Source organism: Ambystoma mexicanum, chromosome 12 (genome assembly GCF_040938575.1).
Source record: "Ambystoma mexicanum isolate Mex_15411 chromosome 12, UKY_AmexF1_1, whole genome shotgun sequence".
Classification (NCBI taxonomy): Eukaryota; Metazoa; Chordata; class Amphibia; order Caudata; family Ambystomatidae; genus Ambystoma; species Ambystoma mexicanum.
The window spans coordinates 1,167,135,922-1,167,424,279 of record NC_090936.1 but is presented as its reverse complement, the minus strand read 5'-3'; the positions used below and the strand labels follow the sequence as shown (position 1 = coordinate 1,167,424,279).

At 47.6% G+C, this 288,358-nt stretch overlaps 1 protein-coding gene and 1 non-coding gene across 5 annotated transcripts; both read left to right on the top strand.

Moving 5' to 3' along the window:
- Positions 1 to 72,517: 72,517 nt before the first annotated feature.
- On the top strand, positions 72,518 to 72,668 carry LOC138514873 (5.8S ribosomal RNA). Its single transcript, XR_011281999.1, has one exon. It is a non-coding gene; the product is annotated as a 5.8S ribosomal RNA (ribosomal RNA).
- A 56,665-nt stretch (positions 72,669 to 129,333) lies between these two features.
- RXYLT1 (ribitol xylosyltransferase 1) lies at positions 129,334 to 282,825 on the top strand. 4 transcript variants are annotated; one of them, XM_069629795.1, is made up of 6 exons: positions 129,334 to 129,655; positions 186,625 to 186,795; positions 241,146 to 241,248; positions 254,499 to 254,813; positions 263,222 to 263,392; positions 281,406 to 282,825. In XM_069629795.1, exons 1-6 carry the CDS (start codon positions 129,508 to 129,510, stop codon positions 281,824 to 281,826), a joined length of 1,329 nt encoding a protein of 442 aa, XP_069485896.1. In that variant the 5' UTR covers positions 129,334 to 129,507; the 3' UTR covers positions 281,827 to 282,825. The 4 variants fall into 4 exon arrangements, with proteins under 4 accessions (XP_069485896.1, XP_069485898.1, XP_069485897.1 ...); XM_069629797.1 differs by lacking the exon at positions 254,499 to 254,813 and having other exon boundaries at positions 129,335 to 129,655; XM_069629796.1 differs by lacking the exon at positions 186,625 to 186,795 and having other exon boundaries at positions 129,336 to 129,655.
- Positions 282,826 to 288,358: the final 5,533 nt, after the last annotated feature.

Below are 288,358 nucleotides of genomic sequence, written 5' to 3'. Positions count from 1 at the left end.
TGTGAATTGGGCGTTAAGGGTTTAACGGCGCTGCAGCCTTTTATGGCGCCGTTAACCCCTTAACGCCAGGATTGTAATGAGGCCTCTTATCCAGTTATATGCGCGGGGTAATGCAGTTGTTCAAGTGCGACTTTTAATAATGCTGTCAGTATTACTGGCTTTCCAGTGCTTTCCTGTCACCATAAGGCTTCCCTGGGGGATATAGAATGCCCCCTTCGCTTCCATAGCTCTTGCTCTTTCTGTGGTGCTCTTCCCTGAATCTTTATTAATTGAGGTATTGACAGCATATTAAACCCTTCTTGTACTAACATGGTTCTAGTTAAACCTTTAACATCTTCAGTGTCGAAACTTGAAATATCTGGGGAATATGCAACTCTTTTGGCTTCTATGTCTGCAGCTTGGTTTCTGCGAGAGATAAAATCTGTTTGTTTAGTATGTGCTGCACATTTTACGACTGCTATGGCCACTGGGAGTTCTAGTGCCTTTTTCAGCCTGTCCAAGACTATGATCCAGGCGGGGCAAGGGGAGTACAAAAGGGGGGGTTCTTTTTGCTCGCCAGGGCCGGTGCATGGCCTCATTGTTTACCTTTTATGTAAAACCAATAAAGAAAGTTAAAAAAAATGAGCCTGTCCAATAAGGATACATGTTGCACTGGAGAGCTGTCTGTGCGGAGACAGCCCCTCCTTTTCCAGCGCGACAGGCCAGCTTGTACTGTTGATGTCACATAAGCAGAGTCACTGTAGACCGTCACTTCGTTTCCTTCATGTTTCTCGAGCATGAAAATAAGCGGTACTAATTCTGCCGCTTGTGGTGAAAAGTGAGACGGTAGTCTTGCACTCACTGCTTCCTCAAATTCACCATTTAATCTGTATCTTACTGCTGCAGAGCCTGAATGCCTCTCCCCACTAGTTTGGTCAATTTTCGAAGACCCCTCATTAAAAAGAATTTCCCCAGCCAAAGCATTTTCTTTCACACGGGGTATGTCATCATAGAATTCAACAAAATGTGCACAGTCATGCACATGACCACCTTCTTCTATGGGTTGAGCTGCAAACATGGCTAGGTTCACTATTTTACATCTTACAATTTTAATTGCTGGATTGGAAATCATTACTTCGTAAGCAGAAGCTCTTTGGGATGTTAACGTGCCCTTGGGATTCTATAAAAGGGCAAATTAGGCATGCTCCCTTAACGAGGCAAATAACAGCCCATGACAATAGTTGTAGACTTCTCAATTGCAAATGTAGCAGCCGCCAAAGATTGTTCACAAGAGAAATGTCCTCTCATAACTGGGTCTAAAATCCCACTATAGTATGCCAAAGCTTTGTACCCCAATGTTGTCCTTTGTGTGAGCACTGCTGTCATGACTGCCCCATTTGTGTGCAAGAATAGATAACATTCCACGCCATAGAATCACTAAAACTGGAGCTGTACAAATTGCTCCTTTCAACTCCTTAAATACTTCCTCCATTTCTTCAGTCCATTCTACCTTTTCTTTACCAACTTCTTCTTTCTTTTACGCTTGCAAAAGTGGCTCGGTATATTTGCTGTAATCAAACACCCATGCTCTGCAGTAATTGCACAAGCCCAGAAACTGCTGTATCTGTCTTTACCTCGTTCAGAGTGTGCTCTCATGCTCTGCCTTTTATCCGTCTGGGGAAGTTTAATAAAAGTCAGGTGTGAATGGTTACCACTAATTGCCTGACCTTGCCTGACCATAGTAGTGAGACATGTCAGGTACACAGTTCAGGTGTGAGTCTGAACTCGCCCAGAGTGGGCTGTCCGTGTGAAAGTGTTCCTGCCAGAAAACGGGGGGGGGAGGCAGAGTTTCCATATATCCTACTGGGTAGGATGGGGTAAAGGTGTTGCAAGGAAGAGAGGGATACTACGTCTTGCCATCAGGTGTCTCACTCCCCGAAGACCCCTCACCCAGGTGATCTTCCTGAACTGCTCCACCCCAGGGTCTGAATCGAAAGGCGATGGCCGTGCCGTGGCCACCTGGGAGAGAGACCCCCGGGGACAAGCAGGTGAGACACCTTCTGGTTTCTCACATTAAGGATACACAGTGTGCCGATGTACCAGAGGAATTTCCAGAGCAGGGTGCTCAGCACAGTACTTCTTGGTTGGTGGCTTTTGTCCTTATGTAGTTGTAATAAGGAGAGGGTCCCAAGTGCCAGGTGCGGATGTGGTGCGCGGCACAACGTACCGGGCTGTGGATCTTTGGGCAGCCCTGTGTTCAGAGCTTCAATGATGACGTAAAGGAATGTCGGCTATGCTCGAGGACAACGGGCACAAGAAGAACGGTGTCTCGGGAGGATAGCTCAGGGGCAACGTGCTCGTCTTGGAAGCAAGATGACATGGAGCAACACAGGTTTGATCCCCGGGTCCGCGCATAGAAACCTCTGGGTATTAAGCACGTTATAAATAACCTATCATATAATATCATGCTCACAAAACAAAGTCCTCTTTTCAAGTGGAAGTGTGATATCAGGGATACGCTAATTTCATGGATGAACTTTGACAAAATGGACCAGAGGTCTTGTCTCCCATGGATTTGAAGTGCAGGCACAATGCTATTAGCGTCGTTAATGAAGACTTCATGAAGAGCGCATTGGTTTGTGGATACGTGGTTAATGTGCCAGGAGCAGTGTCGATTATCGCATTTCAATTTTTGGATATCAGATGACACTGCACTGAGGTACTTGGGTATGTAGTAATAGAAGATGACCCTTCCGTGTAGTAGATGCATTATTTAATAGGCAGTTATTGTATAAATGAAACTGTGTTCATGTCATTTCTTTTTGTAGCAGATCAGTCTTGTAAAGGTGGCACATACACATGTCCAGGGTAGATGTGAATTAACTGTGTTGTGAGGTGTTTTCTAATAATAGAATGATTGAGTGTGAACCTGTCGTGGCTGCTGTTTGGAATTAAAAGATGGTGCAGACTGTAATTGGAGCAATAAAAATGATACAAAGAGATATTGCTCCAATGTTTAAGCTATTTCCTATGTGTACAAATGTTTTTTTCCCAGAAGCAACTCATTCTGTAAATGTTATGCTTGGACTATGGACTTGATTAGTGCTTATGTAAATGCCCACAATTATCATGTCCTTTATGAGCTACTTGACATGATACTGGTCCTTATGATTAAGGTTATGACCTCATCCATAATAACGTCATCAACTCAAAGCAATGGGTTAAGACAAATGTAACAGACTATAGAATGTGCACAATGAAATGTTACATCTATATATAAAAAGCAGAATGTACATATGTTTGTATGTTAGTCCGGCTATACAAATCCACACCGTTGAACACACTGCTACCAAATTTTGCATGGGTTCCTCATTTGTCTGGGGAAAGATTGTAATCTATGTTTGGATGCAAAAGACTCACTCTGTAGACACCCTCATTTACTTATGCTCACCCGATTCACTACAGTAGGTACTAGAAAGAGGCAACATTGTGAAAAGTGTCTGAAGCAAAATGCTCAATGTGTTGGTTATTCCTTTGAAATGTATTACTACTGTATACAGATTGAAAGTGTTTATTAACGCATTTTGAAAGGGAATTAAAAAAAAATAAGCTGTAATTTCTTTTTATCACGCCACTCCAAATATGGGAAATGGCAAGGTTACAGTTGACATAGGTTCATTCACAAGAAGAGAGCACAATCGATCAATCTTTCTTGGACATTTTCTAAGATGTGCTGAAGCCAATGAGTAACTGAAACATGCCGCACAAAAAACGAACATCACTTGGAAAAGCTCCATCTATTGCAAAGTGAAAATCAATATCAAGAGCTTCTGAAACATAGCAACAAACAGCAGCACGATTTGCTGGCCAGAGGACAAGAGCAACTTTTTCCAGGGCAAATGAGATCCCAGAGCAAACTGAAGCAAGACTTGCTGACATGAGGACAAGAGCAACATCCCCCAGGACACATGAGACACCAGAGCAAACTGAAGCAAGACTTGCCGACAAGAGGACAAGAGCAATATCCTCTAGGGCACATGAGACACCACTCGATCAGGACATGGGCAACACTGGGTACACCAGCTAGTAGTATATAAAATTGCCATAAGCACAAAGCTTTTCAATTTCCATGGCCCACTATATAATTAGCAAAGCCTGTATTTACCATGTACAGCTGGAGATTCATAATGCTAACTGCTTAACTGCAGCAGAAACGGTATCCAGGCATTGTTTTGAATATATAGTTTTGAATGCCAAAGTTTTGAGAAAAAAATGCATCGAAAAAATGCATTTTTATGTAGGTAAAGTTTTTATTTTACTAACATGGGTGTTAAGGGGTAAAATAAAACGGGGGTTTGGGGATTCCCCCATTACATTTTTTTTAAAAAAATGCATTTTTTCGATGCATTTTTTTCAAAAGTTTGTCATTCGAAACAATCACTAGGAACCGCAGAAACTGGGTTCAAAAGGGTAAGGCATCAGTTTCCAATCTTAGACAATTCAAGGTCCGGCTGCTAAGAAAAACAGTAGTGGACACAGAAATGGCTTCCTGAACAGAAGGCAGAAGAAGCCATCTTCCTGCTTTAGCCTTCTCAGACCATAGGCATCCAGTTGACAGTGTTATTGAATACATCTCTAACTGCCTTTTGTTAGCTACAGTACTAAAAGGAAAGTGGAAAAAAACAACGTACCAGAAATCTCCTAAACGGACGATATAAAATGCTAACCTTCTTGGTGCAACAGGCCTTCACAGACCCCATGCAGCAGGACGTGGTGATCTAAAGTTACAAAGATCCTAACTCCTAACTCTGATACAGAAGGGAACATGTGACCTAATCACTTCTAAGAAGAACAAGTTACTTACCAACTGGTAACGTTCTTTCATTTGGATGTTCCTCCAACGTATTCTTCATCTTAGATGTATTCCATTCAGCTTTAGCTGCTTCGGAAAAACATTTCGGCAGATGGCGCCGTGCGTCAATGTCGTCGAGTCAATGGTTCCTCGAAGGCCTCCGTCAAGGGTGACATCATCGGGTGTATAAGTAGCACGCGTGGCGCCCGTTGGCCCGAGTTCTGTTTTTCCCCCTTTACTATTGATTTTGCACTGTGTAGATTGTGCCGGCAGACAGGTATTCGCCTTGCAAGAGTTGAAGTGGCAATAACCCGGAAAATTCTACAGAGGGGTAGGTTGGGAGGGCGATGAGGAATACGTTGGAGTAACATCCAATCGAAAGAACGTTACCAGTTTGTAAGTAACTTGTTCTTCGAGTGGATTGTGTCCTCCAACGTATTCCTCATCTTAGATAGACTCCCAAAGCAGTATGGACAATTTCTCTGGAGGAGGGGTTAGATTTTTCGATACCCTTAGATAGCTGAATATAGTACAGATTTTACCAAAATTCAGCACCTTAGACTGGGAAGCATCCAGACTATAGAATTTCGAAAAGGTATGCAGTGAAGACCAAGTTGCTGCTTCACAAATGGACCTTATACGAACATCTCTTTGTAGGGCTGTCGAAGAGGCAATGCCTCTGGTGGAATGAGCCCTTAGACCTTCTGGTGGGTCTTTTTGTGCTGATCTGTAGCATTCTGAAATGCAAAGCACAATCCAGCATGATATTGTTTGCTTTGTCACTGATTGACCCAATTTCCATCCTGTGGAGCCAATAAACAGTTGGATCCAACCTGTGTAATCTTTCCTCCTCCTTACTAGGATGAGGTGGAGGATAGAATGCGGGTAAAACAATTTTCTGACTTAAATGAAAATCAGACACCACTTTAGGTAAAAATGAGGGTTTAACCCTCAACACAACTCTGTCCTTACGGAACACAGTATAGGATGGCCCAGAAGACAGTGCCTGCAATTCGCTCACTCTTCTTGGAGATGTTAAAGGAACTAGGAAAACAGTTTTCAATGCCAGTAATCTTAATGGACAAGTGTGCAAAGGCTCAAAAGGAGCACACATTAAGAATTTTAGGACCAGATTGAGATACCAAATTGGCACTTGAAATGGGTAAGGAGGAAACACATTAGTGAGTCCTTTTAAGAATTGCACTATCAAAGGAATTTTGAAATAGGAGCATTCTTCCGACGAGCGCTTGAAGATGGAAAGCCCCGCAACATAACCTTTAATGGTTCCAACATTTAGACATCTATGTGCTAGGGACAGGAGGAAGGACAGTACTTTCGGAAAAGAACATAGAAAAGGATCGACATTCTTTTCTCTGCACCAGTTGCAAAACCTTTTCCAAAGGCAACTGTATAGAGACTTTGTCGCTGGCCTTCTTGCCGAAAGCAGCAACTCCATGACGTCATCTGGAAGGTCCCAATCCTTCCATCTCAGCCTTTCAGATACCAAGCGTGAAGGTTGAGTGTTTTCACCTCTGGATGGAGAACCTGACCCACCATTTCTGAGAGAAGGTCCTCTCTCTGAGGAAGACGTACTGGGGACAGATGGACATGTCTAGAAGGTCCGGGTACCACGTTCTCCTGGCCCAATCCAGGGCAATTAGGATCATGCGGGTACCGAACCGTCTCAGTCTCAGTGGCGGCTGGTGAGTTTGAAAGCTGGTGGGGCGTAAATTTCCCAGGGCGAATTTACTAGCGAGCGCGCAGCGCGCGAGCCCACCCCCCCCAAGGAGCATTCGGTTTTACATATTAATGGTGGTACACAGTGGTCGAAGTATACAAAAAAAGTAGTGGAGCTATGTTCCCTGCCGGTCTGCCCCACTCCCCACAAACCCTTTCGCTGCGCCCCTCCCACTCACAGTCCAAACCCCCAAACACACCTATTATTTAAGGGAATGTTCAGTGCAGTGCACAGAAGTGCAAGCTTCAACTTCTTCCTACACTTTTATTTTAAAACTAAACCGTTCCGGAATGGTTTCTTTTTAAAATAAAAGTATAGGAACGGTGAAACTGAAAAATAAAAAGTATAGGAGCACCGCTCCCGACCGCTCCCGCCCACTTCGACCTCTGGTGGTACACTATTCTTACGTGTGCAAGTGTGAGGGTGTATTTTACAGCAGCTTGTATTGAGAATAGCTGGTAATATGGTGTATGCATAAAGAAATTCATTATATGGTCAGTAATGAAGGAAACATGTTTGTCATGCTGTTACTGGCATTCACATGCGTTCATCCTTTAAGGTGGGATTTTAGGCATTTTCTGAAAGGGGGAAACTAAGCTAAAATATTACTTTAGTTTTTAACCACTTAATTAATGCGACATTTGTCCTACCTCTAATGGCTGTCTGCCTCGCTGAGTTGCCATTGCTTCCCCCCTTTTCTTTTCTGAACGCTCGTCATCCTGCTGCCTCTGCAGTCCTCTAGACCCCCTGCTGACCCCTCACCCTGGTCCCCAGCCGTCTAGAATCCCTCCTTTTCCTCACTCCCCACTTAGCACAACACACTCAGAGGCAGAGCCATTTACTGTGGCTGCAATTGCCAACCCTTGATCCGTTATCGTTACACTAGACCACACGTCCTGCCAAATCCACCTAAGCATATAAACCATAACATCATCCCCTCCATCTTACTTCATCATAACTCAGCCAACCCCTGGTATTCCGAACACTTCCCATAACGTCTCCCATCTTGGCGCTGAGCGAATCCACAAGCAATCATCTGCACCTTCCTCGCCGTCGTTCCGCCCCAGCGCACGCCGTAGATTTTATTTGTGTTTATTTTTTTATTTATTTTTTCATGTTTTTATTTATTTCTGAGAGGGTGTATGTCCAAACCCCCCCGCCAACCTCCCATGCTACACCACTTGCTCAGAGACTAGCAGAGCCCCAATATCCTACAACTGCCCCCATTTTGTTTCAGCAAAGTGACTAAAAGACAGACCAAGAAGTTCAGAAGTTTAAGGTGGAGGCAATGGCAGAAATACAAAGTGACATGCAGGGCAGGGGCAAATGGGTTAACCTCTGCTTCATTGGTATTACAGAGGATGCACAAACATACATTCTCCTTCAGTTTCTCCTACTAACTCTTTGAGGGCATTAAGTCAATCCTCTTCTCATTCTTCACTGCCACCATCAACCTCTCCTGCTGGGTTGCATGGTGCCTCTCCACCATCCTTTGCTGGATGGTTTCACTGTCTAATGCTCAGTTCCTTAAAAGGCAAAGCAATCTCTTTCCAGCTCCTAAGACCTCTGTCCTTTCCTCCTCCCCGATTTATTTACCGCTGATCGCCTTACATATTCCCACAAAGCATGCAAACCTCGGGTGCCCTCCTATAGAGCTTTAAACCTCCAGCACTTAATCACCTGCACCACACAGCCATTGCTGTCCGGCTCGCTCGATTTCCTGCTAGTCTTTTCGTGGTAGCCTATGATCAGTCTCGGGAAGATAGATCAGGGACAACGTGCACGCCTCGGAAGCAAGATGACACGGAGCACCGCAGGTTCGATCCCCCAGTCCACGCTTAGAAACCTCTGGGTGTTAAGCGCGTTATAAATAACATATATCGTATCAGGCACCCTCCTCAATCTAGCTCGCTTCGGCTCCTTCTTCCTCCTAACCTTCCTCCACTAGAACTCCCTTGCTCCGGACTTTAAAAACATCAGCATCATTAAATCAGCCTTCGAGCAGCACCTTCTACGTCTGTACAGCATAGCCCCCAAATCTACCTCACTCAACCCAAACCACCAATGCTACCCCTTGGGGCCTTGAGTCACACATAGCCCCAAAGTTGTGTGTGTCCCGGCCCGGGACACACACAACTTTGGGGCCATGTGTGACACAAGGCCCCAAGTTGCCTACACAGCTCCTACAGTCAGCACTGAAAGACGTGTAGGCCCTGGCCTGCACGTCTTTCAGTGCTGACTGTAGGAGCATTGTTACACACACGCGGCCGCCCAAAAACAGTGGGTAGGGTAAGGGTTGGTACTAAGTTAACTTACCTCAGCAGGCAAGGCAGGGCCCAGGCTGTGTCTCTGGTCGGACAACTCTTCCGTCTGAGCAGGGGTCGGGTCCAGTCCGGTCGTCTTGTGGCACTCGCTCGTCGGGCAGAGAAAGAGAAGTGTGAAGGTGGCGCAGGCGCACGTACACACCCTGCGCCACCTGATAGATACAGTAATGTCATTGGCTGTTTTCCAGCCAATGCAAGGTTTGTGATTGGCTGGAAAACAGCCAATGACATTACTGTAGCTAGGGGGTGGGGGGATTCTTCACTGCGCTGTTTGCGCACATTTTATGCTGGCGGGGCCACCCCTCAAGCGCCCCACCAGCCTACTAATGAAAAGGCCTTACGTAGAGTGCGTGGAGCTACGAGCTCCACGCACTCTACTATTGTAAAAATGAGTGTAAAACGGGACTCGCCCCGCTGTGGCAGCTGGCCCGACGCCCATAGGAGTCATGGGCATTGGGCCGGCTGCCATAGTATTGTTGCCACAGCGCCCCCGCGCTGTTGGGAAATGCAGAAGATTCAGAAGAGATTCTTCTGAATCTTGCTGCTTTTTTCCTGCTTTTTTCTTCTTTTCTTCTTTTTGGGGGGGAGGCACCCTGCCCCCCTATAATAGCAGCCGCCACTGCTCAGTCTCCTGATGACCTGAGGAATGACGGGAATCGGAGGGAATGCATACAATAGTGGGAAATTCCACTCCACCACGAACGTGTCCCCCAGGGCTCCTCTCGGGTGAAATTCCCTTGAGCAATACCTTTCGCACTTCCGGTTGATTCCGGACGCAAATAGGCCTACTTGAGGGGTTCCCCAAAGGGCAAAGATCTCTTGAATGACTTCCTGAGCCAGTTCCCATTCGTGGACACCGTGCTCTGCCTGCTCAGAGCATCTGCCGTCATATTCTCCTCCCCGGGTAGATGAACTGCCGTTAAAGAGATTCCTTCATGAATTGCCCAATACCAGAGCTGCATTGCCTCTCTGCACAGAGGTAGAGACCCTGCACCTCCTCTTTTGTTTAGGTAATGCATGGCCACTGTGTTGTCCGTCATTATCAGGAAATGTTTTCCCCTGACAGATGGCAGGAAAGCTTTCAGCGCTAGTCTGATTGCTCTCAGCTCTAAAAGGTTGATGTGTAGATTGGACTCCGATGGAGACCAACGACCGCTGATTGTCAGATCGTTGGCATGAGCTCCCCATCCCATGAGTGAGGCGTCCGTCACTACTGTGATCTGCGGCCATGGTTGCCACAAATGTTCTCCCTTCAGGATATTCTCTGAACAAGTCCACCATAGAAGATCTTGTCGAACCTTGTTCGGAATCTGAAGAAGATCCGTCATTTGACCTGAGAACTGGGACCATTGAGTCTTTAGAGCCCATTGAAGGGATCTCATCCTCAGACGTGCCTCCGGCACCAGGAAGATGCAGGATGCCATGAAACCGAGTAACCTTAAGAAGTCGTAGGCCTGGAGATTTTGGGTATTTTTGAATTTGGAAACCATCTGAAGAATGTCTTGAGCCCTCGACTTGGGAGGCGAGCTCTTTCCCAAGGATGTGTCTAGTACAGCTCCTATGTACTGGAGCTGTTGAGAAGGTGTCATTTGTGACTTCTTGAAATTGAGGGAGAAGCCCAGTCTGTGGAGGAAGTGGCAGGTGACTTTCAGGTGATCCAGTGCCTGTTCGGCAGAACGTGCTCTGATCAACCAATCGTCTAGGTAGGGGTAGACGTGAATCCACTATCTCCTGAGGTGCGCTGCCACCACTACCATCAGCTTGGTGAAGACCCTCGGGGCGGAGGTCAATCCGAATGACAGGACTCGAAACTGATAGTGTGAGTCGCCAACTACGAACCTCAGGTATTTTCTGTGCTTGAGATGAATCGGCACATGAAAATAAGCATCCTGGAGGTCCAATGACACCAACCAATCCTGAAGTTGAAAGGCCTGAAGGATCTGAGAAAGGATGACCATCTTGAACTTGTTCAAGTTTCTTAAGTCCAAGATGGGTCTCAGCTCTCCGTCATTTTTGGGGATAATAAAAACGGGGAGTACCATCCCTTGTTCCTCTCCGCTGCAGGTACTGGCTCTATAGCACCTTTCTCCAGCAGGGTTAGAACTTCCTGCTGTAGGAGCGGGTCTGAAAACTTCAAAGGGTGTCTCCCTGGTGGATTGCTTTGATGTTGCGTTAGAAAAGGAAGGCAGTAAGCTTGGGCTATTATTTCTAGAGCCCAAACATCTGAAGTAATGGCTTGCCATTCTTGCAGATGCTGTGACAGCCTGCATCCTACAGGTGTCTTGTGATGCAAGTCCTCAAAGTGGCTTTGTGGCGGTTGCTGCAGCCGCTGATGGCAAAGAGGCTGTAGCTGTAGCTGGCTTTTCACGTTTTGTTCGTCCACTGTGAGTGGCCTTTCTCTGGCCCCTTTGACTGGCCATTCCTCTCGCCTTTCCATATGAGGAGTAGTAACGATAGGATCGTCCCCTCCAAGATTGACCTGGCGCACGAAAAGGCTGAGGTTGCCTAATAGCAGCCACCAAAGACTTGGCAGCTGCTTTTGAGGTCTGCAACCTCTCAAGGCTCTCATTAGCCTTGCTGCCAAAAAGGTGAGACCCGTCAAAGGGCCTGTTCAGAAGGCGGTTCTGTACGTCTGGTGCGAAACCCGACTTCGGTAACCACGCAAATCTGCGCATTACCGTGCTAGTGCCCATGGACCTGCTCACACTATCTACAGTGTCCAGTCCAGATTGAAGGGATTCCTGCATGGCCTCCTTCCCATCTCTAACAATGGCTAGGAAGCCTTCCCTTTAGTCCGCTTCTGGTATGTGCTCCGCCGCCATTGCAATGCACTCCCACAGAGTGTATGAAAACTATGCAAAGGCACCTATGGGGTTGGCTGATTTTAACGTCATACTCCCAGCTGAAAATACCTTCCGTGCCCAGCCATCCACACGCTTATCGTCCCTGTCCGGAGGGATAGAAGGGTACGCCAGTTTGTTAGAAGCTGTGGCTGCCTGTATGACCAAACTCTCGGGAGTGGGATGTTTAGACAGATAGCCGGGGTCGCTACTGGCAGGGCGGTATTTTGAAGTGAGGGATTTATTCACTTGCGGAATAGAATCCGGAGTCTACGTGAAAGGGTAGCATTGGGTCTTCAGTAGGACCATGGTCCAATATGTCTTTCAAATCATCTTGGATGAATTGGGTTGGTGGTCTGGTCCATCCTAAGTAATCTACCACCTTTGTCATTAGCTGACGGTATGATGGACTGGCATGCTCTCCTGCTTTTGGCCTACCAAAGTCATTTCAGGAGATGTATCAATGCATTGTGTAGTGATTCAACCAGATCCCTCATCCTGCTTTCTTCTGAAATCAGACATTCTGGGACATTTGGGGTGCCATATTCCAGCCCAAAGGGTACACTCTCCTCATCAGATTTCTCAAGCTTCTCAAAGATTGAGGTCAGGGACTTGAAGAATTCCTTCCTAGGAAGAGGTTTGAAAACCTTTTCTGGGAGATGTGGAGGAGGAGTATTAATGGGTTCTGAAGGCATTACAGGTCGTGTAGCCTTCTCTTTCCCTTTTTCTGGCTGACTTGGCTGAACTGGAGCCTTGGTGCCGAGGGCTTCGGGGTCGACGTTGACAAAGGCGTTGATGGCGTCGATGGCGTTGACGTAATACCTGTCGTCGAAGGCGCCGGCTTTGAGGGCGTCGAGGTGCTCTTCGAAGACTTGCCCTTCGAGGTGCGTTCAGTCTCGGACGGCGTCAGTGACCTCGAGCGGTCGACTCGACTCGAGCGGCTTTTCTCACTCGGTGTCTTAGAAGGTTCGCTATCCTTCCTCTTTCGATCACCCAGGCTCGAGGGTCGTGCGAGTGTCGGAGCGATGACGCTCCCTGCCGGCTTCTGAAGAAGGCATGGACCGAGGCTTCGCTTTCTCGAACATCTCCATCATTTTGACCCTTAATGCTTCCCATTCTTCGGATGATGAATGTTTAGTGGGGCATTTCATCCTTTTTGGGGATACGTCTGAGGACGAGGTGGAGGGGTCCTGTGGCGTCGTTTCTTTGATTTTTTTGTCGAAGACGACGAGCGATGGGAATCGCTTCGGGACCTGGACCGATGCCTTTCGCGCCGAGGAGACTTCTCCTCACGGGACTTCGACTCGACGCTAGAGGCTTTATGGTCGGATTTACGACTGACCTGTAGTTTTCCCCTCCTCTCTTGCAAGGCCTTCCCCGTCATCGCCTGACACTTTGTACAGGCCTCCATGTCGTGGCCTTCCCCGAGGCACCACAAACACTCTCGGTGCGGGTCTGTGATAGACATTTTTGAACCGCACAATTTGCACTTCTTGAAATCCGATCTCGATGACGAGGACATATTCGTTATATTGTTAGTAATTCTACTATTCTCACAGAACTCAAGGCGCGCTGAATTTCCAAAGCAATGTATACTGCGGAAAAACAGAACTGAGGCCAACGGGTGCCGCGCGTGCTACTTATACACCCAAAGCGTCACCCTCGACGGAGGCCTTCGAGGGACCATCGACTCGACGACATCGACGAACAGTGCCCTCTGCCGAATTTTTTTTCCAAAGCAGCTAAAGCTGGATGGAATACATCTAAGATGAGGAATACGTTGGAGGACACAATCCACTCGAACAGACATTTAGATGTTCCAACTTATTGGCCGTCACTTCAGAAAATCTAATATATGGCCCAAGTCCTTTAGAGTGATGCTGTTTTTTTCTTTCCAACGTGAGTAACAATGGGTCTTGGCTTGTGTATAGACTAGGCATAGAGTACAGGAGAAATGTTTTTCATGGATTTAAACTAAAATTACTTTTTCATTGTTTCGTACTCAGGATGTGCATTGCTCATGTGATAGTTTGATTTTTAGGAGTGATGGTTTGTTATGTTATATTTTCCATTACAGTCACTTGCCTAATGAGCGTACATGCATTCAGGAAATAGTGGGTTACATTAAAATGCATTAAATATTACTCAGTATCATTGTCATTTGTGCAACGATTCAGAGCTGTCATTTCTAAATGGGCTCTAAATCATAATCTCTGACTGTATGTGTGATCTTGCTAAAGGCACAGTACACTAGGACCCCACATTCATAGCGCTGGCATCAGGCTCGGAGTGGGAATGACTGATGACCAGTCATCACAGCCTCGTCCGGAGGTGGAGTTGAATGACTCCTGATCGTTCCTTATCAAAGAAATTAAGACATACTTCTTGCTCATTGGGTTGGGGAGCTGTATTGTGGGTGTTGTTCGTAACCCAAGTTGTGGATGCGATATGTTTATGCAACTATTGCAATCTGGGACCATGACCTATCAAACCACAGGTCCAGTTTGGGGCGGTGGTGTTTGCCGATATAGGTGAGTGCTTGCTGCAATGACAATATTGGTGTTAAGCTGTTGGTATAGTGGGCTACACACCACCTACCTCCCACCTTCGGGGTGTTGGACACCATTGGTTGTGATGAGAGGTATTGGGCAACTATGTGGAGTTGTTTGGTGTCAGACACCTATTGGTAGTCTGTGAGTCATTGGGCACCAGCGATTGGTCAATGAGGAATTGGACACCGGTTGATTTAACGGGGTATTGTACACCAGGAGAGGTATGGGAAATCTGTGTGTGTTTTCGGGGTTGGGCACCATTTGAGAATCTGCCACAGTTGACGGAGTACACAAAGTGACTGGGTCACATCGAGATCTTGTGCTCACACAGTGGATGTGTGTAGTGTGGAATGCCTTGGGGATACGTTGGTGTTAAGTCACATTTTAAGGTCAGAGTCATGCAGATGTTTTAATGTATATGGCCCTCATTATAAGTATGCGGTTTGGAAATAAGGTTGCCGGTAGCAACGTACCTGCACACTTTCCGGACTGCCATACTACAACAACAATGCTGGTATGGGCCACGGATCCCCCGGCAGGCCTGACCTGCCGGGTTTTCAGGCCCCTACCGGCATGGTTGTCATTGAAGCCCCGGCACCATTAGCAACGCTGGTAGTGCTTTAGTGACCCCATTTCCATTGAGTTCTATTGGACTCCATGGAAATGGGGATTTACCGTTACTGCCACTGCTTGTGATATCCCAGTGGCACTGGGATATCAGGTGGTGGTAAGGGTGTTACGGGAGGCGGGCAACCCCGTAATGAGCCCCATTGTTTCAGTTGCACAAAAGGGCTTGCTGTCTTAATGGTGTTTACTGGAAAGTACATTTTTCTGTCAGTTGGTCTAAGAGTGTTGAGAGATTAGCAATAGCATCCTTTTTCATAGTTGTAGGCTGTCATATCTCTTCATATCATTTGAATCTGAGGGGTGCCATGGTTTGGTGTTGTTTTGTTCTGCTGTCATGTGGCCGTGTGTTTATATGGCGGGCGAGGATGGCCTGAGGGTGTTAGTGTCTGGGTGCTGCAAGCGCCAAGGTGGAAGCATCACCTAGCAGCATAGTGGTTTGGGAATACCCCAGGTGTGGGTGGTGATCAGCACATGCACTGTGGATGTAGGTCTTGGGACTATGGTCCATGTAGAGGTGGTGGTATTGAAACTGTAGGTTGTAGAGAGATGTTTGTGTTTCCTGGTGCTACCTCCCATGTGTAAGTCTCTTTTATGGTGATTCAGATTTCTTATAAGGGGGAGATGTGTTGTGATGTCCTTTCCTCCTGCCTTGTCTGCCTTGTCTGCCTTGTATGTAAGTGATGTTATGAGTGTTCTGAGAGTAGAATGTGGTGTGAGTGTTCCCTGTTGAATATTGCGTGGATGACAGTTGGTGAAAGGCTGGCTAGAGATAGTGTGTGCCGGGTAGATGTTCCCCATTGTACCAGTTTCCTGTAGCCTGGGGCTTATCTACACTAGGCTGTAACTAATAAAGAAGATCCCTTATCTACTCGAGATTCTGGGTCATCTGTGAGAAGGCCACTTTACAACAATCTGGCTGACAAAACGTAAGAGTCACTAGTTCTGACAAACAGAATCTGGCTGACAACCAAAGGCCTATGAACAATAGACAGCAGTTCACTGTCCTTCTGAGTTCCAATAAGGCTCTGTGGATTAGAAGTAGAGGAGGAAACGCCGACATATACATGTTGTTCTAAGAAATCTTCAGAGCATCTCCCAGTGAATTTGGGCCTAGGCCCAATCTTGGGGCATACAATAGAAGTTTCTTGATTTCGTCTGCTGCAAATAGACTGATTTGAGGACCTTTGCAGTCCACAAGAATCCTATTTAGAACATCATTGTCCAATTCCAACTTGTGGTTTGCCTTTGCCCGGCGACTGAGTGAGTCCGTAGTCAAATTCTCCAAACCCGTCATATGAACTGCAAGCAGCTAAATTGTGGCACCCATTCTCAAACCTGTTCTTCCAGCAGTACTAGGGGTAAGACTTCCATCCGCCCTGTTTGTTCACATAAAACATTGTCACTGCATTGTTAGTTCGGATACAAACTGTTTTGTTCATGATGTTGGATTAAGAGCTTTTAGAGCAAAAACAATTGCCATCAACTCCCCCTCGCTGAAGGAGACAGAAATCAAAGAAGGTGGTCTAGAGTTGCTCCTCATCCCAGAGAGGTGGAGTCTGTCATAATGGATGGGTTCCACGTCGTTAGCAGAATATCCTCAGATGAAAGTAGTCTGTAAGGTGAGTCAATCTTGTGATTGATGTGTGCTTCTAAATGTGGTTTATCCCTGGTTATTGGCCTTCTGCAGAATGAGTCCTGGAAGTTCAGATGTTTGTAGGGCCTTGAGGTTCAGTGCCTGGTTATGACATGCGTGCACCGAAGGAGAAGGTTAATCCTCATAAGTATTAGTGTCACTGTGGTGGTTCCACTGGATCTACTGGCTTTACGGGCTAAGGTTGTGGTTCAGGCTCCTTTGGCTCTGGTGGATGGTCCTCTGGAGCTACAGGAGGCAGTGGAGGTAGTATCTCCCAATGTTTTGAGGCCTGCTGTGGTTTACAGAATTAGTTCCTTGAAAAGGTCAGTGAAATGGTTTTTCATGGGCTCCGAGTGCATTTGTGCCTGAAACCTTGCGAGAAAGGCCTAGTAGGAAGATTGCCTAGCTAACGGTTGCAGTTAAGGAACGGGAACCGGTATGATATGATATAAGTCATTTATAATGCCTCTGTACACAAGTGTTTCTAGGCGTACACAAGGCAAGGAAGGGAAGACAAAAAGAGGACAAAACAATGATCTTACTAGGCCTTGTGTCATTCAGATCACGCAAGTGTGGCGGGGAGAGGGAGAAGTGCCATAGGAGAGAGAGAGGGGAGAGTGCAAAGGAATTCTTAAGTGCTGCCAGGGAGGTGGCTCATAAGTGCAGATAGTCAGGGGACTGTAGGGTTGCAGATACAGTCCCTAAGTGGTTGGGAGGCTTGGAGGCAGTGCAAAGGCAACTGGTCGTGCAGGAGCCAGTTCACATAGGTTCAGTGGGTGGCCAGGTAATCAGAATGCGCAGCAGACAGGGACATCAGCAAGGGAGGGGAGGGAAAAGCAGAAGCAAAAAGGAAGATCTTGAATTGCTTCCTGGACCCTAGGTGGTCCTGCTCAAGTTTGAGAGAGGCAGGGGGGCTGTTGCACAGGGAGGCCCCAGCCGAGGACAAAGATCTACCCCTGACTCTCTGCCCGGAGAAGCACCTGACCCTCAGAGAATTGGAGGTAGATGAGTGGAGGGCCCGAGAAGGAAGAATGCTTAGGAAGAGAAAGTTGGATGTAGTGTGGTCCCCGGCCCCAGAAAGCCGTGTGGATGATGCAGAAGGTCTTGAACTTGATCCTTGCAGCCACAGGGAGCCAGTGAAGAGATTTCAGGGCTGAAGAGATACGATCCCTGGGCTTGAGGCCACGGACAAGTCTTGCAGTCCTGTTCTGGATTAGTTGTAGAGGGCGAAGAGTAGAGGCAGGCACATTTAGAAAGAGGCTCTTGCAGTAGTCCAGCCTATAGAGGACCAGGGCTCTGGAGACAGTGAGCTTCTGGGGCAAGGTGAGAAAAGGAAGAATGCAGAAGATAATGTGACTTCTTAGAGATGTCAGAGATGTGAGGAGACAAGGAGAGGGTCGAGTCGAAGATGACACCAAGGTTCTTAGCTTCACAGGAAGGTGCAGGTAGAGGGCCCTGGGTGGGCGGCCAGAGTGAGAGAGGGAAGGCGGGAGCAGGTGTCCCAATGAGGAGGATCTCAGTCTTACTGGCATGAAGGCAGAGATTGTTGGATGTACACCATTCCTGAATTGTGGACAGACACTCAAGTATGAGAGAAGGAGCAGAGGAGGCTGAGGGGAGCCTGAAGGAGAGCTATGTGTCATCCGCATACCACTGAAAGTTAGAACAAAGGGTATAAATGTGGTGGGCAAGAGGGTATGGGTTTTGTCTCCAAGAATCAACGGATAACATTGCCATGAAGGATCTCCTAACCACGGGTCCACATATTGTAGAGGAGACGATGTGGGTGGAAGAGTTATTGTAGATTAGAACGACTTCCTGGTATGTTCTAACCACTTCATCCTAGGTGCAAAGGGAGCTGTGCCTAAAGACACACTTGGAACCAATCTATTTCTGGTATCAACAAGAACAGGTGCTGAAGACATAGAGGAAATGCCCTACAACCGATGAATCCTAAAGGGCCGCCATTTTGCGTTGTGTTGTTGTGTAGTGCGTCACAGCTTTACCAGAGGGATCAAGTGACTTAGCTGCTAATTTCAACCCCTTTGTTTAAACCCTCTGAGGTTTCAAAGCTTGCATTGAATCCTTTTCTTGGGAGAAACATTAGCCTGTTAAACTAGATCCTCAGAAATGCTGGTCTTTTGGGTCCTTTGGAGAACCGCTGATCTTTTAGCCTTTGCAGGAACCTCGGCTTGGCCGGTTATTTTTTAGCCCCTTTCAGGGAATCCTCAGAGGTCACTCTGGTTAGTTAAGCCACGGGTCAGGGATTCACGGCCTTGCCAGCAGATTTTGTAGCCTCTGGGAGGGGAACCTCTGGGCTGACCCTGGCTGCTTCAGCACCAGAATAGGGAACCTCTGAGGAACTGCCGGTCTCTAGCTGAGTCCCCTTGAGTGGTACCTCAAGTATCTTGTGTACCTCAGGTCTACGTGAAACATCCCAGCACAAGAAGACCCCAGAGAGGAGTCACTGGATCAGGGGGCCATGAAAAGGGGAGTACTCACCACTCTATGGCGCTTCTCTTCAATTAACTCTTTCAGGTGAATGGAGAATTGCAGGCTTCAAAATTGCTGGGAGCAAGAAGCAATTTAACTCCTGATTTGAGCCCCGTAGAGTCTTCCAGGAGCTACATTTGGCTCCCGAGACTAACTGGTGCCAAACAAACATACCTATGTGACATTTACTTTCTGTATTTGGGAATGGGTATAAAGAAGCAATAGAACATCTAGAAGACATGTAAAGCATTATGAATTATATATAATGGACAACGTTAAAGTTTGCATCTTGCATAAAAGCTCGATTTGTGGCCCGCTATCTACTAGCTCCTGATGTTTTAGGAGTAGATGCTGCTTCCTATGTAATGCCAGATATCCTGCTCATGAAATCTTAATTTTGACCCCTGAAATGCAGTGATAAACTTCTTCCCACCACCACTGTTCCCTCTAATTACTTTTCTCTATGTGCAGAACTGTTTGGCTGCCGTGCATACATTTATTTCCATGGGTGCAACTGACTAATGAGGTAAGCCACTTTGTGAGCATGCAAAGTTAGTCAGCTACTGTCTCTGAATCGAGTTCGGAAAGGAATTTCCGCTTCCCATCCACTGCAATTCTTTACAAATCTGTTTAAAAGTTGCATCTTGCAACACGTTTTTCCAAACGCATAGGCTAAAAAATATTTTATATATTATAAAGACCACTCATCAACTAGTCCAAGACTTCAAGATCTGCCCCAGTACCTAGCAAAAGTACTCCAGTGCAGAGGAAACTGTGTGTTTTTAAGCCACTGGAAAAACACTCATCTGTATTGAAAAACCCATATTGCATAAATGATGTGGATGTCTAACTATTCGGACAGAATACAATATTTACAGATGGAATAATGGCAACGAAAAGGAATGTGTCAGAACACATTCTAATATGCTTTTGTGTGTTATGCATGTTATTTTAACATGCATATGCATGTTAGCCCTGTCCAAGGGCCAGGCTAACATGCATAGTTTGTCTAAGGATGTGTAATAATGATAATTGCATCAGAATAACTGCACCTCGGAATATGACTGTCAAAATTCCTGGGCTTCTGCTTACTATCCACTTTACATTGTCCTGTGAGTTGTGACAACACTTACTCAAAACAATCCATATATCTAAGAGACATATACATCATCCATTTTTACTCCCTAAAAACAGGAAAATGTGCCCAAGAAAAATGGGAAACAATGAACACATGGGAGCATACCCCCTGCTTCTACTCACAAAGCTGCACTGATATGCTTTCAAGTTAGTTACCAACAGACCAGTGGCATAGGAAACAGCTCCAATAAGATTGATGCTCTTTAAGAGGAAAGAACACATTTTAATAAGCAAAAAGTATCCTTAATGGCAAAGCTAATTAGTTTTTTACTCTCTGAAGAATTATTTGAATCCAAGTAGGGAGCAACATCCTAACAGCGCCTTGCTTGCAACCCTGACATAGGAAGTGAAATGACAGGGCTCATAATACAGCCCATAGGTGTGCCCTCCATTCCTCACCACAGCCAAGACAAAATGCAACAAGTGCATTACTGAGGTTTCTAATGGAGCCCGTGAAGAAAATCCCATATATATATGCCTTTTAAGTTAGTAGCAGCAATGGTCATCAGTAAAACAGATTGAGTGCCTTCTTCTGTAACCAGGGACCCCGCTTCTGTTATTCGTTATCAATTAAATAAGTTGCGGGGGGATGCATGAGTCAATAAATGGAAGAACAAATGATTATATAGTAAAGCTTCAGCAGCGGAGCATAGATAGAAACACAAGGTGCCGTTGCCTACCCTTCAGCAAACAAAAAACGTATTTCCTTCTCTGTCCTGCTGAAAGGTGTAACTTGTTTTTTTAAGTTTGCCAATTTGTTCATCACCAAGGAGTGTTCTCCCCTGCCTTTCCACCTGTACTCCCGCATCCCCGGCTTCTGTGCTACCTCCAATACTACTTGAGAGAGCACTGTACAAAGTGAGGGATTGTCGCAGAAAAAACTCACTGGGATATTTGCATACCAACAATACTTTGCAAGCAAAACATATTTAATGTCTCATTACATTATGTGCATTCTAAGACAATGGGCATGATTACGACTTTGGCGGTAGCCATGCCCTTAATAAGGGCATGGCTGCCTCCAAAACCGTGTCCGGGTTCCCTGAATGGGGAATTACCGGGCCATTCCGAGTTTGGAGGGCCCGGTAATTCCTCCTTCAGGGACCCGGGCCCGGACCTTCCCCATTCCCATTTGAGCCCCTATAGGGCTCAATGGGAATGGGAGCGGGAGCTAACAACGGTCTGATAACGACCGGCCCATTGTTAGCTGCCTGGTCCCCTCGCAGGACCCGGTAAGGACGCCTGGTTTTACCAGGCATCCTTAACAGGTCCCGCGAGGTGACCTTGTAATATTGTGGAATGGTGTTAACTGGGCCGCCACCATTAGCGGTGCCCGTTAACCCATTCCGCAATTCTCGTAATGAGGCCCAGTGTCATCATTTGGCATGCACATAATTATTTTGCAGTGCATCCAAGATTTCTTGTGACATACCCCACATCCGCACCCCTATAATATGAAATAAGTTATCAGTGAAGCTGTTTCTGAACACTTGGAAAGGATGCAGATTTTGTGAACATCATTAAACTATCTCACTATCCATCGCCCTAATATTATAGAGGAATAATGCTAGGCATAGTTGACATCCATTTTCCCTTACAGGCCAAGAAAATGATATTGCAATGTTGCTCTCCACCTATAGGGTATTGTTAGCAGTGTTAAAGTAGGAGATGCTGAGCATAACATTTGTCTACTCAAAATCCTTAGATGGCAAATTATTATTTGAGTTTCATAATGTTTTAACTTGCAAGGGGACCGCTGCAAAACACTTGCGTGACATATGTACAAAGAAGAGGAAGCATCGGATGAGGCTACACATCCAAGTAGAATTTCTGGCTGATAGTTCATTTACATAGTGTGGGTGACCCTTTTGGTAAGGCACCATGAGCAACAGCAATTCTGGTACTTGAACGTTATTCATATTACAACAAATATAAAACAAGTGGATTTCAGTACAGGTCTGGTAACCTTTCATAGAGCGAAAAGAGGAAGAGTCCAGGTTGATATCTAAATGTGTTCTGGCGCACAAGGCACAAGGAAGAGTCATAAGGTAAAAGCATGGTAGAGCCAAGTATCGGAGACATAGGTGGGGAGGGAACATTATTTGGGTAATGTGTCCAGGCAAATCTTGCTTCGGTTCTGCTGTTTATGGAGACACTTTTTCATATTAGTATTTAACCTCTTGTGGATGTATTCTGTTGGGGTTTGTAGGTTTTTAGGGTCACACTTGCATAGTAGAGTAATGCAAACGAGCTATGCCAGAATATTAAGATTAGTTATTTTAAGAGAAAGCAAATGCCAGGTAATTGTTGTAGCTTGTACCTTATTAAATCGTTTTAGTTAGGTGAGAATTGTCTGTGTGCGCTGCTAAAAATCTTCTGAGCGGCACCCAGAAGCATGCTGGGCAAGCGCACATGCGCACAGCTTAGAGGGAACATTGCCCACCACTGTAGTCTCCTTTCAAGTGCCCATACGAATAGCAAGTCACAATAAATACACAGGTTTCAGACCCTAAGCACTCGAGGCAAACGTTAACAGCATTCGCTGCCACGTAGTGATTCCTGCAGGATACAAACGATGTGAACCCTTTATGCTATGGCATAGGCGTAAGGAACAAGCCAACCGAGGGAACCAGCCAGGAAGAAAAGACCATTTGGGAGGATTGGAAAAAGGTGAGAAAACATCCTGCACGTGCTACCTGCATGTCCGATCCTGACTGTGCAGAATTAAGGACTGAAGAGTAAGGCTAGGGGCAGGGCTCAGGAAGGCGGGGCTGGGGCCACACATGCGCCGGGCCTCGCTTCAAAATAAAAAATGGACTAACATTATTTTGGTGCTACAAAATAAGGCTCTGGTCCCGTCCCGAAGGATGGAATGCCCCATAAGTATGGAGGAATAGGGATGGAACGTAGGAATAAGAAAGGGGCCAAGCTAACCAGGTTGGTGGGGCAGAGGTCATGTGACCTAGATCCACTTGCACCAGCTGGCCAACAGCAAGAGGATTAATTGAACAGATACTTCTCTGGAAAAGAGGACCCTAAGACCTCTAGGGGAAGTGCGGTAATTGAGCAGGTCTTACCGCGGTAGGAGTACGTCATGACTACAGAGTCCCAGAATACTGCTCTTCTTTGGCATGACCTGCCAAGGTCAAGTCAAGAAGTGTTCTGCGGCACTAAAAACCTCATTAAGAATGTGAGTGCTTTAAAGTATGCTTTCCTGGGTGTGGGCATCCCAGAACTGTGATATCTGCACTAGACATTGGAATCTGGACATTATGGGCCTCATTACGACCCTGGCACTAATGGGTTAACAGCGCCGTAAAAGGCTGCGGCGCCGTTAACCCATTAGCGCCTTACTACGAGGTCCCTTTGCGGGACCCGACCTGAACGGCTGGTCTAGACCAGCCGTTAAAGTAGGGACCCGCAAAGGGACCTTGGTGCTAAGTACGGTACCGCAATTTGCGGTACCGTACTTAGCGCCTTCCCCAGTACCATTGAGCCCTATGGGGCAAAAATGGAAATGGGGAAGGGCCAATGTTCAATGGGGAATTACCGCCCCGCCAACCTTGGAATGGGGCGGTAATTCCCCATTGAACATTGGCAGACTCGTTACGATACCGGCACCAACCATGGTGCTAGTAGCGCCATGGTTTAGCGCCAGTATCGTAATGAGGACCTATGTCCACTTAGCACAGGCCCTTCTCTTAAATTAACTAAACCATCCATTCTGGCACTTTTCCTTGAGAAATCTCCCTCCTTTTGTTGCTAATTAGTTCCCAGGGTCCTCTTGGAGTTTGCCTTACCCTACCTGAACCCTAATGTTCAGATGCAGGAAACACAAGGTTGGGGGACCGCCAAGCCATGGATAGAAGACTATCCAAGAATAGGAACTAGGAAGAGGGGGAGAAGTAGCCCTATGAGACTGGAGGTTGTAAACACAGTTACCTGCACATGGTGTGTTGCCAGTAAGGCCATTGTGTGGTTAAAAGGGGCTCTTTTGTTGGACCAGATCCTCTGCTCTGAGAAGGAGGCCTGTTCTGTTTGTATAATGCTGCGTTCCTTAACAAACCTAGGGCCTCATTACGACTTTGGAGGCAGCCATGCCCTTAGTAAGGGCATCGCTGCCTCCAGAATCGTGTCAGGGTCCGGGTTCCCTGAATGGGGAAATACCGGGCCATTCCGAGTATGGAGGGCCCGGTGTTTCCTCCTTCAGGGAACCCGGGCCCGGTCCTTCCCCATTCCCATTCGAGCCCTCATAGGGCTTGATGGGAATGGGGAGGGAGCTAACAACGGGCCCATTACGAACGGGCCCGTTGTTAGCTCCCTGGTCCCCTCGCATGACCCTCTATGGACGTCTGGAAAAAACAGACGTCCAGAGCGGGTCCCGCGAGGGGACCTTGTAATAGTGCGGAGTGGGTTTAACGGCGCCGGCACCATTACCGGCGCGGTTAAACACATTCCGCACAAGTTATAATGAGGCCCTTAGACTTTTGCTGATTGAATTCCCAAAATAGCCATTAGGTAAAAGATTACGAATTGAGCACGCGGGACAGGGATGAGGAAAATCTACAAATGTAGACTGACTGTACTAGCCTTCTAAACAAGTCACTTGACAACATTGGCCTTTTAAGAACGATGGGGCTCTTGACGCGACACATTTGAATGATACACCGTTTCGGGACTCAGCCAGTGCCCCTAGGCCAACCCTGCCCAGTCCAAATAAGGGCGTCCATTTTTAAGAACCTACTGTCTAGTCATGGATTGTTGATGATGACGCCCTTTACGTGGGACTGGTCCAGTTAATTGAGCACACTAAAGCATGGTTATCAGCGATATAGAGTTTGAACTAATGGGAAGCACCCCCTACTTAGCCAGAATAGAACACTAACATTACCTCTGCTGCGCCGCACCCCGATCCTGCACAGGAAGGGCTGAAGCTGCTAGGTGATCCTGCTCGCTGGTTAGAGTCAGGGCAAGCCACCCCCAGGCCTGAGGGTGAGAGAATCTTCTTGAGCACATTTTCGGGAGGTTAAGGCTATGCCCTGGGAGCAAACGGATCCAGTACTGGTATTCCAAATTTGGTGCTAAACCTCTGAGCAGAGAGACATGACCTAAACTGGATCTCTGCCTTAGTGCCAGTAAGACTGAGATACTCCTCATTGGGACACCCGCTCCCTCTCTCTCTCTGGCCGCCAGCTCTGGGCCCTCTTCCTGCTCCTTCCTGTGAGGCTACGGACCTGGGTGTCATCCTCGACTCCACCCTCTCCTTCTCTCCTCTCATCTCTGATGTGTCTAAGAAGTCAAACTATCAGCTGCACACTGTCCAGCCTTCCGATGTGGACTGCAAAAAGAGATACGAGGTGTACCTCGTCCCAGAGAATATGCCAGCTGTAACTGTCCTTAATTGTATTTATTTATTGAAAATGAAAAGAGGTTTTTTTGCCATACAGCACTTTACAACTGCTGGAGCGTGCCATTGTTGGGCGCCTTACAAACATTTACAAACGAATGGCACCATAGTAGCTAGTTGATGATGGTGGGGCTAGAGAAGAACGCTTTAAATGCACTTTCAGTAATTACAGTATTTTTAGATATTTGCAGACATGAAACCCAGTGATGACGGTTGTTGGGAGTGATGGGGTAGCAGGGTTGATAGCACTTTAAGACTCTGGATCGCCCTCTTGGGAGATGAGCTAGTTGTTGGGGCAAGGAGGCGGTTAGGTTGAGTAGAACTTTTGAGCATAGAACCCAAAAATGTTCATTCACCTGTAAATACATATCCATTCTTCAGTGATCTTATATATTTCTTTTTATCATCATTATATCTCAGAACATGCATGTAACTCCTTGTTAGTTGATACAGCCAAATGATTCTTAATTGGGTAGATGAACTGTCTTCTCCTCCATTTGGTATTTTCTTTCCAGTCATTTACCGACATGGGGACTTTGCATTCGATTAGTTAAGTCTGAGTGGTCCTGCATTAGGACCCGTCCTGTATCCCACAACTATTCCATATTTAGCCACAAGATCTCTCGCTTTACTCAATGCTATACTTACGTATTGCTCTTTGCTTATTGAATCCAAAAAATGCGGTATACACCGTCCCATATCTTGGCTAAGTCTGGACGGGGGGGGGGGGGGTGCAGGACTTAGTGAAAGGAACAGGTTTAAAAGGGACAGGTATACCCCACTTGTGTTTTCATTTACAAATAGGCAGCAATAGCAAGGAAGTGTGTAGTAGAGATACGGGAGTGCCGTGCTAGAGAAATGTTGCTGAAGAATGCTCGTAGAAGGAAATTGGGAGAAAGGCAGGAGAGTGGCTATCGTAATGGAGACTAATATGAGGTGATTGTTTAGAGACTAGCAGGAGGAGAGTCTTAAGAGACCCGATTCTCTCATTCTTTTTCTAGTATGCAAGAAGAGAGCAATCTTCAATAGTACTGGGTGCACTGAATAAACAGGACTTAGCCAGCGATAGCATTGAGTAAAGTGAGAGATCTTGTGGCTAAATATGGAATAGATGTGGGATACAGGACGGTCCTAATGCAGGACCGCTCATTCTTACAATTACTGTCTCCTAGGGACCCGGACTTAATGGTAAATGACTGGCAGGAGAATACCAAATGGAGGAGAAGACAGATAATCTACCCAATTAAGAATCATTTGGCTGTATCAACTAACAAGGAGTGTAAGAGTAAGTACATACTCTCTTACATGCATGTTCTGAGATATAATGATTTAAAAAGATAAAAAGAAATATATAAGATTACTGAAGAATGGATATGTATTTACAGGTGAATGAACATTGTTGGGTTCTAATCACTACGTGAGAGGGAAGGGCAGTGGATACGCAACATTGAGGCAATAACCAGTGCCCTCTGTAACAGAAGTCAGTACACATTTCTGTATTTAATTTGGTGGTATGAGTAATATTTTTTTTGCCATCAGGATTGAGCTGTACCGACCTAAATGAGGAGATCATAGAAAACGCAGTCTTCGTCACTTCACCTTTTAGGTTAGACCAGAAAGATTTGGGCCAACATATGAGTGGAACTGGGATTCGTCCATCACATCTGTATTGCCCTCATAAATGTTATATGGAGGAGAGCCAGATGATGTGATTACCGTTAAGAGTCACTTTGAAAGGCATTAAAAGTGCTGTATGAACAAGGGGGGGGGGGGGTGACAGAAAGATTGAGATGGCAATGGGTTTTATTTGTTTTAATAGGTGGGTTGGCTCACCCCTATGGTGTGAAACAGGACACATTGAGATTCCCGTTTTTGTCCTAATGAAGGTTGCATGATTTAATGGACACAATCCACAGAGTCCAACCGTGACAACCGAAACACGTGTCAACCAAAAATCTGTGGGCACAATCACATACAGAGAGAGTGACCTTATAATGGACAAAGGGAACCAAATATTGTTGAAATTAAGAATTGTAGATAGTGACTGAGGTTAGACGGTCATTTATGTGTGAATTTAGGAAAGTGTGTGAAGGTGGAATGAGAGTAAATGAATGGTAGGGATAGGTATGTTACCCATAAATGTTGTGCTAATATTGTTTGGAAAATGATTTATGTAAACTGAGTTGTTTTTAAAGATTTATATATAATAAAATGAACATTGACTTGAAAAATGTATCGATATATGAGAAACAATAAATAAGTGCTAGCTGTCATCCTCCATCCACTGGTCCATATTGTTGTTCTTTCCTATGGAGTCCGACTGCTTTATGCTAGTGCATAAAGCCAGCGGGCTCCATAGGGATCCCCAGCATTTGCGTCGGCATGAGGCTGGTGCCTTTGTATATACATTATTATAATTGTTCATCTATAACACGCTTAATACCAAATACTGATTGGTTTCTAAGCGCAGGATTGGGATTCAAACCTGTGTTAAGCTGCATTGTCTTGCTTCCATGACAAACGCGTTGCCCCTGAGCTATCCTTCCTCCAGAGAGGAAGGGAGACGATGGAAACACAAGTTGCGTTCCGGCCCTCCTCGCTGCCATATAAATCAAAGAAAATGTGGCGGGAAGTTAATGGAAAGCATTTAAGCCTTACGCATGGCTTTTGCACCTTCCATTAACGTAACGCCACATAGAAAATGAGCCCCAAAGTCTCAGGGCTTTAGCATCCAGCACAATTCTTGCTTGTGTTCAGGGTCTCGGGATTTCTTCTTGCACTGGTATTTTCATCCTTCAGGCTATGAAGGTAGGTTTATAGTGATCATTTCGAAAACAAATATTTCGAAAGTCAAAATATCGAAAAGAAAATATAGAAAAAAAAGTCACATTTTTTTTATTACGTTTTTTATTCGAAATGGGGGGGTTCCCCCCCCCAACACCCCTTTTTAAAAATAAAAATTGTTTTACCCATTTTCTTTATTCCCAGACCCCAAAATAAATATATAATTAAAAAAAAATTGATATTTTTTTTCTTCGATATTATTGTTTCGACATTATTGTCTTTCGAATTTTTTTTTCTCGAAATTATGACTGACCACCATGAAGGTATTCCTACCAGAAAATATTAATTATTTCCCCTTGCCTGAGGAGGCTATCCTCCTGCTCCCTTACCAGGGCATTGCCATGAGCTTATCAAGTATTTATCTCCCCTGTCAGGGTCATTGGCAGGTTTTGTTATTTTCACTCACCTGCCCCGGCAGACTCTCTTGGGCTTGAGTTTCGGGTGCCTCCGTTCTGGTCAGTTGTGAACTTGTGAGCAGAAAACTGCTCTGAAGATCTTGAGTTGGAATGGGACAGGACTTAATCCAATTTATTAAGAGGCTGCGCTTTACTAGCATTGCGCACACCTGCGTCTTGACCATGGAGGGAAACATCGTTATTCCCATTTTGTGCAACAAATCCACCACAGGAGCCAGGATCTTCATTAAAACTCTCAGAATAGACTTCACACTAAAGAGTAGAATCAGAAAATGAAAAATATAGGAATTACACCATTACTACGCCCCCATCACACTGCGACCGCCGAAAATGTTGACTTTTTTTATTTCGTCACTCTTTACACCACACTTATATATGTGGGGGGGTAATGGTATATAATGCAAGTATGGAGGGCTGCGGGGGGTCTCCCCCGCATATATATGTAGTGTAAAGGGGGTTGAAATAAAATCAAAAGTCAGCAATTTCAGGGTCGCAGTGATGGAGTCGCAGTAATTATTTAGATCCAAAAATATAGTTCTCTATACCACAACACAGACCCTACCGGTGAACGTTTCTGATTGGGATGTGGAGGTAGGCAACCATGAGATCCAGAGTTTCCAGGTAATATGTCTGGAAATGTAGGCATATGATATGTTGCATTGTCTCCAGTTTGATGCAGATATTCTTGGTAAATTGTAAGATGATCTTTAAATCGAGGGCAGCTCTTTATCCTCCCAAAATCTTCAGTACATAGGGAAAACGATGTAGCACCACTCCATTCCCAGCAGACCCACTGGCACCAGGTTTTTAACATTCTGGTTGTACAATTCTGAGATATCACTGGGTGAAGGAGCTATCCTGTCTGGCTTTGGCATAAGGGTATAAGCATTGTCGGTGTGCGATGTGGGAGGAAGAAAACTCCATTCTGCACACCATCACCAGGCAACGTCAACAACATCGCCCCTCCACTAAGTCATGGACTCTGCAATTCAGCAACCTCACCCACATCAGCCTTAAGCCCATCAGCACCATTCAACACCACAACACGGAAGTTGATACTTGCCAACGTCTACTCATCTATCACCCAAGGAGCAGACATCGCCGACCTCATCAGTACACACGACATTGACGCCCTCATCATCACTGAGACTGGCAAATAACCACCTCCACCCACATCCTAGACGTCCTTATCCCCGACGGCTACAGCATCCAACATAGAGACCGGCCGAAAAAAATAGGCGGGGGCCTAGGAAGTCATCCATAAGACCGTGTGGCCCTGCACCAGACTTGACGTTGACAACATTGGCTCCTTCAAAGTCCTCTCCTGCCACTTCCCGCTCTCCTGACAGTAACCTTCCATCTCATCTACAGACCACCCAAGCGCAACACTGTCTTCATCAGAGACTTCACCGACCTGGTCAACACATATCCCTCACGCATGCCAACAACATCTTCCTAGGTGACTTCAACCTTCCAGGCAACAAGGCCACCAAACCGAGGAAGGATGCTCTCCTCTGCCTTCTCGACACCCTCAGCCACACACAGCACATGAAAGACACAATGCACAACAAGGGTAACATCCCTGACCTAATCATCATTGCAGTGTCTTCCCTCCACTACAGCTCTCCTCTCCTGCTTGACTGGTCTGACCACCGAGCCATGCCTTTCAAAATCCTGTACACCACCCCAGTCAAGCAGTCCCAGCAGACAAAACTTCAGATCCTTCAAGAACTTCCCAGTGGAAGCCCTCACGGAAGACCTCACCAAATTCCACCTCATATGGACCAAGCACCCCCAACCGAACTGCGACTCTCTACTGGAAGCACTCAACACCACCTTCTCAGTCTCCATCGATGGACACAGGTCTCTTAAACAACACACCTGCAAGCTGAAACCTTCAGCACCCTGGTACACGCAAGAACTCAACCTGAGCAAACGAGTCATCAGAAAACAAGAGAAAACCTGGCACTGCTCCAGGACCGAATGTGACCTGGCACTCCTCACGGAACTCAGAGAAACCCACCGACAACTAATCAACACAACCAAAGCCTTGTACTATCAGAACACTACAGCAGAAGCCCACAACAAAAGCAGAGCCCTCTTCAAAACGGTCAAGCAATGCGTCAACCTACTACCCAACCCTGACAAACAACACTCCATCGAAAAATCCACTGCCATCAACACCTTCTTGATCGACAAAATCAGCAAGATATGTTAGGAAATAGACACCAGCTCTACATCCACAGACCCATCTCATGTCCCTACTTGTGAAATCTCCACACCCAGGACAACATTCAAGACACTCTCTACAGAGGACCAGGTAGGAACCCTGGCTGCCCTCATAACCACATCATATACAGACCGTATCCTCCCAGCATCCATTCTCAAGACCCTCCCTGCAGAAGCTCTCCTTAACAATCTGGAGATCATCAACAGCTCTGTAAACCAAGGCACCTTCCCATCAACCCTAAAGACAGGACAAATCCACCCTCTACTAAATAAACCCACTCTGGATCACTACAAGCCTGGTAACCATGGCCCCATCACCCATCTTCCCTTCCTAGATAAGATCATTGAGCAAACAGTAGCCGTGCAACTGCAGCAACACATTGACACCAACAATCTACTTCAAATTTACCAATACGGGTTCAGACCCAGATGCAGCATGGCAATGAGGACCATACCGGTGGTCGACAAAGCCCTCAACATCTTTGATGACGACCACCCCTGCCACTTTCGACACAATAGACCACGAGGCCCCCACATATACCCTACATCAGCGTAAGGGGATCAGCAACCTTGTCCTATACTGGTTAAAGTGCTACCTTGACAACCCCAAGCAGTTTGTTCAGATGGACTCCTCCAGATCTCCAATTCCCCTGTCACCTGTGAAGTCCTGCAGGGTTCCATCCTCTCCCCAGTGTTCTTCAAGAATACATGGAGAGACTGGGATCCCTCCTAGCCGCACACAACATCCACATCCACCAATAAGTCAATGACACACAGCTATACCTCTAGATCGGCTCCATCAGGGACGTCCACAGGCTCAAGACCTGCCTCTCGCTGATCCAGTCTTGGATGTCCAGTACATACTTTAAGCTCAACCGCTCCAACACCGAATTCCTACACCTCATCAACAACACTAAACACCCAGATATACAGACCTGGCTATCAATCATGAACTCTGAGGGCATCACACCCGAGTTCACCTCTGGAGTCAAGTCCCTCAGGTTCCACATCGACAATCATCTCTCTTTCAAGACACACATAGCTATGAAAACTCAAACAGCTTGGTATCAGCTCTCCCGCCTGAGGGACGCCAAGCCCTTCCTCCCTCCAGACAGCTTTAGATCCACCGTTCAAGCTTTGGTCCTGTCCCACCTGGATAGGGTCAATGCCCTCCTCCCTTATGCCCCTGACAAGTGTCCTACATGTGGCTGCATACCTCATGAACAGTGTATGCAGATATGACCAAATCACCCCAGCCCTCATTGACCTTCACTGGCTCCGACTGCACGCAGGTCTCTCACCTTCAAGTCTTGCTGCATCATCTATAAGACAGTCGTCCTCAAGTCACCCAGCTACCTCGCTGTGACGTTCTGATGTAACTTATATAGACACTTATACCGAGTTGTGATGATATTGAGAACCAGGAAGTCCCTACTGTATGGCCTTTCCTCTAATGCCTGAAAATCTTTGTTCTTGGTCGCCTAGGAGATGAGAGAGCGGGAGGACGGGAGCGAGACGGACGGTTTATCCTGGGCGTACTGAAGAGCGGAGTGGATAGACCTGAAGAGGGGAGTCGGAAGCGGGCCTGTACGGGTGTGTGTGAGAAGACCCAAGAGTGTGAAGCTGGTCGTAGCGAGCTATCATAATTTTATTCAGGAGCGCTGTTCCCTGACAACCAAGGCCGTATGAAAACCTGAAAAGGGAAAGCGACAAGGTGAACATTCAGTCGAGCCGATGCAAAGTCAGTTGCGGCCGTCAGCTGTGTAATCAAGGCTGACTGAAAATACGTAGTCGGAGGTGAGTGAGCGAATGAGAGAGAGAGAGAAAGGAAAACTCTACCGCTTTACTCAGAGGCAGATTGAGTATAGAAAATGCGACCGTTGTCGCTCGAAAGACCATAAGGAAGTTAGCGCCGTTGCGCTTTTTGGCTAGAGACATTAGTATGATCAACCAAGTTGAAAGGATGTTATAAGTTTAAATACGCGCCGTTGCGCAATCAACGTTTGGGAACTGTTAAGAAAAGAAAAGGTTTAAGACTATACCAGTGTGGGAAAAATTAACACCCAGGCACTACAGGGTTTATTAGAAGAGTATACATTTAATATATAAAGTGATTCGTTATGAAAGGGGGAAAGAACATTCCCCTCTGAGAAAGGCTGAGTAACAAAAGGAAGCTGAATCGCATTACAGTCAAAGGCGACATCAGAGCTCATGAACAAGAAGAGACGAGTGTGAAGTTGAGGAAGAGAGAAAAGAAAAAAGAAAGATAAATAGTTAGAAACCAAGGCAGAGAAAGGAGAGAAGAACAACTCAAAAGTGGAGATCATAAAGAGAAAGAAGAAAAGGGAAACCTTGAGAAAGAGACTTATATGTTTGTGACTGAAGTTTAAAACTTTATAAGGAAGAAAACTATAGACTCTTACCTGATCTGCTGACCAAAACCCTCCGTCCACATGAAGCTGGAAGTCATCAAGAGAAGTTGTATCCTTTTCAGTACCTAAAAAAAAAAAAAGAAAGAAAGTAAACATTACATTAATAAAAGAATTGGATTCTCGTTGTAATCCAAACAACCTACGTATTGGCTCTGAGTATCATTCATGTATTAAAGGCCATTCTCACACTCGCATAGAAACTCAGCATCTCTGGCAGACAGCGCATCACCAGAAACCAGGACACATTCACTTGAAATCTGCCGCTCCAAAAAGGAAAGTGTTGTAGTGTGCCTGTCTGAGGTGAGGTAGCTTGAGATGTCATGTGGAATGTTTAGTAGTGAGATTACTTTTTTTGTTTTTATATGAGTTAACCTGCTTATCCAAATAAGAATGAATGTCTCGTGTAAGTGCTTGATTGAAGGTTTCAATGACATTGTCTGCAGACAGTTGAGGGGTGAATTTAGACTTAGATTTTAGTTCTTTAAGATTCAAATGAAGTGGATTGATTCTTAAATCTTGAACCACATCACATGGTTGTGAACAGACCTCACGATCTAGGGTGACTAAGGTCTCAATTACATTTAGAACTAAAATCTAAGTCTAAATTTACCCCTCAACTGTCTGCAGACAATGTCATTGAAACCTTCAATCAAGCACTTACACGAGACATTCATTCTTGTTATAAGATCGTTTAGTTTTTACCAGTCATTGATGTTGGCATTGGGAGTGCGTGGCCACCACTCCCAATGTGTTTGGAAGACTTGTACATCCTGGTCTGGTGTAATGAGTATGGTATTAAGACCATGGGTGTTTGTGATCTCAGTGATGTTGTATGTTTCCACTTTGTGAATCCCTGTTGGAGTGAGGTTGTGATTGTCTTTTTGGAAAGCATGTATTTTCTGCCAAAGATACATAAAACCTTTGAGACCTTACCTGAGGTCCGGCCCATCATGAGTGGTATTAATTGGGCTACTGAAGGCCTCTCAAAATATTTGGACGAGGCGCTCAAGCCTTTTGTTGTACAAATGCCATCCTATATTCGTGATAGTACTCACATTTTACAATCTTTGCAAGATATCATTTGGGAACCAGATTACTTGTTGGCAACAATTGATGTAGTTGCACTTTACACCAATATTAATCATGATTTAGCGTTGCAGACAATTGATTATGTGTTTAGGAACACCTCAGCATCTTATTCTGATCATGTTTTCATGTTGAAGCAATTTTTACAATTTGTACTTGCAAACAATATGTTTATTTTCAATGACCAGTTCTACCTGCAGGTGAGGGGCGTTGCCATGGGGGCTAAGTTTGCACCCTCTTTGGCTAATCTTTTTATGGCCTTCTATGAAGAAACGCATATCCTCAATCAAGTGCAATTTGTGTCAAACATTGTGATGTGGCGTCGTTACATTGATGATATTTTTCTAATTTGGAAGGGGTCTGAAGACTCTTTCACTGCTTTTTTATGCTATGCTAACACCAATGGGTTTGGAATTCACCTTGCAGGCCTTTGCAACCCAAGTAAAATTGATTTTCTGGATTTACATATTTTTCATGAAGCAAATAATGTACACACCAGTACTTTCAGAAAACCTACTGAAGTTAATTCAAATTTGGCTGCCCAGAGCAACCATCAACGCGCCACCATTGATAATATTCCAATGGGTGAATTTCATAGGGCTAGACTTAATTGTACCTTATCTAGTGATTACAAAAGAGAATGCAATATCTTAAATCAACGCTTCCTCAATCGAGGGTATAAGAGTTCTGTTATCTATAAGGCGTACTCTAAATTTACTTAAATTCATCAACGTGACCTCCTGACTAATGTGACCAGGTCAAAAGAACATCCCCCATATATTTCACTAATCACTCCATTCACGAATGATTCCTCATTGCTATACAAAATGGTTGCCAAGCATTGGCACATTCTAAGACTTGACAAAGATTTACAACCATTTTTGACTCCGAAACCCAAATTCACTTTCACAAGATCACCTACGATCAAAAACATTGTGAGTCCTTCAGTTTTTGATAACCAACCAAGCTCCTCCACGTGGTTACAACAACCGGGTGGTTTTCACAAATGTGGCAATTGTAACCAATGCCCTTGGGCTGTTAGCAAATGCAAAACTTTTTGCGACAAATTTGGAACACAAATTGAAATACGTGATTTTATTAACTGCAAGACTACCTATGTGCTCTATGCCATCATTTGTACCTGTGAGAAGTTGTATGTGGGTAGCACCATTCGCCAACTTCGTATCCGAATAAGGGAACATTTGTCCAGCCTCAAAATGCCTGAACCAAAATCACCTTTGGCCGCTCACTGGCAATTGGAACACCAGCTGGATAATATTGCTGATTTGCGCTTTAATGGTCTGATGAAGGCGCATAAGGGGAAAAGGGGTGGCAACCTACAGTTGAAACTACGCCAAATGGAGGCGAAACTTATTTGTTTATTACGTTGTACCACACGGGGTCTAAACACAGACCACGAGATGTCTGTTTTTCTATAATAATTTTCTTAAAAGAGTCACAATGGATTTTATGTTTTTCAATCAGTATTTGGAGTTGCACTACGCCGGAGCCATTCCATCATGCTCGTGGGCACTAGCACCCACTAATTTTAACCTATTTTATTCTCATTTTGACTTATATACTTCATATGTCTTACCTTTGCAATATTTAGTTCCTTTGGTCCTCTTTTTTATACTGCAATTGTGATTTGACCCTGTCTTTCATATTTTGGCAATGATTCTAATTGCTATTTCGAGTCCGGACTATATATTTTTTGTTTAAGTATGAATATACTCTCGAAATACTGTCTGTCTATTTTTGTGCTTATTAACCAATTTCTGATTTATTATTATTCAGGTACCAGCCTCTCATTATTGGTCTTCTTTGCATTCTTCCAACATGACGTTTCTATCGGCTTAGTTTTAACTTCACTCTCAATTCAGTTGTTTGTTTACAACTTACGTCATCAACGCGACGTCAGACGCGTGCAACGCCACCGACGTCACCGCTGTGACGTCGGTTGCTTCTCCTCTACTTCTTCCTTACCCTTTTATTATTATTCAGGTACCAGCCTCTCATTATTGGTCTTCTTTGCATTCTTCCAACATGACGGTTTTGTCGGCTTAGTTTTAACCTCACTCTTAATTCAGTTGTTTGTTTACAACTGACGTCATCAACGCGACGCCAGATGCGTGCAACGCCACCGACGTCACTGCTGTGACGTCGGTTGCTTCTCCTTCATTTCTTTCTTACCTTTTGCTTGGACGGCTGCTTCGGGGATTTCCTCTGTGATTGTGAACGCTCGATCTAGCGAGTAAGTTTGGTTCCTTGTTGCTCAGTATTAGGTAAATTGATTCTATCTAATCTGGCTGTAGTACTCAGCTAATTTGTTGATTTTCTTTAGGCTATATATTGGTTACGGCCATTATGGCACGGACTCAATTTCTGAATGTGACATCAGCATGCTACTTACAACGTCCTGTTGTTTGTGGTATGTGGACTCGAATACTTTGATTTATATTTTATACCTCCATACAATTGTTAGAACCGCTCCTTATGCCGTGCCACCTATTTGACATTGATGATTATTTTGCACAGGGATTACCCATCATCGACTTTTTCGATATATTTGATTTGCTTGTGGTAAGTTTAGTTTATTACTTGTATTCTATTTTGTCCATCGGACACTGGCTTCTGGCCAATCTGTGGCCTTTTCCTTTGGTGCCTAATAGACTTTTACTTCACTGTTTTTTCGGGTGATTTGTGCACACTATGCATAACTGGAGGCTCCGGTGTGGCTGCACACAGTTCAAGAGGACTTCTGTTTTTGTTTTGTTCCCCCATACCCGGAGTGATGTATTCACTAATTGCTAAAGCATGTTACTTACCGTATATCTTCTGTTTTGTTTTAATATTTGCAACTGCCTGTGCTTCTGCTTGTTCCACTCTCCAACCAGGGTTTACGGTATGCCAACGACTTTTTATTATACAATGTGTTGTGTTATTCGGTCTTATTTAAATCATTATCTACTGTAATGTGATGCAGTTGTTTTTGTTCATATTTAATGTGATTGTGACATTTTGGATCTTGCTTTTGTTATGTAATATCAATATTGCATTTAACTATTCAGCCTTGAAAACGACCTGCGTGTCGAAACACGTGTCGGCTGTTCCTGCTACAATTAGGCTGTTCCTGCTACAATTAAAGCATCAACTGTACTACTAGTGTCCCTTATTTACATAGTGTTTAGCGCATCTCCACCTCACCCCCTTTTTTGTGTACGATTTTCAGTACCAGCCAGGGTGGACTGGTTGGTGCAGGTGGTAATGCAGCTTACACTTCCAATTCCTTAATTTTAACTGAATTATTAACATAATCAGTGAACACCAGCGCACAGACCTCTACGCGTTAATCCACATTTTCTGTTTTACAGTTTCAGGGTTGGCCAGGTCCTGGGGTGACAGCCCAGTTGCTTGTTTGTGGCAGGAACAGGCAGATGGATTACAGTATTTTTGTTATTGGTACATGGAATGTAGTTTGTCAGGGTGTGATGTTTTGATGGTTGGGTTTGGCCGTGGAAGTGTCTGTCTGCCAGTTGAGTGTTACGTGTGCGTATATCTTGGAAGGTGGTAGTTGTGTTGTTCTGGTACGTGACTTGTTCTGTGCACAGGGCCGTCACGAGGGAGGTGCAGGGGGGGCAAACTGCCCCGGGCCTCGCACTTGCAGGGGGCCTCGCAGCCCCCTCTCCTTAGTGGAAGGCAGCACAGTCTCCGGTGTCCATTATTTACACGGGGGACTGTGCTGTCTGCTCTCTGCCCCTGCAATGATTCTGCTTTTTTGTTGCGAAGCCGTTTGGCTCCGCAACAAACAGCAAAATAAGGGGAGACAGCAGGGCTCAGAAGTGAGCTCAGCTGCCTCCCGTTATTCAGCTGACAACGTGGACATGCTGAATGACAAGAGAGGGCTCCTCTTCTGTCCGTCAGCGTGACCACGCTGACTGATGGGAGAGGAGTTCTCTCTTGTCAGTCAGTTTGTTCACGTTGCTCAGCATTACCACGCTGACTGATAGGAGAGGACTCCTCTCCTGTCAGTCAGTGTGTTCACGTTGCTCAGCGTGACCACGCTGACTGATGGGAGAGGACTCCTCTCCTGTCAGTCAGTGTGTTCATGTTGTCAGTGTGATCACGCTAACTGATGGGAAATGAGTTCTCTCTCGTCGGTCAGTGTGTTCACGTTGCTCAGCATAACCACGCTGACTGTCAGTGTGTTCCCGTTGCTCAGCATGACCACGCTGACTGATGGGAGAGGAGCTCTCTTGTCAATCAGTGTGTCCACGTTGCTCAGCATGACCACGCTGACTGATGGGAGAGGAGTTCTCTCTTGTCAGTCAGTGTGTTCACGTTGCTCAGCATGATCACGCTGACTGACAGGAGAGGGGTCATCTCCTGTCAGTCAGTGTGTTCATGTTGTCAGCGTGATCACGCTGACAGGAGAGGAGTTCTCTCTTGTCAATCATTGTGTTCATGTTGTCAGTGTGATCACGCTAACTGATGAGAGAGGAGTTCTCTCTTGTCAGTGTGTTCATGTTGCTCAGCATGACCACGCTGACTGATGTGAGAGGAGTTCTCTCTTGTCAGGCAGTGTGTTCACGTTGCTCAGCATGACCATGCTGACTGACAGGAGAGGGCTCCTCCCCTGTCAGTCAGTGTGTTCATGTTGTCAGCGTGATCACGCTGACTGATGCGAGAGGAGTTCTCTCTTGTCAGTCAGTGTGTTCATGTTGCTCAGCGTGACCACACTGACTGATGAGAGAGGAGTTCTCTCTTGTCAGGCAGTGTGTTCACGTTGCTCAGCATGACCACGCTGACTGACAGGAGAGGAGTTCTCTCTTGTCAGTCAGTGTGTTCATGTTGTCAGCGTGATCATGCTGACTGATGGGAGAGAAGTTCTCTTGTCAATCAGTGTGTTCACGTTGCTCAGCGTGACCACGCTGACTGATGGGAGAGGAGTTCTCTCTTGTCAGTTCGTGTGTTCACGTTGCTCAGCATGACCACACTGATTGATAGGAGAGGAGTCCTCTCCTGTCAGCCAGTGTGTTCATGTTGTCAGCGTGATCACACTGACTGATGGGAGAGGAGTTCTCTCTTGTCAGGCAGCATGTCTACGTGTCGGCTGCGTGGTTGCTTTTTAAGGGTGCATGGAGGTAAGGTAAGTTTTTTTATTTTAAACTAAAAGTGTATATGTGTATTTAAATTAAATTAGTATGTATATGTGTATGGATGAATGCATGCATGCATGTTGGTGTTTGTGTCAATGCTGTGTCTGGTTTTATGTATGCATGCATGCATGTATGGAGTTGTGTAACTGGTGGATGAATGCATGGGTGAAAGTGTTTTTGTGAGTGAGTGTTCAGCACCACGCCTAAATGTAGCCGCCCTGGGGGCCACTTCATTAAGTGGTGGGTTCATGGCATCAGAGGTGCACCTAGGCTAAAATGTCAGGGGGGAGAGGGGACTAAAACTTCAAATGTTGGGAGAGGCGCTAACGTCAGAGGCTGTGAGGAAGGGGCAAATTTCCTTGTGTGGGGGCACCTAACATCTTTCCACATTTCGAATGAGACTATTCTGGTGAAGCTTCAATGTTACAAGCAGCTACCTCTTGCCTTCATTTCTGAAACGTCACACTTAAGGACTGCTATGAGAATGAGATGTCTCATGTCACCACTTCCCTTCTAATCACTCCCCTAGCATGCAAGTGCTAACCCCACATAACGATTTCAATTACCTGAAAATGTATGGATATGAATGCAGGTGCTAACAGTGAAATGACTTCTCATGGCCATGCTAATCCATATGGCAATTCTCATCCAGTTCCTGCCCTCCCCACTCAAAACACCTCCTTACTAGAACTCTTTGAGCTAGCTTTAAACATGCCTTGCCATCAAACTTTGCCCTCAATGTGCCTGCGAGTGTTTCCTCAAAGGAGTCTTCTGAGAGTTCATGACTTCATTGGAGTTGTAAACACGCAAAAATGTCTTAATCAGGTCTGCCTGTGGCCACTCAATTTAAAAACACCCTGCGTGTGTTTCGCTGAAGTTTTAAAAAAAATACGTTTTGGGCTGTTGTATACGTTTTAGGCATTTACCAGGCACTGCTATTAGATGCTCAGGTACTGAAACCAGTTTGCACTGGCACTATCAATGGCCAGTTAATACCACTACACAGGACTATGCATCAAGGTTAAAGCAAACATACTACTTGGCTAAATTGGCCCACACTGAATGTAGGCCAATATAGCCAGTAATAACACTTATGGTACACAGTCAGCCTGGATATACTTTCTGTGGCATGGCATTTTTACTGGGTGGGAGTCCGTACATGGTAATAATGGCATATATTGATGCAGCCTGCATCGACATAATTAGAACAACCAGCATGAATATATTTTTATACTAGCATATCTCGTGTGGAAAGGCGGCATGAAATGTATTGGAAAATGTACCTATGCACAATGTGTGATTTGCAACTATTGGGAATTTCCATGTGCTTCCATAAAAAAACAATTGCAAATTGTATGGATTTCTACCCAATTTTTCAAAGAAAGTGCTCTAAAATGCATACTTTCAACCCAATGTTTCAAACATTTTCTTGGGAGTGGGAACCCCCCTCAAGCAACCCGTGTTTGGCTTGGGCTCCCTCATTGTGCTCTGTTGATCCTGCCTAATTGGCACAAATATTTAAGCCTCTTAAGTTTAGAAATGTACCAGCCTCCACTGTACATCATTTGTCACTGTGTATGACGTGTGTTTTAATGTGCACACAGGGGCAGAGTGCTCCTTAATGATATGATATGGCATTTAAAACGTGCCTGTCTACAAGTGTTTCTAGGCACGATAAGGCAAGGAGCGAGAAACAAAAGAGTAGGACAAAACACAGATCTTACTAGGCCTTGTGTCATTCAGATCGCGCAAGAGCAGGGAAGGGGTGAGGGGAGAAGTGCCGAGGGTGTGGCAGGATGCAGAAGTGCAGTAATAAAGGAGAAACAAGAGTGCAGCCAACAGGTGGCAAGTGTGGGTACTCATAAGTGCAGCCAACTGGTGGAGAATAAGAGCAAGAGCGGGGACTGTAGGGTTACAGATACAGACCACAAGTGCAGGGGAGCCAAGAGGCAGTGCGTGATTGCAACAGGTCAGGCAGGGACCTGGGCCCGAATTCAGAGCTTGACCAGGTGACCAGTGCATGGATCAGACAAGTGATCAGCAAGGGAGAGGAAGAGAGAAGGCAGAAGCAAAGAGACAGGTCTTGGGGTGCTTCCAGAACCAGAGATGGTTCTCCTCAAGTTTCAGCGAGGCCGGGAGGCTGTTTCCAGGGGGAGGCCCCAGCCGAAGAAAGAGATCTGCCTTCAACTCTTTGCTTGGAAAAGTGACTGACTCTCAGAGAATTGGAGGTGGTGCAGTGGAGAGCTCATGCCATCTTATATATATTTATTCATATGATAAAAAAGTTAGTCTTGCATGAACCTTTCTTCAGTAGAGAAATCTAACTTTGCTGTAGATGATTTGGAATTGTAGTAATAAACCATATTTGGGATCCTGCACACAAACTCAAGGGTAGATTTCTCAAGTCTCCTGTTTGCGGATGTGCCACCGCTGGCCGAGTGCAAAAAATTGTAAGGGGGCCTCACCAAATGTTTTGCCCCGGGCCTCACCACAGCTTCTGACAGCCCTGTCTGTGCATGTATGGTTTAGTAAAGGAGGGAGGTGTGTTGTAGTGTGCCTGTCTGAGGTGAGGTAGCTTGAGATGTCATGTGGAATGTTTATGTGTGGATGATGGAATATCCTGAGTGAGTGTTCTGTGTAGATGCGGTTACAGCTGGCTGGCCCTGGGTGATGGGAGCAGGTGTTGTCACAGCTTATGTCCTTTATGTCTTCATGTGGATATGTAACTAAGAACTTGGAAATAAACTTACCTGAAGAAATCTTAAAGAGCCTGGAACATGCTTTTTAACAGAAAGGACCAGAAAACAAGACTTCTCTGCCTACGCCGCAAGACTACGGAACCCTCCCCATCAGCATCAGACTCGCCCCCACGCTCCTACAATTCAGAAAAGAACTCAAGACCCACCTCTTTAAGGAGTCTCTCCTCTTCAACACCTAGGCCATCACGTCGCCCCCTTTGTCACCTGATCCACTAGACAACACACGCCACTCTCCTTCCCGCCACCAGGTACATCTGTACCCCTCCTCTGAGCCCCTCTGTATCCCACCCCCACTGTATATCTGTTTTGTTATATACCTCTGTAAAGCACTTTGTTGCTTGTCGAAGCTAGGTCTGTGCTCAATAAATACCATAACAATAACAATAATATTTTGTTCTTTATTTCATTCTGCTTTATTTCAACATATAAGTCATAAACGCCATACAATACATATAAAACAAGAAATAAAATTGATTCTTACAAAATACAATGTGATGGAGAAAAAAGGATAACATTGAAAAATTACAACGTTTATGAATTCTATGCAAGCTGTTTCAAGAATAAAATATAAACACTAAATATTGTCTACAACATTCAGGAAGGTAAAAAAAAACCTGTAACTTCCTGGAATCAGGAGAACAAGTTAAAAGGGAGAATAGGCACCAAGTTGGAGGAGAGCAAAGCTCACAGCTTCCATAGTTATCTGCAACTAGTCTTCCATTGATCTGATCATTAGGCCACAATACGTCATTCAGTCGATTGTATTCAGTTACAGTAACTCAATACAATTTAGGATAGTGATCAACAATCACGAATACACTAACCATGTCAGATTTGGAAAAGAGGCCACATATACCATTAACATCTAGATCATGTACAATTCACAGCAGCATTTTCCTGTTTCTAAAACTCCAAGCCCATCTCAAACAAGTTGCAAACACAACGGGAATATCAACAGAATTTAAGTAGATTACAATTGCATCTGCCACCGTCCTGTAATCACGATAACTTCAAGCATCCATTGACGCCATTCAAGCCTCTGTGACAGCCTCTCATCTGTCAAATATCAAACTCCTTGGCATAGTTAGAAGTGCTGAGCCTTTGTTTGTGGCAAAACAAAATGGGTGATGGCTGGAAGGTTTAGTATTAATCATAACCTCTGGCATTGCTCTGGGCAACCCTCTAGACCATCGATCTTTGCCTGCCAAGCCATTACAAAAGGGGAATGACCATATGCAAATCAGCCCAAACTGCTTGGTCACATCCCTTCTGCACGAGACCATAAGCATCCCAAACATGTTTCTGCCTTGTTGGACCTCATCAGTGACGAGTAGCTTGGGTCTCTAGGGCCAGCAGGCACGGGTCCCACGTCTGGGCATACCAGTCCCACTTTGGGTGACTATGGCAAAACAAAAGGTGTGATGGCTGGAAGGTTTAGAATAAATCTTAACCTCTGGCATTGCTCTGGGCAACTTTCCAAACCATCGTTCTTCACCTGCCACATCATTATAAAAGGGGAAAGACCATATGAAAATCATGCCGGGTACCAACCTAAAAGGGGCAGTCCAGCCCGAACTGCTTGGTGTGAGAAACCAAAGGGGGTCTCACCTACTAGTTCCCAGGGATCTCTCTCTCTCAGGTGGCCAGGGCACAGCCATCGACTTTGGATCCAGACCCTGGGAGTGGACGAGTGCAGGAGGATCACCTGGGTGAGGGGTTTTCAGGGAGTGGGGGTGAGGCAACCAATGGTGAGATGCGGTATTCCCCCCTTCCCCGTTCCCATATCTCATCCTATCTTATAGGATTCTCCGACGTCCCAACTCCCCCACTGGGACGAGGAAGAGGGCGACTGAGACTAAAGAGGCTAACCCTTACATATCTCATTGGACATGTCCCGCTAATTGGGTCAGGCAAAGTCAGGCACTTGACTTTAATCCCATACATCTGATGCCCATTAGCTCTCCCCACACGGATAAAAGGCTCTACATATAGACACACTCTGAGCAAAGTGGAACACGAGAAGGAGCAGATCTTCCGGGGCGAAGGCGAACCTACTGGAGCAAAACGACCGATCAAGAGATGAGAGCAAAGGGTAGAGAAACCCAGGAGATCGTTGCCTCCGCAGAGCCGTAAAAGATACGCAGAGAAGGCCAAATACTAGACAAGAAGACTGCATTGTGTTTCAAGGATGTCAGCGACCCACAGGTTGAATGACAGAGTTGGAGAGGCGAGGACAAGCTTGTGGTGTTAACCTTGACTCGTGAATTAAAGCTGAAAAAGACAAGAGAAGAATGCACACAACCGGTGAGTTAACGAACGACATGAAATGCTGGTGTGTGAAGTTGCAAAAGTATATCTCACAATTGAAGATTGCGTGCGTGCTGATGAGATGCGAAAGAAAGCTAACCATTGATGAACTTTTAAGGGGCTGATAACTATGAAGCCAGTGATACAGAGTAGTGGAGTGGTCCGGTGGAAGGAAGTAGCCCAGTCAAAAGTCTCTGCAAAATGTGAAATGTTTTGTTATAAAGCGGCAAAGTGAACAAACTCTGAAATGCATAATGGTCAAGATTAACCCTGACTAAAGGGGAAGTAAAAGGTGAATGCTTGAAGAGAAAGATTTCTTTGAACTTTTTTGCTCATTCTTAAGTCTTTGACAGTAAGAAGTTCCGAGCCTGATTGAGGGAGACTGGAAGTGTGATAAGTTAGGGGAAGGGAACCCATAAGGAATGTGAATTAAGCTTGGGGAAGGAACCCCCTGCAAGTGCTGTGAGTGAAATGTCCGAGCCCAGTTGAGGGAGACCTATGTGAACTGTTAAAGCTTTGAGAGGTCCGAGCCCGACGGAGGGAGACCTACGTGAACCTTTTTGTTGAAATGTGAACTTTTTGGTTGAACTGTAAAAGAACTTTTGGAGCGCTGGAATAAGTGACTTTAATGTGGAAGGTGAGGCAGGCCTCAATCCACATGTGAACTGCCTTTGTTTTCGAGAACTTGAGCCAGAGTGTGCCATCCTGTCTATGGGGGCCGCCTTACTCCGTGCTGTGCAAAGGGGGGAGGAAATCTGACTCAGCCATTTTGATAACTTTTGTTATAACACTTAGTCACAGAGCCTCAGACCCCTCTACTTCCACAAAAGAATCCATAGGGTTTGATATTTGTAGCAGCAGAGAAGCCACTATCCCTCCTGGGAAAAGAGGGATGATTCCCACTGACTTAGTTCTAATACCCCCTGCAGGTTGTTATACAGGATTTACTCCAAAATCTGGCCTAGCCTGGAAATTTGGTCTAGATGTCCTAGCAGGCGTTAAAGATAGAGACTTTTGGGGAGACATGATAATTCTCTTCCAGAACCATGGCGAGACCACATTTGAAATAGGTCCCAGGGACAAAATTGAACTGGGAATTCTTGAGAAAGATCTATTTCCCTGTTTTGAGGGAGGTTCCAGGCTCTTTAAGATTTCTTCAGGTAAGTTTATTTCCAAAGTTCTTAGTTACATATCCACATGAAGACATGAACCAGAGGAAATTGAGAGTGGCAACTTAGGCTTTGGAGAGGCCGATGAGATGTGTACCACTGGAGCAAAAAGGGAAGAGGAATCTACTATCCTTCCCGAACTAGCCTACGCCCAGCGAAATGATCCAGTACTCACAGAGGCTTTCTTACAAATGATTCCTGAAGGAGAAGGACAAGAAAAGGGAAGCCCCTTTTACTTACTGAAGAACAAGTTACTTACCCATGGGAACGTTCTTTCGACTGGATGTTCCTCCCACGTATTCCTTATCGTTGATATCTCCTAATATCCAGCTCGCTGCTTGGGAATTTTTTTTCTCCAAGTAGAGGGCACTATGCGTCGATGCCTGGTCGAGTCGATGTCCCTCGGAGGTCTCCATCCTGACATCGAGGTCATCACTGGTATAAGTAGCGCGTGCAGCGCCCGTTGCTCAGTTCCGTTTTGTGGAGCGAAGCACTGTCTTGAGTTAGACGGTTACTCCCCTTGAGAGAGCGCAGACTCTAACCACAAGGGAGGTTTTACTGCGGGGTTGGCTGGGAGGGGTGATAAGGGATACATGGGAGGAACATTGAGTCAAAAGAATGTTACCATGGGTAAGTAACTTGTTCTTCGAATGGATTGTGTGCTTCCATGTATTCCTTATCTTTGATACACTCCCAAAGCAGTTACCTTATTTGGAGGAGGGAGTAAAATTGAAGTGATCAAGAATGCACAAAGTGCAGTACTGCCTTTCCAAAAACAGACTCATGACTAGTGGTGGAATCCAGGCTGTGGTATTTCGTAAAGGTGTGTGTAAACGACCATGTGGCAGCTGCACAAATATCCTTTGTTGGAAGCCCCCTCTGCAAAGCAGACGAAGTTGCAATACCCCTGGTGGAGTGAGCCCTTAGATGTTCTGGGGGGTCTTTACCGGCCAGTCTGTACCACTCTGAAATTGTTAAAAGAATCCATCTAGAGATGGTTTGTGTAGTGATGCCTAGACCCAGTTTATGACCTGTAAAGCCCACAAACAACTGATCATTCTGTCTCAGTCTTGGCAAACTGGTAATGTAGAAACTGAGTGCACGCTTAGGGACGAGTCTGCAAGACTTTCTTCCTCTTTTCCTGGGTGTGGCAAAGGATAAAGGGATGGTAAGGCTATTTTCTCAGTGATGTGAAATTCAGAAACAACCTTAGTGAGAACTGTAGGCTTTACTTTCAATACCACTGTGTCTTTATGAAAAACAGTATGAGGAGGCTTGCAGGATGAAGCCTGTAGCCTTCGGGCAGATGTTATTGGCACTAAGAAAACTGTTTTCAACGTGAGAAGTCGGAATGGGCAAGAATGAAGATGCTCAAAAGGAGCACCCATTAGATAGTGTAAAACTAAATTGAGATCCCACAGTGGGACTTGGAAAGGAGTCGGAGGATAAGCATTAGTTAATCCATTTAAGAATTGGATTACCAGAGGAATCTTAAAATAGGAGACTTCCTGAGCAGCGCGCTTGAAGATAGGTAGCATTGGTGTATTGCATGAGAAAGGGTCAACATTCTTCTACACCAGCTTCAGAACTTATTCCAATGGCAGCGGTATAAAGATTTGGTTGCTGGTCTTCTGGCCAAAAGCAACACCTCCATTACGTCATCCAGGAGGTCCCAATCTTGTATCTCAGTCTTTCCGAAACCGTGTGTGAAGGCTGAGAGTCCTGATATTCGGATGGAGAACCCGACCTTCCTCTCTCTCTCTCTCTCTCTCTCTCTAGAGAGAGAGAGAGAGAGAGAGAGAGAGAGAGAGAGAGAGAGACAGAGACAGAGAGAGAGAGAGAGAAGGTCCTCTCTTTGTGGAAGAGGAATCGGAGGGCAGATGGACATGTCCAGAAGGTCTGGCTACCACATCCTCCTGGCCCAATCCAGGGCAATTAGAATCATGGATTTCCTGAACCTTCTCAACCTCCTTATTACGTGAGGAATGACGGGGACTGGAGGAAACGCGTAGACAAGTGGAAACTCTCAGTCCACCACAAACGCGTCTCCTAGAGCTGTAGGATATGTAGTTTGGACTCCGATGGAGACCAACGACCGCTGATGGTCAAATCGTTGGTATGGGCTCCCCATCCCGTGAGTGAGGAGTCTGTAACCACTGTTATCTCCGGCTATGGTTGCCAAAAGGGTTCTTTTTTCAAGATGTTCTCCTGACAGGCCCACCACTGAAGATCCAGTGAGACTCTGCTTGGGATTTGTAGGAGATCTGCCATCCTTCCTGAGAATTGTGACCACTGAGTCCTGAGAGCCCACTGGAGAGATCTCATTCTCAGGTGAGCCTCGGGCACCAGAAAAAAGCAGGATGCCATGACACCGAGCAACCTTAGAAAGTCGAAGGCCGGAAAATGTTGGGCATTCTGGAATTTTTTTCACCATCTGCAGAATGTCTTGAGCCCTCACCTCTGGTGGCAAAGGTTTCCCCAGGGATGCATCCAGGACTGATCCAATGAATTGTAGTCTTTGTGATGGTATCATGTGGGACTTCTTGAAGTTGAGGGAGAAGCCCAGCCTGTGGAGGAAGTGGCAAGTATAGCTGAGATGATGTAGTGCTTGTTTTGGGGAACTGGCCCTGATCAGCCAATTGTCCAGGTAGGGGTAGACTTGAATCCCCCCTCTCCTGAGACTCGCTGCCACAACCACCATTAGCTTGGTGAAAACCCTTGGGCAGAGGTTAGCCCAAATGGCAAAACCCAAAACTGATAGGCAGAGTTGCCAATGGCGAACCGCAGGTACTGTCTGTGCTTGTGATGGATCGGCACATGAAAGTAAGCATCCTGGAGGTCAATGATACCAACCAATCCTGAAGCTGGAGGGCCTGAAGGATCTGAGAAAGGGTTACCATCTTGAGTGTCATTCCTGAGGAACTTATTCCAATGGCAGCGGTATAAAGATTTGGTTGCTGGTCTTCTGGCCAAAAGCAACACCTCCATTACGTCATCCAGGAGGTCCCAATCTTGTATCTCAGTCTTTCCAAAACCGTGTGTGAAGGCTGAGAATCCTGATATTCGGATGGAGAACCCGACCTTCCTCTCTCTCTCTCTCTCTCTCTCTCTCTCTCTCTCTCTCTCTCTCTCTCTCTCTCTCTCTCTCTCTCTCTCTCTCTCTCTCTCTCTCTCTCGAGAGAGAGAGAGAGAGAGAGAGAGAGAGAGAGAGAGAGAGAGAGAGAGAGAGAGAGAGAGAGAGAGAGAGAGAGAGAGAGAGAGAGAGAGAGAGAGAGAGAGAGAGAGAGAGAGAGAGAAGGTCCTCTCTTTATGGAAGAGGAATCGGAGGGCAGATGGACATGTCCAGAAGGTCTGGCTACCACGTCCTACTGGGCCAATCCAGAGCAATTAACCTCCTTATTACTTGAGGAATGACGGGGACTGGTGGAAACACGTAGACAAGTGGAAACTCTCAGTCCACCACAAACGCGTCTCCTAGAGCTGTAGGATATGTAGTTTGGACTCCGATGGAGACCAACGACTGCTGATGGTCAAATCGTTGGTATGGCCTCCCCATCCCGTGAGTGAGGAGTCCGTCACCACTGTTATCTCCGGCTATGGTTGCCAAAAGGGTTCTTTTTTCAAGATGTTCTCCTGACAGGCCCACCACTGAAGATCCAGTGAGACTCTGCTTGGGATTTGTAGGAGATCTGACATCCTTCCTGAGAATTGTGACCACTGAGTCCTGAGAGCCCACTGGAGAGATCTCATTCTCAGGCGAGCCTCTGGCACCAGAAAAAAGCAGGATGCCATGACACCGAGCAACCTTAGAAAGTCGAAGGCCGGAAAATGTTGGGCATTCTGGAATTTTGTTACCATCTGCAGAATGACTTGAGCCCTCACCTCTGGTGGCGAGGGGTTCCCCAGGGATGCATCCAGGACTGATCCAATGAATTGGAGTCTTTGTGATGGTATCATGTGGGACTTCTTGAAGTTGAGGGAGAAGGCCAGCCTGTGGAGGAAGTGGCAAGTATAGCTGAGATGATCTAGTGCTTGTTCTGGGGAACTGGCCCTGATCAGCCAATTGTCCAGGTAGGGGTAGACTTGAATCCCACCTCTCCTGAGACTCGCTGCCACAACCACCATTAGCTTGGTGAAAACCCTTGGGCGGAGGTTAGCCCAAATGGCAAAACCCAAAAATGATAGGCAGAGTTGCCAATGGCGAACCTCAGGTACTGCATGTGCTTGTGATGGATCGGCACATGAAAGTAAGCATCCTGGAGGTCAATGATACCAACCAATCCTGAAGCTGGAGGGCCTGAAGGATCTGAGAAAGGGTTACCATCTTGAACGTGTCCTTCCTGAGGAACTTGTTCAAGTCTCTTAAGTCCAAGATGGGTCTCACTCCTCCGTCCTTCTTTGGAATTAGAAAATAAGGGGAGTACCAACCCTTGCTCTTCTCCGCTACAGGTACCGCTTATATAGCACCTTTCTCCAGCACGATTAAAATCTCCTGCATAAGGAGCGGATCCAGAATCTTCAAAGAGTTGTCTCCCTGTGGATGACTGAGGTTTTACCAGAAAAAGAAGGCAGTAACCTTGGGCAACTGTTTCCAATGCCCACGCATCTGAAGTAATAGCCTGCCATTCTATCAGATGCTGTGATAACCTGCCTCCTACTGCCGTCTTGTGATGTAAGACCTCACAGAGGTTTTGGAGCAGCTGTTGCAGAGGCTGAGGGTAAAGCAGCCCCTGCTGTTGCTGTCTTAGTACCTCTACCCCGCCGACCATGTGAGAATCGTCTCTGACCTCTTTAAGCTGGCTGTCCTCTGCCTTTTCCGGATGCAGAATAATAGCAAATGGACCTGCCCCTCCAGGGCGCACCTGTGGGGCGGTTTAGAGTTTGCCTTATTGCAGCTGTAAGGGATTTTGCTGCTGCCTTGGAAGTTTGCAGCTTCTCCAAACTTTCATCAGCTTTATTCCCAAATAGATGAGTGCCGTCAAAGGACATGTTGAGAAGTCTGGACTGAACATCTGAGGAAAATCCTGACTTCCGCAACCAAGTATATCTGCAGATTACCGTACTAGCCGACATGGCTCTGCTGATGCTGTCAACAGAGTTGAGACCGGTCTGGAGGGATTAGCACATAGCGTCCTTCCCTTCCTTGACAATGTTCAAGAAACCATCTTGTTCCTTCCCATCGGGGATGTGTCAGCCGCCATCGAAATACAGTCCTAAATGTTGTGGGTAAACCTCGCCAGCGTGCATGTCGCATTGACAGACTTAAACGCCATACTACCGGCTGGGAAAATCTTCTTGACCATGGCATCATATTTTTTGTCTTCCCTGTCTTGTGGTATTGTGGGATTGGCATTTTGTTTGCCAGAAGAGGTAGCTGCCTGTACTACCAGGCTTTTTGGTGTCGGATGTTTCCAAAGGTACAGAGGGTCAGAAGATGAAGCTCTGTACTTGGCTGTTAGCCTCTTATTGACTGCCGGGATGGCCTCGGGTGTTTCCCAGTTGGAAGCTACCCTCCTCTGCAGAGCCCTATGAAATGGGACAATAGGGTCTTCCTGTGATCCTTTATCCAGAATGTCAGTTAAGTCATCCTATTCTGCCCACCACTGCACTAAATCGTGTGCCCAAACCCGCATTTGATGTGAGTGAATTTAATCCTACACTTGCATTTGATTGTGTGCCTATACCTGCCTTGATTGTGTGCCCATACCTGCATTTTATGTGTGTGCATTTAATCCTACCCTTGTATTTGATTGTGTGCTCATACCTGCCTTGATTGTGTGTCTATACCCGCATGTTATGTGTGTGCATTTAATCCTACACTTGCATTTGATTGTGTGCCCATACCTGCAATTTATGTGTGTGCATTTAATCCTACACTTGCATTTGATTGTGTGCCCATACCTGCCTTGATTGTGTGCCCATACCTGCATTTTCTGTGTGTGCATTTTATCCTACACTTGCATTTGATTGTGTGCCCAAACCTGCACTGATTGTTTGCCCTTAACTGTATTTCACGCCCCACTTGACTGTGTACCAACATTATATGCCATCACCAGGATACAGTACTGCTATGCATACTCCAGCCGCTATACATAGCATCGAGGCCAGTGGCTTATTCCTGCTAGCACACACCAAGCTCCCTGCTTCAGTCTCCTCAATATATGCCACTGTAGACTCAGTAGCTCCACGTGCCCAACAGTTCACTCACTTCATCACTCTCTCTGGACACCTCCTGCTCTTGCTCTCCTTCTCTTCTGTCTTGATTCTCTCTCAATCCACCATGGCAGCCACTGACTTAGACCGCCCTCCCATCACCCCACGTCAGTACTCTTCCCAAGTAGGCAGACCCGCCCTTTGGAGCACGTTCACCACACATAGCTCCCAGGAGCACTTAGCATCTAAACTCACAGGCTTAGGTCCCGCACGGCAACATTCGCTCTGCCGTGCCTTCCGAACCCCACAACCAGAAGGAACCTGAAGCTGGCCGCTCTTACCCACCTTGCCTATACTACCAAGTATTCCCTCAATATCAAAGGAACTCACTTCCTACTTAAATCCACACCACAGACACCCCCCACAGCTTCTTGCACGCACCCTCGAAACGCCTCAAACAACTATATCTCAACTCTACAAACCCTCCCCCCTGAGCACCCCTCTCACTCCACCCACCAATGTGCCACCTTCGACAAGAAGTGCCAAAAAGAACTGTCCCCCACATGCTCTTAAATGTGCCCTTATAAACGCACGCTCTCTCCCAGCCCACGCGCTAGGAATCAACGATCTTATTACTATGCAAAACTTAGACCTACTCGCCATCACAGAGGCATGGCTCCATGAGTCATCAGCCCCATTGCCTTAGCCCTCCCGGACAGATACTCCATCCTCTGCCAAGACAGACTAACATCTAAAGGAGGAGGTGTAGCCCTCATCACCAAGGACGCATTGTCTATCAGACTCCGCAACCACCCATGGGAAGGTAATACGGACCTACTCTCAGCCAAACTATCACTATCTCCTAATAGCACCATTAATATCCACCTATTGTACAGACCCCCTGGCTCAGCAGCAGAATTCCAAGGATGACTCCTCCATGCACTTGGCAACAACCTTAAAAGCTCCTCCAAATCCATCATACTCATGAACGTTAATTTAGGTCTGAATGACCCGAAGGACAAAGCCGCCTAAACTTTGGCCAAAGAACTAAAAGATCTAGGGTTCATACAACAAATTACAAGCCCCACCCACTACAAAGGCCACACCCTCGATTGGGTGGCAGACCACAACTGCTTCACCTCTCTCACCTCCAACTCTGCCTACCCACGGACAGACCATAATTGCATCCAATTCACCATTCCCACTTCGCCCATCACTAAAGCTCTCACCTATGCCCCGCCTGCAAAGGTCGGATGCTCAAGAAAACGTACTAAGGACAACCTTCTTCCCCTCCTGGAAGTTGCTGAACTCAAGCCCCATTCTCGAATGACCCTAACACTCTTGCAGACATCTACACCAACACCCTCACCCGAGCTATCAACACCATAGCCCCATTGGAATCCAAAAAAGAAAAAAGTCCATGCACACCAAATCCTGGTTCACGGATTAACTGCTTGCCTTATGTACACGCAAACGTAACGCCCTATCTAACTGGCAAGCTATACACAGTGCTTCCACCAAGGAATAATTTAAAAAACGTTCAGCCCAGTATAAAGAGAGGATCGTTATTCACGATTGTGGGGGTCCTTTAATGAAATGTACGACTAGGTTTCCAATGTCTTGTGTACGATAGCGAATGTAGATTGGTCAGGGGGTTGGATTGAATGAGTTATACATAGTTGTTTGTTGTGCTTTTTAGTGTGGTCTTGTCTTGTTTGTTGTGAGTCCAAAAATTGTTAACTAGTTGGTTTGTAAATTATTTTTTTTTATGATCTGCTTGATTTATTGTTTTCATGAAATATTATGAATGTTTTCGAACCTTTATTGAGGTACTGTATTTTACGGTCTATACAATGTATTGGTATTACATTTGGATTTTGTTTCTGTTTTTTGTCTGTTTATTCAAAACTGAAATAAAGTGAGTAAAAAAAAAATGTTAAAAAAAAACATACTAAGGAAAACATTCTTCCCCTCCTGGAAGTTGCTGAACTCGAGCCCCATTCTCGAATGACCCTAACACTCTTGCAGACATCTACACCAACACCCTCACCCATCGGCGTAATTTTAGGGGGGACAGGGGTGTTTGTCCCCCCCCAACTTTCATGGCACACCATTTTGTCTCCATTCATTTGGCTGGGGCACCTTTTCTTCAGATGTCATGTCCCCCCCAACATTTTCAGCAAAGTTACTCCACTGCCCTCACCCGAGCTATCAACACCATAGCCCCATTGGAATCCAAAAAAGAAAAAAGTCCATGCACACCAAATCCTGGTTCATGGATGAACTGCTTGCCTTATGTACATGCAAACGTAACGCCCTATCTAACTGGCAAGCTATACACAGTGCTTCCACTGAGGAAGAATTAAAAAAAACTTTCAGCCCAGTATAAATATGCCATTTACAAAGCCAAGTCCAAATCCCTCAACCATAGGATCTCCAAGGCCAACTCACAATCTAAGGAAATGTTCTCAAACTTTAAAGACCTCCTCACCCCAGCCGCCAGCCTAGACAAAATCATTAAGGATGAAGCTTGGTGTGCTAGCATACAGGCTGCTATGCTTAATAAAATCAAACTACTTCAAGAGAAAATACAAGCTCAAAAGCCTTACCCAAGACTGACCACCCCCCATGCCCAGCTCTCCTTCCCAATCCCACCCACCCTCTCTTCTCATTTTGTGACGTCACAGAACCTGAAGTTCTTGCACTCCTCCAACACCTCAGACCATCGACTTGCAAAGGAGACATCTGTCCCCCCAACATCATAAAAGAATGTGCTGACTCCCTGGCGCCTCTAATTACGGCATTTATTAATGCCTCTTTCAAATCATGCACTGTCCCATCCAGTCTTAAAGAAGCATGGGTCCGCCCTCTTAAAAAAAAAACATCCCTAGATCCTGCTTCCCCCAAAAACTACCGCCCCATAACCACTGTCCCATTTCTCCTCAAAATCCTTACCAAAGCAGCCCACAACCAGATCCAACACTACCTAGAAACCAACACTATCCTCGGCAAAAGGCAATCAGGGTTCCGTAAAGGCTACGGCACAGAAACCGCCCTCTTGGACCTTAAAAACCAAATAACCACCATCATGGACAAAGGCAAACTGGCCCTCCTCCTACTCTTGGACCTCTAGGCCGCCTTCGACCTGGTGGATCACAAAACCCTCACCTCCCACCTCGCCCATGCTGCCCATTTCACCAACAAAGCCTCCTCTTGGATCACATCCTTCCTGGAAGGCAGAGCCATGAAGGTCTTTTCTGACCGGGCAAACGCAGCCCCCTCCACCATCCAGTGAGGAGTTCCCCAAGGTTCTTGCGCAGCCGCCACCCTATAGAACATTTTCACAAAACCACTCTTTGACAGGTTGGACTCCCTCGGCATAGCTTATACCAACTATGCCGATGATACACAGGTCCTCCTCCCACTCACAAGCACCTACGACCAGGATGCCACAGCTCTCCTCCACATCTACTCTACCATCCAGGCATGGATGGCAGAAAATGGGCTGTGTCTCAACAGCGATTAAACCGAGATTATCATCATGGGCCCTAAAGAGACATTAGCTAAACTTAGCCAACACTACCGCAACTTCTCCATTGACAATTCCATCATCCCAGTATCACCAGCAGTCAAGACACTAGGGGTTTTCCTTGACACGACACAATCTATGACCCGCCAGGTCAGTGCCATCGTCTCTGCATCCGCCCACACCACCAAGCTCATAAATGCAGTCAAACCTTTCCTATCCACCATTAGACTATTGCAACGCTCTCCTAGCAGGAACATCGGTCAAAAACCTAAACAGAGTCCAGACAGTCCAAAATAACATGTTCAGAGCAGCCCTCACGATACCCAAAAGAGACCATATCACACAGGCTAGACGTGATGCCCACTGGCTTCGCGTAAAAGATAGAATCACCTTCAAGACTCTCACTCTAACACACAAATGTCTAAGCCTCTCTGCCCCTCCCTACCTATCTGAAACTATATTCAGAGACACCTCCTCTCGCCCTAAAAGAACCTGCCACGCCAATAAACTGCACATCCCTCCTATCAAAAGAGCCAAAGCAGGTGGAATCGGCTTCCCACACCTAGCACCCAAACTGTGGAACACCTTGCCTAACTCACTCAGAGCCGAGATCTCCCTCACGGCCTTCCAGAAAATCCTCAAAACAACACCCTTTAACTAACATAGAGGCCCACCCTGACCATCCCATCACCTCTCCCCTCTCCTTGTTTGCAACCAAGTATGTACAGTGCCTCTCCTCTGTATTGCATGTCTCTATGATGTCTGTAACAGCGCCACGATGCCCTGGGCTGCTGCACGCTTTATCAATGTTAATAATAAATAAATAAAAACAGGTGTGGGCCTGCACCGTCCCATGTATTCCATAACTCTAGTCATGAGTAGTCTATAGTTACCTTCAGCATGATCCCCTGGATCTGCCTTACCAAATTCAACTTCAGGGGAAGTGTCAATGCCACTTGCCTCATGTAGGGAGTCCTGTAAGTTCTTTATCCGAGACTCTTCTGATACAAGGTCTTCTGGAAAAGAATGTGTACAATACTCTAGACCAAATGGTCTTTCCTCGTCAGATGAGTGTTCAGCATCCTCATAAATAGAGGAAAGAGTCTTAAAATACTCTGAACGAGGCTGAGGAGTGTAATTCTTCTCAAAAGATGAAGAAGCGCTATGGATGTCATAATGGGAGCTGACAATGTCGAAATCGTCGATGTTGACGGCGACGGCTTCAAAGGTTGCCCCGAAGTCGTCAATGGCTTCGACAGAAACGTTGAGGTTTTTGACAATAACATCGAGGTAATTGTCATATAAGGCGTCAAGGAGGTCGACAATCGAGGAGTTGTTAGTTTTTCCTTTGATTTTTGGGCCAAGGGCATCGATTGATGCACTCTTCGGGCTTGCCGTATGGCTTTCTTTCAGCGTTGATGACTACAATTTCTTATGTATGACTGAGGCTTTCTCTCGACTCGAGGGAATAGATTTCTCTCAAGGAGTTTCCACAGCTGGGGTCGAGGACTTCCCGCTTCTGTGCTTCCCAGGTTTGTCTGGGGTACCGCCTCTAGGTGTTTTTGAGGGGGGCAAGGCTGCGTTCTCAAACAATTTCATCATACTCATTCTGAATTCCTCCCATTGGGCTGGGGTACTATGTTTTGAGGGACAAACAACCCTTTTGGGTGAACTGGATGAGGAAGAGGACAGCGATCTATGGCGCCTCTTTTTGCCATGCCTCAAAGACGAGCAATGATGTGACCCACTTTGTGACCGGGAACAGGAGCGTTTATGTTTTTTATGACAGGGAGACGAAGGTCTCGACTCGTCAGAAGATTTACATTTGGACGGGGTAATAGATTTTAGAGGCCTACCTCTCTCCAACTTCCCTCTGCGCTCCCTCAAGGCTTTGGTCATCATCGACATGTTTATGTTTACATTCGTCACACTCCGAACATGGGTTTTCTGCGCAGAACCTGTGTGGGTCTGTCATGGACATTTTAGCACCACAGTCACAGCATTTTTTTAAACCGGACCGAGGAGTCAACCGAGCCGATGAGGAAGCCATCTCGTCGAACAACTGAAGAATTTTCTCAAGAAATTCGAAGAATCACAGAACAAGCGTTATGTTACCAAAGCTGTGAAGCATGGAAAAACGGAACTGAGCAACAGGCGCTGTGTGCGCTACTTATACCATTATGATGTTGACATCAGGATGGAGACCTCTGAGGGTCATCGACTCGACCAGGCATCGACGCACAGCGCCCTCTACTGGGAAAACGTTTTTCCGAAGCAGCAAGCTAGATATTTGGAAATATCAAAGATAAGGAATACGTGGGAGGACACAATGCATTTGAAACAGGTATTACTCTATAGAAGGGAAGCCTCCAGGGAAGGCTTAAGTAAGACTCAATTAGTAATACCCAAAACCCATCACAAGATTGTGCTAGAGATTGCACACTCGCATTTGCCAGGGGGACACATGACACAATCTTAAACCCAAGCTCACATCAGTGGGAAATTCTATTGGCCGGGTATCCATGCTGACATAAAGCACTTTATTCAGTCATGCGAGATATGCCAACAACTAGCTAACATATTCCACTACCTGCCCCTCTAAACCCATTACCAATAATAGAAGTCCTTGTCTCTAGACTCGGGATGGATATCATTGGACCGTTGGAAACTTCCAAACTGGGCAATAAACATGTTTTCGTAATTGTTGATTACACTACCTGTTACCCAGAAGCCTTCCCCATGCGGAACAACACAACCCAGCAAATGTTAAAACACCTGTTGTCATTTTTTTCTAGGGTTTGTTTCCCCAAGGAAATTCTAATGGATCAGGGATCCAATTTCATGAGTAAGCTCACTGTGAAGTTAAGGAACTACTGCACATTACCACCTTAAGAACCTCAGTTTACCATCCCCAAACAGACGGATTGGTAGAGAAGTTAATAAGACCCTGAAAATGATTCTGAGAAAGTTAGTAGACGAGGATGGGAAGGACTTGGATCGTATGATCCCGTGGGCCCTATTTGCACTGCAAAATACCCCTCAGGCATCCACTGGTTTCTCCCCTTTTGAGTTACTCTACGGTAGGGAACCAAGTGATGTCTTAGACGTGCTCTGGGAGACTTGCGAAGAAAGAGAAGAGGCACCAATCCCCCTCTCACAGACAGCTAACCGATTATGAGAGCACATGAAACTCGTCCAGATTCCAGTCCACACCCATATAGAGAAAGCTCAAGCCCAACAAAAGTTTACCTATGCTAGAAGGTAAATCTAAGGTCATTTTCAGTAGGATAGAAAGTTTTAATCCTTTTACTCACCTCTGAAAATAAACTTGTTTCAAAGTGGCACGCCTATGAAGTACTAGAGCTAATAGGAACCTGTTCCTATAAAATAGCCCAACTTGATTGAAGGCAAAAGACCCACCTCTACCACGTAAATCTCCTGAAAGAGTAGAAAGAAAATCCTTGCGCTACTACCTCCTCTTTATTGTCTTATTTGGTAGCCGAGGAGATAGAAAACTCTGAACGTATTCCCCAAGAACTAATTAAGCAAAAGGATTTGAATGACCTTATTACTGCATACATCGATGTATTTTGTGAGAAACCAGGGAGAGTACATGGTACTTACCACTATATTAGAATTTGAAAGGGAAAGTGGTCCATTTGAAGTCATACAGACTCCCAGAAGCATGAAAGCAGGTAGTGATTGATGAGGTTAAAAGAATGTTAAAAGCAAATATCCTCAAGCACTCTTCCAGTCTGTGTTCCTCCCCTATTGTGTTGGTGACTAAACCCGATCACAGTTGGAGGTTTTACATAGACATTAGGCAGGTCAACACCATCTGCGCCTTCGATGCCTATCCTATGTCATGTATCAGTGATTTAATAGATAAACTTGGAAATGCCACATTCTTGTCAACCCTAAATTTAACCAAAGGGTATTGGCAGGTCCCTGCACATGGACCTGATAAGGAAAAAACTGCATATTCTATTTCAAGGTCCTCTCTTTTAGATTGCATGGTGCCTCAGAAATGTTCCAACGGCTCATGGACAGGATATTACAGCCTTATTCCGATTTATGTGAGACCTATATGGCCGACATAGGCATTCATAGTAAAACTTGGGAAGACCATTTTTTCCATCTTTCTACTATTATGAGAACCCTCTGAGAGGCCGGCTTAACTGCCAACTCAACAAAATGTAAGCTGGCGCAGTCAGCGGTGAAATACCTAGGCTTCTTTGTAGGGAATGGCAGCGCCCAGCCCCAGCAAGAAAAAGTGAAAGCCGTCCTAGATGCTCCCACAGCCAAGACCAAGAGGGATCTCAGGGCATTCATATATTATCGTAGGTTTATCCAACATTTTTCAGATAGAACAGCCAGACTAACAGACACAGAAATGCAGAACCCCATAAGATTTGTTGGACTGATGAGGACGATGTTTGTTACAATAACCTGAAAATAAACATATGCCAAACACCAATATTAACAGTAGTAGACTTCTGAAAGGAATTCATATTACAGACCGATGCCTCCCTCACAGGGTTAGGAGCACTACTATCGCAAATACACAATGGATTAGAACACTCCATACTATCCACTAGTTGTAAACTCTTCCCCCAAGAGAAGAACTACTTTGTGTTGGAACTGGAAGCCCTTGCCATCAAATGGCCAATTGTCCATCTTAGATACTACCGTCTAGGGAGAAAATTCACACTCATCACTGACCACTCACCTTTGGTATGGATAAGTCAACAAAAAGGCTCTAAACCTCGAGTCATGTGATGGTTCTTAGACCTGCAACCCTACCGTTTCACTGTGGAACACCGAAAAGAACAGGGGAATGTTGATTTCCCTTCCCGGTTTCCCTATGAAACAGATGCAGCTACATCGCATAGGGGAATGGTATGTGAGAAACCAATGGTTGTCTCACATAGTACTTCCCGGGGATCTCTCTCTCTAAGGTGGCGAGGGCACTGCAATCACCTTTGGATTCAGACCCTGGGGGTGGACGAGTGCGGGAGGATCACCTCAGTGAGAGGGCTTCAGGGAGAGGGGATGAGGCAACCAATGGTGAGACGCAGTATTTCCACCTTTCTCATTCCCATATCTCATCCTATCTTATCGGATTATCTGACGTCCCAACTCCCCCCCCTTTCTGCACAAACACTGGGCCGAGGAAGAGGGCAACTGCGAGTAAAGAGACTAATCCTTACATATCTCATTGGAAATGTCCCGCTAATGGGGTCAGGCAAAGTCAGGCACTTGACTTTAATCACCTACATCTGATACCCATTAGTTCTTCCCAAACGGATAAAAGACAGAAGATAGAGACATACTATGAGCAAGGTGGAACACGAGTAGGATAGGATTTTTCCGGGGTGAAGGCAAACCTAATGGAGCAGAACTACCGATCGAGGGACGAGAACGAAGGGTATAGAAACCCAGGAGATCTTGCAGAAGGTCATTGCTGATGAGACGTGAAAGAAAGCTAACCAGTGAAGAACTTTTAAGTGGCTGATAACTGTGAAGCCAGTAATACAGAGTAGCGAGTGGTCCGGTGAAAGGAAGAAGCCCACTCGAAAGTCTCTGCAAAATGTGAAATGTTTTGTTATAAAGCGGCAAAGTGAACAAACTCTGAAATGCGTAGTGGTCAAGATTAAACCCGGCAAACTGGGAAGTAAAAGGTGAATGCTTGAAGAGAAAGATTTCTTTGAACTTTTGTGCTTACGGTACTGAACTACCAAGAACAAGAGACACTGGGGCAAATAACATGAGTGTGAGCTGAAGAGAAAGTCGAAGTGGTCCTGCGGAGGTCTAAAATAAAAGCCTTGCACATTCAAAGGTTTTCAACATCAGCAAGAAGCTCTGAGCTTGACTGAGGGAGACCGGAAGTGTGATATGTTAGGGGAAGGGCACCCCTAACGAATGTGAATTAAGCTTGGGGAAGGGAACCCCTGCAAGTGCTGTGATTGAAAGGTCCCAGCCTGGTTGAGGGAAACCTATGTGAACTGTTAAAGCTTTGAGAGGTTTGAGCCTGACAGACGGAGACCTACGTGAACATTTTGTTGAACTGTGAACTTTTTGGTTGAACTGTAAAATAACTTTTTTGGAGCGCTGGAATAAGTGACTTTAATGTGGAAGGCCGGGCAGGCCTCGATCCACGTTTTTAACTGCCTTTGTTTTTGAGAACCTGAGCCAGAGTGTGTCATCCTGTCTACAGGGACCACCTTACTCTGTGCTGTGCAACGTGGGGAGGAGAGCTGACTCAGCAATTTTGATCCCTTTTGTTATAACACTGATTTTCCTTTGCATACATATTCCCCTTTTCACACTTTTTGTATAAGAGATAGGGCAGGTATTAGGTTTTGTTAGTATAGGTAATTTTCATTTGACAAAAACTGACTAAGATTGTGTTTTTCTTTATTATTTGATGGTAGAGACGACTCCCATCACAGCTACAGGGCAAAGTAGGAGTTTTTCCAAACCCCAGAAATTGAATAAAGGTTTTGAAATTATATCTCTTGTGTCAATGTCATACTTGTGGTGCCATGCCTCCCTTACATTGGTCTCATCCCTTCTGCACTAGACCACTAGCATCACCATACATGTTTTGGCGTTGTTGGGCCTCATCAGTGAGGAGTAGCTTGGGTCTCTAGGCTCAGCAAGCACGGGACCCACGTCTGGGTATATCCGTCCCACTCAGGGTGACTATGCCAAAAAGGTTTGTGAAGAAGAACCTCCCTCTGTTCGGCTGAGGTGGTGCTGCTCTCTTTGCATCTTACTTAAATAGATGCCTTCTGGAGAAGTGAGCATTGGATAATCATTAAAAGGACGGTCCTTCTCTACATTTGTCACGCGCCTGCCCACCAGCCTCTTGTGGACTCCATTGCACTACCACCGCCATTGAATGTGCCATCACGGTCTGGCCCATGTTACTTTAGCGCTCTAGTGTTCTGCCTGTCATGGCCACCTTCCCAACCTACTTAGTGGCTTTGCTTCAGCCGGCTCTTTGCATTGCAACCCCCTGACTTCTCTTCGGCTTCTTGGGTTAATGCTAGTGTTCCCCACTTCACTCTGTGCTTGCTTCGTGCTTCTGTCCTCTGTTCATTCTCTGTGTTTCCGGCATCCCTCAACATTCTATTCTTTCCTGTTTGGAACTCCTCCGTACCTCTGTTTCTTCCTTTTGGCGGCATTCGCACTCTGCCTTCTTTTCGGCGTTCGCCGTTCCTCCGTTCGTTCTCCACCTTTCCTACTTTTCGGCTTTTGCCATTTTTTCCCCACATTTGCCTTGCTTTCTCTTCGCGCTTCCTCTTTCCTGCGATTGCCGCTCTGCTCCGGAGCCGGCCTAAGTTTGCTCATCTTGACTCATCTCTCTCGGTCTTCTGAGTTCCAATCAATCCCTCCGCTGCAGTAACCCTGTTCTGCCCCTTCTGCTGTTGCCATCTTCACTCTCCAGGCATCTTTACAGCTGACTTGTTATTCTATAGTCATCTTTCTGTGGGGTTACTCCGCAGTTCCAGTTCCATCGACCTTCAGAGTTCTTCTTTCTGTTGCTAACCTTGTGGACTTTTTACCTCACAATCTACCTTCCATACCAAGACCCTGGTATTGGATTATGTACTACTAATAATCAAGGACCATATTACTATAGAGGTTTTTTCCGCCATCTGGCTTTTTCCTCTGCCCTGGCTTCCCCGGGAAGGGGTCCTTTGCCGGTCTTGTGCATCTAGACATCATAGTAGCTTTGACTCGGGGGGAGACCGCATCTCTTCAAAAAAAGAAGGAATACCCACAAGAAGAAAGGCAAGAATCCCCCAAGCAGTTCAGAAGACACAGTGAGGAGGAAGGGGTTTTGTCTCAACTGAGTGACGGCCAAGGGGATTCTGACAACATCTCCCTGCAACGCCAGTCTTCCTTCTGGGGGATCCTGTCTGTGCATGCTCCTTGGAGACCATGTATCCCCAATCTTCCAATGTGTCTCTCTTAAATGACTATGTATGTCATTTAGCCATGACTGAAGCTGCAATGACCAGAGCAGATGACCTCACATCATGTTGAACATCAAGTCCGAAATGTGCTTAATCTGTAAATACTGTGTTATTCAGCAAGCTAAAGCATTCAGAGCCATCACTGATAGCTTTTTATTGATACTGGAAATCAGACTGGAAGAAGTGGAATAGGTGGTATAAATGTTCTTTATAAACACTGCCTGCACCCCCTGTCAAGCAGAGCCCTAGCAGTGAAATCATCTGTAGATCTAGATGGCCTCCCAGCCAATCTGGACAAAGGGGAGGCCATCCTGATGATATCGAGTCTAGAATCGTCTTCTCCCACCAGAGATGAAGCTTCAAAATGAATTGAAGCATTATTATTCAGAGTCCTTACAATCTTTCAATACCTTCTTAATGGAGTAAATAAGCGGAAGACCTATCCGAACAGTCTGCTGGTATTTCTGTATGGGTGTTGTGGCCCCAATAATTACACAGAGCCCTCGGTTTGGTGTTATGGCTTTATTCTGTCAACCAAATGCACATGCCACAGTTACTTCACTGTGGGATAGCAGGAGAGCGTTCATAGGTTAGATGAATGAAACCTCAGGTGGAGTGTCAGGACCACAGTGTTTTCCGTGCTCTGCCTGCGCTCATAATGCCGTCCTCCTGCACCTGCATCACTTGGCTCTGTCAAGTCTCGAGAGAGGTCGGGTGTCCAACTTCTCGCGAGGTTCAGTCTCTACATACCTCGTTTTGTTGAGTAGCATGGTGCTGCTCCAAAACAAAATATGCAAATCGTGCTGGTCTCTTCCCTGCTCTTTGAGGGCGGATCCCTCCAGTCTCCATGCTGAGCTGTATGTTCTCTGCCTCTTCAGTGACCTCTGTTTGCAACTTGCCTCCTGTCTGACAGATCTCTTCTTGCTCTATGGGGTTCTCTGACACCTCCCTTCCACGGACCTGCTGCGCCTTGCTGATCGACTTGTCTCCCTCTGTCTCCTTCCTCTTGTGCACTGATTCGTGACTCACTGGGTCATGCAATTCTTTGTATCTCCTTTCAAATAGTGCGGCACATTCCAAGTTCCATCTTCTCCCATCCTGAGTGCACACATGGTTGGTCCCTCTTTGAGAAACTCTGAGAGGTCTGCTGAACTTTGACCCTGTCACAGGGTCCTTATGAGACAACTTTATTTTAACCAGGTCCCCTTCCTGTACGTCATTGTTCTGGGGAGCCCTCCTTTTGTCGTTCCAGAGTTTCATGTGGGTGTTATCTTCGCTCATCCTCCAGACTTATTCATCCATGTATTTGGGGTCATCTTCCCTTACGCTTGACAGCCAGGGCGGAACCAAGGTAGATGCTGCTTGTGCCCGCTCAATAAGCGAGATGGGGAAATATGTGTAGTCCCATTGGAGGTCAGGTGATGGGCCGCGACTGCCTCCTTGACAGTGCTGTACAGGTCCATGCCAGACGCCGTGGCCAGTTTCATTGCCCCTTTGATGACTCTATTAGTCCATTCTACCAGCCCGTTAGCCTGGGGATGGTACAGCGCAGCCTTCATCTGATGTATATTATTGTCCTTCAAGAACTTTTCCATCTCTCTGGAAACGAGTTGGACTCCATTGTCTGTGACAAGTTCCTAGGGCAATCCTTCCCTTTGAAAGATTTCTTTCAGAATACCAATGACTGTGGACATCGTGATGTCAGGCACACACTCTACTTCTACCCACTTCGATAGAATGTTGAGTACCACAATGTTGTGCCTGTGTTTCAGTTGCATTAGCTCCAAGGGACCTATAATGTCCAGTCCTAGTTTTTGCCACATACCTTCCGGTATCTCTGTGGGGTGCAATGTAGCTTGTCTCACCTTCAGCCTTTTATCACTGTTAAGGCACTCATGACATCTTTCTGTCATTATTCTTATATCCTGGTCCATACCTGGCCACCAGTAGAACTCTCTCACTCGTCTCATCGTCATGTTGCTCCCCAAATGCCCTGCATTGCTCCTGCGCATGATGGTGTTCCTCAACGCAACGGGTGGGATGGCTTGATCTTCTCTAACCTTCCAATAAGGGTGCAGACCTTAAGGGGTCGCTCTTCCGCCCGGCCAACCATTTCTGGCCCATTCAGTGAGATTCCTCGTTGTTGCATCACTCAACGACTCTTCTTTCCAATGTGTTTCACTCATTTTCGGGAATTCCTTGCTTCTGAGATCTCCCAAGGATGCTACTACACACTTGTCCTTGAGGAAACTGGTTGCTGCATCCCTTCGTTCCAGCAGCCTGGACAAGGAGTCTGCTTGGACTTTTTTCCCCCCTGCGATGTGCACAATTTCGTAGGTATTTTGCTGTGACTTATCTGCAGTGCGGGCAAGGCGAGGTGTGGATTTACTTGTCCTTCCTGGACTGAGCATTTGTACTAATGGTTTATGGTCTGTTACCAATTGAAATATTCGTGCCCCACACATATTTTCGGAAATAGTCTGCCACCCATGCACACACCAGCATTTCCTTCACCACTGTAGAGTAGTTCTTATTTGCCTGGGAAAGCGCTTTGGATGCAAAGGCAACTATGTGCTCAACATCGCCCCTCTTCTGGGTCAACGTTGCACTAGACCGTACGAGCTGGCGTCAGTGGTTATTATGATTTTCCACTGGGGATTAAACGGCTGCAGGCAGGGAGCGTGTCTTATACTCTCTTTGACTTTATCAAATGCTTTAAGCTTCTCTTCTCCCCATTGCTACTCAGCACCCTTTTTCAGTAGCTCCCTCATGGGTGTGGTGGCCTCTACTGTGAAATAAAGAGGGAGACACAGTTTCCTTTGTTAGAGCCTCCTTAACAATCTCCCTTACTTTGTGTTCCGAAATTCCAGGAGCTCCATGGGAATACCTCTGTTATAATGTATGTATCGTGGGACAAGAATCCAAGAAACATGACAACTTTCGTGGCTTGATAACAGTCAGACTTGCGCTTACATGGAATGAAAGCTATGACTGGAAACAGATTAAATGCATCTCTGCACTGCAGCTGGTGCTAAACAGACTGTGCTGTATAAGCAATATTTCACATAAAATACAAAGAAAAAGTTATATTCAATTTAAGGCCTCAACAGCAGACTGCGCCTACACAATAGAAAATACATAAATACCAAAAACGGGAAATGACGCTGTAATTAGCTTCTTATTAGAAAACATTAGCTGGATGTAGGTGGTACTTACACTACACAGATTGAACACGAGAGTTCTCTGTTTTGGAAGCACCAATGAATCTCGAGTGGATGTATAGGGACCATAGAGGACCCTCCTGCCACACTTCATTGCAAGCTGTGGATCACACTCCATAATCGGGGATGAATACGAGCATGCAGACTCCACTTCTGGGAGTACATGGCCGCAGCTAGCTGCGCCGCTACGTTTGATATCACGTGTTACAACACTGAAGCACAAGTCACACCACAAGAAAGGTTGAGAACCCTAAACACAATTCCTGGTCCTGATGAAACCCGTTTTTAATGATAGCCATCTGAACTGCTATAGGCCTAAACACAGTCGTGTTGACTTATTATGAATATTAGTGTCCTCCACACACACCCGGCACCGAATATCTGATGTTCAGTTCAACACCAATGTGTATTATGTTGATGATAGTCACCAGATAGTAAAAAGAAATCTATTAACTGTTCTGTAGGTTTTCTGTATATGTTTCTCTGTTGGGAATGTGCTGGGTTCACCTACCTGTGGCGACGATTTTGCTTGCATGTAATGCATAAATGCCAACATTCTGAGGCACCTTGGAGGGAGATTTCACGAGAGAATTAATTAATTTTCCCATAGGCATGCATTGGAGCTAGAATTATTTTAGGTGGGAGAATGTGAAAAAGAGCAATATTTTGCAATAATTTTCAGTTCAAAATCGGGAGTCTCCCGCCTAAATCGGGAGCGTTGGCATGTCTGGTAATGCACAGTATGAAATGTGTGTTATGAATACCTTTCAATTGTTTGTGTGTCCTTTTGTACCAGGTCGCCCTGATCCTTTGCCTTTGTACCGGTGGTATTGCCGATGCATCTTTTTTCAATAACTTATTTTGAAATGAGTGAGGCTGGCTTTATTAATGAACTAATCTTGTATGCATTCATGCCAACCCTCCCGATTTAGATGGGAGACTCCCGATTTTTCAGTGAAAAATATCACTTATTTTCTCCAGCATAAAATAAAAAATAATTCTAGCCTCAATGCATTCCTATGGGAAAATGTATGTCTCTCGATTTCTCTGACGAAATCTCCCTCCTAGGTGTGTTGGCTTGTATGTTTTTATATCTAAGCACTATATTGCGTCCAAGACAAACGGGTTGCCCCTGAGCTATCCTCACAGACATTTCACCCTTTTGGTATACATGAAGACAACTAAGCCTCTTATACCGTACACAGAAACATTCTCTATGACTCTCCAGACTCTTTGAACTACAACTCCCGATATCCTTGACTACTGGCTTTGCTAGCAAGGGCTAGTGGGTGTTGTATGGGTAGCCAGAGGCTGCAGAGCAGTGGGGCAGGGTAGCGACTAGTTCCCATCCGAGAAAAGGACCATAGCAACGGCCCGCCCCCTCGTTGTCACGGACCTCTGATGTCATCCGTGTGCTTTCCGGAGCAGAGAAGCGGTTCCGGAGCACGTTCAGTAAGTGGGCTGGGGATGAGCGGGAATTTTGAATACTCTGGCTGCCGCTGGTGCAAGTGCAACCGGACCCTGCCAGCCTTTGGCTTGCAGCGTTTGGGGTTGGCATTTCAACACCGGGAACATTTCTAGGAGACCCTGGAGCGTCCTGAGCGGCAAGGCTCTGGCTGCCAGGCTGCAGGAACAGCAGCAACCCGTGTGCTTTTGGCTGGCTGTAAATTGGAATTTTCTTCCGGATACCGTGAACGTTCCTGCAAGACACCTGATTTAGACGGGGGAGCAGGAAATTACATTTACTTTAAAAATCATGCTCAGCTATCCAACATGAAAGGTATGGAGGGCTAAGAAAAGGAACAGGAAGACAGTGTATGCTTGTGTTTAACTGATCAACAGGGGTTAATAGAGTGATTTAATGTTTTATGGGGGTGTGATTATTAGGATGCGTGGTTTTAGAGGGGGTTGGCTGGGGCTATCTGCGTGTGATTCGGGATGGCACACAGGCATCTGTTGCAAGGGGGAAGGTGCATCTTGCTATTTGGAAGAAGGATCAGGCATTATGTTATTGGACTAGAGGGAGGGATTGGGCATCTTGCTGGGGTCTGAATGGTTGGATAGGGGCATGCTGGTGTAGGTCTGGTGGGATGAGGCACTTTTGCGTGGCTCTGGAGAAAGGGGGCACATTGGTGTGGATCTGGAGGGATGGATAGGACATAGTGGTGTGGGTCTGGGTGAGGGATAGGGACACTGGTGTGGGTTGGGGTACATTGGTGTGGGTCTGGGGAGGGATGGAGGAAATGGGTGTGTTTCTGGAGGGAGAGATGGGGCACAGTGGGTCTGAAGGGTGGCATGGGTCATCTAGGTGTGGGTTGGGAAGTGGAACGGGGCATCCTGGTGTGGCTCTGGAGGGAGGTGGTGGGGCACTTTGGTGTGGCTCTGGAGGGAAGTGGTAGGGCACATTGGTGTGGATCTGGGTGGAGGGATGGTGCACATGGGTGTGTTTCTGGAGGGAGAGATGGGGCACAGTGTGTCTGGAGGGTGGCATGGGTCATCTATGTGTAGGTTGGGAAGTGGGACAGGGCATTTTGGTGTGGCTCTGGAGGGAGGTGGTGGGGGCACATTGATGTGGCTCTGGAGGGAGGTGGTGGGGGCACATTGGTGTGGCTCTGGAGGGAGGTGGTGGGGCACATGGGTTTGTTTCTGGAGGGAGAGATGGGGCACAGTGGGTCTGGTGGGTAGCATGGGTCATCTAGGTGTGGGTTAGGAAGTTGGACGGGGCATCTTGGTGTGGCTCTGGAGGGAGGTGGTGGGGGCACATTGGTGTGGATCTGGGTGGAGGGATGGTGCACATGGGTGTGTTTCTGAAGGGAGAGATGGGGCACAGTGTATCTGGAGGGTGGCATGGGTCATCTAGGTATGGGTTGCGAAGTTGGATGGGGCATCTTGGTGTGGCTCTGGGGGGAGGTGGTGTGGGGCACATTGGTGTGGATCTGGGTGGAGGGATGGTATACATGGGTGTGTTTCTGGAGGGAGAGATGGGGCAGAGTGGGTCTGGACGGTGGCATGGGTCATCTAGGTGTGGGTTGGGAAGTGGGACGGGCATCTTGGTGTGGCTCTGGAGGGAGGTGGTGGGGCCCATTGGTGTGGCTCTGGAGGGAGGTGGTGGGGGCACATTGGTGTGTTTCTGGATGGAGGTGGTGGGGCACATTGGTATGGCTCTGGAGGGAGGTGGATGGGGCACATGGGCGTTTTTCTGGAAAGAGAGATGGGGCACAGTGGGTCTGGAGGGTGGCATGGGTCATCTAGGTGTGGGTTGGGAAGTTGGATGGGGCATCTTGGTGTGGCTCTGGAGGGAGGTGGTGGGGGCACATTGGTGTGGATCTGGGTGGAGGTATGGTGCACATGGGTGTGTTTCTGGAGGGAGAGATGGGGCACAGTGTGTCTGGAGGGTGGCATGGGTCATCTAGGTGTGGGTTGGGAAGTGGGACAGGGCATTTTGGTGTAGCTCTGGAGGGAGGTGGTGGGGCACATTGGTGTGGATCTTGGCGGAGGGATGGTGCACATGGGTGTGTTTCTGGAGGGAGAGATGGGGCACAGTGGGTCTGGTGGGTAGCATGGGTCATCTAGGTGTGGGTTAGGAAGTTGGATGGGGTATCCTGGTGTGGCTCTGGAGGGAGGTGGTGGGGCACATTGGTGTGGCTCTGAAGGGAGGTGGATGGTGCACATGGGTGTGTTTCTGGAGGGAGAGATGGGGCACAGTGGTTCTGGAGGGTGGCATGGGTCATCTAGGTGTGGGTTGGGAAGTTGGACTGGGCATCTTGGTGTGGCTCTGTAGGGAGGTGTTGGGGGCACATTGGTGTGGGTTTGATGGGAGGGATGGGGACATTGGTCTGGGGAGGGATGACCGCATATTGGTGTGGGTCTGGAAGGAGGGGACGGGGCACATTGGTGTGGGTCTGGGCGGATGGGGGCATACTCGGATGGGTGGTTTTAGAGGGGGTTGGCTGGGGCTATCTGCATGTGATTCAGGATCAGCACATGGGCATCTGATGCAAGGGGCATCTTGCTATGTGGAGGGAGGATGGTGCATTATGGTATTGGTCTAGAGGGAGGGATGGGGCATCTTGGTGTGGTTCTGAGAGGAAGGGATGGTGCACATGGGTGTGGGTCTGGAGGGAGGGATGGGGACATTGCTTTGGGTATGAAGGGAGGCATAGGACACATTGGTGTGCATCTGGAGGGAGGGATGGGGCACATTGGTGTGGGTCTGGAGGGAAGGATTGTGGCTTATTGGTCGGAGGACGGATAGGGGCATCTTTCTGTGTGGAGGGAGCATGGGCCATCATGGTATGGGTCTTGAGGAAGGGATTGTGCATCGTGGAGTCTGGATCGGAGGGGGCATTGTTGATCTGGAATGGGCATATGATGGGGGCATGTCAGGGAATGGTGGAGCATGTGGGTCAGGGCTGGAGCGCTCTGGTGGGAAGGAAGGGGGCATCTGGGTGTCAATGGAGGGATGGGGTATGTTTGTCTGGAGAGAAGGATGTTGGTTTATTGGAGTGGTGGGACAATGTGTGTGTCGAAGGGATGGGGTAATCGGGTGTGGGTATAGAGAGAGGGCGAATGGGGCCATCTGAGTGTGGAGGTAGAGATGAAACATATGGGTGTGGCTCTGAGGGGTGGAGCTTCTTGGTGTAGGTATGGAGGGACAGATGTTGGTGTTTTTGTGTGGGTTCGGATGGAGGGATGGTGGCATGTAGGTCAGGAGGGAGATGGCATTTGAATCTGGAACGTGTTTGGAAAGAGAAATGGGGCATTTGAGTGTGAATGGTTTCTGCTTGTGGGTGGGGGCATAAAGGATCATTAACAGCGGAGCAGCGGGAGGGAGAGCCGTGGGCCCGACCTCGGTTGCATCCCAGATGTGCACACCCACAGCCCGGGGCACCTCTCGCAGAGCGGTCCGGTGCGCGTGGTCAACCAGCCCCCTCTCCTCACTGAGCCTGCATCTGCGCTGGCCGGGGGCGCACGCTCCTCTCTCTGACCTGCCAGCGGCTGGGCATTGTTGGGCACACCCCGGTCACCAGGGAAGCCCTGACTGGGGGCAGTCGGGAGCCGAGGGAAACCTGACTGCTCTCGAGGGGTGCCTCCCCAGGCAGACAGGCACCCGGGCAAGGCAGGCATGAGCCATGGTGCAGCTGGCCCACTTGACGGTGGGCGCCAAGGTTCCAGCCGCCCACATCTGTGTGTGAGCAATGGCCAGGCCCGCTGGCACAGTGGGTGACCTTCCCTCTTGCCCAGGTACCTGGAGCTGGGTCCTATGCGGCCGGGCTGGGGTTTAAAGACTCTAGTGGTCCCACCCGACCCCCTGTCTGTGCTGTCTCTGGCCTGCCTCGTTGTCCATCTCCCAGCCCCCCCTCCCAAAAGGGAAGCGGAAGGGGTCGGGGAAGGATGAGTGGATCGGGCCGTGTGGGCAGGTGGCGGAGCGGCCTACCTCCATCCCCCTGGGAAGCACTGTGCTGCTGCAGCTGGCGGTCAGGCTGAGCACCTGGATTATTATTATTATTTTTTTTTTAAACCACAATGGTTTCGGCCGAGCTAGACAGGGAGCTGGGCTGTCCTGCCACAGCCAGCGCTGCCTCCCCCAACCTCTCCTGCACCGGCAGGGTCAGGCCGACATCTAGGACAAAAAAAGTTGCCTGTGGCTCTTGGCGGTGGATCACTCGACTCGTGCATCGATGAAGAACGCAGCTAGCTGCGAGAATTAGTGTGAATTTCAGGACACATTCATCAACACTTCGAACGCACCATGTGGCCCTGGGTTTTTCCCGGGACTACGCCTGTCTGAGGGTCGCTTGTACATCAGTCGCCCCGAGGTTCACTCCCAGGGGCGTGGCTAGGGCTGTTGCAGGGACCCCATTCCCTTCATCCCCCTAAGGTCAGACCCCGATCAGCACCGTCGCTGGATCCTTGGATCTGGCGCGCAAGCTCATTGCCGACGCATCCTGGTTTCCCCAGTTTCCCCACCTCATGCTGGTTTCGGGAGGGCCGGGTGGCCGACGCACCCCGGATGTGGTGGCGGCGGCAGCAGGCTTTAAAAAAGCCTGGCACACCTTCACCCTACCCCGGGGCACCTGGCCGTGCTGTGTGTGACTGTCTTTGGTGTCCCACGGCTGCCGGCTCAGGATGACCATGGAGCACGGACCTCGTGACCATGTGGGTTTCGGTCACAGATTGGGACAGAATACACTCGCCTGCGCCAAGGGCTGGGGCAACCCCCCATATGGGCCCGAGGCCAGCTGCCCTGAGCTTTGTGCTCCCCGACCACGGCCTCAGATCAGACATGGTGACCTGCTGAATTTAAGCATATTACTAAGCAGAGGAAAAGGAACTAACCAAGATTCCCTCAGTAACGGCCAGTGAAAAGGGAAGAGCCCAGCGCCGAATCCCCATTCAGCAGCAGGCGTGGGAAATGTGGCGTACAGAAGACCGACTCCCCGGCATCGCTCAGGGGGCTCAAGTCCTTCTGATCGAGTCTCCCCACGCGGATGGTGTTAGGCCGATAGCGGTCTCTTGCACACCGGGATCAGGTCTTCTTGGAGTCAGGTTGCTTGGGAATGCAGCCCAAAGCGTGTGGTAAACTCTGTCTAAGGCTAAATACGGGCGCGAGACTGGTGACCAACAAGTACCGTAAGGGAAAGTTGAAGAGAGTTCAAGAGGGTGTGAAACGGTTGAGCGGTAAACTGGTGGGGTCTGTGCAGTCCACCCACAGGATTCAACACGGCAGGCAGGTTGGTCACCTGGAACGGTGGAGGCCCTTGCGGATCTGCGGCCCGGGCACATCCAGCCCCAGCAGGGTGCATTTGGGAAGGCCCCAGGGGGCAGGTGGCTCTCTGCTCTAGCAGAGAGTGTTACAGCCCCCTGACAGCAGTTTTGCTGTGTCCACGGGGCTGAGGGAGATAGACCACCACCGGGCCCTTATCCGGCAACTGTCCTGGCCCCTCTTGGGGGTTGCTAGAGTGGCCACGGGAGACGGGGCTCCCGATGTGACTGTGGTGGACTGCCCTCAATACACCCCAACCACGTCGTGCTGCCGGGCGGGGAGGCCCACAAAGGGCGCCAGGGGTCGGTTAACCACCCGACCTGTCTGGAAACACTGACTAAGAATATAACGCCTGCCCAAGTCAGAGGGATGAATGAAACCCTGTGATGTAATGATGTTGAGGGCCGGTGCCGGCGATTGCAGTGGCATCCTGTCACGGTGGGCTCTCCACCGACCCGTCTCCCCCGCTCTGTCAGAGATGATGCATGAGCGTGTGTGATAGGACCCGTAAAATGGTGAACTCGGCCTGGTGGAGGTCCGTAGCGGTCCTGATGTGTAAATCGGTCATCCGACCTGGGTATAGGGGCAAAAGACTAATCGAATGATATAGTAGCTGGTTCTCTCCGAAGTTTCACTCAAGATAGCCCAGTTTTATCTAGCAAAGCGAATGATTAGAGGTCTTGGGGCCAAAATTATCTCAACCTGCTCTCAAACTTTAAATGGGTATGAAGCCCTGCTTGCTGGCGTGGAGCTGGGTATTGTATGAAAGTGCTCAGTGGGCAACTTTTGGTAAGCAGAACAGGCGCTGCGGGATGAACCGCACCCGGGGTTAAGGCGCATGATGCAGATGCTCATCAGTCCCCAGAAACGGTGTTGGTAGTCGGAATCCGCTAAGGAGTGTGTAACAACTCACCTGTCGAATCAACTAACCCTGAAAATGGATGGCCCTGGAGCATCAGGCCCATACCAGGCCGGCGTTGAGAGCCGCGGGGGCTAAGTCAGGCGAGTAGGAGGGCTGCTGCAGTACGCACAGAAGCCCGGGGCGAGGGCCCGGGTGGAGCCGCCGCAGGTGCAGATCTTGGTTGTAGTAGCAAATATTAAAACGAGAACTTTGAAGAATAAAGTGGAGAAGGGTTCCATGTGAACAGAAGTTGAACATGGGTCAGTCAGTCCTAAGAGATGGGCGAGCGCCGTTCGGAAGGGATGGGCTATGGCCTCCATTGCCCTCAGCCGATCGACAGGAAGTCGGGTTCAGATCCCCAAATCCAGAGTGGCAGGGACGGGCGCCCTTGCGGCGTCCAGTGCGGTAATGCAAATGATCCCAGAGAAGCCAGCAGGAGCCGCACAGAGATTCTTTTTTTTAAAATAATTTTTATTTTATACAACACACAATTCTTGGGACTTCCATCATCAGATTCAGCGTCAGAGTGTTACAATCAGCATTGTCCAGTCCCATTCCCTCCCTCCCCCCTAACTTGAGCCAATATGTCCATGTCATCATCCTGTGATTTTTCAGGCGGGTTTATCGTCATCTCTTTATCCGTTTTATCATCGCTCTGATCAGACTGGGGGGGCCACTCATGGTAGCCACCAGCTGCCTCCATTCAATTAGGGGTCCTACCTCCTCCTCCCCTCCCCTACAAACCGTGTCCCACCAAACAGCCGTTTCTGCCTCTGCCCATTTTAAGAGGTCAGCCCACCACAACTCTATCCTCGGCCTCTGGGCTGCCTTCCAGCACATTGCTATCCTTCGTTTGGCCAGAACATATGCTAGATCTTTCATTTTGCTTATGTGCTTTTAAGTTACGTGGCCTAGGGAATCCCCCCAGCATGCATGCCCAGGCCGACTCCACCTCCAGTGTAATACCGGTTCCTGCTAAGCGTGCCTTCACTTCTTGCCAAAACCGCCCCACCTCAGGGCAGGCCCAAAACATGTGGAGTAGCCCAGCCTCCTCCACCCCACACCTAGGGCATTTCTGAGTCGTATGGCCACCAAACCTAGCGATCTTACTGGGGGTGAGCTATGCTCTATGTGTGACATATAGTTGGATCTGCTGGAGCCTTGCGTTCCGGGACACTTTTTTATATCTTTGGGCTCTTTTACAGCGCCCATCCGATATGGGCTCTCCCACCTCATCCTCCCAAAGTTGTCTGTTGGGTCAAGTCCTTCCCCACCTTGGACCCCAACAGCTTGTATATGCGGGAAATCTCATGCCTACCCTCTGAAATATCATATATAGCCTCCATGGTGGCATCCGGTTGTCCGGTGAGCACCTCTGTTGGCCACTTCGCTCGTACTCTCTTGACAATTCTGGTGTAAGTTATGTACTGCCCTTTATGCACCCCAGTATCTTCGATCAGGTTCGGGAACTCTAATGCCTCCCCTTCCAGCCATATGTCTCCCAGGGTGGCCAGGCCCACTGGTTCCCAGTACTTGCGGACCCCTTGTATCAGTTGGGGATCCTCTCCACATAGTGCTGCAAGCGGCACCTGCATAGAGTACGGAACCGGGTGTCCCGCAATCTGACACGTTCTGTGCCATATCTCCCATCCCAGTACCAGCAGCCCCGCCATGTCCCGGGCCCTTGACTTGGACAGCCACACCACTTCTTTGTGAAAGAAGGGGAGCAGTTCCCTGCACAGCAGCCTGGTTTCTGTCGTCTCCTCGCCAGACAGCCATCTTGCTACATACTGCAGCTGCCCTGCCAGATAGTATAGCTCAAAATTTGGCAGGTTGATCCCTCCCCTATCACACGAGTTCTGTAGTTTCCAGAGGGCCACCCTGTTCCTGGAGTTGCCCCAGATGAAGCTCCTACACTGAGCTATGGAGGCTGTCGAAAAAGCGCCTCGGGATCCCATGCGGGATGTTAACAAAGAAATGCAACATTCTAGGCAAAACTACCATTTTTAGCAGAGCAGCCCTCCCCACTATAGCCAGGGGTAACCTGGACCAGAATCCCATGCTGTTCTTAATTCCTTCTACTGCTTTAACCGTGTTGCGTGCATGTTCTTCTGCCATATGGTATATGTCAATTCCGAGATATCGGAACGACTTTGTGTGCCAGGGTAATCGGCAACACTGGCAGACTCCTGGGCAAGACAAGCTTGTATCTCCCCAGAGGGAAAACGCTAGACTTTTTGGGGTTAACCGCAATGCCAGAGAGAACGGCAAATTGCTCCATCATGTCTAGAATATATTGCATGTTCTCTTCTGGGTAGCGTAAATATAACAGTATGTCGTCCGCATATAAAGAAACAAGGTGCATGCCATCCGCAGTGCGAATACCTATCTCCTCGTATTGCTGTCTCAGGCAGGTGGCCAATGGCTCCAGTGCCCATATGTATAACATGGGCGACCACGGGCAGCCCTGTCTAGTGCCTCTGCTTAGTTACCATTTGTCCGAAATGAAAGCACCCGTTTTGACCCTGGCGATCGGGGAGCTGTATAACATTGTCACCCACCTGAGGTACCCCGGTCCCATTCCATAGCTCTTAAAGGTCGCGATCAACTAGGGCCTTTTCACTGGCTCGAAGGCCTTGACCACGTCTAGTGAAACTATTGCCAGTTCACCTGGGTCATTTTTTGTCTGGTCAAGGATGTGATGCAGTCTTCTGAGATTATCAGTTATGTTCCTGCGCGGGACATAGCCCGTTTGGTCGGCGTGTATCAGTTTACGAATGACAGCCTTAAGCCTATTTGCCAGTACAGCAGTGAGGATTTTACTAACCTGATTGAGCATCGATAAGGGCCTGTACGTCCCACAATCAGTGATAGGCTTGCCCGGCTGCAGAAGCGGGATACTCACCGCCTCTCACAGGGTCTCTGGTAGCCTGCCTTGCTCATAAGACTGGTTAAGCATGGCCAGCAGCAGGGGAAGCAACTCTTGTTCATAGGTTTTATAAAATTCACTTGGAAGCCCATCGGACCCAGGGGCCTTACAGGTGGGCAAGTAGCGAACCACTAGTTCGAGTTCTTCCATCGTAATAGGGGCATCTATGTCTGCGCGTTCTGCCTCATCTAAGGTGGGTAGGCCCATGTCCTCCAATCTTACCCGAATTTCGTGGTCTCTATGGCCACCTGGGTCCTCATAAAGATGTTTATAGAATCTCAGGAACTCCTCATTCACCCCCTCCTGGGTATTCTGAGTCCACCCTCCCTTGCCTTTAATTTCCCTGATCACCGTTCGCGGCGTCTCACTCTTGTATAGCCAGGCCAGCAACCTGCCCGGCTTATCTCCCCCTGCGTGCTGTCTCTCCACATATTTCTTATAGCTTAGTTTACATAACCTGTCCCAGCAGTCCCCACTGGCCTGTTGTAATTGCCTTATCCTGTCTCTGTCCTCATCAGCGGTGCCTTCCGTACGCATCCTGCCCTCCAACTCCTCCTCAATTCCCTTCCACTCTGCTCTATGCCCCCCTGGATCCCCCTGGACTTCAAAATGGCAACCCCCCGCAAAACCACCTTAAACACCTCCCAAACAGTTCCCATAGAGCTTACACTACCAGTATTTATCTCGAAGTACTCAGTGATCGCCTCTCTTAAATCCTCCCTGAATCCCGGGTCCTGCAGAGCCTCGGCTCTGAGTTCCCAAGTGGGAATCCGTGCCCTGGGAGGTTGATGCCGCCACTCCAGGACCAGGGGGGAGTGGTCCAAAAGCACCCTAGCTTTGTATTCCGCACCTTCCATCTCTCCTGCCAACTCTGTGGAGGCGAACACATAGTCTAATCTTGTGTGAAGGGTGTGTGGTGCCGTATAGTGCGAGTATTGTCTATCCACTGGATGCAACTGCCTCCAGACATCCACTAGGTCGAAGTCCCTCGGGAGGGCCTGTAGCACCTTTGCTGCTGGGGTTGGTTTGTCTATCTTACTATCCGATCTGTCAACATTAGGGTTAAGTACACAGTTAAAATCACCTCCCCAAATAATCCCACCACCCAGCAGAGGGCCGACTCTACCGTACAGGGTCCTAAAGTAAGCCGCTGTGTCCTGGTTAGGGGCATATAAATTTACAATACACACTTCTCGGTTTTCCAATATACCCTTCACAACAGTCAATCTGCCATCTGGGTCACCCGTGACCTGAAGCAGCTGAAATGGCACCTGCGGCGCCACCCAGATGATAACTCCTCTAGCGTAGGCCGAGTATGTGGATCCCACCAGGCACCCCCTCCACTTCTTCTTAACCACCTCCAATTTCTCCCTAGTGAGGTGGGTCTCTTGCAATAATGCTATGTCGGTCCTCATCCTTTTCAGATACATCATCACCTTGTTACGTTTCAGATAGCTGTTGAGGCCCCTGACATTCCAGGTAACCACTGTAAGGCACCCTGGCGCCATCACCATGATATCCCGCCTCTTAAGGGTCACATTTTGGCTCAATACCCTTTCCCTCCCATCAAACTTCCCTCCAACCCCCTTCCCAACTCCCCATTCCCCAACTTCAAACCACTGCACACCCCTTTCACCCTCCCACCTCCCCCCCTTCGTCTACCCCAACCCCAACAAGTGCCCAGCTCCATCCCTGGATCTCAGGCCCCCCTGCGTTTGGTTCTGCCCTAAAAGGCCCCAGCCCAGAACCCAGCAGGGTGTCACCAAACTACCAGTGACCTAACTAAACTATTCGCTATGGGGGTGCAAGGTCATGCTCCGTATAGCTCCTATATCTATATCAAGGTTTCCAGTGCCACCGTCTCATATTTATAATTGTAGCTCTGAACACACTCCTCTGCCGGTATATGCAATGCTATATTCAAGTCCCATTTTCATGAGCTGCAGCACCTAGGGCGCTTTACCGACGCATGTTACTTATCTCCACCTTCTGCTCCCTGGATGTCCGGTTTCTGGGGACAGCTCTGCGCATCTAACCATCCCATGGCGTCCTCTGGGGTGTCAAAAAACAAGGTTCTGCTCTTGTAGAAAACCTTCAGTTTAGCTGGATAAAGCAGCATGTACCTATGGCCTGCATCCCGCAATCTTCTTTTCACGGACCCAAAATTCATGCGGCTGCGCTGTACTTGCAAGGTATAATCCGGGTATGCCGTTATGTTCACAGCACCTCTTTGTATCGTGCCGCCCTTCCGAAAGTGTTCAAGGATTTTTTCCCAGTAGTTTAGGATCTTCTCTATCACCGGCCTGGGGTGGGGGGGGGTTCCCCGGCAGTGGCTTCCTCATCAGGGCCCTGTGTGCCCTCTCTACAGCGAACCCCTAGGGCAGGGCTCCCCCGGTTATCTCCTGTAATAGCATAGAATCAATGTATTCGTAGGGTTAGTTCCCTCAGCTCCTTCCGACAATGGGAATATTGTTCCTTCGGGCGCGTCCCTCCGCCTCTTCCGACCTGCTCTCCAGATTGCCCACACATTGTACCAAGGCATGAAGTTCAGATTTATGGGCAGCACAGGCTGCTGTGTTCGGGGCCACCTCTTTTTCCAGGTCCTCCGTGCGCTCAGCCAACAATTGTACGTCTTGCCGGAGAAGATTTACGTCCTCCTGCACCGCTCCAACTTTGAGCTCACGTGCAGCTTTCAATTCACTGATTGCCAGGCCCAGTTTGGTCTCCAAGGCCACTTTCAGGTCAGCAATCGCCGCAAGTACCTCCTGGTTGCCCATAATGTCTGGGCCCCCAGCTTTCTTCCTGGCCCCTTCTGCACCTGGTGGTGTTTTGGCAAAATCGTCCAGTGTGGGCTGCTTGCCTTTCTGTCTGATGGGTTTGTTGGACATCTTGTTGCGTCAGGGTAAAGTGAGTCGGCCCCAAAACGTGCTGTCCTCTTTTAGAACGTGCTAAATTGCCCAAAATGTCTAGGCCTGGCCTGATCGTATCAGGGGTGTCCTCCAGCGACCTCCCCTATTTCTAGAATGGACTGTGTCCTCCCACGTACCCATGTGGGTTCATTCAGCCTTCACAGGACTAAGGACCCTGCCCCAGTCGATCTAGCTCCCCGGGCTGTCTACCTGGCGCTGGTGTGGCTCTGCGGGCTCCGGTGGCCACTCTTGCTGGTCCCCACTTTCATGGGGCAACCCCGTACACCTTCATCTGCAGTTACCTCTTGCGGCCACCTCGGGCACATTGTCTGCGTCTCCTTGTTCCCACTTCAGGTGGCTGCAAGTCTCTGTTTCTGTCTAAGCCTGTCTGTGCCCCTCGGGTGGCTGGATCAGCATTCGTAAATCAATCATAGGCATGTCTTGTTCTTCGTTGTGCTATTGTGTTTACTAGCCTCCACAGGATGGTTTAGTGGAATTTGTTGCAGGTTGGGTTGCCGATGTGTGCCTGCGCCTCTTCGTCTCACGGTGCGGCGCTGGGTTTATTGTGTCATGGGCATTTCAGCTTATCATCAGCTGTCTGTGAGCAGCAACGGTGCTCTTTTCTCTCCTCCCATCACCTCGTTAAAGGAGACAGACGCTCCCAGCGTCGCCTCCCTCTGATCGATCCGCTTGGTGCACAGCGTATCGGGCAGCTCCCTGCGTCTATATACACGCGCGCATTGGCGCCATTTTGAATGCGCTATCCAAGCTCCGCATCGCAGCCCATTCAAAGAATTGCTTGGCAACGTGAAAGTTAGTTCAATATAAGTCAGTAGTGCTCTGGTCGCCACCGGTTCATTCTAGTTACTGGTTCCACATTCCACCATGCAATAGTTCCATGTTTGCAGGGTCAGCGCTCTGCATGACCCTGCCCTGTGCTGCAATTGCAAGATCAACTCCCTTGTCCCCGGTGGATGCATGAACTTATACACATTGCAAAGGGTAATATGATTAAGCTGGCATCTGTTTTGCTAGGAGCTGCTATCACATCTAATCAGGGTCCCCCTGTGTGCCTCCGTCAGGTCTCAGGCAACCCTTAGGCTGTGCTCGGCTTTATTATCAGTGAAACTTGATTGCATCCGTTTCAGGGTTTTCCTGTGTGGCACTCCGTATATTAAGCTGGCCCTGTACATCCGTGTTATTGCGTTACCCACGGTCCGGATGGCCGCAACACGGAGCCTGCAGCCGTGGACACCATGCGCGACCCGAAAGGCTGCCCCGTCATAGGCCTGTCTAATGGCCAAGTCTCCACTGCGGCTGCAAGCGAAACCGCCTATAATGCTTGGACGGCTCACACGCCGTCACTTCGCTACAGCTGCTTGTGGGCACGCCGGTGCCTCGTATGTGTTGCGCATACACTTGCGAGTATTGCAGTGTATATTGTACTGTCACTTATTCATGGGTGAGCAGCCTTGTAGTCTATCACGCATACACGTGGACTGCTTGGGGTTCCAGTCCCGTTTCGTCACGCACCGGGCATGCGCTTTTCAATCACGGCACTGTTCATTTGCCGTTTTACTCCGACGTCGGGCTTCTCCCCCGGGTCCCGCGCTGTGGTCACAGGGGGTCTTCACAGCTCCGCTCTACTTGCGGCCCCTTCTGGCAGACCCGATCTGAGCGCAGCTCTCTCTCCTACAACGGGCTGCTCGCGAGTCAGCTGTCCTCCACACCTCTTTGTTGTTGGCGGATCGCCATTTTAGATTCCTCACAAGCGCAGCGCCACAAAATTCTTCCGGCTGATTTCGCTCGCATCACAGCGCTGATCCTCACCATCTCCAGCTCCAGTTGGGCAGTGTTAGTTCATGAACTCGGGCAAACGATGTATTCAGACCAGGATGGTGTCACATTTTCTCGGATCGTTTCAGGATCATCAGGAGCCTCCTTGGAAACACGTCCTCCTACATGGCTCTGTAGCCACGCCCCCAGCCTCACAGAGAGTTCTTTTCTTTTCTTTGTGAGGGGCAGGGCACCCTGGAATGGGTTTGCCCCGAGAAAGGGGCCCGAGCTTTGCAAAGCGTCGCTGTTCCGGCGGCGTCCGGTGAGCTCCCGCTGGGCCTTAAAAATCTGGGTGAGATTTTGTAAATCTTGCGCCAGGCCGTACCCATATCCGCAGCATGTCTCCAAGGCGGACAACCTCTGGCATGTCAGAACAATGTAGGTACGGGAAGTCAGCCTCTGGATGCGAGCCGGTCCCTTCCTGGGGATCACCCCAGCTGCAGTGTTTGCCAATCTTGTTCTTCCTCTGGGGGTTCAGGGCCGGCATTCTGCCTCGGCCGACACCTAGCAGCTGACTTGGAACTGGTGCGGACCAGGGGAATCTGACTGTTTAATTAAAACAAAGCATTGCGAAGGCCTGTGGAGGGTGTTGACGCAATGTGATTTCTGCCAACTGCTCTGAATGTCAAAGTGAAGAAATTCAATGAAGCGTGGGGTAAACGGATGGGGTAACTATGACCTTTAAGGTAGCCACATGCCTCGTCATCTAATTAGTGATGTGCATGAATGGATGAATGAGATTCCCACTGTCCCTATCTACTATCTAGCAAAACCACAGCCAAGGGAACAAGCTTGACAGAATCGTCGGGGAAAGAAGACCCGGTTGAGTTTGACTCTAGTCTGGCACTGTGAAGAGACATGAGGTAGGGTAAGTGGGAGGCCCTCAGGCCGCTGGTGAAATACCACTACTCTTATTGTTTTTCCACATACCCGGTGAGGCGGGGGGCGAGCCCCATGGGGCTCTCGCTTCTGGCTCCAAGCAACTGGCACCTACCGGGCACGACCCGCTCCGGGGACAGTGGCAGGTGGGGAGTTTGACTGGGGTGGTACACCCTGTCAAAGGATAACGCAGGTGTCCTAAGGCGAACTCAAGGAGGACAGAAAACTCCCGCGGAGCAGACGGGCAAAAGCTAGCTTGATCTCGATTTTTCAGTATGAATATAGACCGTGAAAGCAGGGCTTCACGATCCTGCTGACTTTTTGGGTTTCAAGCAGGAGGTATCAGAAAAGTTACCACAAGGATAACTGGCTTGTGGCGGCCAAGCCTTCATAGCGACGTTGCTTTTTGATCCTTCAATGTCGACTCTTCCTATCATTGTGAAACAGATTTCACCAAGCATCGGATTGTTCACCCACTAATAGGGAACGTGAGGTGGATTTAGACCGTTGTGAGACAGGTTAGTTTTACCCTACTGATGCTGTGTTGTTGCAATAGTAATCCTGTTCAGTACGAGAGGAACCGCAGGTTCAGACATTTGGTGTGCATGCTTGGCTGAGGAGCCAATGGGGTGAAGCTACCATCTGTGGGTTTATGACTGAACGCCTCTACATCCAAAATCCCCCCTCCACCCCAGACCGTGATACTGCAGCACTGTCGAGCATCAGTTAGCTTAGGACAGCCGGCCTTGGGGCCGGTGTGTAGAGCCGGTTGCCTCAGGACTTGAGTGTGGACAGAATAGGGGCCACCTCTCTCACCCATAGTGCACCGCATGTTTGTGGGAATCTGGTGCTAAATCATTCATCGACAACCTGATTCTGGTTCAGGGTTTCGTAAGTAGCAGAGCAGCTACGTCGCTGCAATCTATTGGAAGTCATCCTCTGAGCCAAGCTTTTGTTGCAAGGCGGCAGCACCGCCAAGGTTCTCCATCCTTCCTCCTGGGGCCTGCGGGGTGCACAGGAAAATACCACCCACCCTAGGGGCGCACCTGTGGGGGTGTGCGGGCTGGGCGGGGAGCACTCTTCTCACCTTTCCTGGTCAGCCTGGCAGACCAGATGGCCTTGGGCCTGGGCCTTCGAGGTGGTGCCTTAAGCCCCCGACAGGGCAGGGGAAGAGAGGGTGCAGCCACCCCAGGGCGCGGGGTTGTAGCTAAAGCCTGTGCCCCTGGAAAGTGGGGTTGGGCAGGCCCGGCTGGCCACTGGACCACCTGGCCTGGTAGTAGGCCCAGATGGCCGAAGTTGTGGCTGGTGGACCAGATGCCCGAGTTGCGGCTGACTCCTGCATTTGTCTCCGGTCGGGTTCCGTAAGCTTAATAGTCGGCGTGGAAGTGTCTCCCCGGCCCGAGAGCGCTGAGTTGGTGCCTTAAGCCCAGGGCGGGGAAGAGAGGCAGCAGCTTAAGCACCCACCCCAGAGCACGCGGGGTGGTACCTTAAGCCTGTGCCCCTGGGCGGTGGGGGCAGGTACGGCCGCTGGGCCATCTGGCCCGGGGAGTAGGCCCAGATGGCCTGAGTTGTGGTTGCCACGGCTGACTCCTGAAATTTGTCTACGGTTGGCATGGAAGTGCCACCTTGCGGCCTTCAGGGCGGCCGTGGCGCAATTACCGGCTTTAGTTCAATGGCGTTCGTGGGTTGCTTCCGGTCCTCTGGCAAGTATCAACCAGTTGTGGTCAGGTCCAAGACGAGGTGCGTGTGTCAAGGAGCGCCCTGAGCGGGTCCCTTTCCTCCGCGTGGGGGTAAATGCTCTCGCAGTGGCCGGCCCTGAGTTCCACAGTGTTTGTGGGTTAGTCCTGGAGGGAAAGGCTCTAATGTTGTGGGAGCAGCTCAGGCCAGAGCTCCAGGGTGAAAGCCCCCGGACCCAGTGGTAGTCGCATCGCTCCCCACAGGGAAAAGCTCTAAAGGGGCCCTGCTAAAGCTCCAGGGTGGCTGGCGGCAGGGGTGTCCTGGCCTTGGGTGCCTGTCTCACGTCTGGGTTGACTGTCCCCAAGCCTGGTGATGATCGTGGGGAGCCCTGTCCCTCTCTGGAGGGTAAAGCTCTAATGTGGCGGGCGAAGCTCTAAGGCGGCCCGGACCAGAGCTCCACGGTGGCTGGGGCTGCTGCCCCCACTGGCCTTGGGTGCCAGCCTTGTGCGTGTGGGTGGAGTCCCCAAGCCTTGCGGTAGTTGCGGGGAGCCCTGGAAGGGGAAGCTCTAAATGGGCCCTGCTAAAGCTCCAGGATGGCTGGGGGGGTGCTGGTCCCTCCAAGCAACCAGCCTTGGGTACCTGTCTCACATGTGGGGCGACTGTCCCTCCCCAGAGGGATAAGCTCCAGGGTGGATCAAAAACCTCTTATGTGGAGGGGGGGGGGACTCTAAGGTGGCCTTGCCAGAGCTCGAGGATGACGATTGGTGCTGGCCCATGCCTTTGGGCACCTGCCGGTGCCCTGTCCTTTGTCAGGTAAGGGGGCCAAAGGCCCTTCCCATCCAGGCCCATTGGAATGCTTTGACCTACCAGATGGCCGCTCTCCGAGCCCGGCCATCTGGTTATTGGCCAGAGGAATGTCTGCAAGGACCAGGCGGCTTGGCTGCTCTGGAAGTTCTGATGGGCGTCAGTTTAAAATGTTTCTCCAGTTGGGTCTCTAAGGAGCCCGAGGCTTTTGCCGAGAGGTCCCGCTCTGTCACTCTGGGTACACAGATGACGAAACGTAGTCTCCTTCCTCCGGATTACTATAGACAGGGTGGGAGGGACCTGTCTGCGCTCCTCTTGGTTCTCGTTGCCCAACCCGGGCTCTATGGTGAAAACCCGGGCCAGCCGGGGGGCATGCCCCACGCAATGCCCCAGCAGAGACTGGCCTGCTGGGGGTGCTCTTCCGAGCACTCCATGGGATCGATTTGGTGCACTTGGTCTGTCTAGGGTTGGACTGCTTGGCCATCCTCGGTTGTTTCAAGCAATTTGCTTCCACCCGCCTTGGGACCGTGTCAAGGGTTTGCTTCCCTCGGGGAGGTCCCACTCGTTTGGGCAGCTCTAAAGCGAAGGCTAAGCAGCCCGGCAGCTCCCCAGTGGTCAGATCAGACGGGTTCCCCTCGCAAGCCACGACGCGGCCCCTCCTCCACCAAGCACGTTTCTCCAGCAGTTCGGAACACACGTTGGCTGCTGACACCCTCTGTCGCCATACCAGTGGCAGCGTGCTGGCAAACCCCACTACCGGTTCAAGTTGTGCCTGGCCTCTCCCTCCCACCCACCCTGTGGCAAGGCTGAGCAGGCCCGGCCGCCGGCGCCTGCGTGACCAACCTGTCCACCCGACACGCACACGTCTAGGGATGCTCTTTGGCGCTCGGGTCCTGCAGACAGCCCAAGAGGGTGCGCAGGTTGGCTCTGAGGCAGTCGTGCGGCGCCCCCCGTTGCCACCCTCCATCAGGTGCGGCTACCTCATTGATCCTGCCAGTAGCATATGCGTGTCTGAAAGATTAAACCATGCACGTGTAAGTACAAACGACTGGTACAGTGAAACTGCAAATGGCTCATTAAATCAGTTATGGTTCCATTGATCGTGCCATCTGTTACTTGGATAACTGGTAATTCGAGAGCTAATACATGCCGACGAGCGCGGACCTCCCGGGATGCATGCATTTATCAGACCAAGACCAATCCGGGCTCGCCCGGCCGCTTTGGTGACTCTAAATAACCTCAGGCCGATCGCACATCCATGTGACCGTGACGATGCATTCAGGTCAACTCTCGATGGTACTTTGGTGACCACGGGCAATGGGGAATCGGGGTTTGATTCTGGAGAGGGAGCCTGAGAAACGGCTACCACATCAAGGAATGCAGCAGGCGCCGAAATTACCCAATCCCGACTCTGGGAGTTGGTGACGAAAAATGCGCCCTGGGGGCTGTGGGGCTAATACGCTCAAAGGTGAAAGTGGTTATGGTCGCAGTGTCACACTGGCCTGGAGCCCAGGAGCTTCTTGAATTTCTTCCCGGGGGGCCCCCGTGCTCCCACCACTCCTGAGCCTCGAAGTATGCTCTTGAACCCATGGAGGTTCCTTCTCGGTTAATCTTGCATGGCAGGGTTACTTTTCATAAGGGTGGGTGGTGGAGCGAAGCAGCGCTCTCCTGCAGAGTCAAATGCTGAGGGTTGGGGGCACGTGCCGTCCCCACCCCTCGCCCCGGGTTCCTTCCCTGGCCGTTAGCGGGGGGGATGCTGCAGGAGACTTAGTGCTGTCACCCTTCTATTACTGCAGTTTGCCTCTGATGTTGCTGAATGGTATGGGCATGGGCCTTTGCTGGGGTCCGGGTATGCTGCGGGTCTCCTGCCATAGGGGGGGTCTCCTTCCAAGTGTAGGTTATGGTGCGCTGGGGCAGATGCTTTCATAAACCTCCATGTCCGTTGTTTGTGAGAGGAGCGTCTTGCGTGCGCCTGCTTCATGGCTGCCAACTCCCTTAATTATGCCTACTTACCCTGCGGCAGCTGGGGCGCATCACAGCTCATGGGGGCCCTGCGCCTCGTGGTTCGTGAAGGCCCTGCGCTGCGTGGAGCCGGGCTTGCTGTATGGGGCAGAGGCAGGCGCAGGATTTCAGGGGAATACTACCCGCTCCCTCTCATTTGTAGCTGGGTGTCCGGGCTGCGCCGGCTCTGCTGTATTGCCAGTGGATCCGCGGTGGTCCGCTCACACGCCCCAGTCTCGCCTATGTTGCCTTGGCTGAATGGGCACCCTGCGTCTTCTGCACCACCCGCGTGGGTTCTCTGATCTCCTCCGGCTCGACTGCCAGTCCCCACACAGGCATCGCTGCTGGCAGTCTCAGGTCCACTAACTCTGCCCCCAAACGCTGCAGTTGAAGTTTTCTTGGGGACCGCTCGCTTCACGGGTCGTCCCCTTTGCTTTTGCTGCCCTGGGGTCTTGTAACGCCGCTTATTGCTCCTTTTTCGGATGGCCGGGGAGGAGCGCGCTCCTCACGGTGGGGTGGTCGCGGGGTCCCTTTTGGAATCTTCTTATGAAGCTTTTTGAACCTTCGTCTGCCCTTTCTTGAGTAATCTTTCTTCCACACTTCTCAATCCATTTTTCGTCCAGGATGTGGCAGAGGGGGTGCTGGTCTCCAACGCTGATGATGCGGCTTGGCTGCACAACTCTGGCAGCGTCGGTGCTTATTACTAGACTTACTAGACTTATCTGCCGCCTTTGATACCGTTGACCATGCCGCCTTGCTCGTCTGGGCCGGCCTTTCTGGTGCCGTACTTTCCTGGTTTTCTTTGCTTTCCTCTAACCGAACAGTCAATTTCCATCCCCCCCCTTTTCACTCTGTACCGTCTGCCTTGAGATGTGGATTCCCTCAGATTTCCTCCATCTTCCAGGTTTTGTTTAACATGTACATGTAACCTCTTACCAAGCTTATCTGCTCTCACGGCTTCCACTGTTATTCTTAACAGATCACATAGATCCTGGTCCGTTTAGATCTCTCTCTTGTCGAGACAGCAACCAGATTTAGGTGTAATGTGTAATAGCTGCTTCAAGGGGAAAAAATGAGGTGTTGGTGGTGGGCCCTCCTTCCTCTACTGCCTTTTGGACCCCCTCTTTTTGGCCATCTTTAGGGGTAAATATGTCATCTGAGATTCCGCAGACAGAAATGCTAAGTCTAGTATGTCAAAGGGGCCATCTTCAACTGAAAACCCCATAGTAAGGTTCTTTGTTTACTCCTTTCTCAATTACGTGCCCCTGTGGTGTCCTTACTTGTTATGTCCTCCATGGAACACTGCAACGCCCCATTTCTGGCACAAACTGGCTACTTCTTATGGCACCTTCAGGTCCTGCAGAACTCTGCAGCCAGAGTAGCCACTTACACACCTAGTTGTGCTCACATTACTCCATGTGTGCACCATCTTCATTGGCTACCCATGGCCAAGCCCTTTCAGGTCAAGGGCTAATGTCTAGTACATCATGCCTTTTATGGAACTGGGGCAGAATGTCTACAGGCCAAATTCTGTTTGTACATTCGTGCTCGGCCACTCCGCTTGGAATGCCTGATATTAAATACTGACAAAACTGCCTTGCACATATAAATCCATTATACATCCATATAAAAGTGCTGTGTGCAAATGCGTCATAAAGTCAAAGCAGAACCGTATTACTTCAAGGCAAATCGTAACTATTGCAAATGCCTGACTAAAGTGCCAAGAGTATAACGGATTCAAAAAGTGCCAGGTGCGCTTGAGAAACGTGTCAAGTGTTTCTGAGTTCCTTCCACTCTAATCGCATTTTTAATTTTAGGCAGTGTGAGTTGCTTTTCATGTTATTTTAACTCACTGGGCCGCATTACGAGTTTGGAGGTAGCCATGGGGCTATTAGCGCCATGGCTGCCTCCAAACTCTGGTCCGGGTTCCTTGAATGAGGAATTACCAGGCCATTCCAACCTTGGAGGATCCGGTAATTCCTCATTCAAAAAACCCATCCCCATTTCAGCCCCCACAGGGCTCAATGGGAATGGTCCCCTTGCGGGACGCGCAAAGGACGTCTGGTCTGACCAGACGTTCCGAGGGGGGTCCCGCAAGGGAACCTCGTAATAGGGTGGATTGGGTTTACCGGCGCTGTTAAACCCATTCCGCCCACCTTGTAATGAGGCCCACTGTCCTATAAATCCATATTTCGAGTGACATTTTTTACTTGCAAATATACTGAGACCTTTAGATGTCTATAGTTTACCTGTACTTATTCACACTACAGCACCATTATGAAAAGCAAATAATTTATAGATCGATAATTGCGTCACAAACCTCCGGCACTGTGTATTATCGTTCCCCTGCTGAAGGTGTGAAGTCGTGATATCTGTTGAGCCCTTACAGGAAATATTGTGACAAAAGATTGTGAACATTTGCAATAATAAAGTTTACTTTTTCTTTTATCCAATTCTTGCAGTGACTCATGTGCAGTTATGAGAACTGTTTTTCCATAAATGTTTCACTATTCGGCTTCTTTTTCCTTCCAATCCCCCAGGTAAAGCAGGTTCACTCCATATGGCTCCACCAATTTGATCTTTGGTTTACACATGTATATGTATTATTTGTTGCTTTACAGTGTGAGCACTTGTCATAATAAAAACACTTCAATTACCCAATTGTCTATTTCTTTAAGCTAATGTGTTATTTGTTTTTAACCCCTTAACTGCCAATGCCTCCCACCCCCCCACGCGCCAAGCCCTTTTTTGGTGGTTTCGGTATGTCGCCATTCAATCCCTTGTAATGCTTTATTTACATGTGTATCTCGCTCAAATTTGGCCCCCTTTCTTCCCACATGTAGGTGATCATAACGCCACCTAGGAATCCTAGTTTGCTGTACGGGGGTGAGAGAAAATAACCGAAAACGGAGCACATTTCGTGTTTTTTCAGACAATGGTTATAAAATTATGTACAAAGAAGCCTTATGGGTGTTTCCTTGTAAGAGCTAGGAACAAATGATTTGCTGTGCTGAATTTGCCATTTTCCAGGCTTTCAAGAACAGGTTGAGTGAAAACCAAAAAAATAAGGTTACCATCAATTTTGTGAGAGCTATGCTGGTTTACCCCTTCCACCCCCCCCCCCCACCCAATAGTCCATGCGGGGACGGAATGGAAGAGGAGGGTAGGAAAGCTGAAAGGGAAGACCAAAGCATACATTTCTGAAAAGTAGACAAAATTCCAAGTTTAGGAAAGGGTGATTTGCGCAGGTGAGGCAACATCTATGTAGGGAAAATGCCCATAGTTTGGGTAAGATTTGAAAAATTACAGTTAAAAAAGGTATGTGCTGGACATGGTTAGACCTGTAAGGTAATGGCTTCTATGAATATTTAGAAAAGCAGTGCCCCGCTACATTCCTCTGACTTTTCCAGTTAGGAAATCGCATGTACCATAAGCCAAAAACGGAGCCATAGTACACAGGAATTTTATGCTGACGGCCTAAACAGACATACTTAGCATGTGTAAATAAAGAAAATAAATGTGAGGAATGGCAAGCATACCATTTTTGAAAGAGCACAGGCAGCCCTTTTGAAGGGTAGGTGACTTGAGCAGGTTACAAAAGCATACAGTGTTTAAATCAGCAACTACATGTTGTTCACATTTGGGAAATGAAAGGGTTGTGTAACAAAGTGCAATAGCAAATGTATGAAAATGTTAAACCAAGAGAAAACAACAAATGTCCTACCATCCTATATACCCACACATGTCCTGACGAAAACTGTACCTCATGTGTCGGTGCAACTACCTGGGTGCAAATGGAAAGGGCTAAACCACTGGTAACCCAAGCGTTTCAGGAGAGCAGACTCCTGTAGGAACCCACAGAGGTCTGACTTGTGCCAATTGCCCAAGAATTTATTACCCAAAAGCCCGGCAAAGTCTGAAATTTAGGGAAAATAAACACAATTTTCAGACATTTCCTGGAAACTATTGAAACATACCGCCAACACATGGCCTACCTTCCCAAAGGTGTCTGGATGAAAACAGTACCTCGTGTGGGTGTACCTACCTGTGTGAAAAAGTGTTAACCATCCCCAAGTCCAACGGCACTCCCAAGGAGCACCAGCAGGGTCTCCATCCGTTCCCTGAGGGGAAATTCTGTAATGCTGCCTACCCAGAGCTCCAGGATGGTCTGCGGTGATGTCCCCGGCCTTGGATGACTCTACCATGTGGGTCCACCATCCCCAAGTGCAGCAGGACTCCCAGGGAGCCCCGGCAGGTTCCCCGACCTTTCCCAGAGGGAGAAGCTGTAACACAGGCCAGCCAGAACTCCAGGATAGTTTGTTCCTGGCCTTGGGCAGCTGTCTCCCATATGGAGTGACCATCTCCAAGTGCAGCGGCTGTCCCAGGGAGCACTGAGAGGGTCACCTACCCTGAGGGAGTGGCACCCTTCTGGTGCTTCCTGGAACCGCTGCTGGGCTGCGGGATGGTCAACCCACATGGGAAGACAGCCGCCCAAGGCCGGGCACTTTACCTGCAACCATCTTGGAGCTCTGGCTGGCCTATGTTACAGCTTTCCCCCACCAGGGAGCCCCGGCAGTATGCCAAAACCTCCACGAAGGGAAAAGCTGTAATGTAGCCCAGCCAAAACTCAAGGACGGCTGGAGGTGATGTCCCCGGCCTTCGGCATCTGTCTCCCATGTGAGTCCACCATCCTCAAGTGCAGTGGCAGCGACCTACCCCAAAATCTGATATTTAAAAAAATGGGTACAAAACATTTGGAAAAAATGTAACTACTTCAGGTTCAATTTCAACACATAGATCCATAACTATGCCAACGGCTAAGATATTTCACACTTTGGTCCAATTAAATGGTTATAATCTTGAATGTGATAAATATGTAAGAACCATGAACTGATAACTCGAGTAATAAAATAAATGAAAATAAGGCCTACTTTAACAATATAAATACTTTCATGGAATATAAACGACTTAAAATATGAAACTGTCAATGAAAAGAATAACATATTAAGTACAACAATGAACTGAGTGACAGCATAAAAAAGGAGAGAACTGTAACCATGTTTCTAGGTGGACATATGGGAATGGAGCTACGAGACCCAGGAGGGGTCTGTACTTTAATAAAGATAATAGCCAGTATATAAGGTGTTCCCAAGGCGTCTACCCTATCCACTTTATCCTTTGCCAGGTACCAGTCTGTAATTCAAGCTGTAATTCAAGACCTGGTAGAGTTTTGAAGAATGAACAACTCTGCATTAGAAGGTCAAAAGTTTTGTGGGTATCGTCTTTGATACCACTAAAAGCACATTTGAATACACAGTCTGCAGGATGGACTGTTGAAAAGACCTACTTGAGCTTGGGTATGCAATGAAGTTGGCATATGAGGAGGTTCAAGGTTGGCAGAGTTATTGCGCAGCTGCCTGCAGGAGGCACCATGGTGGGTTCAGGCAGCTACCATGACAGCGCTGCTTGACTTCAAGTTGGCAGCTGACAATTTATAACTGATAGGAATCACTAGACAGACCCTCCAGCTTATTGCGATTTTGCGATCCCGCAAAATGCCGCGAAAACGGCCGTTTTGCGCAAAATGCCGCAAAAATGGCCGTTTTGTGCAAAAACAGCATCTTTTAAAAAAAAAAAAAATTTTTTTTTTTTTTTTTAGTAATCTGCAAAAATTACTGTTTTGAAAAAAAGAATCCTCAGGGTGCCAGGTGCTCAACTTTTTTTTTTTGTTTTTATTTACACAAGAAATGAAATCACTTGCGCCCCAAAAATTGCAGCCCAATCCACAAGGGACACATGAATGGGCACATTTTATATGCGCGCCCATTCAGATGGCCTTTTTCACCTCCTTGATCAAATAAAGTGGCGTTTCTGTCAATTTAAAAGCACATCCCTCATTTCCAAGCAAGATGCACTTTTAAATGTGCAGAAATTGTAGGCAACCCTACGCGCACGGGATGTGGGGCTGCCACTGCATGACAGGGTCTTTCCTGACCCTGTCATGCATTTCTTTTAAGGTATGAACCGCTGCTGAGTCGCTTGCATTTCTGTTCCTCAAACAGGATAAAAATGCATTTTTTGGGTCACATTTTACAGCGGCAGGCACCTAGAGTGCCTGTCCCTGTGAAAGGCGCTGGGAGCTTGCAGAACACTGTCGGGAGAGCGATTCTATTCAAAGTACTCCCCATTTTGATGACAAAAATCTATCGAATGTTACAATTTGACCAATTACGTGCAGTACTATTCGATCGATTTTTATAAATACTGAACATGTGTTGCGGGGGTGTCACCCGCTCCCCTTGTTTAGTATTTTTGGTCTAGGGTGGTTGCAGAAGTGTTTTCCCCTTTTTCCTCAAAATTGGAGGCGGGGACAGAAAAAAAAGGAAAATAACGAAAAAAGGACCCTGCAGAGTCGGATCCGACCCGCGTTAGAGGGACGGATCCAACCCGCGTTAGAGGGACGGATCTGGCACCGCAGGGTTGCAGGGGAAGCTGCAGCGACCAAGCGGTTAAGTAGGGGAGGGGGTCGGGTGGTGGTGAAAGGTACATTTTGGGTTGTTTGGCTGAAGTGCAAATCAATTTGCAGCAAAATTGACTACGGTCAATTCCGCCGCAAATAATTACACTTCGGTCAAACAACCCAGAACACCATTCAAGGCAGCTGCCAGCGCACAATTTGCGCTACAGCTTAAGCCTGTGGAAATGCGCCGGTCACCTTTGAGAATAAGGTGACCTGCTCATTTCAAAAATGGGTTGTCTAAAAATAGCATATCCTCCATTCTTTTTTTAAATGCCCCCTCATTAGAGGAACTGGGACAAAATCTACATTTAAAAAAAAATAATAAAAATGGTTACACTATGAGAGAGAGGGAGAGTGATGGGTGAGATGTGAAGTGATGGGCAAGAAAGCAGAGGAAGAGCAGTGGGTCAGAGGAGGAAGTGCTGCACAAGAGAGCAGAGGAAGCAGTGATGCGGTGGGCCAGAAATCTGAGAGCGAGCAGAGGTACAGAAAGTAGAGGAAGCGGTTGGCCAGAAAGAGGCAGTGAGCTGCAGATTGGGAAAAAGGATGAGGGAAGAATGTGATAGAATGGGAGAAAAGATGCAAGATGCAGAAGCAGCACAAAAGAATGAAGGACTGTATATTGAGGGAGGAATTGTAGAGTGTAAGGTGTGAGTTGGGAGTATGATTTGGAGTGTGGCAGGGGCTGGGCAGTGCAGATTGTGACTTGACAGTGTGACATAGCACGTGAGTATTTGTATGACAGAGTGAGAGGTTAAGGAATGTAAGTTATGATAGAGAGTTGGTGAGATGTTTGTGGGTGTTTGGGGGATTGGAGAACATAGAAGGGGAATATTTTCAGCATTACAATTGATAATGATCAATTTAGTTAATACTATTAAATAGGCATGAACATTAAACCAGAAATGTAGCCAAATCAAACACTGTTCTGCCAAGCCAGAGACATCTGGGACTCTTCCTATTAAATTAATACAAAAGACACATAATAATGATACCCTGGCTCTCTTCTAGCCTTGCACTCTACCTATTTCCTGCAATGTGGCAATCTTACACCCTCCAGTTAATACAAAATGTCCCGCAAAAATGCCGCAATAAATAAAGGTTTGTGCCGCAAAATTTGCCATTTCATGCCGCAAAATTTGCCATTTCATGCCGCAAAATCCTGGAAGGTCTGACTAGATCTGAAGATGGCGAGTTACTCAGAAGAGCCAATCACTTTGTCACCTACACACAAGGAGTTGGGCACATTAATTAACACCTTTCCTTTTCCAGTATAAAAAGGGGCAGGACTATACAGGGAGGCTTTGGTAGAAGGCCTAGTATGGGAGTTTGGAAACAAGCGTTGCAGTAAAGAGCGGAGTAAAAGAGGAAGAAGGAAGGCAAAGGGAGTTGAAGGAGAGTAAGACTTGAGGTGGATGGGAGAGGAAGGTGAAGATGCAACAAAAGAAGGGAAAGTGGAGAGCAGCGTGAAAAGGGGAAAACTAGCAATGGGGAAAAAGCAGAGATGGAAGGTGAGACACAAGAGAAAGGAAGAAATTACTTGGAGAACAGTTTAAAAGGTACAGACAAAATCGGTGTAGGAAGATGAGGGCCACCGATGGAGGAACATTTTTGGAAAGGTACTGAGGAAGAAAAGGAAGGTGGAGGAAGGAGGAAGTGCAGAAGGTGGACCCTGAAAATAAGGTAAATGCTGTGGACGAAAGCCTGTGTCCATTAAGTATTATGCTAGCTGGTGCCTGGTTGTACATCTTAACCTAATACCTAGCCCATCAAAAGTAGAGAGGGGTATTGGAAAGATGAGGTGGAGTGCAGTACCCTGGGTAAACCAACTTGACCGTGGTTTAACTCTCAACACCAAGCTGAGTGGACCTGTCTTCGGTTTCTGGCCCTGCCGATGCATCACATCATCAGTTTCTGGCCCCTGGGAGGACCTATCTTTGTCTTCAAGCCCAGGAGTGCCAGCGCATCTTCAAGCCCGGGACAAACAAATGGCCTTTCTGGCCAGGAGAGCAAATAAATCTTCATGCCCAATCGGGCCAATGCGTCGTCAATCCGAGGAGGATCAACCCATGCTCATATAGAGCACTAGAGGGGGACTAACTGAAGCATTCCCACTTGGCAATACAACTCTAGTTGAGTAATATTAGAATACGGAAAGTGGCCATGGGATTAAAGTCCTCTAGAAGAAAGGGGGACTCCTTACAGTGTTAGGAATGTCAGCAGAGGGAATCTTATGGGTGTGGAATGTGAACAGAGAACACTAGAAGAGAATGCAAGGCAAGTTGTATGGTGGTTGGTGTAAGGGTGAGGACAGAGAGAGTTGTTACAGCATAAAAATGAACTTAAAAGAAATTAAGTCACACATACTGGCTGTGTTCTGGTTCACTTCCTTAACTGGTGATGAGTTGCGGCAATGACAAAGAGCCTGCACTTGCCATTGAGTGTGGTTGCCCTGGCTGAACAGGTACAGGGTTAGTTGCACAGTCAAAATGGTGACTCAGTGGGACTCTCCAGGCATGTATTGGGGATTATCTGGGCTGTGCGTGAGCCTATGAGGACACAGGAAGCACCCTAGCAGCATAGCCGTGCATGCAGACGACAGAACACGTGATCCAAGGACGCATCGTCCGGTGTTGCAAGTTGTTACCTGGCAATTTTAGACATGATAAGGAGTTGACATGTCTGTTGCTTAGCTATGTAACAAGCTGAAGGCCTTCACTGCGGACACTGCGCTCCGTGCTGTGCCTGTCCCACGTGCACTGTAGTGACCGAAAGAAACACTTGCACACATAAAGAAGGGAGCATGCCGTAGCACAATTGGCTGTTACTCTGAGAGGTGTTTTTTCATTGCACCTTAAAAGGGAGATTACAGACATTTGTCCCTGTGAACAAGTTGGCACATACCAAGAGCACAAAAATAGGGAGGCAACAGAAATGAATTCAAAGATTATGGGAAATATACCAGGCACTGGGTTATTCCTAGGTTATTAAATCGAAAGAAAGATTCCAGAAGTATATGTTAGCAGTATATGGTCCTAATTATTTGAGTAAAAAGAAAGAGGCACTGTTTCTTTCTCGAGGTCGGGCTGGACAACAATTTCTTAAAACTAGCTGAATGCATCAAGATGGGCAACCAGCTTGATGTATGCATAGCCAAGATGGACAAGCATTACGAGGTGAAGGGGAATAACATTTTGGTTTGTTATCAATTTTCCATCAGACAACAGAAATGTTGTGAGACCATTGAGGAGTTTGTTACAGCACTGTGAGGGTTGGCTATGAAGTGTTGTTTTGAACATTATCAGAAAGAGGACATTCGGGACAAGTTGATGATCAACAGGAGATCAATTGGTCCCCTCGTCTAATGGGAACTAGCCCACTCACACTGAAGTAGCTATTTCCCATTAGAGAAACGGCCCTCTGACCTGGAGAGGCAGAAAAGTCGGAGGGCCGTTTCTCTAATGGGAAATAGCTGCTTCAGTGTGAGTGGGCTAGTTCCCATTAGACGAGAGCACCTTTCTACCTCTGCAGGTCGGAGGGCCGCTTCTCTAATGAGAAATAGATGCTTCAGTGTGAATGGGCTAGTTCCCATTAGACGAGAGGACCTTTCTGCCTTTCCAGGTCAGAGGGCCATTTCTCTAATGGGAAATAGCTGCTTCAGTGTGAGTGGGCTAGTTCCCATTAGACGAGAGGACCTTACTGCCTCTGCCGGTCGGAGGGCCGCTTCTCTAATGGGAAATAGTTGCTTCAGTGTGAATGGGCTAGTTCCCATTAGACGAGAAGACCTTTTTGCCTTTCCAGGTCGGAGGGCCGTTTCTTTAATGGGAAATAGCTGCTTCAGTGTGAATGGGCTTGTTCCCATTAGACAAGAGGACTTTTCTGCCTCTGCAGTTCGGAGGGCCGCTTCTCTAATGGGAAATAGTTGCTTCAGTGTGAATGGGCTAGTTCCCATTAGACGAGAGGACCTTTTTGCCTCTGCAGGTCGGAGGGCAGTTTCTCTAATGGGAAATAGCTGCTTCAGTGTGAATGGGCTAGTTCCCATTAGACAAGAGGACCTTTCTGCCTCTGCAGGTCGGAGGGCCGCTTCTCTAATGGGAAATAGCTGCTTCAGTGTGAATGGACTAGTTCCCATTAGACGAGAGGACCTTTCTGCCTTTCCAGGTCATAGGGCCGTTTCTTTAATGGGAAATAGCTGCTTCAGTGTGAATGGGCTTGTTCCCATTAGACAAGAGGACTTTTCTGCCTCTGCAGTTCGGAGGGCCGCTTCTCTAATGGGAAATAGTTGCTTCAGTGTGAATGGGCTAGTTCCCATTAGACGAGAGGACCTTTTTGCCTCTGCAGGTCGGAGGGCAGTTTCTCTAATGGGAAATAGCTGCTTCAGTGTGAATGGGCTAGTTCCCATTAGACAAGAGGACCTTTCTGCCTCTGCAGGTCGGAGGGCCGCTTCTCTAATGGGAAATAGCTGCTTCAGTGTGAATGGACTAGTTCCCATTAGACGAGAGGACCTTTCTGCCTTTCCAGGTCATAGGGCCGTTTCTCTAATGGAAATAGCTGATTCAGTGTGAGTGGGCTAGTTCCCATTAGAAGAGAGGACCTTTCTGCCTCTGCAGGTCGGAGGGCCGCTTCTCTAATGGGAAATAGCTGCTTCAGTGTGAGTGGGCTAGTTCCCATTAGACGAGAGGACCTTTCTGCCTCTGCAGGTCGGAGGGCCGCTTCTCTAATGGGAAATAGCTGCTTCAGTGTGAATGGGCTAGTTCCCATTAGACGTGAGGACCTTTTTGCCTTTCCAGGTCGGAGGGCCGTTTCTCTAATGGGAAATAGCTGCTTCAGTGTGAATGGGCTAGTTCCCATTAGATGAGAGGACCTTTCTGCCTCTGCAGGTCGGAGGGCCGCTTCTCTAATGGGAAATAGCTGCTTCAGTGTGAATGGGCTAGTGCCCATTAGACGAGAGGACCTTTCTGCCTCTGCAGGTCGGAGGGCCGCTTCTCTAATGGGAAATAGCTGCTTCAGTGTGAATGGGCTAGTTCCCATTAAACGAGAGGACCTTTTTGCCTTTCCAGGTCGGAGGGTCGTTTCTCTAATGGGAAATAGCTGCTTCAGTGTGAATGGGCTAGTTCCCATTAGACAACAGGACTTTTCTGCCTCTGCAGGTCGGAGGGCCGCTTCTCTAATGGGAAATAGCTGCTTCATTGTGAATGGGCTAGTTCCCATTAGACAAGAGGACCTGTCTGCCTTTCCAGGTCAGAAGGCCACTTCTCTAATGGGAAATAGCTGCTTCAGTGGCAATGGGCTAGTTCCCATTAGATGAGAGGACCTTTCTGCCTCTGCAGGTCGGAAGGCCGCTTCTCTAATGGGAAATAGCTGCTTCAGTGTGAATGGGCTAGTTCCCATTAGACGAGAGGACCTTTCTGCCTCTGCAGGTCGGAGGGCCGCTTCTCTAATGGGAAATAGCTGCTTCAGTGTGAATGGGCTAGTTCCCATTAAACGAGAGGACCTTTTTGCCTTTCCAGGTCGGAGGGTCGTTTCTCTAATGGGAAATAGCTGCTTCAGTGTGAATGGGCTAGTTCCCATTAGACGACAGGACTTTTCTGCCTCTGCAGGTCGGAGGGCCGCTTCTCTAATGGGAAATAGCTGCTTCATTGTGAATGGGCTAGTTCCCATTAGACAAGAGGACCTGTCTGCCTTTCCAGGTCAGAAGGCCACTTCTCTAATGGGAAATAGCTGCTTCAGTGGCAATGGGCTAGTTCCCATTAGACGAGAGGACCTTTCTGCCTCTGCAGGACGGAGGGCCGCTTCTCTAATGGGAAATAGCTGGTTCAGAGTGAGTGGGCTAGTTCCCATTAGACGAGAGGACCTTTTTGCCTTTCCAGGTCGGAGGGCCGTTTCTCTAATGGGAAATAGCTGCTGCAGTGTGAGTGGGCTAGTTCCCATTAGACGAGAGGACCTTTCTGCCTCTGCAGGTCAGAGGGCAGTTTCACTAATGGGAAATAGCTGCTTCAGTGTGAGTGGGCTAGTTCCCATTAGACGAGAGGACCTTTCTGCTTCTGCAGGTCGGAGGGCCGCTTCTCTAATGGGAAATAGCTGCTTCAGTGTGAATAGGATAGTTCCCATTAGACGAGAGGACCTTTTTGCCTTTCCAGGTCGGAGGTCCGTTTCTCTAATGGGAAATAGCAGCTTCAGTGTGAATGGGCTAGTTCCCATTAGGCGAGAGGACCTTTCTGCCTTTCCAGGTCAGAGGGCCGTTTCTCTAATGGGAAATAGCTGCTTCAGTGTGAATGGGCTAGTTCCCATTAGACGAGAGGACCTTTCTGCCTCTGCAGGTCGGAGGGCCGCTTCTCTAATGGGAAATAGCAGCTTCAGTGTGAATGGGCTAGTTCCCATTAGGCGAGAGGACCTTTCTGCCTTTCCAGGTCAGAGGGCCGTTTCTCTAATGGGAAATAGCTGCTTCAGTGTGAATGGGCTAGTTCCCATTAGACGAGAGGACCTTTCTGCCTCTGCAGGTCGGAGGGCCGCTTCTCTAATGGGAAATAGCTGCTTCAGTGTGAATGGGCTAGTTCCCATTAGACAAGAGGACTTTTCTGCCTCTGCAGGTCGGAGGGCCGCTTCTCTAATGGGAAATAGTTGCTTCAGTGTGAATGGGCTAATTCCCATTAGACGAGAGGATCTTTTTGCGTTTCAAGGTCGGAGGGCCGTTTCTCTAATGGGAAATAGCTGCTTCAGTGTGAGTGGGCTAGTTCCCATTAGACGAGAGGACCTTTCTGCTTCTGCAGGTCGGAGGGCGGCTTCTCTAATGGGAAATAGCTGCTTCAGTGTGAATGGGCTAGTTCCCATCAGGCGAGAGGACCTTTCTGCCTTTCCAGGTCAGAGGGCCGTTTCTCTAATGGGAAATAGCTGCTTCAGTGTGAATGGGCTAGTTCCCATTAGACGAGAGGACCTTTCTGCCTCTGCAGGTCGGAGGGCCGCTTCTCTAATGGGAAATAGCTGCTTCAGTATGAGTGGGCTAGTTTCCATTAGACGAGAGGACCTTTTTGCCTTTCCAAGTCGGAGGGCCGTTTCTCTAATGGGGAAATAGCTGCTTCAGTGTGAGTGGGCTAGTTCCCATTAGACGAGAGGACCTTTCTGCCTCTGCAGGTCGGAGGGCAGTTTCTCTAATGGGAAATAGCTGCTTCAGTGTGAGTGGGCTAGTTCCCATTAGACGAGAGGACCTTTCTGCCTCTGCAGGTCGGAGGGCCGCTTCTCTAATGGGAAATAGCTGCTTCAGTGTGAATGGGCTAGTTCCCATTAGACGAGAGGACCTTTTTGCCTTTCCAGGTCGGAGGGCCGTTTCTCTAATGGGAAATAGCTGCTTCAGTGTGAATGGGCTAGTTCCCATTAGATGAGAGGACCTTTCTGCCTCTGCAGGTCTGAGGGCCGCTTCTCTAATGGGAAATAGCTGCTTCAGTGTGAATGGGCTAGTTCCCATTAGACAAGAGGACCTTTCTGCCTTTCCAGGTCAGAGGGCCGTTTCTCTAATGGGAAATAGCTGCTTCAGTGTGAGTGGGCTAGTTCCCATTAGAAGAGAAGACCTTTCTGCCTCTGCAGGTCGGAGGGCCGCTTCTCTAATGGGAAATAGCTGCTTCAGTGTGAATGGGCTAGTTCCCATTAGACGAGAGGACCTTTCTGCCTTTCCAGGTCAGAGGGCCGTTTCTCTAATGGGAAATAGCTGCTTCAGTGTGAGTGGGCTAGTTCCCATTAGAAGAGAAGACCTTTCTGCCTCTGCAGGTCGGAGGGCCGCTTCTCTAATGGGAAATAGCTGCTTCAGTCTGAGTGGGCTAGTTCCCATTAGACGAGAGGACCTTTTTGCCTTTCCAGGTCGGAGGGCCGTTACTCTAATGGGAAATAGCTGCTTCAGTGTGAATGGGCTAGTTCCCATTGGATGAGAGGACCTTTCTGCCTCTGCAGGTCAGAGGGCCGCTTCTCTAGTGGGAAATAGCTGCTTCAGTGTGAATGGGCTAGTTCCCATTAGACGAGAGGACCTTTCTGCCTTTCCAGGTCATAGGGCCGTTTCTCTAATGGAAATAGCTGATTCAGTGTGAGTGGGCTAGTTCCCATTAGAAGAGAAGACCTTTCTGCCTCTGCAGGTCGGAGGGCCGCTTCTCTAATGGGAAATAGCTGCTTCAGTGTGAATGGGCTAGTTCACATTAGACAAGAGGACCTTTCTGCCTCTGCAGGTCGGAGGGCCGCTTCTCTAATGGGAAATAGCTGCTTCAGTGTGAATGGGCTAGTTCCCATTAGACGAGAGGACCTTTTTGCCTTTCCAGGTCGGAGGGCCGTTTCTCTAATGGGAAATAGCTGCTTCAGTGTGAATGGGCTAGTTCCCATTAGACGAGAGGACTTTTCTGCCTCTGCCGTTCGGAGGGCCGCTTCTCTAATGGGAAATAGCTGCTTCAGTGTGAATGGGCTAGTTCCCATTAGACGAGAGGACCTTTTTGCCTTTCCAGGTCAGAGGGCCGTTTCTCTAATGGGAAATAGCTGCTTCAGTGTGAGTGGGCTAGTTCCCATTAGAAGAGAAGACCTTTCTGCCTCTACAGGTCGGAGGGCCGCTTCTCTAATGGGAAATAGCTGCTTCAGTGTGAGTGGGCTAGTTCCCATTAGACGAGAGGACCATTTTGCCTTTCCAGGTCGGAGGGCCGTTTCTCTAATGGGAAATAGCTGCTTCATTGTGAATGGGCTAGTTCCCATTAGACAAGAGGACCTGTCTGCCTTTCCAGGTCAGAAGGCCACTTCTCTAATGGGAAATAGCTGCTTCAGTGGCAATGGGCTAGTTCCCATTAGACGAGAGGACCTTTCTGCCTCTGCAGGACGGAGGGCCGCTTCTCTAATGGGAAATAGCTGGTTCAGTGTGAGTGGGCTAGTTCCCATTAGACGAGAGGACCTTTTTGCCTTTCCAGGTCGGAGGGCCGTTTCGCTAATGGGAAATAGCTGCTGCAGTGTGAGTGGGCTAGTTCCCATTAGACGAGAGGACCTTTCTGCCTCTGCAGGTCGGAGGGCAGTTTCACTAATGGGAAATAGCTGCTTCAGTGTGAGTGGGCTAGTTCCCATTAGACGAGAGGACCTTTCTGCTTCTGCAGGTCGGAGGGCCGCTTCTCTAATGGGAAATAGCTGCTTCAGTGTGAATATGATAGTTCCCATTAGACGAGAGGACCTTTTTGCCTTTCCAGGTCGGAGGGCCGTTTCTCTAATGGGAAATAGCTGCTTCAGTGTGAATGGGCTAGTTCCCATTAGACGAGAGGACCTTTCTGCCTCTGCAGGTCGGAGGGCCGCTTCTCTAATGGGAAATACCTGCTTCAGTGTGAATGGGCTAGTTCCCATTAGACAAGAGGACTTTTCTGCCTCTGCAGGTCGGAGGGCCGCTTCTCTAATGGGAAATAGTTGCTTCAGTGTGAATGGGCTAATTCCCATTAGACAAGAGGATCTTTTTGCCTTTCCAGGTCGGAGGGCCGTTTCTCTAATGGGAAATAGCTGCTTCAGTGTGAGTGGGCTAGTTCCCATTAGACGAGAGGACCTTTTTGCCTTTCCAGGTCAGAGGGCCGTTTGTCTAATGGAAAATAGCTGCTTCAGTCTGTGTGGGCTAGTTCCCATTAGACGAGAGGACCTTTCTGCCTTTCCAGGTCGGAGGGCCGTTTCTCTAATGGGAAATAGCTGCTTCAGTGTGAGTGGGCTAGTTCCCATTAGAAGAGAAGACCTTTCTGCCTCTACAGGTCGGAGGGCCGCTTCTCTAATGGGAAATAGCTGCTTCAGTGTGAGTGGGCTAGTTCCCATTAGACGAGAGGACCATTTTGCCTTTCCAGGTCGGAGGGCCGTTTCTCTAATGGGAAATAGCTGCTTCATTGTGAATGGGCTAGTTCCCATTAGACAAGAGGACCTGTCTGCCTTTCCAGGTCAGAAGGCCACTTCTCTAATGGGAAATAGCTGCTTCAGTGGCAATGGGCTAGTTCCCATTAGACAAGAGGACCTTTCTGCCTCTGCAGGACGGAGGGCCGCTTCTCTAATGGGAAATAGCTGGTTCAGTGTGAGTGGGCTAGTTCCCATTAGACGAGAGGACCTTTTTGCCTTTCCAGGTCGGAGGGCCGTTTCTCTAATGGGAAATAGCTGCTGCAGTGTGAGTGGGCTAGTTCCCATTAGACGAGAGGACCTTTCTGCCTCTGCAGGTCGGAGGGCAGTTTCACTAATGGGAAATAGCTGCTTCAGTGTGAGTGGGCTAGTTCCCATTAGACGAGAGGACCTTTCTGCTTCTGCAGGTCGGAGGGCCGCTTCTCTAATGGGAAATAGCTGCTTCAGTGTGAATAGGATAGTTCCCATTAGACGAGAGGACCTTTTTGCCTTTCCAGGTCGGAGGGCCGTTTCTCTAATGGGAAATAGCTGCTTCAGTGTGAATGGGCTAGTTCCCATTAGACGAGAGGACCTTTCTGCCTCTGCAGGTCGGAGGGCCGCTTCTCTAATGGGAAATAGCTGCTTCAGTGTGAATGGGCTAGTTCCCATTAGACAAGAGGACTTTTCTGCCTCTGCAGGTCGGAGGGCCGCTTCTCTAATGGGAAATAGTTGCTTCAGTGTGAATGGGCTAATTCCCATTAGACGAGAGGATCTTTTTGCCTTTCCAGGTCGGAGGGCCGTTTCTCTAATGGGAAATAGCTGCTTCAGTGTGAGTGGGCTAGTTCCCATTAGACGAGAGGACCTTTCTGCTTCTGCAGGTCGGTGGGCGGCTTCTCTAATGGGAAATAGCTGCTTCAGTGTGAATGGGCTAGTTCCCATTAGGCGAGAGGACCTTTCTGCCTTTCCAGGTCAGAGGGCCGTTTCTCTAATGGGAAATAGCTGCTTCAGTGTGAATGGGCTAGTTCCCATTAGACGAGAGGACCTTTCTGCCTCTGCAGGTCGGAGGGCAGTTTCTCTAATGGGAAATAGCTGCTTCAGTGTGAGTGGGCTAGTTCCCATTAGACGAGAGGACCTTTCTGCCTCTGCAGGTCGGAGGGCCGCTTCTCTAATGGGAAATAGCTGCTTCAGTGTGAATGGGCTAGTTCCCATTAGACGAGAGGACTTTTTTACCTTTCCAGGTCGGAGGGCCGTTTCTCTAATGGGAAATAGCTGCTTCAGTGTGAATGGGCTAGTTCCCATTAGATGAGAGGACCTTTCTGCCTCTGCAGGTCTGAGGGCCGCTTCTCTAATGGGAAATAGCTGCTTCAGTGTGAATGGGCTAGTTCCCATTAGACAAGAGGACCTTTCTGCCTTTCCAGGTCAGAGGGCCGTTTCTCTAATGGGAAATAGCTGCTTCAGTGTGAGTGGGCTAGTTCCCATTAGAAGAGAAGACCTTTCTGCCTCTGCAGGTCGGAGGGCCGCTTCTCTAATGGGAAATAGCTGCTTCAGTGTGAATGGGCTAGTTCCCATTAGACGAGAGGACCTTTCTGCCTTTCCAGGTCAGAGGGCCGTTTCTCTAATGGGAAATAGCTGCTTCAGTGTGAGTGGGCTAGTTCCCATTAGAAGAGAAGACCTTTCTGCCTCTGCAGGTCGGAGGGCCGCTTCTCTAATGGGAAATAGCTGCTTCAGTCTGAGTGGGCTAGTTCCCATTAGACGAGAGGACCTTTCTGCCTCTGCAGGTCGGAGGGCCGCTTCTCTAATGGGAAATAGCTGCTTCAGTGTGAATGGGCTAGTTCCCATTAGACGAGAGGACTTTTTTACCTTTCCAGGTCGGAGGGCCGTTTCTCTAATGGGAAATAGCTGCTTCAGTGTGAATGGGCTAGTTCCCATTAGATGAGAGGACCTTTCTGCCTCTGCAGGTCTGAGGGCCGCTTCTCTAATGGGAAATAGCTGCTTCAGTGTGAATGGGCTAGTTCCCATTAGACAAGAGGACCTTTCTGCCTTTCCAGGTCAGAGGGCCGTTTCTCTAATGGGAAATAGCTGCTTCAGTGTGAGTGGGCTAGTTCCCATTAGAAGAGAAGACCTTTCTGCCTCTGCAGGTCGGAGGGCCGCTTCTCTAATGGGAAATAGCTGCTTCAGTGTGAATGGGCTAGTTCCCATTAGACGAGAGGACCTTTCTGCCTTTCCAGGTCAGAGGGCCGTTTCTCTAATGGGAAATAGCTGCTTCAGTGTGAGTGGGCTAGTTCCCATTAGAAGAGAAGACCTTTCTGCCTCTGCAGGTCGGAGGGCCGCTTCTCTAATGGGAAATAGCTGCTTCAGTCTGAGTGGGCTAGTTCCCATTAGACGAGAGGACCTTTTTGCCTTTCCAGGTCGGAGGGCCGTTACTCTCATGGGAAATAGCTGCTTCAGTGTGAGTGGGCTAGTTCCCATTAGACGAGAGGACCTTTCTGCCTCTGCAGGTCGGAGGGCCGCTTCTCTAATGGGAAATAGCTGCTTCAGTGTGAATGGGCTAGTTCCCATTAGACGAGAGGACCTTTTTGCCTTTCCAGGTCGGAGGGCCGTTACTCTAATGGGAAATAGCTGCTTCAGTGTGAGTGGGCTAGTTCCCATTAGACGAGAGGACCTTTCTGCCTCTGCAGGTCGGAGGGCCGCTTCTCTAATGGGAAATAGCTGCTTCAGTGTGAATGGGCTAGTTCCCATTAGACGAGAGGACCTTTTTGCCTTTCCAGGTCGGAGGGCCGTTTCTCTAATGGGAAATAGCTGCTTCAGTATGAATGGGCTAGTTCCCATTAGACAAGAGGACTTTTCTGCCTCTGCAGGTCGGAGGGCCACTTCTCTAATGGGCAATAGTTGCTTCAGTGTGAATGGGCTAGTTCCCATTAGACGAGAGGACCTTTTTGCCTTTCCAGGTCGGAGGGCCGTTTCTCTAATGGGAAATAGCTGCTTCAGTGTGAGTGGGCTAGTTCCCATTAGACGAGAGGACCTTTCTGCCTCTGCAGGTCGGAGGGCCGCTTCTCTAATGGGAAATAGCTGCTTCAGTGTGAATGGGCTAGTTCCCATTAGACGAGAGGACCTTTCTGCCTTTCCAGGTCAGAGGGCCGTTTCTCTAATGGGAAATAGCTGATTCAGTGTGAGTGGGCTAGTTCCCATTAGAAGAGAAGACCTTTCTGCCTCTGCAGGTCGGAGGGCCGCTTCTCTAATGGGAAATAGCTGCTTCAGTCTGAGTGGGCTAGTTCCCATTAGACGAGAGGACCTTTTTGCCTTTCCAGGTCGGAGGGCCGTTACTCTAATGGGAAATAGCTGCATCAGTGTGAGTGGGCTAGTTCCCATTAGACGAGAGGACCTTTCTGCCTCTGCAGGTCGGAGGGCCGCTTCTCTAATGGGAAATAGCTGCTTCAGTATGAGTGGGCTAGTTTCCATTAGACGAGAGGACCTTTTTGCCTTTCCAGGTGGGAGGGCCGTTTCTCTAATGGGAACTAGCTGCTTCAGTCTGAGTGGGCTAGTTCCCATTAGACGAGAGGACCTTTCTGCCTCTGCAGGTCGGAGGGCCGCTTCTCTAATGGGAAATAGCTGCTTCAGTGTGAATGGGCTAGTTCCCATTAGCCGAGAGGACCTTTCTGCCTTTCCAGGTCGGAGGGCCGTTTCTCTAATGGGAAATAGCTGCTTCAGTCTGAGTGGGCTAGTTCCCATTAGACGAGAGGACCTTTTTGCCTTTCCAGGTCGGAGGGCCGTTTTTCTAATGGGAAATAGCTGCTTCAGTGTGAGTGGCCTAGTTCCCATTAGACGAGAGGACCTTTCTGCCTCTGCAGGTCGGAGGGCCGCTTCTCTAATGGGAAATAGCTGCTTCAGTGTGAATGGGCTAGTTCCCATTAGACGAGAGGACCTTTTTGCCTTTCCAGGTCGGAGGGCCGTTTCTCTAATGGGAAATAGCTGCTTCAGTGTGAATGGGCTAGTTCCCATTAGACGAGAGGACTTTTCTGCCTCTGCAGGTCGGAGGGCCGCTTCTCTAATGGGAAATAGCTGCTTCAGTGTGAATGGGCTAGTTCCCATTAGACGAGAGGACCTTTTTGCCTTTCCAGGTCGGAGGGCTGTTTCTCTAATGGAAAATAGCTGCTTCAGTCTGTGTGGGCTAGTTCCCATTAGACGAGAGGACCTTTCTGCCTTTCCAGGTCAAAGGGCCGTTTCTCTAATGGGAAATAGCTGCTTCAGTGTGAGTGGGCTAGTTCCCATTAGAAGAGAAGACCTTTCTGCCTCTGCAGGTCAGAGGGCCGCTTCTCTAATGGGAAATAGCTGCTTCAGTGTGAGTGGGCTAGTTCCCATTAGACGAGAGGACCATTTTGCCTTTCCAGGTCGGAGGGCCGTTTCTCTAATGGGAAATAGCTGCTTCAGTGTGAATGGGCTAGTTCCCATTAGACGAGAGGACCTGTCTGCCTTTCCAGGTCAGAGGGCCGCTTCTCTAATGGGAAATAGCTGCTTCAGTGGCAATGGGCTAGTTCCCATTAGACAAGAGGACCTTTCTGCCTCTGCAGGACGGAGGGCCGCTTCTCTAATGGGAAATAGCTTCTTCAGTGTGAGTGGGCTAGTTCCCATTAGAAGAGAGGACCTTTTTGCCTTTCCAGGTCGGAGGGCCGTTTCTCTAATGGGAAATAGCTGCTTCAGTGTGAGTGGGCTAGTTCCCATTAGACGAGAGGACCTTTCTGCCTTTCCAGGTCAAAGGGCCGCTTCTCTAATGGGAAATAGCTGCTTCAGTGTGAATGGGCTAGTTCCCATTAGACGAGAGGACCTTTCTGCCTTTCCAGGTCAAAGGGCCGTTTCTCTAATGGGAAATAGCTGCTTCAGTGTGAATGGGCTAGTTCCCATTAGACGAGAGGACTTTTCTGCCTCTGCAGGTAGGAGGGCCGCTTCTCTAATGGGAAATAGCTGCTTCAGTGTGAATGGGCTAGTTCCCATTAGACGGGAGGACCTTTTTGCCCTTCCAGGTCGGAGGGCCGTTTCTCTAATGGGAAATAGCTGCTTCAGTGTGAGTGGGCTAGTTCCCATTAGACAAGAGGACCTTTCTGCCTCTGCAGGTCGGAGGGCCGCTTCTCTAATGGGAAATAGCTGCTTCAGTGTGAATGGGCTAGTTCCCATTAGCCGAGAGGACCTTTCTGCCTTTCCAGGTCGGAGGGCCGTTTCTCTAATGGGAAATAGCTGCTTCAGTGTGAATGGGCTAGTTCCCATTAGACGAGAGGACCTTTCTGCTTCTGCAGGTCGGAGGGCCGCTTCTCTAATGGGAAATAGCTGCTTCAGTGTGAATGGGCTAGTTCCCATTAGACGAGAGGACCTTTCTGCCTTTCCAGGTCAGAGGGCCGTTTCTCTAATGGGAAATAGCTGCTTCAGTGTGAATGGGCTAGTTCCCATTAGATGAGAGGTCCTTTCTGCCTCTGCAGGTCGGAGGGCCGCTTCTCTAATGGGAAATAGCTGCTTCAGTATGAGTGGGCTAGTTTCCATTAGACGAGAGGACCTTTTTGCCTCTGCAGGACGGAGGGCCGCTTCTCTAATGGGAAATAGCTTCTTCAGTGTGAGTGGGCTAGTTCCCATTAGAAGAGAGGACCTTTTTGCCTTTCCAGGTCGGAGGGCCGCTTCTCTAATGGGAAATAGCTGCTTCAGTGTGAATGGGCTAGTTCCCATTAGCCGAGAGGACCTTTCTGCCTTTCCAGGTCGGAGGGCCGTTTCTCTAATGGGAAATAGCTGCTTCAGTGTGAATGGGCTAGTTCCCATTAGACGAGAGGACCTTTCTGCTTCTGCAGGTCGGAGGGCCGCTTCTCTAATGGGAAATAGCTGCTTCAGTGTGAATGGGCTAGTTCCCATTAGACGAGAGGACCTTTCTGCCTTTCCAGGTCAGAGGGCCGTTTCTCTAATGGGAAATAGCTGCTTCAGTGTGAATGGGCTAGTTCCCATTAGATGAGAGGTCCTTTCTGCCTCTGCAGGTCGGAGGGCCGCTTCTCTAATGGGAAATAGCTGCTTCAGTATGAGTGGGCTAGTTTCCATTAGACGAGAGGACCTTTTTGCCTTTCCAGGTCGGAGGGCCGTTTCTCTAATTGGAAATAGCTGCTTCAGTGTGAGTGGGCTAGTTCCCATTAGACAAGAGGACCTTTCTGCCTCTGCAGGTCGGAGGGCAGTTTCTCTAATGGGAAATAGCTGCTTCAGTGTGAGTCGGCTAGTTCCCATTAGACGAGAGGACCTTTCTGCCTCTGCAGGTCGGAGGGCCGCTTCTCTAATGGGAAATAGCTGCTTCAGTGTGAATGGGCTAGTTCCCATTAGACGAGAGGACCTTTTTGCCTTTCCAGGTCGGAGGGCCGTTTCTCTAATGGGAAAAAGATGCTTCAGTGTGAATGGGCTAGTTCCCATTAGATGAGAGGACCTTTCTGCCTCTGCAGGTCGAAGGGCCGCTTCTCTAATGGGAAATAGCTGCTTCAATGTGAATGGGCTAGTTCCCATTAGACAAGAGGACCTTTCTGCCTTTCCAGGTCAGAGGGCCGTTTCTCTAATGGGAAATAGCTGCTTCAGTGTGAGTGGGCTAGTTCCCATTAGAAGAGAAGACCTTTCTGCCTCTGCAGGTCGGAGGGCCGCTTCTCTAATGGGAAATAGCTGCTTCAGTGTGAATGGGCTAGTTCCCATTAGACGAGAGGACCTTTGTGCCTTTCCAGTTCAGAGGGCCCTTTCTCTAATGGGAAATAGCTGCTTCAGTGTGAGTGGGCTAGTTCCCATTAGACGAGAGGACCTTTTTGCCTTTCCAGGTCGGAGGGCCTTTACTCTAATGGGAAATAGCTGCTTCAGTGTGAATGGGCTAGTTCCCATTAGACGAGAGGACCTTTTTGCCTTTCCAGGTCGGAGGGCCGTTTCTCTAATGGGAAATAGCTGCTTCAGTGTGAATGGGCTAGTTCCCATTAGACGAGAGGACTTTTCTGCCTCTGCAGGTCAGAGGGCCGCTTCTCTAATGGGAAATAGCTGCTTCAGTGTGAATGGGCTAGTTCCCATTAGCAGAGAAGACCGTTCTGCCTCTGCAGGTCGGAGGGCCGTTTCTCTAATGGGAAATAGCTGCTTCAGTCTGAGTGGGCTAGTTCCCATTAGACGAGAGGACCTTTATGCCTTTCCAGGTCGGAGGGCCGTTACTCTAATGGGAAATAGCTGCTTCAGTGTGAGTGGCCTAGTTCCCATTAGACGAGAGGACCTTTCTGCCTCTGCAGGTCGGAGGGCCGCTTCTCTAATGGGAAATAGCTGCTTTAGTGTGAATGGGCTAGTTCCCATTAGACGAGAGGACCTTTCTGCCTTTCCAGGTCAGAGGGCCGTTTCTCTAATGGGAAATAGCTGCTTCAGTCTGAGTGGGCTAGTTCCCATTAGTAATGGGAAATAGCTGCTTCAGTGTGAATGGGCTAGTTCCCATTAGACAAGAGGACTTTTCTCCCTCTGCAGGTCGGAGGGCCGCTTCTCTAATGGGAAATAGTTGCTTCAGTGTGAATGGGCTAATTCCCATTAGACGAGAGGATCTTTTTGCCTTTCCAGGTCGGAGGGCCGTTTCTCTAATGGGAAATAGCTGCTTCAGTGTGAGTGGGCTAGTTCCCATTAGACGAGAGGACCTTGCTGCCTCTGCAGGTCGGAGGGCAGATTCTGTAATGGGAAATAGCTGCTTCAGTGTGAATGGGCTAGTTCCCATTAGATGAGAGGTCCTTTCTGCCTCTGCAGGTCGGAGGGCCGCTTCTCTAATGGCAAATAGCTGCTTCAGTATGAGTGGGCTAGTTTCCATTAGACGAGAGGACCTTTTTGCCTTTCCAGGTCGGAGGGCCGTTTCTCTAATGGGAAATAGCTGCTTCAGAGTGAATGGGCTAGTTCCCATTAGACGAGAGGACCTTTCTGCCTTTCCAGGTCAGAGGGCCGTTTCTCTAATGGGAAATAGCTGCTTCAGTGTGAGTGGGCTAGTTCCCATTAGAAGAGAAGACCTTTCTGCCTCTGCAGGTCGGAGGGCCGCTTCTCTAATGGGAAATAGCTGCTTCAGTATGAGTGGGCTAGTTTCCGTTAGACGAGAGGACCTTTTTGCCTTTCCAGGTCGGAGGGCTGTTTCTCTAATGGGAAATAGCTGCTTCAGTGTGAGTGGGCTAGTTCCCATTAGACGAGAGGACCTTGCTGCCTCTGCAGGTCGGAGGGCAGTTTCTCTAATGGGAAATAGCTGCTTCAGTGTGAGTGGGCTAGTTCCCATTAGACGAGAGGACCTTTCTGCCTTTCCAGGTCAGAGGGCCGTTTCTCTAATGGGAAATAGCTGATTCAGTGTGAGTGGGCTAGTTCCCATTAGAAGAGAAGACCTTTCTGCCTCTGCAGGTCGGAGGGCCGCTTCTCTAATGGGAAATAGCTGCTTCAGTCTGAGTGGGCTAGTTCCCATTAGACGAGAGGACCTTTTTGCCTTTCCAGGTTGGAGGGCCGCTTCTCTAATGGGAAATAGTTGCTTCAGTGTGAATGGGCTAGTTCCCATTAGACTAGAGGACCTTTTTGCCTTTCCAGGTCGGAGGGCCGTTTCTCTAATGGGAAATAGCTGCTTCAGTGTGAATGGGCTAGTTCCCATTAGACGAGAGGACTTTTCTGCCTCTGCAGGTCGGAGGGCCGCTTCTCTAATGGGAAATAGCTGCTTCAGTGTGAATGGGCTAGTTCCCATTAGACGAGAGGACCTTTTTGCCTTTCCAGGTCGGAGGGCCGTTTCTCTAATGGGAAATAGCTGCTTCAGTGTGAATGGGCTAGTTCCCATTAGACGAGAGGACTTTTCTGCCTCTGCAGGTCGGAGGGCCGCTTCTCTAATGGGAAATAGCTGCTTCAGTGTGAATGGGCTAGTTCCCATTAGTCGAGAGGACCTTTTTGCCTTTCCAGGTCAAAGGGCCGTTTCTCTAATGGAAAATAGCTGCTTCAGTCTGTGTGGGCTAGTTCCCATTAGACGAGAGGACCTTTCTGCCTCTGCAGGTCAGAGGGCCGCTTTTCTAATGGGAAATAGCTGCTTCCGTGTGAATGGGGTAGTTCCCATTAGAAGAGAAGACCTTTCTGCCTCTGCAGGTCGGAGGGCCGCTTCTCTAATGGGAAATAGCTGCTTCAGTGTGAATGGGCTAGTTCCCATTAGAAGAGAAGACCTTTCTGCCTCTGCAGGTCGGAAGGCCGTTATTCTAATGGGAAATAGCTGCTTCAGTGTGAGTGGGCTAGTTCCCATTAGACGAGAGGACCTTTCTGCCTCTGCAGGTCGGAGGGCCGCTTCTCTAATGGGAAATAGCTGCTTCAGTGTGAATGGGCTAGTTCCCATTAGCCGAGAGGACCTTTCTGCCTTTCCAGGTCGGAGGGCCGTTTCTCTAATGGGAAATAGCTGCTTCAGTCTGAGTGGGCTAGTTCCCATTAGACGAGAGGACCTTTTTGCCTTTCCAGGTCGGAGGGCCATTTCTCTAATGGGAAATAGCTGCTTCAGTGTGAGTGGCCTAGTTCCCATTAGACGAGAGGACCTTTCTGCCTCTGCAGGTCGGAGGGCCGCTTCTCTAATGGGAAATAGCTGCTTCAGTGTGAATGGGCTAGTTCCCATCTGCGAGAGGACCTTTTTGCCTTTCCAGGTCGGAGGACCGTTTCTCTAATGGGAAATAGCTGCTTCAGTGTGAATGGGCTAGTTCCCATTAGACGAGAGGACTTTTCTGCCTCTGCAGGTCGGAGGGCCGCTTCTCTAATGGGAAATAGCTGCTTCAGTGTGAATGGGCTAGTTCCCATTAGTCGAGAGGACCTTTTTGCCTTTCCAGGTCAAAGGGCCGTTTCTCTAATGGAAAATAGCTGCTTCAGTCTGTGTGGGCTAGTTCCCATTAGAAGAGAAGACCTTTCTGCCTCTGCAGGTCGGAGGGCTGCTTCTCTAATGGGAAATAGCTGCTTCAGTGTGAGTGGGCTAGTTCCCATTAGACGAGAGGACCATTTTGCCTTTCCAGGTCGGAGGGCCATTTCTCTAATGGGAAATAGCTGCTTCAGTGTGAATGGGCTAGTTCCCATTAGACAAGAGGACCTGTCTGCCTTTCCAGGTCAGAGGGCCGCTTCTCTAATGGGAAATAGCTGCTTCAGTGGCAATGGGCTAGTTCCCATTAGACGAGAGGACCTTTCTGCCTCTGCAGGACGGAGGGCCGCTTCTCTAATGGGAAATAGCTGCTTCAGTGTGAGTGGGCTAGTTCCCATTAGACGAGAGGACCTTTTTGCATTTCCAGGTCGGAGGGCCGTTTCTCTAATGGGAAATAGCTGCTTCAGTGTGAGTGGGCTAGTTCCCATTAGATGAGAGGACCTTTCTGCCTCTGCAGGTCGGAGGGCAGTTTCTCTAATGGGAAATAGATGCTTCAGTGTGAGTGGGCTAGTTCCCATTAGACGAGAGGACCTTTTTGCCTTTCCAGGTCAAAGGGCCGCTTCTCTAATGGGAAATAGCTGCTTCAGTGTGAATGCGCTAGTTCCCATTAGACGAGAGGACCTTTCTGCCTTTCCAGGTCAAAGGGCCGTTTCTCTAATGGGAAATAGCTGCTTCAGTGTGAATGGGCTAGTTCCCATTAGACGAGAGGACCTTTTTGCCTTTCCAGGTCGGAGGGCCGTTACTCTAATGGGAAATAGCTGCTTCAGTGTGAGTGGGCTAGTTCCCATTAGACGAGAGGACCTTTCTGCCTCTGCAGGTCGGAGGGCCGCTTCTCTAATGGGAAATAGTTGCTTCAGTGTGAATGGGCTAGTTCCCATTAGACGAGAGGACCTTTTTGCCTTTCCAGGTCGGAGGGCCGTTTCTCTAATGGGAAATAGCTGCTTCAGTGTGAATGGGCTAGTTCCCATTAGACGAGAGGACTTTTCTGCCTCTGCAGGTCGGAGGGCCGCTTCTCTAATGGGAAATAGCTGCTTCAGTGTGAATGGGCTAGTTCCCATTAGACGGGAGGACCTTTTTGCCTTTCCAGGTCGGAGGGCCGTTTCTCTAATGGGAAATAGCTGCTTCAGTGTGAATGGCCTAGTTCCCATTAGACGAGAGGACCTTTCTGCCTCTGCAGGTCGGAGGGCCGCTTCTCTAATGGGAAATAGCTGCTTCAGTATGAGTGGGCTAGTTTCCATTAGACGAGAGGACCTTTTTGCCTTTCCAGGTCGGAGGGCCGTTTCTCTAATGGGAAATAGCTGCTTCAGTGTGAATGGGCTAGTTCCCATTAGACGAGAGGACCTTTTCTGCCTCTGCAGGTCAGAGGGCCGCTTCTCTAATGGGAAATAGCTGCTTCCGTGTGAATGGGCTAGTTCCCATTAGAAGAGAAGACCTTTCTGCCTCTGCAGGTCGGAGCGCCGTTTCTCTAATGGCAAATAGCTGCTTCAGTCTGAGTGGGCTAGTTCCCATTAGACGAGAGGACCTTTATGCCTTTCCAGGTCGGAGGGCCGTTACTCTAATGGGAAATAGCTGCTTCAGTGTGAGTGGCCTAGTTCCCATTAGACGAGAGGACCTTTCTGCCTCTGCAGGTCGGAGGGCCGCTTCTCTAATGGGAAATAGCTGCTTCAGTGTGAATGGGCTAGTTCCCATTAGACGAGAGGACCTTTCTGCCTTTCCAGGTCAGAGGGCCGTTTCTCTAATGGGAAATAGCTGCTTCAGTCTGAGTGTGCTAGTTCCCATTAGACGAGAGGACCTTTTTGCCTTTCCAGGTCGGAGGGCCGTTACTTTAATGGGTAATAGCTGCTTCAGTGTGAGTGGGCTAGTTCCCATTAGACGAGAGGACCTTTCTGCCTCTGCAGGTCGGAGGGCCGCTTCTCTAATGGGAAATAGCTGCTTCAGTGTGAATGTGCTAGTTCCCATTAGCCGAGAGGACCTTTCTGCCTTTCCAGGTCGGAGGGCCGTTTCTCTAATGGGAAATAGCTGCTTCAGTGTGAATGGGCTAGTTCCCATTAGACGAGAGGACTTTTCTGCCTCTGCAGGTCGGAGGGCCGCTTCTCTAATGGGAAATAGCTGCTTCAGTGTGAATGGGCTAGTTCCCATTAGTCGAGAGGACCTTTTTGCCTTTCCAGGTCAAAGGGCCGTTTCTCTAATGGAAAATAGCTGCTTCAGTCTGTGTGGGCTAGTTCCCATTAGAAGAGAAGACCTTTCTGCCTCTGCAGGTCGGAGGGCTGCTTCTCTAATGGGAAATAGCTGCTTCAGTGTGAGTGGGCTAGTTCCCATTAGACGAGAGGACCTTTCTGCCTCTGCAGGTCGGAGGGCCGCTTCTCTAATGGGAAATAGCTGCTTCAATGTGAATGTGCTAGTTCCCATTAGCCGAGAGGACCTTTCTGCCTTTCCAGGTCGGAGGACCGTTTCTCTAATGGGAAATAGCTGCTTCAGTGTGAATGGGCTAGTTCCCATTAGACGAGAGGACTTTTCTGCCTCTGCAGGTCGGAGGGCCGCTTCTCTAATGGGAAATAGCTGCTTCAGTGTGAATGGGCTAGTTCCCATTAGTCGAGAGGACCTTTTTGCCTTTCCAGGTCAAAGGGCCGTTTCTCTAATGGAAAATAGCTGCTTCAGTCTGTGTGGGCTAGTTCCCATTAGAAGAGAAGACCTTTCTGCCTCTGCAGGTCGGAGGGCTGCTTCTCTAATGGGAAATAGCTGCTTCAGTGTGAGTGGGCTAGTTCCCATTAGACGAGAGGACCATTTTGCCTTTCCAGGTCGGAGGGCCATTTCTCTAACGGGAAATAGCTGCTTCAGTGTGAATGGGCTAGTTCCCATTAGACAAGAGGACCTGTCTGCCTTTCCAGGTCAGAGGGCCGCTTCTCTAATGGGAAATAGCTGCTTCAGTGGCAATGGGCTAGTTCCCATTAGACGAGAGGACCTTTCTGCCTCTGCAGGACGGAGGGCCGCTTCTCTAATGGGAAATAGCTGCTTCAGTGTGAGTGGGCTAGTTCCCATTAGACGAGAGGACCTTTTTGCATTTCCAGGTCGGAGGGCCGTTTCTCTAATGGGAAATAGCTGCTTCAGTGTGAGTGGGCTAGTTCCCATTAGATGAGAGGACCTTTCTGCCTCTGCAGGTCGGAGGGCAGTTTCTCTAATGGGAAATAGATGCTTCAGTGTGAGTGGGCTAGTTCCCATTAGACGAGAGGACCTTTTTGCCTATCCAGGTCAAAGGGCCGCTTCTCTAATGGGAAATAGCTGCTTCAGTGTGAATGGGCTAGTTCCCATTAGACGAGAGGACCTTTCTGCCTTTCCAGGTCAAAGGGCCGTTTCTCTAATGGGAAATAGCTGCTTCAGTGTGAATGGGCTAGTTCCCATTAGACGAGAGGACCTTTTTGCCTTTCCAGGTCGGAGGGCCGTTACTCTAATGGGAAATAGCTGCTTCAGTGTGAGTGGGCTAGTTCCCATTAGACGAGAGGACCTTTCTGCCTCTGCAGGTCGGAGGGCCGCTTCTCTAATGGGAAATAGTTGCTTCAGTGTGAATGGGCTAGTTCCCATTAGACGAGAGGACCTTTTTGCCTTTCCAGGTCGGAGGGCCGTTTCTCTAATGGGAAATAGCTGCTTCAGTGTGAATGGGCTAGTTCCCATTAGACGAGAGGACTTTTCTGCCTCTGCAGGTCGGAGGGCCGCTTCTCTAATGGGAAATAGCTGCTTCAGTGTGAATGGGCTAGTTCCCATTAGACGGGAGGACCTTTTTGCCTTTCCAGGTCGGAGGGCCGTTTCTCTAATGGGAAATAGCTGCTTCAGTGTGAGTGGCCTAGTTCCCATTAGACGAGAGGACCTTTCTGCCTCTGCAGGTCGGAGGGCCGCTTCTCTAATGGGAAATAGCTGCTTCAGTATGAGTGGGCTAGTTTCCATTAGACGAGAGGACCTTTTTGCCTTTCCAGGTCGGAGGGCCGTTTCTCTAATGGGAAATAGCTGCTTCAGTGTGAATGGGCTAGTTCCCATTAGACGAGAGGACTTTTCTGCCTCTGCAGGTCAGAGGGCCGCTTCTCTAATGGGAAATAGCTGCTTCCGTGTGAATGGGCTAGTTCCCATTAGAAGAGAAGACCTTTCTGCCTCTGCAGGTCGGAGGGCCGTTTCTCTAATGGCAAATAGCTGCTTCAGTCTGAGTGGGCTAGTTCCCATTAGACGAGAGGACCTTTATGCCTTTCCAGGTCGGAGGGCCGTTACTCTAATGGGAAATAGCTGCTTCAGTGTGAGTGGCCTAGTTCCCATTAGACGAGAGGACCTTTCTGCCTCTGCAGGTCGGAGGGCCGCTTCTCTAATGGGAAATAGCTGCTTCAGTGTGAATGGGCTAGTTCCCATTAGACGAGAGGACCTTTCTGCCTTTCCAGGTCAGAGGGCCGTTTCTCTAATAGGAAATAGCTGCTTCAGTCTGAGTGTGCTAGTTCCCATTAGACGAGAGGACCTTTTTGCCTTTCCAGGTCGGAGGGCCGTTACTCTAATGGGTAATAGCTGCTTCAGTGTGAGTGGGCTAGTTCCCATTAGACGAGAGGACCTTTCTGCCTCTGCAGGTCGGAGGGCCGCTTCTCTAATGGGAAATAGCTGCTTCAGTGTGAATGTGCTAGTTCCCATTAGCCGAGAGGACCTTTTTGCCTTTCCAGGTCGGAGGGCCGTTACTCTAATGGGTAATAGCTGCTTCAGTGTGAGTGGGCTAGTTCCCATTAGACGAGAGGACCTTTCTGCCTCTGCAGGTCGGAGGGCCGCTTCTCTAATGGGAAATAGCTGCTTCAGTGTGAATGTGCTAGTTCCCATTAGCCGAGAGGACCTTTCTGCCTTTCCAGGTCGGAGGGCCGCTTCTCTAATGGGAAATAGCTGCTTCAGTATGAGTGGGCTAGTTTCCATTAGACGAGAGGACCTTTTTGCCTTTCCAGGTCGGAGGGCCGTTTCTCTAATGGGAAATAGCTGCTTCAGTGTGAGTGGGCTAGTTCCCATTAGACGAGAAGACCTTTCTGCCTCTGCAGGTCCGAGGGCAGTTTCTCTAATGGGAAATAGCTGCTTCCGTGTGAATGGGCTAGTTCCCATTAGACGAGAGGACCTTTTTGCCTTTCCAGGTCGGAGGGCCGTTTCTCTAACGGGAAATAGCTGCTTCAGTGTGAATGGGCTAGTTCCCATTAGACAAGAGGACCTTTCTGCCTTTCCATGTCAGAGGGCCGTTTCTCTAATGGGAAATAGCTGATTCAGTGTGAGTGGGCTAGTTCCCATTAGAAGAGAAGACCTTTCTGCCTCTGCAAGTCGGAGGGCCGCTTCTCTAATGGGAAATAGCTGCTTCAGTGTGAATGGGCTAGTTCCCATTAGTCGAGAGGACCTTTGTGCCTTTCCAGGTCGGAGGACCGTTACTCTAACGGGAAATAGCTGCTTCAGTGTGAGTGAGCTAGTTCCCATTAGACGAGAGGACCTTTCTGCCTCTGCAGGTCGGAGGGCCGCTTCTCTAATGGGAAATAGTTGCTTCAGTGTGAATGGGCTAGTTCCCATTAGACAAGAGGACCTTTTTGCCTTTCCAGGTCGGAGGGCCGTTTCTGTAATGGGAAATAGCTGCTTCAGTGTGAATGGCCTAGTTCCCATTAGACGAGAGGACCTTTTTGCCTTTCCAGGTCGGAGGGCCGTTTCTCTAATGGGAAATAGCTGCTTCAGTGTGAATGGCCTAGTTCCCATTAGACGAGAGGACCTTTCTGCCTCTGCAGGTCGGAGGGCCGCTTCTCTAATGGGAAATAGCTGCTTCAGTATGAGTGGGCTAGTTTCCATTAGACGAGAGGACCTTTTTGCCTTTCCAGGTCGGAGGGCCGTTTCTCTAATGGGAAATAGCTGCTTCAGTGTGAATGGGCTATTTCCCATTAGACGAGAGGCCTTTTCTGCCTCTGCAGGTCGGAGGGCCGCTTCTCTAATGGGAAATAGCTGCTTCAGTGTGAATGGGCTAGTTCCAATTAGAAGAGAAGACCTTTCTGCCTCTGCGGGTCGGAGGGCCGTTTCTCTAATGGGAAATAGCTGCTTCAGTCTGAGTGGGCTAGTTCCCATTAGACGAGAGGACCTTTTTGCCTTTCCAGGTCGGAGGGCCGTTACTCTAATGGGAAAGAGCTGCTTCAGTGTGAGTGGGCTAGTTCCCATAAGACGAGAGGACCTTTCTGCCTCTGCAGGTCGGAGGGCCGCTTCTCTAATGGGAAATAGCTGCTTCAGTGTGAATGGGCTAGTTCCCATTAGCCGAGAGGACCTTTCTGCCTTTCCAGGTCGGAGGGCCGTTTCTCTAATGGGTAATAGCTGCTTCAGTCTGAGTGGGCTAGTTCCCATTAGACGAGAGGACCTTTTTGCCTTTCCAGGTCGGAGGGCCGTTTCTCTAATGGGAAATAGCTGCTTCAGTGTGAATGGCCTAGTTCCCATTAGACGAGAGGACCTTTCTGCCTCTGCAGGTCGGAGGGCCGCTTCTCTAATGGGAAATAGCTGCTTCAGTGTGAATGGGCTAGTTCCCATTAGACGAGAGGACCTTTTTGCCTTTCCAGGTCGGAGGGCCGTTTCTCTAATGGGAAATAGCTGCTTCAGTGTGAATGGGCTAGTTCCCATTAGACGAGAGGACCTTTTTGCCTTTCCAGGTCGGAGGGCCGTTTCTCTAATGGAAAATAGCTGCTTCAGTCTGTGTGGGCTAGTTTCCATTAGAAGAGAAGACCTTTCTGCCTCTGCAGGTCGGAGGGCCGCTTCTCTAATGGGAAATAGCTGCTTCAGTGGCAATGGGCTAGTTCCCATTAGACGAGAGGACCTTTCTGCCTCTGCAGGACGGAGGGCCGCTTCTCTGATGGGAAATAGCTGCTTCAGTGTGAGTGGGCTAGTTCCCATTAGACGAGAGGACCTTTTTGCCTTTCCAGGTCGGAGGGCCGTTTCTCTAATGGGAAATAGCTGCTTCAGTGTGAGTGGGCTAGTTCCCATTAGATGAGAGGACCTTTCTGCCTCTGCAGGTTGGAGGGCAGTTTCTCTAATGGGAAATAGCTGCTTCAGTGTGAGTGGGCTAGTTCCCATTAGACGAGAGGACCTTTCTGCTTCTGCAGGTCGGAGGGCCGCTTCTCTAATGGGAAATAGCTGCTTCAGTGTGAATGGGCTAGTTCCCATTAGACGAGAGGACCTTTTTGCCTTTCCAGGTCGGAGGGCCGTTTCTCTAATGGGAAATAGCAGCTTCAGTGTGAATGGGCTAGTTCCCATTAGACGAGAGAACCTTTCTGCCTCTGCAGGTCGGAGGGCCGCTTCTCTAATGGGGAAATAGCTGCTTCAGTGTGAATGGGCTAGTTCTCATTAGACAAGAGGACTTTTCTGCCTCTGCAGGTCGGAGGGCCGCTTCTCTAATGGGAAATAGTTGCTTCAGTGTGAATGGGCTAGTTCCCATTAGACGAGAGGACATTTGCCTTTCCAGGTCAGAGGGCCGTTTCTCTAATGGGAAATAGCTGCTTCAGTGTGAGTGGGCTAGTTCCCATTAGACGAGAGGACCTTTCTGCCTTTCCAGGTCAGAGGGCCGTTTCTCTAATGGGAAATAGCTGCTTCAGTGTGAATGGGCTAGTTCCCATTAGACGAGAGGACCTTTCTGCCTCTGCAGGTCGGAGGGCCGCTTCTCTAATGGGAAATAGCTGCTTCAGTATGAGTGGGCTAGTTTCCATTAGACGAGAGGACCTTTTTGCCTTTCCAGGTCGGAGGGCCGTTTCTCTAATGGGAAATAGCTGCTTCAGTGTGAGTGGGCTAGTTCCCATAAAACGAGAGAACCTTTCTGCCTCTGCAGGTCAGAGGGAAGTTTCTCTAATGGGAAATAGCTGCTTCAGTGTGAGTGGGCTAGTTCCCATTAGACCAGAGGACCTTTCTGCCTCTGCAGGTCAGAGGGCCGCTTCTCTAATGGGAAATAGCTGCTTCAGTGTGAATGGGCTAGTTCCCATTAGACGAGAGGACCTTTTTGCCTTTCCAGGTCGGAGGGCCGTTTCTCTAATGGGAAATAGCTGCTTCAGTGTAAATGGGCTAGTTCCCATTAGATGAGAGGACCTTTCTGCCTCTGCAGGTCGGAGGGCCGCTTCTCTAATGGGAAATAGCTGCTTCAGTGTGAATGGGCTAGTTCCCATTAGACGAGAGGACCTTTCTGCCTTTCCAGGTCAGAGGGCCGTTTCTCTAATGGGAAATAGCTGCTTCAGTGTGAGTGGGCTAGTTCCCATTAGAAGAGAAGACCTTTCTGCCTCTGCAGGTCGGAGGGCCGCTTCTCTAATGGGAAATAGCTGCTTCAGTGTGAGTGGGCTAGTTCCCATTAGACGAGAGGACCATTTTGCCTTTCCAGGTCAGAGGGCTGTTTCTCTAATGGGAAATAGCTGCTTCAGTGTGAATGGGCTAGTTCCCATTAGACAAGAGGACTTTTCTGCCTCTGCAGGTCGGAGGGCCGTTTCTCTAATGGGAAATAGCTGCTTCAGTGTGAGTGGGCTAGTTCCCATTAGACGAGAGGACCATTTTGCCTTTGCAGGTCGGAGGGCCGTTTCTCTAATGGGAAATAGCTGCTTCAGTGTGAATGGGCTAGTTCCCATTAGACAAGAGGACTTTTCTGCCTCTGCAGGTCGGAGGGCCGTTTCTCTAATGGGAAATAGCTGCTTCAGTGTGAGTGGGCTAGTTCCCATTAGACGAGAGGACCTTTCTGCCTTTCCAGGTCGGAGGGCCGTTTCTCTAATAGGAAATAGCTGCTTCAGTGTGAGTGGGCTAGTTCCCATTAGAAGAGAAGACCTTTCTGCCTCTGCAGGTCGGAGGGCCGCTTCTCTAATGGGAAATAGCTGCTTCAGTGTGAGTGGGCTAGTTCCCATTAGCCGAGAGGACCTTTCTGCCTTTCCTTTCTGCCTTTCCAGGTCAGAGGGCCCTTTCTCTAATGGGAAATAGCTGCGTCAGTGTGAGTGGGCTAGTTCCCATTAGACAAGAGGACCTTTCTGCCTTTCCAGGTCAGAGGGCACTTTCTCTAATGGGAAATAGCTGCTTCAGTGTGAGTGGGCTAGTTCCCACTATTATGCAGGACTTGGCCACTAGGGGCAAAAAGGGCCATTTTTCTAATGGGAACTAGCCTCCTCAGTGTGAGTAGGCTAGTTCCCATTATTATGCAGGACTTGGCCACTACGGGAGCAAAAAAGGCCATTTCTCTATGGGGAACTAGCCTTCTTTGTGTGAGTGGGCTAGTTCCCATTATTATGCAGGACTTGGCCACTAGGGCCAAAAAGGGCCACTTCTCTAATGGGAAATAGCAGGACTTGGCCACTAGGGGCAAAAAGGGCCATTTCTCTAATGGGAACTAGCCTTCTCTTTGTGAGTGGGCTAGTTCCCATTATTATGCAGGACTTGGCCACTAGGGGAGCAAAAAGGGCCATTTGTCTAATGGGAACTAGCTTTCTCTGTGTGAGTGGGCTAGTTCCCATTATTATGCAGGACTTGGCCACTAGGGGCAAAAGGGGCCATTTCTCTAATGGGAACTAGCCTTCTCAGTGTGAGTAGGCTAGTTCGCAAAAAGGGCCATTTGTCTAATGGGAACTAGCTTTCTCTGTGTGAGTGGGCTAGTTCCCATTATTATGCAGGACTTGGCCACTAGGGGCAAAAAGGGCCATTTCTCTAATGGGAACTAGCCTTCTCAGTGTGAGTAGGCTAGTTCGCATTATTATGCAGGACTTGGCCACTAGGGGAGCAAAAAGGGCCATTTCTCTAATGGGAACTAGCCTTCTCAGTTTGAGTAGGCTAGTTCCCATTATTATGCAGGACTTGGCCACTAGGGGCAAAAGGGCCATTACCTCCACGTCCACTCTTCCTCGTCCCAGTACTTACTTCATGAGGCCCCTGCCTCCGACACAGGACCTTCTTCTATTTCTTTAAATTCCTTTAACTCCTCCCCCACATCCACGTCACTCAGTTTAATTTTTCCTGCCTCCGGCAGGTTGGACTTTTTCTTCCCGGTGCGGGGCACTGGGGAGCACCGATTGCTGGCCCCCTGGGGGGGGGGCTGTGTGGCGGGGCCCTCGGCTCCCTCAGGTGCGGCGCTGCTCCTGGGCCACCTGCGGGGCTTGGGGTCACAGTTGAGCGGGATTGCCTCGCTCGGTTCTTTGCTGGGCTCCGGACCGCAGCGTGAGCATTGTGTCCCGGGTCCTGCATGGCCCGGGGGAAGGTAAGGAGAGGGGAGGACTGGGCTTGATGTTTTTCCCCTCTCCTCCTGTTTTGGCCATCTTGATTCGACAGGCCTTTTCCTCGTGCTCTGTGTACACATCTTTATTGGAAATGATGGCAAGCACTTGGCAGTATGGGCTAGCCTTCCCTTTTGTTGTGTGGCCTCTCTGCTTCTTGTCGTGGGGCGACAGTGGCAGAGAGTCTTTGAAAGTGCGGGGGCTCTGTTCTGTCGCAGGCATGTCACATACCACCCGCTCCTCAGACACACACAGCACAGGATGCACCGGATGTTAGCTGCATTCTCTGGGGGAAGGTAAGGAGAGGGGAGGACTGTGCTTGATATTTTTCCCCTCTCCTGCTGGTATGGCCATCTTGACTCCTTCAACATGCCGTTTCCTCGTGCTTTGTGTACACATCTTTGTTGGAAATGATGGCAAGCACTTGGCAGTATGGGCTAGCCTTCCCTTTTGTTGTGTGACCTCTCTGCTTCTTGTCGTGGGGTGACAGTGGCAGAGAGTCTTTGAAAGTGCGGGGGCTCTGTTCTGTCGCAGGCATGTCACATACGACCCGCTCCTCAGACACACACAGTACAGGATGCACCGGATGTTAGCTGCATTCTCTGGGGGAAGGTAAGGAGAGGGGAGGACTGTGCTTGATATTTTTCCCCTCTCCTGCTGGTATGGCCATCTTGACTCCTTCAACATGCCGTTTCCTCGTGCTTTGTGTACACACCTTTGTTGAAAATGATGGCAAGCACTTGGCAGTATGGGCTAGCCTTCCCTTTTGTTGTGTGGCTTCTCTGCTTCTTGTCGTGGGGTGACAGTGGCAGAGAGTCTTTGAAAGTGCGGGGGCTCTGTTCTGTCGCAGGCATGTCACATACCACCCGCTCCTCAGACACACACAGCACAGGATGCACCGGATGTTAGCTGCATTCTCTGGGGGAAGGTAAGGAGAGGGGAGGACTGTGCTTGATATTTTTCCCCTCTCCTGCTGGTATGGCCATCTTGACTCCTTCAACATGCCGTTTCCTCGTGCTCTGTATACACATCTTTATTGGAAATAATGGCAAGCACTTGGCAGTATGGCCTAGCCTTCCCTTTTTGTTGTGAGGCCTCTCTGCTTCTTGTCGTGGGGTGACAGTGGCAGAGAGTTTTTGAAAGTGCTGGGGCTCTGTTCTGTCACAGGCATGTCACATACTACCCGCTCCTCAGACACACGCAGCCCAGGATGCACCGGATGTTGGCTGCATTCTTTGCGTGCAGCCTGTGAAACGGCGCAGATTTGGACACGTCTGCAACCGGCCTGGCATAGTCTACACTTTGGGTTCGAGTCTCTGCGGTGCTGACTCAGCATTTCATCCTTCCTAGACGGATGCATTGGAACGATTTAGAGCTTGGGGCTACCAGCTACTGGATACAGGGCTCAAGCCACCTCTCAGTAATGTGGCGAGTTAGTGGTGTGTTTGGGTCTGTGCTAGCTATGGACGCAGACTCCTTGTCCTGTCCTCTTCCTCTGAACTGCACGAGGGAAGGTCAAAGGAGATGATTTTCTTTTCCCTTGTCCGGCATGGAATTATATAAAATGCATCATGGAAGTAATGGCCATTCAGACGGTTCCCAGTGTCTCTTCTTTTAGGGCCTAGGTCCTCCGGTGCTGACGTGTTGCTTTCACGCCTCCTCTCAGACTTGTGGGAAGTGATATGGCACATGGTGGCACATGTCTGTGCTTAGAGGGGTTCTCAGAGCCCCTGGTGCCGGTGGAGGGGGATGTCACTTCAGTGGGTTTTTCCAGTGTAGGAATACCACAGGTGGGGGGTTGCCTTTGATGTCTGCTATCCGGGATGGATTGCTTTGCCCTGCTTTGTGACAGTACTCTGCCCTTTTGACACCAGCCTGGTGGCTCCTCTGTCGGCTGGGGGGGCCCTGGTCTGCTGGACTTCTGGGCTGTCCTGTATCTTCCTTTTGATAAGTCGGATCTTTTTGTGGGCTGACAAGCATGCTGTTATATTGTGGCGCAGGCATGCTTCAACGTCCTGTGATTTTCCTCTGGTGCAAGTGCAGTGACTGGCGGTTTTCCCTGGCTCCTCGTCTCTATCTTCTCTGAGGTGTATGGGACCGGTGGGGTTCGGCTTCCTGGGTAATGGGCTCCTTCCGGAGGGGGGTATCGGTTGCAGTTCTTGTCTCCTCCTGTCCAGGTTTGCATGGTTAGGACTTTGGTACCCAGCTCACGGTCCAAGTAGTTACCGTCTTGCCCGTTCCTCTCCCTGTTCAGGGTCAAGATTTCTACTTGTGGGTGTTCCTGGTCCCTATGCCTTCTAGGATGTGTCAACTGCTTATGGGTCTGCAGACCCTGCACTGCTTGTCCGGACGTCTGGGGAGAGTGTACTCTGGATGTTGTGCAGGGGGGGCGCTTGCTGGCTGGTCTGCGCTGGGTTCTCAGAAGGCAGTGTGTCTCGGCTCGCCTGTTGCTGAAGTTACGGGGCACGTGGCGTCTTGCGTTTTTCGGTTCCTTGAGCCTGTCTTCAGTTATGTCCCCTGGTGTCTTATACTCTCTCCCACTGGTTTCCGACGTCTCGGCTTTCGTAGTTGTGTTTTCGATGTCCCCAGCGCTGCGAGTCTCCCCGCTGTGGTAGCGGGGGGTTTCAGGTCTACAGGCTGAGGTGTGCATGGTCCATCCTCCTGTGGCCTCTCTTACTACCAACGCCAGCAGAAAGGGTCTACATTGGGGGTCCTCTCAGCTCAAGGGTTGTGTGATCTGGGGAGAGCCGGCGATCATCCAATTGGCAAGAGTTGTGCCATTGTCCAAGCTCTGGTGTACTACAAGGAGTTGCTGGACGGTCGGCGGTTTTGATCTGATCGGACAATACGACGGCCTTGGCATATGTCAAATGCAAAAGGGGTTCCAGCTGTTCCTTGCATGCTCTGGCAGCGCTGATAGGCACCTGGGAGAAATCTCATCTGGTGTCTCTGGTGGCCTCACGTATCAGAAGGGTGGACAATGTTCGAGCGGATCTTCTCAGATGCTGGTTTTCACTCCTCAGCGGAACTGGTCCTGTTGGCCCAGGTATTTGCAGTGACTTGTGTCAGATTAGGGTCCCCGGTTCTAGACCTGTTTGCATCCCCGGCCTCAGCAGAAGTTCGCCTCTTCTGCTCTCGGTTTCAGGCCGGGGGGATTGGGGAATGGACGCCCTCTCTGTACAGTGGCCTTGGGGTTTTCCTTTATGCCTTTCCACCTATTCCCCTTCTGCCCCGCATGGTTTGGCGCATCAGAGTGTCCAGGGTGACTGTGTTGTCGTTAGCTCAGTTCTGGTCCCGCCGGAGTTGGCTCCCCTCTCTGTTGGAGCTTCGGTCCTAGGAACCTTAGCTGATTCTGAGGTGGCCGTGTCCCCTTCAAGGGGATCTGCGGTTGGAATTCCACTGGATGCAATGGGCAGTGTGGCTATTGCTCAGTCTAGGTTGATATCTCGGGGGTTCTCAGATCCTGTAGTTGAGTACATAATGGATGCTCTTAGACCCTCCACTCTGAAGGTGTTCTGATAAAGGGCTTCCCCCTTGGGATCTCCCTCTTGTATTACGGTTCATTCAAGGGCCTCCTTTTGAGCCCTTTTCCGAGATTGATATCAAACATCTTACACTGAAATCTGCTTTTCTTATTGCCTTCGCTTCTGCCCGTAGGCTTGGGGAGATTGGGGCTTTCTTATGTCACCCTCCTTTCCTGAGGGTGCTGCCAGACTCGGTGCTGCTGAGGTGTGGCCCGAAGTTCCTCCCTTAAATTGTATCTCGGTTTTCATACCTCTCAGGATCTGGTTCTCCCTGACTTCTTTCATGATCCGAGAATGCATGAGGAGGTGGCTTGGCTTAACATTATGTCCGGCGGGACGTGTTGGAGTATTTGGCTAGGTTTGCTTTTTCCCACCAATCTGATAGTCTTCTGATTGCTTGTGGTCCGGCTGGGGCTGGGCAAAACGCATCTGTGGTTTTCCATTTTCCGATGGTTCCGGGTTGTGATCCCAGTGCCTATATGGCTTTTGGCCTGCCTGTGCCTGCGCACGATCAGGGGCGGTCCGCCAGGGGTTTGGCGGCTTCCTGGGCCGATGCAAGGAGGGTTTTTCTCTGCAAGAGATTTGTATGGCTGCCGCCTTGGCTGGTCTAGGGATTTCCATCAACCGCTATGGGTTGAGTTTCTCCCACTCGAGGGGGGGTTAGTTCCTTCGTGGTTGGAGTTTTATCTGTGGGGATGTGAATTAAGAGTTATTGTGGGTGTGTTTGCTGCACTGTTTTTAGCTGTTTCTCATTGGGACCTTTTCCCCGTTGCTGCTTTGGTATACCTCATGAAGTAAGTACTGGGACGAGGAAGAGTGGACGTGGAGGTAATGCTCTGATTACTTACCGGTAATCTTCATTACTCCTAGTCCTACTCTTCCTCGTCACAGTACTGACGACCCTCCTCACCCTCCCTGCGGGGAAGGTCCCATGCTCTGGCTTGGTAATATGAAACTGAGTGACGTGGATGTGGGGGAGGAGTTATAGGAATTTAAAGAAATAGAAGAAGGTCCTGTGTCGGAGGCAGGGGCCTCATGAAGTAAAAACTGTGACGAGGAAGAATAGGACTAGGAGTAATGAAGATTACTGGTAAGTAATCAGAGCATTTCTCTAATGGGAACTAGCCTTCTCTGTGTGAGTGGGCTAGTTCCCATTATTATGCATACTTAGCCACTAGGGGGCAAAAAAGGGCCATTTCTCTAATGGGAACTAGCCTTCTCTGTGTGAGTGGGCTAGTTCCCATTATTATGCAGGACTTGGCCACTAGGGGAGCAAAAAGGTCCATTTGTCTAATGGGAACTAGCTTTCTCTGTGTGAGTGGGCTAGTTCCCATTATTATGCAGGACTTAGCCACTAGGGGCAAAAGGGCCATTTCTCTAATGGGAACTAGCCTTCTCTGTGTGAGTGGGCTAGTTCCCATTATTATGCAGGACTTAGCCACTAGGGGGCAAAAAAAGGCAATTTCTCTAATGGGAACTAGCTCACTCACACTGAAGCAGCTATTTCCCATCTGAGAAATGGCCCTAACAACCGATGGTCCGTTTCTCGGATGGGAAATAGTATCAACCATGGGGCAGGCTGTGCGCGAGCTTCGAATGGAAAGCAGCATGGCGGAAGTAAACAGAGGGCTGGTCCTATCGGAAGAGGCGCTCGCCGGAAGTACACGAAGAGCTGGACCAATCAGAGGCGCAGCCACAAGCTGCTGGGAGTTTTTCCGGGTTCAGTGATGGGCTGCTATTGCAGATGGCTTCCCCGCTACTCTGGGGATTCTGGCGCCTGCCTCTTTCCCGGTAGAAGGAAAGGAGAGTTACACTGTGGTTTTAGATTCCGCTGCCCCGTTTCCCCTGCGGAATAAACGGAGCCCCATGGGGCAGTGAAGGATGCGACTGACCCGCAAGCGCCTCTGCTCTTTCCTGGTCTTCGTGTATTGCCTCTTCTCCGTCTATGCCGCATACAGCGTTTTCTTCAAGTCCCAGCTGGTGGCTCGGGTGCACAGGGTGGTGAGCAAGAAAGAAAGTCTGGCCAATGGTGAGAAGCACCCCCCCTTTTTTTAACCAGTTATTGAACTGGATAATGCATATGACAAAAGACTAACACCAGTTCTCATGTGGCAAGAACGGCTGTTTTTGCAAAGGAGGTAGGCGTGTGCAAAATATAGCCTGTTGAAAAGTGTCCCATCACACTAAATAATTACGCAAGATGACGGCACAGGATAATTATGCCGCCCTGCGGGCCTGAATATGCATGGGTATGCTCACGGGAGTATCCAGCATTGCGACATGGGGCGGTGGGCGAACTACGAATACATCCTGCTACTTTCCCCCCAAATGCAGTGCAGGCAATTACATGCAGTATCATTCCCACCCACCCAATCAACGTTTTTTGGTAACATTAGTGGCAGATGGGATTTTTACACATAATAAAACTGCAGGGCCATTACAGATGAAGTAAACTCCTCTAGTAGAGCTCTGTGGGGCAGAATGCACGCAAACCTCCTAATTTGCATATGGATTTCACCAACAGATGTGACTTCACAGAAAAGGACATGGCAAGGAGCATCCTCAGTCTTTTATACTTGTGGGCACCATGGAAGTGACTTTAAAATACCTAAATTGTACTATTATTATGCATGGAGCAACTCTATAGTAACTAGGATTTTTTTTTTGTATAAAAGCATGATAAATTAACAAGTTATGAAGTGAATCCCTTATGGAGCTGCAGATAAGACACAGTGCGATTAAATGATTTGCTCAGGATCACACACTTTGCTTAAATGGTGAAACCGGGATGTGGACAATTTAAGCAACTGAACACATCTTCCCAGGTCTAGTTGATATAGATATTTATTATATAATGCATTGGAAGCAAACGGCATTACAAAACAAACTAGCCTTTTATAATAAACTAACTTTACACTATATCATCATAGAAATATGAAAGGGCTTAGCTTTAGTTTTATTCTCCCCATCCTGCATGCAAAGTGCAATAGCATCATGCAGATTAATGTGAGTCAAACAAATCCCCTTTAGGTTTTAAAGCCAGTAGTCATTATTTAATTTCATTAAAGCATGCAACGTTATGCACCTGTCTCGCTTCTGATCACCCCATTCACATTTCTTAAGGGACAAAAGTCCCTGCTAATAGCGCCGCTCCCTCCCATTAATGTCTAACGGCTCCCATTGCAATGCTCTGCTGATGCAATGCAACGTGTCAGGTCTCTGGGAGAGCCGCCCTGCTGCCCGGGGCTCGAACTTTCATACGAAAGTAGGAGCCCTGGAAAGGTTGACACGATAGTGTGGCTACAGCGTTTGGTATGATATAATAGGGCATTTCTAACGCGCCTATACACAAGTGTTTCTAGGTGCAAAACATTCCTTCGTTTAGGCATGGAAGTCCTTGCCCCAAGCCTACATGCATCTCAAACATACTGCTCCTTTGCAGTTATTAAAGAGTAAGTTATCTGAGGAATTTTATTGGACCAATGGATAGTGCATGTACTTTTTAGCATATCACGATCGATCTGAACATTTTTCCAATGCATCTTACCTTTTGTTTTTCATACATTTACACATGCGAAACCCACTGGTCGGATACTGCCATCTTGTGCTAATTTTAGCCATTTATCCATCACCCTATGTTCAAGTGCCGTCCGCCCCACAAGTCGGCAGCGAAATGTCAAACAGATATGATCCACCCCTTCTTATATTTGTGAACAGCGAAGCCAAACTTACCATGTCATCGCGCTACCTAATGCGAAACGGGAAGAGCAACACACACCCATACACCAGACATTTTTACTTTCTTTTCAAAAAAAGAGGAAAACACTTGCTCTTTTCATGAAATAACAATAGTCGGGAATGTGCCAATTCATTATTGTGAAGATACCGGTGGGGGGTGTCTGTACTTCTTCTCTCTATATGGTAGAGGAGAGGCACAGAAGACCCCAGCCAAGATTCTCTATTACGGTAGCAATGGACGAGCAATCAAGGCCTAGCTTCTCAGGAGGTGATGCAGGCTGGTTCTTAAGTACAGTGTAGTCCCCGAACCCCCACAAAGGAATGTCCACACACTGTATTACTGAAAACACAGTCTTTATATAATTAATATTCAAAGGTATGTACACGATCACAATAACGCACTTTGTACTCGGAAATCAAAAATGATAAATATCTACAATTCTAAAGTGGTACCACCAATGTTATCAAATCTCATTAAAGTGCATCAACTGTACGGTTAAAATGTCACAGATCAATAAAGAGGAAACCAGCAATAGAGATAGGAAGGAACGTAAGATGGTTGAAAAATTAGGCAGAATGCTGGCCTCTACCGATAGACACAGTTCTGTGTGGAGATCCCCCACCTGGGCAACCTGTAAAAGAAAGATTATATCGCACAAGCCCAGTCCATATATTGTTCAATAGCCTTATTTCCTCCTATTAAGGTTTTACCCCCCAATGTACCTGGTGGAGTAGAGTTCTTCGAAGACGCGTCGAAGGATCCTTCTTGAGTGACTCCCTTTAAAGCAGGAGCCACTGATCGTCGAGAGGTGTCGAAGATGGTGAACTTGTCGTCGACGGCAGCAATGGGAAGTTCAAGGGTGCCGAGACCCTGATGTCGATCCAGGCGGTGCTCGTCAGCGACATCCTGCGAGGATGAGGTGTGCGGGGCACCTCGGCGATGGATTGTTCAGGGCTGCAAAGAGTTTCAGAAGAACTGTGGCCCAATAAGGGCGTCGAGTCGTCGAAGTCTATGTGGCCTTCAGGTGGGGGGACACCCACCGGCGGATTCTCCTCGGCGCGTTGGTCGTCCTCGACTTTCTCCGGCGGGACAAAGCGGTCGACGTTGCGGACAAGGGAATCCTTGGATTCAAATGTTCTTAGGCAAAGGAGCGGGCGGCTCCGGACGTCGGCGGCACAGCGTCAAGTGGTCCCCACGGCTGAGCAACACAACGTCGACGGGCCTCCAGCGGTTACACAAACCTGCGAACCCTGGTCGACGGCAATGGACTTTGACAGCGGCGAAGTCCGGGTGCTTTGCTTCGTCTCGGGTCGGCAGCCTTTCGAGGGTCTGACTTCCAGGGAGCTTCGGTGAAAGTTAGCGGTGCTCGATGGTCCCTCGGAGCACGGGAAGAGGGCGCCTTACCAGGTCCTCTCTCGGATCAGTCCTTGGCGAGTTCGGCAGCTTTCAGATCAGGTCGAAGCAAATGCAACAGCAAGTCTTCGTCTTCCAGCTGGGCGTCGAGGATCAGCAGTTCCAGTTACTCTTCAAGTGTAGACACAGCTTCTGAACAATTTCCAGTGGTGAGAGGTCCCCAGATATACTATCTTGTCTCTCATCCACACTGCTGGGTCACTCTCAGCAGCCGATCATACAGAAGGGCATTCATGCAGTCAGTCAGCCAATCAGGCACACAGGGCATTCAGGCCATCCTCCTCCCTCTCAGACACTCACAACAAGGAATGTGGATTGGGACAAGTACCCAGCCATTCAACACTACACACTCCAGCCATTCAACACTACACACTGCATTCAGGCCAGTTTCGGGTAGGGATGTCTCAGTCTTTGTCTCTCATACCAGAAACCAGACAGCCACAACAAGAAGTGCATATTGGTCACACACTCCATTCACCCAGGTCCCACCCACAGGAGGTACCCACAACATACAGTCACTGGGAAGGCTCCAGTCAGTCTGGACTGGACTTCACAACAACACCATATATGGAACTTTCACCCAACAGCCAGTCAGTGGGAAGGGACAGAGTGAGGGCTTCCCAGGACTTTGGGAAAACAAGGTAATAGGTAATAGAAAGCAAGAGGCCACAGGGGCCATCTTGTTTTCCATCAGGAATAAACTGATTCCAATGGCAGGGCCTGGGGATCCCCAAAATGGAGGCTACTCAGCGCACCTGTCAATGTCAGCATGGAGCTGCCACCAGCCCATACCCTGCTCTGCGGGCCACCCACAGGTGCCCAAAAACATACACTAGGGGCACAGGGTTGTACCCCCACCCATGGGTGCCGTAAGGGTATCCCACAGTTCTGTTCACCAAACAAAAAGAGAGAGAGCTGCACCGCCAGGAGTCCCACATGAACTCCTGCGTGGAAAACACGACAGAACACACGATAAAAAGGCAGTAAAGGACAAGGATACAGAGGCCCTGTCCCTCCGATGCATTTCCAGCATCACAATTATATTTTTAATTTAGTGTAAAAATAGTATAATAAATCCAAAGAATCAATCAAACTTTTTGAGAACCTAATAAGAACTCATTGTTTACTACAAGGCATACTTCCAATATTTCAGTCAACTGTTACAATCCATCAAATGTTTCAGATTGGGTTCATCAAAGTTTTCATCACAGTACTTGAATTGTGAAGTCAACGTTTTTGTGTTAAAATATAATGCAATTGTGTTCCAACATCTATGAAGTATCGAAGCATCCATAAGGGCAGCAGGCAGATTACCCTGAAGAAAATGACGGGGCAAAAGGTTAATAGTGAGGAAGACTGGAGCTGGTTGCCGGGAGCATTAGCAGGTTCACTATAACGCCAGAATAGGAACAATATTAACTCCCCTACTACCAAGAAAATAGTTAGTTGGAACACTAGGGGTTTTGCACACCTATTTGGCAGAAGTGATCTAAATTTAACGAAATACGACCTCATCTGTCTCCAGGAGACCTGGTTAAGGGAGACACCTGTCCTGGAAGGTTACCAAGTTCATATAAATCCAGCTACAAAGGGGGGAAAAGGACGTCCAATGGCTGGTCTCCTAACGGCCTTAAAAAAATTGAGTGGTCTAACTCTAATCAACTCTACAAACGTAAATTCTGAAATTCAAGTCACTGTTGCTCAAATCACTTCTCCATACTGGATACCAAATAAACAGACGCTCCTAATTTGTAATATATACTGGCGAAGTAGCCTAGGGGCCAAGCACAGTACCAAAAACACATTGCTAAGGGAAATTGTCGAGATAAGGTCAATCTGGCCTAACTCGGCGCTACTTCTCTGTGGAGATCTTAATATGGAGTGTTTCGATAAAAAAAGGGGTCAAAATAGAAACGTTAACTATAGATGCAACTACAAATATAAGAAGGGGCTTGGACTTGGAGGCAGAGCTAACTGAAAGAAACATCTATATGGTTAACGGCAATCTGCAGGGTGACAAACCAGCCGCAGCAACATGGAAGAGGGGGACACAAACAAGTACCATCGATTATTTATTCGCCACAGAAGACCTATTAGCAAAACTGATTTCATTGCAAGTGATACCTACAGACTCGGGTGATCACAACCTTCTTGAGCTTGTATGTACCGACTGGGCAGCTGGAAATCCCTTGAAGGAGTACCATCAGGAAGATCTTAATTTTGAGGTTTCATCGGGAGGTAATCGCCTAAGGCAGTGAAAGGAGGGGAGCAAATTGAGTCACTACTACACACAGAAGCGCCATGGGACTTTAAATTTGATCACCGAGAAATAGTTGATTTGATAAAAAATTCAAGGGCGGCAGGCCCGTATGGCCTGACCAACGAGATCCTAAAGAAAGTTCCGGACAGATGGGCTGCATTCATGTTAAAATTATTTACAACTGTGGTAAGGGAGAAGAAAATACCACAATCCTGGACCTGTTCCATAATTGTCCCCATCTTTAAGAAGGGTGATGGGTCAAACCCCTGTAATTATAGACCTATCACCCTTTTAGATGTGGTGGGCAAGATTTTCGCAGCAATGATTTTGAGACACCTTAATGAATGGAGTGCCAAATTCAACCATCAGGATCAGTGGCAGTACGGCTTCCGTAAAGGGATAGGCACTAATTTAAATATTTTCATTATAAATATGCTTAAGTGCCTGGTCCACCAGAAGAAGATAAGGGCAATCTACATCGCCTCGATTGACCTGGAACAGGCTTTCGACTCAGTCGACCGCAGAATTCTGTGGGACAAATTGAAGAAATGGGGTTGCCCTCAATCCCTGAGAGAACCTATGGAAGCACTACATAGGGACACCACCTTAAAAATCAGACTGGACAGAAAGGGTTTATTGTCTGATGAAATTCGCTCAGAAAACGGGTTAAAACGGGGTTGTCGCCTGGCACCAGCGGTCTTCTGTCTTTTTATATCTGATATGGCAGAAGCATTTATAAAAACCAGATCTTTTCCACCGAAAATAGCCGGCCACTCTGTGGGGCGCTTACTATTCGCAGATGATCTGCTGCTCCTTGATCAGATGGAAATTGGGCTGCAGAGACAACTAATGGATTTGTCTCACTACATCGACAAAAATGCCCTAAAGATAAATGCAAAATAATCCAAAATACTGATTCTGGGAGACGGTGGAAGGGCGAGGAGGCGGAAGAAATGGACCTTGACACTAAATGGAGAACAGATACCAGTAGTTGGTTCTATGGTGTATCTGGGGTCGTCTCTAAATAACAGTGTGAATGACGCTCCAGGAATAGCCCATTTGAGAAGCAAACCTGGCATCGCAAGCTTTACTCAGCAAAAGACGATACTGCAAATTTCCATGGTACCTATTTTGGATTTCTATAAATTGAAAGTGGCGCCAATACTAACCTATGCTGCTGAAGCCAATTTATTTATGGATCCCAAAATCTGGAACCGATTGTAAAGTCTCTTTTGGAAGAGGGTTATGATGTTGCCTAACTCATTACCTATTGAACGGGTTCGAAGGGAATTGGGCCTGACTTCTTTATGCTCCCATATGGAATGGAAATCCTTATCTTTAATGAGGAAATGTCTCCAACCACCACCAGCAGCGAGCGGCTTCTCGATTATTAAGGAGGCTATGGAAGGGCAGCAGGTAGCAATTTTAAATTCCTGGTATGAGGCCTGCTCCTCCATATTGACAAACATTGCTCTTACTGAAAAGACACTCGCCGAAAATCCAACGAGGGTGAAGTATAAATGATTGGACTTTTGGATCCAGATTGGGCAGAAAGTGAAATCCTACAAATCATTTGCTGACGATCCTGAGGAACACTATAAAAGAGCACATGTAATGTCCTACCTTGCCAGATTCCCCTCAAAATTGGAGCGACAAAACTTCCTGAGACTTCGTTTGAATCTCTATCCAACACGAGAGGTTATAGCAAGGAGAACAAAGGCCCATGAAGGAAAAACATTAAACTGCCGAATATGTAATGGAAGTAAGGAGACTCTGCAGCATCTAGTACTAGTATGTGAGCACCTAAACTCTATAAGAAATAATCTCCTGGGAAGATTTATAGAGGAATCGTCAACAAAATCGCAGGAGGATTGGTGGGCTTCCATAAGATGGGGTGGACGGCTTTCTCTGTCCTTAGCCGTACTACAGCTGGTTAGAAGAATCTTCACTGCTATGGAGGTCACTACAAACCTAGCTGTGGAATGAAACCAGCCCTAGACTTACTTTTCTCCTTCTTCTCTTCTTCCCTTTTCTCTTTTTTTATTTTTTTATTTTTTCCATTGAATGTAGAATGGGCCTTTGAGGATGACGATGATTTTTATCTGTTTCATGTTGTTTTGTACATGTTTGCATCTAAGGTTTAATTAAAACCAAGTGATGTGTAAATAAAAAAAAAAAAAAAGTATCGAAGCACATGGCGTTCTGTTTGTGAGTTCTACTTACACGTCGACAAGCAGCACTTTGCCATCCCCACGTCGTCGTAATATAAAAGCTGTCATGTTGCTTCGGATGACTGGCCACGCAAATGTGCAAACCAGTGCATCACGATTGTCCCAGAATATTGATATTATAGTTCTGTTTTTGATTATTATGCTCCAGTTCTCGCTAAAGAACCCATCCACTGGCAGATTGTTCCCATGGCACATGCACATACGAACAATGTAACTATGAAAACTTGGGAACTCACAAATATATTTCAGTTCCCAATTTGCAAAATAAGTTGGACAATAAATCAACATTTTAACCCAAAAATAATTTAGCAGTAACATTTACATATACGGTGTCCAGTCTTTGCGTCAACTTGAATATCAATGCAGCACTTTTTTTTTTTTTTTTTTTTTTATTTTTTTATTTTTAATCAAGCACACAATTGCATAAATACTATGGTAATAATTACGTTTATATCCATTATTTGCTGATTTTCCACTTCAGCAATTTAAAATTGGAGAATGTTCTCGTTCAGCCGCTTTTATGACTAGTAACTTCACTACGTTCTATTTCATTATAGTGAATCTTATCATTTCTTTGTGCTTACTCGCCACATTGTGTCCTTGAAATTGTTAGCACAATGGATGCAAGGACAAATAACAAAGACACTCTGTATTGTACGGTCAAATTGTCAAATGTTTACTAAGGTTTTGTTTTCTGTATGATCACAAAAATGAACAATATTATCTTCCAATTTCAATTGCATGCTCCTTAGTGAAAATACGAAAATCTTGTTGCTCTCCAAAAGCAGCTCATATTTTCTTTGTACTTTACTATCGCTTGACACTTTTTTTTTTTTAATCAAACCTTGTTTAAATATTGTAATAATTTTAACCAGCAAGACTACAAGCGCACGTGGGAGTGCACTGGTTTTACATCTGCTCAGCCAGTTTTACAATGCTAATCTATTATAACTTATATTAAAAAAGAAACAAAATCAATCAGTTATGACCAACGCCTTTCAACCCATTTGAAACACTGAAAGCGCTCCTGGCCAACAAACTAGGGCTCCCCATTGCCGATACCTAATTCAGTGCTTCCGCCAGACAGACTTATCACTGACATCCTCTTCATTGTCCCTTCTCCTCACCTATGGACTCCGCATATGGTCTCTGTCCTATCCCCTTTTTCCTCCTCGCCCGTTAATGGTGGAAACTGATGGGAACTTTCCTTGGCATACTTCTCATCATCTAGGTGTATCATTAATGTCTACCAAAATGCCACTATCATGGCCCAGGACTCTCAGCCCAACCTCCTTCTGCTGGATAGGCGCCTTTTTGTCTTTCATTAACTTCTTTCCCTCTCCTGCCACCCCCCTGGCCTCTCCGCCCCCACTGATGGGTGTACCACGTCCCTGTACCCCACCTCGGAAGACCTTTTAAAGGTGGCAACCAGATTCACTTAGCTACACTCAATTCTTGCTCTGCTGTTAATCACTCCTCTGACATCTGTCGTCTCCTTGAAGACTTTGACCTCAATGTCCTTGCTCTTACCAAGACGTGGTTCAATGGCAGCTATGTCGCTGCCTTTGACACTCCTTCCTGAAGGCTACAAGATCACCTCCAGACCGGTTAGTCCTGGGTTTGGAGAGGGAGTTGCCCTTGTCTTCCCTGAATAGATTCCTGCTATTATCATTCCCACCCAATCTTACTCTCCCTTTGAATGCCTCGTCTGTAGGTTGGTTGTCTCTTCTACCCTCTCCCTCACTCTCACCACTATCTATAGGTCCCCTGGAGCTACCTCCCTTTTCCTCTCTGAATGGGCAAACCCCTCCTCCTCTCTCCTGAACTCCTCCCCCAAACCTCTCTCCCTTGATGACTTTAATATTCATCTTTACTGATGCGGCCATTGTTCTCGTCAGTCTCTCTCTTTCTCTTCTTTTTTTGTTTTTTTTTGTTGCCCCCCCTCCCCCACGGCACGATCCACTCTGCTGGTCACACCTTGGATGCTCTCATCTCAGCTGACATCACTCTCTCCAATTCTCTACCCCTGTCTCCTGGTCTGATCACTCTCTCATCTCCTCCCCATCTGGAGCTCTCTGCCAGTCTCTGACTCAGTCATTCGACCGATGAAGCGTGCGTCAGTTGCAGCATTTGTCGGCACCTTCATTTCTCCTCCCACCCCTGCTACTGACTCTCATTCCGACTTAGCACTTGCTAACCTCCATCTCCAACACCATGGACATCGTTGCCCCAGTCATGAGGATCTGCATGAAGCCTGCCCCCAAGTGCAACTCTTGGTATGACTGTGAATCGCAAGTGCAGAGTTGCTGAATGGAAGTGGCAGGCCTCAAGCACATCCTCTGTCAAACGGGCCTGCCACCTGCTCAAAGGCAATATCGCCTCTCCATCCGCTCCAAGAAGAGGGCTTGTTTCCAAGCCCGCATTTCTGGGGCCTCCAATAACACAGCTGCACTTTTCAAAATGTGCAATGAACTTGTCAATCCTACTGCAGTCTCCTTTTCTCCCATTCCCTCCTAGGCCCTGTGCACTGCATTGGCCACACACTTCTCCAAAACTCAGAACATCCTGTCCACACTCTACTCTACTCCACTCCCCCAAACCCCTCCACTCTTGACTCCCTTGGCCCACCTCTCCCCCATTCCCCCCTCCTTTTCTCCCATTGCGTTAGATAGAGGGGTCTAAGTCCTAAAAAAAGAAAGGTGGGGGGACTCATTAACATACCAATTGAATGTGGCATCCCCGGAAAGTAGCATATGAAGCAGCGCTCTGAAAAAAGTGAGGGGACTCTGTCCACCTGCATGTACCCTCAACTTGAGCCCTGATTAGACCAGTTCGCTAGAGTTGTCTGCTCCTATGAGAAGTCTCCTCCAAACAGGTGCTCCCCTGCTCTTCCAGGACATCTCCTCTCTCGCCCCTGCCGTGGCTGACTTTCTGTAACCATTCCTTTGCCACTAACTGCCACCCGATCTCCATCACCCCTTTCCTGGTCAAACTACCAGAGAAGTTGGTCATCCCCCGAATGGACTTACCACACCAAGTCTGCTGGCTGTCTCTGCACTAGCAGTCTGGATTCATTGCACCTAGAGACACAGAAACTGCTCTCCTGAACACTTTTGAAGACCTGCTCTTAAATCTTGATTCCAACACTCCCTCTGTTCTGATGCTTCTCGATCTTTCCGCTGCCTTTCACATGGTCAATCATGCCATCCTCATCAATCGTCTCTGTGATACCCTTGGCATCACAGCCCGGGCACTGGCCTGGCTGACTTCTTTCCTTTCAAACCGACCTTCCCAAGTGCAATTGGGCTCTTTCCCCTCCGCCACCTCACTCTCTACCTGCGGTGTCCCTCAGGGCTCTATCCTATCGCTGTGGCTCTTCGATATCTACCTTGCCCCTCTGGCTGACCTGATCTCCACCTTCTCTCCTCACTTCCAGTGCTATGCTGATGGCACTCGGCTCTCCTTTAAGCGTCCCTCCTCTATTACCTTTCTCATAACTGACCGACTGCCACCCAGGCATGGTGTTCTGCTAATGATCTCTGCCTTAATGCCAGTAAGACTGAGATACTTCTCATTGGGACGCCTGCTTCCCTCTGACTCTCTGGCGGCCTTCCTTTGGGTCACCACCCCTCCCCGCTCCTGTGAAGCAAAAAACGTTGGAGTCATCTTCAACTCGGCTCTCTCCTTCTACCCACACATCACGGACCTTGCCAAGAAGTCCGTCTTCAGCTCCACCTCCTCAGAGGCATTCTCCCTTTCCTCACGTTCCCCAGAAGCTCAACGTCAGCAGAGCCCTGGTTCTCTGTAGGCTTGACTACTGTAACAGCCTCTTCCTTAATCTGCCTCTTTCCTCCTTGTGCCCTCTTCAACTAATCCAGAACAGGGCTGCAAGACGTATCCAAGGCCTCAAGCCCAGGGGTCACATCTCCCCAGCCCTAAAAATCTCTCCACTGGCTCCCGGTGGCTGCAAGCATCCAATTCAAGACCCTCTGCATCATCCACAAGTCTTTCTGGGACCTGGGACTTTCTCTCCCAAAATACCTCCCTGCTAGAGTCCTTCGGTCGTCTAGGTCCAACTCTCTTCAGATCAGATGTTTCTCCAAGCAGAGAGTGGGGGGTAGATCTTTCTTCGGCAGGAGCATCCCTCTGGAACAGCCTTCCTACCCCCCTCCCTTGCTAATGTCCCCCTGCCGCTAGCGCCCGGTCCCTCGTGTGCCTTTTTATAGTGATCAGGCCCCCTCGTCCAGTCTTCCCCAGCATCCCTTACCAGCACTTGCCCCGGGCACCCTCCCCGACTAGCCGAAGTCTGGTCTCCCGTCCTCGCACTATTTGACCCCAACCCCTGGTTCCCCTAGCACTTGGCCTCCCCTCAGCACTTGCGCTGCCCCTGGGGTCCCGTCCCCCCTGCACTTCACCCCTCGTTTCTGTCCTGCCCCCTCCCCCAGCACTTATTGTCACTGCACTTGCATGGTTCGAATGTCACAAGGCCTAGTGGGTCCATATATATTATAAAACATTTTCTTTAAAATGTTATTTAAAGTCGGTTGCAACAGAATGGTTACTGAAATTTGTGAGAAAACATTATTTTGAATTTTACATAATTATCACGGCTCCTCCCATTCCCCTTAACGTCCATTCCCCCCCCACCCCCTCAACAGTCTGTGGTGCAAGCTTCTTCTCCATTAGGCTTGCAAGGTCCATTCCGCAAGTTTTGGTTTAAAGGTGAGTGCTGGGAATTCCCAGTCGTATTCTAGCACGGGGAACCAACAGTCTGTGAAGCGATGCAGAGCTCCCTCCTTTGCAGCTGTGATCTTCTCTGCCACCAAGATGTCCCAGACTTTCACCCACCATAGTGTTGTTAGGGGGCCCTCGTGTGATTTTCATTCCCGGGCTATGGTGATCTTTGCAGCCAAGAAGAGTTGGGTCACTATCTCGCTGTTCGACCATTCCTTGGGTAGCTGTCTGCAGCTGGAGCTCCCAGTAGGATTACCTCTGGATCCCGTGGTAGTTCGCGGTGCATGATTGTTTTGATGGTCCGGAGCACCTCCTCCCAGAACTTTCCAGTTATTGGGCAGTCCCACCACATGTGGAGGTCAGTACCTCGCGCCCCACATTGTCTCCAGCATTCCGGATTCAACAAGCTCTTAAAGTTGTGCAGGTGCTCCCGGGGGGTAGTACCAACTGTAAAAGAGTTTAAGTGGGCATTCTTTATTAGTTACGCATCTGGTGGCTTTATTGTTCCTTGTCCATATCTTTTTTCCATTGGATCATGTATCGGGGGCGTTCTATCAGCAGGTCCTCTTGTAACAGTTTGTATAGCTTTGAGACAAGGTCTCTTCTGGAGCTCTCCTGCAGTGTTAGTTCTATGGGGCTCAACGTTCTGGTGGCCTCCCGTTTGACCTGCGGTGGGGAGATCCAGTGGCGAATCTGTGTGTATGTGAATCTCTTTCTCCAGTAGAGCGAATTTGGCCTTGCATTCCTCAAACGTTAGGGTGGTGTTGCCCTTGTACAATTGTGAGATCCTTTCCAGCCCTCCTCGTTTCAATTTTTGAAGTTGGCCATTGCTAGGCCCAGGGTGAAATCTGGATTTAGTAGGACTGCAGAGTTCGGGCTCAGCCCTTTAGGAATCCCTTTCTTTCGTAGGGCCCATTCCCAGGCCTTCCAGGAGGTTCTCGTCGAGGAGAGGGCAGTTGTCTAGTGTCCGCGGGCTGGCCTCGAGGTGGCCTCGAGGTGTGTAGAAGGGAGCTATGGTGGAGGGCATCTGGCTTCTTCTATCTATGCCCATTTCAGGGTATGGGTGGGGAATGACCATGCCACTGTTTGTGTGAGTTGCGCTGCCACATAATAGTGGCGCAGGTTTGGCACTTCCATTTGGTCCGATTTGGCCATCCTTGTCATTACTGTCCTTGGGATTCGGGCCTTCCTTTTCATCCAAATAAACCGGAGGAGCAATCTTTGGAGGCGTCTAAGTGGTTTGACAGGGATTTGCACTTGGAGGGTCGAGCATGCTTATAGGAATCTGGGCAAAAGGTTCATTTTGCAGGCTGACCCTTCCCAGTAAGGAGATCTCCTGGTCTGCCCGTCTGTTAAGGTCTGTTTCTAGGTCGTTGAACAGAGGGGTGAAGTTCTCTGCATAGAGGTTTCTAGGGCTTGCTGTGATCTGTACTCCCAAGTATTTCACTGCGTTCGTGTTCCATGCTAGCAGGCATATCTGGCGTAGCTCGTTTAGTGTATGTAACGGTGTAACGATATACCGTTAAAGATACCGTGAACCACTTTAATAACCGTCACATTGTTTATACCGTTATTTGTGCTTTTCAATCTGATTTGGAAAGGCTGCAGTAAGCAAGTGCTGCGCAGTCTTGGTCTTGTACTGTTGGCTGTGCCGTCTGCCAAGTAGTTTCAGTTGGAGCAGTTTTTAATGCCATTCCATAAACCACACGTGCCTGACACAAAATCAATATGTTAGCAATAGGAAGCATAGATACAATGCCAAGAAGGAAAAGGGTTTACTTTGGGTTGGCGGCTTTGGGTTTTATAGATTTATAATGGATAATGTTCTCTAAACATATGACAATGGGGGATTTCCCTGGTTCTATCATTGAATTTACATATAATAAGTCACACTGCGAAATTCACTAATCTCTGTGGGTATTCCCTGCTGCCATACCAAAGGGTAACATGTCCGTGATTACTGAACACCTTTTGGCCCGCAAGTAAACTAAAGACTGTAACGTAAAGAGTGTGTGTGTGAGTGTGTACAAGCGTATACTACCATCAGCCTCCATTGATCTGTGGCATGCAGGTTATCAAGAAGGCAACATGTTCATCTTCACCAGTAGCCAGTGGAGGAGCTAAAAGCCTAAATGACCACTTAAGAAAAGCTATTCAGTTTGCTTTGCCAGTCGCAGCAGGTCCCCCCCCCCCCCACCTCCTCCTCTCCACAAGTGTGTTTGTGTGGTGGAAGCAAGGGGTGGCATTTCAGTGGAAAGTATGTTGAAAAGCCCAATTCTGGCCATGGGTGTCTGGTTGTGTTTGTAATAAATCTGACAATTTATGACCTTTTAGAAAATATTTAAGATTAGTTAACTCCACCTGCTATACCGCGATAACGATGATCTACCGTCATTTGGCAAGAAGGTTATCGTACCGTCATAAAACTAATACCGTGACACCCCTAATTGCTAGGGACCCAGATTTGGGGTAATTGACAGAAAAGTCTTGCCACTTGTTCAAATCGATTCAGCTCGGCCAAGGATTTCGGTAGAGAGGAGACACTGTCTCTAAGGGAGAGCATTACATTGTCTGCATGAAGGGATACTTTGTATTGTTTGTCCTTTACATCTACTCCCCTGATACCCGGGTTATTGCAAATTCTTTGGGAAAAAGGTTCCATTATGAGTGCGAAGACCAGGAGGGAGAGAGGGCATCCCTGCCTTGTCCCACACGAAAGAGGGATTTGGGATGAGCGCTTCTGGTTCATTTTCAGGGATGTTTTCAGGGCTTTGTAGTTGGCCAGAATCATTTTGCGGAAGAGCGGGCTGAGTGGAATGCCCAGGACCATTAAAGACCCCGTCTATTTTGTAGAAAGCCTTAGTGGCACCTTGGGATAGTAGTGCCATCTTGTGTGCTGTTCGTTTAGGTTGATTGCACGGTGGATGTTATCTCTGGCACCTCTCCCCAAAATGAATCCCGTCTGGTCAGTGTCTATTAGGTCTGGGAGGGTTTGTGCTCATCTGTTTGCCAGAATCTTGGAATATATGTTTGCATCTATGTTTAGAAGTGATATGGGTCTATATGAGGCTTCGTTCCTTGGATCCTTCCCGGGCTTCAGAAGGAGTATTGTGGTCGATTCTTGCATTGATGGAGTTATTGTTCCTGTTTCCCGGAATGAGTTAGAGATCTGTTTGCGGTTTTAACAGGGGGCTTTGAAGAGTTTGTAGAATTTGGGCGAGAAGCCATCTGGGCCGGGGTGATCGGTTTTAGTCTTACTGTGTCTACTTCCTCAGCTGAGATCGGCAGGTCTAAGGCCAGCCTGTTTGTTTCCGAGAGGTGGGGAAGGGTGGCTTCCTCAATATACTGTTGTTTTTGTTGGTCTTTTGATCTGTGGGAAGCCGTCATGGTGCATTGTAGGTGTTCCACTGCTATTTGTAACGTGGTAGCCTCTGCATACTACGTTACCCATTCAGTATCTTTCAGGCCTGTAATGTAGTTCCGGGAGTGGGTTTTCGCTAGTGACCAAGAATGTATTGGCTTTGTTGCTGTTGGCAAAGTAAGATTGCTTGGTTCTGCTGAGGATTTGAGCTGTGTCTTCCGCATAGTGAGTTAAAGTTTTCTGCGGGCGAGACATAGGGCCCAGGCTGCCTTGGGTGACCAGCCTTTGTGCTGTTTTGCTTCTGCCAGTGCCACGTCTTTCTCCAGATCCTCGCGTAGCTTTGAGCGTTGCTTCCGGTAAGCCGTTGGGTGGGCAATTAGCTCCCCTCTTATGACCGCCTTCATTGCTTCTCATCTTGTGGCAGCAGATGTGTCTTCAGTGCGGTTTTCTCCAAAATAATTGCGAATGGCTGTAGTCGGTGTGTCCCGCAGCGACAGATGGTTCAATATCGGGTCGTAGAGTGACCATTGGGGTCTTGTCAGCACGGGTATATGATCCAGACCTGCCGACAGGAATACCGGGGCATGGTCGGATATCGCTTTTACTCCAATTAGTGTCTCGTCTGTGAAGGAGAGCAGCTGGGGGCTAGCGAGCAGTAGGTCAATACGGGAGAGGAAGTGCGGTGCACCTGCGAAAATAAGAAGTCTTTTATATCTGGATTCAGAACCATCTAGGCGTCCACCACTTTGCAGATTTTGAAAAAGTGGAGTAGGGCGAGGGCGATTTTGAAGTCTTTCGGTGCTGGCGGGTGTGATTTTCTATCCATCAGTGGGTTCGGGACCCCGTTGAAGTCTCCACCCATCATTATGTGGCTGTCGAGGAATGGGTGCAGGTTTGATTCCAAGTCTTGGTAGAAGGCCTCTTGCTTCTCGTTGGGGGCATATACGGAGACTAGGGTGTGGAGCTGTCCAAATAGTTTGCCCCTCACCGCGATGTAGCACCCTCCTGAGCTCTTGAGGACCTCTAACTCTGTAAATGGACCCCTCTGGCCACCAAGATCGTCATGCCCCCTTGTTTGTAAATCCTGGACGCTAGATATTGTTTTGGGAAGGCTCTGCTCCTTAGCCTATGAAGGTCGGTTGGGATAAGGTTGGTTTCCTGTAAAAAGACCACTGAGCTTGACAAGTCTCAGACGACGCAGGATTGACTTCCTCTTGCTGGGGGTGTTTAGGACTCTGGTGTTAAGTGTTACAAAGCAAAGTTTTTGATGAGGTGAATTGTCCCCTGGTGGGTCTACATTCTCAGAGGGTGCAAAGAGTCCTGGAGGCTGGGGGGATTCCATTGTTGCCTTAAGTCTGTAGTTATCTTGCATATCCGTTGCAACCAGGGTTTAACTTTTTGTGAACATGGAACATTTCCAACAGTATAACTTTGATTAATAACTAACTTCCAGTTGGGCCCATCAGTCTTTGGGCCGAAGCGTACACTTCTAGGGCTGGGGTGAGCCATGCGCTGAGCGTTCCTGTCTTATCCCGGTGGACTACGGTTGGTGTTGTTGGATTCGGTGGGTTGCATGACTTTGTCGGAGAGATCGGGGGTAAACATTCATGATTTGAAGGGTGAGAATTTTGTTTTCCCTCGGCGCACCACTCTAGCCCAGGAGTTTTGCTGGGCTATAGGGTCTTCTCTCCGGCTATGTGAGGGTGAAGGATTTGTCAGGTCTTCATCCGGGTCGAAGGTCCACCTGACAGTATGCATTTGGCCTCTCCCAGAGAATTGATTGTGCGAAGGTGGCCTTCGAAGGGGAAGCTGAGTGTTGCCGGGAAGAGCCAGCAATATTTTATCTTTTGGTCCTGGAGGAACGTCGTTAGAGGCCCTAGCGCTTTCCGCTTTTGCACTGTTGCTGCAGCCTGGTCCTGATGTATGTGGATTTGAGCTCCCTGATGGGTTAGGTCATAATGTCTTGTTTGGTGGAGAAAAAGTGGACCAGAGTGATTACATCCAGGGGGGGTATTCATCAAGGGTCTCCTGCTGTTGCGCAGTCTGTGGGTCTGATCAAATCAAATAAAATTGCCTCCCTCCAGCTTAAAATTGCCAATAAGAAAGCTTCATTGCTCCTACCTGAGCAACAACCCCCACCAGCCTCTCGGACTAGTACTACCTCACCTTTCAGTTAAGAAAATCTCTATCTATGAGACTGAAAAAATTATACTCTCCCTAAAACCTTCAAACTGCAAAGGAGACAAATTTATAAAGGATGCAGCTAGAGATTTAGCCCCTTTAATCTCGAAGCTTATCAATGCCTCCTTCAAGACTAACGTAGTGCCTAATAATCTCAAAGAATCATGGGTACTCCCACTACTCAAAAAACAAACACTAGACCCCGCCATCCCTACCAACTACAGACCCATCACCACGGTCCCCTTCTTACTTAAAATCGAGAGTAGCCTACCTACAAATACAGGACTACCTGGAAGCTAACCACTTACTAGGATCACGCCAATCTGGCTTCCGCCCCCTCCATGGCATAGAAACAGCCTTAATAGACCTTAAGACACAAATTGACGAGTTGAAGGACAGCGGAAAATCAGCTATGCTACTCCTCCTTGACCTATCGGCAGCATTTGACCTGGTGGATCATGCAGTCTTATGCAACCACCTTAGCTCGGCTGCCCATTTCTCAAGTGATGCCATAACCTGGGTTCAGTCCTTCCTAGCCAACCGTACAATGAGTCTTCTTCCCTATAGCCTCGGCCAACCCCATACAAATCTCATGGGGTGTACCTCAGGGATCATGTGTCTCACCTGCTAGGTATAACAGTTTTACTAAGCCCTTGTTTGACAAGTTGGATAGTCTGGGCGTCACCTACACTAACTATGCAGATGACACCCAGATCCTCATTCCCCTTACGGGCAACTTCCTGGAGGACTCGGCATTAGTAAATAAGATATACCTCCTCATTCAGGCATGGATGGCATCTCACGGCCTCTGCCTTAACGACAACAAACCAGAGTTACTGATCCTGGGTTCAGAGACGGCCCTTAAACTCAACCCTAGTTATGCCGCCTTCAACATTGACAATAACGTCATTAAGGTGATGCCTGTAGTTAACACCTTAGGTTTCTACCTTGACTCTACCCTCAAGAAGCAAGTCAACTCACTAGCATCCACAACAGTTTACACTTGCAAATTGATCCGAGCCTGCAAACCTTTTCTTTCCGATACTAGTTGTATCACCTTGGCCAATGCACTTATAATATCTAGACTGGACTATTGTAATGCCTTGTATGTGGGAGCTAACGCGTACATCAAAGACAAATTGCAAAGACTTCAAAACAATGCCCTGAGAGCAGCTTTAAACATCCCCATTAGAGATCACATCTCTACATTTAGAAGAGATGTCCACTGGCTGAAGATCAATGACAAGATCCTTCTTAAAACACTTTCACTCATGTCAAAATGCCTGAACAACTTAGCTCCAACCTACCTCGTAGAAAGAATTAACAAGAGACTTACCTCCCGCCCTATGAGATCTGCCAATGCCTATTCCTTGGAGATCCCTAGATTTAAACGCTCCACTGCTGGCGGCTCTAGCTTCCCGGTCATAGCCGCTCAATCCTGGAATGCTCTTCCTTTCAGATCCCAGAGCAGATCAACCTTACTCCAGATTTACGGAAAGTCCTCACCTGCATACAAACAAATGACACCTAACCGGCCTTGCCCGGTAAGGGCAGTGTGACTACACATGCCACCTATGCCAGACAGGACTTTGCATTCTTATTCGATTGCAGTCTTGTAAGGCCATACGTGACCATTTCTCACTGTACATATTAATGACTATAATCTTGTACTGCCATATGCTACCACCACTCTCTGTACATATTATTGTGGCAGCATTCTGTATATTACCCGTATCTATGTATCCCAATTATTATGTAACCAAGCTTTGAGCCTAGTTGTCACTTTGCGCCCAGCTACTTAAGGGTTTGGTGCGCTTTATCAAATAAACAAACAAACAAAGTAGCAGTAGGGGTTTGTCGAAGTCCGGGAGGAGCGTACGTATGTTTGTAAGGTCTGGTCTGTAATCGTTGTTGGGATCCCTCCGATGCGAATGTTGTTCCTCCGGGCCCTGTTCTCCATGTCGTCTTGCTTATTTGCCATGTCTTCACTGTTAACTTCTAGGTTTTGCACTTTTTTGTGGCTTGTTCCACCGTTTCGCTAACTCTTTGTTCCACCTCCCCCATGCGCCATCCAGGCTTTCCACCTTAGAAGATATTTCTGTCATGCAGTTCCTGAACTCCGCCTTTATGTCCGCCAGAAGGGATTGAATGTCTTCCTTGGTGGCCCAGTGACCTGTCGGTCTATCCGGAGAGTGGGCTGCAACTTGTCCCTGGTTTGACTTCTTGTTCCTGTCATGGTGCAGCATGGCAACGATGTCTATTGCCTGCTGGGGTTTCTTGGCCATTGTAATTAGGGGATGCCTCAGGCTGTGGGAATGATTTGGTGTAGGTTCTGTTGATACCGGCTGCACTCGCGGTTGTTTCGCTGTTCCTATTGCCCCTGTGTGGAGTTAATGCGGCTGGAGTCTTAGTAGTGGGGGAGGAGAGGTTCTTGCCTCCCCCTTTGCTTCTTGATGGCTCAGTGGTCACTGAGTTGGTTCCCCCTCCCTTTCCTTCCTTTTCAGGTTGCTCCTAGGTTCAGTTTATCGCCTCCTTCGCCTTTCTATTACTATTGGCTGCTAGCACCTTTCTGTTAACATTGGCTGCTAAAGTGGGGCCCCACGTTGACTCTATTGCCTGCTGGCGTCTCCCTTCTTCCTTTCTTTTCTTGCCCCCTTTCTATGGAGGCTCTCAGTTGCTCCCAATGATGCTGGCGTGGCCGGGGGTGGTGGTGGGGGGGGGCCCTTGTGCTTTGTTGGAAGTGGGCTTCTCCTTCCCCCTTTCAGTTTCTCTTCATTCGGCGGTGGGCCACTTTGGAGCCCCTGGGGAGGGGGTTGGCCATTACTCGTGTGCCTGCATGCGTGTCTGGGGAGCGTTTGCAAGGGGGTTAGGGGTGGGTCGAACTTACTTTTTGACGGTGGCATCCAATGTTGCATCCCCGGGAGGTCTCTGCTGCCTCACGGAATTGGCTTCCTCCGCTGATGGCGTGGTATGCCGGGCCTCAGTGTTGTTTCTCTCCCTCTCACTGAGGGGGTATGGCAGCAGCAGCAGCCTTGCTCCTCCCGCACCGGCTCATGCGGTCATGGGTCGCCGCGGTACGTCGCTGCAGGCATCTACCAGTATTGCTGCCGGTCAGCTGGTCCTGCTCTCAGCCCTCCCGGGCCCCCTCTTCACCTTGCACAGCGTCGCCCGCTCGCCTCCTCGCTCCGGATCTCTTCTCCCCCTTGTCTCCTCCACGAACGCCGGTTCTTGGCTGCCGTCTCGAAGTGTAGACTGGGTGGACCGCTTCTCATTTCACCACAGTGGAGTGGCACCCATGTTCCTGTGCTCCCCTGCGGTGGTGCAAGGTTCGTCGCGCGTCACTTCAGGAGGCTGCAATGTTGTGGGCAGGCTGTTGACGGGCTGACCTGTACATCGGCTCCAGTTTCTCGGAGTTGCATGCTCTGATTTTCCCTGCAACTTTGGGAATTTATGCAGTGGGGGGTACCACCGCTTTTAGTGCTGTCACTTGTTCAGTGCCATTGGTTTGAGCCCATGTAATTGCTGATACTGCTCGGAGCCCGCAGGAGCTCTCACAGAAGCGACCGCATAGCCGGCGCTTCAAGCCACGCCTCGTAGGACCATTGATTGTTCCTCCCCTGACCCCTCACCCCACATTTTTGCCTTGTGGCAAATGTGAAATTGTGTATAGGTGCCATACAAATGTACAATAAATAAATCACACCCACTCTTTACTGTGAGTTTACTACAATAGTAACCAATGGCGTACCAAGCGTGGGGCCGGTTGTGCAGCTTGTCCCCTTGTGCTTAAGAGCCAGACCAGGACATTTTGCAGCAAGACACCTCTCCCATTCTGTACCCTCGCGGTGCAGAACAGGAGGTGTCCCTCTGCCAGGACAATGCGGGTGCTGCCCGAGCAGGAGCACATTGCATACAGGTGTCCATGTCTCACCCAGCTGTGGGCCACTGCAGCAGTTGCAGCCTGGAACGGTGCAAGACATGGACACCAGACATTGCTATGTGCAGGGCTGCCCCGAGGCATTTGCAGTATGTGCGGCTGACCAGGGCCCCGTTGCCATACGGGCCATGCAGGCACCAGCTGCCTGCCTGCTTACATTGGCATAAAAAAATAAATGGTGAGCATCTGTGATAAACCAATTATGGTATGTGTTATTACTGGGCTATACTGGGATTTTGGGGCAGCCAGTCTAGCCCTTTCTTATCGTGGCATGATGGACTTTTTTTCTGGGTATTCTGTCCGGGACAGCAGTGTGTTTCTGCTTGGCCTAGCTGCCTGTATAACAGCGATCTGAAGCAGGACACACATAATAACATGGCCATGTGCTCTTGCTCTGCACCCTCCATGGACAATGGTGGCCATAGCAGGAGCACGATCTGTGTCCCTCTCCAGGCTGTTCACTGCACTGCAATAAGGGCCGCAGCAACATTCAGAGCAGGAGTACCCAGCTACATGCGCCACTCCTTTCCAAATGTCGCATGGAGACTGTATGGGGTAAAGTTCTCATATGGGTGACGGCATTCATTTAGCAAGGTACATTGGAACATTTTTTAGGGGAAAAGTAGCAGGAATGGATTCATGGCTCACTGCCCCCATTCCGGCCCCGCACTCTTGCAATGCTGGATACTGCCCTGATAGTAACGGTTCATAAAATACAACCAAAACATGCACCCAGGTGGCAGGTGCATTTCTGTGCTAGCATCCTCTCTATGGAGAAAGCCAGCATTGAAAACTAGGCTAAACCACTTATATTCTTACATCTAGGCACCAATAGGTGCCCAGTACTGAGTTTCTGCTATGGCTGTTTGGTGATAGGTTTGATGGATGCAAGATATAGGGCTTGTGCTACGGGTGTTGGAGAGGCTGGGTGTGAGCTCATGTGTTTGTTCTCTGGGTCTTGGCAGTATTGGGTTATTGATTTGTACTTTGCGGGATTAACACTACTTGCTGTGAAATGATTGATCGTATAATGGCATTACTGTGGCAAGAGCTTTTATATCCAGGTTCCAGTCTTTCTTCAATGTAAAGTCAAGCTTCCCATCACAACGAAACATAACCGTATTAAGCACGTGCACAACCCATTCCCCTTCACACTTCTCAATAAACACTAATGGATTACATACACCGAAAAAATGCATGGCAAACTTCAAACACATACAGCTTAGACACACGCACAATTATGGCAAGAAATACACATCACCTGACCCTTCTGACTCTCCCAGCTCCTTCAAAATTAGTCACGGCACCCATTCTCTCACCTAACCTAAGTTATTTTCCTCTTTAGATTTTCACAAGTGTTCACTTTAGGTGACTCACTGTTCACCCCGAATCCCCCCCAGCCGGGCTCAGTTCCCTAGTCTCCCTCACCGGGCTCGGACCAATTTCAATTTTACATCACGTATCGAAGACTTTGGAATGTGCTCAGGGTTTGACTTGACCCGTTGCAAGACCAGTTTGATTTCACGATTCCTCTTCTTTTAACATTTGTCACCTTTCAGTTGGATATTGTCATGATTCCTGCCCCTCATGTCCCCAGCCCTCCAAGATGTCAGGCTGCAGCCAGGCCATGATCACCTACATGGCCCTCAAGGGCCTCTCCATCCCTCCAAAGACCCACTCTGAGTCAGACTTGGTGCTTGTGGCACCTGACTCACTCACTCCCATAGGATAACATTGGGGATTGGACTTGTAGTGCATTGATGGGGACAAGATGGATGCCCCCACATATTTCGGTTCCCAGAACTGCATGTGCGGTCTAGTCTTTTGGGTGTGGTTCAGCCCAGAGACACCTGGGATACCCAGAGACTATTTAAGCCACACTCGGGCTGAGAAACATGCTTTGCGTTTTCTGCACCTGCAGCGTGACACTCACCGTGTTCGGATCAGTCTCCAGTAAGCCTGCATCTTTCTTCTGCGCTCAGCTCCTGCAAGAACAAGAACACCATTAGGAACAGCCTTACCTTGCGGCGCTTCTGCCCATCATTCATCGCTCCTTCTGTTCCGCAGGCATCTTTGGCGGTGTCATTCCCATCCCGGCACGCCGCTTCCTAAGGAAAAGGGAAAAGAACAGAAAAAAGGAATTAGTAAGCATTCTGCAAATCTTCGCTTATTTTTAAATACTGTACAAGCTTCAAACGCTTACCTGAATCCCAGCTGCTCTAGGGGAACTTTGTCTCCGGAACTTCTCATCCATCTGCAAGAGGGAAAAGATGCTCCAGGTTAGCGTGGAAACATCTAGAGGCGCTGCATACCGCGCTTACCCACCGCATTTGTTCTTCATAACCGGCATCCACGCTGAAAACGTTGCAGCACCTAAAAGACAGAGAAAAATAACTCAGTTCAATGCAAATACGATAGGGGTGCATCGCACATCGCGCTCTCACTCACCTTCAACGCTACTCATCTCAGCAGCACTCCGCCATCCCCGGACGCCGGCCATCATCTAAGGAAGGAAAAGAACGAAGATAGAGAACTGTTCAAAAGACTCATTATACTTACCCGTCGGACTCTTGCCAGTGAAGTAACTAGGCAGCAACGAGCCCGCATCAATCAACGCGCCCCTGTGCTGAAAGCAGGACGGAGAGCACACTATCCAAGAAAACAAGGCCCAGTCTCCAGTCGGATAGCCTCCAGGGAAGGGTTTGAGGTCGTAAGAGGTCAGAACAGGCTAAGTGACGTCCCCGTGGATACCAGGTGAGCGTTACAGATATCTTTCAAATGAGCACTTGCGTGTCGCCGGACCATTCTTGTCTACGGTATCATATGTTAGCTTCAAAGTTAATTTGCTCATCTGCTGTTATAATTATATTTGCGTGGCTTGACACATACGCTTTCATGCACTGTTCTCTTCAATCTTCTTTATACAATGTCACTGCTTGCAACCTTGGTTTCCACACAGACCGGTCTGGTATCAGTCTCCCCAACTCACCGGCTATACTGACTTCACTGGTGATGCTTTGTTGTAGGAGCCAAGGACAGTACCACAGCGACTCCCCGTCTTGTCTATCGACGACGGAGAGCCCCAGGTACCTCTGACACACAATGCAGGATCCTTCAGCTTTGATGCCAGGTTTCCATTTCCTGAAGACTCAAAGTTTGAGTCTTTGGTGAAAAGGTCAAGAGCACTTCCCTCTTTGCAATCCTCTTCGGTCTTGCCGTCTTTCACCTTGTATTAAACTGCCATCTTGGAACTGCTGCTTCCTCGTGTGCTTTGCCTTGCTCACAGTGTGCTTTCGTGCACCACCGTTTATCCGTGTGGGGAAGTGTAATAGAACTCGGGTGTGTGTGTAAGGGTCAGTAATTACCTGACCCTGCCTGACCATTGTATAATGACATGTCGGGTATACGGCCCGGGTGTTAGTCTGTTTTCTCTCACAGTGAGCTGTCCGCGAGGAAGTGGTTGTGTTGGAAAGGGGCGGGGTTGAGTTCCTTAGTATCCTACCTGGTAGTAAAGGGTAAAGGTGTTGCAGGCAAGGAAATGCTGCGTCCCACCATCCCCAAATACAGCGTCTTGCACTCCCCAAAGACCCCTCATCCAGGTGATCCTCCCGCACTGGTCCACCACTGGAACTGGATCCAAAAGCGATGGCCGTGTCCTGGCCACCTGGATGACATATCCCCGGGGACTAGCGGGTGAGACACCTTCAGGTTTCTCACACTTCCTGCCAAGGAAGCCTCTCCCCTTAAGGTTTGCAGAGTCATTTTTTAAATAGAAATGGGGCTAAGGAGTTCTGGCATTTCAATCATTACAATAACGACACACACCTGACGGCCCTATCCCTTCCCCACAGGGATAAAAGGCAGAGCACGAGAGCACACTTTGAGCAAGGCCAAACGTACGAGGAAGCACCCATTCCAGTTCAAACGGAGGAGAAAGGCGGAGAGCTGAGAGAACGACAAGGAGGGAAGTGCCCTTGCCCTTTTCAACCCAGACAATGAGTCGGAGGGAGAACCGATAGTAAACCGGACTGTGTTGAGCGAAGGTTGCAAACGGCAACATGATATAAATTGACAGAACTTGTGAACAAAGAACTTGTGTGCTACTGACCTTTTTAAGAAAGCCGAGGAAAAGACCAGCTGTAGAGTGGTCCGGCGCCACGTGGGCGCTCATTCGAAAGACTTTGACTGGTCTCGAAAGACTGACTGGTCCCCTTTTGTTGAAACTACAAATACCAGGAGGCCCTAGGAGAGCCCAACGTAAGAGGTCAAAGTGGTCATACAAGCGTCGAGCAAAACCCCTTGTACAATCGAAGGCTAAGGGACGTGAATCCTGCATTTTGATGAAAGAAAAGTAAATGGTGTATCTGGCATATGTGAACCCAGATGAGGGAGGCCTGCAAGTCGGGGTGAAACATAATAAGCCAGTGAACATTGTGATGACGAGAGTGAACCAGGCTAAGGGATGTCCACAGTGAATGATAGTTTAAAAAGACATTTAGACTCATGGACATTACAGGTGAAAAAGGCTGAACCCGACAGAGGGAGGCTAATATTGTCAAAAGGATTGGAGTCCGGTTGATGGGGATCCAGGGGTGAAGTGTGTAAAAGATTATGGAAAGGAACTTTTGTTTTGTTATTTTTTTTAACTTTGTATGAAAAAGACTTGTCGCTGTAAAGAACTGTAACCTCATGCTGGAGAAGCCCAGGTGTGTGTTGTGCTCAGGAGTCCCGCCTTGTCCTGTGCTTAAAAACAATGGGGAGGGAGACCCCAGCTATACCATCCCAATTTTGTGAACACTTCTTTCTTTTCTGGTGAACATTATCCTACACTATTTTGTAACTTAGCGGTAAGGATTGGCAATCGTTTTTTTAGTATAGGCCCTTTTCATTTGTCAAGACTCCACTAGGATATAATTATTTGAGGATTGTAGCTTGCTCCCATCTTAGGTTTAGATTAGGTGTTTTTCTCACCCGTTTATACAGTTTAATAAACTCCTTTGAACTGTAATCACGTGTCTCTCTCTCTACTGTTACCACCATGGGTTCCTTACATCTCCCTTATGCTCTTGCTCCCTACTCACCCCTTTGCACTGGAACCCTCTGCCCATAACCATCAAAATCAGTCCAACTGTGGATCTCTTCAAAGCTCGGCTTAAACTTCTTGCTAAAGAGGGAGCTCACCTTGCTTTCGCTCCATCCTCCCTACCTGACCCCCACCACTGCCTCCAGTGATGCTTAATAATGTCATTTTGTACATCTATATAGTACCCTTCTTTAGTTTGAAGCATTTGCCCCCTCAGGTTAATGTTACTTTTTAAAGTTTTTTTCTTCCATGTTTTTTTCTGTTTTTGTCCCTGGTATATATCCCACTTCTTTGCACTCTCATAAACGGACGCAATACTTGTTCTCATCATTGTGCTATTGTAGAGGCACTCTTCACCTCTGCAAGTCATTTATGTTCGAAATTGACATCCCTGTTCTTAAAATAAATACTAAAACGTCTCGTCTTGGGTCTTCTTCTAACACCTTATTTTACCCATCTTGAGATTCCCTCCATCCACCACAGTTGCAAAGAATATCATTACTGTACACCAAGCTTGGAATTTCGACCACCCTCGATTGGATTGATAGGCTCGTGTTTTATTCTATGCCCCTTGCTAGCATTGCATTACTAGGAGAAAAAAGAATTGTAGCTCTCAAACAATTATTTCTTTGTATCAATTATATTCAAAATATCATTGTTTTGTCGTTGAGTTAAATAACTTGCCTTGCAAGCATATCCACACGACATTAAACCTCTGCGTTTAGGGATGTTTATAAATGAACATTAGGTGTTAAATTTTCAGCACTCTATATAATAGCTTATGTTTCCCAAAGGTAGCTCTTGCTTACTGGGTGATCGAGGATATCCATGGGCTGCTTGTAGCTCTTACTAATCGAATCCTTATTTCAATCCCTGTAGAACTTCATTTATTTTACTTATTTATTTGGGCATTTATATAAGCACACCCTGCTGTTGGGCATCTGGGCGCTGGTTACTGTTAGGCAATAGGATAATAACATGGTGAGGATACAACAGAGGGAAAAGCAGTGTCAGTTAAAAAGGTGAGTTTTATTTTTTTTCCCGAAGATGTACTGCATAAAGGAAACAGCCCATGCCAATTGCATACTAGTTGGTAAACTACTTCATATACTAATTCATACCTTCTGGGACTTCTTTCCACAAATAAAACGTCCAGAGGTCTCTCTTTTCTGCACGTTCCTCCTCTGGGTTGAATATTAATTACTACAAAATCTGTCCTCTTAATTGGCTAATAGAATGGTTCATGTCACAAAAACATCCAGCGACACTCAAGGTCTTGATTCAGATGGATTTTTTTATATTTGGCAAGCTTTGAACTTCCACTTCACTCTTTTGTAAATGTGATGGTCACTTTCGAATATATTGTGGCAACTTGAGCAGTTTAAACAAAGATTTATCCGTAACTGTGTGTCTTTGGCTATCTTGTGGTGTTAACATGCCTATTTGTATTAAGATGTTCGATTAGTTGCTCATTTGTTTACATGCACATTTTCGTAGCTCGGCATTATGTGTCTGACTGAGATAATTTTCAGTGTGAACGAATGTTGTGGCTGTACTTTAATGAATTTGGTTAGATAATGGATCCTTGGCGTGCGGTACAAGAGCTTCTGTCTATGTAACTCATTCTACTTTCAGTAGAGATCTTTCCAGTACTGCATAGCTATATTGCGTTCAAAAAGACATTGTCATTTGAAGGACAACTACTTCTAATCAGCTGGTTCTACATTTAGCTCTCGATAATTGAGAGTATAGAGACTGTATGTAATGCGTTGATTGAATGCAATGGAGTTGCATGCAGACTAACATTTCCTTCAGTGTTTCTTTTCATGTAGCAAACTAAATTTGACTGGTGCTGATGTCAACATTTGCCTCTACATTGCTGATTTGTTTGGGATTTATGTTATATATTAATGTTACAGACGAGTGGACCTGGTTTAGACAACTCAAAAAACGTTATTGCCACAATAGTAATATATTTTCAGTAAAGGGAGCCGAGCCCAAAGACCCTTCTTTTTTCCACCCACCTTTCTGAATGAAATGTGGTGTTTTTTTTTCTTCTTCTCCTAGTCATTCATTAAATACGTTAATAAGTCATACCTTGCCACCCATCAACACGTCTTTGACCTACTTCTACAATGTGTTCTTGAATCAGAAATGATGATGCAATGATCTGCTCACTAGGGGAACAAAGAACTCATGATGCGCTCCTTTTACTATCGTTTGCTCTTAGTGCTTCATGGGTGGCTTTAATGGCATCATTGTGCAGGATGTTGGTTTATAAGCCAATGGTTGCTTTCAGTGCTTTTTTTCACATCCAACCAGCATGGTGTATTCCTTCTCGCCACAGTTTGTAGTAGGTATCTATTCATATGGAATATCTTGACATCCCAGGGCCCAGCACTGTGTCAACAGACATTGGGGTAGGAGGAATTACTGGGCTCTGGTTCATCAGACTGACATGGATTACATCATTAGGGGCGGCCTCCTGCAGACTGCAAGTTGGCTGCACCACTCAATGGCTTATTTCAAAGCATGCACTATGTGATGATCTCCTGTCTAGGTCCAAAGTTTGTCTGCCTGTCCCCACTCCCTTCTGACTGATATTCCAATCTCTTCTCATTCTTACAATGACCTATACCTTCTCTGCTCGCCCATGGCCGTCTTCCTTCGACCGAGCACTTCTCTTCATACCTCTCCCGATACCCTCTAACCACCCTCTAACCCACTTGCACGGTCTCTGCCTAAGTGATCTGTCCAAAAGGAATGGTGCAGAAGGTGAGCATCCAAAAGGGAGACTAGACACAGGTGGCATATTTGTTTGGGCTAGACACTTTTATTTACACAAAAAGAAAGGTGAGGTGGTTGGGGAAAGGCGTAACTGTCCCTAACTACTATGAGCGTAGTTGCCCTGCCTCAACAAAAGAACACTGTAAACCCGGTTAGGATGTTCGTCAAACTAAAATGTCCACTGTCCTGTGTCTAAACCTATTTCCATCCCTTATAATGTCAATCGGTCTAACAGAAAAAGGGGTGTCTTCTCGATTCCAGAATGAGGCCGCTCCCGTTCTGGATGCCGACACCAAAGCGCAGTTATTATGTAAAAGAATAGGAATAGTTCAATGTTCACAAAATCAGCCAACTGAAAGATAACCCAGTTCCCTGCTCTCCTCAGGGTAACCTCTTCCTGGGTTCCTGGTTCTTCAGTTTCACAAAATACTGTTTCTCAAAATCCTCTGGAGAAGTCCTCTTCCTCAGTCCATAGTACAAAAAATGATCCTTCCCAGTCTCTTGTCAGGTCTGCTTCACTAACCTGACAGATATCACTGTAGACTTTTCCAATAGGGTATTAAGTCTGGTTTACTCGCCTGCCAGACTTGATTTCCATAATTTTCACTTTCAAAGATATTTGTGTTTTGGGCTCCTCGTCCCCTCATTATCTAGTCTCCACTTGGAGAGACCTGGTATACTCCCCTGCCAGGTACTGTCCCACCTACAGGCATAAATCGGTTTAAAAAAATTGATTAGCAGAGTTTGCTAATTATAATGTTATTGATTGCTAATCAAATGCGTTTGTTTGCTAATGGTATACTAATATAATATGTTACCAAAAGTTGTTTCTACGCAAGACATAAAACAAGCAACAATACAGCATTTTTGTGTACCGCTTAAGTCAAGACATTTGTGAAAAAGTCGTGCCTTGCAAATTCTTTAAAATTCCGCTAGACCTGTAGGTCTAGCAACTTAGTTTACCTACTCGACCTAAGAGAAATGTACTCAACCCTTGGCAACAGATGACGACGAATGTAAATACGATTTCTGTAAAATAGTGCAAGTCACTAAAAACGCACTTTGTTTGGCACACTGCTGACACCCAGAGGCCAGAAATGCACAGCAAACTTTTATTTGACATTTACTGCAAACAAAGTAAATATTAAATAAAAGTTTGAAACGTCCCCTGCAAATGGTACTTGCCCGTCGTAAAAACTACTTGACTTTGCGTGCACTGGACGAGTGTCTGTAAAAGGTTGGCTCCATAAATGGACACAAATAGATGAAATACAAAGGCTCTGGAAACAGTTTGGCCACCTCATGTTCATGCTGTTATACAAGGCAATCATAATCATAGAGTAAAGTGAGCTCTGGAGGCTAAATACAGTGGATGGTATTGCTGCAGATCTGTAGATGTACAGACTGGATGGAACTCTTGATCGCTACTTTGCGTACATATGTAGTTAGTTTTGTGTATTCACCATGTAAGAGGAAGCAAAGTAATAGACTAAGCAGAGTAGATGGCGTAGCAGGCAGAGAATTGGACAAACTAGGTTGAAAATTGTAGTTTGTGGCCATCTCACTTTCAGGGTAGCTGGTATAAAGCAACAGGATGGGTTCAGCTCATGGGCCGAGCACCAGTGCATATGTATTCAACCAGTAGGACACCGAACTAGGTTTGCCATCTTAAGTATTTGCCCGTGTAATCGTGCACATTTTCAAAACTGTTCACTTGGCTATATGATGCATATTCCCCAATAAAATATCTAGTTGGCACTGAGATTTAAATATCCCAACCTAAACATTACAGTAAAGCAGGGAGACACTGCAGTGTTTTACAGAAGCAATTATGCTTTATGTAAGGAATGGAGCTGCATGACTGTCTTTAAAAAAAAATATAAAGTTAACACATACTGGTCTTTGCCAGACGGGATATAATTGGCTCCATAAAAGTGTCACCCCGATTAATTCTGGCTTGCAGTTATTTGAAGAAAAGACATTCTTGACCAGCACTCCCACACAAGCCTTCGGCACTTAAGAGTGGAGGAGATGATTACTGCAGTGAACCGAGGAAAAAAGGGCGGCGAGAGGCCTGAGTGCAAGAGAGGAATACAGGGTGAGCTGTGCTTTCATTGAACTGGGCAACTTAAATAGCTATTTTTACTACTAAAGTGTCAATTTAATTAGCCCCTTATGTTGTTTCCTTCTGCCCCTCGGGACGTTTCGATCTGCATCACACAGTTCGTATTATATTGTAGATTCTTTCTCACCCCCTTGTGCTCTTCAGATGTTCTTATTGGGTTAATAAAGTTAATATCTATTTGTATGCTACTCTTTTCATCCCATTGTACTCCGCGGTGTTTTTATACAGTTTGCAAAGTTTGTTATATTGCACAGGATCCATTTCACACCCTTGGGCTTTACGGGATGTTTTCATGAGCCTCCCGAACTCCCTCAATGCCACCCTGACCGGTCTGTCCCTTTCCCTGCCTGTGGAAACTCTCAGGGCGGTCTCTGGTCTCTTCTAGGGTTGGCACGAAGCTTTTCCGTTCCTGCTGCGCTCAGCGTTCTTTTTCCTCGTGGTTCTGCACCTCCAGTGTCTCTCTCTCGCCTTCGGCTACCAGCGTGTCTCTCCCTGGTCAGTTTTCGCTGGTCCGGCGTCCCTTGTTGCTGCCAGCAGGTCTACCTCGCTAAGACCTCTCGGTTATCTGTGGCAGTCCACGTCCCGGCCTCCAGTCTTTGGGTTCCTCGGTACGGGATCTGTCTCCTTCCCTGCTCCTGCAGGGCTGGCTGTTCAAACACAGAATTATTCCTTCCTCTCTTTTTACTATCATCCTTGCCTTCGGGCGGCTGTACTGCGTGTGTTGGTTCCGCACTGGGCGTTTGCCTCCTTGCTTCATCTTCCTTGCCAGTGATATTCTGCATCTGGCTTGGATGAGCCTCCCACTTCCTCGTCCCAGTCTTTTTAGGGATGCCATCTGCTAAATTGTAACAAATAGTGGTGTGGGGATAAGGAAGGTGGGAACACCAAAGGGGTGTTTGAATACTGCATTCTCCCATGCTCGTTGTCACCAATCCCATGAAGGGTTTCCCCTCCCTATGAGATCCACCCTGCCTCTCTCTATCGGTGCCCCGGATAGCTTGCAAGTCATCCGTGCCCCAAAGCTCCGGCTGTGTCGGCACTCGGCAAGGGGGATTCCCTCAGGCTTACTCCTTTCCCGGCCCACTCGGGCCCCGCAGTCGCAGCTTCCTGACAGCACACCCTGGCCTCCAGACAGGATCCTCGCCAGCTTTCCTTGTTGCAGAACTTCAACCCTCTCAGGCCCGCTTCTCCCAGCCCGGCATCTTTCCTTCTGGCATCCCCGCTCATGCTGTTAGCTTCACATTTTAAACACCCGTGCCTCCTTAACAGATTGCAGGTGTAAGACATTGTGTACAATTGCCTGACTATAATTAGTGATGTTCCCGGGACATGCCTGACCCTCAAAACAGTCCCCAGGCCTCTTCCCCATCTCAGTACCAGAGTGGTGAAATGACATGTTGGTGTGTACCACTCCTAGTCACCTCTTCCTTGTCCCAGTATTATAGTGATATGAATGAGGGGAAATGCAGGGAAGTGATTGGCAACAGCTTATAAATGCAGGGGCAGGGGAAGGGCAAGGTTGGGCAAGGTTGGCTATCGCAATGAAAAGGGGGGATACCATGTCTTGCCTGTGGACATCCTCTTGTTCAACCTCTTCCTATTTCTCCTACCTTAGTGGCATTTCCCAGAGTCATCCTGGAATGAAGAAAAGGGTGACGAGGTCCCATAAAGGCTGCTGGGACTGAAGGTCCATCCTGGAATGGAAATGTGGGATATTGCATCTCGCCTAGGACGCCCCCGCCCCACAGCGCCCCAGGTCTCCTACACCCAGGTGATCCTCCCTCGCATATACTCCACCAGTGTCGGGATCCAAAAGCCATGGCCCTTCCCTGGCCACCTGAGTAGAGGATATTGGGGGGGGGGGAGTAGAGAGGACGCCCTCTGGTTCTCCACAGTAGCGCCTAATCGTCTCAAAGTGGGTGAACGCTCTTGGCGGACTGAAGTCTGAGGTATGAGAATTGAGGAAGAATTTACAATGCGTGTGTGTATTTTAGCCAGCATGAAAGTAGGTAGGGTTGGCTAAGTCCCTGTTAACCCAACATAGGCTGTCGGAGTAGGCGAGTCAAGAAGACGGATTATGTGCCCAGCTGGATCGAATTTTTCTCGTGGGACTCCGTTGTATGCTAATAGCTGGGGTGATGTGCGTTATGAAGCCGACTAGTGGCTTGTTGCAGATGTATGTGGATGGGCGGCTGCGGCCCAGGAGCGATATGGCGCTGTTCTATTGAGATAGAGTGCTATACGTACCAAAGAGTTATGGCTGATTATTTGCAATGAGGGTATGCGGATCGTGACATATGGTTCGACTGGAGTCCTTTCTGTGCGTGCTAGGAGCTATCTTGTCTCATCAAGTGGATCATTGGTGTTCCCACCTACCTGTCAGGGGTGGGAGTTGACCCTGAAAGAGGGTTAGGTCAGTTAAGATGCAGAAGGGGAGAGCCAGGTCTTGAGAGCCTTCCGGAAGGTGAGGTGATCCTCTGATTTGATTTTGTATGACACTCATAACGGACTCAACCGTATAGCGGCGCATCCTCTATGCAGTGAATACTAAATGGGATCGAGTTCCAGATGGTGGCAGCTTGGATGCAGAAGAGGGTCCCCCTATTCGAGCCGATTTAGCGACTGCAATGTGCGAGGGGTCAGAAATGAAAGACAGACGCAAAGTTGTCATATTTTTGGTTAAAGACTTTTATTTAAATGAAAATGGGTTGGGGAAAATGCCTCTGACCTTTCTTCTAAAGAGGAGTTGCCCTACCTAAAAACCAAAAAAAACAAAGGATCTGTCTGTCAGGATGCCAGAAACTAAAAAGCCATCATTGTGTCCAAAACGTCCTATCATGACCCTCGCACTATAATTAAAATAACAAGTGAGAAGGGAAATGTCTTAGACCTGATATTGGCAAAAAGTGTTCATAAATGAAAATTAGAATAACTCCAACGAAAACTATTCTGCAAGGTGAAAAGACCTTGGAACTGGAGGGTGGGTCCCTACCCCTGGATTCTCGAATGGGATGGCAATGTCTCTTTACTAACAGTTCTTTTGTGTCTCTCCTTGATTCACAATATTCCTGTTAGGCAACAAGTTCTGTAACAATTTTTCTTTAACACAGGATTGTCTAAAAAACACTGTCCTTTAACATTTCTTGTAGCTTTGCAAATCGCCTGGTATACTCCCCTGCCAGGACTCTTTATGCACTGCCAACTGTCTGGTGTACTCTCCTGTCAGGACTTGTGTTTTCAAATGCCTGGTATTCTTCTCTGGCCAGGACTACTTATGTGTTTTACAGTTCCTATGTATCACCAAAATTGTATGTACCGTTCCTGGCACGGTATATTTGTCTGCTGTAATGTGTGTTCAAACTTTACCCCACACTTGCATCTCATACATTTGTATCTTGTTGAGGTTTGGTTCTGTACTTGCCTTTTCTTCTTTCAAATAATCTTCTTATAGTTTCTGTATACGGAATCTCCTAACATTCAAACACCCCGGGGTGCCCACTTGCTTTGGGCTGATTCACTGGTTCTCTGCAGCGTCTTCGGTGTTCGTGTTTTGGCAGCGGGGTCCTGCCGCTCGCTTCCTACTCTGGGTTGTGCAGATTCCTTGCAGCTTCATTTGCAGCTCTACTGTCACACGCCTGCTTCCCTTCAGGTCCTGGTAAGGCAAACGCTGCCCCTTCGAGCTGCCACGCACCCAGGAACTCTCTCACGGCTCCTGGGGTCAACATGGCATGTCCTGCTCACGCACTGCTTCTCTCCTTCTGCCCCGGCGATCTACACTGCTCTGCCGCACTGATTTGTGTCTCCAGCATTTGCAAGGCTAAGCGAAAGTTCTCACGTCTTCTCCTGCACCACCACACATCGTAGTGCGGTTGCCATCTTTAAATGTCCCATGCACAGGTAGTTTCGTAGAACACCTAGTCTGCATCTTGAGCTTCAGGCTCCTCTTACCTTGTACCAACTCCTTCATCCTTCTTGTCTCAGTGGTTATGGGAGTTGGAGTCCATGGTTGTCATTGGATACACATAATTTGGAAAGTCTTTCTCAATGATTTTATATGAAAGAACAGTCTCTCATAAAGATGCTCCAGAAGCATTTTGTTGGAGCTTTTATTCTTCAGGTCATAGGTGGGGGTATGACCTAAAGAATATTGGGAAGAGATTTGTTTACTTCCTGTAAGGGGGAACAAACACCTGGCAATATGTCTTTGGCATTAAAGGGCCTTCCTCATGTGAAAGGGGGAGGATACCGCGTCTCGTCTAATGCAGTCATGACATTTCCACAGTAGTTGTTTCCTCCCATGTGATTCTCTCTCGTATGGCTGCCTCCAGGGTCAGGATCAGGCAGCGGTTGCTGACCTCTGTCCACATGGGAGGAGGTCACCAGGGAATCCGTTATGACTCCATTGGATTCATCACAGATGGCAAGAAGGTGTGAGCTTGTGTTGTAGATATTTTGGACCTTAGTTCTGCATAGTGGGTGATGCACATCATAGCGTTGATAGCGGATTGTCGCCCAATCGGCAGCCAATGAAGGAAACGGAGGGCAGGTGAGATGAAAGAATTCTGTTCCTACTGAGTATGGGGGGCAAAAATGCCAACGCATACATTAGTTACCTTCCTTCGTGCCGGCACAACCTCTATAACATACGCAAAATTCATTCCTGACTTTTTCGTATACACAGGGTGCAATCTTTAAATTAACCATTGCTAGGGTTATGTGACTCTTGGCAGTAAGAAATGGTGTGTTGTGTGTAAGTATAGAATGAAGGTGGCAACTTTTTTTTTGTGGCTGGCTAGTAGCTTGCGACCTGCAATTTTGCCCTTTGGTATCCATTTCGAAAGGGGTGAGAGTAGATGCCTGCACAGTTATTATTATTACAGGATTTACTGAGTGCAGGCCCAGGAGTGCTTTACAATCGAAGGGGAACAACATGGTGAGGGAAGCAGAGCAACGAGGGGTTGGGTAACTAACAGGGGAGTATGGTCAATTGGCAGCAAGGGATCTACAAGCAACCGGGGGAGGAAACAGTTGGGAGCAGATGACTCAGTTTCAGATATGGTGGGGAGTGGTGGGTGTGTGCCCCTAATCGTTGGGGATGAGCTATTCCTTGAAGAGGAGGGCCTTAAGTTAATTCCTGAACTGCAGAAGCAAGGGATTGAGTGTGGTACTGACTGGGAGGATGTTCCAGAATATTTGGGCCTAGACGGAGAAGTCCTGTCTTCTGGTTCTTTCCTTCACGCAACAGCAGAGTTCCAGTCTGCACATGTCCTCACTTCTAGTGGATCATAGGCATCCGGAGATGTTGAGTTTCTCAGTGCGGTAGCTTGGGAACTTGAGAATGATAGCTTTGTAGATGATGCAGCAGGATTTGAAGATGATACTGGCTTGCAGCGGATGCCAGTGCAGTTAGATGACTGTGGTCGAATTTGCACAGTCCTTTGAGCCGTGCTGCAGCATGCAGGAAACCTCTCACAGATGCTAGGATAGTCGCAGGAAGGTCTTCCAAAAGGGCATTGCCACCATCCAGGCGGAAGGGGACCAAGGCTTGGTCAGCAGATCTACAGTTGTTTCCTGGGACAAAGGGCTTGATTTTCAACAGAAGTAGTACATAGCAAGCCATTTGTGTCTTCCTTACTATGTGTTTGAGGGAGTCTGTCAATGTCAAACCGAAGGTTCTTTGTGCATTTGGCCAGCTCGGGTGTGATGCCCTCAAGATTCATAGCCGGGAGTCAGGTATGGATGTCTGGGTGTTCGGTGTTGTTGGTCAGCAGTAGGAATTCAGTCTTGGAGGGGTTAAGCTTCAGTTAAGCACTGGACATCCATGACTAGATCAAAGTGAGGCAGGCCTTGAGCCTCTGGACGGCTTTGATGGATTATATTTTAAGGTAGAGCTGCCTGTCATCTGTGTTATTGGTGGGTGTGGATGTTGTGTGGAGCGAGGAGGGTTCAGCACGGTTCCATGTAAAGAATGAAATTGGGTGGTAGAGGATAGATCCTTGCAGGACTCGTAGGTGATGGATAGAGTTGGTAACCTGGGGTAATCCATTTGTATGAACTGGTGGCAATTAGCAGGGTAAGATTTGAACCAGCTGAGGACGATCTTGCTGATTTACCCCACCTCCCACCCCCCATGTGACAATGTTGATTGTCGGTGAGTGCCTGGTAGTCTGCTGTGTCAGATGCTACTGAGAGGCTAACGAGAACCAGGAGGCAGGGAGGTCCCATCATTGAGGATTTTAAGGGCATAGTTAATCACCTTGATGGCAACCGTTTCTGTGCTGCATTTGGGCCTGAAGCCAAATTGGTAGGACTGAAGGAGGTTAATGGCTTCAATGTGTTGAAGGTGTTGCGTGGCTACTGTTTTCTAGAGGTTCTTACCTTGGAAGGGAAGATTTAATGAAGCAGTAGTTTTTGAGGTAGTCTGGGATCCAGTGTTGGTTTCTTGAGAAGCAAGAGAATTTGTCCAGCCTTGAGATAGGAGCTGTTAATGAATGTTGGGTAAGGGTGGAGTGCTTAAATCGGAAGAGTCTTGAGTACAGAGGCAGGGAGGATTTCATCCACGTACGATGTGGCAGTGAGGTCTTCCCTAGTGAGTGTCTTGAAAGTTGTCCGGGTAGTTATGATTTTACAAGATTGAATGTGTAGTGTTTGCTCAGTTGTGGCATTGGTGTCTGTTGGTGGATCATGCTGATCTTGATGATGAAGGAAGAGTTGATTGCTGTAATTTCTTCAATGGAGTGTGGTACAGGTGGGTCGGGCAAAGTTTTGATACAGTGCTTGGTGGCAATGAAGGTTGCATGTGCAGCAGGATGTTTGCAGAGTCTTTTCTTGTTTTCTGATGGTTTGTTTGTTGAAGTTCTTGAGTGTACCAAGGTGCGGAAGATTTAGGCTTGAGGGTGCGTTCTTTCACTGGGGCACAGCAGAGGAACCACGCGACAAGCGGGGAACAGGACAGGGCCTGCCTGACCCTGTCCCCACACGGCGCCTGACTCGCCCATGCCGGGCGCAGCGCGGCCTGAAACCGAGGCTGAGCCTCATTTACATCAGCGGTAACCGCCGGCAGGCGGATCACGCCGGCGGCCAGCTCCAAGGCCACTCTAAGGCCTGTTGGGTGCCTGTTCGGAGCCGTAGGAGCCAGGGGCCAGGATCTCTGCCCTTTCAACTCCAGGATCTCTCACTATCAGAAGTTGGAGACGCCCTCAGCCGCATTATACTGATTCTAAACATGTATGGTACATTGGCCATGTACAGCACCATGATACCTATCAGCTTAACTGAACTGTTTTGGTGAGTAATGCTTAACTACATAAGACGGCTAAGTTCTTTTAAGAAATAACTGAAGCGATACACCTACATTTGTAATTGTTGATTTTCTAACAACAAAAGCGGTAACAATCACCAGCTGCGCAAATTCTGAGATTTTCTAACGTTAAACAAATTGTACGCATTTCTTAATGTGTGATTGGAGCTCTCTCACTTACTGAACAGCTATCATTCTATAGTACTCAAGAAGCAAGTACAGTAGACACGAATACATGTTTACTCATACACAGCAATGCCCTCAACACCACAGATCCTTCTTGGTATCATGCGCCCCCCCGACCATGTGGTAGTCTTTTTCTACTAACTGGTCCAACTTGCAGAGTTATCTATATGTCTGTAGCCATTTCTAGCCCAAATGTGATTACCGAATTTAGGTGAACCCCTTGCCTACTTGCATCTACTTGCACATGCCATTTTTAGCCTAAATGTGATTACTGTTCTTAGGTGAACCCCTTGCCTACTTGCATCTACTTGCACATGCCATTTTTAGCCTAAATGTGATTACTGTTCTTAGGTGAACTACTTGCCTACTTGCATCTACTTGCACATGCCACCTTTAGCCCAAATGTGATTACTGTTCTTAGGTGAACCCCTTGCCTACTTGCATCTATTTGCACATGCCTTTCTTAGCCTGAGTTGCGAACTCAGGTAAACCCCCTGTCTATTTACACATGCCAAACCGTACAATGTACCTCAGCAAGAGCCAAACAGCCACCCTACTGTATCTCCTCATACATATATTACACCTTACCATCTTCATTGCCACCATAACCATGTACCCTGCAGAAAATGCACCCTGTCCAACCCTAGAAAGAAACACTAGACTACGAGCCAGACTACCCCGTCTCTACGAGCCCATCTACCACAACAAGAGACCCACCCTGCAACACACCAAAATCCACCCGAGCCACATCACACCCTGCTACAACTCCACCCAACCCAAACTCATCCCTATAACAATCCAGGATACACCCAACACTACCACTATATCCGGAGCTTTGATCAACGCCAGATCGATAATGGCCCACGCCACAGAAATAGCAGACACCTTATCCTCAAACAACCTCGACCTCCTAGCTATCACTGAATCATGGCTGCACGAAGCAGCAGGCCCAGCACTCTCAATAGCCATTCCAGAAAATTACCAAATAATCAGAATGGACAGGCCCAACAACAGAGGAGGCGGCCTAGCCATCATAGCTAAAACAAACCTCGAGCTAAGACCACTGCCTCAAGCACCTCTCAAATCCTGCGAACTCCTAGTAACCAAACTACCCATCTCCAACTGTCGCACCTTAACCATCCTTCTAATATATAGGCCACCCAGCCCCATTGGCTCATTCGAAGCAGACCTATCCAGCCTCCTAGCCAACAACATAAAAGACACCACCCAAATATTATTGCTAGGCGACTTGAATCTAGGACTAAACGACCCTGACGACAAATCAGCACAAGCTATAGCCAACATGCTAGATGAACACGGCCTAATCCAAAGAGTGCTCACCCCCACCCATAATAAAGGTAGGACCTTGGACTGGATCGCCACTCTAAACTGCGACACCGTCATTACCAAAACCACTCCCCAGCACTGGACAGACCATCACCTCATTGACTTCACCTTATCTCTCAATAAAGAAGTCAACAAAAGAAAAATCATGGCACCACCACTACCCACTAGAGCAAAAAAAAACATAACCCCTGACAACCTCCTACCACTACTACTGCCAACCCTCAATGCTCTCCCCGATAATCTAAAACCAGAACGCCTAGTAGAAAACTATAACAATACCATAAAAAAAGGACTAGACATCATTGCCCCTCTAAAACTGCAAAAAAGCAAACAGCAAGCCCACCTGAACACCTGGTTCACCCCACATCTGAAAGAACTTAGACTGCACAAAAGAAAACTTGAAAGCCAATGGCGCAACTCCCCTACAGAAGAGAACAAATCACAACTCAAACTTTATGCAAACAACTACAAAAAAGAAATTCTACTCACCAAAAAGAAACTATTCAATGAAAGAATCGAAAAATCGAGCTCCAACACCAGAGAACTATTTGCTATACTAAGGGAACTAGAATCCCCTATACCCCCACCAGACAATATAATTAAAGATAAAGTATGGTGCACCAGCGTCCAAAACGCCCTAACTAATAAAATCAAAACTCTCCAAACCAAAATCGCTCTGAAAAAAGACTCTCTCACCACCAATGAAGCATCTCCCAGCAACCACGACAAAACAGCCAACCGTCCAGGCCAGAATCTCTTCAGATTTACCAAAATATCTATCCCAGAAACAGAAAAAGTTATAGCCTCACTTAAACCATCTAACTGCAAAGGCGACAACTGCCCTCCCCAGATAATCAAGGATGCTGCTAGGGATCTAGCCCCCTTTATAACCAAGCTGATCAACGCATCCTTCTCCTCCAACACCATACCAAGTAACCTCAAAGAATCTTGGGTCCTGCCTCTCCTCAAGAAGCAAACCCTAGACCCCGCTATTCCCACCAATTACAGGCCCATCACCACGGTGCCATTCCTGTTAAAGATAATAGATAGAGTAGCATACCTGCAGATTCAGCAATATCTTGAAACTCACAAACTACTAGGCACCCACCAATCAGGCTTCAGACCGAAGCACGGCACCGAAACAGCCTTAATCGATCTTAAAACCCAGATCAATGAGATTAACGACAAAGGGAACACTGCCATGTTACTACTCCTCGATCTGTCGGCAGCATTTGACCTGGTAGATCACGCAGTCCTGTGCGAACACCTGGCCTCAGCAGCCCACTTCTCGAAAGAGGCCATAGCCTGGATCCAATCATTCTTGGACAACCGAACTATGAGGGCCTTCTCCACCCTAGCCTCAGCAGACCCCATTAAAATAACCTGTGGGGTGCCCCAAGGCTCCTGCGTCTCTCCCACCCTCTACAACATCTTTACCAAGCCCCTATTTGACAAGTTGGACAGACTGGGTGTGTCATATACCAATTATGCAGATGACACCCAGATCCTCATACCCCTTTCAGGCAACTACGCTTCAGATACGGCCTTGGTAAACAAAATATATCTCATCATTCAGGCATGGATGGCCACACACGGTCTATGTCTAAATGATGAGAAAACCGAAATCCTGCTCCTCGGATCCAATACCAATCTCAAAAAACTCAGTTCCAACTATAAGGCCTTCAACATTGATGGCAACACCATCACAGTGGCCAAAACAGTGAAAACACTAGGCTTTCACCTTGATGCAACCATGTCACTAAAAAAACAAGTTAACTCACTAGCATCCTCCACCGCCTACACATGCAAGCTAATTAGGGCAAGTAGAGCCTTCCTCACCCAAGCTAGCTGCATCATCATAGCCAACGCCCTAATACTATCCAGACTGGACTATTGCAACGCCATGTACCTAGGAGCCAACAAATGCATAACCAACAAACTACAGACACTACAAAACAACGCTCTCAGAACAGCCCTCAACCTACCCTCCAAGGAACACATCTCCAACAAAAGGAGAGAACACAAATGGCTTAAAATCCACGACCGCATCTCCCTCAAAACGGCATCACTCACCTACAAATGTTTAAACAACGCAGCCCCCCCCCTATCTCGCATCCAGAATAAAGAAAAAAACGTCCACCCGCCCCACCAGATCGATTAATTCCTACTGCCTGCAGGTACCCAATTTCAGACAAAAGAAAACCGGCGGCAGCAGCTTCCCTGTCTTGGCAGCCCAACACTGGAACGCCCTCCCACTCTACATTAGGACAGACCAATCCTACTATAGCTTCAGGCGAAACACCCTCACTTGGCTGCGGGCCAATGATCCTCACGACTAACCCTGCCATCTAATCTGATCATGCCAGTGCTATAACCTGACTACCATGCACAGCCTTAAATATGTAAATATGTAAATGCAACCGAACTGCCCCTATGCACAGCACTAATTATGTAAATTTGTAAGCTTTCGCTCAATTATATGTATATATGCACATCCCACACAATGTAACTGTAAATGTAATGCTCTTTTTCTCATGCCTATCTTATTCTGTAACCAAGTTTTTATGTAATTCTATCTTCCTGACCTCTGTTGCGCCCTGTTACCTCTGGGTTTTGCGCGCTATACTAAATAAATAGACAAACAAACAAACAAACAAGCATGGCTGTAGATGTGGGTTGTGAAGGTGGTGTTGAGTCCTTAGAGAACTGGTCGCAGTTCTGGTTTGGCCTATTGAGATCAGCCCATGTGAGGACTTCCACTGCTATGTTCTTGGATGATCTGAAGGCTTGTTAGCTGGGTGTCCGATATATTGGTGTTGCCTGTTGTGATTTGATTAATATCGAAGGGGATTGCACATGGTCTGACCAGTCAAGCAGGATTGGAGCGCTTTGATGGAGGGTGGTCAGGGCTGTGATGATGAGGTTGAGGATATTCACTTTCTTGTGCTGTGTGAGGTTCAGAGTGTCGAGCAGGCAGTTGAGATCTTCCTTCATTTACTAGGTTGCTGGGTTGCCAGGGATATGGAAGTCGCTGATGATGATGATGATGATGATGATGATGTTGTTGGCTTGCATCAGGCACATTGTGTTGACCAAGTCGGTGATGAAGGTGGTGTTGGGCTTGGGTGGTCTATAGATGCGGTGAAAAGTGACTGTCGATTGGGGAAAGAGGGAAGCGCCAGGAAAGGTTTTCAAAAGAGCGAATGGTAGTGACGTCCAGTTGGGTGCATAGCCGTGATGCCTTGTGAATCATGGCGAGGTCTATGCCGATGTTGTTTTAACAGTCACGTTGTAGAATTCTGTAGCCGTTAGGGATGAGGACATCTAGGATGTGGATAGAGGTGGATGTCATCCAGGTCTCAGTAATGAAGATGGCATCCAAGCCATGTGTGGTGTTGAGGGGATATTTCTGAGCATCAGTTTTCTGGTAGTGGTGGATGATGGAGTGCTGATAGGGTCTATGTTGACGCAGGCAAGTTTATTGCGATGCAGTGTCCTTAATGTTGCTGCTGTTCGGTATGATTGCTGTTGAGAGGTGATTGTAGGCATGCGCTGTTGGCAGAGAGGCGTGAAACACATATTCGAGGGAGCTTACCCAGTGTTCGAGGAGCAGAGGTCTGGTCCAAACCTGTCCAAAAAGAGTTCCCTTTTTCTACGCCTGCCTGGCCGAGAAATGCTCTTGTTCTAAGAGTTGAGCACGGAAAGGATAGGGATAAGCAGGTGGTTGGGGCTTAGGTCACTTGTCCAAGATCCACTTGCACCTGCTCACCAACTGCAGTGTTTCAATTATGGCGAAAAAACGGCCTTGATGCATTTCGTCCCAAGAAAATTGGACATCTTTTTTGAGAGATTTCCTTTATGGAGATGACTTTTATCACTAGAATGAAATCACCGCCCCCCTGTCGCCCACCCTGCTAATTTTATACGATACTTAAACATACTCCGGCACACCAGTGAGTTATTTTTTTTTTCTCCCCACACTTTGGATGATGCACTTGACCGACTTCTTGACCAATTTAATTTTTGGTCTGATGCTCTCGCAATGCTGTAAACTAAACAATCTACCTTGTTGGTGGAATTTGCAGTTGCCCACTTTAGTGTTCTACTAGTTTTCTCTCCATTTTGAAAGCTTTGTTTCGAAGACTTTATTGTGCGTGTGTAGGTCACTTCCAGAAAGTACGCTTTGCATCTCAGACACTCCATAAATAAAATATGTATTGTTCTGTGGCAAGGGCGCGGGGTGTTGGTTCCCGCTCCTCTCTTCAATTCGAATTGGCCCACGAGGGCCTCCATACTTAACGAACTTTGGCCATGCCCCTTTCACCTTCTTTTGCTCTCGCGCTGGCCTGCCAGGGTGAAGCACGCGGGACAAGGGCACGGAGTGTTCGCTGCTCAGCAGGGTGTCTCCTGAACTGCTAGGTTGGACAATCTTCAACCTCCCCCAAGCAAGGTGAGCAGGAACACTAATGGGGGTTTGATTGGGGGGAGTTCTGTGGACAATTGAGGCGGGTAAATGCCCCAACAGGCTGCTGTAACTTCTGGAAATAGGGAAAATGGGGAAACCTCAAGCAGCAAAACCCTCCACAACAATGGAGCCCTCACTTTCTTCACCGTTTTCTCCACTCTTCTTGCCTAAATCTGTCCTCTTGTACGGCCTACAAACCATCCAAGAGCTTGATCCCAAAACAAAATGCAAGACCCTGGCCGCGAGACGCAAAGGGGGGAGAGAGGCACTCACTGGGCCCTGTAAAGAATCCCACTGACCCAGGATGAGAAGTTGAACTATTGAGTAAAGAAACCTGCCATCCCCTGGGAGGGGGGGTTGCCTTGCTCCTTTAGGAAATATACCAATAGCTCTGCATGCATGCCACCATGGAATCCAGTTCATCCAGTTCAACATCCAGCTGGAGACTTCCCGTCCAAGGGGGGGGGGCCTGGTTGAACCTGACAAAGACTCTGCCCCTCCCTGCCATGAAAAAGTCTTCCCTTTTGTATGAACAATGGAGCGGACAAAGGCAAAAGTGACATCGGAACTGACCCCCCCCCACTCCTCTGCTAGCCGGTATTCCCGGCTCTCAAGCCCCCTCCCTCAATCTGATTGACTTGCCCACCTTGCACTCGCCTTTTGACTACCTATGTTGGGGCCTAGCGACCTCGCCCTGGGGAATTCTCCACCTCAGACTCTCGTTGATAGCACTGCGCTACCAGGTTCCACCCTAGGGTACACTGGTTTGGCTCCAGCTTTAAGTACAGTCTCTTTGGTTGACCTTCCTGCGTGTACCAAGGCTCTGAGCCCACGAACGAGGACACAACGACCCGTGCCGCCATCGCTAAGCTCGCCTCCAGTACCCTGGACACTGCAGGCTCCTCCAGCAGTACCTGGAGTGAGTGTCTTTCTTCCTTTTTGCACTTAACCTCATTCAGAGCTCTCAAATCCATTGACACCATGGCCGCCCATGGCACCAACTCGACCAACCTCAGGTTTTGCCCTACCAAGGGATCCAAATGCGACCAGGTTCTTACTGAGCTGATAGTCATCAGGAAAATGCTCAAGGCCCTAATAGAAAACCAGGGGAGGGGAGGTATAACGCCACCACGGGAGCCTTTGATTGCTGGTCAGGGGGGGGGACAAGGGCCCTGCCAATCTAACCCTGGAACACGCTATGGCCTTGGATCGTGCACACCCAGTAACTCCTTCTGCCTCTTACAGTAGGGTACCGAGAATAACACCTCACCTAAATGCCCCTCGAGAACCCAGTACCTCGCCCCAAGAGCACTGCACCTCGCATCAAACGCTTTATAGAGGGCCTTATCCCAACCCAATGCTCTCCCAACTGTTGGGCACCCTCCCTGCCCTGTAAGTGCGAAAGCCCCCGCAGTACATGACTCACTTGGCAGGGGGAGTCTGATTGAGCGCCACGGCAAGGGAGGGGTCTGGCCCTTGCATAGTGTATCTCCATGGGGTACCAAAACTGACAGAGCAAGAAAGAACCAAGGGATGTTCTATTGAACAAATGTCTGCACTGGCTGCGGTCCACAAAAGGATGTACTTTTTGTATCTAGAGAATCCTTGGAGGGATGTTCTAGAATTCGAAAATTTGGCTCGAGTCCCTATGACTCTGTGAAACTGAGTTTCTGGAACTGGAGACTGGCTAAAGGGGTTTTGGGAAGATCTGGGTGGCATGATCGTCCTGATGGCGGTTGGATCTCAATGAGCCAGTACCTTCTGCAAGACCATGCTGGTCGTCCTGTAGCAGCCAAACCCACCCCTTCTTTCACATCCCTAACCGGTGCGAACCTCGTCCCCATAGGGCGATGATAACTCGGGCCCAATGTAGATGAACCCGCTGGACTCGGCAGATTTCCTGTACGGGGCTGGATTCTTTTTGCTTACTTTCCCGCTTTCTCCCATGGTATGCTAGGTCGTAAAATGTTTTTGTTGTTTCTGTAACGGGATGCACTTTGATGGCCACTCAGCCGAATAAAGTTTGTATGATGATGAGATACTTCTGATGCCAGGCCAGATGACCTACATAGAAACTTGTAATTGTCACAAATGAGCTGTGAGAACTGGCATTGGACTTTACACAACTGGAAAAGGAAGCATGGTAAAATCTTTGCATTCAAAGGGTGGACATCGTGGATTGCTGGCCCTGCTTGGCTGCCCGTCTACATGTTCTTGTTTTATTCTGTGAACGTCAAGACTCAGCCCTCTGTCTCCATTCTGTTAATGTGCAGGCACAATCTGGGGAAGCTGTTCCAATAACTCTATGGGCTTATACCTCCTGCACCTTTTGTTTTGTCTTGTGGTGCTGATGGTACTCTTGTTCAGAGGAGAATTGCCTTTGCATTTCGGTGCTGGACTGCCCACGTGGGTAGGAACAGATTGATCTGCAAATTGATATTTCGCCTCTGAAGGGTGCAGTGAACTAAAACGTGGTTGTAGACCCTCCTGAGTGGATGAAATTCTATAGAACAGGGTATTTGATCCATGTTCTTTCTCAGTAGAGGGGCTCCCACACTCCTATTAACATTCATTTTGTTTGCAAGCCCTCGTGTACACGCCCTGCTCTTGCCTTGAGTGGCTTCTCTATGGCTAAGTGTCTCTTCCTTCCTGAACATGGCCTTGGATATTCTGAATAGGTATCCTTCACTGCCACTTCACCGCCTTCCCAGTAAATGTGTGGATCATGGATCTGGAATAATGTTTTGCTATGTTTGATTAGTCCCTTGGACACCTACAAACAGGTCTGAACCCTCTCTGTCCACCACAATTCATCACATCACCTTTATTACTCAAATGTATTTCAATTGAACACTCAAGATACAAGTGTCGCTCATTGCTGTGGACATAATGCTTCTTGTTGACTTTATCAGTCATTTTCTACTCCTCTCCTTCTAGTAGGCACTCTACCATCCACCCTGCCCACCACTTTACTCAAATGGGAGTGGGTTTAAAGGTTGTGTCACTCCTTTGTTACTTTTACTCAAATAATGAAGATGCCCAGACCTCCAACCCATGCAGTAGCCATACAGAGATGGTCCGAATAGAGAGGCGATGAGTAAGACCATTGTTCTCTGGTCTACAATGTGTTCATTCACACACAGGATCTCATTTTCAAAGAACTGCACCAGTAACGTCATCGGAAGCAAAGCTGCCAGAGCTATACATCAATATACGATGGTGACTTGCTGAAATCCTGGCCCTGTAGTTGGTTGGAAGTAGATCCAGAATCACCAAACCTTCTGAAAATAAGAATACTGCTGTGAAGTTAATCTTTTGTAAACCATGTTCTTAATCCCTCAAGAGTTAGATGCAACAGTTTAAAGTCTCTGCAGTGGCAGAGCCTGAAACCTACACGCACAAAGGAAAGTTCAAAGGAACTGGTGGTTCGCTGCTCACCATGTGGAACAAAAAACACGATCCTAGTATGGGATTACTCGGGAGTGAGGTTCTTTGCCACCATCGCCTGCACAATAGAAATCAAGGCTTAAAGCACAAACTATGTGGAGGCCGAGAGACTGAGGCTGCACAGTGCTTAATGGGGGGTGTTTGCCAGGGATCAGCCCTGACACACTTTTCCTCTGAGATCTGGCACTTATTGCCTCAGACTCAGTTTGATTATAATGTGGGGTTTTGTCAACAGTACAATAAGCAACAAAAAGTGTGCACTGGCCAGAATCTCTGCCTCTTCGGCTGTCTCCTTGTCATTCATTAGCGTGATGAACCAGGTGGACAGGGCTAGTTGTCCATTTTCCTGGATAACGAGTTGCAAGGTGACAATGCTGGGTGCTCATGCTGGTGCTGCACGCACTCTGCACAGCCGGTATGAGTTTGGAGCTGCTCCGCTACTATAATAACCAGCAGTACTGCCAGAGCAGGGTGGGTTGAAAACAGGGCAGTCGCCAGCACCATTACAGGAGCAATGCCAAGGAAAAGCCCACTGCTGAAGAGTGGCTTTCATGAGTGCCAACCTGTACAAGATCATCTTGCTGTGGTGTTAGACAGGCAGGTTCATCAGTTCAGTGATATTTCCTGCATTTGTCCATTACCATTGGGGGAAAATAATTTAGCTCTGTTTTCAGTGGCTTGATGGTCAACACATTTCACTTGCCACTCACTGATTTATGATGATGTGAACAAACACTTAAATATGGATCTTATTTCAAGACACAACTAGTATATTATGTTCTGTTGATCGTAATCTAAATTTCGCATTCACCATAGTAAGTGCATCAATCACACTCTAGGAGACGGTGGATGTTGCAGCCTTAACTCAAATGAACAAGTTACTTACCAACTGTAACGTTCTTTCGACTAGATGTTCCTGCCACGTATTCCTTATCTTTGATATTCATTTCCAGCTTGAGGGCGCTGCGCGTCGATGTCACTCGGATGCTTTCGTATCGGCATCGACCTCTTCATAGGTATAAATAGTCGCACGCAGCGTCCGTTGCTCAGTTCCGTCTTGAAGTGTTTGTCCAGTATGAGATGGTTAGTACCCTTGAGGGAGCGCAGGCTGCAACTAAAAGGGAAGTTTTACTGCGGTGATATGTGGGAGGAACATCCAGTCGAAAGAATGTTACAGTTGGTAAGTAACTTGTTCTTCGAATGGATTGTGTCCTCCCACGTATTCCTTATCTTTGATAGACACCCAAAGCAGTAATGTGTACAGGAGACGGGAGTCAAATTTAGTAAGGTTTTAAGAGTGCACAGAGTGCAATACAGCTTTCCCAAATTTAGTTTCTTGGCTAGTGGAGGAGTCTAGACTATAGAATTTGGTAAAAGTATGTGCAGACGACCATGTGGCAGCTGCACAGTCTTTTTATTAGAACTACCCTCTGGAGAGCTGACTAAGCTGCGATACCCCTGGCTGAATGAGCCCTTGGGTGTTGAGGGGGATCTTTCCTGCCAATTTATAGCATTCTAGGATAGTTAAAATGATCCATCTTTAGATGGTTTGTTTAGTGATGGCTAGGCCTAGTTTATGTCCTGCATACCCCACAAACAACTGGCCTGCTTGCCTAAGTCTTGCGAGTCTGCTGATGTAGAAACTCAAAGCACGCTTTAGATCAAGTCTGTGCAGTCTTTCCTCCTCTTTCCCAGGATGAGGGGGAGGATAGAATGAAGGTAATGTTTTTTGCGCAATATGAAATTCTGACACAGCCTTTGAGAGGAAATTGGGCTTCACTTGAAGGACTACCTTATCCTTGTGTAATGTAGTATGTGGAGGTTCGCAACATAAAGCTTGTAGTTCGCTCACTCTCCTGGCTGAAGTTATAGCCACTAGGAACACTGTTTTGAGAGTGAGAAATCTTAATGGGCAGGAATGGAGAGGTTCAAAAGGAGTGTCCATTAGAAATTTAAGAACTAGATTTAGGTCCCACAGGGGAACTTGAAAAGGAGTTGGTGGGTAGACATTAGTCAATACCTTCAGAAATTGAATGACTAAAGGCATCTTGAAATATGAGGGTTCATCAGCCGTGCGTTTGAAAATGGATAGCGCAGCGAGATAACCCTTAATTACACTGACTGGTAGACCTGAATTTGCTAGGTATAATAGGGAAGATAATCCCATCGGTGTGTTGCATGAAAAAGGGTCAAAATTCTTATCTCTACACCAGCTGCAGAATTTGTTCCAATGGCAGCAGTAAAGTGATTTGGTTGCTGGTCTTCTGGCCGAAAGCAACAGGTCTCAATCTTTGTATCTCAACCTTTCAGAAGCCATGCGTGAACGTTGAGAGTTCTGATATCCGGATGGAGAACCTGACCGTCCTCTTGCGAGAGAAGATCCTCTCTTTGTTGAAGACGAATCAGAGGACAGATGGACATGTCTAGAAGGTCTGGGTACCATGTCCGCCTGGCCCAGTTCAGGGAGACTTGGTTCATGGTTTTCTGGAATCTTCTCAACCTCCTTATTACGTGAGGAACGACGGGGACTGGAGGAAATGCATAAAGAAGCAGATACTCCCAGTCCACCACAAACCGATCTCCTAGAGCTCCTCTCTGAGGAAATTCCCTGGAGCAGTACTGTTCGCATTTCTTGTTGAGACCTGTTGCAAACGGATCCACCTGAGGGGTTCCCCAAAGGGAGAAGATCTCTTTAAGGACTTCCTAAGCTATCTCCAACTCGTGGGAGACTGTGGTCTGCCTGCTCAGAGCGCCCGCCGCCGTGTAGGTGGACTACAGATGGAGAGATTCCTTCTCGAATTGCCCAGAATCCGAGCTGCATTGCCTCTCTGCACAGTGGCAGTGACCCTACTACGCCTCTTCTGTCGAGGTAGTGCATGGCCACTGTGTTGTCCGTCCATTATCAGAACATTTTTTCCCTGTACTGATGGCAGGAAAGCTTTCAGTGCTAGCCTGATTGCTCTCAGCTCCAATAGGTTGATGTTTAGTTTGGACTGCGATGGACACCATCGACCGCTGATGGTCAAATCGTTGGCATGTGCTCCCCACCCCGTGTGTGAGGCGTCCGTCACTACTGTCATCTCCGGCCATGGTTGCCAAAATGGTTCTCCTTCGAAGATGTTCTCCCGACAGGCCCTCCACTGAAGGTCCCGTGCGACTGTTTGGGATTTGTACGAAATCTGACATCTTTCCTGAGAATTGTGACCATTGGGTCCTTGGAGCCCACTGCAGACCCCTCATTCTCAGGCAGGTATCTCCGAGGGGGGCAAGGCTGCGTTCTCGAAGACCCTTAACATTTTCAAACGAAAATCTTCCCACTGAGCCGGGGAGCTGTACTTTGTGGGGCGAGCAACTTTTTCTGGAGGACTAAGATGAGGGCGATCTATGGCGCCTCTTCTTATTGTGTCTCGAAGCGGATGAGTGGTGTGATCCGCTTCTAGATCTCGAATGGGAATGCTTTCTTTTTCGATGAGGAGACGATGGTCTCGACTCGTCAGAGGTCAATTTTGAGGGTGTAACAGATTTAGGAGTCTTACCTTTAACCAGCTTCCCCCTATGCTCCCTCAAGGCTTTCGCTGTCATAGAAGGACATTCTTCACACTCTGAACCCAATTGCTCTGTGCCCAGGCACCATAGACTGATCCTGTGGGGGATCAGTCAACAATATCTTTTTACCACAATCCTGACATGGCGTCGATGGAGCTGACGAAGATGCCATCGTGGATCGAAGATTCAGTGTTTTTTATTCACAAAGTGGAAGTTTTTATTCACTGTGGAACCGAGCGTTACGTCTCTGAGGCTTACGAAGCGCAGAAAAATTGAACTGATCAACGGACGCTGCGCGCATCTATTTTATACCTATGATGACGCCGATCCGGAGGCCTCTGAGGGACATCTACTCGCGGGACATCGACGCAAAGCGACCTCTACTGAAAAAAATATTCTGAGGCCAGTAAGCTTGAAATGAATATCAAAGATCAGGAATACGCGGGAGGACACAATAAATTCGAAATGTTAACACTGTGTGGAGCAACCATGGGTGGTGGGATGGTAGCTGCCTGTGTGGAGGTGTACCAAGCATGCTATAAATTATTTGGGCATCAACACCTATTATTTTTAAAAATTAAACACTGTTGAGGCATGTCTTGAGAAGGAGACCTGGCCGGTTCTTTTTTTTTTTCTCCAAATTTCCGAGCCATCCCCATCATGAAAATATTCCAACATACCCAGACAGACGAGTCTGATTGCTTGCTGCTTCCATTTAGAACAAGGTCCTTTTGCTTCGGAATGATCTCACTAAGTCGCCGTAGCATCTGCAAAACCATTTCAGTTTCAAAAGAGAATTTTTAAAATTCTTAGACTTTCCTTCTAACATAACTTGAGCGGTTTAAGGAACCTATTTTCCAGACCTGTTCAACCCAAGATCTTAGTAGCGTGTTGCAATGCCAAAATGCACCTAACCAGGAAAGGGAACTAATTGCGAATTGCATGAGCTGCAAATTGTTTCGTTTTTCCCCTATGTTGTTTTTTGTTTTAATTAAATGTTCTGATTTTTGGCACCCACAAACTAAAATCCTTGGCTTGCGAAACATGTACAAATGGCTTTAAATAAAAAGCATTATAAATCCTTTTTTTTTTTTTTTTTTTTGTTTTGTTTGTTTGTTAATGGTTACTCTTTGAATCCAAGTTGGTGACCATGCAACTGCTTGTGGCGGGTTGTTGGGGAGGGGGCATTGCCTGCTCTTTAAATGCTTTCCAGTGCTGTTCATGAAGCCTTGAAGGAAACCGATTCTCTGCTTTACCTTTTTGAGGGGGTTTGCAACGTGTCTTCCCCACACTGCTGACCAGTGCTGCCCTTCTTGCATGTGACATTTCTCGCACCGCTTCCTTCCTTCCTCCCTCCTAGGGGTGGGTGAACATTGCAAAACTACACTATTTCCTTGGTTAGCCACAGTTTTGAGGTAAATATTTTTTTCATTTAATTTGTTTGTGTCAAGGAAATGATCTGCAGGTACCCCAAAATGTCTTAACGTTTCATGAGCAGTAGGTTTTTGTAAAGCTATTTGTGCATTGTTTTATTTCATGTTTGCTTTTGTAGTTTTACCACCTTTTATCAAGATAGTTGACTCTCCCAGCAGACTGGTCGAGAGACTTGAGACCTGCTAAATATTTTCAGTGACGTGTAAATGCCTAGTGGATTTCTGTTGCATTAGTACATCCCTAGACTGAGCTCCAACAAGTGTCCCATCTTTTGCATACCAAATGGCACCTTCGTAATTGCATCTGGTGGCAAACTACTAGGCATGCATAAAGTCCCTCACCCTCTCAATTCTCCACATATACAGAGCAACACACCCTTTTTTACGCACCACAAGTAGATTAACGCTAGCCAATGACAGGTGCACATTTTGGAGCCTGGTTGCATGACCAACATCCAACTCGCCAATCAAGATATCTGTACCAAGGCAGTGAATTGCAGAATTAATAACTCCAAAATGTACGTATAATGAATGATTGTGCACTACGCTGATTGAGCCATACTTGCCTATGTTTCGCTGTTCTCAAGTGGTCGCTGTGTTATCGGCGCATTAAAAAGCATTAGTAGTCTACCATCAGTTTAGTCATCGAAAAAAAAGGGAGCGTTTTATCAGCAGGGGTGGTGGGGAGAAAATGAAAGCCTCCAGTAAAACAGCCTAGATTTTGACAGTTTCTTTGAGGGAGTGAAGCAGGGGATATTTAGTATGTAATAAAGTAACCGTTTCATAATCTTTTCCAATCGTTGGATCCATTTGAAAAATACATTTTGCTTTTCGGGAACTTTTTTGATTCTTCTTTTTAAAGTGTTTTTGGAAAATAGCAGATGTCAATTGTCCAAGTGGGCTCTGCGTATATCCAACAAGAAAACATCTAATGCTTCATGTACTTCCAATGAGATTACATTTGCACAGTTTCTGAACTGTGAAAGTTTTGAGGGGAAATTGAAAATAGTTTTGCGCTGACAAGATTGGCTTGTATTTTAATGTTGTCAAATTGTTCTCGATATCCAGAAACTATTATATAACACATACATGTTGCAATGTCTTGTCCTTTTATACAATAAATCAATTTTCTTTATTTTGACTATGCTTGGTTTCTCCTATCGTTTAGCTATTAGCCTTCATTGAATGTGCACATGTTTCATTTGAGGATTGACTTATTCATGATTTCTGCTGTTAAAATAGTCCAAATTGTAATTTTGTAAGTTCTTCCCTGCATATCAATTTTGTTGTTCATTGATTTGCTCCACTTTTTGTCCAACATTAATTGCAGTATCCTTTTCGGCTGGTCCTCTTCCTCACTTATCATGATTATTTTCTTTATAATAGTCCACATTTTAATTTTGTAATGTTTCCCCCTATATATTTTTGTCATTTGTAATCTCAAATAAGTAAATCAAGTAAATCCAGTCAAACTATTGGGCATTAAACGAGGGCTAATGACTAAACTGAGAGGGTCTAAATATAGGTATATTCAAAATAAAGAAACTTGATTAAAAAAAAAAAAAGAGAGAACACATTTTAAGGTGTATATGTTTATATAATTGTTTTTGGCCATTAAGGAAAATTTGATTTCTTTAAAAAAATGTTTTTGCTCAAATTTTATTTATTTTACAGATCTTGTCAGTGCAAAAGTATTTCCATTTATTTTTTCTCAAACCCTTTAAAGCTGATTTTATTGAAGTTGTATCCATTTCAGGGAACATTACTGATGATGGTTATATACTGTGCCACAAAACGAACTGTCTGTGGGTACCTGAATAGCAATAGGTGTTTCATCCTCACTGTCTTCTCACTGGTACTGATCTTTTCAAACTCAGTAGGATAAAAGGCTGACTCGGTGTGCTAGTATTCTACTGTGATCTGCAGGCGATTCGCCTATTGTATCTTATCAGCCGTGTGAATATCTCGGACATTGCAAATGACTGAAAGAGCCACTGTCCTGGAAATGTTTTTAAATAAGCCAGTAGACGTTTTCCAAAGTCACCGTAACAGCCAATGAAAGCTACAGGTGGGACCCAGCAGTCCATATCACACTGAGAAAATGCATACTTGATAGAGTAGTTGCTATAGTATGGCACTGTTAACTTACGGTGTCTCCCGGTGCAAGACCTCAGCTACTATATGTTTTAATTTTCTGTCCGGACTGACCCGAAAACCACCTCAACCCTACAGCTTTTGGTATTTCGAGCAGGGCTTCTAATGTCACCAACTCTGTTCTGTATACATTCAGGGTTCACCCTGTCTCCACATCTAACACAAGGGACTAACTGGAGCTGAAGGATGATGGGGGGCAAGGGGGGTGTTTGAAAGAGAGGGTCTGGAAAAGCCTTTCCTTGACGAAAGATAGCCCCTGTCTTCACAACACCAGTGGCACCCCTAAAGGCAACTGATAAGCGGGCTGCCAGTACAGCAGGCACAGGGCAGGGATTTCAGTTGGGAACCTCTGGAGTGAAACCCACTCTAGTGCAGTGGTATTCAAACGTTTTTATGGTGAGCCCTCCTGAGTAAAAATGTTCTTGCCGAGCCCCACCGTGAGAAAAAATATTGCTACTCCACCCCCCGCCCCCCCAGATGTCATTTCTGCGTATAGCAGCAACGAGAACCGAATGTATTGATTTGCCAAGCATCCCACAGTTTGATCAAGAGAGACCACCAAGATCAGAACTCTGGTCTTCGGGTTCCACAGTAGACAAATTAGCCACCACATGCATCCTCCTCCCCTTAGCACCTCATCATCTTTTTTTCGCAGACAGTTGGCTGGACAGATTGAAACAGAGAAAATAGGGCTGCAGACGGAGATGGGAGCAAGGCTCTGAGGGTTAGAGAAAGGGCACATGGCCCCGGGATGGAGAATTTACGCACACAGGGTGATTGAACAGGCACAATAAAACTCGACGTTTCACTGGTACTACATTTGATTTTAAAAAGAGTAGGGTTATGCACCATGTTTCAATGGACATGCCCTTAATATAAAAATGAAATTGTGGAGTCTCACTGTACAGACCCTTTAGCAAATGTCACTTCCTGGCAAGTCCTCCATCTCTCTTCCCAAGCACAAACTTGCAAAACAATATTCAGAATACCTTCTGATGTTCAAAACACAAAAGCAATTCGCCACAAGAAAGACAGACTACTTGGCTTTGTCAGTGCTTGCCTGGCTAACGTCATATTGTCGTACGTGTGTATTTGAAAGTTAAGTGATATGTTCACCACATGTGGCTGTTTCCACCATTCTATACACCATCAAATACATTTTAAGCAGTACTTAAATACCTGTTTTGTGAAATGATATGTTAAAATCGCACACGTTTTGAAGTTCGGCTCTCGTCGTCATGGGTTTTTAAGCAGCTTGTACACCCACAGAACCATTGCCCCTGGGGAAGGAAGTCTGGAACCCATGGAAGGAAGATGAGCAAGCCGAACAGCGAGCTCTGCAGAAGAAATATGAGCAAGACACTGAAAGACTGAAAATCCTGGTGTCGCGCAATGAGCCGACTGAACTTCAGGTTCAGGTCTGGGGCAAGGCTGCTATTGGTGAGTACTACACATCCCAGCCTAGAGATTGAAAATGTAATGTAATTGGTTGTGCAGATGGGGCTTAAATCACCTTAACCCAAACGGGCCCACCACTTAAGAAGTGAGTACACAGTTGTACATAAAGCAAGTTTATTGTGCAATATTCCGGGGAGCAGTTAGATGTTGTTGCAGGACCAAACTGACCCAAGTCTTAAACTACATCGGTTCACATCTTTTTATACAATTTTGCAACAGTTAAAACACTCCCAAAATACTTTATTGCAGTCTACCCCCAAACATGATTGGACACAACCCTCTTCAAAGAAATCACATCTTTTCCTAATTCCTACACTTTCATTGGCCAGGTTTATCTCAATAATTATCTTCAGATTATATTCATTAACACACCTTCTTATAATTTGTCCGTAGTAGGTCATGAAGACAACACATGGTTAAACATTGGTACAGAAAACTTAGTTCATTAATAGCAATAACTGTCCTAAGCCGTTTAAACCCTAACTCTTGATTTGCACATGGCTCGCATGGACATTCCCTGCAATATGAGAAGCTGGGTCAATGATTTCTCTTTATTCGTGATGCTATTTCATTTCCCAGGTCACCATTCCCTTGAAACTTTCCAATCTACAAAAACTCAAATTTCATCGCAATATTGAAACTCCTAAATGATTTTAGACACTAGCTTACCCTGCGTTTTATTACTGACCAAGATAAATAACGAAACTCCTTTGGTCACGCTCTCAATCAGCAGGAGATTACATTTACTATCTATAAGACTTATCAGAACATAGAAACTCAAGGCTGTTTCTGCAGCTGCTGACCATGAAGGTTGAAGTTACTCATTCACCTGCCTTCTGAAAACCTGGCAAGGTTAGTTTATAAGTCAAAATTGCATTTTGCAAAAGAGCCCCAATCACTATCTTACCTTAATAACACTTATGAAGTGCTGCGTAAGCCCAAAGGCATCTTGGCACTAGAACTAACGAGGTAAGGTCGGACCAAAGCATCAGAGACTAAAAAAGAAAGGCCTTCAGCACCCGACGGAAGGGCTAATGGGCCTTGATGTTATGCAGGGAGAATGGAAGTAGATTCTAGGCCTTCGCAGCCACCACTGAAAAGGGCGGCTGCCGACACGGGCAAGCCTAGCCCTCGGGAGCTGAATGGTCTTCAGGGATTGTGAGCGAAGCGGCCTAGCAGGTTTGTAAATACAAAACTTTGCCTGAAGAAACTCTGCTCCCACTTTATAGAGAGCCTTATGAACCAAGCACAAACACTTGAATCTGATACGCTGCTCAACAGAGAGCCAATGAAGTTAGCGCAGAAGCGGTGCCATACGGGCACCGAAAGGGGGATGAAGAACAACCCTGGCCCCACATTTTTCAATAGCTGAATCTGCTGAAGCAGTTGTCTCGGGAGGGCAAGATATAAAGCATTGCAATAGTCCATATTGGTGATGACCAAGGAGGAGACCACTGGTGCATGGAACTTCTCTGGAATAGAAGGCAAGACTTTCCAAAGTTTAAAGTGTGCTTTTTGACAGGTCAGGGAGACCTGATTGGCCATAGATAAAGAGGCCGAGATTTTGACACCGAGATCTTTAATCGAACAGACCTAACAGAGAAATAAACCAAGACTCTCAGGCCAAAACCTGGGGGTCCAAAACAGAGCGGGCGATGCAGTGCCCACCACCAACACCTCTGTTTTTTCTCCATTGAGCTTAAGCCAATTTGAGGCCATCCAGTCACGAATAGCCTGCAGGCAGTTCCTCAGTCGACCCGCTGTCTCAGGTTGGGTAAGATGTAAGACTGTGTTTTGATTCATTGTGAAAAGGCCACTTATATTGAGATTCATGAATTCCCCATGTATGTATATTAATGTACATGTATGTTTTTGGTGGATTTAATACTTTTCTGCGCGCGTGCAAGCTAATATTTGTGGGTTCTGAACAAAAAGTAACACTAAAATTAACATATATCATTCACAATTAACTACATTCTATATATATGAAGTTGCAAATTCACGGTCAGTTCGCGGAACCCCCAGTCATTAATATGATGCGAGCAACATGAACCCTTCATATTAAGGGGACGCTTCCTGCCTACCCCAACATGGTCTTCTGCCTCTTAGTGGCATTGCTGCGCCTGCCTCTGTAAGAAAAAAAGATGGGAATCTGGAGTCATTAGTGGGGAGGCAGATCAGCAGGGTCCAAAATTAAGATTCAAGGAGAAGAAGCTAAAACCAGCTGCTGGGTGTCGGACATCCCTCACTAGGCAGGAGCTACCACTAGGGCACCACGAGTGAGTACACAACACACCACAAATCTAACTTCCAAAGTAGAGGATCACTTTAACTTGTTGCCCATTATGTATGATCCATTATATTTGAAAATCCTTATTCTTCTTATTAACATTCTCAAATTCGCAAAGTTAATGTGATCTATTCAGGTTTGTAAGGTATCAGTTGGCCTGGGGAACCAAAAGTAGCTACTGGCAACTGCTGGTTTCAAGCTAACCAGGTTCTCCTAGGCTAGAAGCAGGAGCAAAATCTCCCAGCTCGCAGCAATTTCGACCCGTGATGAGGAACTTGTGGTGCTGATGGGTGCAGGTCAGAAGTACCCTGTTCCTGTGTGCCAATCTGCTTTCTGCGGGTTTGGCGGTGGAACTTGGGACTATGATATCCATAAGAACTCAGGGTCTCATGGACTACAGCACTGTGGATCTGGTTAGCTGCTGATGTGGGAGAATGTGGTAGGGCTAAATAAAGAGGAGAGCTTAGTCGTGGTTCGATTTGTGTTCATGTGTTAATAGCTAGGCATGTGGTTGCCATCTGTGCGGGGGGTTCCTGTGCGTAGTGTAAGGTGCAAGGAGATCTTAGTGGTGGGTCAGTTGGTCAGGGAAAACTGAAAGTATGCCTTACAAGGCAAACAATGTGCAACCCTGTACGCCTACCCCTTACCATTTGCGGATCGTTCCCCTTTTCTAGCTCAGAAATGCTACCTGTTAATCCCTACTTTTGCTCTCCCTGTCTGTCTCAAATGGATACATTTTATCGCATGAGGAACAAAAACAAGCCTCTGTGAGTTGGCAGATGAGGGAAAGGGGCAGTCTGGAAACCCCAAACATTGACTACCTTACTGCCTGCTAAGGTTGCGGGAGGCAAGAACCTTTCATTCAGATTAAGTTCTGATTTGAATTTGAGGGCCATTGACACCCATTTCACCTTCCTTAGTATGTTGGTTGCCGTTCTGATATGTCTTATACCTCATAACATGCTCGGGTGCTGGGCAACGCATCAGAACATAGTCAGGGCAAGGACCAGTATCCCTGCGTGTTTCTCCCAGATGTTTACCCTGCTGTCTCCCACAAGCCCCAAACTTTTCTCACACAGTCCAAAATTAAAGTCTCCCCCTCGCTTGTCACACAACAGCCATAACTCACCCGGTATTGATGCAGCCACAGGACTTCGGTATCAGAGTGATGATTCAACCCTACATGAAATTGTTAAAATAATTCCAAATCGCGTTGAAATTGATAAAAACTGTTCCATAACTCGATAGAAAAGGCTAAACATAAGTAAGATTCATAATGGCAGTCCCTGGAGAAGCAGGCTTCAATGCAGCCACCCGAGGCACAACCTACATTGCAATTGACACATCCTGAATTGTACTACTAATCTCATTGAAAGCACATTTGCTGTAATGAAAGAGATGTTGTCACTTCAATCTCCAACTATGTACACAGCACTATTTATTCAGAGCCCCGAGGTAGCACTCTATGCAGGTATCAATGTTTTTAGATGGAAAACGGGACCTGAAATTTAGGCATTCATTTGCATGATTATATTGGCATCCTATTTTCACACCGCACATCATACCGGATTCCTTGTCCTTCCAAGTACTGCAGAAGTATGGGATTTATTGCTAGATTTGCCTTACCTGTAACTATAGTAAAAATAAGAGGGTTGCTCAATTATTACTCTTTATTAGGCTAGGATGGTGAGGCCACTACTCGATAATCCCCCCGGTGGTGGTAATATGCAGGAGGACCTCATATGGAGGGACTCCCCTCTTAGTGATAAGGACGCCCATTTAGGAAAACACCCCCACAACACCTTGTCACAAAACATCTCACCACACGGCACCTTACAATTGTTGTCTCCTTCCTCCTCTTCAATTTATGGTAATGCAATCTGTTTTTGTAATGTGACAAATGTAAAACCTACTGGGACAAATTAGAACATGAGAAGCATCTGGAATAACCATATGCCAAATGGTAGTGATGTAGTGCGCACACCTATATTTTCCTATGTTGGTTTGTGGTATTCAAATAGAATGCTTAGAACCATATGAATTGATTTACGTTGCGTGGGAGAAAAATGCAACTTTGGCACAAGCAGTTGCTACAATGAGAAAAACCAATATAGTGTCATTAGGTGGAGGGCACTTTTTATGAATAGGTGCAGAAACGCTTAAGATATTTAGGATACTGAGCCACTTACCCATCTCAAGAGATTTTATCTTGAGGATCACCCCGAGAGTCAGCTAGGTGAATGAGAACCGAATATGGGCCAGACTACTAATAAATATCAGTTCCTTTTGAAAATTGTTAATTAGAGGATACTGACCGTATCCTGATGAAGGGATTTACCTTAATGGATTCAATTATGAATGTGTACAAATATTTTGTAACATTAACTCCTAATAATTTCTATATAATGATGGTAACACATTTAATGTTGTACTAAGATTTGCCTTATTTTGATCAATACTTATGGTGTGCAGGGGACCGAGTGTCCGCCGCTTAAGGACACTATATTGTTATAACCAGATGCCAAGTCAGCCAAGTACTGTAACGAGGTGGCTCACTGGAGGCATGAAGAGTGCCAAAGAGAACTTCCCAAGATGGTGTTGATGTTACGCCAAGGGGGAGTCAACAATATAAAGTAGAAAGCGAGAACAGACTAGAGGGCTCTCGGCGTGCAATTGCTGCCCGTGAGATTCAAACCGAGAGGACCAGAGACGCAGAGAAGCTGTTCCCCCAGTCAGAGGCCGTAAAGATCAGAACACTGCTACATCGTAGGAGTCCGCTGGAGGCCAACTCACCGGAAGGAAGAAGCGATTGAGGTGGTGGCTCGACAGCAGAAAGGTGGGGTGTGAGTTCTGGAAACAGTGCTGAGACCACAAGCTGGAGCCTGCCACAGAGCCATGCAGGTGTCGTAAATTGCAGAGGAAGGAACCAGTGACCCCCGGAAGAACCGGAGCTGTGTCCCAACAGAGAACAAGGTAATGGGAATGGCAGGAAGATTGGGAGGAGTCCGGGGAGCCAAACCAAGAAGACAGCGTGTATATGGGGTGATCTCCTTCATCATTGTGGTCAGCCAAATACCGCTGCTTAAGCAAAGTGCATCGGGGAGTCCTCTTTCATCGTAGTGATCAGCCCAATATCACTGCCCAAGCAGACTGTGTCTACAATTGGTTGGTGTTAGGCAGAATTATATGCAGTATTCCCTCATCGCAGTGGTCCACCCAATACAAGTGAACCCTTATGGTTATTTTAATCAAGGCAACACATCGTATGATGGATGGGATGGAGAATTACTTGTACACCAAAAAATAAGACTGACTCAGGAAGTTGGCAAAATGTCTGTTTGTTTTTTATTCGCAGTTATCTAAACGGAGTTACAACGGACGTCGCACAGCATAATCTCAACGCATTTCATAAAAAAGCATCCTTACGTAACAGAGATTCGTCATACTACATGGCAAACTAAGGAAACCTAGGCAAGATTGTGATAGGACTAAGGGGAATATCTAAGTATACTTTCTATAAGGGATTGGATTGTGATTGGATCTCTACAGTCAGGTGGACAATGCATGCCCTCCCTTGGTGCAAGTCATCTTCAACAGTTTTTAAGTACACAACATATCATTGACTCTCAAACAATAAGGCCCTTCGTTCTATGGCCCTCTACAATTGGTTGGTGTTAGGCAGAATTATATGCAGTACCCTTTGGGAACACCACACACAATTAAGACTACAAGTGACAGTACACTTTCACCTTTGGTTCAAGCCTGTACTACACAGTAAAGTGGTAGCAGTAGCAGAGCAGCCAGACTTATCTCAAGAGTAAGTGAGCAGTATCAAATAGTTACACAAAGGACAGCAATTACTATGATTAAGGCAAAGACTGACTCAAGGTTTCGAAGTAAAAGAGTATATATTTATTTCACTCTTCAGTTGTATAACATTACACTATTATAAGCAAGTTAAAAATCACAATCTTAATACTCCACACCACTTCCCTTAAATTCCAGACAAGTTAAGCTCACAAAATGAAGTGGGAGCAAAATGGCACTCCAGTAATTTAAAAGCGAGGGAAAGACAAAGTTATTAGAAATTAAATCAAGCCAACAGGTAAGTACTCAGGGAAATTGAACAAGAGGAACTTCAGTGAGGAGATCAGCTAGAAAAGGCTTAAAGCCAAAGTCAATGGGTCCAAAGTCTTTTGCTCAAGATCACACAATTCAGGGTAGTGCGCGGTAAAGTTCGTGGCACAGATTTCGGACGAGGTTGGTTGATAGAAAAGTTAGTTAGAAGAGAAGGACAAGCCCTCGGATTGCAGAAAGATTTCAAACCCTTTCACTGCGGTTGACCGAAACTGCCAACGGGATTTGCACAGTACCTTAAGACGGAGACAGAGCTGTAGCTGAGTCAGGCTTTTCTGGTAGTTCTTGCAGGCTCTCGGTTCCTGAAGCGACTGTCAGACTGACACGAAGTAGGAAGCTGAAGGGTCCGGCGCCACCCAGGGAAGAAGCCAGCAGCAGAGCAAAACCACGAATAAAAGGTGTGCTCCTTAAAACCCAAGCAGGGTCCGACCTTCCTGGCTATTCGGCTCACTGTAGCTCTGTACAGCGAATTCGACCAGAGAAGGGGGTCCTGGCTTGCAGTTTGGGCGAACTGGTTGGTCCCACCAGCTCAAGGGAAGACGTTTCCTGGAGGAGATTCGGACCTGCAGCAGGGCTTCACCGGGCGGTTCAGTCTTGTAGGGGTCCTCTTCCATCAGCTCCTCGTAGGTTCTTTTGTTCCAGTGGCGACTCTGACTTTCCAGTCCCAGAGACCTGCTTTTTATGCAGTTTTCCCCCATTCATACAGCCTGGCTGTCAATCACACAGCAGGGTGGCTGTCCTGGCAAGGACAGTCCCCTCAGCCAATCAAACAGGAGTGCGACTTGGGTTACCAAGGGAACCCATAGCAGGGGTCCGAAGACCCCTTCCTCACATCCTGCCTACCTAGACTTTCAGGGGCCGTAAGGACAGCTTCTGTGCAGAAGCCAGTGAAAAGACAGCGAACAAAGGAATCCTCCCCGGTTTGACACGAGAAAGACTTTAACAACAAGAAATGGCGAATAAACCCAGCCGGAGCCATAATAAAATGTATTTGGTCAAGCGGGGTTATGTTCAAGGCTAATATAATAGCCTAAAACATTACCACGTTTATATAAGAGAATCGCGGTAGCAAAGTTAGGGTAGTTACCAAAGCCACCAGCCAAGTCTTGATGTAAAGGGAGCGAAACAAGGCTCCAAGAGACAGACAAAAAGGGAAAAGAATTAACCCTCTCCAGTACTCCATGTAAGATGGGGTGTACTGGATCTGTGGTTTAAAGTGACTAAAGTACAGTTAATGGCAACTTTACCTTTTCTGAGGGACAGTAGTCCGCCTCAGAAAATGGAGTCGGTGGGAAGTCTCAAAGACAACCCTGTGTCACTGCACTGAAGGTGCTGTGTAACGCCCATGAAAAACAGGAGGCCCTGGAGTAGGTGAGGCGCCAGTGCTCAAGATCACACAAAGTGAAAACACACACAGCAAAACACATGTAAGAGTGGGGAAAAAGGTTCACACTCTTACCAAGTGAAAAACTATAAATCCAGCAAAGCTGCTGAGGGACTCATTAGGTACGGAGAATCGGCCATTTATGAGAATTCTCCCTAACAGTTAGCATGCCTGTACCCTTCTGGAACATCTGATTCTCTAGCAGCCCGTGAGCTGGTTCCCCTAGGTGCTGGTGGGTGGACTTGATCATACCACCCCACCCAATTAGCCCATCATCTCTTATCGCTCATGCCTTTGTCTTTGAACTTGGCCTTGCAGTAACTTTTCTTCTCTGGGAACATAAGGGAGTGTGAGCATGTTTTTATGAAGGTTCAGATCTGCATGCCCACTTCTATTTCCATCCTGGACTCACGTGACAGGAGACCGTGAATCAACCCATTTCATGGCATTTAATTGTCTTGAATAAAGAAACTTGGCACTCATGGTGTTTTTCTCTTTGCAACTTAACAAGGAATACCTCAGCCTCTCGCATTCACTTTTCTTCAAGGACTGATAACCAGTTTGTGCTGCCTTAGCCTTTGACACCAAGCCAAACAGCCTTCCTTTGGTCCATCTTCGAGCTGCAGCTTATTTCTTTGCTGCGACACACACACAGCTATCAATCCTCCTTTCTCTATGGGTTGAGCTTACTAAGGTTGTGACATTGAATATCCAGATTATATATATTGGTGGCACCGCCTGCTGTCTATTCACTACGTATAGCCAGCCTTTACGATTACTTAGTCTACTTGCATTCCAGCATCTGTACAGTTAGACATTTTCTGCAGTGCTTCTTCACACGTGCAGTCTTCATTCCTCACATGAAGGTCTTCTCGATTCTTTATTTCGCCATCAGATTCTATAAGGTCTATGCATTTTCTTCTTCGTTCATCCTTCTCAGTGCGTCCCGCTCATTTCATGTGATGTCACCAGCCTCTTCTCTTCACATCTTCATACTTCTTTGGGGATCTCCCTCAGGAGACCGTCCACTCTTCGCGTATACATCATGTAGGGTTTTCTCAGTGGATACCTTGTTTCAGGGACTCTTTGTGGTATAGGCACCATCACTGGCGTTGCGCGTGTCGCAATTTCCGATTTTCAGCCTATGATATGATATCATAGGTTATTTATAACGCGCTTAATACCCAGTGGTTTCTAAGGGCGACCCCGGGATCGAACCTGTGCTGCTCCGTGTCGTCTTGCTTCCAAGGCGAGCATGTTGCCATGAGCTTTCCTCCTGGCCTAAGCAGAATAGGGGCAGGACTTCCTGCAGAGGCATTCAGCTGCTCCTCTACACCACAGTTCAGACCTGAGGCATTGGGAGCCATCTCCCTCGGCACAGTGGCCCCACAAAGATCATTGGAAAATCTAGAGTGCTTCGGGAAACAAATTGCTCATCACGATAAAGAAACAAATAGAGACATACAAGGAAGACGCACAGAACCCTGGGAAAGATGCCCCTCGTAAGAATGTTAAATGGAAGCCAAATAAGGCTGTGAGCTTCTGTACCTCCTGGGTGGAGTTAAAGAGGCTAATTCAAGTTATCTGCAAGACTGTTTGAAGAATACTGTGTGGAACATGGACAGAAGGACCAGTAGAAGGGAGGCATTACCCCCATCCCTTGTAATAGAACATTGAAGGAGTTTCTTTCTACTATGAGACTGAAGCAGCGAGGAAAAGGGATTCATTCTCCTGGTGAAGGAAACACAAACTTCACTTTTATTAAAGATGTATGTTTATAGGGCTAGATTAGTTGGTTTCTGACGGAGAGCATTTCATTTTGACAGACCAGCTCACTAACGTTTTCCTAGGTTGAGGCAAGGCAAGCCCATTAGAAGTAGGGAGGGATGGGTTATTTATTTAATATAAGTGTATAGCCTACAACATGACCCCTAATTGTCAGTTTCCTTCTTCTACACCCTCACACAGGACATGCAGGTAGAAATGTCTGTTTGTAGTTTGGTAGCTGTTCAGCCTGGCTCTACATATTAGTTGGGGCCACTTGTGACCTGGCCTGCACTTTGATTCCTTTCCTGCTAAGTTCATGCTGAAGGATACGCCAGAGTTGTCAAGGACTTTTGAGCTGCAATAGACCTTTATGGGGCTACCATTACAGAAAGGGTCTGGTACTAAATTCCCATCTCCATCAAAAACCTTCTCTGGTACCTAATTAGTATTTTTTTAAAATTTTATATCTACATTTGAGCGGACCGTAAACTATTTTGTCTCGACTATGTTGCATTGGCCTTAGTTTTTTCCTTAGCCGAGAACCATGGTGGAGTTGTGTCATGAAATCCGCTGAAGATTTCTGAGGATCAGGCAAAGGGGTACCTCTAGGAATCGTGGCTAATTAACAGAGCTGTAAATTGCTTGATCTGGGTTGTTGCAGAAGCGCATGCAAGTGTTCATTAAGCCTCCATCTTCTCTTCCATTTACACTGGACCATTGACTGCCTCAAAAAGAAGGCCCATGGTCGGTTCCTACAGTTTATATATAGTCTGTAGTCTTCCACTCAATACTTACTCTATAGGTGTCCCCAATCCTCAATTTGATTCCTATACCATACGTAGTCTCCGCAGCATCCGTAGTCTCCTCTACATTTCGGGTTCCCGCTCTCATGTCATAATAGCCATCCCTGCCCTTTTAGAACTTCGCTTTGTCTTGTTACACCTTCGGAGCTCTGAAATTGTACTTGACCCACTCGCACATCTCCACTGATCGCTTCAGTAATGGGCATTTCGTGTTTGAAGTTGGCCAGTAAATTAGCTCGGTAAAGTGCACCATTGAACTCTATCATTGACATGGATTTTATTTCTTCACTGTGTTAGTTTGTATCTGTGCTTCGAAGCCTGAAATTATATCGGAGATTGGGGCAAAACCCAGAGGAGGCAAGTCACGTGTCGGGATTACCTGAGAAGGTCTGGCCGGGCAGGAAAAGGAATGAGTCTGTCAAGTGTTCATTCTCCCTACAAAGGTTTAGTATGAAGCAGGCAGAGCCAGTCAAATGTCGGGCATAGGAGTCCCTATGGGTGTAGTACTCTGGTTCCTTGTCGGTCTTGCTTCTGAAAGCAAATCAATATTTGGCAAAAACATTCCCACCTCAGGATGGTGGGTCATTCTTCTCTAATCGCTGTTTGCTGGGCCTAAGCACCACCCTTCTGGCAAAAGGTGCTTCCCCGGGGGGGGTGAGAGGGTTGTGGCCTGGAGCGCCACCGATGAGGCTGCTCCATTGATAACCTCCGTACGAAGCCCGCTTCACGACTTCTATGATACGGTCCCGCCTTGCGAAACCGCCTGAGTGAGGGACAGCTGACGTTCGGAAAATCTGGTGCTCAATTGGTAGCATTTTCAACCGCCAACAGCCTCCCGTTTGCCCGCCTGCAGCGGACCTTCAATAAGCCCGGCTGTGGCAGACCGCAAGATGGCAGACGTACAAAGTAAGAAGGGAGGAGGAGTGAGACCGACCCTGGTCACCACAGCCTAGTTGAGTCCTGGAGGGCTCCTAGCTCTCAGGATCCGAGCCACCTGTTATTGCGTCTCCCCCGGGACACGCAGCATTTCACCGGTAGCTCCCGCAGGAGGAAAAGCTCTGCAGCTCCAGCCCGCCGGCAGAGGCTCTGCGTGGGCAGAGTTTGTTGGCTCGCCCCGGTATCCCTACCCGCCATCAAGCTTAGCACCTCCCGCCCAGCACTGCTGGCCCCAACGGGCCACCAGACTCGGCACCGGCTTTTGGGTAGTGACCGGAGAGCAGGCGAATTCAGCAGTGGTGTGGGGAGAGCCTCCTCCCCCAGCTCCTCACGGCACGCAGACACAGGACGTTTGGCCTATGCGCACCGGCGAGCCCGCGATCTGCAGCTGCAGCCTGGAACTTGTTTCACGGGCCCATCCTCGGGACCGGCACCCTGCCAGACAGCTGCCTCCTCTTCAGACCCTCCATCGCAGCCTGCAGCCATAGTGAGTCCCACATTGATTTATCTACTAGAACCCTCTTTGCCACAGGATGCTCACACACCACAGCACATCTAGGGGAAACTTCAGACTCTCATCATTACATGGAGGTATGGACCCCGCATCATAAACACCCTGAATGCTAAAGACTTACCTGGACATTTGACTAGCTCCTCCTTATCACCCAACTCTTTGCCCATCTAACCCTCGCTAACGCAAAGGAGGGGTTCCCTCTCTCTGAATCGCCCTATTTAACCTGCTTTGCTACAGCCAACCAGCCAGCCCGCTCCTGCCCAGGCCAACCGCCACGCCAATGTAGAGACTGTCTATTCTGGCCCTAATTCGGATGCGGGGACCCACTTAAGAGGTCTCTCCGTGCCTTTAAACTTGGGGGATCACGACTAGCCAGGGTGTAGTGCTCTTGCAGAACGTCTTTGAACAAGTTCCCACGTTTCCTCCCAGCAGTCAGACAACAACAGCTCTCCCTCTTCCTCAGCGGGCCTGCAGCCCTGCCACAACTAGGAGGATACAACATCATCATTTGGGTGGCAACAAAGTGAAGCTGAGACAGCAGCACTGTTCTCAACCTTGCCCTGGAGGAGTTGCTAGAGGCCCACTCTGAAAGGTGACCCGATCTCTCTCACAGGGTCATCCTCATTTTCTCCCGCTTACCATTCAGAGAGGACCGCAAAGTAGGGCATCCCAAGCTTCGATGGAGATGGCTAAACACCTTAAACCTCCGAAGAGTGCTGACATTACCACTACGATGCTCCCGTCTAACAAGGGGAAAAAGCCAGAAACGCCAAAATCTCTGCTACTATCCTCTTCAGACGGTGCTAGTCAGCTGGCGACCAAGAATGACATACAAGCTTTCATGCTAGACATCAAAACTGAATTTCGATCATGCATACAGAGCTTACCACCAAACTTGAACAGCCGAGCAAAGAGTCGTAGAGGTGGAACAAAGGGTGGGGGAAGTGGAGGACTTGCCCCAAGAGCATTCAGCAACGCTTCTGCAGATACAATGCAGTCCCTTCTCAACAAAAATGACATCCTGGAACACAAACAAAAGGATCTTGAAAATAGAGCTTGACGGAACAATATATGTATTTGGGGGATCCCCTCCTCGGTCCCGGACAGTAGCCTGGCGGAAAATGTGGGAGACCTCTTCCAATCTCTTCTACCGCAGCTAGATGAAGCTCAACTCACCCTGGCTCATACCCAGAGACCCCGACGGGGAGTGGACTCGGACTCCCCTCCAGCTGTCATCACCCGGGTCCCTTTTTACACGACTAAAGAAACTATTATGGCTCTAAATCGCTCCCAAGATGACCTAACTCTTCAAGGAGCCCCACCCCCCTGCATATTTTCCAGGACCTGGCAATGGCGAAGATTCAGAAACGGAGAGCTCCGAGGCCCTTAACTCTCTTCCTTCGAGACCAACACATTCGATATCGGTGGCTATTCCCCACCGCTCTCGAGTTTTCTTACAAAGGGGTTCTCCGGATGATCGCGCACCTGGAGGATGCAGACTCGCTCCTGCGTCCCAACGCTCCTGAAAAGCAAGATGAAGCCTCGCCTGATCCATCAATGGGTGGTTCTGTGGAACTACCCCTGAAACCGAGACGCACCACCTGGATAAAAGGCGGAATGCGAGGCGAGCATCCGTGGAATGCCTAACAACTAAAAATAAAGGGCACCCACTGCCCTGATCACCGGCTCTCTCACACCAGTTTGTCTCATTAAGCCAGTTTGATAAGCGTCAACTGGCTTGGAGACACAAACTTTCTACCAGATGCAGGCTTTGCCCGGCTCATGCCCGACTCCGAGATGGATGTCCCCTAGAATCCCTTGGAGTGAAGTACGGACAGTTCTAGCCCAGTTGGCTAGGGGACACGCCGACAGAAAAAAACTCAGCACCCCGCAAAATTATTGTTGCAGCTTCCCGTTGAGTCCTTTGTTAAAATCCCAGTTGCACTTTGATGACAGGATAATAAAGCCCCTGAATGGCGACTGAATCACATCCGGTCCGGACCCCACATCCAGAAAATACTGACGCCGCCCCGGGGACACCCCTGTCACATCAGAAACTGAAGCTTCTTTCGTTGAATATCAAAGGCCTGAACTCCCCCTACGCAAATCTGCACTGAAACGGCTTCAGGACATGGAAAGCTCAGTGGTCTTCTTCCCCGCCTGATGCCCACTACAACATTTAGCCTCTAATGGAACCTGGAAAGGGGGCACTGCTATCCTCTTTGTCAGACATGTGCGACCTCAGATACTAGAGCCACTACTGTGCCCGGAGGGCCGCTATATAGCAGTCAAGGGCCTTATATTTGGACAATTTTACTCCCTAGTGTCGGTTTACGCCCCCAACCAGGGACAAGAGGCATTCTATGAAACGCTGGGCAAAACACTCCTTCCCTTTGTCGAAGGCCAAATCATCATAGGAGAGGACTTCAATGGGGTCCCAGACCCCACTTGGGACAGATCGCACACCCCAGCCCCCAGAGATTTTAAGCTTGCCACAGGCCTGCTGTAACTGTTTCGAACCCTGGGGGTGGACACATGGAGAGTGCTTGACCCCAGTGAAAAGGACTTTTTTTTTTAATTTTTTTTTTTTTTTTTTATTTGATTTTATTATTTTTTATTTTTTTTTCTCTTCTTCACATGTGCACAGGACCTTCTCCCGTATTGATCTTTCTGGCCTCCCCACAAATCCTCGCCTTTGTGGACAACGTGACCATAGGAATGAAGGTACTTTCTGACCATGCCCCTGTCACGTTGACGCTCTGAGGCCCACGACTCTGATCCGCCACCCCCCCCCCCCCTCCGACGCTGTTGGAGCCTATATGACCCCATACTGAACGAAATGCTGCCAAGGGACTCCATAGCCACAGTGATTGGGTGGATTCTCCCATAAAACTTCCTGAAGACACCACCCCTGCGAGCTCATGGGACGCTATGAAAGCAGTGGTAAGGGGGTTGCTAATCACACATGGGGCGGCATACCGTAGAGGCAAACAAAACACCCGAATGACTCTTGAAGAAGAGGTCCGGAAAGCTGAGGATAAATCATAAATACAAAGGCTGGTCGCTGAGGTCCCATCACGCCCTACTAACTGCGAGAAAATTAGAGGCCCATTATGCAGAGGAAACGGCACACCTGCTAGCTAAATCCAAGCAGGGCTACTACGCTAGGAACAATTAAGCGAACAGTCTCCTGGTAGAGAAACTAGCTAAGGCAAAGAGAGAGAATACCATAGTAGGCCTCCGCGACCCCCAAGGCAAGGTCCAAAATGGGGAGTTTGATAAACTTCGACTGGCTGCAGCCCATCTTTATGAAACAATGTCAGCATCACTCCGGAACCAAACAGAATAGGAATATTACAGGGGGCCGCTCTCCCACTACTCGAGGAGCCCAAGAGAGAGAGGATCTGGATGCCCCAATCACAGGTGAGGAGGTCAAAACAGCCATTAAGTCCCTCATACCCAGAGCTCCAGGCCCGGATGGGTTCACAACAAGATTTTATAAAATAAATTTGCCCCCAACTAGTAGTCCTGTTAACAGCCCTTTTCAACTTGTTTAGTGTCTCGGGATCGATCACTCCATCGATGCAAGATCTATAACTATCCTCTTGCTTAAACCTGGCAAAAACCCCATAGAAATTGGATCATATCAGCCCATCTCTTTGCTAAACATTGATGCCAACATCTACTCGAAAGTCTTAGCAAACCGCCTAGCAAAAGTCCTACCCAACTTAATATATCCAGACCAAACGGGCTTTGTAATGCATAGATCAACGGGGGACAATATTCGTAGAGTCCTGAATCGAGTGGACATCGCGACACAAGACTCCCATAAATTGGCACTATTGGCTCTAGACACCCCCAAAGCATTTGACAAAGTGGACTGGGCCTTCCTACAACTTACCCTGGAGGCCTTTCACTTTGGCCCGAATTTCTGAAAACTCATCCTGGCAAATTACCAATCCCCCTAAAACTCTCCTCAGGGTCCACTGCAATCTTTCTGAACCAATTTCTTTAACCGGTGGTACCAGGCAGGCCTGCCCCTGCCCCCCCCCCCTTTTATTTTCCTTGGTAATGGAAACCTTCGCCCAGCGAGTTTCGATTGGACCCAAACATTAAAGGCCTACCCGTCGGAGCCTCTCGGCATAAAATATGTCTATGCTGACGACGTGCTGCTATCTATAATGGAAATTCGCCCCTCTCTAACTTCAGCCCTTAAAGAGCTCAGCAGATTTCGGAGGGTGGCGGGTTTTGCCATTCACTTCGGGAAATCGGTGGCCTTGGGAGTTGGCCTGGAATCTGGGGAACGGGAATCCCGAGAACCCCTATGCCCAATCCAATGGAATGAGAAATCTATTCCCTACCTGGGGGTCCATATTCCTGCTCGTCCTAGAGACATATACCTAGCAAATTTCCCCCCGCTCTTTCGGGAGTTGGAGAGGGACCTCGAACGGTGGACCTCGCAAGAGATCTCGCTTGTTGGGCGAATCGCCGCATGTAAAATGAACCTTCTTCCACGATTCCTATATGCCTGCTCCTCCCTCCCCATCATGATCCCACTCCCCCCCCCCTCACCCCCTCACCCCCTCCCCCCCCCCCTCCCCCTCCCCCCAGCCCCTCCTCCCTTCGCATACAGATGAAAATGCTTTGGTTTATCTGGAAGAGTAGGAAAGCTAGAATTTCCCAAAAAGCTATGATGGGTAATGCTAGACCGGGAGGCCTAGGGGTCCCCGACCTACGTAAGTACCAATTGGCATCACAATTAGCATATATACAGGCATGGGTCGTGACCTCTGGACGCCCGAAATGGGTAGAACTTGAGCAATCCGCCTTACTCTTCCCCCTACGCTTTCCTCCCACACATCCCAGTTACACTTCGCCCAACCTGTGGTTTGACCTTGGCTTCCACTATTAGCACTCTTAAAAGCATGGGACTGGGCACTCAAACATAAGGGCATTCCATGAGGCCTGGGTCCTTCCTCCCCAATTTTCCATAACCTAGCCTTCACTCCTGGGACCCAACCGCTGAATTTCAAAAACGGAACTGCGGGAGGACTAAAATCTCGGGGACAACTCTTCAAGAATAATCAGCCCCACTCCTTTGAGCAATGTAAAGTGGCCTTTTGCCTAACGGAGAAAGACCGGTTCTCTTACACGCAACTCTGTCAATGGTGCTGTCGCCCACAAATCCGTCAAGCAGCGACACGCACCTCTTGAGCTCACCTTGTAGGACCTGCTGCCTCGGAGGCGTGCGGGGGGGTGGGGCGGGAAATCACCACGCTCTACAAACTGCTACAGGGGGATGCGCTCACTTCAAGAGTTTCCTACATGGCACAGTGGGAGGCAGACCTAGGGCATCCTCTGGAAGACCAAATGTGAGTGAACATATGGTCGAGAACCCATTCTTCCTTCTTCTGTATCACTAACCGGGAATGTGCCTACAAACTGCTTCTACAATGGTACTACCCCCCGATTACGCCTCCATCACTTAAACCGGTTTCTCGACCCACAATTCTGGCGCCTATGTGGACACCCAGGGACATAACTTCATATGTGGTGGTCGTGCTCAATCGTGGAAGCTTTCTGGGCCCAATGCATTTCTATTGTAGAAGATATCACCCAGGTGGTAATCCCCAGAGAACCAGAAATCACCCTGCAAGGCTCGCCAGCACCCGGGGCGTACCCGAGATCTGGGAGAATGGCCAAACTACTTACACAACTCCTATTGGCCGGTAAAATTACGGTAGCTCGTACCTGAAAGACTGCGGATGGCCGCTCAATAACTCTTTGGTGGATTAAACTCTGGGACCTCTTGGTCTCAGAAAAAATTATGGCAGCCAAGGCGGGCCTTCTACATCAAGTTACAGAAATCTGGGCCCCACTCCTAGATATGATCAGAACTTCTCAGCAATAACCCACAAACCCCTAGCAGCTAGATGGACCTTACCCTCGGGCAGTGAGCTACTTACAGATGTTCCTGCGTTGCCGAGCCAGGAAGACAATTGATCCAGGAAAAAAGGGAGGGTGGGGAGGGGAGATCTTCAGGGTCCCTGGACTATACTCGCTTATGTGGAATTGGGGTTTTGTATGCATTCTTGTATTGACTTCATCTGTGCAAACGGTTTAAAATAAACATGTAAAAAAAAGTGCTTCACAGGAACTCTTCTCGCTTCCCTTTCTCCCAGGGTCACATGACCCTTTGCCCCTTTCTCCCTCCAGCAGTGGATGGTCTATTATGCCAACTTTTGCTCCTACCATTTCTACTGCCGTTCAACATACAAATAACGTGTATGGGGTCATCTTGATGCTGAACTGCATCTCAAACGGTTGCTGTAAATGGCAGAACCTGTGGCCATGGCAGTTCCTAGTGTACATTCAACTGAAGCACAAAAAGGAACAAGCATTGGGAAAGCCAACAGTTCTGGCTTTTCTGTAGGCATGGGATATGCCACGCACTGCCATAATGATACTAACTGGCTATAAGTTGGCAAGTTGGCAAACGGTGCAAGTACTTGGGCATATGAGGGCAGTTTCTGACCAATTCTTATTTAACTCCTATAAAAAAGACAAATGCTGTTCGCCTTGGTATACTTGCTCTAACAGGAATTCAATGCAACAAAAACAAATGCAAAGAAACGTATGTATCGCAAAAATGAAGTGGCTGAAGGCACACCTGGTTACGGTTGTTTTATTACACGAGGAACTAATTTACAGCTGCGCTTAAGCCATTACATTTCAGAAGACTGCTTAGAAAGAACAATGGCAGCCCCATAACAGCCCACATTTTGGTATCCCTGTGTTAGTGGTAGCTAGAGATCTCAGAAGGGTGTCTCTTGGGTGGGTAGTTGCTGGGAATAGCCATAAGGATTAGCACAGAGATGGACGGTCAGTGAGTGGGCACAAATCCGAAACACTGCCATAGGCTGTGTCCAACATCACATCCTATATCTCTCCTATCTGTACTCCTAAGCCCTTATTTTTGACTTTATATGTGGCGCTCAAGAACCATCTAATAGCCGAAACTAAAATATGTGGTGTATTTCCTTTAAAACTAAAATGTGTGGAGTGGTAAACGCCACACTCGGGCAGTATGTGATTTTTCCACAGCTGCACACTCCTACAAATCGACCCCAGTGTGTGTGTGTGTGCCAGAAGGAAAGCCTTCCATTCTCCTGTTTGCGCAATTATTTGGAGGGAGCACATGTGCTGCACCTATTACGACAGTAAAAAGTCTGGCCATAAAAATGATGACGTCCGGTTCTAGATCTGCCCAGGTGTCGGCCATTTGTCAAACTGGGTTTGCTAAACTTAAAACACTAAAAAAAGGTTCTCCCCTTTCTTCCACTCGAACTAAGATCTAAAATTGTCACAGCCTCCATTATGGGCTCTATTGACTATTGCAATGGATTCTATCTGGGTCAGCCCGAATTTCTGATTCAGCGGGTTCAAATTCAGTGGCCCGTTTGGCCTTTAAGGTTCCTAGACTGGCTCATTCTCAGGCACCCCTGCGTCAGCTTCACTGGCTTCCTGTACAAAGCTGCATCAAATTTAAGGTTCTATGCCTGGTGTATCGAGCAATTCACATAGAGGGAGCGGAATGTTTGCAATCTAAGCTGATTCCGTATCAGCCTTGCCAAGCTCTTAGGTCAGCTAACCTCTCCTTGCTCTGCATCCCACAAGTCTGTCTATCAAGGGCTGGGAGACGTTTGTTTTCTTTTCTTGCTTCTACCATATGGAATGTTCTTCCGTTTGAGATCAGGTCTATTCCACACTTTTTGCTTTTCGCAAGCAATTGAAGACTTTTTTTGTTTAAGTTCTCATGTTGATTTCATCCTTTTGCTTCCCCAAGTAGCGCCTTAATGCCCTTACCGGTCTTTGTTTGCGCTTTAATCAATTTCCATGCAATACAATCCCAACCCTGGGGGTGGACAATAGAGGAAGGATCACCTGGGTAGGGGGTCCTCGGGGAGTGGGGAAGAAGCACCCAATGGTGAGACATGTTGCACCCAATGGTGTTGCACCCAATGGTGAGACATGTTGCCTCCCTTTTACACAACCCATCTAACCACTATCCCTGCATATTTTATGGGAAACTACAGCTCCCATAATTCCGCCCACATATTGACAACACTACTGAGCCGAGTAAGATGAGGAATAAGGTCACAGATTACCTCTACTGACTTGCAATGGCTCTGTCCCTGTAATGAGGCCAGGCAGAGTCTGGCATGTAATCCTACCAATATACACCTGCCACTTATGGACAATCCCGGTCAGGTGACTAAAAGGTTGTGCACACTCTTAAGCAAGGCTAGGTGCGAGAAGGAACAGCTCTTTCAGGGCTGATGTGAACCAGGCGATGGAAGTTGGAAAGTGAAGGGGTTGATCAGCAGTTGCGAAGATCGCGAGAGAGCCAGGCGAGAAACCCACACTTTGGGGAAGCCGTAAGCGTTCCAAGACTGAAACAGAGTGAGCAGAAGAAAGAAACTTTCAAGGTACTTCAAAGCAGCCTGCGACCCTCCCGGCTGAACATCGGAGTTGGGAAGGAGGCATTGGAAACAGCCTTGACTGCTGCATGAAGAGCGTTGATGAAAGGAGACTGATTAACCCCACTGGTGAGTTATGGAAGGCAACAAAAGCCTGGTTTGTGTTAAAAGCAAAAGTAACTAACTCAAAGGTCGCGTGTGTGCCGATAAAACGTATAATGGAAAGGACAATTATTGAATTGTAAAAGGAATGGATACAATTTAACAGAGTGGTCCTGCGTGGCGAAATCGCACATTCGAAAGTCTCTGTGAGTTAATTGGGAACCAAGGGCAAGAAAGTAATCTCGATCCCGAAAGCAAGTTAAATGAGTGAAAAGCAAAGTATGTGAGCTCTGAATATGCCAAAAGGGTAAAGTATGTGTACTTTCCCAAAAGGGTAAGTATATGAACTTTGAAAGAGGCCAAGAAGGCAAACTAAAGAGAACAAGAATGTTTGTTGATAGTCTGTATGTTTTCACTGCTGATCAAGAAGGGGCTCAGTAGTGCCCATGTTATGCTTAAGGTCAAGCTTCTTCTCAGGGTTTTTCTGTCACTTACATTTTCCAAAATGAGTTACTATTCCACTGGTCATTGGACAATCTCTGGGTGACGATGCTGGGCATCCTTCACACAGGTGGAAAACAATTAACTGTTTTTTTCAAATGTAAATTGCGTTCAGGATAAGAAACTAGTAACCCCTTATATAGCTTTGTCTTTCCCCAGTCCTGCACCACTGCACACATACATACATCTCTTGTTCCTGCATTCCCTCTGTGTTTGTTTTGTTTTATTGTACGCAGATTTGAGTCTAATGGCACAGATGCAGGGAGCTCTTAGCACAGGGCAGTGATAGAGCTGGGTTCTGTTTTTCCCTTCACTAAAGAGGAGGCTGCAATTAAGGGTTCGAAATAGAGATTCAATGAGCAGGAGCTAAAACCAGCTTCTGGGTGTTGAACATCACTCTGTAGGCAGGAGCTACCACAGAGGAACCTGGACCTACCAGGAGATGGTACTTCAACTTTGTGTCCCTTTTTTATGAAGCATTGGGTTTAAGTGTGTATTTAGATGTGTTCTATTTTTTCTTTATTAACATTCTCAAATACTCAAAGTTGATGCCACAGTTGCATGTTTGGAAGGCACCAGTTGGCTGTAGGAGCCAAAGGTAGCTCCTGGTAGATATTGGTTTCGATCTAACCAGGCTCTACTATGGTAGAAGCACGAGCATAATAGCTCCCAGGTCCCTTCAATTTCGAACCCTGCATTTATTTGTGTGCTGTGCTTGTCCGTGGGATTGAAACTTAATTTTGTAACCGTGCCTTGTGCTGAAGTCCAAATTCCTTTGCTGTGGCAGGCTTCTGATTTAAGATTCACCCTCTCATCTGTGCAGGCACGAGGGCTAACTCTACAGTTGTTGGTTGCATAGGGCAACAGGAGCACAACGGGCGTGTCCTTCTTGCATCAAGGTTGATGTTTTTCCAATGTTTTCAGAAACAAAACTATTATCTGTTTTATGTTTGGGTGAAATGTGCTCCATTTGAACTAGTAAAAGAAACATGTTAAGCTTATTGAAATTTCGTTAGAGCACTGTCTGAAGAATCTTTTAGACACAGACTGTTTGCAGAAAAGGAACGAGAAGCGCTGAGCCCACCTCCCTCTTTTTCCTAAATGCAGTGCTGCTACCCCCCGCTGCCAGCAGTGATAATCTCCTTCTCGTCCCCTCCTCACCCAACAGATCGGAAGGCAAGTTGAGCCATTTGTTTCTTCAGGTGCGATCTCCTTGATGCATGTTCACGCGCACATGAGAAATGGGGGGGCTCTGGGGGCCCCAACCTACTTAAATCCCTGTGGTGTCTGCCATTAGGAGATCAGCATTGAGTCCTTTCAGTTCTCCTTGCCCAATTAAGAAAGTTACTCACTGTAGTGACTTCTATACTCCCAGACCATAGTCCCCTTTCCTCCATAATTGTGTGTCTGTCCTTTGGGACAGGAGAGGAGCACTTTTTGCACAGCACCAAAAAGATGTAATTCAACTTTAAAAAAACGTTTGTGTTGCGTGGAAGGTACAGTAGTGTGTATGTGTCCAGCCACGGTGACTCTGCCTACCGGCAACACCCTTGAGTTCTTGCATACGCCAGCTGGGTCACCTGACTAACCACTTCTTTATACAGGGACGACAGGCAGGGTGTATGGAGGAAAGAGGATTATGGACTAGGAGTACAGAAGTCACTATGGTGAGTAACTTGTTCTTACTCCTACGCCCCGTCCCCTTTCCTCCATACTTGTGAGAAATTACAAACCACTAATCACCCAGGATGGCTGGAAGCTAAACCTAGGTAAACGGGTTCAGTAGGACCGCCTGTCCAAATCTAGCATCTGATCTAGCTGCTGTGTCCATGCAGTAGTATTTGCAACAGGCATAAGGGAAGACCAGGTATCTGCTTCACTAATCACTTCCCAGTGAATATTCCTCTGGAATAGCTGTAGCTTTGGCCCTAACTTTGTGGGCATGCAATCCTTTGGGCACTGACTCTTTCTGAAGTTTGTGTGCCTCTACAATGCAGGAGACGATCCATCATGCTCTCATGGCTTTTTATTTTTTATTTATTCATTTTATATAGTGTGAAACAAAGGCCTAGAAGCGCTAGACAAAAAAATAACAATATATCTGGTACATCGAGGGGAGAATTAAGTAAATCAATAGTTGGCTACAGCTGTATTCAAGCCCATATCAAACACGAGTCTCAGATTGGACAACCCATTGGGAAAATCTTTCAATACACTCAAAAAAGGAGGCAGATTATTGCCACCACAACGCACCAAAACCGTTCCTATCGTTCTGAGAGCACCAATTGGGAATTTCTACCCTACGCAGAATCCTAAAGTCTGACGATCTTCTAATGCCTGGCCCAGTTTTTGCACGTAACCTGGCCATCACTTCGTTTTTGAGGGCCTCCTTTGATTCGAACTCTGTCGTTTTTTTTACCATCCGTGATCACAAAGTTTCTTCTGTCCATGACAAAGGTAGATGTCTTATCAGCAATCACAGGCATACATTCTTTGCGAGCTCGTAAATCTTTACAATGGTGGAGTTTACAGATGGAAGAGATGGAGCAGACAGGACGTAAAGATGCTTGGGAGCGCCTGCTCAATGTCACCGGCAGTACTGGCGTCAGGGCTGAATCATCAGGGCATACCTCCACTGTGTTAACAGATTTATCTACCAAAAGAGGAACATTTGTTTGGCAAGATATATCCTCCGTAACTGTGGCAGCCTCGGCCCAGAACTCCATTAGTGTGTCTACATTGGCCTCAATACCTCCCCATCTCAAGAGTGGACAAGCCGTTTGACAGATCTTATCAGACTTGTCCGGCCGGGCCTGTTGCACACAGTTATCTAATGAATCAATCCAAGCACAAAACTCATTGAATTGGTACATAAATTAAGATCTCGGGTGATATTTATTTTCACATGAAGCCACTGCCTGCGCCTAACTTGCTCAGGTTGCATATTGTCTGTATCAACGTGTCGTAAATGAGAAGGTGAAGGGCATTCCGAGATGTGTGGCTAAATTCATTACAATTCCTTCAGACGTGGTTGTGGAAACATCTGTCATATCCAAGTCAATGCAAGACTTTATTCCTGAAGATCCGACTGTTGTCCACCGAAAGTAACAAAAATACGGTCTGATTTCGTATAAGTTCTTGACCGCCAAATATCCAGTAAATGTAAGGTCTTTTCTCCTTCCGTTTGAGGTGAGGGAAAGAATGTAGGTAAAATAATCGCCTGATTGAAGTGAAATGCAGACACGACTTTGGGTAAACAATTCATATGTGTTCTAAGAACTACCTTATCCTTGTGAAATGCTGTGTAGGGCTCTGATGCTACCTAGTTAGCCTAGAACACCTGTTTTAGATCCAATTAGACTTTTTAACTGCTTTGTGGGGCGCGGGGGAGAATAACAACCTTGACACTAGGTTGTATCAAACAATGTATAAACAGCAGGTGACCACAACCTTGTGGAACACTCCCGTCCCCTGCACACCCTAATGTTATAAAGACAACCAAAACTCTCGAATTTTTATAAAATAATCAGTGAAATTTATATTTTCTTTATAATATTTATGAAAAATTCTTTATAGTTCAAGTAAACAAATAGTGTGCAAGTAAAACATTTAGTCACTCTATTTAGATTGTTGACATACTCTTCCAATATATTTGAGCAATTAATATTTCAATATAACATTTCATTTTTCAGGTAAACATTTGCATCCTGTGTGTCAAAATACAACAACAAAAATCAGCTCTTAATTCATAGTTGTGCATGATCACATTGTTCTTAAATATAATGCACTTGACGCGTTTCGGGGAACTGAAACCCCTTCAGAAGATGTTTACCCGTATTTTCTTCCTTTATGTATCTAGAAAGGTATAGTAAATAAATAATTTCAGTACTTTCTGTAACAATTTATTTGTATCTGTCATGTCTGTCACTTAAAAATATATCATCACCTGGATGTGCCATTCTTGAATTCTATTTTGTGGTTATATTAATTCTTACTGTCCTCATCATATGTCATATATTATATATGGCCAATCCTAAAGGAAAACAAGCGAGAGACTGATATCAGTCTCCACATGTCAAGACCTAATCATTAAGCCTTCTGGTTGGAGATAATAAATCCTACTGATAGTTACCTGTGTATCCAGGTTTTCATGTCCTTCATTCAATAATGCTAGAGCTTATGTGTCCATGTATGGTAAAGGAAGTATTAAACATCCATGGGCCTGGATTAGCCACTCTGTGTTAACTCATCTGGAATAAAGATAGGGTTCACTATAAATCACTCAACTAGTCAGAAGAATGGTTTTAAAGGAACTTGTAAATTGTCTTTTAAAGTTGGTTATTCTTAGCATTTAGTACAGGTGAAAAGTCGAATGTTGACCGGTAAACAATAATTCTCTGTATTCCATCACTTATGGATATTTGTCCCTATTAATTTCCTAGAAGAAATATATAGAAAGAATTCTGTAATATATCTACTTATGTTTTTCAGAGCCTCCCTTTATGTATAATGTTAAGCTGGCTTACCTGTGAGGGAAAGAAATCTCTATTGACTCTGTAATTGGTCAGCAGTAGCGTTTTCAAGTAAATGACCAAAGTTCTTGTATTCAAAAAGTTTCTCCACAGTCTACAATGTAATACAGATGGGCATTTATTGAAGGGTCCTCTCTAAGGATCTCGTTAAAATATGAATACATTATAGTAGCCAGAGTTTCTATGGTGTTATAATCACTCACCTTAGAGGTAAATCTTGCGTGAGCCCCGTTTTGCAAAATAGAGAAAACACCATGTCACAAAATGGCCGTCTATTTATTTGTTACGCGTAACGTAATGACGTCCTCACGTTATAACGCGATGACGTCATTTGTTTACATGTTGCCGAGATTCGTCAGTGGAAATAATCCCGGTCACAGTAGAATAATCAATATATTTTATCTACTGGAATCTCTTTAAAATGCAAGGAGATAACTTTTAATAGGTAACCAGGACCTGTGGCACTATTAGTTTCAATGAAATGGCTAACATCTTTTATATTTTTGTGCTATTCCAAAAATATGGCTTTTATTGAGTGATCAAAACATATACCTCAGTTCGTACTTATGACCAATATGTACCCAAGTGATGACCTAGTAGGTTAAATGCTACTGTCCAATATACAGACCATTCTTAGAAATAGTGAAAAAAGATACCTACCTAGTCTAGAATATTTCAACATATAATACAATGGATTCATCACTCACTGTATGGATGAAATTAGGTGTTTTAATACTAGATCCATATTTCTTGTAAAAAAAACTTTATGGCAGTATCCAGTGATAGAAAGTATACACAGCATGCTCACAATCTATTGTCTCTTTGGCAGTATATGCAGTTATTAGTACAACATTACATTCCAAAGTTCCTTGACTCTTCCCACCATAGCAATATATGTTCAGTGCTCAAATATTGATTGCTTAGAGGAAAGAACTCAAATTGTACTCTTCATTCATACCATGAGGGGATAAGCTATTTAATTTCTCAATCCAGTATAACTCCCTCTGGTTCATATGTTTAACATGGTTGCCCCCTCTTTGGTTTTTTTTGACTACTTCTAGAATAATCACTTTCAATTGAGCAATATTGTGTTTGTTTTGAGCAAAATTTCGTGCTACTGGTGAATTTGTGTTCTTTGTCCGTATATTACTCTTATATTCATTCCATCGTTCTTTGGCCTTCCTAATGGTTTGTCCTACATAAAAATGCCACAAGGGCAGCTCAGTCCATATATTACTGACTTTGTGTCGCATGTTGCATAATCTTTAAGTTTAATCTTGTATCCATTATCCGGGTGTCTCACCTATCCACCTTTCATGACGTTGTTACACTTACAGCAGTTAAGACATGGGTATGTGCCTATTTTTCTCTTGCCTATAGTTTGTTGTTTATCTGTTGTTGTTCGTTCCGCTTTGACCAACAGGTCTTTGAAATTCCTACCTCTCTTATAAGCACCGATTGGAGGATTTGGAAACAATCTGTCCAGTTGGGGATCCATTTTAATAATTCGCCAATTCTTTTTAATAATCCTTGTGATGTGATGACTTTGTGCAGAATATCTCAATGTGTAGAGAAAAGGAATCTCTTTTGGTTTACTCTTAGTTGTGAGGAGTTCCTTCCTTTCAAGTTTATCTACTTTATCTTTAGCCTGCTTGATTATTTCTGTTGGGTATCCTCTCTTCTCATATTTGTCCATCATCAATACATTTTCTTGCTGTAGTGTTTCTATATCAGATGTTATTCTCTTCAGTCGTAAAAATTGGCTGTAAGGTAAATTATTCCTTAGGTGACCTGGGTGGTGGCTCAAATAATGTAAAGAATTATTGACATCAGTAGGCTTATGATAGATATTAGTGATAATTTTACCATTAGTTGAGATTTGTAGTTCTACATCCAGGAAATGTAATTTGGGGTTTCCTATTTCCATGGTGAATTTTATGTGATTGTGTATATTATTTATAAAGGTCAAGAATATGTCCAAATCCTTTTATTCCTCTCCAAATGACAAAAATGTCATCGATGTATCTCTTCCATGTCACAATGTTCCTTTCCCATTTAGTCTCATTTAAATGTTTGTTACTCTCAAGATAGTACATAAAGAGATTAGCGTAAGCTGGGGCCATGGAAGAGCCCATAGATGTACCCGAGGCTTGTAAATAGAACTGTGCTTTATTTCTGCAGTAATTATTAACAAGTATAATCTTACTTAATTCCAAAATAAAGATTTTTTAGCTACACAATTATTTTTCAAGAGTGACCATTCAAGGGCTTCTTAACCGTCCTGATGCGGTATCGATGTATAAAGACTTTGTACATCGAATGAAACTAGTATATCATCTTCCCTGATGGTGGTTAATGAGTTCAAATGATTTAGGAAACCTGTTGGTAAAAGCGGAACAAACACCAACAGATAACCAACAAACTATAGGCAAGAGAAAAATAGGCACATACCCATGTCTTAACTGCTGTAACTGTAACAACGTTATGAAAGGTGGATATGTGAGACACCCGGATAATGGATACAAGATTATGCAACATGCGACACAAAGTCAGTAATATATGGACTGAGCTGCCCTTGTGGCATTTTTTATGTAGGACAAACCATTAGGAAGGCCAAAGAACGATGGAATGAACATAAGAGTAATATACGGACAAAGAACACAAATTCACCAGTAGCACGACATTTTGCTCAAAACAAACACAATATTGCTCAATGGAAAGTGATTATTCTAGAAGTAGTCAAAAAAACCCAAAGAGGGGGCAACCATGTTAAACATATGAACCAGAGAGTGTTATACTGGATTGAGAAATTAAATAGCTTATCCCCTCATGGTATGAATGAAGAGTACAATTTGAGTTCTTTCCTCTAAGCAATCAATATTTGAGCACTGAACATATATTGCTAGGGTGGGAAGAGTCAAGGAACTTTGGAAGGTAATGTTGTACTAATAACTGCATATACTGCCAAAGAGACAATAGATTGTGAGCATGCTGTGTATACTTTCTATCACTGGATACTGCCATAAAGTATTTTTACAAGAAATATGGATCTAGTATTAAAACACCTAATTTCATCCATACAGTGAGTGATGAATCCATTGTATTATATGTTGAAATATTCTAGACTAGGTAGGTAACTTTTTTCACTATTTCTAAGAATGGTCTCTATATTGGACAGTACCATTTAACCTACTAGGTCATCACTTGGGTACATATTGGTCATAAGTACGAACTGAGGTATATGTTTTGATCACTCAATAAAAGCCATATTTTTGGAATAGCACAAAAATATAAAAGATGTTAGCCATTTCATTGAAACTAATAGTGCCACAGGTCCTGGCTACCTATTAAAAGTTATCTCCCTGCATTTTAAAGAGATTCCAGTAGATAAAACATATTGATTATTCTACTGTGCCCGGGATTATTTCCACTGACGAATCTCGGAAACATGTAAACATGACATCATCGCGTTATAACGTGATGACGTCATTACGTTACGCGTAACAAATAAATAGACGGCCATTTTGTGACATGGCGTTTTCTCTATTTTGCAAAACGGGGCTCACGCAAGATTTACCTCTAAGGTGAGTGATTATAACACCTGAAAACTCTGGCTACTATAATGTATTCATATTTTAACGAGATCCCTAGAGAGGACCCTTCAATAAATGCCCATCTGTATTACATTGTAGACTGTGGAGAAACTTTTTGAATACAAGAACTTTGGTCATTTACCTGAAACGCTACTGCTGACCAATTACAGAGTCAATAGAGATTTCTTTCCCTCACAGGTAAGCCAGCTTAACATTATACATAAAGGGAGGCTCTGAAAAACATAAGTAGATATATTATAGAATTATTTCTATATATTTCTTCTAGGAAATTAATAGGGACACATATCCATAAGTGATGGACTACAGAGAATTATTGTTTACCGGTCAACATTCGACTTTTCACCTGTACTAAATGGTAAGAATAACCAACTTTAAAAGACAATTACCAAGTTCGTTTAAAACCATTCTTCTGACTAGTTGAGTTGAGTGATTTATAGTGAACCCTATCTTTATTCCAGATGAGTTAACACAGAGTGGCTAATCCAGGCCCATGGATGTTTAATACTTCCTGTACCACACGTGGACACATAAGCTCTAGCATTATTGAATGAAGGACATGAAAACCTGGATACACAGGTAACTATCAGTATGATTTATTATCTCCAACCAGAAGGCTTAATGATTAGGTCTTGACATGTGGAGACCGATATCAGTCTCTCACTTGTTTTCCTTTAGGATTGGCCATATATGATGACATATGATGAGGACAGTAAGAATTAATATAATCACAAGATAGAATTAAAGAATGGCACATCCAGGTGATATATTTTTGAGTGACATAGACATGACAGATACAAATAAATTGTTACAGAAAGTACTGAAATTATTTATTTACTATACCTTTCTAGATACATAAAGGAAGAAAATACGGGCAAACATCTTCTGAAGTAGGGGTTTCAGTCTCCCCGAAACGCGTCAAGTGCATTATATTTTAAGAACAATGTGATCATGCACAACTATGAATTAAGAGCTGATTTTTGTTGTATTTTGACACACAGGATGCAAATGTTTACCTGAAAAATTAAATGTTATATTGAAATATTAATTGCTCAAATATATTGGAAGAGTATGTCAACAATCTAAATAGAGTGACTAAATGTTTTACTTGCACACCATTTCTTTGTTTACTTGAACTATAAAAAAATTTTCATAAATATTATTTTAAAAAAATGTATATAAATTTCACTGATTATTTTATAAAAATTCGAGAGTTTTGGTTGTCTTTATAACATTAGGGTGTGCATGGGACGGGAGTGTTCCACAAGGTTAGGGCTCTGATGCTCACAGAGCTTGAATTTCACTGATCCTTCTAGTCGAAGTAACTGCTACTAAAACATCCGTTTTGCATGACACCAGTCTTCTGTCTGCCATAGATATGATTTTTAGCTCCTTGTGTGAGGTTGCCGCCAATACTAGGTTGTGATCTAAAGCCAGGTGTGGTTTAGATACTGTGGGTGAAGCCAAAGAATGTCCTCAAAATGCCTCCTAATAATAGGGTTAGATGTAGAAACATTGTGCTTTGATGAACTGGCGTAAGCTCCAACTGCAGATGAGTATGTAGGGCAAGACTGAATATTCATGCCAGTTGAAGCCAGGTAAAAGAAGAAAGATAGATTCTGATGTTTTGTCAATCTGCTTAGAATCACATGCTGTGCATAGTCCGACATCCAGTGGTAACCACAGAGTATTGTATCTTGTCTTTCGAGAATCGAAAGGGGACGTTGACATGGGCGTGCCTGTAACACTATCCCTACGTGACGTGTAGTTTACCCAAGATCCCTCGCTGTCAAGGTCCCTCGGATAGTTTTTTTCCACCCAGATAACTGGTCGTCCTTATGCGGAGTTCGTAAAGAACATTGCTTTTGTCCAACAACCTTTGGTCGAATTATTCTATAAAGATATTTAATATCGCCCCTTCCGTCCCTTGTCTCTACAGCTGTTCCAGTTTCCACCAAAGACCTGCGAGATTCGACGGAAGGTGATCCTGTCGGCATTAACAACCACGTGGCCGGGCCTTCCGCCGGCCTATACAGTAGGGAGAGTGAGGTCGGGTGGACATTTCTTTTCAAACTGAAAATGCCTTTCCCTTTCTTCCCTCTTTCCCAGTTGGTCTTAGTCACTCTGTGTAACCTCAGCTATGGAGAGGACTCCATTTAGGTTTTGCCCTATTTGTAAGAGAAAATTCCCATGTAAGGATAAGCACAGACGGTGTAACCGGTGCTTGCCGCTCGATCATAAAGAGGAAGGGTGTGCGGCCTGTAAGTTCCTCCGCCCCAAGACTTTGAAGGAGCGTAGAGTAAAACGATGGGCGGCCTACGGTATGTCCAAGGCCGGGACTTCTACCACTGAATGTGACGACGGCGAGTGACGATCAGGCCTCTGAACCGGAGGTTGTTGACCTTTCGACGGAACGCTTGCGTTTCGCATCGTCTGTCCCCAGGCCCGACAAGCACGGCGTAAGCTCTGCTAAGGGGAAGTCCCACCCCGGTGACAAATGCAGACATGTGCATAACACTAAGCACACAACCCCTAGCCTTACTTCGACTACGTCGAAAAAGACCTTGGCGGCAACGGGTGCACCGGTAATTCCGGTGATACCCGCCGAGATTAGCAGCCCTCCCTGCAGCCGCATGCGCGCCCAGCGACTGGGCAATCCAAGACAACGGGCGCTACCCCCAAAACACATAGTTCCGTCAACACGCATCACAGGAAAGCGTACAGCAACGACAAACTAAGGACTCGAGACAGGGCCTTACCACCTCCGAAAGTTACGGCACTGCCGGAAAAGGTGGCCGATGGGGGCAAGGCCCCGATTCCCCCGACAGTCTCCCTTACAACCGTCAGATGTATTACGCGCCTCCCGACTGGTGAGGACGTCTAGGTCAGTCTGGCTAGAATTGTGGCCGCAGATTCCATGAACGGCAGGCTAGGGACTCTCCGAAAGCCTCCAAAAGATCCAAAGATCCGCCGAGATCTAAGGATAGCATGCAAAAGTCGAGGGAAGGGCACAGGGATGCCCCACCTTCATCGGTCCCGCCAGAGGACTTCTCTGAGGGAGAGGAAGGACTTTCTTCGACGCTAAAGCACAGAGCTCTACTTTTTTCGACGGAAGAGAGTGCTAGGGACACTTTTTCAAAAGAAAACTGAGAGACACCTTTCCACCCCAAGACCATTCTGGATCGTCAGTCTGGACTAGGGAACAGTTTGAGGACTGCATGGAAAGGCTGGACAGGTTTGTTTCACATGCAGAACAACCTACACCAAGAAGGCCAAGGGAGGAAAGCCCTGATAACCCTAGATCTAAATTCCCAAGGCTTTTTGACCCCTCTTTAGAAGACGACATATATAATTATGACCTTACTGATGAAGACTTTCTACCAGTTAAGGTACAGGAGAATGCTTTCTATAACGAGGAGGAACATGAGCCCATTGGAGATGAGCCCAATGAAGATGAACCGATGGAAGGTTGGGGGGAGGACCCAGATGTGGGTGACCCTCAACCATGGCAGGCCCCAGAACCACAAGACCCAGACCCAGATATTCTGGCCTTGGACTCTCCTCAGAACACCCCTACAAGAGATCCTACTCCTATTGATGATCAACAAACATTTAATGTAATGTTATGTAAAGCAGCTGATCACTTTAAAATGGCCACTGAAGAGGCAGCTCCTGAAGCCGACTTCGTTGAAGATCTACTCAGAGAAGCTGCCAACCAGCCAAGCCATCCCTCTGCTCAATTCGATTAGAAAACGCCTTGCTCCATCTTTGTCGACACCGGCTCTTACGAGAGGTGTAAACCCAAGAATTGAAAACCTCTTCCGCCCTTCTCCATCAGACCCTCTATATATTAGAGGGCATTCCACCCCAGATTCTTTGGTAGTCACTACCACAAGGAAAAGTGCAGAGGTTCCTTTATTAACCGGCGAGGCTCCCCGTGACAAAGAAGGGAAAAGGTTTTATGCCCTGGGTAAAAGGGTTACCACAGCGGCAGCGTACTCTATGCGCATCGCCAATAACACCACTCTGTTGGCCAGTTACGCAGATGTGCAATGGGTTTTAATAAAAGGCCTACAAGAGGCTCCAGAACCTCTACGTCCCCGCCTACTTACCACAGTCTCTGAAGGTAGGCAAGTTAACCAAAGTATTAAAAAAAACACTTTGCCCTGAGCGAGGGCTTGGCTGGAATCCATTCTGCTCAAAAGACACGCGTGGCTTCGTAATTCGGGGTTTAAACCTGAAACGCAAGCGTCTCTTATAAACAAACCTGTGGAGGAATCCAACTTGTTTGGAAAGGTGGTCGGTGAGGCCTTGGAGATCGTGAAAAAAGAACATGAAACCCTGAAGAGTTTGGACCAAATTACTCAGAGACCCTCCACAAGGCGAGGATTTGAAAACAGAAGGTTGTTTAGTGGCCAACGCTCCACTCACCAACAATACCCTTCAGGAAACAACTGGAACTCTCCACAGGGAACCAATACTTACCACGCCGCTGTCCCTTTTTGGGGTATGGGGTATTGTAAGGGAAGAGGCTGGAAACCAACCCCAAAGGTTCTCCTGCCTCAGGCTCCAAATGACTCGAAGATTCGGGTCCCCTCCCATGCCTCTCCGGTTGGGGTCTGGCTGACCTCATTCCTGAAAGCATGGGAGGAAATAACTACGGACCAGTGGGTGCTAAAGACCATAGCCCACAGGTACTGTGTAGAGTTCAATCAATCCCCAAAATACAGACCTCCACGTCAACGAAGACGAACACCAGAACATCTTTGCATACTTCAAGAAGTCGAGATACTGGAACAAAAAGGAGCCATAGAGATCGTACCTCTATCACAGGTAAAGGAGGGTATTTATTCAGTGTACTTCCTGGTACCCAAAAAGGATCTAACCATGCGTCCTGTTCTAGATCTGCGCCCAGTGAAAAAGTTTGTAAAACCACAGAAATTTCACATGGTCACCCTGCAGGAAGGAATTCCTCTGCTCACACAGGGGTATTGCGTGGCAACTCTGGATATGAAAGATGCATACTTTCATATTTCGATGTTGCCAGTGCACAGAAAGTACCTCAGGTTTATGATAGAAAACAAACATCATCAGTTCAAGGTACTACCCTTCTGCATTGCATCTGCACCAAGGGTATTTACGAAGGTACTAGCAGTAGCGGCAGCACACCTGCGCAGGCAATCCATTCCAGTTTATCCTTACCTCGACGACTGGCTCATAACAGAAGACTCCTACGAAACATGTCTGTCAAACACCCAAAAGACGATAGATCTTTTATTCAGCCTGGGTTTCTCTATCAACGAGAAAAAATCCAGCTTAGACCCCAATCAAGTCAAACAATTCCTAGGGGCTCTAATTCGAACAAAGGCCTTGTCTTCCCCTCCAAAGAGAGGGTTCAAAACATTTTGTTTCAAATCCCTCACTATCGAGAGGTAACAGTACGTAAGGCTATGCGTCTGCTAGGAATGATGGCGTCATGTATCTACTTAGTTTCTCATGCGCGCCTGCGCATGCGTCCAATGCAAGAGTGGCTAAGCAACCAGTGGTGTCAGGCCAACGGACAGTGGGATGATTTAGTAGTGGTCTCGCTGGCCCTATTTCTCTCGCTGCGGTGGTGGTCGAGGGAAAACCTCTTGAAAGGGAAATCCATCACCACCCCCGCAGTGGAAGCCACTCCACCACTCAACTACGGATGCCTCCCTTACAGGGTGGGGAGCCCACCTGCTCCTGCAGACAGCAAGCAGAGTTCGGTTGCCAGACATAGCGTCCAACCACATAAACCTGCTGGAACTGCTGGCAGTGTTGAAAGCACTGAAAGCGTTCGAAACACAACTACAGGGAAAGACTATCCTAATCCTCACAGACGGCACCATGGCCATGTACTATCTGAACAAACAGGGAGGCACTCATTCTCCAGGGTTGTCCAGACAGGCTCTCAAACGCAACATGTTCCTGTTATCACAACATGTTCCAGGGGAACTCAATCTTCTGGCAGACTTACTTGGCAGAGACTTTCCGTTGCCCAGGGAGTACGAATGGCGATTACACTGAGACATCGTCGCCAACGTTTTCACACAATAGGGTTTTCCAGAGATCGATCTGTTTGCGACCCTGGAAAACGCCCAATGCCAAGATTACGACACCAGGTAACCCCAGAACCGATCCAAGGGGAACGGACTCTGGATAACATGGTCAGGGAACTTTGTCTACACTTTTCCTCCCCCCGACTCCCCTTCTCAACAAGATTGTGCACAAGATGCACCAGGAACCGGTCACAATGATATTGGTAGCCCCATGTAGGCCAGCCAAGCCTGGTTCGCTGATCTGATGGAGATGTCCCTATCTCCTCAAGTCAAACTGCCTTGCCCGTACAACATGTCGCAAGACAAAGGGGAGACGCTTCACCCATGCCCGCAGACATTGAACTTAGCGGCCTGGCTCCTGAGGGCCTAGAATTCGGACACCTGCAGCTTCCTCAAAGATGTGTGGACATCCTCCAGGAGGCAAGGAAACCTAACACTAGATATTGCTGTTCTAGTAAATGGAAACGGTTTGTCATTTGGTGTAACTCAAAGAGCATCTACCCAATCGACTGCCCTCCCACTCACATTGTCCTATACCTAACTCACTTACTTGATTCAGGCTTAGTCTTCAACTCAATAAAGGTGCACCTAGCGGCACTTTCAGCATATACAACATCACAACAGAAGGTGTTGTGGTGGAAGATACCAGTGATTAAGGCTTTCATGGAAGGGGTAAAAAGAATTCACCCTCCCATTTCTAACCTGGCTCCCGGATGGGACCTAAATGTGGTGTTAACTAGGCTTATGGGAGCTCCTTTCAAGCCCATGCACAAAGCAAGCCTTAAGAACCCAACTGTAACGCTCACCTGATTCTCGCAGAGGCGCCGGTCTTGACTGGGCGACTACCGTATCTTCAAAGGTGATGTGTAGCACCCGGTTGGCTCTTTGGGCTGGACCTCTGTGCACTGTATGCCTGACTTCAAGAGTAAGATGTCTGCAGACAGAAAATATGGGATTAATGAACTGGGGTTATTGGTGTCCCTATCTCTTCCCTTTTTTGCTCTCCTGTAGACCCCCAAAGGTTAACGCTCTCACCTTAGGTAAGTGAATGCCGAGCTCTCCATCTGCCTCGGGGCAGGGTGCTGTAACCAGTTTCTTCACTGGATCGGTAGCGCAGGCCTCTTGACTTCAGAGGACTGCTGTCCGTCGTTTACTGCACGAACGGTAAGTTTCGAGTAATTCTATTGTCTTTAAAGTCTTTAGCAATGATGTCTCTTGTTTTGCAGGTTCCTGCGATGGCGGATGACGGGCTGAAGTGAGTTGAAGATGGAGTCCGTATGATGAATAGAAGCGCTTGGAAGCACGTAAGTAAGCGCTTGTTGCCTGCTTCACGATGCGCTCTTAACTGTCTTTTATTTTGCAGGTACGAGTTCGGAGCGGCTGCAGGGTGCCGGAATACCCACTGGGGTTGATGTGGAAAGGAGTAATGGCACGTGAGTATCAAAGTTCCCCAATGTCTTTAAACGCACCTTGTTTTGTCTTTCAGATGCAGGATGCAGCGCCGAAGGCCTCCGGAGCGTGCGAAGAGTCGGTAAGCCTTTGTCTTTCAGATGCCGGAATGCTAACCTGTTCTTTCTTGTCTTTATAGGTGTTGCTGAAGACTGGATTCAGGATGGTAAGTTTTTTTCCTTAGGCCCAGGATCCGATGCAGAAGACACGATGAGCGTTCTGCTGCAGAGGATGCAGAATAACGCAAAGCAAGATTCATCCACCGGGTGTGGTTTAAATAGCCTCCTGTAGTGCTTAGGTGTCTCCTTCCACAGCCACGCCTAGGTAAGAAAAGAGTTCCTGCTTTCCAGAAGAGTTCCAGTGTTCTGAATCTAGGGAGTGGCTCCTGCCCCACCCAACAGGAAAAGTAGTTCCAAACAGAAGAGGATCAGAGGCTCAGCTGGCAGGCAAGTAAGCAGCATGGTCTGCTGCAGGTAAGTCCACCCAAGCATGATGAGCCCGGCGCTTCCAGCGCTGGGACTGGGCACATTTATGAGCCTGGTGCCACTGGCGCCAGGACTGGGTCCAAAAGGTCCCAATTGGGACTGGTTGGCCCTCGGAACCTGGGTTATGGATCTGCTTCCAAGGGAGTTGGGAAAACCCTGACCTTTTGGAAGCAGAGATCATGACACCAACCCTCAAGACTGCTTTTTTAATAGCAATCACCTGCATTTGGAGGGTAAGTGAACTGCAGGCACTCTCTATTCTAGATCCTTTGGTAACAGTTCACAAAGACAAGATGGTTTTGCGCACTCACCCTAGATTTGCGCCTAAATTCATTTCCAAGTTCCATGTGAACCAGTCAATAGAGCTACCAACGTTCTTTCAAAATCCCTCAAGCCTGGGGGAAAGACCCTGCACACACTGCATGTACGCAGAGCTGTCCCGTTCTATATGGAAAGAACTCGTCCACTAAGGAAGACTAATCCGTTTTTCGTGTCTGTGGCCACATGAAAAGGAGATGCAGTCTCTAAATCCACTATTTCTAGATGGCTTGTCAATTGCATTACACTCTACTACTATCTTGCTAAGAAAGAACTGCCCTTCAAGCCTAGAGCACACTCCACTCGAGGCACTGGGGCGTCCATAGCATTCATTGCAAATGTTCCCCTTGAGTCCATTTGCAAAGCGGCAACCTGGAGTTCTGTACACACCTTTTCAAAACACTATTGCCTAGACACTCATTCTGGGTATGATTCTCAGGTGGGACAGGCAGTACTAAGACATCTTTTCAGTACTGTTCCTTCTCACAACCCACCTCCATCTCCGGGTACTGCTCGCTAGTCTATGCACAGAATGTGATTCTAAGCAGATTGACAACATCAGCAGACATGCATTACTTACCGTAAAGGCATTTCTGATGGTTGTATCTGCTTAGATTCATATGCACCCACCCTTCCTCCCCGCTCGGATGGAAGGAACATAGACGTCTTACTAATTTCTCTCCCTTCTGTACTCGCTCACGATAGTCATAAGGCTCCCTCGTGGCAGAAAAAATACAATGGGAGGGACCTCGACGCGTGAGGGATCTTGGGTACACTACACGTCACGTAGGGATAGTGTTACAGGCACGCCCATGTCTACGTCCCCTTTCGATTCTCGAAAGACGAGATGCAATACTCTGCAGTTACCACTGGATGTCGGGCTATGCACAGCATGTGAATCTAAGCAGATACATCAGAAATGCTTTTACGATAAGTAATGCATGTCATATTGTCTAAGGAGGGATGAAAATATTCAATAAATGCTCCAGCATCCTACAGCAGAAATGGGTCCACTTGCATTTATATTTGGACCTCATAGATGGTTCCCTGGCCGCCTGTATAATCTGCATATTCGGACCTGAAAGACCTAAATTGGCGAATACTAGCTCCTCGGTACCAGGCCCCTAAATTCAATGATATTGGGGAGAAGTGCAACATCCGACCCGCACCCCACACTGGGACTGAGGGTCCAGAGTCGCTGCTAGTAATAATGGACTCACTGCCCTGTGCTGTAACAGGTCTGAATAACAAGTCCAGTTTGGTCAATTTGGCGCCATCAAGATCAGACTGCAGTGGTTTGATGTTCTGAACTTCGAGGGTATCTTCGGCGTTGGTGCCAATGGGGGAGATTCATAGCATATTTCGCCATTCCATGATATCTGTAGTTCTTTCCGTGGTGAGTCGGGACATTTTCAGTTATGCAAAGCTGCGAACAGGTCCACATGATGGAAACCCCATTTCAGAAATACCTCCTGAAGAACTGCATCCTTATCAGGTCCCAGCGCAGATCTCCTGCAGGAGCAGATGAATAGCCCACCTAGTCCGTCAAACCTGTATACCCAACAATCAATTAAACAATTATTGGATTGACCAGAGTGGGGGAAAAGGGGAATTGGAGAAAATAACAAACGGTCAGGATAACACTGTAATCCTTAACTGCTTGACACCTCGGAACTCTGGATACCTGCGAATGACATAGTAACAATTTAGTTCTGAAATTAACTTCACTAACTTTTTCCAATATGCACCTTCCCAAGTTCCCTTGTTACCGGACAGTCTGTTACTTTACTGAGAGAGTCTTGAATGAATAAATCCTTATAGTAACTTGCTTTCCTTAGATGGATTCTTTAAGATTTCAATATCTTCATATACAATAAGGATGACTTCAGTGTTGTGTAGAACTTCCTTTCAATAAGCACAAAACTTGTATTGAATTTTACTAACTTGTATATTTTATGTGTTTACTTATTGATCTCTCTGTGCTTCATGAAATTCAATGGCTTGCCTTGCGTAAATCTCATTTTTGAAACTTCTTCTGTACATGAATTAAGTCTTATTAAACAACTTTCAGAATTAAGATTAACTCAAAAACAATCCTAACGTAGTAAATTCCTATATTGCAGGATTTCTCATAACGTGCTTGCACACGCTAACTGGACTTCAATGTTGTCAATGGTTCGCGCTACTAAATCTGATCGATCGCTGAACGCTGCCCACTTCTTAAAGCAGCTGATTAACTGAAAGCTGCTTCTCAATCTGAATTGTACGCCGCCTCAGGATTAGAAGATTCTCCACAGAGCCGACAAAACGAATTGCGCGACGCCTGCAATACTTCCTGGTCACGTTGCGTTATGTTTTCAGGGTCCTTTATTCTAAAGCAGCCAATACGTACACAAACGCTTTCAAATTACATCTAATGCACTTTCCTGGTTGTGCGCAAGCAGAAATTCAATTACATATACGCCGACACACGCACAATAAAAACAAATGTTTCAAAGTACATTGCGATGCGTTAACGTTCCAGCTCGTTTTAATTTATTGTTAAATTAACACTTTGACTATTCTTCAAAATTATGAAAAAATAAATGACAATCCAAAGCTGAACTTGAACTAACTTAAATTGTAACATAAAACATTTTCTCACAACTTTGCTTTTGTATATTTTCAGTCACTTATCTGAGTTTTCTTTTCTCTGGCTTTCTTTGAAGACTTTAAAACTTTAGTTTTACTTCAGATTTCCCTGGGGCTCTAATGCACTGTGACCATACACTAACAGAACCTGAATGAAAGGCAGTTTGGAACCTTTCTTTAGATTCCACACTGCATCATAGTAGTCATTAACCAATCACTTCTGAACTCATTAACCAATCACTTCTGAACAGGAAGTGTTCCACCATCTTGTGCTGGAACAATAGCTGCTGGCTGATAGAATGATTAAGTTAAGGAAATGTCTTTTCAATAAAATTAACCCTACCTAGCCACTATTAACACCTGGCTAATTCTAACCTAATGCCTTCTGTTACCCTGGAGCCTGACCGTCCTTCATCTCCCCCTCGTGGTTGAAGTGGGAAAGGCGACTCAATGTGTCTGCCTTTGTGCTCAGATCTCTCACTAAATGAACAGCCTGGAGAAATACTTGATGCTGCAGTGCCCACTCCCAGATTTTGATGGCTAACTGACAAAGGGGGTCAACATCTTGTACCTGCCTCCTTGTTGATATAGAACATGGCAGTCATGCTGTTGGTTCTTATAAAGACACTATTTGTGTGCCCTCATCATAGCAGCTTTCACCCAAAACATCTAAAAGAAAATGTACCCTACAGTCAACTACTGAGACTCACGAGGATAACGTCAGACCAGGCTACTCTACAGAATGAATATGACCTCATGAAACAGATTCTTAAAACGAGGGTACCCAGCAGAAACGGTGGATAAAGCAATAGTCGGAATCAATTTACAAAAAAGAGAAGAGCTCCTCCAAGGCAACACAAAGAAACCAAAACCAAAAGTTTAATACATACGTTGAAATACTCAAGTCAAAGTTTTCAAGTTAAGAGGATCATCCATAAAAATTGGGATCTAATAAGAACAGATAATACCCTGAAAGAACTCTTTCCAGATCCCCCGATGATGGCATATAAACGGGGGAGGAACATCAGAGACCAACTTATCAAAGCTGAAAAACCAAAAAGACCAACACAGACCACTCTAAACAGAAAACGGGAACATTCACCTGTTTACATTGCCAACATTGCAATAATATCATAAATGGAGACCATGTGAGACATCCAAACACAGGCAAAAAAATTACTTTGAGAGAATATGCAACATGTGATACAAAGAATGTGGTATATGCGATCCGTTGTCCCTGTGGAATGTATTACGTTGGAAAAACCAATCGGAGAGTGAAAGAAAGATGGACAGAACACAAGTCCAACATAAGAACTAAAAACGTGCAGTCACCTATCTACAGACATTTCCGTGACCAAAAACATAATATTCCACAAATGAGGATGGTAGTCCTGGAAGTAGTCCATCCCTTACCAAGAGGAGGTGATCTTCAAAAACTTTTAGCACAAAGAGAACTCTATTGGATCCAAAAGTTAGATGCTATGTTCCCTCTGGGGCTAAATGAGGATTACTACTTAGGTCCATTTCTGTAAACGTGTAGGCATGTCTGCAAACATAGACATGGCATCCTTATGTTTTAATTTGAATTAGAATTAGACTAAAATATACCTCATTCAACTAAACAGGATTATAATCCTATATTCACTTTGGTTAGAGATCCAGAAGAGATACATAAGAAATTACAATCTCATGACTAGACAATAAGAATGTACACCCCCTAGTGGGCCAGATGAAAAGTTACTTAAATCTATTGTATGTACAGACAATGTTTTTGTTTTTATGCTATTGTTTTTAATGCAAGGGAGCCTCTTTTGATTTTTCTATGACAAACAGCCTAATGCCATTATCGTATCTTTTCCTTTTTGTATCTTTTAAATCTATTTTTAGCTTATCCATTTATTCTTTTATCTTCTCTTACGTGGGGGCAGGGCACACAGCTTTTCGATTAGCTCACATTTCCATATCAGAATATATTCACTACCACCAGTTCATAATTATTTCCAACTTGCCATGCATTGGATGTTTAGATGTATAGCTAATACATATTGGCATTCACTACCTGGATCTCCTATAAAGGTTGAGACACCTTTTTCTCAGCATTTAGACACACGCACATACAGGTAAACAAACAAAATGGCCGCGGTGTGACGTCATCACGCACATGCGCGGGTGACGTCACCCGCGACTATAAATACTCGATCCACTCCGATTTTTCACTCGGAAGCGGATGGAGAGTCTCGGGTAACAACTACATCTGGGAAACCTGCTTTTCTTCATCTCAACTTGTAAGCATGGCTACTCAGCTACCACATTGAGCCTCACAGCCAATGTTCACCCTTTTCCTTTATAGACCTTGCTTTCTCTTTTCTTAAATTACTAGATTGGGACATCCTATCCACAGAGAAGCCTTAGATGACTGCCTGTGGAGTCCTACATTTCTTTTACAAGTAAGATCTATTCTATTATCTCTTGCACTAATTAATCCTATTATACCACCCTTACTTCAATATTTATCACATAATCTATAAACTCTATTACAACCTATGGATTATTTTAAGTAAGTGCCTTTAGTATATCAGCACTTAGCCCAGTAGATCAGAACTATTTTTATTCAACCGTTCAGGTTAGTATTCAAGCTACCATCCAAAATGTTGCTATTATTAGGAAGTAATGGCATATTCAAGATAAGATTGGTTTGTCCTTTATCTTAATAGGCTCCCAGCATTAGCTAATCTCTTAATACATTTTTCTTTTGAGCAATGTAACTGATCCTGAATTTAAAGAATGAAGTAATGATGTACATAGAAACATATATATGTGCTTCTAACTGGTTATTGAAGAACCCTGTTTTCTGTCTTAAATGTACATATGAATATTAATATGAATATTAGATTATTAATTTAATTTATTTTTTCTTCAGTGTTTATACTTAATGTAAAGAATACAGAACAGATTGCCCCTGATGAAGAGTGAAAATTGATACTCGAAACGCGTTGGGCCAGATTATACTTTGAATGTTTTTTGCTAAAAATCTGAATAAATTACTGTTCTTCTGATAAACAGATGAATTGTCAAGTATTAATTGAGACACTTCGGAATATTTTGCAGTCATAGCAAAGCACAGAAACTTACTAAACTTAAGAACCAAATCCTGTAAAAAACAAGAAGGTTACTATTTGTACCCTTAAACTCTATACGGGCCACGGCCCTTGTTGTTAGTGTGCAGGGGACGCGAGTTTCCTTAATCAGGAAACCATTTGTTCAATGTATTTTTCCCAGCCTAGATACCAAGGCTGAGCACATCTCCCCTGCACCTTAAATTGTACTCGATTGTCCAACTAATTACTCAAAGCTATTCTCCTATATGCAAAAAATACAAATGAGGACTAAGTGTGCATGGTGATTATCAATCTTTTCTAACTGACAAAGGGGGTCAACATCTTGTACCTGCCTCCTTGTTGATATAGAACACGGCAGTCATGCTTTTGGTTCTTATAAATACACTATTTGTGTGCCCTCAAGATAGCTAAAAGCTCTAGCACATTTAAGTGCTGTTAGCTTTCTGTCGAGGACCATAGTGCATGCATTTGAAGTTGACCCAAGGTGGCTCCCCAGCCGGTTAACGAGTCTGAAGTTTTGGTGTGTGTGCCTGAGAAGGCTTCTGAAAAGAGACTCCTCTCTGAAGGTTTACATCACCTTTCCATCAACTTCTGGTTTTGCTTTAGTCACTACGAGTGGGATGGGTATGCCCAAACGTGGGTACTGAGCCTAGAGACCCAAGCTACTCCTTACTGATGATGCCCAACAAGGCTGAAACATGTCTGGGAATGTGTGTGCATTTGTGCAGAAGGGATGTGACCTAGCAGTTCGGGCTGGACTGCCCCTTTTGGGCTAGGACCAAACCTGATTTGCATATGGTTTTCCCCTTCTGTAATGGTTTGGCTGGCTGAAAAACGTGTTGCCCAGAGCATGCCAGTGGTTGATTTATTCAAAATCTTCCATCCATTTAACTTTTGGTTTATCTTGCATCACCTTTCCACCAAAGTAGATAAGGTGTTGATTCTGGGAGTATCGGCATCCTTTTCAACTGAGCTTCTTTCTACTGATTCCATGATTCCACTAGATGTAGCTAAACAAGTCTCATCTTGAGGTGAGCCATCGGAAGGGTCAGGGTAGACCATGCCATAAGGCCCAGCAATTATTAGAACCACCACACTGAGGTGGATTTCCAATTTAAGAAGTGTGATACTGACAATTTTATGTCCTGTATTCTCTCATGCGTGAGAAATACTCTGCCCACGCCTGACTTCCACCTGAACCCTATGAACTTCATGTCCAAAATTGGAACTAGACATGACTTTCTGTGGTTGATCAAGAGCCCAATTGGCAATCTGTTGAGTGGTGCTGCCGCGGACATGTCTCTACCCTGACGAGCCACTCGTCCTCTGGGGAGATGCTATAGGGCTCATCAATTTTGTAAATACACTGGGGGCCAAAATTCAGACCGAATGGGAGTCCCCAGTACTGAAAGCGATGTCGACCAAGGGAAAAACCAGGAATTTCTTGTGCACAGCATAGATGGGGACATGCAGAAAGTGTCCTTTTAGGTCCATCGCACAGATATGGACTGGCATGACCATCTTGAATTTTTCTTGGGGAAGGGAGATGGCTAGAAAGGAAAGATCCATAACTGTCCGCAGGACCACCTGGATCTTTTTGGGGATAGTGAACAGGCGAGAGTAAAATCTGCATCCTCTTTCCAGAAGGGGAACCTCTGCTATTGCTCTAATCTGCAGAAGATTTGTAATTCCTTTGGAGAAAATAGCCAACCCCATTTGCAGAAGAGGGGGAGATGAGAGGTGGGTAGGAGGAATGGCTAGTGGGTAACTCCTGGTGACCACAGAGAGGGTCCAGGAATGCCCCGAGATGGTGCGCCAGCTAAGACGAAACTCTGAAATTCTGTCACCTACCGGGGAGGAGTGGATCTGGGTGTAGATTTTTTAGCCTCTGTAGCTGTTGCTGAGAAAGAGGAGAAAATCCCTGTTTGAGGTTCTTTGTTTTCTTCTGTGAGTGCTAGGTGATCTCTCTGGCTGCCTACTCTTTCGTGGTAGCCACGAATACACCAAAGCTCTTGGATTTGAAATCTGAGCAGGGTTGTCTGAAAGAATTTCTGGCGGCCTTTAGCCAGGACTGAGAGTGATTTGGCTGTCAGGGTAGAAGACTTTTATTTTTGTTTAACTCGTCATCAGTTGACAAATGAAATAAATCGCATCCCTCAAACGGGAGAGCATGAATTTTATCCTGTACATCCTTGTTTCAATGGGTTGCGTTTGCCCAAGCTTTGCATTGCAAGTTAACCACAATGCTTGTGGCCCTGGAGACCGTATCAAAGTGGTGCATTGATGCCTCCAGTAAGTCGTGAGCAATAGATTTTGCCCCAGCCAGTCCAGATTTTAAAGCCGCTATCCTGGGGCAAATACTGTTGAATGTCGTCTAGAAGCGTATCGGAGTTTAACGCAAATAATGTGATGCGATTGCATATACCTTTTTTCCATATGCATCCACCATCCTATCTCCTTTAGGTACGGGATTAGAGCTTTGAGTCCCGAAGGAGGTAGACTGTGCCGGCTTGAAAAACATAGTTGCCACTGCGACCACCGAAGACTGCTGCTGAGGATTTGAGGAAAGACACAGAGGATCGGACTGAAGCTCTTGATACCGGGCATCAATTATTTTGTTGGTTGTGGGAATAGAGTGAAGAATTTCCCACAGGCACTTGGCCTCGGCTAAGACATCTTCGCCTTATTAAGAGTATGCCTGCAAGAACCCCAGATTCGGATTTTTCGAACTGGAACGCTCAAGAAGTCCCACCTGCTATAGAAAGATTCCTCTTCGCCCTCTCCATCATCAGTGTCTCCGGGACCTTTGCAGGTTCTTGCACCAAGGGCATTGACCCTTGACTCCTCCAGAATAGGAGGCAATGGAGGCACCAACTCTGAAGCAGATGTTACCGCTGGGTCCGTTGTCTAGATAGCTGGTGTCCCAGCTGTGTAGGGCCCACTGTTCCTGTGGTGGACGGACCTGAAAGAGTGCATGGTACTTGTGGGGTAGGAATGGTCTGAAGGTTGATTTCCCTTGTAAGATTTTGAAATAGTCTACCATACGCTCTGAGTGCATAACTCTTTGGAATCTCTCAAGAATCTATTTTCTGACGATGACATAGAGGCTGCAGGAGTCCAAGAAGAGGAGGATAATGTCCACCAAGAAGATGGCACCAGATACCAGGTAGTAGTGTGCCCCGGTGGAGGGCTTCCTCAGTAAAAGGGGTACCCCAAATCTGAAGGATGAAGATGGTATGGGGTATGTCGTCAACATTGGCGACCAGTCAACCCTCACGAAAGCCTCTTTGCTGACTGTTGGAGGCAGAGGAATCTGAGGAGATGTTGAGGTCAAGGAATGAACAGACTCTGGTGAGGAAATCTCGCATATGTCTTCAGTGAATGAGACACCAAAATTGAGGAGTCTGTTTGTCATGCCTTTTGGCGGCCATTTTAAGGAAATTCTTTTGCAGCCCCTGTAATGGCGGCACTCCGTTGGAGGGTTGTGCAATCACCCTGCAGGTTGATTTTGTTCTGTAACCTGCTGCGTGACGTACGTTAGAGTAATGAGCCCAGCTCAATGCAGAGTTCTTTCCTCCGAGATCCAGTGGGTCCTCTGGACGAACTCGGGTGAACTCTCTGGTTTAATGGACCCTGTAGGCTTATGGCGCTGGGGCATCACCTCAGGTCTGGAAGACCCACTGCTAGACACTGGGAGGTCCCTGTGTTTCCACCGATAATGGGTGTGCTCCGGTAGATGTTCCTGAGGGAACTTCGACGATTACACCAGTAGAAGCCGGCTCTGCCTCGCAGTGAACACCAGTGACGCGGTGGCTAGTCGGTGATGGACTTGGCCACTCCCACTTGTGCGGGGTGCCACATTTACCTGAAACCTTGAGGTCTTTGAAGAGCTGACTTCGTTGATATGTTCGCAGGTGATGCCTAGAATACTTCCCTTCAGCGAGCTAATCTTCTGAGAGCCGGGGCGACCCGGGACGAAAACGCATTCCACACAAAGAACACGGCACCCACCTGTGTTCGGGGCCTAAGCAGGAAGCGCAGGCTGTGAATCCCATTACGCTCGTCACAGAAAAATCTGACCAGTGCTGCCGGGAGCCAAAGAAACAGAAACATTAAGAACCAACTGCACAACCTGGAAGAGTCCGCGGGGCTGGCCGCGCCCAGTGCCGCCCACGCAACACGAACGTTTTTAAAAGGGGTTTTACATTTTTTTTTTTTGGTGCTGTGCAAATGGTGCTCTGTTCCCGTCCCCAAAGACAGACACCCACAAGTATGGAGGAAAGGGGACGCGACGTAGGTGTAGTATTACATTGGTATTCTTCCACCACGTCCACGTTGTTATTTTCTACCAATACCTGTAGCGCTATCACAGAATGTTAAACAGGCATGCTCCTCGTCCAAGTCCTGTAGGGCCCACATCTAAATCTGTCTTTGATGAAACATATTTCTCCAGCATGGGGTCTGGCATGGATTCAAATGCTCATGAATATTCCCCGTCGTCAGGCTGGGAATCCTCGGTAAAGGAAAAAAAACAGTATCAGTTTCGTTTCTGATCTGTCTTTCGTAGTAGTAACCAATCACTGGTCTCTGCGTCATACTGACCACAGCCAATGACTGCCCTCTACCTAAGCCCCACCTCTGGCAGCCATCTTCAGATTTTTACCGCACGTTCATGTGTTGGGATCCTCGTGCTATTGCTCTCGAGCGTTAGTGCTATTTTTTCACGTTTTTCTCAAACACTGTTTTTTTCGGACAAAAGAGCCTCAAGCTCCACCGACTCTCCATCCGATCAACGGGGACCCGTGTCGGATTCGTCTGTGCCCCTCAAGGGTGAAGATTCGTCAAGCTACGCTTTTGGAGGACTCCAGAAGTTTCTCAGGCCCATCTCGGTCATGGCCCAGAAGAAGGGAAGCTCGACGCCCGGAAAGCTGTTCAGGGTCTGCCCTGGATGCCAGCTGCAGAATGTCTTTAAGGAAGACGAACACTCCTTTTGTCTTTACTGCGTACATGAGGACAAGACGCACGTGGAGAAGGACTGTGTGTTTTGCGGCAACATGTCGGAGCGGACCATGAAGGACCGCCATCAACGTCTCGCCAACTGGCTGGAAGGGAAGAGCCCGTCCAGCGAGAAGAAGAGGAAATCCGAGCGGTCTTCTAAGACCTTTGAGGACGCCCCGGTGACGGGAATCCAACATAAGGCCAAGCACCGCGAGTCCGCTGGCACCGGGAGCGCCGAACGGTCGGGCTCTACGGGCGCCAGGCAGGGCGCACCCTCCCCGACACCATCAACCACGAGCCAACGCTCTGGGTCGGGTAAGAGGAAGGCCGAGCACCCGGCAAAGCTCCTGGAGAGGCCCTGGTCGAGCTCGAAGGCCGAGGGGGAGCGAGGCAGTGTTCCCCCCCCCCCTCAAGGAGAAGGCGGTGAGCGCACCTAAGGTGGTGAAAGCCTTAATCCATCCGGCCAAGGCCTCTATCGAGACAGTCGCGGCGGCCCTGGCTCAGCCTGTGGAGGCTACACCAGTGGTGGCGACCTCGGGGCTCAGAGTCTCCCTGCCACCGCGGAGGGAGTCCTCTTTTCTGCCCATCGACAGGACCCCCGTGAAACCTCCGACGGAGAAGAAAAGGGGGGGGGGGAGGAGGTCGTCGTGGATCCGGCCTCAACCTCTGAGGAAGAACAGATCGAGGTCTTAAGCCACGGTGTTGGCGTGGAAGAAGACCAGCCCGTCGGGAGGGATCCCGACGCAGGAGACAACGACATCGTCGAGGGTACCGACGGGGCCCCTGACCGCCCGTCGGATTCCCCTCTGCCAGTGCCGCAAGACAACTCGGCCGCCATTTTGTTGGCGATACAGTCCTTATGCTCAGAGATAAGGACGAGACTGCCGTTACCAGTGGAGGACCCACTCCCGTCGGGGGACCCGGAACCAGGCCCTTCGGGCAGCCCCCCTCCTAAGAAAAGAAGGATTCACCCTCCACCTCCTTTTCAGCCGTCGCGCCCCGTTCAGCCCTCCTCCCCGTCCACGACTCGAGGGGATGATACGGGGACTGACACGGCCGCGACGGGCACAGACGACGAGGTGTACGACGAGGATCTGCCGTCGTCTCCTCCCACCCGGGCTTCCCCGCCCGACGAGATTGGATCTTTTCACTCCATGATCGCCAGGGCAGCCGAGCTCTTCCAGCTCTGCCCGGAGGAGAAGAAGGAAGGTTTCCTTTATCAGCGACGCGAGGCCAAGAGGAAGACGGTCCTCGCGGTACCTCTACTGGACGATATTTGGGATGAGGGTCTCGCCCTCCTCAAGAACCCATCCACGACACCGGCTAGAAGAGACCGGTACGAGAAGTAGTACCGGGTCCCGGACGTGTCCTCCTTGTGCCTCTGGGCACAGCCTACCCCGGACTCCGAGGAAGAAAGCGGGGGGGGGTGCGGCCTCCACGTCGACTTCCCCGCCGAACAGCGAGGGAAAGAAATTGGACACGATGGGGCGCAGGGTCATCTCGTCTGCAGCGACGACGATTAAGGCGGCTAACGCCTTGGCTATCGTAGCCCGCTACGACCGGGAACTGTGGTACAAACTGGCTCCCCTGCTGGACTTCCTACCGGACGACAAGAAGGCGGATGCCCTGGAGATCTTGCAGGAAGGTGAGGTGGCGTCGGACCACGCCATCACGATTGCGACAGACATCGCCGACACTGGATTTCGCCAGTTGGGCAACGGCATGTGCCTTAGGCGGCGTGGATGGCTCAAGTCTACTGACTTCCGTCAAGACGTACAGACCAGAGTCCTGGACATGCCGTTCGATGGGAAAACAGTGGACGATTCCCTTCAAGCCATTAAAGCGGACACGGAGACGGCCCGGGCTCTCGGGGTTCCCCAGCTACGGCGGCCGCCCTTTCGGAGCGGCGGAGGCAAGGGCGCCTCCAAAGGTTCCGGCGGCGGATTTTCCACCTACCGTCAAAGCGGCCCGTTCGTCGTCTCAGGAAGCTTACAGGGGACGAGGCAAGTCAGGCGGACCCCGCTGTCGTCGCCAAGGAGGACAAGGCGGCAAAGCCTCGTCTAAGCAGGATTGAACCCGCCGTGGGGTCGGGCCCCCACCGAAGCACCCCGGTGGGAGGCCGGCTGGCGAGCTTCGTCAGCGTGTGGGAGTCCATCTCCACCGACAGTTGGGTGCTGGACGCCCTAGCCCAGGGCCACGCGCTCGAGTTTCAAAGAAGGTGCCCGCGCGTCCCCCCTGTGGCCAGGAAAGAGCTTCACGTCCCTCAGCTTCTCCGGGAGGTAAAGGCGATGCTCAGGAAGGGTGCCATCGAACTCGTCCCAAAGAGGCTTCGGGGCTCCGGAGTTTACTCAAGATACTTCCTTGTGAAGAAGAAGACGGGAGGATGGCGCCCCATCCTAGACCTACGACGGCTGAACAAGTTCATCAAGGCACAGAAGTTCCGGATGGTCACCCTCCAGCACGTCCTGGGTCAGCTGGAGGAGGGCGACTTCCTGTCGTTGTCGGATTTGGAGGATGCCTACTTCCATATTCCCATCCTAAAGGGGCACCGAAAATTTCTCAGGTTCGTGGTCCAAGGGCGTCACTATCAGTTCAGAGCCCTTCCCTTCGGTCTACGGTCGGCACCCAGGGTATTCACCAAGTGCCTTGCACCAGTGCCGGCGCAGCTGCGCCGAGAGGGGATCCACGTCTACCCCTACCTGGACGACTGGCTCATCCGAGCCAAGACGAGGGAGCTCGCCGTGGAGCACACGGCAAGGACCGTCCAACTCCTCACGTTCCTGGGATTCTCGGTGAACTACGCCAAGTCCCACCTGGTATCCGCGCAAGACGCACTGTTTCTGGGAGCGAAGCTCGACACAGTGTCCCTTCTGGCCTCCCCGTCGGAGGAAAGGACCAGGGCCATCCTGGGCAAGGTACAGCGGATGTTGGTTGCCGACGCGGCCAAGGTGAGGTCCATCAAGTCCCTCCTCGGAATGATGTCTTCTTGCATCTACCTCATTCCCATGTGCAGGCTCCGGATGCGCCCTTTGCAGGAGTTCCTGGACGCGCGCTGGATCCAAAGGACGGGCGACTTCGAGGAGAGGGTCACACTCGACGAGAGTTTCCGACGAGCGATCCGGTGGTGGGGCACCCGCGCGCATCTGATGGCGGGCATGGGTTTCCAGACCCCAGGCCACCAGGAGACAGTGACCACGCATGCCTCCCTGGAAGGGTGGGGAGCGCACACCGAAAATCTGCACGCGAGAGGCCTTTGGCTCCCGACGGAGAAGTCCCTCCATATCAACGTCCTGGAGCTCCGTGCAGTGTTTTGGGCCCTCAGGTCCTTCCTTCCGTCCCTCAAGGGCAAGGTGGTGAGGATCTTCACCGACAACACCACCACCATGTTTTACATCAGGAAACAGGGCGGAACCAGGTCCCCAGCACTGTCCAAGGAGGCGCAGGACCTGTGGCATTGGGCCGTCGCCCAAAGGATGTTTCTGGTGCTGATTCATCTGGCAGGGATAAAAATCACCATGGCCGACTCACTCAGCAGGGAGCTGCGCTCGTGCCACGAGTGGGAACTACGGCAGGATCTAGTGGATCGCCTCTTCTGACGGTGGGGCACACCCCAGATCGACCTGTTCGCGACGGCGACAAACTCCAAGTGCCGGAGGTTCGCCAGCAGGTTTCCCCAGCCGAGGAGCATGGGCGATGCTCTCTCGTTCCCCTGGGAAGGCCTGTTCCTATACGCGTTCCCTCCACTGCCACTGCTGATCCGGCTCATCAACCAGCTCAAGAGGTCACGGTGCAGGATGATCCTTGTCGCACCTGCGTGGCCGAGGCAGATATGGTTCCCGGATCTTCTGGACTTGTCAGCGTCCCCGTCAATCAAGCTGCCAGTGGACGCGGATCTGCTCTCCAGGGAAGGAGGCGCCATCCTCCACCACGACCCGAAGTCGCTGAACTTGCAGGCCTGGCTCCTGCAGCGCTAGAGTTTGGAGGATACGACATACCGGCCGACTGCAGAGAGGTTCTTGCAAAGGCCAGGGCGTCCTCGACTCTTAAATGCTACGGACACAAATGGAAGAGGTTCTCTGTCTGGTTCCATGCACAGAAGATTAACCCTCTAAGGATTACGGCTCCCCAAGTACTGCCGTACCTGTTAATGCTGGCCAAGGCTGGACTGGCACACGCGTCCATCAAGATTCATCTTGCTGCGATCTCCCGATACACCAGAACCACGGGGCGGACGTCCTTGTGGTCTCATCGTCTGGTGAAGAGTTCATGAAAGGACTGTTCAGATCGTTCCCGCCGGTGAAGGCTCCGGCCCCGGCGTGGGAGCTCAACGTGGTGCTGACCAAGCTCATGGGACCTCCGTTCGAGCCTCTGCACTCGGCCCCGTTGAAGTTCCTGTCGTGGAAAATAGCGTTTCTTGTGGCCATCACCTCCGCACGACGAGTGGGAGAGATCCAGACCATACTTGACTTTTCACGACACGAGGGTGGTGCTCAGGACGCACCCCTCCTTCATGCCCAAGGTGCCGTCGGACTTCCACCTCAACGAACCCTTGGTGTTACCTGTGTTTTTCCCGTCGCCTTCGTCGCCGGCTGAAAGGACTTTGCACTCGCTTGATGTGGCTAGAGCGCTGAAGTTCTACGTGGACCGTTTTCGGAAGACGTCACAACTCTTTGTGAACTTTGGACCCGTCAATCAGGGGAAGGCTCTCTCGAAGGCTTCCATTTCCAGATGGCTCTCCGGCTGTATCATGTACTGTCATCGGTTGGCAAACCGACCGCTGCCTGGCCGTCCGAGAGCCCATTCCACCAGAGCGATCGCAGCTACCACGGCGTTCCTATCTGGTGTGCCCCTGCTGGACATATGCAGGGCTGCTACGTGGAGGTCGACTCACACCTTCACGAAATTCTACTGCGTCGATCGGGATTCCAGGGAGGAGTCCAGGGTCGGCCAAGCAGTGCTGCGCAACCTGTTCGCCTGAGGTGAGCCTGGTGAGGAGGTAAGATTGCTTAATGTTGAGTTTGATGTAATGCTTAATATTGAGCCTTTGCCACCTCCCGTGGTTGTGCATGTGTGTACTGCTATGTATTCTTTTATTCATGAGCATGTGAATCCATGCCAGACCCCATGCTGGAGAAGGAACAAGTTACTTACCTGTAACTGTTGTTCTCCAGCATGGGTCTGGCATGGATTCACATGCGAACCCTCCCGCCCACCCCTCTGCGGATCTTCACTTGGTCATACTGCCACTTCACGTGCTTCCAAATCTGAAGATGGCTGCCAGAGGCGGGGCTTAGGTAGAGGGCAGTCATTGGCTGTGGTCAGTATGACGCAGAGACCAGTGATTGGTTACTACTACGAAAGACAGATCAGAAACGAAACTGATACTGTTTTTTTTCTTTACCAAGGATTCCCAGCCTGACGACGGGGAATATTCATGAGCATGTGAATCCATGCCAGACCCATGCTGGAGAACAACAGTTACAGGTAAGTAACTTGTTCCATTTTAAACCTAAATTCGCAGTCTTCTCTGAAGGAGCCTTCCTGTTTCGATTTCTCTGCATTTGCACCAACACCAACCTAACACTTCCTCATTCCTCGCCAGTGTCTGTTGAGGTGGGGGGGAGAGGGGTCATGTGATTGACTGGAAAGCTCAGAAAAGCTGAGCCAGTCCTCGGAAGGAATGCATCTGCATGTTGCATTGATGTTCATTTAGTTTAAATTACATTCCTTTACAGTTTCATTGTTAAAGCATGAACAAGTTGAGAATGCTTGCATGTATGTATGTATGTATGTATGTATGTATGTATGTATAATGTTTAGGGTGCAGAGCCTCAGACAACTTTAAAAGTGTCATAGCCCCGTCTTTGCCAGGGTGCACCCTGTGTCCCATACTAAAGTGTGAATAAAAGGAATGTCGTGACCTATTACCACCTCAATAACGGGTCTCACCCTGAATTCCCATATGGAATCATTGTAGGCTCCTCCCATTTCGGCCCCTAAGTTTAAGGAGTCTTCATCTTGGTAGCGATTGGGGGCATGCATTGTGTGAAGCATCCCTCCTGATTTCTCACCAGTTAGCTGCACACTTTACAGAAACACAACTGCAAGGCCTTAAGTTTAAACGTTGACAATCTTTCATCACTCGGGCTTCATTGCAATATCTTGGAATAAAGACCTGCTCTTTTCTTGTAGGACTTTTCCTCTGGCAACATATCCTGGATGGAGTACTCGAACCTGCGGATGAGGACGCTCAGTGGCGAGAAGGAAGCCTGAAGTCTCGAAGGACACTCTTTAGGTACAGTTTTAGTGAGTTCCTTTGACCTTCCCCTTTCACAGAGGAGCGTCCGGAGTCTGCGCGTGGAAGAAGCGATTGGGTGTCTGGGTCTGCAATAGCTGTTGGTTGTGCACGAGTTTTCACTTCTCTGACAGGCTGCGTCTGCAGTGTGGTGCTGGGGGCATTTCACCTTATTATCGTGGATCTGCTTTCATAGGGGGAACTTGGCTTATGGTTGTCGAATGGAGGGGTGATGTATGGTGTCTACAGAACTGCACTAGCAAACCTTGTTGATTATGAGTCACTACCCCATTGCCTGCAATAATGAGCAGTGATAGGCAAAACCCGTTGTTGACAGTCCCTGCCAATCACAAAGCCAAGACACCGAAGATGAAAGCAAACGAAACCATAGTTTGGTTTCATCACAGCAAAAAGCACCAGGTTTGAAGCCCCAGCATTTAAGAAATGGAAAATCTATGAATACATGGTACTCAGAGAGCCTAGTCATTTGGAAGGTGGTGTTGGTTTGCTTCCAGTTGCATCAGAGAGAACGTGCTCTTCAGCACTTGCTGAATAAACACGTCCTGCTTTTATTCCTCTACTAGTGGTGCAGGTTTTCATTGACACAGTAGGACCACTATATATCCTAAGGCAACAGCTCCCGCTAGCTGTGACAACAGGTGGAGCAATGCGAATAAACTCCTCCTGCTTTTATTCCTCTACTAGTGGTGCAGGTTTTCATTGACACAGTAGGACCACTATATATCCTAAGGCAACAGCTCCCGCTAGCGGTGACAACAGGTGGAGCAATGACTGCATCAGCCAAATGTACAGGGGCAAATCATCTGGCCTTTTATTATACTGTTAGATTAAACCTTGAATTTGGCAAACTACACAACACTAGGTAAATCCATACAACACCAAAAAAACGGGACAGTCGCCTATGGTGGCACGAGGTAAAGGAGGCAGCCAGAGGGGGAGCAGTTTGGATTTCACCACATGCATGCCATGACGGAAGGTGACATACACTTGATAAATGTCTTCCATGTACTGAAACCCAGAAGCGAAGCAGACATTTGCTTTACCAGGCAATTGCCCGTATGGCAGTCCTCGGCCCTCTTTAGGCCGCAAACAACCCTTATTCCTGACACCAATGCTTCTCTTTTCTAATCGGAAACACTAACACCTGCAGACAGCCCTTTAACCATGCAGCTCCTTGAGTGAAAGGCCTACCTGCTGGGAGGGTTATCTCCTCTCTTTAAGAAACAAAAGTAGAGGCCATGGGCACCAATGGAGATTATAGAAGTGTGCCCAGCCTTTCCTTTTCTTTCTTAGTGAGAGGAAGTAACCCCCAGCAGGAAGCCCTTTCACTCAAGGCACTGCATGGTTAAAGGGCTGCCTGTGGGGATCGCTGGCAAACATTGTATCCTTCTTATTTGCTGAGCTTGCTTGCTGAGCTTGCTCTTTCTTCTGGCCTGAAGGGACACAATAGATGGGCCATGAATTTAATTGTGAATGGGCAATTATGTTAAAAACAGGCTTCCCACACGCAGGGCACACTATTATCTTGCCAATGGGCTGCCTACAATTTCATTGAAAGCACAAAGCAAGACACTTCTAAAGTGAAACATAATTCCTAAACTTAAATCTACCAGTTTTATTCAAACTGTTTCAGTTTTTTATTGGACTACCCCACAAATAACTTGTGATTTGTGTGCACCTACCTTTGAGTTTTCTAGCAGGGTATACTTCTAAAGATGTTATTTGATTGTCAAGTTGCTCAGTTGAAAGGAAATTGCTATAATGTGCGGACAGCAATCATTGGGAAACTGAGATGTGGCTTCATGTGCGCCAACCTTTCCCCGAGCCCTGCAATGAATAGAAGCAAGCAGCCAGCCCAACCCATACCTTGGCCCAATAGTGAATTTTACAGCACCTATAATTATGAGGAATTGCAAAAAGCCATACGATTTTACAGCCAGCTTTAAACTTGTATCATCTCAATAAGCCGCTCAACTGCTGAGTTACCTTGGTAGCTTCTACTTCAAGACGTGGCACTCTACATTCCACAACTTCAACATCCGATCTGGATCCCCTATTGTGCTCAAAATCACTTTGTTACCAACCATGCACTTCATAGTCCATGAAGTTTAATCTCCAGCCAGACTGACACTGTGCAGGGTCAGTTGGGGATATACATTCAGAAAGTGGAAACTATGAACGTGGTGTCTACAGGGCTATAGTGAGGTTCCTGCCTCCATTGCTAATGACCAAAGGGAGCAGTTGCCCACATTACCCCTGTACTTAAAGCCAAGCAGTGATATTTGATGTATTAAAAGGACTGTGTGCCCGATTACGAGTTTGGCAGTAGTGGTAAAACACCTACAAATTACCATCACAGTGTGTTTTACCACTTTACCACCATCCACTTCATAGTCAATGACGTTTAATCTCTAGCCAGACAGTAGTGGTAAAACACCTACAAACTACCATTAGAGCGTGTTTTACCACTCTGCCAAAATCCGAGTTTTGGTTTGGAAACAATTTTTACCAGCTACCTTTTGTTTGGTGGGAATTACTGCTAGACAGAAGCAGTACTTCATAAAGTAATTACTGGGAGCAGTAACTACTGGACCCGATGTACGTTAATCCAATGTAATTGTTTATTTATTCAGTGCTTATACACACGTGGAGTGCTTCAAAGCGCTTGGACTATTGGACTCCAAAATATGAATTAAGGGAAAGGTCGCATAACTTGCAGTCATGCAAAACTACCGGTCATGCAAACAAATGACCCGGTAATGACCACATGTGGTAACGGTAACAGATCCTGCCAACATTACCTCGTAATCGGGTCAACTGTCTGACTACTTATCATTTAAAACAGCTATGAGTGAAATCTCTTCTATTAGACTGACTTGTTTCTGGCTGACTATTATTTGCAGCTGAGCTGGGAGTGGTGTCTCTTCTGCTAAGCGCCATCTCGAACAACAGCCTGCAGCAGTATCTGTTTAGTTAAAAGGAAACTGTCTCTTGTGGAGTGCAAACTATTAGGTGGTTGAACTATGAGTGATGTTTTCTCATTACAAGTATCCTGTCTCTTGTTTGTATACACATCACGCATAAGAACAAGCAACATTCCTTTTTCAAACAGCTAAGAGCAGGTGAATATTACATGTCTAACCCAGCGGGAAGATTAAAGACATCTCACATTAGTCCATGTAAGGTGTTAGATGCTAAACCTGTGTGATCACCTTGGACAGTACTTTTAATGGAAAAAAGAAGTGCAGGTACTCGCCAACCTAGGTTTGAAGTGGTCCAGGGTTTAAGCCCCACCAGGGTCCAAAAATTGCTCTCGCACTGGGGCCCTAGCGGTGCTCCTCGAGCCATTTCTACTCATCTCACGTTGTGTGAACATTTGCATAGTTGTATATTTCTCCCTTTTCTTGTGTGTCTTGAACTTTGTGTCCCTTTTTGTATTTGTCTCTCGCCTCACCTAGCACACCCCAGCTCCAGTCTGTGTCTCGCCCCGTCTTTAACTCTGTACAAGTCCCTCTTTTTTATGAGCCTGGGCTATGGGAGCATGATGAACGGAAATATCTCAGTCAATGAATATAACCAAAATCTTATGATTGTTTACTCTTCAGTTATTAACTTTAAATTTGATTGTCAGTGTCATGCAGCAATCTCGCAAAGATGCTCGTCAATCACAGACTGATTGTTACCTCTTACCTCTTGATTGAACCAGTATTGTGTTATACAAAATATTGTAGAGTTTGAGAAGGAACAAGTTACTTACCTGTAACTGTTGTTCTCCAGCATGGGTCTGGCATGGATTCACATGCTCATGAATATTCCCCGTCGTCAGGCTGGGAATCCTCGGTAAAGAAAAAACCAGTATCAGTTTCGTTTCTGATCTGTCTTTCGTAGTGATAACCAATCACTGGTCTCTGCGTCATACTGACCACAGCCAATGACTGCCCTCTACCTAAGCACCGCCTCTGGCAGCCATCTTCAGATTTGGAAGCACGTGAAGTGGCAGTATGACCAAGTGAAGAGCCGCAGAGGGGTAGGCGGGAGGGTTCGCATGTGAATCCATGCCAGACCCATGCTGGAGAACAACAGTTACAGGTAAGTAACTTGTTCCTTCTCCAGCATGGGGTCTGGCATGGATTCACATGCTCATGAATAAAGAATACATAGCAGTACACACATGCACAACCACGGGAGGTGGCAAAGGCTCAACATTAAGCATTACATCAAACTCAACATTAAGCATCTTACCTCCTCACCAGGCTCACCTCAGGCGAACAGGTTGCGCAGCACTGCTTGGCCGACCCTGGACTCCTCCCTGGAATCCCGATCGACGCAGTAGAACTTTGTGAAGGTGTGCGTCGACCTCCACGTAGCAGCCCTGCATATGTCCAGCAGGGGCACACCAGAAAGGAACGCTGTGGTAGCTGCGATCGCTCTGGTGGAATGGGCTCTCGGACGGCCAGGCAGCGGTCGGTTTGCCAACCGATGACAGTACATGATACAGCCGGAGAGCCATCTGGAAATGGAAGCCTTCGAGAGAGCCTTCCCCTGATTGACAGGTCCAAAGTTCACAAAGAGTTGTGACGTCTTCCGAAAACCCTTTGTGCGGTCCACGTAGAACTTCAGCGCTCTAGCTACATCCAGCGAGTGCAAAGTCCTCTCAGCCGGCGACGAAGGCGACGGGAAGAACACAGGTAACACCAAGGGTTCGTTGAGATGGAAGTCCGACGGTACCTTGGGCATGAAGGAGGGGTGCGTCCTGAGCACTACCCTCGTGTCGTGGAAAGTCAAGTACGGGGCCTTGCAGGAAAGGGCCTGGATCTCTCCCACTCGTCGTGCGGAGGTGATGGCCACAAGAAAAGCTGTTTTCCATGATAGAAACTTCAACGGGGCCGAGTGCAGAGGCTCAAACGGAGGTCCCATGAGCTTGGTCAGCACCACGTTGAGCTCCCACGCCGGGGCCGGAGCCTTCACCGGCGGGAACGATCTGAACAGTCCCTTCATGAACTCTTTCACCAGACGATGAGACCACAAGGACGTCCGCCCCGTGGTTCTGGTGTATCGGGAGATCGCAGCAAGATGAATCTTGATGGACGCGTGTGCCAGACCAGCTTTGGCCAGCGTCAGCAGGTACGGCAGTACTTGGGGGGGCCGTAATCCGTAGAGGGTTAATCTTCTGTGCGTGGCACCAGACAGAGAACCTCTTCCATTTGTGTCCGTAGCATTTAAGAGTCGAGGACGCCCTGGCCTTTGCAAGAACCTCTCTGCAATCGGCCGGTATGTCGTATCCTCCAAACTCTAGCGCTGCAGGAGCCAGGCCTGCAAGTTCAGCGACTTCGGGTCGTGGTGGAGGATGGCGCCTCCTTCCCTGGAGAGTAGATCCGCGTCCGCCGGCAGCTTGATCGGCGGGGACGCTGACAAGTCCAGAAGGTCCGGGAACCATATCTGCCTCGGCCACGCAGGTGCGACGAGGATCATCCTGCACCGTGACCTCTTGAGCTGGTTGACGAGCCGGATTAGCAGAGGCAAGGGAGGGAACGCGTAGAGGAACAGGCCCTCCCAGGGGAACGAGAAAGCATCGCCCATGCTCCTCGTCTGGGGAAACCTGCTGGCGAACCTCCGGCACTTGGTGTTCGTCGCCGTCGCGAACAGGTCGATCTGGGGTGTGCCCCACCGTCGGAAGAGGCGATCCACCAGATCCTGCCGTAGTTCCCACTCGTGGCACGAGCGCAGCTCCCTGCTGAGTGAGTCGGCGATGGTGTTTTTTATCCCTGCCAGATGAAACGGCACCAGAAAAATCCCTTGGGCAACGGCCCAATGCCACAGGTCCTGCGCCTCCTTGGACAGCGCTGGGGACCTGGTTCCGCCCTGTTTCCTGATGTAAAACATGGTGGTGGTGTCGTCGGTGAAGATCCTCACCACCTTGCCCTTGAGGGACGGAAGGAAGGACCTGAGGGCCCAAAACACTGCACGGAGCTCCAGGACGTTGATATGCAGGGACTTCTCCGTCGGGAGCCAGAGTCCCCTTGCGTGCAGATTTTCGGTGTGCGCTCCCCACCCTTCCAGGGAGGCATCCGTGGTCACAGTCTCCTGGTGGGCTGGGGTCTGGAAGTCCATGCCCGCCGTCAGATGCGCACGGGTGCCCCACCACCGTATCGCTCGTCGGAAACTCTCGTCGAGCTTGATCCTTTCCTCGAAGCTGCCCGTCGTCTGGATCCAGCGCGCATCCAGGAATTCTTGCAACGGGCGCATCCGGAGCCTGCACATGGGAATGAGGTAGATGCAGGAAGACATCATCCCGAGGAGGGACTTGATGGACCTCACTTTGGCCGCGTCGGCCACCAACATCCGTTGCACCTTGCCCAAGATGGTCCTGGTCCTCTCCTCCGACGGGGAGGCCAGAAGGGACACTGTGTCGAGCCTGGCTCCCAGAAACAGTGCGACTTGCGCGGGCACCAGGTGGGATTTGGCGTAGTTCACGGAGAATCCCAGGTCCGTGAGGAGTTGGACGGTCCTTGCCGTGTGGACCACTGCGAGCTCCCTCGTCTTGGCGCGGATGAGCCAGTCGTCCAGGTAGGGGTAGACGTGAATCCCCTCGCGGCGCAGCTGCGCCGCCACCGGTGCGAGGCACTTGGTGAATACCCTGGGTGCCGACCGTAGTCCGAAGGGAAGGGCTTTGAACTGGTAATGACGCCCTTGGACCACGAATCTGAGGAATTTGCGGTGCCCCTTTAGGATGGGAATGTGGAAGTAGGCATCCTCCAAATCCAACGACGATAGGAAGTCTCCTTCCTCCAGCTGACCCAGGACGTGCTGGAGGGTGACCATCCGGAACTTTTGCGCCTTGATGAACTTGTTCAGACGTCGCAGGTCTAGGATGGGGCGCCATCCTCCCGTCTTCTTCTTCACGAGGAAGTATCTCGAGTAGACTCCGGAGCCCCGAAGCCTCTTTGGGACGAGTTCGATGGCGCCCTTTCTGAGCATCGCCTTTACCTCCAGGAGAAGTTGAGGGACGTGAAGTTCTTTCCTGGCCACGGGGGGGACGCGCGGGCACCTTCTTTGAAACTCGAGCGCGTGGCCCCGGGCCAGGGCGTCCAGCACCCAACGGTCGGTGGAGATGGACTCCCACACGCTGACGAAGCCCGCCAGCCGGCCTCCCACCGGGGTGCTTCGGTGGGGGCCCGACCCCACGGCCGGTTCAATCCTGCTTGGACGCGGCCTTGCCGCCTTGACCTCCTTGGCGACGACGGCGGGGTCCGCTAGACTTGCCTCGTCCTCTGTAGGCCTCTTGCGACGACGAGCGGGCCGCTTGACGGTAGGAAGCGAAACCGCCGCCGGAACCTTTGGAGGCGCCCTTGCCTCCGCCGCTCCGAAAGGGCGTCCGTCGTTGCAGGACTCCAAGGGCCCGGGCCGTCTCAGTATCCGCCTTGATGGCCTGAAGGGAATCGTCCACTGTCTTCCCAAACAGGTTGTTCCCGTCGAAGGGCATGTCCAGGACTCTGGTCTGGACGTCCTGCCGGAAATCCGTAGCTTTGAGCCATCCGCGACGTCGAAGGCAAACGCCGTTGCCCAGCTGCGGAACCCGGTGTCGGCGATGTCCGTCGCCACGGTGATGGCGTGGTCCGAGGCCACCTCACCTTCCTGCAGGATCTCCAGGGCCTCCGCCCTCTTGTCGTCCGGCAGAAAATCCAGCAGGGGAGCTATCTTGTACCAGAGCTCCCTGTCATAGCGGGCCACGATAGCCAAGGCGTTGGCCGCTTTAATCGTCGTCGCTGCCGACGAGATGACTCTACGTCCCATAGCATCCAATTTCTTTCCCTCGCCGTCCGGCGGGGAAGTCGATGTGGAGGCCGCACCCCCCCCCGCTTTCTTCCTGGCTGCCGCGGAGACGACAGAGTCCGGGGTAGGCTGCGCCCGGAGGCACAGGGGGGCCGTGTCCGGGACCCGGTACTTCTTCTCGTACCGGTCTCTTCTAGCTGGCGTCGTGGAAGGGTTCTTGAGGAGGGAAAGGCCCTCATCCCAAATGTCGTCCAACAGAGGCACTGAGAGGACCGTCTTCCTCTTGGCCTCGCGCCGCTGATAAAGGAAGCCTTCCTTTTTCTTCTCCTCAGGGCAGAGTTGGAAAAGCTCGGAAGCCCTGGAGATCATGGAGTGGAAAGATCCGATCTCATCGGGCGGAGAAGCCCTGGTGGGAGGCGACGACGGAAAATCCTCGTCGTATGCCTCGTCGTCCGTACCCGTCGCTGCCGTGTCAGTCCCCGTATCATCCCCTCGGGTGGACGGGGAGGAGGGCTGGAAGGGGCGCGACGGTTGAAAAGGAGGTGGTGGATGGATCCTTCTTTTCTTGGTAGGGGGAACACCAGAAGGTCCCGGTTCTGGATCCCCCGACGGGAGAGGTTCCTCCGTCGGTAACGGTAGCCTCGTCCTTATCTCGGAGCATAAGGACTGTATGGCCAACAAAATGGCCGCCGAGTTGTCTTGCGGCGCTGGCAGAGGGGAATCCGACGGGCGAGTAGGGGCCCCGTCGGTATCCTCGACGATGTCGTCGTCGTCACCTGCGTCGGGGTCCATTCCGACGGGCTGGCCTTCTTCCACGCCTAGGCCGTGGCTTAAGACCTCGATCAGCTCCTCTTCTGAGGTTGAGGCCGAGTCTCCGACGACGCCCTGCCCCCCCTTCTTCTTCCCCACGGAGGGTTTCACGGGGGTCCTATCGATGGGCACAAAGGAAGACTCCCTCCGAGGAGGCAGGGAGATTCTGGGCCCTGAGGTCGCCACCACTGGTGCAGCCACCACAGGCTGAGCCAGGGCCGCCGCGACCGTTTCGATAGAGGGCTTGGTCGGATGGATCAAGGCCTTCACCACCTTAGGTGCGCTCACCGCCTTATCCTTGAGGGAGGGGGCACTGCCACGCTCCTCCTCTGCCTTAGAGCTCGACCGGGGCCTCTCCAGGAGCTTCGCCGGGTGCTCGGCCTTCCTCTTACCCGACCCAGATCGTTGGCTCGTGGTTGATGGTGCCGGGGAGGGTGCGCCCTGCCTGGCGCCCGTAGAGCCCGACCGTTCGGCGCTCCCGGTGCCAGCGGACTCGCGGTGCTTGGCCTTATGTTGGGCCCCCGTCGCCGGGGCGCCCTCAAAGGTCTTAGAAGACCGCTCGGATTTCTTCTTCTTCTCGCCAGACGGGCTCTTACCCTCCAGCCAGTTGGCGAGACGTTGATGGCGGTCCTTCATGGTCCGTTCCGACATGTTGCCGCAAAACGCACAGTCCTTCTCCACGTGCGTCTTGTCCTCATGAAGGCAGTAAAGGCAGAAAGAGTGTTCGTCCTCCTTGAAGACGTTCTGCAGCTGGCATCCAGGGCAGACCCTGAACAGCTTTCCGGGCGTCGAGCTTCCCTTCTCCTGGGCCATCTCCGAGACCGGGCCTGAGAAGCTTCTGGATTCCTCCGAAGTGTAGCTCGACGAATCTTCACCCTTGAGGGGCACAGATGAATCCGACACGGGTCCCCGTTGATCGGATGTAGGATCGGTGGAGCTTGAGGCTCTTTGACCGAAAGAATCGAAGTTTTTTGTGAAAAAAGCGCGAAAAATAGCACTAACGCTCGAGAGCAATAGCACGAGGATCCCAACACATGAACGTGCGGTAAAAATCTGAAGATGGCTGACAGAGGCGGTGCTTAGGTAGAGGGCAGTCATTGGCTGTGGTCAGTATGACGCAGAGACCAGTGATTGGTTATCACTACGAAAGACAGATCAGAAACGAAACTGATACTGGTTTTTTCTTTACCGAGGATTCCCAGCCTGACGACGGGGAATATTCATGAGCATGTGAATCCATGCCAGACCCCATGCTGGAGAACTCCCCATTTTTGCAGATAAGCTGCCATGAGATGAAATTATTTGCCATGGAATACACGGTTTGTTAAGCCATGAAGATGGGATTTGAACCCACTGTGCAATTTAGGCACCTGACTACACACCTGAGTTGCAGCTGCAATACATATTAAAGTTTTGGCTTTCACAAATACAATATTTTAACGTTTCCTCAAAGTACAGAAATCGCATAGTAAAACAACCTGACAATGTATGCATCAATTAAAAACATGTTACGGTAAAATAGTATAATTGCTGCTTTATTTTACGCATCCTAAAGGACAACGACAAGTACCAGAAAGTAAAGTAATACCCTAAAAAAAACGCTTTTACACCACTTTACTTTCGGAAGTTGGACACACAAAAGAAATGTTGTGATAAGGTCACCTGCCTAAACAATTGCTTTAGGCAAACTTTCAGCTTCTTGTTATGCATGGTCTTAAAAATATTTGAATATGCACAAGAAAGCAAATCCTTTCTTTTTGCATGTCAAACTAGCAGACATCATAGATATAAACTAAGATTCAAAAGGTGAGTTTTTTTTTTTTCTTTTTACTCACTTCCATGGCCTAGTAAGGTCCATTTCTGGTAGGTAACTGGAGTGGTGTGTAGGCATTCAGTCCGAAACATCCAGTCACAGTTTCAACCACCAAAACATGTTCATATAAGAAAAGGCACTGCTAATACAAAATAAACATAGCGCAGTGTTAGTGGCAAGAACCACATAGAACCATACCGACAATGGGGACTAGTTCCAGCCTTTCCCTTATATCACCCCGCCACAGGGCCACTACAGATTTCAGAGTTGCACTATACAAGACCACTTTACAATATATCACCTTACCCTTAGTTTGGGAAATAATAATACCTTTAGAGGACTTGGGTGACGGAGGTGTCCGCCATGGAGCATAAATAAGGATGTGATATGATGATTACGGTTACACTTGAAATAATGGACCAGGGTCACATAGAACACTGTTATGGATGAACTGTTCAAAACACCGCCCACCCCCTTATTCTATTTGTGCCCCCTGGTTCCTTCCCACTCTCTAGTCATTTCCAGAGACGCCACTGCACTCTAGGATATTGTAGGAGTTATACCTGTTCAGATGGCATATTGCACCTGTATTCTGTGTGACGGATGTGTTAGGAAGGTATGGTATCTAACAGTAAGTCAGACATAAGTGATCACAGTTCAAGGTTGTTTATTGAACTTTCATTGGGTTTGAAAAACAGCTAGCTAATCCTAAATATAAAGATGTGAGCAAGCTTCGACCATCCAATAGTAACAAAGTCTTGGTGGTGTCTTGTCAAAATAAAAGCACCTATACAAATAAACCTATTGCCAATCCTTACTTCTAAATACAAATAGTGTGGGAAACAATGTTATGCAAAAGAAAAGTGTTCAAGAAATTATATGTCAGGATATTCAAGCCGTTGGCTTTCCTTCCCCACGTTTTCAGCATGGTACAAAGCGGCACACAAGCTTAGAACACTCTTTGGCTTCTCTAGCATGAGGATGCAGTTCAAAACCTCAACATCGGTGCCTTCTGTGGCAGTCTCTTTGCCATTCAAAATCTCTTATTTCAGAGTGCCTGATGCAACACGGCAAACATTAAAGTTCCTTTCTTCTTTGGATTTCACATGTACAACTTCTTGGGTGATTTTCGATTCACCCCGGGTCCCCCAAAGCCAGACTCACACCTGCTATAACACAAAATCGTCTCCGGTGATAATCTGTTCACTCTGGGTCCCCCTCTGCCGGGCTCCGGCCCACTTTAACACAGAGCTTTCAATTGATCTCCCTCTGCCGGGCTCGGAACAACTTTATCTACTTTTCCAAGCTTTCTTTACTTTAAAAAATCGAAGACTTTTGACTGTGCGTGGGATTTTGCTCAACCCGTCGCAGGACCACTTAGATTTACAATTACTCGCTCTCTTCTTGATATGATCTCTTTCTCACTTTGCCAAATCTTGGCTGGATACCTTACAGAGACTTTCGATGAGCACCCACACGGTGCCGGGCCACTCTGTGAAGGGTATTGAATCTTGCTTTAAAAGTTCAATCACTCATCAGCAGTTCAACTTTACTTGCGTCCTTTATCACACGTGTTTTTATCAATGTTCGTTCCAGCGTTCATGTTGCTGCTTGTAACCTTGGCTTCAACACAGACCAGTCTTGTATCTGTCTCCCAAACTCACCGGTTGTGTTGATTTCACTGATGCTGCTTTGTTCTTGGAGCCAAGGACTGTACCACGGTGGCTGGCGCTTCTCTTCCCGCCTTGATTATTGATGCGGGAGGGCCCTGGGTATCTCCGACACACAATGCAGGATTCCTAAGCCTGGTTTCCTGGTCTTGCGCTTTCTATTCTCGAGGTTTCAGGAGAATAACGGTTCCTTGTTGAAAAGGTCCTTGCGATCCCCTTCTGTTTGGCCGTCTTTCTTCTCTCCTTAAACTGTCGTCTCGGTACTGCTGTTTCCTTGTGTGCCTTGCCTCGCTCAGAGTGTGCTATTGTGCTCTGCCTTTTATCCATGTGGGGAAGCTTAATGGAAGTCAGGTGTGTGCGTGTGATGGTCAGTAATTGGCAGTCCTTGCCTGATGATTGTATCGGCACATGTTAGGTATACGGCTCGGGTGTTATTCTGTTTTCCCTCATAGCTGGCTGCCCGTGTGAAAGTGTGCGTGTTGTAAAGGAGGCGCGGGTGGAGTTCCTCCTAAATATCCTACTTGGTAGGATGGGGTGAAGGGCTTACAGGAAAGGGGATCCAGCGTCTCACTGTCAGGTGATCCTCCCGCACTGGTCCACCTGAATGACAGATTCCCGGGGACTAGTGGGTGAGACATCTTCTGGATTCTCGCAGATGCTTGTGCGGTGTGGCCGCAGGTTCTTGGAGCGTGTCTGAGAGATGACTGTACAGACAGTAGAAGCATCCGGGCACATGCACGCGCTGAGCAGTGGCGTGTGCTCTCTGTGGGAAGGGACACTTTCAGCAGGCTTCTGTCCTTTAATCCTGCCGTAGTGTATTTGGTATTTCTTTTGTATGTCTTTTATGGCGTGCTGGGCAATAAAGCATATATTGATTGAAGGGGCTTTAATGGGAGAAGAATATGCGCCTGTACTCGGATCTAAATTTCTAAATCCAGATGAAACCAGCAAAGTAATGTGCGGATTACGGGTGGAATTGTCCATTTTGTGGCCACGTTCTGAACAAATCAAATGGTATGTTATGGTGAAGTGGGGAAAGTGATTGTTCAGTTAACACAACCCACAAATGAACGTGAGATCAACGCCTATTTCTTTGTATTTTGCAACATGCATTGTTAGTTCTTTCAGCTGTGATTTCTGTATGTGTTCCTTGTTGTCCGCAGTTTCATCACTGGCCCAGCAGTTGTCCCGGGCCACTTCTCGGTGGAGTCTGAGAACGTGGTGCTGGTTTTGAACGGGAGGGAAGAAGCGAAGATCTCTTACGCCACCCAGTGGCTGCATTATGCACAGACCTTAATCCAAGCTCGCAGGCTGCAGCACGTCGCCGTGGTGCTACTGGGAAGCGAGCGCTGTGACAATGACTGGATGTGGCCCTACCTGCGGCGGAACGGAGGCTTTGTGGAGCTGCTCTTTCTCGTGTACGACAGTCCCTGGGTCAATGAAGTGGACGTCTTCCAGTGGCCCTTGGGCGTGGCCACGTAAGTTACTGCTCACCCAGTGCTGTAAACGGGATAAACAATCGAGGGGGGGCTCTAATGTGTTGCGATTCAACATTAGCGGGCGGGGCCCAGTGGCGTCGACAGGAATCAAATTTAGGAAGGGCACAGAGGGGGGCCACAGACAAAAGTAGGGGGCAATGTGTGACATTAAAAGCACTCCTGCAGAGAATCTTTTGTGCACACCAACTATCACACCCCTTTTCTGCACCTGCCCTCCCATCAGAATGTAGGCACTAAAGTATTAAGTCACTAATGACCTATCATTAGTGGTGTCGTGGGCTACATTCTGATTGGAGGGGCTTCGGTTGGCCGCAGGGTAATTTAACAGCTCTTCATTGTTGTGCAGCAGCATTGATTACGCTGCTGTGTGCTGTGCTGGAGGACACAGTACTGCAGACAGTGCAGAGAAGGTACCCCAGCTGAGGTTGGGGGGGATTTCAGAGGAGTGTCCCGGCCCCCCCCCATTCCTCCCTAGCAACGCCACTGGGGGCGCCTAAAAAGCAGTGTTTTGCACAGCCTTAAATCCAAACTAGCTAATAAAGCTTTAAAAGAGGATTGGCCTGTGTAATTAAAGGAGTGACCTAACGGAGCAAATCAAGTTTACATATGCGCAATGAAAGGGAACAAATTCTGGTTTAAAAGATGTATATGGTTAATGTGTAAACACATATATTCAAAAATGAAAGAGCATTCAATCATAATGGGTTAGTGCACCATGCATTCCCACAGGTCTTCTGAAAGAAATCAATTTTTTTTACATACTAATCAAGGGCATGCTAATGTTAATACTTGAATACAATGTGTGGCAAACATCAAACCATGTATTCTCTTATAGTTTTCCTGTTTTGTTTGTAAAGTACCTAATTTCAAATTTCTTTAACTGATGCTCTGCTGCTAAACATTCCTGCAGGTGTCATTTACTGACAAAGAGCAGTATTGCTGCTCATATTTTTTAAAGAAACTTAGTAAGGTAGGTCAGTTGAGACAGCACTGACAGTGCTCTGACTCAAGTGCAATATTTGGAGACTGCCGTGGCTAAGTCCTGGCTAGCCATGGCCCACTTAAAGCCCTCTATGCACCAATTATGCATTTTAAAGCAAGGCATTTATATGTGAAATATGTATACACGGCAGCGCTACCTTTTACCTTTTGTAATGACCTTTTACCTTTTTAATGGTGAAGAAGTAAGAGTCTGACGCAGTGGTGGTATGTTTGTTGGCAAAAAATGTATATACATGTAAAAGAAAAGGGAAAAACCTATCTTGTCCTATTTCTATGAGGGGTTGCCCTGCCTCAACAAAAAGACAAAGGACTCTGTCAAGATGTCGAGTAAAGCAAAATGTCCACTGTCCTTTGCCCAAACATATTTCACGTCCGTCGCACTCTAAATCTAATGAAGGAAAAGCTGGGTGTATTCTTGGTCCAGAAGGAGGCTTCTCGCATTCTGTATATAGCTTGCAAATCTTCAGTTCTTGATGAGAAAACACCACGAGTGGTTCTTTAACTTAAAAGTTCTTGATCTTAAATGTTCTTCCAAACACAGTTCCTAAGTATCGGGGGAAGTCTCTTCTCCTGTTCTCCAGCTCACAAATGTAGCGCCAAGTCTGATAAAGTATCCCACCAGACTTGACTATAGATTTTCTTGTTTCTTTTCTCCAGTACACAAACGCAGTATCAAGTCTGGTGCGCTATCCAGCCAGACCTGACTGTAGTTCTTCTTTTCACCATAACACAGTTCTCAAATATCAAGGGGAGTCTCTTCCCCCGCTCTTTCTCCAGTTCACACCAATGTAGCATCAAGTCTGGTTTCCTATTCTGCCAAACTTGACTGTAGTTCTTCTTTTCACCATAACACAGTTCTCAAATATCAATGGGGTGGGGCGGGGGGCAGGGGATCTCTTCCCCTGTTCTTTCTCCAGTTCACCAATGTAGCATCTAGTCTGGTTCACTCTCCTGCCAGATTTGACTATAGATCTTAGAATTCCAGAAAATGTCTCTTCTTTTGGCAATGGGTTCTCAACCCCTTGTTTTAGCTTCTTGCACCTTGCTGTCTCTTTTACGTGCATCCCATACTCCTCTGGGTTGTCTCAGGATCTCCCCGACCTCTTCTGTAGCTTGATTTTGTTTGTTGGGGTCCCAGACCCCTTTATATCACCTCAGGATCTCCTTAATTTACTTGGGGCCCCAGGCCCTTGATTGTGTACTTCTTTATACTTGTCTGGGTCATTGACCCCTGTTGCGTTTGCGGGACACTTCCCACTTGATATTGGCCCCAGACCCCTTGTGTGTTGCTTTTGTGGACCCTCTGCCCCTGCTTCACTAATGTCCAATTGAACAGCCCTGATGTACTCTCCTGCCAGGTACTGTTCCACATAGGATATTCCGTAAAGTTTGTTTCAGCATTTACAGTTCTTTCACTGTCCTTTTCTGCTTCTCTGGATATTAAGATGCCCTCCATGTCCTACCAGCCTTTGGGAAATGTTGTCACGGTCTCTGGTCGGTCCTGGGAGTGGAGCAGGACTTCTGCACTGCTTCCACGTTTAGCGTCCTGTTCTCGGTGGCTCCGCAGAGGTAGGCTCTCTCTCATGTCCTTTGCTGCGCGCCTTCTCCCGGTTTTGGTTTCGTCAGTCAGGTTTCCTCTTTCCCAGTCACTGGAGTGGCTCCTGCTCCATGGGGCTACTGGAGACACTTGTCCCTCCTCGACAGTGTCTCGCTCTCCTCGGGTCTCTCCCCACAGAACCTGCATCTGGTTCCTCACTCCTCCAGAGCTGGCGTGACCAAGTACACAGTCTTTCTTTGCTTTTCATCACCGGAGCTGCTTCTGATGGACTGTACCGCATATGATGGTTCTGCAGTGGGCCTTTGCCTCCTTGCCTGATCTTCATCTGTTATTGTATGCACTCCACCTGGGAAGCCTCACTCTTCCACGTCCCAGTATGACCTGAATGAATGAAGTCCTCTAATCTACAAAGATGCATTGGGGTATCCAGGACCACAGGGGACTGAGTGAGGTGAAAGGAAAGGGCAGACCGGAATGGAGGGGGTCAATACGGCGTTCTCCCAAGGCTATCATCACTGGTCCCATGCAGAGTTTCCCTCCCGTGAGATCCACCCGCTGAGTCCCACCCCCAGGGGGACTATCGGGTAGCAGCCCCAACTCCCTGGCCTCATGGGAAGGGACTTACCCCACGGGAGCAGTGGCAATACCCTGAGATTTGTCACACCATCGATCTATCCACCATTCATTGTAATTCTATGTACACCTTAGGTTGCGGGGGTGGGACATGACATACAGCACGTGTCGCTTAACTAAAAATGTATATATATATATATTTAGAGTGGATTGAGTCCTCCGACGTATTCCAGATCTATGACAGTAATCACCACAGCTGTGCTGCTTCTGAAAATCTTTCGGCGTCTGCGTCCTGCATCAATGACGTCGATATGCCGCCCTCCAGGACCACCTCCGACAGCCGACGTCACTGAATGTTATAAGTAGGACGCACCATGCCCCTAGCCTCAGTTCCGTTTTTTCCGCGAACGTGTTCGCTTTGGAGATCTCGACGCGCCTCGACTCTTTGGAGTTTCTGTTCTTTATCGGTTCTTCGAACCTGTTCGTTAGTTATCCTTCGTGATGTCTACCTTGTTTTCCACCCTGCGTCCGGGCTTTAAGAAGTGCGGGGACTGTGGGTCCAAGATGTCGGTGACGGACTCGCACGACGCCCGACTCTGGTGCCTCGGGAAGGCCCATGACACGGATGATTGTCGACTGCCAGTCGCTTACGTCCAAAGCCTTGCGGGAGCGCAGGAAGAAACTGTCGGTAGGTAAGGTGTCTAAGTCACGGAAGTAGAGGTCTGCGGGGCTTTCGACGGACGATTCGAGGGGTGACTCTCTGCATCGTCATCGGAAGTCCAGTGGGTCTCGGTCCTGGAATAGGTCCCGCCACTCCTCTGCCTCTTCGAGGCACTCCCGGAAGCGCCATCATCGGTCGCCTTCCGCGCCCTCATCCGAGGACGCTGCCCGTCGGCGGGTAGCTTATCCCACCAAGCATGCGACACCGGAGGAATGGACTTCGATAAGAAAATGCTAGCGATTCTCGAATCGCAGGGCACTGGTACGTCCGTGCCTCCGAGTGGGGTCGGTTGTGATCGGTGGAGAGACACTGCTTGTACGTCTTCGGGCTCGGGTGGTAGGCACGATTTGCGGGAAAGGTCCCGCTCGGACAAGGGGAATCGTTCTCATCATGCCCGTTCCAGGTCCCGGTCCTCGACGCGCTCGAGACCGTGTGCACCTGTGGTGTCTTCGAGGAAGACGTCGACATCTGTGGCGCCGAGGTCGTCGACGGACTCTTTCGAGGCTCCGCCTCCGAAGAAGTTGTCGACGCCATCGGCAACCAGGCTGTCGAGGGACACGCTCGGGGCGCCGCCCTCGAGGCCTGTGTCGATGCTGTCGGCACCGTGTTCGGCGTAGACGCCGATTCCCTCGACGCCTTTCGAGGCTGTTTCGACGGGGGTACCCTGGGGCACGGTGGAACCCCCTAGAAAGGCTCTGGCCAAGGTCAAGCATGGCTTTGTTCCCCATTCTGTGCCCTCTTACCGCCATCTTGAGTACATTTCAGAGGTGGATGAGGGCTCTGATGATGGCATGGTTCCTGATACGGTGCCAAATGAGATTCTCTCGGGCCATAGCCAAATTGAGGACCTGCGTCAGTCCCTGCACGACGCCAGTGGTCTGGACACCTCTCCGGAGGTGTAGTTTTGTAGACCTGAGCCTGGCACTCATGCCGACTCCTCGTACCGGCGCCTTATGTCTAGGGTTACCGAGTACTTGGGGTGGTCTGCTCCACCAGGGGATTTTCTTCAGGATGACCTTACGGATATCCTCGATCAAGGTCCACCAACTGACCCGGTACTGCCGTTCCATATGGCTCTACAGAGAAGGGTGGCGGCGGCTTGGACTGCTCCGGAGAGTCTCCCGGCAGTGGGCAAGTCTTTGCCGTGAAAATACCACCCTGCTACTTGACCAAGCACCCCACTCCGGAGAGTTTGGTGGTGCAGGCGGCTACGGCCCCAGCAAAGCAGGCGTCGTATCCTACCATCCCTCCTGATAGGGACAACAAACGTTTTGATGGTTGGGCGAAGAAAGGGTTTTCTTCAGGGGGTATGGTGCTTCAGGCGGCCAACTCCGTCTGTGCCTTGTCTCGTTTCATGCACACTCTGTGGAACTGTTTCCTTAGCGGCTGAACATATTCCCGAAGGGGACGAACGGGATGGTTTCCTTGCTATGGTCCAGGATGGCAAGGATGCCATGTGTGAGGCCGTTCAGTCAGGTTTGGACATAGCAGATTGCGTCAGCCGGTCCATGGCGGCGAGCACCGTAATACACAGGTTTGCGTGGTTGCGGAAGTCAAGGTTTGCTCCTGATGTGCAGGCCTGGCTCCTCAACAGGGAACATCTTTTGGCAGCAAGGCTGACGAGAGCCTTGAGAGGTTGCAGACCTCCAAAGCTGCAGCAAAGTCATTGGGCGCTGCAGTTCGACAACCTCCGGCTTTTCTTCCTAGGGGACAGTAATGGAGGGGAGTTTCTTTTCGTTATTACTCATCCTTTGGTAAAGCGAGAGGAGCTTGCAGTCAAAGGGGCCACCGTAGGAGTGCCAGAGGTGGAAAACAAGGTACTCGAGGTGCCAAGGCCGCTCGGGCAGTTGCCGATTTGCCCTCGGGCAACGCCGCAGCCGCTTCAGCTCAATCATGAGGCCATGTCCCATGGTTCGCCGGTTGGAGGAAGGCTGGTGCAGCATCTTGTAGAGTGGCTTGCCATTACTTCAGATGTGTGGGTTCTGGAGATCATAGCCCACGGCTACTGTCTTCCTTTCCAGCAGAGGCCTCATGACAATCCACCGGGGAATCTCTCTTTGAAGAGTCCGGATCCGCTCCTTGCGCAGGAAATTCAATACCTGCTGGAGAAAGGCGCTATAGAACTGGTGCCTGTAGCGGAGAGGAACAAGGGATGGTATTCCCCTTATTTTTTGATTTCCAAGAAAGACTGGGGATTGAGACCCATCATGGACTTGCACGGTTTGAACAAACTCCTCAGGAAGGACAAGTTCAAGATGGTCACTCTTTCTCAAGTCCTCCGGGCCCATCAACTTCAGGACTGGTTGGTATCTCTCGACCTCAAGGACGCTTATTTTCATGTGCCGATCCATCCAAAGCACGAAGTACCTGAGGTTCTTCAGGTCCTGCCGTTCGGATTGACCTCTGCCCCGAGGGTCTTCACCAAACTCATGGTAGTGATGGCAGCGCATCTCGGGAAAGGGGGGGGATTCACGTCTACCTTTACCTGGACGATTGGTTGATCAGGGTGCGCTCTCCCGAGCAAGTCCTGGATCATCTGTCAGTCACATGCCACTCCCTCCACAAGCTGGGTTTCTCCCTCAACTTAAAGAAGTCCCATTTGACACCAACTCAGAGGCTCCAGTACATCGGAGCAGCGCTCGACACGTCCCTGGGGCAGTGTTTTCCTCCCCAGGTGAGGGCTCATCACATTCAGCAGATGGTGCACACGTTTCAGCTTGCCCAGAGTCTCCCAGCGTTAGAGTTCTTGAGATTGCTCTGCCTCGTGGCATCCTGCATTCTTCTGGTGCCAGAGGCCAGGTTGCGGATGAGATCTTTGCAATGGGCACTCAAGCTCCAGTGGTCTGTCCTCCGGCAGGATGTCGGACCCTGTTCAGGGGCCGTCCTTGGTCGCCCAGGACCTTCTGTGGTGGGCCGTCGAAGGCAATCTGATGAAGGGGGTTCCTTTTTGGCTACCCTGGCCAGAGGTGACGATTGTGACGGAAGCATCCCTCATGGGATGGGGAGCTCATGCCAATGAGTTGACAGTCAGCGGTCGTTGGTCTCCGGCGGAGTCCAGACTCCATATCAACCTGTTGGAGCTGAGGGCCGTCAGGCTTGCCCTGAAGGCTTTTCTGCCAATTGTGCGAGTAAAGACTGTCCTGATCCTGACGGACAACACAATGGCCATGCACTACCTCAACAAAAGGGGGGGGGGCAGGGTCACTTCCTCTGTGCAGGGAGGCGATGAAGCTCTGGTTCTGGGCAATCCAGCAGGAAGTTCCGATCTCGGCAGTTCATCTGGCTGGAGACGAAAACGAGACGGAGGACGCTCTGAGCAGGCAGAGCGTGATCTCTCACGAGTGGGAGTTGGCTCAGGAGATTCGAACTGTGTTGCCTTGAACTTGGCGAAGGGAACCCCAAGGATTGTGCAGAACTGTATTGCCTTGAACTTTGCGAAGGGAACCTCAAGGATTTGTAGAACTTTTTTGAACTTGGGCAAGGAGAGCTGAAAAGGAATCTTAAGAGCTGGAAGAAGCTCAGAACTTTGTTTTGATCACCATTTCTTTGGTTATTGACATCCCTACACATTGTTTGTTGCTAGGAAAGATAAAGGTTGCTCTGATGTGGCAAACGGGGTTGAAGGGGGTTACTGCCAAATTCCACGGTGTCTCCTCTCCAGCATTTCATGCCACTAGATAATCTATCCTGCTGATGTTGGAAAGGGTCAAATAGAATTTTATTTTTAGGCCTTGGGGTGAGTGGCGTTGTGTGTGTATGTGTGTAAATATATATATATTATTTTTTTTGGATCGATTTTAGTACAGTAAAAACGTTATCTGGCTCTTAATTAAGTGGCACATTCTATTATCCATCATCTCCTGATGGCAGTAATAGAACTGTTCCATTTAAAAGAAAGTCTAACAAAGCTTCCATGCCAGATACTCCAATGTTCAGATGGTAGAGCGGCAGTAAACGGAGGCCACTTTATCTGTTTTTATTCGTTTGTAAGCCCTCTGCGAACTGAAATGCCAGCATTCGGTTATCTGGCCTTAGCTTAAACCGCATTGCTTGGATCCCAATGATGCCAGATAACAAAGCTTCTACTTTGTATTTCTTTAATACATCAGCACGTGTGCTTCCTCATAAGAACACAGCAATCGCACGTTATGTTGTGTTTTAAGGGATTTATAGAGTGGTTCAGCTCCACAGTCCTCCGTGCACTGAAACTACTATCAAGTACTGGTCTATCATCACAGTCTAACTCGTAGGGATAGATTGGAAGCGAAGAGCCAAGTGATTTATCTAAAGCGCAGGTGATTCAACAACGAATTTGATCTCCCTCTTAAACCATGTTCTGGCAGTTTGTACTCCCTAAATGTGCGTCCCACTAAAAGGTAAGTGGATGGCTCTTTACATGCCCATGTATCTGGAGTACTTCCAAAGCTGTGAAATGTAACATCATCTGAAAAGTATTATGTCTTACCTTAAGCAAGCAGCCGTCATGGCTGCCATTCCCTCTTGCTTACTGTACACATGCATTCGCTTTTGCAGATACCGGAAGTTCCCACGGGTGGAGCCTGACTGGTCCATGCTCCGCACCTCCCGTCCGTTCCTCTGCAATTTCCTAGGAACTATTTATAAAAATTCCTCCAGGGAGACCCTAATGGAAGTTTTGAAAAAAGAAGGCCTGGATAAACTCTGTTGGATTGCAGTGCGGCAAGAGTAAGTCTGTCTTCCGTTAATAATTCATGGTGCTGGTTAAGATAACTGAACAGCAAAGGGATGGAGTTAATAAGGTATTTTAACTTTGTGATAGTGTGTTTTATGTAAAGCTATCAAAACGAGACTAACCTTTAATGTGCGATAATACCAATCAAGGTGTCATGCAGACCAGGAAGGATGTCCTTAAAGGGGCTGTTCTCTCAGGAATTCTATTGTCCCAATGGATAGACCATGTATTTTTCTAGCATATATCGATCGATCTTTAAAGAAATTCCAATGCATCTTATCTTAGATTTTGTCACATTTACACATGCAAAACTAACGCGTTGGAAACCACCATCTTGTGCTAATCTTATCCGTTGATCAGATCAAGTTCCCCCATGGCAGTAAATAAGACCCGCCCCTCAACCTGACATCATTAGAAGCTTACGCCCCTTGTCGCAAGGCCACTGCACATCTCATTTCAACATCTCCCATCCGCAAACCAACCGAAGCCAATACTGCTTAGCTTCACATGCGGCAGGGTGGAGCCCATCCAGGCTGTAAAGCTGAATACAATCGGTGTTTCATCTCAGCACCCTGAATGCCACCATTTGCCTGCTGCCCATGAAGCTAAGCTGCTCGTGAAGCTAAGCAGGATCATCCTCGGTTGGCTTGTGGATTGGAGACCACCATTGTGATAAATAAGGAGTTTGGAATTTACAAAAAATAAAACCGATTGAACACTGAAGCACATTTCGTGTGGAGAGGCTCTACATACAGATGAAATTTGGAATACTTGCATGAAAACTAAAAAAAAAACTGAAGGACTGCCATAACTCTTTATAGGAGGGACTACTTAATTTGTGGACTGATACAAAGACAAGGAATAAAAGGGAACATTTAACTAATCATGACTCAATTCTGATGAACACTGTAAAGCTCTGGGTTCCCAATGATGACTCTGACGTCTCTTGATGTTCCAGTTATTCCTTTAATGAGTTTCCAGTACATCTTTTATGTTTCTTATGTCAAGTTCATCAGAGCTCCAGGCAACCATGCACCGGCATCCTCCCATGTAGGCTTCATCTCACCAACTCTCTCAACCATACAACAACATTCTCACCAGCAAGATTCCATGTCACTCACTCAGCATTCTACTCATTCTGCAAAGACAGCATGGAAACCTAAATCGCTACATATCTCCCTTCCTTACACAACAACAACGCCTACCAAAACCGGTAAAACACTCGCAACACACAGCACACACACACTCCAACACATGCGCGTGCATCTCAACCACATGAACTATCAACACACCCGTACAACCTGTACGCATCACCAGTTCAAATGGTACCATAACACAATACTAACGATGCCCTTGCCCTTTTCTACACAGTTAAGGAAGGACACCTACCAATGAAAATTGCACCACTAGCAATCAATCTTCAACAGCTCGGGTATCTCTCTAACCTCTCTCCTCCTCTACCGCACAAAAACTATAACCAATACTAACCTCATAGCCACACCACACACACACAACTCCAGTTGTGCACCACACACACAAAGAACAAGGCTGGGCATTCCCAACACCCGAGTGAAACGACACAATAACACATTGCACCCTAAGGTACCTATGCCCCCACCCCCACTTCGTTGCCTGTGTCCTAAAGATCCACCAAAAGACCAAACAACTATGAGAAAGCATTGTTACACTCAACATATAAATAAATGCATCACTTTCACCAGAACAACAGTACTCCTGTTACACTCAGCCACCCATAACTTCACAGCCAAATAAATACACACCACTATGATGTGCACCTCAAAATCAAAGAACCAGGTTGGACGTTCCAAACGTCTGAGTGAAACAACATCCAAACAGCACAAACAGTGCGATATTGCCACCCCTTATCCGTCACCTGTGTTCCTTGAGTCCAACAAACTAACTCAACTGCTGTGAAGAACAACACCATTAAACACACCATACACCATTCCATCAAGCACAGGAGCACCAAATCACCAAAATGCCAAATCTCTAGCACACCACAAAGGCTTACACATGCAGATCACCACACTGCAACAACAAAACAGTGCTTTAAAATTAATAACATTTCTGCTAAATTTACTAACTAAACTTCTTAGTTCTCCCTAAATGGCACAAACGTCCTTTTAAACAGTCGCACCTGCAAAGCAAACAATTTAGTAAGCATGTTCCATTTATCACATTTCCCGTGCCATGTACTATAGCTATATCAGTCCACTTTGCTCTTTTGCATTGAAAAGTCCATCTGCGGAAAGCACATGCGTTAAACACAACTGCTTCCTAAAGCTGACATTGCTCACATCAAATATGTCTCTCTCAATAAAGGCCACAACACCACACACTCCCATTCAGTGTACATTCACCCACAAAAATGCTCATGTTGCAATTATGGTGTCAAAATATCACAGGCCTCACGTGACAATTAAAACCTAACATGTTAAACTAAACTCTGCTGCATACTATGTAAAACACCACATATAATCAAAACAAAAGTAAATCCATAAACCACCAGCTTATTAACAAGCTCCTTGGCGCTCTCTAAATGGGCATAATGCCCCTCAGCTGCACCGCAATGGGCTCTAGGCCCCTCCTCATCACAGCATTTGGGCTCCAAGCCCCTCCAGACGCTGCAGTGGCCCCCAGGACCCTCCTCTTCAGATCTTGTGGCTGCAAACCCCTCCAGGCGCTGTAATGGCCCCCAGGAACCTCCTCTGTACAGCATATGGGCTCCAACTCCACAAAGTCACTTATGACCCTCGTAGAAACACAGTTCTCATAGTGGGCACCTACCCCCTCTGCCAGAGAGCAGTGGTCTCCTAGTTTCTCCTAGGCGCAGCTCAGGCTCCTAGCCTCTCCCAATGCTGCTGTCCTGGGCTCCAAGCCCCTCAGCTGCACAAAATGACCTCCGGATTCTTCAATCCCCAGGCGCCGCTTAGGCTCCAAGCCTCTCCTATTGCTGCGGTCATGGGCTGCAAGCCCCTCAGCTGCACAGCATGGCTTCCAAATATTTCCAGGCGCAGCTCAGACTCCCAGCCTCTTCAAATGCTGCTGCCTTGAGCTCCAAAGCCCTCCATGCTGCAGCTTTAGGTTCCCAAACCCCTTCAGACAGTCACTGGGCCCTCAGCCCTGCCAAAGTTCCTCTGCCTTTCACTGTGCTTGACCTGCCCAACTGCTGGCAGACCAAATGCAGGCTCTGCTCACTCTCTTCTGCGCCTCTGCCCTTTGCGCTGTGCCCTCCTGCGCCTACAGCATAAAGCGCTCGCCCTACCTGGGAGGGTCTTCTTCTAGGGTTGGGGGGCGGTGCATGTGCCATCCTCAGTGCTGTCCCCTCAGCACAGCCAGCATCCTGGTCGCCAATGTAAAGCTCTGGGTTCCCAATGATGACTCTGACGTCCCTTGATGTTCCAGTTGTTCCTTGTTTCCAGTACATATTTTATGTTTCTTATGTCAAGTTTATCAGAGCTCAAGGCAAACGTGCACCGGCATCCTCCCAGGTAGGCTTCATCTCACCAACTCTCTCACTCAGAACTCTCAACCATACAACAACATTCTCACCAGCAAGATTCCATGTCACTCACTCAGCATTCTACTCATTCTGCAAAGACAACATGGAAACCTAAATCACTACAAACACATATGACATAGACCTATGACATAGGGATATTATACTGAGTTGAATATTATGGACAAAACGTGGAATGTGAATGACCATTGTGGTCCATGTATCATGATGTGAAATATGTATGACCATTAGATGCTGGGAGAAATTGCCTGAGTGCAACACACTTGGGTGAAAAGAATTTGACAACTCTTATTATATGGCCACAAGGGTCTAATTTTTCCTTGGGAAAGACCACATTGGGTGAAACATGTGCACATGCCTCATTATGTTAATGTTGACATACTGTTGGGAAGTTTTATATTTCTTCACTTAGATATATTGTTGGGAAATGTATACCCTGTTACTTTTTGCACATATAGAAATTCTTGTAATAAAGATTTGAAGATGTCTTGATTTAAAACAAGTTGCTTTAGAACAAAGACTCTGTGCATAATGCCTAACTGTGCATGCTACTATTTAAATTAAATATCAATATTGAATGTTCCCCTTCTCGATAAACTTTTCACCAAGGGAATGGCAACAGTTAACTTGAATTGTATGTGATGCTGGAATCCACATAAAGCCATACCTGGTTTAGTGATGACTCTTCACTCTGCAGTTGGCTCAGAAACATCTAAAAGGCTACTGGCTCTGGCCTTCAATCTGGGCTTCACTGTAAACCACTCCATGTTTATTCTGACTCAGGGGGTATGCCTCAATTTCCTGCTCTGGGACTGCCCTCCTGGGATAAACTGCAGAGAGAAGGATGCTGGTGAAAACCTTTTCCCACCAGAGCTACAGCCCTGACTTTGCAGAAGTCAATTGGTCATCTGTCCTCTTGATACAGGCAATTCCCCAAGCATGCCCAAAGATGAAATCAAGTAGGATATGAAGTGGTGGCTTCAGAAATCCAGCTCTCTGGTGGTCCCATTCCCCATTTTAGATGCTCTGCTCGCCATCACAACCAACCCCTCAGAGTGTGGCTGGGTAGCAACTTCATGGAAGCTATATGCACCACAATTCCCTTCTATTTTTATTTTTATTAATTTTACAGAACACATGACTGCTTTGCACTATGTAACCACTAGGCAAACCATAAAACATTTTCCCCTCACCTGAGAATGCCTAGCCATTCAACAATGGGGTTGGGCCGTAGAACAGAACATTAATCTTTCTCTCGCCTTCCTGTAGTTTCAATCACTCTGGCATATTTTCTGAGCCGAGTGGGAAATCGCCTCTGTAACAGTCACATGCTTGAGGACGCGGGATGGGATTAGGGTGACCTTTTATCAGTGGCTGCCCCATGATGCAGGCCCAGGAGGAAGTAAATGAGGGATCCTCCCGGTTACCCAGCCTAGTGTGTAGGACCAGGCCTAATCCCTAGAAATCTCTAGGACTATCTGTGGAACACAGATACAGTGGCAAGAGCGCAAAGTCCAGAAACAAGCCGCTTGCATACCCACAACTTCATATGTCTACAAGTCATGAAGCATAGCTAGCATAACCTGGTTGTCAAAAAGTACATGGTTTATGATCATAGCTTGGACCTTACACAGGTCGGTTAGCGGGGTCCCAAACAGGTCATATGGGAATTGAAAACAATACCTTGTAGAGAATAAGCATAGACGCTGCTAACGAAGTTGCAGGACTACACAACTATTTGCAAGATGGCCCCTTTTTAGTAGCCTTGGCTACATGAGCTTGTGCAGTCCACTAACCGATTCATGGCAGCTGAGAAAACCGTAGTCCACATAGGCCATACACAATCACATGACGTATCACCTACAAAGCTGATCCCACTCTGGCAATTACTCAGCCCTGCCCCAACCCAGTGGAGAGAGAAAAAGGGGATGGAGCAAAGAAGAAACATGCAAGTTAGCATTCAGAGTGCAGTGCAGGTGAAGATTGGAGCATGTGAGGAGGTGAAAGAGGGGTGACAGTGGAGGAGGTAGAAGACGGGAAAGTGAGCATAGCGGACAGAGTGGATGAGGAGGTGGAGCAGGAGGAGGAGAGGGAGGAGATGGAAAAAAGCAAGTAGAGCAGGTTTAGGTCTAGGAGGAGAGAAAATGAAGAATAGGATGACCTAATGTAGTGAAGCACTCAGATGCTGGCATGCCCGTCAATCATAATCTCACTGTGAACAATTACATGGCTTCAGTCTTCTATTGATCCTGCAGCTATAACCCTTCCCACAAGTGAAGCTCCTGTAGTGGCTGCACAAATCCTCCACGCCTGGGATATCCCAGAGTGGGTCTATTCACAACCCCAAAGATAAAGTGACCCCCTGTTTGAACTAAGGGTGGGGGAGAAATGGGACCCAGGCCCGACTTCCAACTTTAATGCAATGTTCCCATTTGTTCCTCTTTGCCTTCCTTCTCCTGGTTACTCAAACTGCTTCACAAACTTTGGATGGGCTGCAACAGCATGTTTTAATTGCCTCCCATTGGTCTAACCAGGACTGGGTTACAGACCTAAAGGTTCTCGATCTCCCTTCCCCTTCCTTTATTACTTTTTGGAGAATCTGCTGTTCCAGCCAGGGGGAAGTGGTCCACCCCCAACCTTCTGATGGGCCAAGGTCTCCCTTCCACCACTTCCTCATTTGCTTCAGACTTTTCAGTCGCCTCCTGCCCAATTTTGGAGCATATTATACATTCTATCAGATGGACCTACAAACCTTTCGAACCAATGTCCATGGTTGATATTAGTTTTGTTGCTCTAGCATTTTTCTGATTGCTGTTACTTCAGTTAGCAGAGCCTGCAAACTGCATGCACTTTGCTCCTGTAAACTCTACATATCCCATTGTGAGGTGGCTCTTAAAATGCAGCACGATTTCCTCCTTAAAGTGCTATCCGGTTTTGATTAGAATCTGCAGATGTATCCCTACCTCTTTTTATCTGGAGCCGTAATGCATTTGCTAGACATCTGGCTAGTTCTAAAATGTGTCTTTGACCAAATCTTTTCACAAATCCAAGCAACTCCGTGACCTTTGTCTGCTGTGGCATGCCGAGGCAGGCCTCCAAAACCACTATCTCACGCCCGGTGGTCTTCTGTATATCCGAGTGTTGTGCTTCCAGATTCCTCTCTCGAATGGTATTCAGGTTCCTTCATTTAGGGCTGGGACTGTTTCACCACCATTTCCTTCTAGATGTTCTACGCCACATGCTTTCGGGGCCGTCACGAGGGAGGTGCAGGCCGGGCAAACTGCCCTAGACCTCGCGCTCAGGGGGTTGGGGGGGCGCGTGGCTTCCACCTGGGGCTGAAGATTTAGAGTGCAAGGTCAGGTACCATTTGCAGTTTTGCTACTTCAGTAGCAGCAGAGAGAAAATACGTTTTTTATAAAAAGTTACTTGCAAGTGCAACACACACAGCATGGGGGGCAGGCGGGCTATGGCCCACAGGGAATAGAGCAGTCACTGGGCAGGTGGCATCGGCAGGACTGTACAACGTAACAGTTTGCTGGCACCCCGCTATGATTTCACATGATGTTACCAACCAATGTCCTGCGACGGCACCATAAGAACTTCCGAAATCCAACCAAGCCAGTTACTTCTCACTCACCTTGCTGCTAGCAGCCCAGCAGATGCGCAGGAGGTGGAGACTTAAGTAAAGTGCTGTGTGTGCCTGGACGCCGGAGCGGGGGCCCTCTGGAGTGGACTAGCACTGCGTTGTTGTGTGCCAGTGTTTTGGCATGGTCCTCCTGGAGGTGCATGGCAGCACCTGCAGTGCTGAGGACGTCGCAGGCAGAAACAGGTAAGGTACCTTAGCTACTTCGTACCTGGGCACATGTTTGCAAACTTTGCAATGCCAGCTTGAAATAGCACTTTTGGGAGGTCGACGAGGCAGGCCAATGCAGTATTCTTCCCTTTTGCAATTCCCCTCAATTAACAATGCAACGTTTCTTTAGAGAAAATGCTAAATTAGCATTATCCACAGCTGCGGACGTGGCAGAAGGAAGACAATGCAAGGAGGAGGATATGGGATTGTGTTCAGGAGGGGCGTGGGATTGTGCCTGCCGGGCAGCACGCTTCCAAATTGGATGCGTCGACGCACGGCGATGCACATAGTAGTTGTGCAGGCCAAGCAGATATTTTCAAACGCATAGGCTAGCTGGCAGATCGCCTCTAGTTATCAAACTCTCTGGACATTAAACTTGTTGCAGTAGAGAGCTCATTTGTAAGGTTCGAGTGGAGAAGATGAACAGGGTCATGGGTGAAATATTTAAAGGGACATCCACATTTAATGGGGCGAGCTCTGATATCAAGCTATGTGCCATTTTGGGCCCCTTAAGTTGCCAACCAAATCAAAACCAGGAAAAGATATTGGAAACTGGAAAGATAACCTGCGGCCATGTGCCCTTTTAGGGGCAGAGTCATTTCCCCCCAACCATTCCTAGGCCTATATTGTGAGTTTTGCAGTTTTGATTACCCAATTTCGGTGTGCAGTCATTGCCATTATCGGGATGCTGCACAGTGCACGCTGAGGTTCTCAGCATAATTAGGCCTTTTATACAGTTTTTGTAAATAGCGTAGGCAGTCAGTGTTTCAGAATATCTGTATGTTCTGTGTTTATGGCTTTTAAAATAATCTATCCAGTTCAGAGGATGGATATTGATTGGGTACAGTAGCAGATGCTACTGCCCCATGTTAAATGCACAGAAGGGTCAGTAATAATGACCCTTTTGAGCATCATACTCTAAAGGTGGTGAGGAGCTAGGGTTCTGAGATGCCCCTAATTGTCGCCCCTTTTAGGGATCCCCAGTACATTTTTGTCTCCTATGTTCAAAGGATGCACCAGCAGCATGACATAAATGACAAGAAGAAATGTTAACAAATTGCTTTTTCAGGATACCAGTTCGAGGAAAATGCATTTAATTGATATTACTCAAAAACCCTTGGCCAACTAGAAGTTGGTGGGGGAAAGAGAAGTAGATGTATGGCGGTGGCAAGGGGAACATAGTTGCGTTTAGCTACGGTTTCGAACATGCCAGCCCTTTCAGTTAAAGAGAGACCAGAGCCTTGCCAACCTGAGGTTAGTGGCCCCAAACGAACAGGTTTTAGTCCCTGCTTTCTGGTGTAAATAAAACTCCATGCATATTGCTTGGATGTTGGCAACCTTTGTCTGCACGCCTTAGGGTCATTCTGTGTTGGTATGTGTGACTTTTGGCAGGATGGTGCTGACTGTTGCTTAACCTGCAGGGTCCTAAAGGGCTTTAGTATTAGGACCTGCTGAAGGGATCTTCAAAGAGTATATGGTGGTTGTCTCTCTGGTGCGAGTGGTGCTGTAGAGGGTGATCTCCATGAGATGTCCTAGTGAAATTGGTTCTGGCAAACAGGAGTGAAGCATCCTCAGGCCCTTGGCGACAAGTAAGTGTGTCTAAAAAGCAATAGCCCTTTGTCTGTGCTGTAAGGAAGGCCTGGTATCAAACAGTGAAGACAGTCACAAGTGATCATAGTTCAAGGGTGTTTATTGAACTTCAGTGGGTTGGTTGAACACCTATCCAAACTAAATCTAAGAATGGGAGCAAGCTATGACCATCAAATAATAACGCAGTCCTAGTCGAGCCTGTTAAAATAAAAGGGCCTATATTAATAAACCTGTTGCCAATCCTTCTAAATACAAAATGGTGTGGGACAATAGTGTATACAAAAGGAATAGTGTTCCAGAAAAAATGTCGGGACGGTTGAGCACTTGGCTTCCCTTCCCCACGTTTTCAGCATGCGGCAAGGCAGCATGTTCAAATTAAGCACACACTCTGCCTTATCTGCCAAGATGATACAGTTCAAATATCAGGGCCTTCTGCCAAAGTCTCTTTTCCAATAACAGTGTCTTACTGCAGAGGGCCTGTTGTAACAAACTAATATCAAAGTTCCATACCTATCAGGATCTTCACATACATAAGTTGTCGCTTCCAGTGTTCATCATGGTTCTCCCTCCTTCGGGCTCGGACCCCCTTTTGGCCACAATGTTCAATCTTGGTCTCCCACGTTCGGGCTTGGACCATGCATCTCCCTCGTTCAGGCTCGGACCATGCATCTCCCTCATTCAGGCTCGAATCCTCTTAATATCAAAATCAAAGACTTTCAAATGTGCAATTGGTTTTGCTTCAACTGTCGCAGGACCACTTTGATTCACTTCACCCAATGTTCTTATCAATCGTCTTGCGTTTCTCTTGGCGGGATACTTTACAGAGACCTTCGATTGAGCACATTCACAGTGCTGGACTACTCTGTCAACGCTATTGTATCTTTCCTTCTCAAGTTTAAACATTCATCAGCAGTTTAGCTTTACTTGCGTCTTTCATCACACACGTTAAACAATGTTCGTTCCAGCGCTCGTTATACAATGTTGCTGCTTGCAACTTTGACTTCAACACAGACCGGTCTTGCATTGGTCTCCCCAACTCACCGGCTGTGTTGATCTCTCTGGGGCTTCTTTGTTCTTGGAGCCAATGACGATACCAACACAGCCGGCTGCAGCTCCTCCCCACCTTGGTTGGTTACGCGGGAGGACCTTCGGTATCTCAGGCACACCATGCAGGATTTTTAAGTCTGGTTTCCTGGCATTATGCTTTCTGCCTCGAAGGTTTCTTGAAAGTAACGGTTTCTTGCCAGAAAGGTCAAGAGTATTTCCTCTTTGCGAACCCTTCTTGGTTTGCTGTCTTTCTCCCCTCGTTCAGCTGCCGACTCGAAACTGCTGTTCCTTCATGTGCTTTGCTTTGCCCAGAGTATGCTCTTGTGCTCTCCAAGAGCACACAGGCTGTAGATCTATCCCCACCCTGTAGATACTCTCTCAGGGGCTATGCAACACAAAAACCAAACTCTCTCCCAGGTCATCCCTATCATGTCATTCTTCCCACCTTCATGTGATTATACTCCTAAACAGTTTAATAACATTTTAAGGAGGATGTCGAGTTTTGTGGACTTTATGGACAGGCACCCAGATCGACTATCATCCCTTAGAGATGCCTCACAGCCAGGGGCCTCAGCACACCAGCTCCCTGCCAAAAAGCCTCGTCTTGAGCCACAGCTTAGCGCCTCGACCTACCAAGACCCCTCTCAGGTCATGTACTCTGACGACCCCTAAGGGTGACCTTTGTAGTCGGGACCAATTTTATGACGGTGATGATATCTATGTAATACAGTCTCCAGACCACCAGGACCAGCCGGAAGCAGATTCTCCCATCGATAACCAACTACAATATAATGAACTACTACTAAATGCTCCACAACACTTTAACATCAACACTCAGGAAGCACAAGTCGACAAAGAATTTGTGGAAGACATTTTGGGAGACAAAACGTCTGCCACCCAGTTTATTCCGCTCCTGCAGTCTGAACAAAGATGCATCCAGCCCTCCCTACTTGCGCCTAGTCTCACAAGGGCGGTCATGCGCCTAGTCTCACAAGGGCGGTCAACCCAAGAATAGAAAAACTATTCAGGCCAGCGTCCACTGACCCTCTATATGTTAGAGGTCCACTTAAACCTGATTCATTAGTGGTCACCACTATGAGAAAACGGGCATGCACTCCCCTGGCGTCGGCCGAGGTCCCGCCAGACAAAGTGAGAAAATCTATACTTTCCGGAGAAAAATCACCTCTTCAGCGGCATATCAAACCAGAATCGCCAACAACACTACGCTTCTAGCTAGTTACGGCTGCCACAAATGGGATGACCTAGAACGCCAAGTCGAAGCTGTGCCCGAACCCCTGAAGTCTCAACTGTTAAATACTTTTGCAGAGGGCAAGCAGATCTCAAACTGCATCCTGAAAAATAACCTTGATGCAGCAGATCATGCAGGACGCATCCTTGAAGAGGGCACGCTCATCCAGCGTCACGCCTAGCTCAGACAACCGGGGTTTAAGTTAGAAACTCGGGCCACCCACCTAAACATGCCGGTGGAGTCTAATGTACTGTTTGGGAAGGCTGTCAAAGACGCCCTTAAGAGTGCTAAGGAGGAATATGACACTCTCAAATCCCTTGGCCAGTTAACAAACGAGCCCCATGTTCAAAGAAGGTTTCGGGGTCAAGGTGCTCAACGTTCCTCGGACTACTCAGGGCAGACAATCCTTATTGTGGGGCCCATCCCAAGGACAAACTTCCTCTTCCAATTTTCAAAGAGGAAATAAAAGGGCCAACGGAAGAGACAGAACCTCACCTGGGAGAGGCTCCACCCCTCTCTGCCAAACAATGACGCACCGGTACAGGTCACTTCCCATGCCACTCCAATAGGAGGGTGAATTTCGCACTTCATCCACGCATGGAAGGGGATAACGTTGGGAAAGTGGGTGTTGTGCACGTGGCAGGAGGGCATTGTATCAAGCTGTTACTAAAACCACCCTACCGGCTGCCAAGACAGAGGAAAATGTCAACAGAAGAAAAATGCATATTGTTGAAAGAAGTAAAGGCACTGCTAGAAAAGGACGCCCTACAGATTGTCCCAGCAAATCAGGTAAACAAGGGTATTTATTCATCGTACTTCCTTGTGACAAAGAAAGACCTTTCCATGCGCCCAGTGCTAGATCTGCACCCTGCAAACAAATGTCAAACCCCAAAAGTTTTGCATGACCTTGCTGCAAGGATAATCCCACTCCTAAAACGGGGGGGACTACATGGCCACATTGGATATGAATGATGCATACTTTTCCTATTTCAATGCTTCCTGCACACAGACAATATCTGCGTTTCAAGATAGCGGGAGTTCACTACCAGTTCAAGGTATCCCCCTTCGCCATTGCCTCCGCACCGAGTATTCGCAAAGGTATTCGCAGTAGTGGCAGCACACCTGCGCAGAAAATTCATCCCAGTATACCCTTCTCTGGGCGACTGGACGACTGGCTAATTACCTGGGAATCTCCTCAAATTTGCAAACAAAATACTCAACAGACCTTCTTCTTTTGAATCTTGGCTCCTCCATTAACGAAAAGAAATCGAGCCTAGTCCCCAGCCAAATAAAACAATTTCTAGGGGCTATTCTAAAAACGGAGAAGCTGGCTTTCCCCTCAAGAGTGCAAAACATGCTGTTGCAAGTACCTCACTACAAGGTCGGTTGCCAGATAACTTGACGCAAAGCAATGCGCTTGCTTGGAATGATGGCCTCATGAATTCACTTGGTTCCACACGAGCGCCTGTGCATTCACCCAATGCAGGAATGGTTAGCAAAACAATGGTCTCGGGCAAGTGGTTAGTGGGAGGATCAAGTGGTTGTTTTGCTAACGCTGGTACAGTCTCTTCGCTGGTGGTCCAGGGACAACCTGCTAAGAGGAAAACCCTGCCTTGTGTATAGGCGCTTTACAAATAAACATTAGCATACAATATGGAGTAAACGAACATAATTTTGAAATGCATAGAATTTGACATGCCCTCAAAAAGTTGGACAAATGAAGAAAGATTGAGTTTCTGGAAAATGAAAAGAAGAGCAGTGTTGAGATTGTCTCATTCTTGTACTCGGTTTTAGAGAAACACAAAGTTGGTCTTGCAGGTTGTAGAGGACAGGGGTATGACAATGGGACAAACATGGCTGGAATTTACAAAGGCGTTCAGGCTGAAATTCTTCATAAAAACAAATGTGCACTTTTCTCTCATTGTGCAGCACGTTGTCTGAACCTCTGTGAAGTCCATGCTCCTGAAATATGCAGCTTTACTTTTCCTTGTTTCCTTCAATCTTGATGTCCTGCATATGGCTTAACATTCTTCTGTCTATAGATCATGTGAACTGAGTATTACAGCAAAAGCAGCTCTCACTTTCAAATTCAGTGCAGCTCGGTAAGCAACTTGCGTCTGATCTTAGAAAACTTTGTGATTCATGGCCGAAAATACTGCATGAAGCAACATCAATTGGAACAAATGTAACCATCACATTCGAATTTCCAGCTCGACGGATAAGGAAACGGAAAATAATGTTTGATGAAACACCAGAACAGTCATTGCCGCCTAGCGACAGACTTGAAATACTTGAAGAAACCACTTTCCACAAAATGTGTTTTACAGAGTGGTTGATAATTTGGGTGAAGAAGAACAGAGTCAGCAGAACAGATTTATAACACATTTTGTGTATTGTGGAACTTCACCAAATGAATCCAGAATTTGTTCACAGCAAAGCCAACAATTTGCTAGAATTTTATAAGGAGGATTTTTCTGAAAAGCCCCTAGATTAACTTAACCATATGTGTAGTGTGGGGAACACACTTCTCAAACTCAGATTGTACAGAACCTGATCCTCTACATTTATTGAAAACGATATACAAGGAAAATGTGGAAAATGTATTTCCACAAGTCTGTGTAGGACTTCAGGACAATCACAGCGAGTGTCTCTACAGGGGCACGTTCCTTTAGCAAACTCTCATTAATCAAGAACCACCTACGGTCAACAATGGACCAAGAGAGATTAAATTGCATATATATTTTGTCAATTGAAAATAAATTGACTACCAAAAAATGATGTCTTCATTTTCAGAGAAGAAAGTTCGAAAGTGGAAGTTAGGGTGAAAGTAGGGTGGGGTGTGTTCATATAGTCCATTTTTGACAGGTAAATAGAGTTGTAATTCAAGTTACTTCAGAAAGTCACTTTTTAAAATAAAATGCATGCAAATATATATTTATGCACCAAGTCTAAAATAAACCTTTCTTTAGTTTAGAAACATGGCTTTGATTTGCAGTCATAATAATAAACCATATTCGGGTTCTTTGATACATGAAATCAAATGGAGATTTCACGCTTCACTTGGTTACAGTGCCACTGGCCAAGTGCAAAAAATGAAGGGGCTGCAACATATTTTCTGCCCTGGGCCTCGCCTCACCCTGTGATAGCCCGGCATGCTTTTGCAAGTACTATTCTCGACAAATCGGGTACATCTCGATTTTTGTCAAGATGTTCTCAGAAAACGTACTGCTGGTTAATAAGAATTTTTTTTCTTTGCTGCTTTCTTCCTCCTCTCGCGCATTTTTCTTTGGGTGTTCTCACATTTATAAGTTGGTACTTAAGCACTAGTACACATCTTTGTACTAACTATTGTCTTAGCCCATGTGACCCTTTCGCTAATGTGTGGGATAGGCTTCCCGGTTCAGGAAGGCCAGTTTTTCACGTGTCCCCGTCTCAACAAATTTCATAAAATCGGTATAATATCCCGGTTTTCAGAAAGGCTTAAAAAAGCAAGTTCCTCCGACTCTTATTCAAGCAGTGTGCATGATCGGTGTCAACTGCAGCAAAGACCGGCGTGAGGCATTGTGTAAACCTAGGCATCTTTCATGGTTGCTAGAAGTTCAGATGGGTCTGAAAAAGAGAGGGGGACGACGTGAACGGCAATGTGTGGAGAAGCAATTGGATGAAAGAAAATGTAATGGAGAGTGGAAGTGTTTGAGCAGAAATTCATTTTTGGGGTTCTCTGGGCCCATTCAACTTTTCCTGGTTTCCATTGTTTTTTTCATTTCCATTTTTTTCTGACTAGAGGGATTTCTACTATGTCACTCTGTCATTGCACCCCCTTTTTGATTTGCTGCACTAATCACCAAACAGAAATGGGGTGTTTAAAGCTCCCTTCCCCCATTTTGGTCCCAGTGTGATTCTATCACCTTGTAAGTGTGTTGTGGAGTAGGCTAGTGGCAGCTGTGATGTAGTTATGGTTACACCAACGTTTTAGACTTTTTTACTACATCAGTGGCCCCATATGGTAGCCATTTCTGTACTAATACAGATAAGCCCTGCTTCCAGCCCTTCTGTTTTGCGCCATCCCTTTGGCGATGTGGATCACATGGCACGACCTGAATAGCCGCTTTCCCGACCTGGGCTCATCCTGAGCCCACACAGTCCTCTTGCTTTTGGTGTAAACTGGTTTAAAGTTCTCTAGACGTTCCCCACCTACCTCCAGCTTGGGAGTGCCTTTGTTTAGCAACGTTTAGGGCCAGCCTGGTTGACTGGTATCCAAACTCTTTGTGTTTGCCTAGAATGTGGTTGATAGGTTAGTTTAGGCCAGCCCCTCATTGAATGTAGAATCAGTGGGAGGCCCTGTGCATTCCTCGGATTCATACCCACATTCCATGAAAACTGCAGCTTGCATCATGCCCCCTTCCGTGCTGGTGGAATCCAGAATAGGGCTTTTCCTTTGCTTCCTGCCACATGCCTACCTGGCTGGAGTGGCTCTTCCATTGTGGGATATGTTAATGGTCTGCAGTGCTGCCTCCCTGACCCAACTGCCAATAAAGATGAGTAGTCTCATTAGGCTAAAAATGCTGCTCCGTCTCATCTGCTGCCATTGCCTCCTTCATGGGACCATTCCTTGCTGGTTTGCTCCCCTGAGCTGGTGTGGTACCTGGGTTGCGTTCTTCTGTGCTTGTGTTGCAGTCTTTGTGGCTCTTGTCTTGCCTTGTGGGTCGTCCTACCAGCTGTCCTCCTTGTTGGTCATTTCCTTTCTCTGGATCCTTTCTGGATCCCGACCAAAGCTAGCCAGACCTAAACTCCACAGCCCAAACTCATTTGTGCACCAGGCTTTACTGGGCCCAATACTCTGCAACCACCTCTGTGAACTTGCACCCGGGTCCTGGGGTCCTGTCCACGTAATTTGTTCATTGTGCAGTGGTTAACTGGATCTTTAAACTCTTATCATCTCTTCGTGGCCTGCATGATCCAAACCATGGACTGCAACTCTTCTTGTGGGGGTCTCCCCTGGATGGTTGTCCCTTCTGGGCAATCTGTGCAGTGAAATGGGAGTTTACACCTCACAGGTACTATGGGATTTGGCCCAATTCTTTCCTATGAGAGAAGCTTTGATGTTTATTAAACTCCTTCAAAGTGACCTGCTAAGGTTCTGACCAGAACGCAGAGCTATTCTCCTGTCCTGGTACTGTCATTTCAGAATATTTCAGTGATTTCGTCCACATTTTAGTGTAATAAATCATTAGTTCACTCTGTGCGTAGGAAATCATGGTGCTACCATAACCATTGGTGGTTACGTTGTGTTTTATCCTTTTCTAGGGGTGAACTGTGATTTACTTGGGGCCCAGTAATGTAATCCTAATTTTAATAACTGTCTGTTGGCTCACGAGGTACTGTTTCCTATAATGTTGTAAACCTTTTCTTTGCTCCCTTTTATTACTTGTATAGGCATAGTACTTACAATATAGGAGTGTAACCTAAGTCCTTGAGTGAGCTGCAATCCATGCCATATCCCTTTATTTTCGTTTGTACTTCTTTGTTTGTCTACACAAAAGTACTTAACAGTGATTTTAACCAGAGTGATAGAATTTTTCATGAGTGCCAATAATTTAGGAACTACATTATGTAATAGCACTACCAATGTACACTACGCATGCATGTATTTTACGGTAATGTGTGGTATATTTTATTTTGCGTGTATGGAACTCCCCTCCTACTCTGCTATGCTACCCATTGGGAGAGATTGGTCTAGCTTGATGGCCAGCCTGTACTGTACAGGATCAGTTGCCTCACCAGAGGGCTGTGGAAAAACTAGCTTAACAACAAGGCATAGTTTATAAATAAAATGCAGGATTGGTGCCAGATAGGAAGTAATCGGAGTTATAGAAAAATGGATACACTCTTAATGTACCGTCATTGGTGCACCTCAGTACATCTTCCTACCAATCTCAAAAATGTCCAAACGCCTGCTGAAATGGTTGCTGTTATCCTAAAATGGCAGTGAATGAGAAACGCCATCATTCCATTTTGTATTATCTGCTGGCTTAGTCATTCTGTGATCTGTCACAAATGTATAAAAGCTTGGCCTTTATTGTCTGCTGTGTTGGTTTGCTGAACTGTGGTCCTTCTTTGGCAAGTCCCCCTTTTTTATCCAGATAATCTGCCCACCCTACAGACACGACCATCCCTCCCATTACATCAGTCTTGTGGAAATGATTACTGTCCACGTGGTCTTAAAAATGAAGACTGGCGGGGAAAGCCAGGGACTACGTGGCAACACAGGAGCACAGGATGATTGATTTACACCCCCACATGCGCCCTCTCTTGCTTTAAGTTATCTGCTGATTTTTGTGCAAAGCTTACACTGCTCCCATCACGTCACTCTCATCATCCCATTTAAATACGGAAGGGGGATCTTTGGACTAGAAGTGCAATAGTCCAGATGTGGAGTAACTTCAAAGCCTACACGCTCACCTTTGACTAGATCATGGATTGTCGGCTATTGAGGAAATTAATTAGATTTGATACAATAATCAGCAATAATTTAGGAATGACTACCTATGTACAGCAATGTGCTCTACCAATCTCAAACCTTTAATAGTTAAAAGGTAAACACAATATCGGAATAAAATCTGTAGTTTTGTGACAAGTATTGTATATTATTATTTTCCCCTATGTATTTTTGCCATTTGCCGCTTTTGGAAACTAACGCTGCCAATGTGCATGTTCCTTCTTTAGGTGGCAACCAAATGAGAGCAAGGACTCGTTAAGGAGCTACCAGGATGCTTTGCTAGAGAGCGACCTGACCCTCAGTCCGGTTGGAATAAACACAGAGTGCTATAGGATTTACGAAGCCTGCTCTTACGGTTCGGTGCCTGTCGTGGAAGATGTCATGACGCCAGGGCCCTGTGGCAACTCGACTGCCTTCCACAGCGCTCCGCTGCAACTGCTGAAGTCGATGGGGGCACCGTTTATCTTTATTAAAAACTGGGCTGACCTTCCAGCCATACTGGAAAAAGAGAAAACGATGAGCTTGGACGAAAAGGTTCAACGCAGAAAGAAGCTCTTGGAGTGGTACCGACATTTCAAAGAACAACTCCGGCTTAAGTTCACACGTTCTTTGGAAGATGCTTTCCTACCACAGACGAAAGAGGGGTAGTTCCCCACACCCCGATGCAGGGCGTTACAACTGGTAATCGCACACAAGCGGTGGGTCGTGTGGGCCTGTTTGGTGTGCTTTGAAACATAATGACCGCTGCTCCATCCAGATGATCAAAATGCAGCAGTAACACAAACTGAGTCCCAGACTTGAAATGAGCCGATGCGTTTTGTGCACTGCCTGCATGTGACTATGTATTCAACTCCAGGATTATGCAACTGGGCATGTCTAGTTCAGTTGTTCTGACGTTACACTACATTGGCCGCTTTTTATTTATTTGCGTTTATCTAATTCAAGAACAACGGAGTGCTTAATGGTTCCGTATTGTACTCTCTAGGGTCAGTGAGCAAACCCCGCCTGTCTGCCAGCACACGTGTGCTTGAATGTTCCTAGCTAGCTAAGCACATCTCGGCTGCAGGCCTTTCATCCACTAGAGGGTTGGCTTTCATGCACCTATATGATCACGCACGAGCTTTCCCTTAGCCAGTTGACGTTCTGCTCCAGGTTACATGTAATGCATGTATAATTCAGCTGGGATTTAAATGCAATCATGCCAGTCAGTGTCTTCTGCAAAGTATCTGGCAGATGGTCCAATAGTTCCAAGAGTGCACAAGGAAATGTTGCACGTTATGCATTTTATGATAAATGGCGGCATTCGAGGAGAAGAGGGAGTGGTCTTTCCGCAAGTGAAGGTGGAGGGGGGGTGTGCGCGTTCCTACCACCCCTAAATCAGGCCGCACAATTACCATGGAATTAAAGTGTGTGATTTTCTTTGGTCATTATGGCAAGCATATTTGTATAACCAGAATAATTGGTTGATGTTTTTTATTTAATAGCAAGCCGATATTCAGTCGTTCTATTTCTTGGCCAATGTTTTGATGCTCTTTATTTGTGTTTGAGGTATTTTCGAATGGAAACATTGGGAGCGGGCAATGAATCGCCAGAACTCCCATCCCTACATTTCATTAAAATAGACATACCCCCAGCGTCCTATCTGAACATCACTGTGTTGTATCTTTATTTGTTTTATTCTGTCTCCTACTGGTTTAGAGCAGCCCTGAGCTGCTAAAGCGTAAAACTCTGTGGTGTGCCAAGTACTTAAATCATTTCTCTGTACGATGTCGCCTCATGCATGGTTTAGCAAACTCCTGTATCACGGGTTTATTATGTCAAATTAAAAGGGAAGGCCTTGAGCCTATGATATCACACGTAAGGTCTGGCCTTTCTAGACATGCACAAAAGGCTACGAATATGTGTGGTAGGGCGAAAGCAGTTTCACTGGTCACAAACTGGTACTCCTCTCGGCACGTCTTAACCGCCCCTCCCCTCCCCTCCCCACCTTCCCCGTGCACTCACTAAAATGCTCTGAGGAAAGGAACCCCCCCCCCTTCCTCTCACCCAGTAAAAGGGCTGATGGAGAGGAGTTATCCACTGAAAAGGGCCAGTGATGTGGTCTCCATCTGCAGCAAATCCGGCAGGGCGTGCGCTTGGCTCCTGTGGCCCTCGGTCAGAGGAGAGCAGGGTGTTATTTGAAACGGACCATCTCCACAGCCTAATATGTTCTCATTACACTTGGGAAGACTACTTTGGTTAGAATACGCACCTTCCCAACCTCCACAGAAGCCCAGGCACCTATGAGGTCACAAAGACTATGGTTTCCTTTTACCATCTATCCGGTCCATGGTATTTGTGTGCCATTGGATTGAGATCATCAAGGTAGTCCACCAGACCTATTGAGGCCACGTGTGGTGATGCCACTTTAGATGCCTAAGACTCGTATGGCTTACCCAGGGTGGGAAACAAATGGTGCTTGGCCTCACACTATCCTATTCCACATTAACTATAGTGACATCCGCTGTCCTCTCAGAAGATGTTAAGCTCCTTGAAATCCTTTAAAGTTGCCACTTGAGAGTTATTTTTTATTTAGATTTTATTCAAAATGGTTACCTCAACTCAGCTTGTTGGAGCTACTGCGGTCCAAAAGTACTGATAATGCGAGCTCAAGTGTAGTTCAGGAATCCCTTGACCACACTTCCTCTTTGGCTTAAGTCCTGGGTCACTGTGGCCAGGACCCTCCAGCCTGGCTACAGAGTGCAGGGTCACCTACTGCTGGTCCGCCAGGTACTGATGAGGTGAAGAGGAGGATATTCTCAACTAGATGCGCCTCTTTCACCATCTAGTTGAAGATGCAATGGTAACCCAACCCTGCTGAAGAATGTTGTTCTTGCTTTCATATTTCCAAATAGTTGTGAGTGAGGGAGTAAGACAATTTCTATAGAGAACACTGCTGACTTGACCGCTACTTGGGTCTAAAAAAAAAAAATACATTGCCATTCAACGCAGCATTCTGGGTCTAGCAGCCAGTCTCTTGGGGCATCTCGGCTCTTCATGCATTGCCACCAAGAAGATAGCTCACAGTCCCCCTTTTGACAAGAGGTCAAAGGTCACTTTACTGGCACTTCTCCCTCTCTCTCCTCGACATCATCCTGCATTAGTCTCAGGAGGATAGCTGAGGGGCAACATGCTCGTCTTGGAAGCACAATGATGCAGACTAACACAGATGCGATCCCTGGGTCCGTGCTTAGAAACCTCTGGATATTAAGCGTGTTATAAATAACCAATTATAATGGATACCACTGTGTCGTCAGATCTGCTGCTTGATGTGTAGATATGCCTAGAACTCAATGGGACGGAGAAGATTCTTCTATGGTAAACCAGCATGGGGTTTATTCTCACTTGTTCAAGAATGGATGAACTCTGCATGCAACGATAGACCTATGCCTTTTTTATTCATTTATGAAAGATGATCACATTGGCTTCAGATGGTGGATTGTCTCTGCACCATCCATCTTCAAGATGCATAGAGCCGTATCTTGCTGTGGAAGGCACACAAATATTTGTGTTGTGTTATTACATTATTCTTATATGTGCATGGGGCAGAAGTGTCGTGTCAAACGTCAATTTATTTATTGGGTATTTTATAATGCGGTGTCTAGTTAAAATGTCGAATTTCAAATGCAAAAATGTCGAAAAAAAGAATGCCGAAAAAAAATAATAATTTCGAATGTTTTTTGAAAATGTGTTTTTTTGGGGGGGGTTTAGCGAATCAAAATCCATTGTAAATGAAAAAAAGTGGGGTTGGGGGCACATTAAAAAAATAAACAAAACAAAACAATTTTTTTCGGCATTTTTTTCGACATTATTGCATTCGAAAATGTCATTCCACATATTAACTATAAACCTTATAATGCACATATACACAATACAAGAGGCTTTGAGTTCTGAGCTGGCCAAAATCCATGACCATGGTGGGAGTTTTCTTTGTAACTTCTAAAATAAGCACAATGTTCACCAGCACAAACGGCAGGGCGGGAACAGTTAGTGCAGTAAGTGCCAAGCCTTCAGCACTTTCGAGGAGGCCAAGTGATCTTGTATGGTGCACATTCTTTGGGAAAGACTGATACGAAGATGCAAGGCTTCGATGAGAGGCATGTTCGTCTGATTGGTGGTGTTGGTGGAGGGTAGTGCTGAAGTGTGGCAAATATAAAATGGAAGGCCCAGGTGGTAAAAGGCTTGTGTGCCATGCAGAGAGATTTAAATATGTTTGCCAGGAGGGATCCAGTGCAGAGGCTAGGGCCGGAGTGATGCAATATGTTTCCCTTAGGGCAGGGGACTGCAACCTTTGGCTCCCCAGATGTTTGGACTACAACTCCCACCAGCCCTAGACAGCACAGTTAATGGTGAGGGATCATGAGCGTTGTAGTCCAAAACATCTGGAGCGCCACAGGTTGCAGACCCCTGCCTTGGGCGGAGGAGAAGGCGGGGAGCCATATTGCAATTTAGCAGTGGGGAAAGCAGGTAGGCAGAGGTATGCACGGTTCCCATAATTGGTCTCGCTGTGTTTGAGGGACACATTTGCACACTTAATTATCAACGTGTGTCTAGTAATTTCAGAGAGAGAAGGGTTTCAAAATATGAAAAGACAAGTTGGGATCACAGACGTGCACTAACGGTATCTTTCCACTAGTTTTTTTATCGGGCACAGGCGCCAGACTACAGAAATTCTAATGCATTCATATTTTGTTTTTTTACCCCACACAGGATCCGCAAAAGACATGTCCAGAACACAACAGTACACTTTCATATACCTTTTGTTATGCATCAATTGTCGCACAAATGCACACTGGATGCGTTTCCTGATGTGTACGAAAGTCTACCGCAAGAGACAGCGCATGAAAAACTTTATTTTTCTTTTTGGATTTAGTTGAACAAAGTCAACCTTTCAAATTTTACATTAGCCAGTATATTTTGCATATTACATAAAAGGAAGTAAAAAGGAACCTTTTAACAATTTGTCATGCATTTCAAGCTATTAGATATACAAAAAAGTATTTATAACATTTAAAACCATTCTTTGAAAACGAGAACAAAAAAATTAAATCAAGCCTTCCCATGTGGGACAAAGTAAAAAAAAAAGTAAGATTAAACCGTGCAAACTATTGAAACTAGTATGTTATGATATCGAAAAGAAAATTCTAAAGAATAGAATTACAGAAACATTTGTAATCAAACCACATATTTAAAGAAATCCAATTATTAAAAAGGCATATTCATATAACATTAAGATGGTCATTATCTTCATGTAACGAATGTGAAATGTAATTCCAGTAGATAGACCATTACCTTCGTCAATGAATCTTACATCTTCATGGTTTGAGCGTCATAAACTCATATAACAATGTGGAACGTGTAAGATTGAGAGACTGCAAAACAAAAAATTCACAATGGCTATGTTGGTTGATAATCAATGACAATTAAACAAGGCAGCCCAAAGACTGTCAAAACTCCAAAGGGTGAGAGTATCGACACTCTCTCCCGAACCACAGAAGCTGAATAGATTCGACCCTCCCACCGTGTCCCTGATGTCAGAATTATCAGGAAACCATGTGGCAGCCAATAAGGGGAAGAGGGATTAGGGAGAGGTTGTGGAGGAAGGGGATTAGGAAAACCGGAAAGAGGTTAAGGGCAAACATATGTGGATAGTTATGGGGGACATTGGGAGAAAACATACATAAACATAAACCTTAAATCCTGCCACTTGACCTGCCTTACTCCACACTCCTACTATAAACCTATAACCTAACACGTCATATTGTAACCTTTTCAGACATGGAGCAGTGTCTTCACTTTGCACAGTTTATGATAACATGAAAGCAAACATAAGTGTACAAACTCGCATTGAGCATAGCAAATGAAACAAAACAAGGGTGTCACCCTCCATGGAAAACACATACTCATGGCCCTTCAGGCATGCAAAGCCACAAACAGTTAATATAGAAGCTGTAATCTCCATCAGAACCCCCCCCAACACCCCGCCCCTCATGTGTTAGTCTCTTGAGCAGTTTTGAAAGAATACCCAATGGGGGTGTTGGCATGCTACTGCCACCTACATAATGTTCTTAATCAGACTCAAAGAGCACACACTTGAACACATACATGTTGCTAGGTCCTTTAAATCAGTGTAACCGGTCTGGACCACTTTCATAATATGCACATGTATTCCCTGTAGTAGAGGTCACTTGCAACTTAAGCAAACCATATCAACTCATAGGATATGCAAGTACTTATCTTGGTGTCCGAGCGCCCCGCGGAATCACCCGGACCTGAAGAGATGACACAGTGAAAATGCCTAGCAGCGACTCCTCACCGCTGCAACCCCGGCTGCCGTTGCACTGCGCTCATGAACATAGCAGTGCTGTGTACTCCTTGCCGCCTCAGAAGCCTCCTGACTTTAAGCTTACTGCCACGGCCCGGGATAGTAACCAACAGTCCTCCGGCGTCGGAGGGCTCACCAGAAAACTTCCTGCATGCCGGTGTGACAGTCCGTGCCGAACGTTTCAATAATCCACACCTGGGCACGGGCGGCCGGCATGTAAATAGACCCGGTAATCGCATTCAGCTGAGAAAGCGTGCATATGTGGAAGGACTACAGTTCACTCTCAATGCTGCTGGGAATTGTAGTTCCTTCATTCTATACATGCCCAGCTAACGTTTCCTTAATCCTACATGCCTCCTCCTTGCCCAAACATGGAACCTGACAAAGACTTTGTTTGGGAGTGGTTGTGCGATAATCAGTAAATGGATGAAAGAAGTATTTTTTTCTCACATCCAGCATGTGAGAACATTCTGTCATGAGGTGTAACATAGTTTCCGGTTCAGTTATTTTCTAACAAAATCTACAGATATTCTCCTCATGAGTTTTTTTTAAATTTATTTTTTACGTCTAGCCAAAACATCTTTCGTCTCCCACAGGATTAAACCTAAACCTCATCAATTTGTTCTGAGAGAAGGGGTAGGGAACTTCATCAGATAAGGTTCAACAGTGTGTAAGTTTTTTGGCAAGAAGGCATGCTGGTCGAAAAGGTGTAATTTACTACAGTTAGTTCTTGTATCTATCCAATCTTGGAGGCAGAGTTTTGTTTTTGCTCTGTTCGGATTAGAGCTACGTAAAGACTCAGATACTTGGGTAAAT

What these genes read in the sequence shown, in the direction of transcription:
- RXYLT1 (XM_069629795.1), top strand. Translation starts at nt 129,508, where the DNA reads ATGCGACTGACCCGCAAGCGCCTCTGCTCTTTCCTGGTCTTCGTGTAT. An exon ending in TGGCCCTTGGGCGTGGCCAC is followed by an intron (nt 254,814 to 263,221) that starts GTAAGTTACTGC and finishes TCGCTTTTGCAG; the next exon opens with ATACCGGAAGTTCCCACGGG. An exon ending in TGGATTGCAGTGCGGCAAGA is followed by an intron (nt 263,393 to 281,405) that starts GTAAGTCTGTCT and finishes TTCCTTCTTTAG; the next exon opens with GTGGCAACCAAATGAGAGCA.